The sequence below is a fragment of the Diprion similis genome, chromosome 9, assembly GCF_021155765.1.
Source record: "Diprion similis isolate iyDipSimi1 chromosome 9, iyDipSimi1.1, whole genome shotgun sequence".
Lineage (NCBI taxonomy): Eukaryota > Metazoa > Arthropoda > Insecta > Hymenoptera > Diprionidae > Diprion > Diprion similis.
In genome coordinates, this window is record NC_060113.1 from 6,947,151 (window position 1) to 7,168,813 (window position 221,663).

At 36.1% G+C, this 221,663-nt stretch overlaps 20 protein-coding genes and 1 non-coding gene across 41 annotated transcripts; 10 read left to right on the forward strand and 11 right to left on the reverse strand.

The window, feature by feature from the left end:
- Positions 1-17,992: 17,992 nt before the first annotated feature.
- Positions 17,993-33,720, forward strand: LOC124410344 (inositol-trisphosphate 3-kinase homolog). 3 transcript variants are annotated; one of them, XM_046888626.1, is made up of 4 exons: positions 17,993-18,307; positions 31,663-31,948; positions 32,560-33,240; positions 33,343-33,720. In XM_046888626.1, the coding sequence occupies exons 1-4, from the start codon at positions 18,210-18,212 to the stop codon at positions 33,544-33,546; spliced, it is 1,269 nt and encodes a 422-aa protein (XP_046744582.1). In that variant the 5' UTR covers positions 17,993-18,209; the 3' UTR covers positions 33,547-33,720. The 3 variants fall into 3 exon arrangements, with proteins under 3 accessions (XP_046744582.1, XP_046744581.1, XP_046744583.1); XM_046888625.1 differs by having other exon boundaries at positions 31,679-31,948; XM_046888627.1 differs by having other exon boundaries at positions 31,679-31,864.
- Positions 33,721-35,105: 1,385 nt separating this feature from the next.
- On the forward strand, positions 35,106-41,656 carry LOC124410269 (pre-mRNA-splicing factor ATP-dependent RNA helicase PRP16). Of its 4 annotated transcripts, none has more exons than XM_046888498.1 (8): positions 35,106-35,954; positions 36,143-36,375; positions 36,535-36,818; positions 36,980-37,590; positions 37,726-37,869; positions 39,521-40,433; positions 40,499-41,174; positions 41,288-41,656. In XM_046888498.1, exons 1-8 carry the CDS (start codon positions 35,475-35,477, stop codon positions 41,367-41,369), a joined length of 3,423 nt encoding a protein of 1,140 aa, XP_046744454.1. In that variant the 5' UTR covers positions 35,106-35,474; the 3' UTR covers positions 41,370-41,656. The 4 variants fall into 4 exon arrangements, with proteins under 4 accessions (XP_046744454.1, XP_046744455.1, XP_046744456.1 ...); XM_046888499.1 differs by lacking the exon at positions 41,288-41,656 and having other exon boundaries at positions 40,499-40,779; positions 40,862-41,083; XM_046888500.1 differs by lacking the exons at positions 35,106-35,954; positions 36,143-36,375 and having other exon boundaries at positions 36,685-36,818; positions 37,000-37,590.
- On the reverse strand, positions 38,186-39,405 carry LOC124410270. The gene is made up of 2 exons (XM_046888503.1): positions 39,060-39,405; positions 38,186-38,749 (listed from the first exon to the last, which is right to left on the reverse strand). Exons 1-2 carry the CDS (start codon positions 39,328-39,330, stop codon positions 38,346-38,348), a joined length of 675 nt encoding a protein of 224 aa, XP_046744459.1. The 5' UTR covers positions 39,331-39,405; the 3' UTR covers positions 38,186-38,345.
- A 698-nt stretch (positions 41,657-42,354) lies between the features above and the next one.
- Positions 42,355-45,005, forward strand: LOC124410610 (RNA-splicing ligase RtcB homolog). Its single transcript, XM_046889104.1, has 11 exons — positions 42,355-42,373; positions 42,511-42,611; positions 42,697-42,892; positions 43,014-43,144; positions 43,255-43,381; positions 43,472-43,578; positions 43,663-43,822; positions 44,008-44,183; positions 44,266-44,400; positions 44,485-44,649; positions 44,770-45,005. The coding sequence occupies exons 2-11, from the start codon at positions 42,516-42,518 to the stop codon at positions 44,995-44,997; spliced, it is 1,521 nt and encodes a 506-aa protein (XP_046745060.1). The 5' UTR covers positions 42,355-42,373; positions 42,511-42,515; the 3' UTR covers positions 44,998-45,005.
- Positions 45,006-45,765: 760 nt separating this feature from the next.
- LOC124410612 (mitochondrial import receptor subunit TOM22 homolog) lies at positions 45,766-61,271 on the reverse strand. Its single transcript, XM_046889107.1, has 4 exons — positions 61,260-61,271; positions 47,377-47,562; positions 46,911-47,016; positions 45,766-46,639 (listed from the first exon to the last, which is right to left on the reverse strand). The coding sequence occupies exons 2-4, from the start codon at positions 47,491-47,493 to the stop codon at positions 46,434-46,436; spliced, it is 429 nt and encodes a 142-aa protein (XP_046745063.1). The 5' UTR covers positions 47,494-47,562; positions 61,260-61,271; the 3' UTR covers positions 45,766-46,433.
- LOC124410608 (protein flightless-1) lies at positions 49,435-56,769 on the forward strand. 2 transcript variants are annotated; one of them, XM_046889099.1, is made up of 23 exons: positions 49,435-49,580; positions 49,724-49,892; positions 50,122-50,232; positions 50,358-50,596; positions 50,859-51,020; positions 51,197-51,417; positions 51,497-51,713; positions 51,847-52,088; positions 52,209-52,300; positions 52,359-52,429; positions 52,540-52,786; positions 53,044-53,229; positions 53,422-53,736; positions 53,849-54,021; positions 54,122-54,248; positions 54,323-54,445; positions 54,546-54,749; positions 54,897-55,018; positions 55,153-55,404; positions 55,501-55,627; positions 55,758-55,940; positions 56,055-56,168; positions 56,232-56,769. In XM_046889099.1, exons 2-23 carry the CDS (start codon positions 49,830-49,832, stop codon positions 56,364-56,366), a joined length of 3,726 nt encoding a protein of 1,241 aa, XP_046745055.1. In that variant the 5' UTR covers positions 49,435-49,580; positions 49,724-49,829; the 3' UTR covers positions 56,367-56,769. The 2 variants fall into 2 exon arrangements, with proteins under 2 accessions (XP_046745055.1, XP_046745057.1); XM_046889101.1 differs by lacking the exon at positions 49,435-49,580 and having other exon boundaries at positions 49,615-49,892.
- Positions 57,243-59,402, reverse strand: LOC124410613 (essential MCU regulator, mitochondrial). The gene is made up of 2 exons (XM_046889108.1): positions 58,985-59,402; positions 57,243-57,464 (listed from the first exon to the last, which is right to left on the reverse strand). The coding sequence occupies exon 1, from the start codon at positions 59,282-59,284 to the stop codon at positions 59,015-59,017; it is 270 nt and encodes an 89-aa protein (XP_046745064.1). The 5' UTR covers positions 59,285-59,402; the 3' UTR covers positions 57,243-57,464; positions 58,985-59,014.
- Positions 60,014-64,639, forward strand: LOC124410609 (ADP-ribosylation factor-binding protein GGA1). 2 transcript variants are annotated; one of them, XM_046889102.1, is made up of 11 exons: positions 60,014-60,429; positions 60,657-60,817; positions 61,290-61,523; positions 61,617-61,790; positions 61,896-62,115; positions 62,228-62,578; positions 62,920-63,055; positions 63,243-63,607; positions 63,724-63,890; positions 63,964-64,074; positions 64,155-64,639. In XM_046889102.1, the coding sequence occupies exons 1-11, from the start codon at positions 60,393-60,395 to the stop codon at positions 64,245-64,247; spliced, it is 2,049 nt and encodes a 682-aa protein (XP_046745058.1). In that variant the 5' UTR covers positions 60,014-60,392; the 3' UTR covers positions 64,248-64,639. The 2 variants fall into 2 exon arrangements, with proteins under 2 accessions (XP_046745058.1, XP_046745059.1); XM_046889103.1 differs by lacking the exon at positions 63,964-64,074.
- A 233-nt stretch (positions 64,640-64,872) lies between these two features.
- LOC124410611 (target of rapamycin complex subunit lst8) lies at positions 64,873-68,411 on the reverse strand. 2 transcript variants are annotated; one of them, XM_046889105.1, is made up of 8 exons: positions 68,317-68,411; positions 67,945-68,224; positions 67,582-67,734; positions 67,113-67,174; positions 66,313-66,463; positions 65,694-65,896; positions 65,384-65,526; positions 64,873-65,201 (listed from the first exon to the last, which is right to left on the reverse strand). In XM_046889105.1, the coding sequence occupies exons 2-8, from the start codon at positions 68,065-68,067 to the stop codon at positions 65,077-65,079; spliced, it is 960 nt and encodes a 319-aa protein (XP_046745061.1). In that variant the 5' UTR covers positions 68,068-68,224; positions 68,317-68,411; the 3' UTR covers positions 64,873-65,076. The 2 variants fall into 2 exon arrangements, with proteins under 2 accessions (XP_046745061.1, XP_046745062.1); XM_046889106.1 differs by lacking the exon at positions 68,317-68,411 and having other exon boundaries at positions 67,582-67,718; positions 67,945-68,294.
- Positions 68,412-102,725: 34,314 nt separating this feature from the next.
- Positions 102,726-106,864, reverse strand: LOC124410349 (E3 ubiquitin-protein ligase rififylin). 3 transcript variants are annotated; one of them, XM_046888634.1, is made up of 7 exons: positions 106,424-106,863; positions 105,736-105,928; positions 105,362-105,629; positions 104,901-105,198; positions 104,570-104,750; positions 104,073-104,261; positions 102,726-102,991 (listed from the first exon to the last, which is right to left on the reverse strand). In XM_046888634.1, the coding sequence occupies exons 1-6, from the start codon at positions 106,490-106,492 to the stop codon at positions 104,086-104,088; spliced, it is 1,185 nt and encodes a 394-aa protein (XP_046744590.1). In that variant the 5' UTR covers positions 106,493-106,863; the 3' UTR covers positions 102,726-102,991; positions 104,073-104,085. The 3 variants fall into 3 exon arrangements, with proteins under 3 accessions (XP_046744590.1, XP_046744592.1, XP_046744591.1); XM_046888636.1 differs by lacking the exon at positions 102,726-102,991 and having other exon boundaries at positions 103,746-104,261; positions 105,362-105,424; positions 105,533-105,629; positions 106,424-106,864; XM_046888635.1 differs by lacking the exon at positions 102,726-102,991 and having other exon boundaries at positions 103,746-104,261; positions 106,424-106,508; positions 106,601-106,863.
- Positions 106,865-108,063: 1,199 nt separating this feature from the next.
- On the forward strand, positions 108,064-111,220 carry LOC124410642. Its single transcript, XM_046889160.1, is given in 4 exon segments — positions 108,064-108,550; positions 109,006-109,165; positions 109,168-109,509; positions 110,127-111,220. Coding segments are annotated over 4 exon segments (1,266 nt in total). The 5' UTR covers positions 108,064-108,431; the 3' UTR covers positions 110,772-111,220.
- A 198-nt stretch (positions 111,221-111,418) lies between these two features.
- LOC124410641 (leupaxin) lies at positions 111,419-157,551 on the reverse strand. 6 transcript variants are annotated; one of them, XM_046889157.1, is made up of 10 exons: positions 157,420-157,551; positions 129,296-129,444; positions 118,917-119,094; positions 117,639-117,771; positions 117,143-117,347; positions 115,640-115,954; positions 115,381-115,554; positions 115,071-115,301; positions 112,650-112,770; positions 111,419-112,567 (listed from the first exon to the last, which is right to left on the reverse strand). In XM_046889157.1, the coding sequence occupies exons 1-10, from the start codon at positions 157,430-157,432 to the stop codon at positions 112,422-112,424; spliced, it is 1,665 nt and encodes a 554-aa protein (XP_046745113.1). In that variant the 5' UTR covers positions 157,433-157,551; the 3' UTR covers positions 111,419-112,421. The 6 variants fall into 6 exon arrangements, with proteins under 6 accessions (XP_046745113.1, XP_046745110.1, XP_046745114.1 ...); XM_046889154.1 differs by lacking the exon at positions 157,420-157,551 and adding an exon at positions 153,039-153,226; XM_046889158.1 differs by lacking the exon at positions 157,420-157,551 and adding an exon at positions 142,099-142,120.
- A 295-nt stretch (positions 157,552-157,846) lies between these two features.
- Positions 157,847-162,384, reverse strand: LOC124410394 (RING-type E3 ubiquitin-protein ligase PPIL2). Its single transcript, XM_046888724.1, has 9 exons — positions 162,245-162,384; positions 161,234-161,600; positions 160,644-160,809; positions 160,153-160,301; positions 159,825-159,948; positions 159,591-159,739; positions 159,357-159,508; positions 158,906-159,244; positions 157,847-158,405 (listed from the first exon to the last, which is right to left on the reverse strand). Exons 1-9 carry the CDS (start codon positions 162,274-162,276, stop codon positions 158,318-158,320), a joined length of 1,566 nt encoding a protein of 521 aa, XP_046744680.1. The 5' UTR covers positions 162,277-162,384; the 3' UTR covers positions 157,847-158,317.
- A 755-nt stretch (positions 162,385-163,139) lies between these two features.
- On the forward strand, positions 163,140-167,719 carry LOC124410713 (ubiquitin-conjugating enzyme E2-24 kDa). 5 transcript variants are annotated; one of them, XM_046889303.1, is made up of 6 exons: positions 163,140-163,579; positions 165,372-165,503; positions 165,592-165,642; positions 165,909-166,041; positions 166,457-166,604; positions 166,939-167,719. In XM_046889303.1, exons 2-6 carry the CDS (start codon positions 165,373-165,375, stop codon positions 167,034-167,036), a joined length of 561 nt encoding a protein of 186 aa, XP_046745259.1. In that variant the 5' UTR covers positions 163,140-163,579; position 165,372; the 3' UTR covers positions 167,037-167,719. The 5 variants fall into 5 exon arrangements, with proteins under 5 accessions (XP_046745259.1, XP_046745262.1, XP_046745261.1 ...); XM_046889306.1 differs by lacking the exon at positions 163,140-163,579 and adding an exon at positions 163,801-163,823; XM_046889305.1 differs by lacking the exon at positions 163,140-163,579 and adding an exon at positions 163,875-164,032.
- Positions 167,720-169,055: 1,336 nt separating this feature from the next.
- Positions 169,056-178,221, reverse strand: LOC124410712 (CD63 antigen-like). Its single transcript, XM_046889301.1, has 6 exons — positions 177,866-178,221; positions 177,252-177,440; positions 175,397-175,567; positions 172,590-172,814; positions 172,404-172,465; positions 169,056-170,841 (listed from the first exon to the last, which is right to left on the reverse strand). Exons 1-6 carry the CDS (start codon positions 177,926-177,928, stop codon positions 170,823-170,825), a joined length of 729 nt encoding a protein of 242 aa, XP_046745257.1. The 5' UTR covers positions 177,929-178,221; the 3' UTR covers positions 169,056-170,822.
- Positions 178,222-184,060: 5,839 nt separating this feature from the next.
- On the forward strand, positions 184,061-190,821 carry LOC124410711 (CD63 antigen-like). The gene is made up of 5 exons (XM_046889300.1): positions 184,061-184,535; positions 188,159-188,347; positions 188,481-188,651; positions 188,951-189,178; positions 189,983-190,821. The coding sequence occupies exons 1-5, from the start codon at positions 184,461-184,463 to the stop codon at positions 190,046-190,048; spliced, it is 729 nt and encodes a 242-aa protein (XP_046745256.1). The 5' UTR covers positions 184,061-184,460; the 3' UTR covers positions 190,049-190,821.
- Trnas-uga lies at positions 185,732-185,813 on the reverse strand. The gene has a single exon. It is a non-coding gene; the product is annotated as a tRNA-Ser (tRNA).
- Positions 190,822-194,768: 3,947 nt separating the features above from the next.
- On the reverse strand, positions 194,769-199,851 carry LOC124410311 (serine/threonine-protein phosphatase 5). Its single transcript, XM_046888573.1, has 8 exons — positions 199,612-199,851; positions 198,261-198,650; positions 197,252-197,538; positions 197,003-197,108; positions 196,221-196,363; positions 195,447-195,754; positions 195,168-195,249; positions 194,769-195,051 (listed from the first exon to the last, which is right to left on the reverse strand). The coding sequence occupies exons 1-8, from the start codon at positions 199,706-199,708 to the stop codon at positions 194,992-194,994; spliced, it is 1,473 nt and encodes a 490-aa protein (XP_046744529.1). The 5' UTR covers positions 199,709-199,851; the 3' UTR covers positions 194,769-194,991.
- A 2,722-nt stretch (positions 199,852-202,573) lies between these two features.
- On the forward strand, positions 202,574-209,590 carry LOC124410226 (CD63 antigen). Its single transcript, XM_046888436.1, has 6 exons — positions 202,574-202,695; positions 202,936-203,198; positions 207,112-207,300; positions 207,408-207,578; positions 208,105-208,341; positions 208,460-209,590. Exons 2-6 carry the CDS (start codon positions 203,124-203,126, stop codon positions 208,667-208,669), a joined length of 882 nt encoding a protein of 293 aa, XP_046744392.1. The 5' UTR covers positions 202,574-202,695; positions 202,936-203,123; the 3' UTR covers positions 208,670-209,590.
- Positions 209,099-211,821, reverse strand: LOC124410225 (alpha-ketoglutarate-dependent dioxygenase alkB homolog 4). 2 transcript variants are annotated; one of them, XM_046888434.1, is made up of 5 exons: positions 211,667-211,821; positions 210,991-211,113; positions 210,762-210,854; positions 210,169-210,605; positions 209,099-210,094 (listed from the first exon to the last, which is right to left on the reverse strand). In XM_046888434.1, exons 1-5 carry the CDS (start codon positions 211,766-211,768, stop codon positions 209,944-209,946), a joined length of 906 nt encoding a protein of 301 aa, XP_046744390.1. In that variant the 5' UTR covers positions 211,769-211,821; the 3' UTR covers positions 209,099-209,943. The 2 variants fall into 2 exon arrangements, with proteins under 2 accessions (XP_046744390.1, XP_046744391.1); XM_046888435.1 differs by lacking the exon at positions 210,762-210,854.
- Positions 211,822-211,968: 147 nt separating this feature from the next.
- LOC124410224 (ubiquitin-protein ligase E3B) lies at positions 211,969-221,430 on the forward strand. Its single transcript, XM_046888433.1, has 16 exons — positions 211,969-212,528; positions 212,783-212,932; positions 213,493-213,820; positions 214,864-215,052; positions 215,132-215,323; positions 215,403-215,592; positions 215,734-215,973; positions 216,076-216,247; positions 216,311-216,429; positions 216,549-216,664; positions 216,805-217,007; positions 217,105-217,405; positions 217,741-218,133; positions 218,302-218,466; positions 218,597-218,708; positions 220,197-221,430. The coding sequence occupies exons 1-16, from the start codon at positions 212,368-212,370 to the stop codon at positions 220,367-220,369; spliced, it is 3,204 nt and encodes a 1,067-aa protein (XP_046744389.1). The 5' UTR covers positions 211,969-212,367; the 3' UTR covers positions 220,370-221,430.
- Positions 221,431-221,663: the final 233 nt, after the last annotated feature.

Consider the following 221,663-nt stretch of genomic DNA (forward strand, 5'->3'; position numbering starts at 1 on the left):
CACAATTTTTAAAACAATTTTGATTACCGATCTCTTTTCTGCAGGTTTAAAAATGCTTTTTCTGTTTCTTTGCCTATCACCGTGGTTATATACACAATTACTGATGTACGCGTTGTCTTATAACAATTACGCAACACACAAATTATCAACGAAAGTCCAAAACGCTTCTTTTCTTTTTGTGCCAATCTTTTTTACCCTGCTGATTTCAATCTCTATATTTGAAGTTTTGTGACGCAAATGGTTAACACAAACGTACAGAACGTTCTTACGCTACTCCGGCCATGATATAACGCGACTTAAGAAACAAGCAATCTCCTCCGACAATCCGCTACGAGATATTACAATAACCATCTTATTTTCAGACCGTGTTGAACTAACCCCGAGTTTTCCTTTTATATATGGGAAGACGCAAACTCCAGTGATTTCGAAATTTACCGAGGAATTCGGGAATCGGATGCGGATATTTGTTATTAGATCGTTATTTGTATATTTGAATTTATGGAAAACGATAAGGTATCGCAAAATTAAACACGTAAACAAACTCGCCCAGTAATTGTCAAAATCAGGACTGAGAGGATTACTATTTCATTCTTCATAATTTTCAGACCCTGTTCAACTCGATCTGTTATGCAATCGGGGGTTTTGTGTTTCTTTCGCAACCGCGCGTAGCAGCTACCCACGTCAAAGAGTCGCTCGTCCTAATCAGTTGAATAAATTAAAGCAGGATGCAGTAGCGATAACCGATTATATTATCACAGCGGCAACGGCATAAGTATCTCACCTAAATCATTGATTTCGGCTGTTCAGATTATTGCGAAATAAGAGAATTTATTAGTCGGACAAACTCGGACATCGAACATCGAAGCATAAAATCCGTGACGTGAAAATATTCTAAAAGCCCGTTTTTCCATCATTTTCCGTTCCTCCTGTTGCTTACTTTTATTTTGACGGATCATTTTTTTTTTTTTTTTTTATTCAAACAAGAAATCTCAATCTTTCCACAAATCATTTCGTACGCTTCTATACGCACGACAAAACAAACAAACACCCGCATCAGAAGGTGTGGAACAAAAATATGAATCATTTTCATAAGTGTTTACGTCAGTCTCTTTTCGAAGCGAGCAAAACTAACGATTGAACAATTTGGTATCATGCTTTGTTTGATGGTCTACTCTATAGTATCATTTGCCAATATATAATCTGCAAAAAGCACATGGCAAATTATCGTACTTATATCTTGTGTGAAAAATAATCGGTTGTTGTTGGATACAGTAATCGATACGAAAAGAACTTTCACCGACTTGATCGTCGGTGTTACAGAGTCTCCTAATTATACAACGTGAAAGACTATCGAAGCTACTCGTACGTCAGGGCCCCCGTGTTTTCAATTAAATTTATATTAAGTTTTTTTTTTTTTTTTTGTTTTCATTCTTTTATTTTCAATCCTTGTAACGTCATATTACCTCCGCGTTTGAGAGTGAAATAAATCGTCCCCGTCCTCTGTTATCCGCAACTAAAGTTTTCATTCTATGCGTAGCTTTTCGGCTAATCAATCGAATATGAGGAAAATAAACCGCTTGTCATGTACGTGAAAATTTTTCCCTCCAATGACGAGGACAAGAGGACTTGAAAAATGGATATATTATATGCGTGGCTGAAACTAAACGTCCGAGGGAATAACGATAAGTATATCCCGATTTAACGTGATATTGTGACGTTAAGTAACATCTAATTCGAGGAAACGATCGGTGCGAGTAATTTTTATAAAGTCAGCAGTATTACTAGTACATCATATTAATATCCTCAATTTATTCGCCGAAATCGAATCTGTAGTACGCAGCTTTAGTCTATGTAGAATCCGATAAAGTTCCCTTATTGTGATAAAAAAAAAGTACATATACAGATACGGTTTACGGTCAGTCGGTGCGATGTTTTCAAACACAGCCTATGTATTTACTATTGTAAGAAAACGCAACACCGGAAACAAGAAACTACGTATAGCTCCTAGATTCCAACGATTATATCGACAGTGGTCACAGTACGTAAATGCATATTTTTCTCACGCAAATCTATATGAAATTTATACGACGTCCTCACCGCGTTTTTATAAATGGTATTTTCAATCTTTTCATAATTAATTGTCAACAATTAAGGATCGATCGTTCGGCATAAAAAAAAATCGAGTCGGCCTCGTTCGTCTCGCTTTATTTCTCATTTCTCTTTTTCTCCAAAACAGTAATGATTGAGGTGAAATTATCCGCTTAACATTGAGTCTTGTAACACAGAGGTTAATGAGTGTCGTCAAATAATTGCTCATATGTATTACGAAAGCGTGGGTGGCCCTCTCTATAAATACATATAGGCATGAATTTAATGAAAGGTGGTCTCTCGGACGGTATTGTGTCCGAGTCACGTGACATCGGATGGATTTGCGTCAATGGTGACCTCCGGCGTTGTGTCGACGCATACCGAGCGGACGAGGAGAGGCGGCCAGCGAACGGTGGTGGCCGACAACCGAGGCTGGGAGGCGTGTCCGCAACAGACAGCCTGGTTTCCAAGTCGTTTAAACTGTCCAATTTACGCCCGTCGCACAGCATATGCATACCTACCTACGTCTTATATGTATAATACTCTTTCTTGTAATCTCGGTATATGCTTATCTACATCAATTCTATGGCCCGTAATAAAATTCACTTAACATTAGAGAGGCGTTACAATTATAATTCAAGTAACTCTTCTATATCCATAGAAGATAATTGCTTTATCGTCGGGGTCCGTAGAGTTACTTCTTAATTACTAACTTAATTTTTATCCCAAAGTTAGGTCTTTTGTAATCAACCTCTCTAAAGTTCAGTGAATTTTATCAGAGGCCATAGAATTGGTAATTCGAACGTAATCGGTCGTATACATATGATGCAGGTTTCCTCTCTCCGATATCCTGTTTTATGCTCTCATCGAAGGAGCCAATTAAATTCACTCGACCCGGCTTTCGCGTATGTGTATATGTATACGACACATTTCCCACGATTCGAGATTATCTCACTTGCATGCTCTCTTGGTTCCGTATATGGTGAAATGTTTTGAACACTAAGCACGATTATCAGACTTATTACTGTATATGTTTCGAAAAACAGCGACCGAAACTTTCCGTCGCATCTATTTTCTACGATCTGCATTGTCGATGCTTAACCACGGGCTAACGCATTCAAAGTATTAAAAAAATCGAACGCTTGTATATATATATACACTGTGGTTGTCGTTCTTAGAGACTTCTGAAACTTTTCTCAATATCATCCTGCAAGACAGTTGAACCTGTAAAATACGTTATACAATCTGGAAAACCGAGCCGTGTTACTGTCATGAATAAGTCCTACAGAAATTGACGCATCAATTTTGTCGAACATCCTGGTTATATACTTGATATTATACGATTGACTTTTACAAACCTATATATGCATTCTCTCAGTCGAATTCGATCCGATCGGCGACCATCCACGACTCGAACCAAATACGTATTGCTGCAGTTATTATTTCTGTGTGTATTTTTCAAATTCTTAAATTCCATAACGAAAAAAGCACGCGTGTAACCTCCATCAGTCAATATGGCGTGTAAATTTTACGGTCGTACAATGATTGATGAGCAACGACATCGGGAGGGCGTTGGTCACGATTATCTAACAACTACCGTCGTGCACGGGATGTATATTTTAATTTTTTTTCCCGGCGCCACACGGTGCAAAAACAATCGCACAAACGTGCAAAGTGCGAAACAAGGTAACGCACACGTCCCGCAGTGAAATTTATGCTGGTTGAATTGTGTCGTCATTCGGCACATTATGCGCACTTCAAAGACACGGGGCAACGGACATGGTGCATGACACTCGGGGTTTCTGAATGCAAAGACGTTCTAAATCCACTTCTTGTCAAGCCCAATGATTTTTTTCTAATATATTTAAATAATACTGAATATTGCTTGCTTTCCTTTCGTTCTAGCGTATTATTCATTCGTCCTTCAACCTATGTCTTATGTGTACAAAATGGTCATGCAGCTTTCATCTACTCTGGGAATATCAGACCCATAACATGATTTCGCATCTTTTCTACGCGCGTATATGTATACGATTCATATTGGAAACAACAATGCCACTGTTTTATAATTATTACTCTACTGTTACTTTGCTCCTAGGTTATGCAGGGGGATTCAGATTGACGTCATTTGCCATAATGTCAATGTACGACAATCAGAGCGTATATCATGCCGGTTTAGTAAACACCAGTTTTACACAACTTATATAGCGATGCGAATATGTTATTTCTTCATCGCGCAGGACATTCTAGCTCATCCACACGGTGTATAATTACAATAATTTTTAGAGAAATTTATGCTGTAAAAAAATCCGTAGCTTCCTATGTATTATACACATTGTATATGTCGCATTTTTTGTCAAACAGTGAATCATTAAACTAAGTACCGCAAGTATCGTTCACACTATTAAAAGTAAATTTAATTATTTATCGTTGGCAGTTTATTTTTTTGGACACAGTTACGTATGAATATGTGATGCGTATAATGTATGGTAAAACAGAGAGCAGTTACTGTTCAAGTATATAGCTCTGAAATTTATCGGGTTAGTTTTTTATAAGACGAATATAACCATAAACAAATAATGTTATATGGTCTGTATAAAAAATCGAGTATTCAATATGCTTTAATCAAAAGACGTTGACGATAAATTACATAAGGAAGAATGAAAGGAAAGAGAAAGAAAATAAAAATTGTATTCGACCGCTCTGTACAACCTTGTCGAAAACAAGAATTTTTATTTCGCGTTGGCCACGAGAAATGAAGATTAGGACAAAAAAAAGATGGGAAAATGCAAATCATGGGTATAGACCCGAAATTTATATGGCGCCTTACAAATAGTGTGGATATTTTCGCGTGTGTACGTATAACATTTGACGTCATCGTGGCACCGTTTATATGTTTTTACATGTATCTTATTCCATACGCGATTTGTTTAGCCTTATAGTTGAGAAGATATTTATCTATGATGTAAAGCAACTTGACAACTTATATATTACGCTATTAAATAATTTCCTTCTGCCGTTTATACGTAAGAGTAAACGCTACATTAATTTTATATGTATAACACATGAAACACACATCAGTACCCGTATATAAGGGAAAACAACGGTACTATTACCCATCACTAATCGGTATATAAATGGCGATCATTTCCTCATTTACGTGCCTACTACAGCTCGGTTTGAGTCTTCTCCAAATCGTTTTGCCGCATTAATAATTCAACTATGTATCAAGAATAATAACGATAACCGGTAGATTTCCTTAGACAATAAATCGTACCATTATCATCCATAAAGAGACTCCAACGACGATTGTATGAAAATATTATTTTTCAATAAAAAATCGATGCAAACGAAAACTAATAGATCTATCACAACGTTATACGCAACTGATTTTCACGAGTTACCAATTGTACGTTAGTTATATACCTACACCTGTGTAATATACTCATGATCCTGACATGGAGTTTGTCCCAAGTGAATCGAAGGAGGTGTTATATGCGTCTGCAAACACAGATATAAACCGTATAAGGTATACCTGCTCGGATCCAACTTTCCAGAAGATCTTGTTTTCATTCTAAAGCTTGACACCGACTCCCCTTCGCCTCACCCTCCAGCACGTTTAACGTTCTTGACGTCAAGAAGAGAGGCGCATTGTTGTAAGTTACGCCAGACGATCGGATAAAATTAGAATTTTCTTTTCTGACCGGCACAAAATCGACCCGCAATGTCCAGTCTCAACGATGTATAAAGTAAGTATCCTCAGGCCTATTATAGTATATTATGTTACAAATGCGGAAAGTAGGTGATTCCCGACAAGTGTGAAGTTTGCAGCATGAACCAAGGCGAGAGCTTTAATCGAACGAGTCCGATATCGCTCATTCGCACGTGTGACACACGCTATTTTTTTCCAACAACTGCGAACGAAAGTTTGATTTAAGAATCGACGGATGTGTCGCTGAGAGAACGTAAAGTTTCAGTTAGTTAACTTACGCTCAATGGCGCAGGCGTGAAATCGCGTTATTCCAGAGTGCGCATGCGCAACAGAAAGCGCTAGTGCGTAAAACCAAGTATTTCAGTCCCGCGCATGCGCCAACGTCATTCTACCGCACAGTTCAGAACTGACAGACTTTACGCACGGTCCACAGATTTCGAAAATCGAGCTTTCCAAGCAGGTGATGGAAAAATATATTCATCTGTATATGTGCATATATACAGCTCCGCACCCACATTCGTAAATTCTACCTGTTGTACAGAATATCTATTCAAAATTAGTTTAATATTTTCACTTTTGTTAGAATGTGTTCAACCCTTAAAAACCCCGACGAAATTCGCACGTCTGAACACCATAAAAATGTCGAGTGCTCGACACAGCGTATTTTAAGGTGTTATATACGCACGGTGTCACGTGACTAAACAAGTTAGTAAATTACGGTAAATCGTATTTTAAAATTTTTCCTTGTTTTGAGCAATAAAATCTCTTCTATGTTTCAAAAATTATAGGTCTTATGATTGTACTTTTTGGTTGACTAAGTAAATTTCGGAAAATTTATGATGAAGTACAAAAAATATCTGATTCGCTTATAATAGCGTACCATCATTTCAAATAACGTGAAAACTACTTTTAAATACCTTAATGTTTCCGAACATTTTCTTAGTTAACTTGGAAGCACAATCTTCTGAACTTCGAAGATATTTCATTACTTAGAAATTGAAGAAAGAATGTTAAAATGCGATTTGTTGTATTTGCGTAAAAAATGGCTTCAATTTGAAATTTTTTATCATATCGTAGTTTAGATATTAGGAAATATCCTCTCGTCAGCTAGGACCGATAACTTATCATCTGAATAAGTATTCAAATAATTTGCAAAACATAACCTCGTAATTCGTCTCGCAGCGAAATAAATATATTAAAAATCTATACGATATTTATTCAGCTCTTACTTATCAGAATCCATTTTTTGACAATAGCACGATAATTTAAAGCAAAAAAAAACGTTCTAGATCGATTCGAAATTTTGAGAAAAAAATTGGACCGAATGTAGAAAATACTCGGTCATGTAGCCCCATGATTAAAGCATCTGGACGATTCCTATACGCTTGTGAAACGTGTAGTCGTTAGATGTCACTGAGCATTTACTCCTTCCATGTCAAAAGAAGTCAGGAAATATTCGATAACCGCTGGCAATTCGAGTTCTCAAAAGCGGTGCTATCTTCATTCGAAAACTATTAATATAGGCAATAAGTATGTACTTTTTCATATAATAATTTTCAGTGCCAGATTAGTATCAATATAAAAACTGCCTACTAAGCATGCGTTTTGTTTTTATAGCTGGATTTATATTCTACCCAATTATAAATTGACGTCATAGTTGTAATAATATGTATCACATTCTTTGACTATACTAAGAGTGAAATTAACATTCAATTCCATTCGTTTTCAATCTGATCATTTACTATTGCTAATGCGCTATTGAAGCATTAAATAAAACGACGTAAAGTTATGACTCGTCGTGGAAATAAAATGTTGAATTTTTGACAGTTTTTCCTTAGATCATCTGGAGTGTTTGAAGAATTTTGAAGATGCGATATTTTTTTTCCGTATTTTAATACGTCCGTTTCAGGAAATGAATCATATGTAGCACAGATTGGAAACTTACTGGATTAGTATTATTTAAAGAGGCGAAAGGTTAGTTAATTCATAAGAACATCATCAAATTCCGACATGCTGTTTACGTTTGTTTTGATTATTTGTAAGTCTAACACCTTGAAATTGTGTTTTGTGCACATCAATTATTCGACCTTAGCGAAATGTTTAATTATCAGGCTCCAAGATTTTCCTAAATACATCATTAAATAAGTGTTTTAGCGAAGTGACGAGCGTAACTAACGTACGTAGATCAGACATTTTTATGAATCATTTTACCTTTGACGAAGCTTCTCGAAAAAAGCGTATCAAATTTTTACTTAAAACTACGACACGACTTTGAACATTTTATTATACTTAAAATACAATATCAAAATTTTCTTGAAGAAAAAACTTGGAAATTTTGTGCATTGAAATGCTTCACACAAATATCTTCGTTTATCCCAAACTTTTGCTATTTTAATATTTGAAATGAAAAATTTTTGTGGTTTAGTAATTGCGTACCGTTAGGAAGAAGCCGAGGAGGATGATAATTAGAAAAAAATTAAATGACACTCGATAACACAGCTAATAAATTTTCTGCGGTACGAAAATGACATGTAAAAAATATTTACTTCATTAACACGGTGAATTCCTAATTAAGTAGCTATAATTAAATGGTCGTTTGTTGATGGACCAAGTCTGTTTGCAATACAAAAACTTCATTGCATTTGTAAAATTATTGCCAAAGTAGCAAACATTTTACGCTACTCATATACATCAACGTTTTGTTTATTTTGTAAAAATGTTATAAATACGAATATAATAAAATAAATGGAATAAAAATGGATCCAGTGATGAAAATCGTGATTTAAAGTTGTGATTAATTTAACAAACTGATTGTCCATTGGGTGTAATCGTATCCTCAACAACTAAAACTATCGCATCCGTTTACAGAGTGCGAGGATTTGGTGAATTTTGACGTCGTAGAATTTTGTATACACTTTTTTTTCTTGTTTTTTTTTGTATTATTTATTTTTTATTTTACCCGGTATACCTAGATACAGCTGATTGCCAAACATTACTGACAACATAATTTGTGAGCTCATAACAGTTGACCTTTGCTATTTCAGCTATTGATGAAGATGAAATACTATTTTTTTCATTGTCATTTTCGATTTTTACTCTTTCTTCTTATACCTGTGGGATGAAAAGACGTACACAGTTGATGTTATTTTCATCTTATACTGATATAAACCTTTATAGCGTACCTATACCTCAAACTAACTAAGATTTGTGTCTATATATAAAAAATTTTCTCATTAAACTCGTGCTTCAATGTTCTTTAATAAATATTCAATACATTGTACAATGTACATATATACCTATATATATTTTTTTATGGATAAACGCCCGAGCGTTAAGTAACTACAGATTATTAATCATCCCTGATGAGAGTATATCAAAATCCTTGTGACTACTTCTGTAGCCGCTGAATTTGCATTAACTTTCTTTTTATTCGAAACGTAGATACGTACACGTTATTTTTGTACCTTATACCTACTTAAAAATCTGATCAGTCTTTGCCTAAATTGAAAAATTTTATCACGATATTTCACATATCTGATGGAAATTTTAGCGTTCGGAGTGTTGGATTATAATTTCCTATATATACTTGAGGCAACGCAGAATTAAGTAAAAAAAAAAACTATACTCGTAAAGAATCTGCGAGATAGAAATGATATATTCATCAAGTGGCTTATAATTTTTTTCTATCGTAATATACATTTTTTTCTACTTATCGTGAAATGAGCCTTATATATTTTGCGTCGTATTCGCACCTTTACACTTACTTATAACGTACAAATAGATGTAAAGATAAACATAATATGTTAAAATACAGTTCGTAATTAATTGGATCCTTGATCCAAATGTATAGCTTGCAAGTTTCAAGACCATCCAATTTGGCGAATTTAAATTAAACGTTAATTTGTTTTTCATGTGGAAGAATCGTTGACAGGTTATGTATATGACCTTGAGCCTGTGATGTTAATTAACTAGTCCTATTTGCCTCGCATGTTAAATCGCAACAATTGCATATTCCATAAACTCTGATTTTAGTTTTCGCGTAAGCTTTAATTACAAATTTTTCTACATACGAAACAAAATTGGAATGTAATTTATTTCCTCCACATTTCACATAAAGTGAAAATCAACAAATGATCTATAGATTAAGTTCCGATCGTTTATTAAAATACACGATATATGCAGTGATCGGAAGTCTGAGTCATACCGTGTTACTTATGCCATTGGAAAATTGCCTCGTGACGTCAGAGCTTGGTTGTCGCCGCCATTTTATCACCATATAACCTAAGTTTTCAAATTTTATGGAGGCAAATCGTAATTTTTGGGGTGTCAAATTACTCACGTCACATAAATCAATGAAAAATAATTAATAATATATCTGTTCTACTATCCATACGCGAAAAAACACGGTAAACGATCCAGCTATCAGCCTGGTTTCATTAGTTTGATTTTTTTCCACCAGATGACGCATCGGATAGTGACAATCCCAATATCGACATTTTCATTGCCTAATATTGTGTAATTTTACCTCATTATTCTACGAATAATGTATTAGTATTACGAATTCGAGTAGGGTTAAGTTTTTTACTGCCTGCATACATGTAATTACATATACAGAGTGTCTCATTGTAAAACCATTTTCGAAAACTTATCTTCTTTATCAGATAAAATCATTATACCTTGCTTAGAGACAAGTCCGAAAAAGGAATTGTGTTTCAATTATCTTTAAAAACAACGAAATTACGGTTGTCTTTAGATGGCAGAGGTTTTGAACCTAGTTTATTGCCAGTTACAGGATCCATTTATATTCGTACCAAATAATGCAGAAATCAAATCTTCAACACCGGTGATTCGAACGCCTTTATTGGATTACAATCACTGGCAATCAGTGATCAGAATGAAATTTCGTTGAATCCAGATTTGAGTACTTTTCGTTCTTAAAAAACGTACTGCTACGAGTATGAAAAGTTTGAAAGATGCTTTGGGAATACCTCTTACAATTGTACGCCTTGTATATGCCATGACAATTATAATTCTTATCTCTTACCCGCAAACATTTGCGTCAGTAAATCACGAGTTCTACCGCACCACATCGAGATATCCAACTTCTACGTGCATAACCTCAACACTTTTTCCGAGAAATATATGATACTTCATACTTTATTTAGCATGAATTCCGTGGCTTCATTTAGTCCCAAAAGTGTCGAGACTGAAAAATTTGATCGACATAAGATCCCGAGAAAATGAACAATCAATTGACCATCGCAAATTGCATGGCCTTGGAAAGTACGACTGTACTATGTAGTCACTCATTGTCACTACCGAGAAATTGAAAAACTTTCAATTTTCCTCAGCAATCATTCTGACTTCCTGTTCAGCACATTGCATCATCGCTTTGACGATGAAAACGCATCATTTTCAGCGTAATGTCGATGGATGGATGTTGGCTTACCAAACAGGAAACATTTATTGTCAGCGACTAATGATTCGTGGTTACAAGAAACTTAGAAAGAATAAACCTTTGTTTATACAATAGTAGATGGATTTTACGCGATTACGGAGCGAACCAATATGGTGGTTATAGGTGCGTCAGTGCGAAGTTGGGATGTGTAAAAGGAAATCACGCTGCATTGCCAGATTTGCAAATCCCGAAGGTCAATGTGACTCGTCTTTGACCTGCAATAGAGGAAGCACCGATAAAATCTAAGACTGATATTACTTCACTAAAAATCATCGGTCATCAAGAAATAATTGCGTAGAAGAATGTGTCATAACTTCCTTTGATCGATTAGAACCTCTGGATATTAGATTGTTTGTTAATTTCTATCCAACATGCTGCGTGAGGAAATATCATTTCGTGTAACTATGGTTCCATATACCTTGTGGTGTATAAAATCGTTCAATCCTATGAAAGATAATTTAAATTTAAGCTTGTTAAATTAAATCGAATGGTTTTCCTCCTTGTTACAAGTCCAGTTGTGGCGAACAGTCTTGGCAGTAATATCCTTCCTTTTATTTCCATTTCAACTCTCACATAATTTGCCTATTCCTAATAAGGATTTATTATAAGAGTTATAAATACGAAATTTAATATGAGATCGAAAAACCTCAGGCTTTGCTTAAAGTTGACGAATCTTCCAAGTTAATTTGTGTCATGACGTAAGTATGCTTATAGTTATTATGAATGGGCAGGCATTTGAATCAGGAACATAAAGTATCGTAGTCTCTGTGAAACTTCATTCGGTTCAATTACTCATTGTCATAAAATCAGTCAAATAATCAGTCACCGGTAACTTTGACTAATTGTTAATGTTTCTTTCAGCATATGGTCACCTAAAAAAAGGTAGATGAAGATTAACGATCGATATACTTTTAAAGAGATTAAGGATAAACGGGCACCACTGTCGTAATCATGAGTTAGAAAGAGAAAAAAAATAATTAATAATAAATCTCCAGTAATATTATTTTCGCGAATGAGAGTGAACACGAAAAAACACTTTTCCACTACGTAATAGAAATGGATCCAAGTAAATTCTAATAACACATGATAAGAGATCAACGATGTAAAAACTACATGTTAGAATTAGAATGTTCAAAGTAATTAAATTCTGTTGTTTTTTATCCGTTTGTAATGTTTCTGAACTCATTTTTGTCTCTGATATCTGAAAAACGTTCAAGAAATCTTAGATTATCATATAGTCATGCCGCACAAATGTAACTATTCACAAACATTCGTTTCACCGTACTTGCACAAGTCTATTTTTATTCACTCATGCGAAGATAGCTGACCATAAAATTTTTTCAAGCGATCTTTGTACATTTCTACATTGAACAAAATAAGCCAAAGATGTTTCGAATCGTATATAAAACACCAGAGTTTCATCATTTTCAACGTCCTAATAGTAAATACTTTTCTCAAACTGCTGATATCTTAGCTCGTGTAACCAGATTCTGCTCAGACATTCGTCTTCTCTATCATTGGCTCCAATAATAGTTATAGAGATTCTCCAAGCAGAAAAATTTATTCTTTTTTCCTACTCATTCGTCCTTAACAAGATATCATTGTCCGCTACCATATTGCCTAAAGACGTGTGGTTTAAAATAGCATCAAACCAAGATGCTTCAACATTTTTGAGATAGCTAAAATAAGCACAACCGTTGTTACACGATACAAGTACGTATTTGAATGGCGATAGGAGTGACTACGGAAAATGTTTGTAGACATCTGCGAGTTTATCGTTTTATAGCACAAGTGTTAAGTAAAGTATAAATACTAATTCGTGGTACATACATACGAATTCATGCATACATACCTTAGCTCGGCTAATGTGTACTTGATAATTCCAATGTTGGCTGGTATACTCCGTTACATAGAAACGTAGTACAACACCTGAGAATTTGAGTATATCACACCTTTAATACCACCTCTCATGATGCCTTTAATGGTTAATAAAGATGCTGGATAAATTGCAGAGAAATATAATACCGGTATGCACACGTGGAATAATTTCGCTGGTTATCTCACTGGTTGCTTGTAGATTCAACGTTCTATCTCGCAGCTCATTTGTCAGCCGGTTAAATTTTATCTGCAAAGAAATCTCCATCCACATAATGGGTCTAGTGGAGCGTCATTCCATGGTTTCACGTCTCTTTTTCAGAAGAGACCCCGTAATAAAGTACCTCCCCCCCTCCTCGTTTGTATACAATATACAGAATGTCTCATTATTATTCCCGCAATGCACTTACCGCACGTTAAACGTTTTTACAGATTGGCGGTCTCTTTTCACGCACGTACACGATCCACATCCGCGTCTTTTCCACGCTTAGCGGAACGCCTGAGCTCAGATAAACCGAACTCACCAATTGACGCACGCTTTGACCTACAACTTCTTCTAGACTGTTGCACATATATGTCTACACATCATACAATTACACAGATATTACGATCATCATCCGTATGTCCTCATCTTTGTGCTAATGCGATCTTGGTTATCCACTTTTACATCCGCTATTTCGCAAATCCATATATCGTCAATGCAAGCATGGTGAAAATGATTTTTATGACAAACTATAGAAGAAAGAGCTAGTCGTAAAATTTCATCAAGAATTGTAGTTTTTTTGTACTTTTTTCATAGAAAACTACGACTCTTTATGAATGTCTGTGAAAAATTAATAATGTTTCGTAAAAATTGTGACGATCGACCATTTTAGAATTCAATTTAAATCGATAAGGTTACGAATATGGATAAGAAAGTATGAGATACTATTTTTGAATCTCCGCTCTATGTCGCATCTCTCTTATATTTTTGAACTCACCTTATCTCAATAAGTCAGTCTTATAAAAAAAAAAAACTAAAATTCAATATTCTACTAGACCAGGAATCCTACGATATTTTACAAAAACTTTGATCTATTTCAACGTTTACGGTATAAAAAAATGATCGATCAAATGCGAGCCAATCTACACTTATTTATCAAAAACGACGATAATCTACGAAAAACTAGGAATTATTACGAAACCAAAGTTCAAACACTATGAATCGGCCCAAATCCTATACTTGTGCATAGAAATTTTTATGCAAATTAATAGTATTATTTTCACCAAGGAATTCGATCAATTTTGACACTTGTCGAACGATCACCAGCTACCACCATTAAAATTAGTCAAAAACTTGTTACATACATTGCAAAATAACAATGCATATTTTATAATCGGAAATTGTTTCTGTGTTCAAAGTTCGTTCTTCGGAGTAAAGTATTCCCGAACAGTCATACGTGATTATATCTACAAAAGTATTTCGTAAAAAACCGCTGCAAGTAATCGTGAAGCTTTGATCAATGATTCACGAAATATCACGTCCAGACAGTGATTGATCGCTGCGGTACAGAAACGACGATCGTCTTCAATTCATCTAAATTTGATGTACAGAGGTTCCTGATAGTTTAAGTGTTATAATTATTTCTGGGAGAAAAATTACGTCAGAATAAAAATTAACTGATTTTACCGCAAGTCTAACCGCGCGAGACGGAACTTGTACGATTTAGATGTCACGACAGAGTCTCGACTCCAGGAATTGTCTGAGTAATAATACAAGATTCATTGAACACGTGACGAAGAAGAATCAACGATCATGATCGAAAATTCGCGAAAATGCGAATAATCTCTAGATGAGTATTCGCAATGAGCGTATATTCTTCGCGTTCATGAATTCATCGGAATAAGTAGGGACCGGAATTCGTTAACTTTAACGATATTCATGACTGATTCAAATGGTACATCCCATACATTATTTAACCAACTTACGTGGATATTAATGCAAGACATGCGTAAGTACTTTCTTCACTCTCGGTTCGCTCTGCTTGGCTTGTCAACACTTTCGGTTTTCGCAAAAATTTGTGCAAGCCGCTGCTTGTTAAAAGAGAAAAAAATCAAAAACAAATAAATAAAAGACCACTGATTCCCTCGGATGTGAGTAGCCTCGCATTATACCTTTTCCCTCTTCTCTTCGCGCATGTTTGTTATCACGATGGCACGAAAAAAGCCACTCTTTACGCCATGTGAACAAATATACAAATGAGCCGGTGTTTTTAGTTTGAGAATCCAAACAAGATAGAAAAAACATATAATATTCGTGTTTCGATAAATTTATACGAAACATTCGATAATTTACTCCACTTCGTGCAACTTGTACCATTTATAGCGTATGTGGAATCGAACGAGGTCCCCATTGTACTTCGAAGACAATATGGTTGGTTACGTGAAATCGAACTTTGGATACGAAAATTATTCTGTAAGATTAAGATCGTGCAGTTGATACGCCTTTGAAGGTTGTTGGAAGGCTAACAATAAGGATTCTTCGTATAATATCAATAAGCTTATTACAGGACGACTTTTTCTTAAAGTTAATTCTTATCATACATCATGTGTACAAAGTTTGAATAATAACAATAATTTTTACACCATTAGATAAATTGAAAAGCGATGGTAGTTACTGAGAGATCACATTCCCTAGCTCTGAAATCGATGATTTCAGACGAGCACCACTTTTATCGTGTTACAGAGATGATAAAGCTTTGCTTAAAGAATAAAATAATCTTCTTAACCGCGAGAAGGAACCACAGTGTTCGTTTCCCACAACGATGAACTGGAGAACCCCTCGTCCATGGGTCAAAGAGGAAGCTCTACTTGAGCAGTCCAGTCGCCTCGTCGTTTTGTAAATTTAGAGAGCAGATCGGTGAGCATCGTTCGTCGTAAGGATAATCAGCTGCCTGCAGCTCATTTTTCAACCGAGTGTCTCATTGTATGTACGTTTGCATACGGAATGACCGCCGGTTTTTTCCTTCCATACAAAGCAACGTTTTTTTTTTTTTTAAAGTATGTGACAGTTGAACGACTCTCCATTTTTACACTCAATCTTTACTGATCGCGTCAGCCGTAGTATGCGCATGCAGAATTTGGGCGAATGACCTGGAAGAAAGACTACAGGGTAATATTTATTGTCAAAATTAGTCTTGCGAATCAGCAAACAAACGAGAAAGGTTTGACTCAGACGTGTTTTTACGGCGTCCAGGGTTCGCCATTGTGCAGCTTAGCTGTATATTCAGCTGTCTTCATGCCTGCGCGAAAAGAGTCAGGAGAAGTTATGAGGTTAAACTTCGCGACTTTAGTGTAACTGTACGTATTTCTCTTAAAAATCGTAATACACTAAACCGTTTTTACCAACTCAACTCCTTCAATATCACTATGAAGTGGCTATATCAAATTAATAGTGATTCTTTCATTTCCATTGGTTCGTTATACATTAAAGTTATACAAGCTTGCACATCGCTAGAAGTTGACAATCATTTCTTTTCTTCGAATCATCGAAAGGTTTATTATTTCCGGTATCGATTAATACAGTGCGTTAGTCGCACCGTGCGTTGCTTTTCAAATCGGATACGATTGATACTGACAACAGTAATGGATTCCCAGTAGCTCACTATTTCTTTGGAATCAAACCTGGGACGAGTTTCCTTTCTAAGTAAAGTTTATGACTGAAGAAACAAACCATAAGTTGATCACGGACGTGTAAAATATCTATGGAAAGAAAATTTGTTTCAGTTTTTTGATTCCAAAAAAATAATTAGCCATTAGAAACCATTGACGAACGGTAAAATCCATAGATGCCTTAACTTTCCGGCTAACTTGTTTTGTTTCGCCCCGAAACAAAATGCATCCCATTTTTTTCGCGTCAGTTGCATCGCCAGTCATTTTCACATAATTCGTATAGAATTGAACTCGCATTTTACTTCGGAACGAAACAAGTTAGCCGGAAGGTCAATGCATTTATGCATTTTTACAAGTCGAACAAGTAAATTTCTCCTCCTCGTCTGAAACACAAGGCAGACTAGTTCCGAAGAGACCGTTGCACTCTGGGTCGAGTAGTGCTTTTCTCGAATCCTCCATCGCAAAATGGCGAGCAAAACAAAGGAAACAAACGAACTCGGCTTGGCGATAAAGTGACGTCGGTAGCAGCTTGCACAACCGAAGCCTATCCGATGATGCCTCGTGGTGCTAACAATGAGAGTAACTAGCAGTGCTCGGCAGGTTATAGTCCAGTGAAATTATATAAAAATATAGCGGTTAGAAAAAATAATTTAGTAAAGATCTATAAATTAATAAATGAAAAAAAGATGTAAAAAGAGCATCAATTTTTCTAATAATCTTTGTGACGATAGGATCGATACTTGGCGAGATAAGCTGAAAAAACCGAATTAAACCACCTACGATTCAAGATGGCGGATCGAGTCGTGTAATTAGAGATCAGGACTTTTGATATGTTCAATAGTAGACCAAGATAAAGGTCTCCAACCAACTTAATCGATCTTTACCAATAATTTTTTAAGATTAGATCGTAGAGCGGCATAGCGACTACATCGTCGTCGGACTGAACGGACTGAAACCGTGTGGCAATTTCTATACGTGAGTGAAGTCAGCTACGAGTATCGTCGGACTGTTGGTGTAGTTCGGTGGCTCGTAACGTGGGAGCGAACCGGCGCAATGAGACTAGTTCGAAAGGCCAGGCGTTAAGCCTCCAGTTGTAATCCGACCACGGAGAAGAGACGAGCGTCGAGTTTCCTCTCGTCTGCAGTGCCAAGACGCAACATATCGTCGCACGTCTGTATATATATATATATATATATATATATATATATACCTCCCAAGAGACACGTGTTGTCTCATTCGAATGCCGAGACGGTTAGTGGGTGATAACAAGTGTTCCTCTTCGCTGATACTGATACTTTTCGCGTTATTTATTCACCACTGGAAATTGTTCTACCTAACACCACGGCTACACCCTATAGTGACTGTTCCGATTCCTCGTCATATTCGGAGGGTATTATTATTGTACGATGTCAAGTAGTGTGTGCCATGCGCCGCTTCCAGCCCGAATGGAAGCGTTCACCACCAGGCTCTGTCTGCGAGCTGTCGACCAGTATGAACGCCTTCTTCAGGCTCACTTCAACAAGGTAAGCCTTCGTGATTCGATGTTTGGATTATTGGACAGGTGATCTTCACGCTCGGCCGCTCTCTCCGCGCTCAATTTCATGTCGCCTAAATGTGCAGTCGAGCTTTTCAATTCACACGTGACTTTGACTGACAATGAAATGAGGTTGAAGCTTGTAGCGTTAACGCAACTATGCGAGTATATACTGCGAGGTTGAAATTATGTAGTTATGTTTTCGTGTATGGTTTTGAAGGAACTATGATTTCGGAGTATGAGTGTGTTTTGTTTTTTATTCGAAATCTAGAATGAATCGTTACGATAACGTTGCTAACTTCAATATGATGAAAATATAACTTCATTTCGAAATGTGATTGTGTTTTGTTTTAATAACGGTTTTTCCTCAGCAAAAGAAGATAACCTTACTAACTTCAATATAATCGAATCTTTATATATTTCGTAAAATACAATATATTATACTGCTAGACGTAATAATATTTTTGCAATTCTATAAAGCCGTGTTGTTTTGAGAGAAAAAAAAAACTTCTCAACGCGACGTAACGTAGCTAACTTCAGTCTCTGTGGATGTTTTAGCGTCCGTCGCGTGGGAAAACCAATTCCCTATACATATAATTTTCAAATTTAAGTGTGTTTAGCTAATACCTTTCCCCGGAGAAAAAAACGTGTAATAAGTTTTAATCTGTTGGAGAAATTTTTACTCGTATACACTTTGCCGATTATCAAATCAAGAGTTACGTAAAAAGGGGGGCTTTAAGTCACGCGATTTTGATGGAGAAATTATTGTAAACGTTACATCAGCGTTGTAATCATTTAAAAAGTGTGCCAATAAGTTTCTTTTCGTACTTTTTTTTTCATTCGGGATGGTTAAAAAACTGTTATATCCCATCGAAGTTTCACGCCGATATTGATTAGACGATATTAAACATTAACAGGCTGATTAATCCGGACAAGTTTTTGCGAATTATTGCGTTTTTACTCATCCATTCAATGGCCTTTTTCACTTCTACCTCACACTTTTTGCGTTCCTGTATCACACGGCCGAGATCGGCTGAAGCGTTTTATTGATCCGCAAAAAGATTCCGCAGAGTCAAGCTGCCCGTATTTTCGAAGCCTGCAATTTGACAATTTAAATTAGGAACTGGTTGATTCCAGGTGTTTTGAACCCAATTGTTCGATGATTGTTTCTCAGTCTGATAAATTCTGCGAAGGAGGCATAAGCATATTGTTGATGTGTGACGATTAACATCCAGATTCATTGATAATCCAACCGCAGTGACAATAGTTGTCCCTCATTGTTTACCGATCAGAATCACGCCACACGCAAATTAGCTCATCAAAATTTCGTACGTCAGAGAAAATTTTTATAGTCAGAGAAATTTTTTCCTGTCTATGCGTGCGTGCGTCTGTAAAACTACTACAAACGACATACGTAAACTTTTATACTTGTGTGACGTATATTACACATTTGCTCTACGCAGCACGCGCATCACACGTTGCTTGAAGTTTATTAGGTACAATGTGAATAACAATGATTAGAGCTATTTATAACTCAGGCTCGAAGACATTAATCATTCATTGATCATCCTTTCTTTCGGTTGTGTAGTTTGTTTTATTTCACAAACATATATATACATGCACACATTGGATATACATTTATACAGTATCAGCTTGTGGCTGTACCTATTTAATGATTTACAAATTAAAAATCTATAATTTCTTACATGTATTTTCATAATTAATCAAGATTTTCTACTATGTTTGTATGCGTACTTTTCTATATATTGCATTCGGACATCGAAGTGCATCCGGATATGCAGGAAGGAATTCTCATCTTCACCTCGAGATCGAGGCCGCGTGAAGCGAACGTTCTTTTTCTTTACTTTTGCGCGAGTGTACTTGCACAAAGTTTTTTTTTTTTTTTTTTTTCATTCTCTTTTTTACTTATGCATTTATTTTTCTATCAGATTAAGAAATTTGTTCTTTCAAATGTTGAAAAAAAACGTTATTACCTATATTTTTCTAGTATCAAATATTTATTGAAGAAAACGTGTCTTTCTGATGTTTTGTGAATCGTGCAAGTAGTACCAACAATGTTGAGTTTTTATTTTTTATTAAACGCGAATGTGATGTTTAGCAATTTAATAACCTGGACGCGAAATTCGGTAAACAAAACAGCTGACAAAGACTCGAGTTTTTCTCACTTCAATGAGGCATCGTATATATATATATCAGCAGACCTTTCGATATATAATAATACATACAAACATTCCGTTGCAAAAACCGTCGAGTTTTAAGGAAATAATCATGGTATTCGACTCGCGAACGAGGCGATGTTTCGTCACGCATATAATCGCTTTTTATAAATCATTTTCAAACACCCGACGATGGTTTTGCGTACCCGTAAAACGCGTTACACAAACTACGCACGTATATTTATACATATATCATGAATAATATCAATTTGTATCCTGAATTCCGGACAAACGACTTGATTGATTTTCATTCGACATAACGAGTCATGTTATATACATTAACGTTATACAAAACGCCTCGTGAATACACGCGTGTGTGTGTGTATGTGTGATCTATACTGTGATATGTGTTTTTTTTACAGACAAAAAAACTCTTTCATCTGTTCCACCTATTTCCGCTTTCCGAATGTAATCAACGCAGCATTTTTTTTTTTTAAATCTATTATTACATCGTTTCGATTGCCATGAAACTATTCGAATGTATTTTTTCTTATCTTTTCACACTTTCCGTGTGATGAAAAAATATCTCACGTATAAATTCTAAAGTTTTAATTGATCGATTAGCAAAATTATCTATGTATATAGTATTAAATCTTTGATATCTGTATAGAATCGAACAATTTTATAAACTTTTTATTATCTGCAGTCTATATCGCACATCCATCGTTTCCTAATCTTATTTCATTTTATTAAAATTCAATACGCCTCCTGTACTTTTGTTTTTTTATTTCAACCGCTCTTTGACTTGCGAATTTTCGAATGAAAAAAAAAAAAATAAAAAAAAAAAAAAAAAAATTCCACTTACAATAGTTAATAATAAGCTGGTACTACTATAACATACCTGCACCATACGTATTTTCATGGTGATATTTTTTTTGTTCCCCCACTATATACACACAATCGCAAATACAATATACGCAGACAATTTTTTTTTTTTTTTACCAACTCTTATTATACGCACAACAATATTCTGAACAACTGTTCGTGGTATACGCTTATTAATCATATTATTGTATTTTGAAGAAAAACAATACCGGTGAAGAAGAATCAGAAAGTTTTTATATAATATAACACGCTAGTCGGAAACGGCAATTAGACACAGCGGAAACTACCTACTACGTAAATTCTAAATAGAAAAACGGGACGAAGATAATTAGAAGGAAGAAATCAAACTAGAGATGTGAAAATAATGTCGTTTTTAAATAAACGCCTCTCAATTACCTACAACTTCGATAACAAACTAATTGTAAACGTCTTATCCACCTATATACATATTCATGTATTACATATATGTATATATATTATATATTATATATATATATATATATGTGTGTCAACGGTTATGGAACCTCCCCCCCCCCCCCCCCCCTCCACCGAGAACTATATCGTAGTGTCATGTATATATAAAAGCACACATTATATGGGCCTGTGTGTAACATGTGTACACATGTGTGTGATGAAAAAAAAAAAACGGAGAAACTACCTACGTCAATCTCATATCTTACTTAGGAATCGGTCAAAGCGTTTCTCGAAGTCGAAATCAGAGAACTGAGAGGAGTCAGAATTATATATATATATATATTTATGTTACATATATAATATAAAAAAAAAAAAAAAAAGTGTGTCGTTCTTCAACTGCGCTGGGTTTTTTTTATATATATATATATATATTTTACTCTGAAATTTTTTTTTTTTTTTTTTTTTTTTTTTTTTTACCTCATAACAGTCTTGCTTTTTATGGGCAATAACTTAACTTTATTATTCATTGGAAAAAAAAGAAAAAAGTGAAAAGAAAATTTTTTAATCGATATCAATATCTCGTTTTATTATTATTATTATTATTATATTTTATACGTATATTTCGTTATGTATTTTTTTTTTTTTTTTTTTTTTTTTCTCTCATATGTGCAATACGTGCCGATACGTATGCGTAAACGTTAAACTGTCGAGAGATTGATTACCGTTAAATATATTATCGGATTCATGGAGTGAAACGTAAATTACATATACATATATATATATATGTACATACGTACGTGTCATAATCTAAGTCGTAAATTTATCTTGTATTATTTGAACCAAGCTTTACCTGCACTGCACACATCAGCGATAAAGTTAATTGGTAAATGCGATAAGATGGACGACGACAACGACGACGTCGACGACGTCGATTTTCTTTCTTTCGTTTTTTCTTTCCTTCTCCTTTTCATTTTCTTTTTTTTTTTCTTTCTTCTTCTTCTTCTTCTCATCTTTCTTGCTAGATTTATAAAAAAAAAAAAAAAAAATTGATTGCTTTTCAACGAACCGTGAAGAATGCGAAGAGTTGATTAACGAGTTTGCAATCTCAACGGATTCTCTGCTTTTGTAGAATCGACGAATAACGGTGAGATGTGACTAGAAGAATTTTTCAATTTTTCAATTTTTTTTTTTTTTTTCATTTTCGTTTTTCTTCTCACTCTTATAAACGTTTTTCTTTTTTCTATTATATTTCTCCGCTTCTCTCTTTCTCTCTTTCTCTCTCTCTGTGAACGAAACACGTAAACTTATTATCAAGCAGTTTTACGATCCTTGATAAGGAATTAAATTGAAATTATATTTTTGCCGGTCGTAGGTGTATAGAGTAGCGTGAAGATTGGTGTAGAGAGAGAGAGAGAGAAGAAAAAAGATTAAGAAGAAGAAAAAAAAAAACGAAACGAAACGAAACGATCAACCACTGCTTTAAGAATTATTAGTGTTTAATCTGTATAACTATTTTTAATTATACAACCGCTTATCGCTGGTGTCTCTCAAGGTATACCGATTTAAATTTTCTTATTATCTACCGCACGGTGCTAAAAATTTAACTGCAAAACTCTACAACGCAGTACGATTATAACAATTCTCTTTCACTCTCTTTCTATCTTTCTCTCTCTCTCTCTCTCTCTCGTAGGCAAACGCGGTTATTGGATCACGACGAATTTGCTATATATGTATCATACTTTTTACACTTGATCTTAAGCTCGTATACACTTCTTTGTAAGAATTTGAAAATTTTCGGATTTTAATATTCGTATACTTTTTGCTGTATAAAGTTGAGAGTCTTCCTCGCTACTTTGACGACCATTAATTTTGACCAACGACTAGTATGTATAATAAATTTTTGAATAATTATGAAAAAACACTTTTGTTGTATAGAATTTACATTCATACACAACTGGTAGCTTGTAATCGTATTCACTTTACACAGCACGAATCTTTTCGACGGTTGGCGCTAATCGGTAAACATTAAATAACGTTTGGCAAAATAATAATGTGCCTCTCTCTCTCTCTCTCTCTCTCTCTCTCTCTCTCTCCCTCCCTTTTTAACATTATGTTAATTCACTTCACTTATACTTGTACATTTTTAAGTTTGTATTTCGTTTTTCATGTTATTAATTATATATATATATATATATATATATATATATATATACATATATGTTTCCGGTGAAACCCAGTATTTTTACTTTAATAAGTAGGTGTATGCGTTTTTTCCTCTTTTATTTTCTTTCTTACTTCTTGCTTTAAGTATACTCGTCATTTGTACAAACTTTGTGCATAATTTTTTTTTTTTTTTTTTTTTTTTTTCCTCATATTTTTAGCAAAGACGTGCCAATTTTATAATAAATTATTAAATCTTTCTTTTTGTCTCTCTTTCTCTGTCATTCTTTTCGCCTCGCGTGTTTGTAATATCCGTCTTGTTACATAATATTGGGGGGGGGAGGGTACCTTAAAATTTTTAATATTTGAAAAAAATTTAAGGGCAAAGTAGGCTCCTTAAAATTTTTTTAAATAACTTTAAGGATAAAACGAAACGCTCAAACTTTTTATCAAGTATGAATTATTCGGAAATTATTCACTCGAGTAATTGCACAACGTAATCATAACATGAAATATGAAAAAAAAATTATTTACTCTTAAACTCGTGAAAGTGAAATAATATACTGAACTTTTCATTTATGATTACATTTTTTTTTTTTTTTTTTTTCTCGAAAAAGTTAGATTAACAATTGAATATAATTGTTTATATATGAAAAGTAAAGATTTTACTTTGATTTCAAATATTATTTTCTTAAGGAGCCCACACTTTTTGTACCCACCGACCATCTCCTATTGTATTCTTTTAGAAAATGAGATTTTTCAATCTATTGTTATTCATAAAAATATCATATTATACAAACGGAATATACATATACGCAGGTGCGCTACGCAGTGCGAAGTTTTTTTTTTTTTTTCTTCTTCTTCTTCTTCTTCTTCTTCTTCTTCTTCTTTCCTCTCACGTTTGATTAATATTCAGATTTTATAACAAGTGGGATAAATTTCCGGTGTTTAAAATTGCCAAACGGAAATCGGCGGAGGCGACGTCTCGTTGAGCGAAGAACGAGATGCGATTTTTTCTGTTTTTTTTTTTTTTTTTTTTTTTTTTTTTTCTTCTCGTCGAGCCTCGTAATCCTGTATAACAATAACATACGTGTATACATATATATTACATATTTTAACCTATATACAATATATATAGATAATCATTTCACTATAATGCAATTCGCGGACAGTCTCAATGCCGTCGTCTGTAATAAATTATTATAACGTTTGCATACATATATATATATATATACTATATATATATATATATATTGTATAAACGTGAAGTTGAGAAAACAAAAGAAAAAAGGAAAAAAAAAAAAATTTTATCCACAGGTCAAAGTCTTGTTCGGATGAAAATCACACTAAAAACCTGTATAATTATATTTAAACATATAACACTGTCTTATATATGGCCATTACAAGCGTGGATGTCGATGCCTCGGATTGAATTCACGCTCTGCATGCAACGAATTGATAGAAAAAAGACGAAGAAGAATAAAGAAACAGAAAAATAAAAAAAAAATAAAAAACTTTTGTCATTACGCCAAATTTCATCAACCTTGTTGTGTTTTATGTATGTATTATATATATATATATATGTATAGGAAACCTTGCCTTGTCGTTGAAAAACGAGATATGCGCAGGTATACTAGACTTTTGTGTGCGTGTGTGTATTTGTGTGTTGTGTGCAGTAATTAGACGCTTTGTATGTACACAATATAGAGTCACACACTATTTTCAACGCCTATATATATATATATATATAATTATATACACGCACACACATCTTAAATAAATACGTTTAATTTGCAATCGTGCATATATATATATATATATATATATATATATATGTGTATATATGTATGTATGTGTATGTATACGTGTTTCTACATACATACATACATACATACGTAAATACGTACACTAAGTTTATATTTAAAATATCCTAAACGAGGTCTGCTCTAAAGATAGCCGGACGTTAGAAGTACGTACGAGGAGTAAATGTTTTCATTGTTGTTTGGTTTTTTATTTTTTTCTTCTTTTTTTTTTTATTTCTTATTTTTATTCTTCGCACGCGATTATCATTCAAAATCAAACCTCGCGCGGTACGTTTTTGCAACACTTAAGTCTATAAGTAGGTTTATTATACTGTGTACATATATATATATGTATGCATATGCATATCTATAGTATATCCTTATGTCGCGCGAACTACGGTTGTTGACTTCGCATCGCTATTCGCCTATGATATTATAGATATAATATATATATATATATATATATATATATATATATATATATATGTAAGGCAGTATCAACGACGAATTTTGGGGGTCTCGTGTACACGGAAATGAATGATGATCATCTTTATATATTGTGAATTATGTACCTACATGCGCCCCACGTTGTGTATGAAAATAAAACAACCTCTGCGGGCAATGCATAATTATTTATTTATACCATGTATGTAAGTATACGGATGTATGTATTCGCCTTACCGTGTCCTGACTATCAAACGTCTGTTTAGTCGGTCGGTGTTCTTTTTATTTTCCATACCAATCACTTGTTTTCGGTTTTTTTCTTCTTCTTCTTTCTTTCTTTCTTTCTTTTTTTTTTGTTTTTTTTTTTTTTTTTGCCAATTTTATTTTTTTCACAATTCGCAATGCGCTCAGTCGCTCGGCCGGATGATTTTCGTCGGAATATGCAAAAGGCGGCAGGTGAATAGTTTACTTGCAAGGTTTACAATGTTCGGTATATTTTCATTTATCAATTATATGTATATTCATATATGAATGAGGTAAAGAGAGGAATTTTTAAGTTAATTGACACGTAATTGATTACACTAAATTTTGATATAAAAAAAAAATTTCGCAAGCTTTTCAAGGCTCGTATTTGCCGAGGGAAAATCTTTAGTGAAATTAAAAATTTTTATGGTCAACTGTTTACTGAGTTGACGTGGAATGCCCTATATATATATATGTATATATGTGTATTTTTTTTAAATAATTTTCCAAATTATCGTCATGTATTGAATGGTAAACTTATTATACGTGCGAATAAATTGCAGAGAAATTTTTTGCATTTCTTAATTCGCGTTACATTTTGAGATTTTTTTTAAAGATTTTAAACTCATTAATTTCTTTCACGAGTCATTCGTATCAAAGAGAGCGAGAGGAAGACAGAGAGAGAGAGAGAGAAAGAGAGAGAGAAAGTAACTATAAATTGTTTGTAAATATGAAGAGAAACATTGAATTAATTATTGTTGAAGAGAATATTTTAAAAGCTTATACGATACCGTGTTAATATTATAATATGACGATTAACGAATACTAAATATTATTTAAATGAAGGTAATGTAGGTGTGCGAGGAATATTTCCTTTTTCTTCAAGTATTATCACACCTGAAGGAATAGCTGGTTATAAATAAATATAAATGCAGCAAACGAATAAAACCGAATACGGAGACATTGGAAAAATAAACATCGACCGTTGCAGGATGTATAATAAACTTTCTTTTTTTTTTTTTTGCACAACTCTGCAGCACAGGGATGATAAAATTATTGCATTTTCTGTTCACTTTTCAAAGCAATCGAATTTAATTCTTATACTTTTAAAATCGAATATCGCTTTTTGTAATTATTATAGAAAGAAAGATGTTCCTGTTAATTAAACATATATATATATATATACACATGATCGATCGTTAAGAGGATGCTGTATATTGTATAGAGCCCGTCTTTACCGACCGCGTCAACAAAATGCCGGTATTTCTTTTGTTATTCTCACGGCATGGAACAAAAAGATTTTTAATATATTTTTGTTCGATATTGCTTGAGAATATGTACATTAAAAATTGCTCTATCTGCGGTATTTTCACCTCATGTATGCACGAAGACACTGATATCGATCAAAATAAGTGACGTATCTTACTCGGTCGGTATCGGTCGGTAATTTCTGACTCTGTACCTGTAATATAGCATAATCTTGAACCGGAAAGAAGAAACCACATGCGCGATGAATATTAACAATAAGAAGAACTATGGTGTGCAAAAATTCAAGTAATTTGCAACATTATATGATTGTTTGCGATTTATAGTCAGGTCGCGATTCTGTAATACAATTCTCGAAGGTTGTACACGGTTTAATGTCTATGGTAACTACATACGCGGTGGCTCAATTATTAAACAGATAGTTTTCTATGGGAATACACGATTTCAATATAAATAACGTCGGCCCTGATGGATTTTCCGAATTTGCAACAGCTTTTTGGTAATTATCTCATATTGCAGGACTTATAAAATTTTAGAACGTTAATGTTTAAGAACGAGAGGAAAGAAACAAAATGGAAAAATTTCATAAGATATATACAGATATATATAAATATATATGTTCGTGTGTGTCTGTTTATGTATGTATAAAAGTACTGACGCAATTATTATAACGAATAATTATAATACTTGAATCAATCCGATTCGAGTATAATTCCAGTATTATTTATATTATGGTTAAGAGAAAGAATCCACGTCTTCATAATGTAGAAGACTTGTTTAAGAGAAAATAATATCAATGTTTCACGTACCAAAGAATTTGCCTTTGACGTTGGCGTGATATGATCCTTTCTTATATTGAAGACGATACAAATAATTTATATACCTAAAGAAAAATTTGAATATTATAACATTCGTACGTATTGTTATGTACCACATAATTATGTGTTGGTATATATATATATATATATATATATATACTATATCAGTTTACGTATTAAATATTTATGCGGTATATAATGCGGAATTCGTTTCGTTATGTCGTGAATATATGTGATTCGATCTTGTTACGAAATTTTTATCTACATACTCGGTGTATGTAACAAACAATATTCATTATGCACACACACACACACACACACACATACACAAGCATTTACGGCTCGCTCGTGTATAACGCATTGTTTAAATCTGATGTATATATATATATATATATATATATATATATATATATGCATATACATACAATGGCTTTGAAACGAACAGTTATCTAGTCGATTCGGAATTTTATGTTATACCGGCTGTACAGATTACAGATTCGATTCATTCTCTCTTCATTTTTCATTTCAACTCTTTCTCTTTTTCTTCCTCTGTTGTTTTTTTTTTTTTTTTTTTTTTTTTGATATTCAAGAAAAATAAACGAAGTTAGTGTTCTTCTTTGCAGTATTATAGTACCTACAGCGATATATATCGTGTAATCATGTTTCTGCAGTAAAATCTTTCTCATGTAATACAGTGGTAGACGCAATTGCTTGAATTTGTTGACAAGTTAGACGATGAAGAGAAAGAAATGAAAAGTTTATGGTGAATAAAAGCGTGAAAGAAAGAAGTGAATAAAAACGAAGAAACGTTTGAAATTAAATCAATTCATATTTGTATATTTTTACCTTATGCGCATGCGTCAAATCGTTCAAATTTTATTCGCCGAATACCAATTCAATCCAATCCAATCCAATACCAATCGCGACTTCGGAAAATGTCCCTAGGAGCCTACAGCTAACGGTGTACTTCTAGGGACATTTTCTGACAGTCGCGATTGGTACTGCGTCGGCTGAACGAGCACGTGGTAACTGTCGGCCAATAAAATTCGAACGACTTGACGCACGCGCATAAAGTGCGCACTTTTCTTATGGACACGGGGTATAAACCGCGGTATGATATAACACTCAAAAACCTTATCGTCATTCTCGCATGTTGCAGTATTTATATACCTACACAATATTTTATCACCAGTTTCCTGTAACTCGCGTTGGACTCTGAAAAGCACAAACTTGATCGTGCAAGCAAAGCAGGTGCAATGCGGGATAAATTTTATTTATCGATATCGAATGTCGATATATCTGAAGGAATAAAAAATCAAATTTCATCTAGTGTATAACTGCGTTGAATTAAACCCCTTTGAGTCACACCGTATTGAGCTGAGTCAATTTTTATAAGAAGATAGTAATCTCAAACAAGATTTAAAAAATTCAAAATGGCGGATCTAATACAGCGGACAAAAATTTCAAATTTAATCGAATCCGGTAAAAAAAATATGGTCAAGAGTTTTCAGGGCTTCTGACTTGATCGGCCATCTTGAATTTCCCTATCAGTAACCACAAAAACTTATAATTTATGTAAAACATGTGTATTTGTAAGGGAGTAATATTCCCGGCAATGAATTATTCCTTCAATTTGCACGATTTTTTTCAATCAATTCTTTGCCAACAATAACAATTTACATTATATCGCAATAATTACTCTCGAGTATTGAAAACCTAGCAGTAGTAGTATTAGTAAAAAAAAAGAAAAACATATATTGAAAAATTCTCTAATTACACAAAACATAGATATGAAATAGGCGGTAAGAATACTTGACGCTATGACTCAAAGGGTTAATTGTAAGATAGAAAAAAAATCGTCAATTATGGAATTAGATTCGCACTGACGATTGTCATATATATTACATACGAATTACAACGGTTTATTGGGTAAAGAGAATAATAACAGATTGCAACTTTGAGAAAAGTCACGAAATTTTACGACTTTGTTCACTTTTTTATCATTCTCTTTTTTTTTTTTTTTTTCTCTCCATCTTTTGGAATAAGAGTTTAGACTGTATACATAGAATTGCTGCGAACCTCGGGCATTTCGTTGAGTGGCGCTGTTATCGTGGAGTGCTACCTTATACTGTGTACGATCGATGATCTGCGTACGTATTATATAACCAGTATTGCATGTAACATCATACGAAATGATGGTTTCTCCAATTTCAACCTAGAGTGAAAAATTAATTTTTCGTATTTTACGCACAGACACACGCATTCGCGGCATTGTCACTAGGACAATGCGTATATTATACGTAGGTATGCAGATACAACTAATTATACTTTCTGAGAATTTATTCTTCGCACTTGCGTCTGTCTCACTATCGTATATAATATCTTTATCTTTCGGTCCCTCACCTATTTTACGAGTGCCGGGAAAAAGATAACTATGTCCCCTTAAATTGATAAAATATATAAATAGGCAGTATACGTTTATTATACAGACAATAACGAATAAAACTTATAATAATAAAACGTAACGATGTATAAAATAATAATTTTTGTCAGTTTTATTATTAGCATACATTGAGTGTACAGAATTATTGTTAATTTGTTTTCTCCTTGGTGTGAAAGAAAATTATTCAAATTCGAAGTTTCGGAAGTTAAGGTGGCACCTTTCTTAAACCGTCACTTCGTTTCGTTAATTTCTTTTATTATGGCTATTAAGTCTTTCTGCTTGTAATATAATACGTACTGTTATGCGACCGAGAAATAACTTTAGCGCTAATCAATTATATCGTATAGACACAATATTTTATATAATGCATATTATTATGAACACGAATGAGTTCAGAGTCTCCCTGGTTTATTCTGCACTCTTGTGAAAAAAACTCGCAAACTCGTACATAGATATGCTCTTGTTCTGTTCCATTTATTTTATTTTACACTTTTTCACTTACGACATCGATCCTCGTGTGCCAATATGTGCTGAAATCAATCCAACCAGTCTCATTTATTTATCCCCAACACGTAATACGACTTTTCACATTATATATTATCGTTATAACCTAAATGCATGACGCCATAAGACGATCCCCGTTGATATTCAAGAAATCTGTACCACGTTTGACGTCGTTAAATTCTTAGTAGGTTTGTTTGCTTACAGCCCTCGAGTAAGGAGCAGCCATCACGTTTAAGGCATGAATCGGCTTCGCCAAAGGAACAGCGGCGCCGTAAAGAAAATCCGGGCTCGTATTCTGCAGTTACCGCCTTCCGACAATGGAGAAGGAGCACTTCCGTCGGCAGTAGATCCGGTTCTGCAAACTCGAAACTTCCCAATGATCCAGCAACGGTACGAAGACTCGAACAATTCCCCCTTGTGCTTTCCGACACATCCATGCCAGATGAAGATTTATCCTTAAAATTTCTCGCTCTGGTACGTCTTATATCCATTCATGTTTCATTTATCCTTGTACTTTTATAACCCCCTTTCATCTGGTTGGTTAAATATACATGAATTCTTAATGAGTCGGAAAATTTCGTCATCGAGCATAATTGTACATTTGAATAAATTTTCAAAACTGATAACAGTATTTTCGTAACATCTCTGAGCGAAGATAAATTTTTTATACAAATATAGAGATTCAAATTCTTGGCCGATTCATTTTTGATATTCGAGTTCACAATCCGGGACAAAATCAAAATGGCCACCGTTTACTCACTTACGATTTTATTTTGGCTCTACAATAATTTTTAGCTAGTGCAATTTATCCATCGATGTTTATTGGCAAATTTCAGGGCAGCAAGATTAGTTTCTTCATGATTTTACTTTCACGAAAAACCCACTAAGTCAGAAATTAATCTGCAAGGTTACGATAATATGCACATGGTATATGCCACTCTTATGGCTCACTTTTGAAAAAAAAAAAAAGAAAACCGAGAAAGATACAAAAAAAGAAGGAGAAAAAAACGAAGGATGATATCCTGTATCGGAAGTAAATAAATTCGATTTTTTTTTTTAATAATGTATTATTCCTATGTTTCCAGAATGCACTGGATCTTACGGCCCCAGCAAGCGACGTGTTGCTGAAGAACCGCCTGAAGTCGTGGTTTCAATTATCGGGACATCCGGATGGTTTTGCTCCAGCTGGACCTGGAACAGTGTGGAAAAGGCGTACGGGAGGCGCGGAGAATACCGAGAGAATGGTATACGAGGCGCTGAGCAAAGATGAAACGATGAGAGATTGCGTGCCACGGTATTATCGCGAGGTGGAGTACAAAGGGGATACGTTTATCGAACTTCAAGACCTACTTTTCGGCTTCAACGACCCGCACGTGATGGACATTAAAATGGGAACGCGTACCTTTCTCGAGTCCGAAGTTTCCAAGACCACGGCCAGGCCGGACCTTTATCAAAAAATGGTCGCCGTCGACCCGGATGCTCCTACTATTCAGGAACACGAGCAGCGAGCTGTTACTAAGTTGCGATACATGCAGTTTCGCGAACAACAGAGTTCCACTTGCAGTCACGGTTTCAGAATCGAGGCTATGAAGCTTCCCGGTGCACCGCCGATCACCGACCTAAAGAGGGTCAAGTCTCATAACGAGGTTCTCGGCACGATGGCCGTATTTTTAAAAGGTCGTGAAAATACTCGACAAAAATTACTCGAACGGCTCAAAAATCTTCGGGTCAAATTCCAACAGTCGATGTATTTCCAAACCCATGAGGTAAGTTCGTATCTCTTGACGCTGTAATGCTATAATTAGAACGTATTCTTGATCACTATTGTAACGATTAATAATATGAAACCCATTTATTCTCTTTTAAAGGTAATCGGCAGCAGCATTTTCATGATATACGACGAGGACAAGGTTGGAGTTTGGCTGATAGACTTTGCAAAGACCTACAGAGTTTCTGACGGTCAGATATTAACCCACAGATCGGGTTGGGAACAAGGCAATCATGAGGAAGGATTTCTTTTTGGATTGGATAACTTGATTTCAACTATTGAAGAAGTTGATATCTCGTCGTAAAATTTTAAAACCTCTGACTGACATATATTATACCAATATCATAATTTTATGTAATTATATAAATTATTGTTTAGTGTAAGAATTGATAACGAAATCCTCTGGTCTGATTATATTACGTTTTAAGATGATTTATTTATAGAAGAAATATCACTAGAATAAACTACCTTCGAATTATTATCTATAAAATATCACTCCGATACGTTTCTACCGTCTCATATTTCAGTGGGTATCATTGAATTCGATTTCAAACTCCCTTCAGGTTTTAATAACCTTTGAAATCCTGGCAGTTAAACCGTATTTTCGTTTGTTCGTTTCTAATACTGAACACTGAAAAAACAATTACTCAAATAACATTGTGCATGGGAATTCCAAAGGTTAGACAAAAAAAAAAAAAAAAAAAAAAAAACAATTCTACAGCTGACCCAATTATAAGTCGGTATATTTAAGTGATCGAACTTGATAATTGTCACAATAGGCTCAACAAATTACCAATTGGCTGGTAAACTATAGCATTAAACGTTTAGTACGGCTGAACCTGCTGCAGCTGCTTCTAATTGACGATATTATGTGTACTGATGTTTCACTCACGCCTGTCGAATACTCCACCAGCTGCGGGGACTATTCAGTTAGGTTTTACGTCTATTTACTCGTCATCGCCGAAAATAAATTCATGGACAGATAAGATTTCACAAATTACAAATAAAAAACGGCTGACCTAATATTTGACGATGAATATAAAGGTGAATTGGAATTAAGCAACTGTGACGCAGTTTCAGAGGTATGTACAGGATGATTGATTCTAATTCATTGTGAAATGCTATGATTCGAAAGTTTAGCAAAATTGAATTAAAAAACAAAACTTCTCTTTTTTTTATTCTATGCCTTATTCAGTCCTTTGAAATTCTGATTCAATCGGAACTTTAAAAAATGAATTCCAGCAAAATGAGCATATTGATTTTCATTAATTTAGGCAATAACTCGAACTATATTTCAAGGCTCTAAAATTAAAAACCATTAACATTTTCAGATGCGTTTAACCAATTTTTTTTTCACCTGCTATATAACAGAACTGCATAATATTAGAATACTCTGGAGTAATGAGGGTACAGGCTTTAAACCACTTGCTCTTATATTTTTAATCATCGGCAACTAACATTATATTTTGAATATTATTCGAAATGAAACTGAGGTCGGTAAAATCAAAAGTGTTGATAAAGATCGCCTTTTATCAGAAGCAACATGGAAAATGGAGATGAACTTTGAACTTTTTGTAAGCTCTGTGTACAAAATTAGAGTGCATTTCTAAAACCTGAGGTTTTTTTTACACATCATTAATTTTCTTGAATCTTACACAAAACATGTTTATCTGGCGAATTTGACTCTATTTGGAAACTACATTTATTGTCAAGATTCGTGTGATTTGTGCCGGAAAGTTGACCACCAAGCATGCATAGATGCTGCCACACATCATCGATCGGCATTCGGATTTGGAGAGCAGCGCCACCACGTGACCGAACTTAGAACTACTGTAATTATTTAATTCGCATAAAACTTTGTTGTGTTTTAACTGTGCGTCGAGAATACGTGATGGATAAAACGTTTCTTGACAAGATTTGTCTCGATAAAACTTCAGTATTAACGTGCGGTCGTAATTTGATAAGCACTAAACAACTCAACTGCGATTATTTAAACACATTTTAAGATCGATATTGTGAAAAACGCGGTTTTTAATCACGGCGACAACCGAAGCTAACCTTATTCTCATTTTTATAAGAAAAAGAACGCCACTGTGTTTTGTGTTTCTGTTTACTTAACCCACACGACTTAACTATTTACAGCCATTTTGTGTCGCTAACTTTTATTTTGCTAGTGTAATGCTTCCTTTTGTGAACAATAATTTTAAATAAGTATCTACTTTCTTTGTCAAAATGTCAGAGGATCCGGATCCCGAGCTGTACAGGTTAGAAGGTGAATCAAATCAAACTGGAGGTTTGATCATTCGTAAAAAGGCTTCGGATCACACCTTCAAGAAACCGCAAACGTCTGTATTAGGATTAGACAAATTAGCAGAGCGTAAGCGGAGAGAAAATTCGCAAGAACCTGGCAGCGCCAGGTCTAGTCCTAGCACTAGCCAATCGCCGGACCACAACCCCGATCCTAAGGAACGCAAGTACCGCCTTCACGAAGAAGAAACTCCAACTCATACTGGTGGAGTCAATTCAGAAGCACGACGAAGATTGGAAGACAGATTAAGTCGTCAAAAAATAGATGCTCAAGATCGATTGTATAGGGAGAGACGTAGGAAGGATAGGGAACGTGACAGAGATAGAAGTCGAAGCAGAGACAGCGTGCGCCAAACGCCGATGAGATTTAAAGATGAACCTCAAACGCCAAAATTCAGAACAAAGGTAAGCAGTGAAATCTATTATCAATGTTTAAATCCAGGAAAAACTAAACTTATGAAAATATTACTTATTCCAAATGCATATCCATGATTACCTTCTCTAAATACCTTTTATTTAAGATTTATAGTAGTCTCCGCTTTTATGAAAGTTTGATTACGATTGATATGACGCTCTGGAATTTTAATCTTCAGGATTCAACTTCTCGGAGTAATTGGGACGACGACGATGATTTTGAACCAAGAAAATCAACATGGGATCATCCAACACCAAAACTTTATGGATCCAAAGATCCAAAAGATAGTGTTAGAAGCGAATGGACGCCTTCGTATAAGTATAACTCTTGGATCAAAGAGCGCAAAGCATCTGGAGCTACTCCGATGACCGATGGAGAAGAAAGAGAAATGTGGGAAGAAGAACAGAGAAGGTATATCAAACTTGACTAGAATAAATTTGCTTATTCTTCTGTTTTTAGCTAACAGAAAATATTATGATTTTGGTTCCAACAATGATCACTCTTATTTATGAGATTGAACGAAAATTATCACCGTCACTCTAATTTTTTCTTAATCCGTGTGAATTTTAGACTGGATCGGGAATGGTATGCCTTAGATGACGGAGAAAATCGTCCATTTGCTGACGTCTCCGAAGAGTATGCACAAAAAAAGGAAATGGAGATGGAAGCAAAGCGTGAGAGACGAGTGTCAGCTCAGCAGCGACAAATAAATAAGGACAACGAACTATGGGAGCGCAACAGAATGTTGACTTCGGGCGTAGTAAGTTCCCTGGAACATGACGACGATCCTGATGACGAAGGAGAAGCCAGAGTTCATCTTTTAGTTCACAACGTAGTGCCACCTTTCCTAGATGGTGAGAAACAATATTTTTAAACCATGTTCTATTCATCACAAAGTTTTGAATAAAAATTTTCAGTTCTTACTTGATCAAGTTTGCTAAAACCTTATTTATCTCGTTTAAATAACCTTTAAGAACAAGAAACTCTTACGAGGAAATGATATGAGATTGATTAGGTCGCATCGTGTTCACAAAGCAGCCCGAGCCAGTGGTACCGGTCCGAGATCCAAGTTCAGACATGGCTGTGGTTGCACGAAAAGGATCAGCACTCGTACGGGCCTACAGGGAGCAGAAAGAACGGCGTAGAGCACAGCGTAAGCATTGGGAATTAGCAGGCACAGCAATTGGAAACATTATGGGAGTAAGCGGTCCTGATGGCAAGCCGGCAGCTGAAGGGGATCAACAAGGTCAAGATACTGACTTCAAAGCAGGGCAGAAGTACGCTCGTCACATTAACACTGGCGAAAGCTCCGGCGATTTTAAGCATAAGACAATTCAGAATCAGCGAAGAAGTCTACCCGTCTTTGCAGTGAGACAGGAGCTGTTGAATGTTATCAGAGAAAATAGCGTTGTCGTCATAGTTGGAGAAACTGGTAGCGGAAAAACTACTCAGCTGACACAATACCTGCATGAAGATGGCTACAGCCGTTACGGTATCATAGGTTGCACTCAACCTCGCAGAGTTGCAGCTATGTCTGTAGCTAAACGAGTATCCGATGAAATGGCTACACCATTGGGGGAAAAAGTTGGCTACGCAATTCGTTTTGAAGATTGTACTTCAAAAGAGGTGAGCACTGAAGATTTTGTTAAGCTTGGAAATTTTCTGGGAACATTCTGCAATGATGCCATCTAATGTGTAACAGAATTCTTCATAATACTTGTACCATTTGAATTTTTATTGGGAAACTTTTCGCTCTAACAGACTGTCATCAAGTACATGACCGATGGGATTCTTCTACGAGAGAGTTTAAGAGAAGGTGATTTGGACCGATATAGCGTCGTTATCATGGATGAAGCTCACGAAAGATCTCTGTCCACTGATGTACTATTTGGACTACTGAGAGAGGTCAGGTGCTATTTTTTTTTACGTTTTATTTCTCCTGTTGTTGTTTGGCTAGTTCAGACAATCCTAATCCAAGATATTGTTAAACTTGATTACAAATTCACTTCAAGCTCAATGTAACAAAATATGGCATGATTTATGTCATCGATAACAAACTTGGTATCTTCAAAAATGAACGTTGCTATCTTAAACGTCATGATTATGTCAGATTAGGTAGTTCAACATTATAATATTATCACAGTGGCTTATAATCTATGAATTGCACGGGAATCGAAATAAAAGAATTAAAACGAACAATGTATGGTAACATTGAATATTTATTTAGAAATTTATTCAACTTTTAGGCGAGGCAACATATTTCTTCAATATAAAAATTTCCACTCACTTTTCTTCACATTGTTACAGTAACAGTTACACAAAGAATTACTAATCATTTTGTTTGACAATATTAACAATGTTATAAATGAGCAGATATCATTCTATACCCGGTATTTACCGGCAGAATGATGTCGTTGCTGCTTAGAAAGATAAAGCAGAGCTCCTGCGCTTGCAGAAACGCTTCCCCAACATATTACAGCATTCTGCATCTCTCTTCTTTTGCAAATTTCTTTATCAGGTACGGAATGACCATAACGACACCAGCGAACAAAAGACCGACTCGCTGTCCATTTGAAAGAGCTTTTTGAAGCACAGTTTATTCGTTCAATGATTATTGACGAGGCATTAGGTCTTTCTTTTGAATCATCTGTATTGTTTATTCGAATTTCTGTATCATCAGCCCAAAAACTTTGCAAAGTACTAAATATTATTCCTCGACCTTTATTCTGACACTTCTTGTTTGCGTTGATAAGGTGTACCACCATTGCTTCCTTTTTTTCCCCAGCTACCTCAGAGAATTCAAATATTTATTCATGGTAACTATAATTCACAGATCATGTATAGTAATTAACACTGGGTTCTGGATAATGTAACAAATATAAAGTATTGAAGCACTTTGAGATGAAAAGTTTGTTTGTTAATAGGAACTATTCATTCGAAACTCATGAAATGATTACTCACAATCCAATTCACGTAGTTTCACTTATCTCATTGACATGATAAATTGAGTGAACCTTTTACTTTGTCTATATATTTTACTGACACTAGATTATTGTTGTTGAATAATTGAATAAAAACTTTAATCAAGTACATACCGGGTCGCTCCATCCATAGAACAATGCCATATTCCACAGTGGCTGCTATATCTTTATTAACGTTTCGTCCGTTATTTTTGTTTGTAGCACGTAGCTCGAGTATGTAACCAGAATCGAGTACATTTTCAAATAAGTTATATTCTTTTTTCGTAAACCAACGAGAATCTCTCAATGGAAATAGTCTTGTACTTTCTAATGGTTTTCCACGGTATCCACTGCATCCATTGCCTTTATTCCCCAATAGTAACAACTTAAAGAGCCGAGCTGCCATTGATTATAATTTAAGGCTTGAGTCACAATAACAAAGAGTGTAATGGGTAAAGTACGATTCAGCCGTGCTATCTAATCTATATTGCAAATTGTCTAAGGCAATAATCTTGAATCACATTTTCCTTTTTTACTGGTCTATTCACGATTTGCGATTACGTTATCAGATTATTAATCATCAATGTATATTACAGGTGGTGGCACGTAGGCACGATTTGAAGCTTATAGTAACATCAGCAACTATGGACTCGACAAAATTCTCAGCATTCTTTGGCAACGCAGCTACTTTTGCAATTCCTGGTCGTACTTTCCCAGTTGAAATAATCCATGCCAAGAACTCAGTCGAGGATTATGTCGATGCCGCAGTTAAACAAGTCTTGCAAATTCATCTTCAACCCCGAAGTGGAGATATTCTGGTATTCATGCCTGGACAAGAAGATATCGAAGTGACATGCGAGGCTCTCAAAGAACGTCTCGGGGAAATTGATTCTGCACCTCCACTCTCTATACTTCCAATCTATTCCCAATTACCATCCGATCTTCAAGCTAAAATATTTCAACGAGCAGAAGGGGGCTTTCGTAAATGCGTTGTGGCAACAAATATCGCAGAAACCTCCCTAACTGTGGATGGCATTGTATTTGTCGTTGACTCAGGGTACTGCAAACTAAAAGTCTATAATCCAAGAATAGGTATGGATGCGCTACAGGTATATCCTGTCTCAAGAGCGAATGCTGATCAAAGAGCAGGTCGAGCTGGACGTACAGGACCAGGACATTGCTATCGCCTTTATACCCGCCGTCAGTATATGGACGAGTTACTTCTTACCGGAGTACCAGAAATTCAGAGAACCAATTTAGCCAACACGGTCCTCCTTCTGAAATCTCTTGGGGTGCAGGATCTACTTGCTTTTCACTTCATGGACCCTCCTCCTCAGGATAATATCCTCAATTCTCTATATCAGTTGTGGATCTTAAGTGCTCTGGATCATACAGGACGCCTTACTCCACTCGGACGGCAGATGGCCGAATTTCCTCTGGATCCTCCACAATGTCAAATGCTTATCGTTGCCTCTCAGCTTGGCTGCACCGCTGATATTCTCATTATAGGTATGAAATATGGGACTCCTTAGCTCCATTCGATATTTAATTATTTATCATTTATATTTTTGCAGTTTCAATGCTCTCCGTACCATCGATCTTCTACAGACCAAAGGGACGAGAGGAAGATTCAGACTCTGCTAGAGAAAAGTTCCAGGTACCAGAATCTGATCACTTGACATTCTTGAATGTGTACAACCAGTGGAAATCCAATGGCTATTCAACCTCTTGGTGTAACGACCACTTTATACATGGTAAAGCAATGCGAAAAGTGAGAGAAGTGCGTCAACAACTAGAAGAGATACTTAAGCAACAAAAAATAGAAGTTGTAAGCTGTGGCACAGACTGGGATGTGGTGAGGAAATGTATTTGTTCAGCATATTTCCATCAAGCTGCACGTCTCAAAGGTATAGGAGAGTACGTTAACTGTCGTACAGGAATGCCTTGTCATCTTCATCCTACGTCAGCCTTGTTCGGTATGGGATTCACCCCTGACTACGTTGTTTATCACGAGCTAGTAATGACTGCCAAAGAATACATGCAGTGCGTTACCGCTGTCGATGGTCACTGGCTAGCCGAGCTTGGCCCAATGTTCTTTAGTGTCAAAGAGACAGGGCGTAGTGGCAGAGCCAAGCGACAACAAGCACTTCAGCATCTTCATGAAATGGAAGGGCAAATGAAGGTCGCTGAGGAAGAGATGCGACTACGAGCGCAAGAGCAGCTTGAAAAGGAACAAGCTGCAGTGAGGAAGTAAGAAAGTTATCATACTAAAATTAGATTGAAATAAAAACCTTGATTTTTGCACCCGAAATTGAGTCAAGAATTAAAGTGTCAATACAAAATAAAATTATTTTTTTCCCCAGGAAAGAGATTTTAACTCCTGGTGTAAGAGAACCTGGCACACCAGTAAGTTATCGGAAAACTCCTGGCCGATTCGGATTGTGATTGATTATAAATTTGCAAGTACTATACAGTATGTTTTGCACGTAATGACTCATATCTTGCAATTAGATATTTTAAGTAAATATTAAGGAACACGAATCCATTTCTGAAAAATTTGTATATATGGACCAGATTTCACATGTATCACGTTTGCTGGCTTCCGTTTACAATGCTTTTTCTGAATTCTACTCTATTATACCTAGGTGTAGCATATAGTTTCATTCAAATATCATAGTACGTAAGCGATTGTAATGAATGTATGAATTAAAATATCACCGGGCAATGCTAGAGGGAACAAATGAAGTACAAAATTATTTTGCAATCCAATACTTTCATAGGACGAAATTGAAATACAGTGAGAGTCATTTTAGTGTACGTTTAACTGATAAAAATAAAAAAGTAAATCAGCCTATTTGATCACTGATTAAGATTTCTAATTGGGAAGATGTGTTATTCAGCCTCGCAGAGATTTTCATTATATCATAATAGTCTCCCTGATTATAATCATTTCTGGGTGCTTGTTCTGTACCTTGGCCACCCCGAGAATGCATTCGCAGAGCGGCAAAGTTACAGAATATTCACCCTGGTCTACGGGCTGAAGTCCTTGGATTTAAGCCAACGGAATCTACGCATATACTTATAGAGATTCAAATATTCAAGAATGATAATTCTCGTTTTAAGCTTTTGTACTACTTTATTGGACAATGAACTGTATCGAAAATCAAAGGAGTGTGATGGTTGTTTTTTAAAGTAAATTCAGTTGATGTAGATCGTGAGATTGTGTGCGTTGTGTGTGATACGGCTTCCGTCGATAAAGAAGATATCGGAATTCTCCCGTAAATACCAAGTTCAACTACACGCGTAATATAACCAACAGAAATCTAACCTCGAAACCGGGATTACTTGCTAGCACTTAACAGACATTTGTGATCAGAAGAATTGAAAATTATTTAGAAGTAGCTTCAAAGTTCGAAGATCTAGATTTGGAAGAGGCACGTAATTGAGAAGTAAGTAATCATATCTTTAAAAAAACTGTCAAAACTGGTTTTGAGCAATTGTCAGCCTTCGAACCAAACAGAAAGGAATCGAAGCTATACTAATTTTTAATATAGATTACAATTGCTTATTTTCTTAATCTTTCAAGGAAACATGGTCGTCCGTCAGTACCAGGAAGAATTGAAGTATTTAGAAAAAATCAATGACTACTGCTGGAGAATCAAAAAGGGGTTTCAGCCAAATATGAATGTGAGAGCACAGCAATGCAATAAATATTCTGATTTCGTATTTTACACTATTTTCAAAATCAAATTTTACTCCAACACGAATCAAGGTCGAAGGTATATTTTATGTGAACAATACCCTGGAACGTCTAATGCTAGAAGAATTACGCAATTCCTGCCGACCTGGTATGGTTGGTGGATTTCTACCAGGAGTAAAGCAAATCGCCAATGTGGCAGCTTTACCTGGCATTGTAGGGAGATCCGTTGGATTACCAGATGTTCATTCCGGATATGGATTTGCCATCGGTAATCCATAATATTTATTTCAATTTATGTTCACTATTTATTCATGAATTTTGACTTTGGTTTTACATTACGTTAAATTAATTATCTGATATAACGATTGAAATTTTCTTATTTACCTTAGGCAATATGGCGGCGTTCGACATGGATGATCCCAAATCAATAGTATCCCCTGGAGGTGTAGGATTTGACATAAACTGTGGCGTAAGGCTCCTTAGGACTAATTTATTCGAAAAGGATGTCCAGCCCATAAAAGTGCGTCAAATAATTACATCATTTTGCTAATTGAATAATCTCAAAGATTATTTCAATGTATGTAATTGTCTCATCAGAATTAGAATTGAGTAAATAATTATATTTTTCAGGAACAACTAGCTCAAAGCATGTTTGATCACATACCTGTTGGTGTCGGATCAAAAGGAATCATACCCATGAATGCCAGAGATTTGGAAGAGGCCTTAGAAATGGGAATGGATTGGTCTCTTCGCGAAGGTTTCTTCCCCGAAATACATATTTCATTTTGTGATAGTTCGTAAGTAAAAAACTGTATACTTATTCGATTAATATTTTTTTTTTATCCAGGCTATATTTGGGCAGAGGATAAAGAGCACTGCGAGGAATACGGTCGCATGCTCAATGCAGATCCTTCAAAAGTGTCGATGAGAGCTAAAAAACGTGGTCTTCCGCAGGTATGACACATGATATTGATCAGTGTGATATCACGTTTCTGAAAATAACACTTTGTAACATTTGTACCAAATACTGGTTTACAGTTGGGCACGTTAGGTGCAGGAAATCATTATGCGGAAATCCAAGTGGTTGAGGAAATCTATGATAAATGGGCTGCTAGCAAAATGGGTATTGAAGATAAAGGGCAAGTTTGTGTCATGATTCATTCTGGCAGCAGAGGATTTGGACATCAAGTTGCTACTGGTAAATTCTTGTTTATTTTGGTTGATAAATATCACTAACTTGATGTAATTAATTGCTGTTCGAAAACTATTTTCTTAGAATTCATTTAGTCAAATGACGTTCCCTCATTTTTGAGGTAACCATTACGTACGTAAGTATTTTATCAAAACATGTGAGAAAATATTTCATGTCCATATAATTGATAGACGCTCTTGTGCAAATGGAGAAGGCTATGAAGCGTGATAACATTGAAACAAACGATAGGCAACTGGCATGTGCACATATCCATTCAACTGAGGGACAAGACTATTTAAAGTCAATGGCTGCGGCAGCTAATTTTGCTTGGGTTAATCGTAGTTCTATGACGTTTCTCAGTAGACAGGTGTGTATTCACAATTTGCATACTAGCATAAATGCCGTCTGCGATGCATTATTTAGACTCCTAATGATAAGTAAATTTTCAGGCGTTCGCAAAACAGTTTCACATGTCCCCTGATGACTTGGACATGCATGTGATTTATGATGTATCCCACAACATTGCCAAAGTTGAAGAACACATCGTCGACGGCAAACAGAAAACTTTACTAGTTCATAGAAAGGTAATATTAATCGACATTTATACCGAAGTAAAAGCGACACTTTCATGCCATTGTCGTGTTATATGTGTTAACATGTTTTATTAGGGTTCAACGCGCGCTTTTCCACCTCACCATCCGCTCATTCCAGTTGATTATCAGTTGACGGGACAACCTGTGTTGATCGGAGGTACCATGGGGACGTGTAGTTATGTTCTCACAGGAACTGAAGAAGGCATGAAAGAAACTTTTGGTTCAACATGTCACGGAGCTGTGAGTTTTTCCACAAATTCTCGGGCAATGAGTTAATTTTTTATGTTTAGATTATTATTATTTTAAAATATCAGCAGAGTGTAGCGATGTACGGTACCAACGTTATCTCACCATTTCCAGGGTCGGGCATTATCGCGTGCAAAGGCACGAAGAAACTTGGATTATAAAGATGTATTGGCCAAACTGGAACAATCTGGGATATCGATTAGGGTTGCATCACCGAATTTGGTCATGGAGGAGGCTCCTGAATCTTACAAAAATGTGACTGACGTAGTTAACACATGTCATGCCGCTGGAATATCTCGGAAATGTATTAAACTGAGGCCTATTGCTGTTATAAAAGGGTAAATTCACAGTAGAACAAAATTGGAAAACCCGAATTTTGTGAAATTGTGATGGACATGATAATCTTGAAATATTTTGCCAATGCATTTAATTAAAGCGTAACCCTGTTATAGAAGGGTTGGTTTATTGTCAATAATAAAAACAAACCGCAAATTTAATGCTACTTAACTGTGATATTTTCTTAATTTATATTGATTATAATTTATTTGATCCATTTTTACTGACAGTTATTACAGTTCTAAATGAAAACAGCAGTAGGTGATGTTTATTATTGGGTTAAATTTATAATTAATTCAAGTATAACTTCTTCATCTAATGCAACCCGTTAAAGCGTTGTTAGTTTTTACAAATATGTAATCATTAAGATGCTTACTAAAACCAATTGCATTGAAAATTAAAAAAAAAACAAGTGGTTATTTTGTCTGACCTTGAGGGCTAGCTTAAGAATTATTCGCTCCGATACGCTTAGAGGCCATAAAAATAAATAAATAAAATTTTTAATTTTTTCTATGATGTCAAAATTTAAGAATCTTGAAAGCAAAATCATCCGAATCTGTTCTTTCTTTTCAGACATCTTGAATAAAGAATTGATTACATACGCGTACACAAACACACACACACCTAGCCATCCGTCCCAGAATGGTCGGAGATGATTTCCCTAAATCTTAAAACATCGAGATTTAATGAAAGCTCAACTTTTCGTTTTGAGGGTGGTTATAATAACTTAAAACTAGGAAGAGCGGGAAGTTAAAAGGAGAAACAAATAAGCGATTTAAATTCACTAACTTTTTATTTTAGTTTTGATAACATCTAAACAAAAAGTATCAATATTGTACAGACGTAACTAGATACAAACTATGAACTACCTTGATTACAGCAGCAAAAATTTTTCGTTATATTGTTACAAATGTTTTTGTACAAGAAATTTAATTTTCACTCAGGATATGTGAAAGATGATGACGTCACATTGTATACAAACTCAAATCTTGATATCTGTAAACATTAGTTAACATATAAAAAAGGAGTGACGGTAAAACATAATCTAAGAAGGTCAAAATGGCATACAAGTACCTCCGGCCACCTGAAATGCAATAAATTCAGTTCGTGGCTACAGCCATGAATCTACACTTTCTATGCAAATATTGAAACGAATCTTTGGAGCGTGCAACGCTCGCAAAAACCTACATATTATATTCTTAAATGCCATCAGATGATACGAATTCATTTCGATAAATTTCAGAGTTTTGAATGCACATGCGATTTTTGTATGTATTTATTGTATTTTTTTTTCCCATGTATTTCTTTTATGGCCAAGTAGCAATCGATCTACACACGACTTGTAATATGGTTAAGAGTGATGGTTAGTTGTCTTGGTGTTTTTGATTGAGTGGAAAAACTCAATCCAGATTGAATTGAGCTGCGATAAACTCTGCAGCAGCCTATCGTTGAACAGGTGGAGACATTGGAAGGCCAGGTGAGCCCATGTTAGAAACCGCAGAGTTTGGCCCCAACAAGACTTGTTTCTGTTGTGTTCTCTGCACTTCTTCCATTTGTGCTCTCTCCACTTCAAAAATTATCGGCGCAAACAGAATCGCCGACGAACTGAAGAACAACCAAGTCGCCGAACAGGAGAACCCGTATAATCCTTAACAAAAAATACCAACCATTTGACACTTTATTTGATGTATTTTGATTCTCCGCTTCTTGGTATTTATAAAAATTTTATATTATACCAAGTGCAAGAAAATTAATGCAATTTTAATGATATTTTTGAAATGGAAAAAGATGATTCTCGAGTCATTTTTCAAATCAAAGCAAAGCGAATTCAATTTAATTTCTATCCAGCCTGGGTACATAATTAACAAAACTCTAAATCAAGTAAAATTGTACATGTTCTTTCATGACGATGCATTTACCTTTAACGAAACTGCAAAGACTGGAGCCCAGTGTGCTTCCCAGTCGACGAACGTCTTCTGGGAACATCTCTGCGAGACCAGCGAGTCGTTCAACGAGGCTTTCATCCTATGCAGAAAGAGGGAAATACATTTCTCGTTAACATCGTATGTTACACATCTCATACGACTTACGCTGAATTCTCTAGTGAGAATCTAACGAACTGAATGACATTAGAAATGTTGGCAAGGGTGTATATAATATGTAAAATTCAGAAATTCATAATGTATATACAGTTAACATAGCCTTGATATTTAGAGACTGGAAACCTCTGAATGTACAGTTTGATTCGAACTGGAAAAATCGTGCGAGAAATGTTTGGACTTGACGCGTGGCTGTGAGGAGAAGTTTGATGCTAAATTCGGAAAATAAGTAGTCTAAAATTGATAAATAAGTGAGCAAACGGGTGCCCTGTCCCTTTTGCAATACCTCTTCATCATCGTCATCGTCCGGGAGGATCGACTTTACTTCTGGAGAGCGCGCGTCGCTGCTGCCCATTCCGCTGTCCAATTGATCCAATTGATCCAATTCTTCAACTGAAGCCATGTACGCAATAGTAAAATGATAATTTATATATAAATTGAGGAATAACGTTCACTCGATAACTTATCCCCCCTGTCTCCTGCCCTCGTCGGCCCTCGTGCAGACGGCTTTTCTCAACGTTCAGCTCGGCTAATGCCGCCGTAACAGCGTGAATCAAAACCAATACGCGAGGGACGAGCTACGGGAAAAGCAGCGGGATATTTGAATTAGTTTTACGGACAACGACTTACACGCCGCGTTGTGAAATTGCTCCCCAGAAGAAAGACCATAGGATTAAAAATACGAGTTATCTTCTTTGATATTACTACATAGGAAATAATGTCTCGCGTCGATTGTTTTCTCGAAACAAAACTCGAATATATAGTTATTTGCGTTAACTGATCCGCTAACTGCAGACCATTAAATGACTGTGAACTTCAGTCAATGCTGTTGAAGACTGTTACCCTAATAAGGATTTTTTGTCTTATTTTTTGTCTATATTGCGTGTCAAACGACTTCCACCTATGAAAAATCTACCGGATCGCTAATACGGCTTCTTATAGCCTGAAGACCACTGACCCGCAGAATACGAAATTATTTCCAGAAATAACTGTCTTCGAATTCATAACCCCTCAACGCAACCCTACTGCAAGTGGGATTTTTCGAATTTTACAAATGTTGGTTGTCATACTCAGTACATTTTGTCCGCACCATGTTTTTCTGATAGGATTGGTGCAAAAATTGAGCAGGATTGTTACCCAGAGTCTTTCAATGATTGCACGTGGCGTACTCTGAATGCGATTCTCCTATGATTCTACTTTAGCTAGTTGTTGAAGATTTGGGATATTGCACTCATATCAGTTAGTAAAAAACGCTATCAGAATCAGATCCCAGGACATAAATTTTGCACTAACTTGTGACAAAATATCGCGCGTACAAAGCGTGTCCAGAACTATACAAGACACTATAAGTACATAGCATGTTATAAGTAATAGCGTTTTGCACTAGCTGCACTTAAATTGGTGCTCTGTTGTAGTGCAATTTTCCTAGAATCTCGCTTTTGCGTTTGATTAAAAACTAGGAAGTTGCACTCAATAGTATACAATAAAATCTTGTTTTTTTTCAATATTTGGCTTGCCTCTATTCAGAACTGCTTAATAAGCAGGAATATTGAAATATCTCCTCTGAAATATGATATGCCATTGAACTCGAGGTTAATGTAACAAATACACAAGTATTTTTTAAACAGGTTTTTTCTGCCGTTATTTCATATTTCTTGCGTAAGTATTTTTTCTGAATGTATATCTAACGCTGCGGATTAACGTCTGTATCTTCATTTGTGTTGAAGTTTTTCTTTGATGAAACGACAAATAAAACTGGAGTACGGTATTTATACAGGATTTATAAATAGGATTCAAAAGTTTCTGCACATAGATTCAAATCGAAGAAAACCGAATCGGATTCTCTAAAAATGAAATTTATCTATAATTCGGCGCTATTCACACTAACATTCAAGCCATAAGATAGTTTTGAATATCCACGGAGCTTCTACAGGAATCTTCGTAATTACCGCTGAAATTCGACATGGTAGCTGCGCCTTTTGGTATGACTGAATCGACTAAGGGTACGTTCCGAAATTGGCTCCCGTGCTGTCAACAATCTTTTATCTCTTTTGCGCTCCCTAGTTCGTGAGTAGCTCTGCCTCTGTCCTAGGGAATTTCGGAACGCACCATAAATACCACTAAATACGCAGGCAAATGTGACAAACAAGAGCTCAGTCAACGAAGTGTGTATGTGTATGGTAGAAATACACGCTGAATGTATCTTATTTCAAGCTTAAGCTGAAATCTTATTGCAGCGGCGGATGAATTGACGAACATCATTGGTCGTTGATAACAGAACGCTGTCATTCCATCATTTGGAGCCAATGGCAGGACTCGGATGCAGCCTGTCACCACGCAATCGAATATCGAAGTACCAGCTTTATGTTTTGACTCAGTGGGATGTGGGATGGGTTGTCGGACTATTTCGGACACTACTAAACTTGATATCGTTTGATATCAGCATTTATGTTGCTAACATTTCAGATTGTGCACGTATACTCGTTGCAGGTACGGAATTATCGCATGTAACAGAATTTTCCAATGATTCCTAAACTATGTGGAGTTTTTCATAAACAGACAAGTGTTTTTAATTGATTCGGTCAGTTTGAACTAAGTTAACCTCTAAGTGTTTTATTTGGGGCATTTAACAGGAAATGATTAAGAATACGTAGCTGCTATCGGAGACGGTCTGTAGATTAGAACATCTTCACGGAAACAAAACTTTACTAAAAACGAGACAAATATTAGCTACAAAGGATGGCAAACACTGGGGTCTTACCGTTTGTGCGCGGTGTTGACTTCAGCAGCAATGATTTCAGTGTAAGTTTATTTTCAGTATTCTCTTGACCTCAAATTGTTGAAACCTTAAGAATTTGATTATTTCGTTTGATTAAATTTTATGTTAAATCTTATTAACACAATATACTTGTTACCTTCAAGAAGAATGTTCTAGATAAGTGGGGCACCGATATATCCCAAACCAGGCAAACTTCCAATTATTTATAATGTTGCTGTTGTCCTATATTTTAATAATTGGTTTTTTAAACAGGGCGGAAAATTTCCAGAGTCTGTGCGCTTAATGACTGGAATACAATGGCTCAAGTTAGACAAAACAAATCTAACAGAAATACCAGAGGAAATGGGAAAATTGTTGAAATTGGTAAATAATTAGGATCCAATTTTCTTTTTTGCTTTTTTTTTTTTTATCTTTTTATTTTGTTTTACAAACTATCTACGTGAATAATTTTTGTATCACCTTTTCTAATAAACATTTTCTTTGCTCAGGAACATCTTTCTTTGGTAAAAAATAAATTGGAGCGTTTATATGGAGAGTTAACTGAGTTGGGGTGCTTAAGAACTTTGAATATACGGCATAACAATGTTAAGAGCAGTGGCATACCTATGGAATTGTTTCATTTGGAAGAATTGACTACTCTTGATCTCAGTCACAATAATCTAAAGGAAGTTCCTGAAGGCTTGGAGAGGGCACGATCCCTTCTTAATCTAAACCTCAGTCATAATCAGTAAGAATTTATATTTTTATAGTAATATTTTTATATATAATAATTATAGATAATTTTCTGTGACCTAAGTTTTAATGAAGTGCGTTCGATGCTTCTATTCATACATTTTTCTCCCAATTTGTGCACCTCATTAGTAAAGAATTATACAAATAGATTGACGTTTATTTTGGAAAATAAGTTCAATTCATTTTTCACATTTTGTTGGTTTATTGCAACAATTACTCAACCCTCAGTAACACCTCGTACTTTTCTTTATATATAGTATCGAAGCGATTCCAAACACACTATTCATCCATTTGACTGATCTGCTATTCCTGGATGTGAGCAACAATCAACTGGAGACTCTACCACCACAAACTCGTCGTTTAGCAAATCTACAGTCGTTAAATTTGAACCACAATCCTCTGGGACATTTTCAATTGAGGTCTGCATGTTGAGTCATCATTGTTATTACATTGCTTCATACAGTTTAATTCCAACATTTATGCACCTTATTGATTCCTTATTGCAGTATTTTTACCTGATTATAATATAGTAAATATATCAATATTTTACTTCAACTGATTGGTAAAGTAAATTTTTTTATTCCTTCGTGTTTAGGCAGTTACCTTCACTTATGAATTTAACTACACTGCAAATGCGAGATACCCAGAGAACTGTAAATAATATACCCTCAAGTCTGGAGAGTTTGACGAACTTGCAGGAACTTGATTTATCACAAAATGAATTGCCACGAGTTCCAGATGCACTTTACTCACTGCCAAATTTACGTCGACTTAATCTTAGCGATAATCAGATCACTGAACTTTCAACAGCAATCGGTGAGACATTTTTATTAAAACATTGTAATATTCTTTTATCAAACCTGAATTTACTAATGACTTTCCTGTTTTTTTACAGATCTATGGCAAAAACTTGAAACCTTAAACCTGTGCCGTAATAAATTGACAGCCTTACCTAATTCATTATGCAAAATTGGTACCCTGAGGAGGCTTTACTTGAACGACAACGAATTAGATTTCGAAGGTATCCCTTCGGGAATAGGGAAGTTATCTTCCCTCCAAGTTTTCTCTGCTGCTAAAAATCATTTGGAAATGATACCTGAGGGTTTATGCAGGTATAGCGAATAACTTATGCATTACAATCACTTACACGAATAGTATAATAATCGATATGTCCCTAGAATCGAATTTAGGTAAGCCTATATTACGGATGCTTATTATCTATGATTTCTTATGATTTACTTACAGATGTGGATCACTGAAGCAATTAATTTTAACTTCTAACCGACTAATAACAGTTCCTGATGCCATACATTTACTTACTGATTTAGATCAGCTTGACTTGCGGGATAATCCGAATTTAGTTATGCCACCAAAACCGACGGAGGTCCAAAGAGGATCGGGAATAGAATTCTACAATATTGATTTTTCACTGCAGCATCAATTGCGACTTGCTGGAGCAAACGTCCCGGCTCCAGTTCAAACAGCTAGTATGTCTTTTTCGTATTTAAAACGTGGATGAATTAACTTTTTGTCTCATTTATGCTATTTCAAGTTTCTTCTTCTGGCACCAAAGAATCATGTAATTAATTTATCATGCATTTTCTTAGATAGCAGTAAAGACGTAATCGCTCGTAAACTGAGATTGAGACGAAGAAGAGATCAGGAAGAAGCTGATCAGGATCAAGCTAAAATTCTCAAGGTAAGTTTAGATATATGAATACATATTTGCTGAAAAAAATATGGTCGAATATTTTTAGGGTATGAAAGACATTGCCAAGGAAAAAAATAAGGATAAAGGCTCTGAGGATGCCAAGGCAGAGTCATTAAAGTGAGTGCAACAAAATCAAATAACCAATTGTTCATCATTACTCTTTTGATTGATTGAACTTGATTTATTCTTTAATCACAATGTTATGTTGTATCCTATGTTACTATTAGGCCAAAGAGGTGGGACGAAACGCTTGAAAAACCCCCACTAGATTATTCAGAGATCTTTGACGACGATGCAGGTCAGATACCTGGCCTTGCAATATGGGAAATCGAGAACTTTCTTCCAAACCAGATCGATGAAGTTGCTCATGGTAAATTCTACGAAGGTGATTGTTACATTGTACTCAAAACAGGAGTCGATGAACAAGGCTCACTTGCATGGTCAATCTACTTTTGGATTGGAGAAAAAGCCACGGTAATACATTGACAGTTATAAACTTATCGGCTTTTACTTTCAAAATCATTCGTCAATGCCATCTCTTACAGTAAATAATTAATAACTATAATATAAATTATACACCTATCTGATTTTCATAATCGACTGAATTTTATAATCTTGTAATAGATTTGATTCAACCTATATAGTGATGACTATTTTAATTGACCTATTTTTATTTGATATATATAATATCACACTCATTCTTGTCTAATTATTATCATTACACATTACAGTTGGATAAGCGTGCCTGCGCTGCAATTCATGCCGTAAATCTGAGAAACTATCTTGGTGCCCAGTGTCGCACTATAAGGGAGGAACAAGGCGATGAGTCAGACGAATTTCTCTTACTTTTTGATTCAGAAATAACGTATATAGAAGGTGGTCGAACATCTTCAGGCTTCTACACCATCGAAGATCCAGTATGTATACTGAAATTTATCACATAATTTTGTAGTTAATACCTACTTTATAAGAATTGCAAAATTAAAATGTATGTCAGTTTTATACATTCAGGATAGCACTTTGAACAAATATTACCGATTTCCCCGAATAAATGCCTCATGTTAATAAATCTTCATAAATGATTACTAAAATTTTTCGTTTTCTTGTAGCCTGCTATTGCAAGATTGTATCGAGTACATGCTGCTGGTGCTTCAATTCACTTAGAACCAGTTCCTGTAGCTATTGAATCTTTAGATCCACAATTCGTCTTCGTATTGGACAAAGGAACAAAAATATTTATGTGGTATGGAACTAAAGCAAAGAATACGCTGAAATCAAAAGCAAGATTGTTGGCAGAAAAAATTAATAAGAACGAACGTAAGAATAAAGCAGACATCATAACTGAAACTATGGGTTCTGAGACAGATGAATTCTGGAAATCTCTTGATGAAACCGGTGAACTATCTGGAGGAAATCCAATCATAGTAAGTTTCAACGGTTTTCGAACATTTATACTAGTGTAAATGTGTATCTTGTTCAGTCTCATGAAGTTTTTCAAATAAAGTACATAAAACTTAGCAAAGTTGTTTTCTGCAGGAACATGTTGATCCGGAATTCACTCCAGTTACACCACGTTTATATCAAGTGCGACTCGGTATGGGTTACTTGGAATTGCCACAAGTTGAGGTGCCACATGGAAAATTGATCAATACTCTCCTGAACAATCGTAATGTTTACATATTGGATTGCTACCTGGATGTGTTTGTTTGGTGAGTATATTCAATTCAGATAATCTATTTCTTTATTTTGTAAATATGTTTGCTTTTATTTACGTACTATGTTTCTGTCAACATAATAAAATCTGAACAGGTTTGGTAAGAAATCAACTAGACTAGTCCGTGCAGCTGCTGTAAAACTTTCGCAAGAATTATTCAATATGATTGAGCGGCCTAAATATGCTATGGTCACACGATTGCAGGAGGGTACAGAATCACAGGTGTTTATAAAAGAATTCAGAAAGTTCATAGAGTGCAACTTACTCATTACTTTAATATCTTATAACTCTTCTAGATATTCAAGTCCAAGTTTACTGGATGGGATGAAGTAATTGCAGTAGATTTCACAAGAACTGCAGAATCTGTTGCTAAGACAGGTGCAGACCTCACTAAGTGGGCGAAACAACAAGATACCAAGGTGCGTGAAAGTTCTCATGAGATATCAGACCATTGTTCCGAAAACCACATTACAGGAGGCATGAAATGAAGCTTTTATCACTTTCTTTTCCATTTTATAGGCAGACCTTTCAGCATTGTTTATGCCACGTCAGCCACTGATGTCAGCTGTCGAAGCTCAAGGACTCATGGCAGAATGGAATGACGACTTAGAGGCAATGGAAGCTTTTGTCTTAGAAGGACGAAAATTTGTTAGACTCCCGGAGGAAGAATTGGGTTACTTTTACAGCGGTGACTGTTATGTATTTTTGTGCCGGTATTGGATGGTATGTAAGAATTATTTGCACAAAATTATAGAAGAAATGCCTTGCTTATCATAATTTAAATTATATAATATCTATCAGCTCAAGGCACATCAATACTAACGCAAGTCAAGTGATGTTCATGTTCTTTGACATTTTATTTTCATTCAGCCTTTAGACATAAATGGCAGTGACGAAGGGGATGATCAGTGCGAAGATGATTTTCAATGTGTGGTATACTTTTGGCAAGGTAGAGATGCTGGGAATATGGGCTGGCTTACTTTTACATTCAGGTATTTAATATTTTACTCATTTACATTTCACACAGTAATATTTTTCATAAATCTTTTGGATTTATATAATCAAAAAACATCAGTATCTTGCGCATCAACTTTTTTCTGATGATTTGAACATATCGTTTTATTAGTTTACAGAAAAAGTTTAAATCTTTATTCGGTGAAAAATTGGAGGTCGTCAGAACACATCAACAGCAAGAAAATCTGAAATTCATGGCACATTTTAAACGCAAGTTTATCATTCGCCAAGGAAAACGAAAAGAAGTGAAAACACCAAGTAATAATAAGGTTGAATTTTATCACCTCCGAAGCAATGGTAGTGCCTTATGTACTAGATTAATACAAGTTAATCCAGATCCTTTTTTATTAAATTCTGCTTTCTGGTAAGTAACTGTGATAACTTGTCTAAAGTTCAACCCAGGTTCAATAATTCGAACACAAATTTAATGAAAACTAATGGCTTTGTCAACAATTTGCAGCTATATTTTAAATGTACCTTTCAACAATGATGATGAAACTGGTATCGTTTATGTATGGATCGGATCAAAGGCTGACAGTGAAGAAGCAAGACTTGTGGAAGAAATAGCAGAGGAAATGTTTAACAATGTTAGTAAACTGGCTTTCATATTTTTGATTGTAAATCATCGTCCAAATTGCTGTCGAAAATTTGACAAAAGTTGAGTTGTGTTTAATGTAGTTATGCTACTTTAAATAAAATTCACTGAATCTCTTACAGCCATGGATCAGCCTGCAAGTACTAAACGAGGGTGAAGAACCGGACAACTTTTTCTGGGTCGGCCTTGGAGGAAAAAAACCATACGACACTAATGCAGACTACATGAATTACACAAGACTGTTTAGGTGCTCAAACGAAAAGGGCTACTTCACAATCAGTGAAAAATGCACAGACTTCTGTCAGGTAATCATTTTCTAATCCTAATTTGAAATTGCAATCTTGCCAAAAATTTTACTCAATACAAACTGTAATGCAGGAAAAACTCATGGAATATTGAATTATGATATATATTTTTAGGATGATTTAGCCGACGATGATATTATGGTGCTAGATAATGGGGAGCAAGTATTCCTTTGGCTGGGGTCTCGATGTTCAGAAGTGGAGATTAAGCTCGCTTATAAGTCAGCTCAGGTAAAGAATAGCTTGCATATTTGAACTTGAGAAAAATTTCAAACGAATACATTTTTCATTTAGGTCTACATACAGCATTTGCGTGTTAAGCAGCCGGATAGGCCTCGAAAATTGTTCCTCACTGCCAAAAGCAAGGAGTCTCGAAGATTTACAAAGTGCTTTCATGGTTGGGGATTGCACAAACGACCTCCAGAGTAAATGCCCGTGTATAGAGACGTGTTGAAACACAGAGCTTCCATATTATGTTTTACTTATAAACTACTTTTTGCTCATTATTATCAAGTTCGTACGTCATTTTTTAAATATGCGAACAGATATTGTCCGCGTATTTAATTAACACCAATCATGTAACGTTTACATAGATATTTGATTGTTTCAGTTGTTAATCCATTTATGCATTCACATCCGTATTATTTTTTTGCCTTGTATGCTTTTATAATTATTCCTCATCAATATCATTTTATTGTAATTACATTTAGCTCTCTTATGTAATTCTGCAATTTCTTTATGTGATATCTTAGTATTTCTTTTTAATAATTGGATTTCAATTTTTTGACATCGACAACAACCGTAGTCTTCCATATGGTCTACTTCTGCAGGAATTCATCTGTCAATAGCAATGATATTAAACAAGTGCCCTCCAATGCATGCTGTTTGTACTTATGACATTTTCAAGTTTTATCAAAAACATTTCACAGGTATAATTCCTCGTTTTGTTTTCTTTTTGTTTTGAAATGAGTTTGATTTTTTTAAAACACCTCTACATAAACAAAGCTGGAACCGTCAGTCAGAGTTATTAGCCAACCTTGTTAAAACTTCTACTAAATACGGTAATGCGGTTTAGTTTTATTCTTGTAGAATATTGGGGTTTCAAGGTAATTGACGGAATTTTGATCAGACTTTACTACCATATTTGACTGGAAACACTGATTGATAGATTCAACTCCGTTCAATATAGATGACAGGGTAATCCTGAAGTCAAAGAAAAAGTATCTTATTGGTATGGAGAAGGAGGAGAAAAGAATAGAGAATAATAAAACATATGCTTACATATTACATATGCATGCATACATATTTATTTATCATCAATTAATTTATTTAAACAATTTGAATAGATTTGAAAATATTTTTAATTTTTACAATTACTACTATGCGTACTAAAACTTTGTCATTTTTGTAAATAAATACTCGAAGAAAAATAAATACAGGTCAACAACCATGCCTTGAAATCTTCCAATCATTGAGATGGCAGACCATGTTGTCCTCATGTATAAAGCAGTTTAGCAGATAAAGCGTCTGTAATGTACCACTCCTAGAAAGTAAGAAGCATTGTTTTGGAAACTAATTTCTATAAGCAACTGGCCTGAGAGTAGATACGAAAGTTTTTTGTTCAACTGATTTGGTAACACAACTTATACTTGTTGACTGCACATTTTATCAAATACAGCTTATCTAGTCAACTGGGATAATAGTTCAGTGTGACCTGTTTATTGAAAATCTGGTTATAATATTGTTAATGATATGTAGATTTTTATTAATTATTTATGAATCAAAATATTTCGAATTTGTGATTCAACATTTCCGTTTTTTGTTTTTTTGTAATCTAAATTGCATTTTCAAAAATGTGTACTATAGAGTGAAAATTCTGATGATTTTGAAGTGAAGAGTGTGAAAAAATGCAGAAATGAAGAACAGATATCTAGAACAGATAATCCTGCGAATTCACAAATGTCCGTTGAATATTTAACGGGCGTAATACATAACGACCTGTTATAATCTTCTGTTTTTATTCTTGTTGACTGTCAAATTTACGCTGGTTATACATTTTATAAGATAATGCCAATGAAAACAGAAGCTTATAAACGGGTCGTCGTTATATATTACACGACACGGCTATGTTTACATCACATCAATTTGATACACAACATGAATAAGGAATGGTAATCTAATTAGTGCAGAAGAGAAAGTAGGTTGGTTCATCTGAAATCTATCATGTTATTAATTAATCCCAATCATGGTCCATGTCAAATTGATACAACGTAAACACTGTCTATAAACAAGAATATCTTATTTAACGTGCTCGTTTCCCCTGGCATAGCAATAATATATACAGGGTGACCGAGGACTATCGTTCCATAATTTGGCAACGTATTCCTCATGGAAATCTGCCATCAGATGCTGCCGGATTGGCTAATTTCAAATGGCTGTAATTTTCAAACGACTAATTTCCAACCAAAAGTAAAAAACGTGTTAGTCACAGTTTTTTATGATGAACACTTTGGTAGCCTATGAAGCGATAGTCCTGCATCGCACTATACATACTGTGACATGCATTTCCACAAGCATGTAAACAGATTTTTTTTATGTTATGAATGTTCGCAGATCTCTGTAAACGATCAATTCTTACATATATAAATTTGCATCATTAAATGTACATACAACTTTGGAGAGGTTCTTGCATCGGTTAAAAAAGAAACTCATTTGTAAGCTTAAAACATATTGCTACTACGAGATAATGTGTGCTTCCGATTCTTTCGGACACAGAGATATGCGTATATATTTAAACTCTGTATTACTCTGACTCTATCTAAATGTTATTGCATGTTTTCTGCAAATTCAGCAATTATTATCATTATGAATTTGAAAAAAGAATCCACGGTGCAGATTTTGAAGCAAGAACTATGTTTACAATATTTCAACGGTGAACTGGTCTAACAATAAATATAGTTTATGAGAAAAAAGTGCAGCTCCAAAACAGTTCAGGAATAAACCAATTGCTTATAGAATCAAGGACGGGACAAAATATCACTTCTTACCTTAGCATTGGTATACTACGAGGTTTGAGCTTAATCGTCATCGTCATCGTCATCCGACGGTACGAAGAGCTCGTTCTCCTCGAGAAAATTAGCCATATTTTTGCTGATAGTCGCACCGATCAGAAGGCCGGGAATTACGGCACAAATAATACCTAGAATACCGAAAGGTGTTTTTTTCGGTTCTGGAAGAAGACTTCCCGACGGAGTGCTCGTCACCGGGCGTTTTCCTTGGTATAATTTATGGTTGGAATGCGGGTTTATTCCCCGAAACAGTAGCTTCACTCTGGCGATCGACATCATTTCTATAAACTAGCAGGCTACAAGTCGAAAACCATTATCCTTCGTTTTCTAAAAAGAACTTAAGCTACTGCCTGCTACTACACACATGCGCCCTTGCAGCCAAAATAAAACTGTGAGACTCTGACTGTTCGAGACTGCGGTAGAGAGCCACAGCTGACTTGAGCTGACTTTAGCAGTGTCACATACTCTGAAAAAAACTTTCCCACGAATCTTTCGACGAAATCCCCTAAAATCAAAACATAATTCCCTAAAACCTAAAATCGTAATTTTTTAAAAGTTAGTCTCGTTTTTTATAAACATTTCAACATTCATTTGTGTTGATAATAATATTTATTTTATTTTACTACACTACAATGTTAACAAAATATCCCTAAATTTAGTGGAAAATCCACTAAGTTGGCAACACTGGACTTTAGACCGAGTCAATGACGTCACATGGAGATGAAAAAGGGGAAAAAATCTCCTATTTAGCCGGGGTAGCCTTCGGATGTGTATTCATTTACTTAAACGGCAGAGCGTCACACCTATTACGCATTATACGTCGAATGCTGTGTGAAAATTCGTTTTGTGCCTCCGTCGTGGAATGATAGATGAATTTGACATTTCGTTGTTCGGTCGGTAAAAACGTCGATTGGCTTATCCTATTGTTAACCGGAAGTAGTAACTGCGATGCGATTTTATTTGGAACGACTTCTATATGTGATTTGTATTCAACGGTTATACTCGAGCCGCGATAAGTCATGGAAAATAGAAGATAAAAATAATAATAAAATGTGTCACTGGAAACTGTTCCATGTTTATTCCGTGAGAGTTAATTGGACATGCATACATAACGAATACCTATTATTCGTAATTTGGTAACCTCGTGAATTGATCATAAGTGTTAATAATAATTCGTTTCGCGGTAAACGCCTACGAAATGATAATTGGGTGTTAAATCGTGGAGCACGGTATTTAAGATTTAAACTGTTGCAAAAAATGGTGTAACTAAAACCCGTTTTAATTTCGAATTAAAATGTTTTAAATAACGCCGCCTTTCGCGGTATTTAATCTGTCACTACAGAATTCACATGATTGAATAGTGTCGGTGAATAAATAAATTGCAAACATGGATGTGGTTACTACAAGCCTCGAGGCTTTGCTACGTAAGTTTTACACACATAATAAGGCTCAATTCATCGCTTGATTTAAACAACCGTAATCCACGAATATTCGATCTACTCACGTTTCTCGTACGGTTTCATGACAAAAAAAAAATAATTACCGACATTTATGACGTGTCACTGACCCAGCCCACGTTTACAAAGTCGCATCTTAAATATTTTGTAATTTTTTATGCAACTACCAAATCGTTTTATTTTTCGAATTGCAGAAAGGGTTACCAATCCGCAGAATCAATTCACAGATGTTGCAGCTATCGAGGCCTTCTGTGTTATGCTAGGCAAAGAAGCTGAAGGTGCGCACATCGCCAGCAAGTTATTGGCAACGCACATTCAGTCGCCTACAGAATGGGAGGCTCTGCAGGCTCTTGCTGTATGTCGTTAAATTAGTTGCACATCCATTTTTCAATTTGCAGTGAATCAGCTGTTTTGAACCGACGACAATAAGCACTCACACTCATCTTAGCGTTTTCATTGTCTTTATAAACGTTATCTTCACCCCACAAGAATTGTGGAGAAATTTCTTTGGGCGACATTTAGTTCTTTATTAAACTCAGGATAAATGTCATCGTCTGAAATTGATTATATGCTCTGAAAATTATGGTAGAATAGCTTCAAATTTAGTTATTGGGCTTCCTTAATACTTTCCACTATTAGAATCAAGGCACCGTTACTTCTGTTATGTTTACATACATTTAATTTAGATTAGTTAAAATATTCTGAATACATAAGGCTTAATATTTGAGCACACTTTGATAGTTTTATAATTATGAAGTGGTTATAAATTATTTTATTCAAATTTTATTTATCCTTACTGCAGTGAACTTTATTAAATATATTTTCAGCTATTGGATGCTTGCATGAAGCGGTGTGGATCATCGTTTCATGCAGAGGTTGGCAAATTTCGGTTTCTCAATGAAATGATCAAGCTTGTATCGCCAAAATATTTAGGGAGCCGGACACCCGCCACTGTACAACAAATGGTATTAAAGCTTCTTTGTACTTGGACCAAACAGTACCCTGGCGAGGTCAAAATCAAGGAAGCATACGATATGCTTAAAAAGCAAGGCGTAGTGAAGGTTATTGCTTAAATGAGAAGCTATTGTAGTTAAATGAGCTTACCCACTGTAAATTAAAAATTAGTCATAAAATCTAATTTGGATTTTCAACAGGAGGATAGCGCAGCGCTTTCAGCCGATTCAGAAGACTCGAGTAAGTCTTCGAAATCGAAGCACCCAATATTCGAAGATGATGAAAAGTCAAAGCTGTTGCAAAAATTGTTACAGAGTAAAAATCCTGATGATTTACTAGCAGCTAATAGACTGATCAAAACTATGGTCAAAGAGGTGAGAATAATTTTTTTGTTCATAAGTCGCCAAAGACAAAGGCTCAGAGTATTACATTGAGCATAAATTTATCCATTTCAAAATTTTATAAGTTCATCATTTCAGGATGAAAGAAGAGTGCAACAAAACTCACGTCGAATCATGGAGTTAGAATCGGTTCACAACAATGTGAGGTTATTGTCTGAGATGTTAGACTCATTCAACAGGAGTCAAGCAAGTGTGGATGATCTCGAATTAATGAAAGAACTTTATCAGGCTTGTGAACGGTTGAGGCCAAACGTCTTCAGATTAGCTAATGAATCCCAAGATAATCAGGAAATGCTTAGTTAGTGTCCATCCTGCTATTCACCAAGAAAGTGTACATCAACTTGACTTTAAAGCAAGTTTATTAGATTATCAACTAAATTGTACATAAAGATATTTTATTGATTTTACAGACGAAGTGCTTGCTGCAAATGATGAGCTAGGTCAAGTCTTCGATAAATATATAGCTGTAATTGTTCTCGGTCAACAACCAGGAAAAACGAAAAGCAATGCCACCAATGGATCATCGCTGTTAGATCTTTCTGCTTCCAATGAATTAGATCTATCAGCACCGGTAACATTACCGGTTGACAAAACAAATGAATCTGATCCAAAGAATTCTCAGACAGACTTGGAGATGTTGGGTGACATTTTTAGCTCACTAGAAGCAACTACAACAACAGCAACCACTCGAAATACGCCTTTGTTATTATCAGATGCTAACATTATGCAACCAGTCAGTATTTCCCCTCTAGTCGTTAGAGGTAAGAATCATTCATGTAACAGAGAAACATTCCATGCTAATACGCTACACAACTCGCCTTTCCATGTTCAGTTTCTCATAAGCTTTACAAACTGATAGAATTGATTTATGAATTCATATGAAATACCACACATCCTAACATAAGGGCAATTGTAATCCCTTGCTATTGCAAAATCCAATTGAAATATTGTAATAACAGTTGTTTAAGGGTTACTCCTTCTTTGCTATTTCCGTCAAGTTTGGATATCTAATTCCTACCAAAGAATAACTATATATGATTGATACATTAAAAACGTGTAAAAGGCTATACAAATTTAATCATTTTTCTCTTAATTACAATAGCGCAAGACCGTACCAACACTGAGAAAGTAGATAGCAAATCTAAAGCACTTGAAGATTTAGATGCCCTAGGAGAGTCTCTACTAAAACAAAATCTCACATCATTTTCTACTCCTCGTACTCAGTTTAACAATATCAGGTTGGTGTCGTAGTTATCATTCATTTTTATCAGCATCACCTTTATCATTCCAATACTTAATACCTATCACGCATGCTGTAGACCAAAAACGAAATAAAAATGTTGATACTATAGTCTACTAATTAATCGTTGTTCATTAATTGTAGGCCTTGTGCAATATGTTCTAGTGTTTCAATCACTTTTACAGTAAACCATCTGCAAAGGTGCCGATGAATAGTATGGCAAAATCTCCAGTTGAGCCAAACCTCAACGGTCCATCGACCGTCAATTTAAGATCTGAGGATTCTACTCTGGTTGATCTCATGAAAGGTGCCAGACTCAAACCAGAATTGGAAATGAAGGATCAGTCTCACAGTAGCCTACAAGGATTGCCAAATGGTGATGACTCACTGGTCGATATTAGTGACAACATCACTGAACCAGTAAGTCTGGAAGTGAAACATGCAGACTCTGTAACAATAACGAAAGAGGTGAAAATGACACCAGTTGCTACGGAACCAGAAATAAAACCCTTGACTGATATTAATGTTACACTCGAAACTATCAAGCCAGGTAATTCACACTCATATAAATATATGGTTATTAAACTGAAACTAGAGAGAACTGAAATACGACTGAAGAAAATTTATACCGAGACAAGTCTCAGTCCTTTTATTATTTTTACGCAGGGACAATTCCTCCACTAATGGTGCTTGATGAAAAAAATGGAATATCGGTGGTTTTACATTTTGCTAGAGATAGCCCGCGACCTGACGTATCAGTTATTGTTGTTACGACGATGAGCAAGAATTCGAATCCACTTACCAATTACTTATTCCAAGCTGTTGTTCCTAAGGTAAGATATCGAATAATTATTTTACAATATATGCCAAACGCGAAATATTGGGAATTTTAACATTGTTCAACAGACGTGCAAATGTAGACTTCAACCTCCTTCGGGAACAAACTTACCCGCACACAATCCATTCTTACCACCATCAGCAATAACGCAGATCATGCTCATTGCAAATCCAAACAAGGTATTGCAAGAACTTGTGTGATTCAGATCATAGATTTTTTTCCTTACACATTCTAGCTGATACAAAATGAAATATTTCAGATTTCTGTCTCTTTGAAGTTCATGCTCAGTTACACAATGGAAGATGAGACGGTGACCGAAATGGGCGAGGTGGATAAATTACCAATTGCATAAGACTTACTTAAGAAAGGTTGATTCTACTTGAATCAGCTAATTGGCCCTAATTAGAGAGTGAAGTCTAACGGTATGAAACTTACAGTATAGAGACTTTGACCAAGGTCTATGAATTAATAATAGATAAGTCTCGCAAATCTTCATACTCCTTGTTTGCTATGCATAACGGCGAATTATACATATTATATCTAGAATCAGAGTAACTGCGGATTCACAATTGTGTACTAGAGATCTTAAGTTACAATTGTACATTAAAATTAAAACCGTGATATATACATGTGTATATGTAGTATATTATATATCTATTGATAATACTGTAAACCCTATGGTTATTAATTGACTTACTGCTTGGTGGAAATGATATATTACGTTGCTGATGTAATATCTTTTTTGCGCAAGAATAAAAAGAATGCACAAGCAACTCTAAAAATTAAAGGCACTGGATTGTTCTTAACGTTTCCAAAAGTGTGATATACCTATTGTATCCAAACCTGTAATGTCGTAGGATACTATTGCAAAATTTTTTTTCCTCATTCTCATAATAATATTTACTTACATTCATCATCTCTCAGTACTTGAGCAGGTTGTCACTGATAAAGTAAAATTAAAAAAAATTAATTATGGAAAGGCATGTATTTCATAGGAATATAGGTATGTAAAACGTAAATCCAATATATATAATTTCATATATATACAGAAAGTAGGACTGGCATTGACAGTTACCTAATTATATACTTAAAACTAGCAGTAGTATGTCCTGCATTTATAAGTATTTGAATAAGGTTACAACAACAAAGAGCTTAACATACTGTACAATATGTTGAATAACTCAAGACGAAACTCGAACCTCATCTCTGAAAGCTAGTGCTGTGATAGCTTTTTGGTGGCCTTGGTATTCTCGCTCGATAACTCCAGTTGCAACATTCCATAATCTTGCAATGCCATCTGAAGAAGCTGTACAAGCAAATGCGAATCAGTATCTTTAACATTTTTTAATAGTCATCTTTATAGATACAAGGAAATCTTAATAGATACAAGGAAAGTCAATTTCATAAGTTGGTTCAATGTCGTTGTCAAATACCAGTTTCTTAGATTATTGTTAAGATCCTTTACACTGTTCAGTATTTTAGTCATACCTGTAAATATATACTGAGAATCTGCGCTGAATGCCGCGTCCCACACCCATCTTTTTGCCTCATGTTTCAAGATTTGCGTTTCTGTGAAATCAGTCGTTTCCCATACTCTCGCTGTTTGATCAGCAGATGTTGTTACCAAAAGCCTATAAATCAATTGTTTAAATTTTATTACTTGTCGAATACAAAGTTAGTCATGATGGCTAGTTACAGCAAAATACTAGTAAACACTATTATTACCTAATTCCAGATTATCTGTGGGGTACCATTTACTGTATAGCAGTTTCAGCAATGCGGTAATGAATATACTTACGAAGAGTCTGGACTAAATTGACATCTGAGTGCATAACGTTTGTGGGTTTCAAGCTTTTTTCTGGGACTCAATTTAGTAGGTTCTTTGCCAACACCACCAGACAGCGCCCATATGTAACAATTTCCCTTATTATTTACAGCAGCCATATGACTAGCTTCCGGATCTATGGCTATGTCCTGAATAGACGCCTCTGCTTCTGGTATCTAAAGATGTGATATCTCGTTGAATAGGGCAATTCGTAACAGATTATTTTTCGCTTTTGAATGATTACGATCCCAATTTCTCGCCCGAAAATCATAATTGAGTCAATTTCAGGTCATATAACGATGGAGCTATATATAAAAAGTACAGAAAATTCTTTCCCCATTTAGACTTATTCTAAAAATTTCGCAGTACACATTTTCAACTTTAAAAAAACTATTTGTATGCCAAAAATCATTGATTTTCAGCATATTCCGTGTAAACAATGTTAGTTAGCTTATTTCCTGAAGAGCTATGATTTTATTTGTAAATACGTAATGGTTTCAAAACCTGACATTTGCAACGGATTTGATGAGAATTACGATATAAAGCCACGTCACACAGACACATAAAATCGATTTTGGGGTATATAAATTACCAATTGTTCATTATGGTCAGATCGAAGGTCCCATAAGTGAATAACACCACTCTGGTCGCCAACTATTAATTCAGCCTGATTTGGATGCAAGCATACACAGTTCACTGGGGCTGAAACTTGAAAGATTCTTTGACACTGCAGATCTCTTGATCTAGAAGAAATAAACATAAATACAATAATGATTATAGTTGATCAGCATCGCAAACCTAATTAGATAATTGATATTGATGTTACAAGGAATTGAATTGATATCAAGCAAATCATGACGTTGAAATAAACATTATCATTGTATTATTAAATGTACGGGGTGAGTGAAATCATGTGTTGAGAAAGGGAGGAGCTTAGTTGACACGAAGATGCACATACGATTCACAGTACTGTACATATATCAACATTAAAGGTAATCACATCAGAGTGGTATTGGTTCAGTGGGTCCCACTAAACTCTCTGGGGCTTCTTTGATTAGTTTTGTTGGATGAACCTCTGAGTTACTAAGCTCCTCCTACTGAATTTCAGTACATGATGCGATTCGGTGTGTATGTAATAAAACTTTGATATATTGGTTATTCGTTTGTATTACAGTCAACCACTTAATATTTTGTTTTAGAACCGTGAAAATCTTTGATGCTCTTTAACATGCAAGTATGTCGATATTAGGTGTATAAATTTGTCACCATATTGAAGGCTTTCTTATTGTCTATTTCTATCCTTGTTAAACATAGACTTAGTTAATTATTCGTTTGGAACAAACTTTTAATATATTGATGTGTAGGCTTTGTAATGAACTTCTCGAATCTTACCTAAGATCCCAGATCCTTGCTGAACAATCTTCCCCCCCTGTGTACATCCACTTCCCGTCTTCCTAGAAATGAATTACAGATCCATGTGAAATAATATGACTGATGGAAAGTTCAGACTGCTAGATATTTTTATTCTAAAGCATGTTAACTCACACAAACCACCAATCATATTTAATATATTCTTCATACATTTAATAATTATTCCACATATTACAATGAGTTACAATGAAGCTGAAGCTAGCAGCCAGATAATTTCATAAAAGCATCAGGGGTTCAAGGCATATTATAGAATTTTGATTTTTGGTTTTCACTATCTTATTCAAATGAACATTAGAACGTTTGACTGCAAATTCTGGCTTCAAGCTTCAGCCTCGTTGAATTACGCAACATATTGCAATATACATTGATGGTTTAATGATTTATTAAGCCTAAACGTTATTCTTTAAATGACAAACAAAACATCCATTACCTGAAAACCAAGCCCAGTAACGTTCTTAGAAACGCCATCGTAATTGATAACAGGATTTGGGTTACTCGATCCCAAATCATACATACGAATATGTTGATATCCAGCAGCAGCAACAAGCTGCTTGTCCGGAGTGATATCTAAAGCATTAACTTGCTAAAAATTTATAAGGATAAAAATAGAGAACTTTAACTATTACAATACTGTTAACTAAAGAATGGACGTCAATTTATTGAATACACGTTAGCACGTGCAAACAACATCCTGTACTCCGTAAAATGATATGCCTCTTCACAAGGGCCTTTAGACTATTACCACTAAAACTATTCTACAATTTTTTCATAGTATAAAGTGTATTAAGGATACAGAGTCCGTATGTTGAGCTGTCCGTTGACAAATTCCAGTGTGTGCTTGCCATATTTTGATTGTGTGATCATAGCCTCCGGTTACGAATATTACTTGTTCATTTGGAGGCCCATCACCTGTCATTGTATGATGAGAATAGGAGGCTTATTGATTTAAATCGAGTATTTACAGCATACAGTAAATTCTAAGTAGAATTATGCTTGATTGACTGTTTTAATGGTTGAAAATGTCATGTTGGGAACACACTTATTTGTTTGTATACAGTGTTTGCAGGTTATATCTGAAAACAAGAAATGTGCAACAAAATTAGATCGTAAAATTAACATGTCTACATTGATTGATTAATTTATTTTTAAGGTTCCAGCAGCTTACTTTTTCAAAAATAATTTCAATTTTAGTTGATTTGTATCATTAATAATCACACCCTTTATACGAAATGGATATTCAGTTGCTTTCGAGCGTACTATCGAGAATGGAGGCCATGGAGGGTAGAGGTATCGTCCAAAATAAATACAGTGTTGCCACGTCTCTTAGGGTAACTTCCAAATCCTCCTAGATTCCCCTGACTCACAAGGAAAATCTTCCTAAATTTTGTCCTAAAATTTTTAACTCACAAAGAACCTTGGATCAAGTTGTATGTATGTATACATACAATATGACCATAATGGAGATCAGTAAATATGACGTGTAGAATTGGCATGTAGAAATAAAATCAATATTACAGAATAAGCTGTCCCTATATTTGAAATCCTCTACCTTACCTGCAATTCTAGCACTGGCTTTACCGGCCTTGCCGACAGCAGGAAGCTATTCTTTTAGGCAGAACACTTAGTAATACCGCAAAGCGAATGCAACGTTGTGCACGCTTGATGATGACTGGTGGAGAGTCTCGATTAGTGGAAAATCGCTTTCCCTCTTGTCCCGTAGCAACCCTATTAGGATCGTTGTTATCTTAGGAATTTAAATATCTAGAATTGTTAATTAGAAGGGTGGAGAAACGGAGGAAACGTAATAGTGAGATTTTCTGACCTCGATCTGATTCATTCTCACAATTTTAGAATCGTGCACTCGTGCATAATTAAGATGCATATATTTTCATACGTCTATTACCGTTTAGTACATACGTTCAGTTCATAGTAAAAATAATGCGGTATGTCTATAGGGCCTTTCTACTAAACAGTGAGCAATAATATAAAGGATATCGATAATTGGTCTTTTACAATGCACTACAGGTATGATGATTCTAGAATAATGACAATGAATTAAATTATTTCCTTCTATGTCAAACAGCTACTCATAGAGGTTATAGATAAGCTATGTGATATGCTACGAGAAACGTATCACGAGTTACGAAAAACGCGAAAATTCCTTCATAATTGGTCTTTTATTGGTCGGACACTCGATTTGATGACTTTTTCGCATTCCTAAGGGTTCAACTAGTGGGGACAGAGCCCTGCAAAACGATTCTGATCCCGAAAGTTTCCGAGCTCTGAGAATTAAAAGAGAGGATGGCTAGCCCCTTTGAATTTCATCAGTCGAAATTTTGCGGTTTTGACAAGAGTTTGAATAATCCTTTGCTGCACTGTAACAACGTGATTTAAAAAGGGGAATTGATTGCACGCAGTCTGTATACGTTGCAAGGATCGAAGAGAGAGTTACAGCCAGAAAACTGAAGATTTTCATCATCATTCCTCTGCTATTGGTCCGCGGCTCAATTTGACGTGTTTTCTGCGGTCGTGAGGGACCAATGAACCTGATAAGAAACGTCCTGATCGAGTCCCGAAATAAGGTTTTTATACCCGAAGAAGAAGAATCGGTATGGCTAAGCTAACTGCGGGTGCGATTGGTCTGGGAAGGGTCGTATGGATCGATTCTAAAACAAAGGAAGAACGTAATTTCGAGAGTGAAATCGATTGAGCGCAGTTGGAATGCGCTGCGAGCAACGGATCAAACGTTACAGCCAGAAAACGAAACACGTATTTTCTCAATTTTTCTGCGGCTGATCTCTGCGTCGTAATTTCTCTGCTGCTGGTCCTACGCTTTTTTTGTTGGGTATTCTGAGTTCCTGGGCGTCCGATTATTCTAGAAAAGGTCATACGAATCCATTCCGAGACGAAAAATTCTCGGCTCCAAAACTGACCAAAAAAGCAAGGCTGACCCCTTAGGATTTTTGGCGAAAATTTCGAAGATTCTGAAAAGTGCTGCAATTAGGTCTTTAGGGCACTATTCCGACGCAATTTTGCGGGGGAAATCGATTGAGCGCAGGCCCAATACGCTGCGAGCAACGGATCAAAAGGTACAGCCAAAAAACTGCAGATTTTCATCGTCATTTCCCTGCTGTTGATCCTACGCTTTGTTTAATGTGTTCTTTGAGTTCCTGGGGTTCCAATTAGCCAAGAAACGGTCGTACGAATCAATTCAGGGACCAGGAATTTTCGACTACAAAAATCGCAGGAAAAGTAAGGCTAACCCCTTGAGATTTTGAGCAAAAATTTCGACTACTTTGAAAAGTGCTGCAATTGATTCTTTGGAGCACTATTCCGACGCAATTTTGCGAGAGAAATCGATTGATCGCAGTCTAAATGCGCTGCGAGCAACACCTGCAGAGTTACAGCCGAAAAACTGCAGATTTTCATCGCCATTTCTCTGCTGCTGGTCCTACGCTGTTTTACATGTGTTTTCTGAGTTCCGGGGGGTCGAATTAGTCTATAAAGCGTCATACTAATCGATTCCCAGACAAAAGATTTTTCGGCCAAAAAAAATCCAAGGCTAACCCCTTTGCATTTTTGGTGAAAATTTCGACGACTCTGGAAAGTGCTGCAATTAATTCTTTAGAACACTATTCCGACGTAATTTTGCGAGAGAAATCGATTAATCGCAGTCTAAAGGCGCTGCGAGCAACACCTGCAAGGTTACAGCCGAAAAACTGCAGATTTTCATCGCCATTCCTCTGCTGCTGGTCCTACGCTGTTTTTCATGTGTTTTCTGAGTTCCTGGGGGTCGAATTAGTCTGAAAAGCGTCATACTAATCGATTCCCAGACAAAAGATTTTTCGGCCAAAAAAAATCCAAGGCTAACCCCTTTGCATTTTTGGTGAAAATTTTGAGGACTCTGGAAAGTGCTGCAATTAATTCTTTAGAACACTATTCCGACGTAATTTTGCGAGAGAAACCGATTGATCGCAGTCTCAATGCGCTGCGAGCAACACCTGCAAAGTTACAGCCGAAAAACTGCAGATTTTCATCGCCATTTCTCTGCTGCTGGTCCTACGCTGTTTTTCATGTGTTTTCTGAGTTCCGGGGGGTCGAATGAGTCTAGAAAGCGTCATACTAATCGATTCCCAGACAAAAGATTTTTCGGCCAAAAAAAATCCAAGGCTAACCCCTTTGCATTTTTGGTGAAAATTTTGACGACTCTGGAAAGTGCTGCAATTAAGTCTTTAGAACACTATTCCGACGTAATTTTGCGAGAGAAACCGATTGATCGCAGTCTGAATGCGCTGCGAGCAACACCTGCAAAGTTACAGGCGAAAAACTGCAGATTTTCATCGCCATTTCTCCGCTGCTGGTCCTACGCTGTTTTTCATGTGTTTTCTGAGTTCCTGGGGGTCGAATTAGTCTAAAAAGCGTCATACTAATCGATTCCCAGACAAAAAATTTTACGGCCAAAAAAAATCCAAGGCTAACCCCTTTGCATTTTTGGTGAAAATTTCGACGACTCTGGAAAGTGCTGCAATTAATTCTTTGGAACACTATTCCGACGTAATTTTGCGAGAGAAATCGATTGATCGCAGTCTAAACGCGCTGCGAGCAACACCTGCAAAGTTACAGCCGAAAAACTGCAGATTTTCATCGCCATTTCTCTGCTGCTGGTCCTACGCTGTTTTTCATGTGTTTTCTGAGTTCCGGGGGGTCGAATTAGTCTAAAAAGCGTCATACTAATCGATTCCCAGACAAAAGATTTTTCGGCCAAAAAAAATCCAAGGCTAACTACTTTGCATTTTTGGTGAAAATTTCGACGACTCTGGAAAGTGCTGCAATTAATTCTTTAGAAGACTATTCCGACGTAATTTTGCGAGAGAAATCGATTGATCGCAGTCTCAACGCGCTGCGAGCAACACCTGCAAAGTTACAGCCGAAAAACTGCAGATATTCATCGCCATTTCTCTGCTGCTGGTCCTTCGCTGTTTTTCATGTGTTTTCTGAGTTCCTGAGGGTCGAATTAGTCTTAGAAGCGTCATACTAATCGATTCCCAGACAAAAGATTTTCCGGCCAAAAAAAATCCAAGGCTAACCCCTTTGCATTTTTGGTGAAAATTTCGACGACTCTGGAAAGTGCTGCAATTAATTCTTTAGAACACTATTCCGACGTAATTTTGCGAGAGAAATCGATTGATCGCAGTCTCAACGCGTTGCGAGCAACACCTGCAAAGTTACAGCCGAAAAACTGCAGATTTTCACCGCCATTTCTCTGCTGCTGGTCCTACGCTGTTTTTCATGTGTTTTCTAAGTTCCTGGGGGTCGAATTAGTCTAAAAAGCGTCATACTAATCGATTCCCAGACAAAAGATTTTCCGGCCAAAAAAAATCCAAGGCTAACCCCTTTGCATTTTTGGTGAAAATTTCGGCGACTCTGGAAAGTGCTGCAATTAATTCTTTGAAACAATATTCCGACGTAATTTTGCGAGAGAAACCGATTGATCGCAGTCTAAACGCGCTGCGAGCAACACCTGCAAAGTTACAGCCGAAAAACTGCAGATTTTCATCGCCATTTCTCTGCTGCTGGTCCTACGCTTTTTTCATGTGTTTTCTGAGTTCCTGGGGGTCGAATTAGTCTAAAAAGCGTCATACTAATCGATTCCCAGACAAAAGATTTTCCGGCCAAAAAAAATCCAAGGCTAACCCCTTTGCATTTTTGGTGAAAATTTCGACGACTCTGGAAAGTGCTGCAATTAATTCTTTAGAACACTATTCCGACGTAATTTTGCGAGAGAAATCGATTGATCGCAGTCTCAACGCGTTGCGAGCAACACCTGCAAAGTTACAGCCGAAAAACTGCAGATTTTCACCGCCATTTCTCTGCTGCTGGTCCTACGCTGTTTTTCATGTGTTTTCTGAGTTCCTGGGGGTCGAATGAGTCTAAAAAGCGTCATACTAATCGATTCCCAGACAAAAGATTTTCCGGCCAAAAAAAATCCAAGGCTAACCCCTTTGCATTTTTGGTGAAAATTTCGGCGACTCTGGAAAGTGCTGCAATTAATTCTTTGAAACAATATTCCGACGTAATTTTGCGAGAGAAACCGATTGATCGCAGTCTAAACGCGCTGCGAGCAACACCTGCAAAGTTACAGCCGAAAAACTGCAGATTTTCATCGCCATTTCTCTGCTGCTGGTCCTACGCTTTTTTCATGTGTTTTCTGAGTTCCTGGGGGTCGAATTAGTCTAAAAAGCGTCATACTAATCGATTCCCAGACAGAAGATTTTCCGGCCAAAAAAAATCCAAGGCTAACCCCTTTGCATTTTTGCTGAAAATTTCGACGACTCTGGAAAGTGCTGCAATTAATTCTTTGGAACACTATTCCGACGTAATTTTGCGAGAGAAATCGATTGATCGCAGTCTAAACGCGCTGCGAGCAACACCTGCAAAGTTACAGCCGAAAAACTGCAGATTTTCATCGCCATTTCTCTGCTGCTGGTCCTACGCTGTTTTTCATGTGTTTTCTGAGTTCCTGGGGGTCGAATTAGTCTAAAAAGCGTCATACTAATCGATTCCCAGACAAAAGATTTTTCGGCCAAAAAAAATCCAAGGCTAACCCCTTTGCATTTTTGGTGAAAATTTCGGCGACTCTGGAAAGTGCTGCAATTAATTCTTTGGAACAATATTCCGACGTAATTTTGCGAGAGAAACCGATTGATCGCAGTCTAAACGCGCTGCGAGCAACACCTGCAAAGTTACAGCCGAAAAACTGCAGATTTTCATCGCCATTTCTCTGCTGCTGGTCCTACGCTTTTTTTCATGTGTTTTCTGAGTTCCTGGGGGTCGAATTAGTCTAAAAAGCGTCATACTAATCGATTCCCAGACAGAAGATTTTCCGGCCAAAAAAAATCCAAGGCTAACCCCTTTGCATTTTTGCTGTAAATTTCGACGACTCTGGAAAGTGCTGCAATTAATTCTTTGGAACACTATTCCGACGTAATTTTGCGAGAGAAATCGATTGATCGCAGTCTGAACGCGCTGCGAGCAACACCTGCAAAGTTACAGCCGAAAAACTGCAGATTTTCATCGCCATTTCTCTGCTGCTGGTCCTACGCTGTTTTTCATGTGTTTTCTGAGTTCCGGGGGGTCGAATGAGTCTAAAAAGCGTCATACTAATCGATTCCCAGACAAAAGATTTTTCGGCCAAAAAAAATCCAAGGCTAACCCCTTTGCATTTTTGGTGAAAATTTTGACGACTCTGGAAAGTGCTGCAATTAATTCTTTAGAACACTATTCCGACGTAATTTTGCGAGAGAAACCGATTGATCGCAGTCTGAATGCGCTGCGAGCAACACCTGCAAAGTTACAGCCGAAAAACTGCAGATTTTCATCGCCATTTCTCCGCTGCTGGTCCTACGCTGTTTTTCATGTGTTTTCTGAGTTCCTGGGGGTCGAATTAGTCTAAAAAGCGTCATACTAATCGATTCCCAGACAAAAAATTTTTCGGCCAAAAAAAATCCAAGGCTAACTACTTTGCATTTTTGGTGAAAATTTCGACGACTCTGGAAAGTGCTGCAATTAATTCTTTAGAAGACTATTCCGACGTAATTTTGCGAGAGAAATCGATTGATCGCAGTCTCAACGCGCTGCGAGCAACACCTGCAAAGTTACAGCCGAAAAACTGCAGATATTCATCGCCATTTCTCTGCTGCTGGTCCTTCGCTGTTTTTCATGTGTTTTCTGAGTTCCTGGGGGTCGAATTAGTCTAAAAAGCGTCATACTAATCGATTCCCAGACAAAAGATTTTCCGGCCAAAAAAAATCCAAGGCTAACCCCTTTGCATTTTTGGTGAAAATTTCGGCGACTCTGGAAAGTGCTGCAATTAATTCTTTGGAACAATATTCCGACGTAATTTTGCGAGAGAAACCGATTGATCGCAGTCTAAACGCGCTGCGAGCAACACCTGCAAAGTGACAGCCGAAAAACTGCAGATTTTCATCGCCATTTCTCTGCTGCTGGTCCTACGCTTTTTTCATGTGTTTTCTGAGTTCCTGGGGGTCGAATTAGTCTAAAAAGCGTCATACTAATCGATTCCCAGACAGAAGATTTTCCGGCCAAAAAAAATCCAAGGCTAACCCCTTTGCATTTTTGCTGAAAATTTCGACGACTCTGGAAAGTGCTGCAATTAATTCTTTGGAACACTATTCCGACGTAATTTTGCGAGAGAAATCGATTGATCGCAGTCTAAACGCGCTGCGAGCAACACCTGCAAAGTTACAGCCGAAAAACTGCAGATTTTCATCGCCATTTCTCTGCTGCTGGTCCTACGCTGTTTTTCATGTGTTTTCTGAGTTCCGGGGGGTCGAATGAGTCTAAAAAGCGTCATACTAATCGATTCCCAGACAAAAGATTTTCCGGCCAAAAAAAATCCAAGGCTAACCCCTTTGCATTTTTGGTGAAAATTTCGACGACTCTGGAAAGTGCTGCAATTAATTCTTTGGAACACTATTCCGACGTAATTTTGCGAGAGAAATCGATTGATCGCAGTCTAAACGCGCTGCGAGCAACACCTGCAAAGTTACAGCCGAAAAACTGCAGATTTTCATCGCCATTTCTCTGCTGCTGGTCCTACGCTGTTTTTCATGTGTTTTCTGAGTTCCGGGGGGTCGAATTAGTCTAAAAAGCGTCATACTAATCGATTCCCAGACAAAAGATTTTTCGGCCAAAAAAAATCCAAGGCTAACTACTTTGCATTTTTGGTGAAAATTTCGACGACTCTGGAAAGTGCTGCAATTAATTCTTTAGAAGACTATTCCGACGTAATTTTGCGAGAGAAATCGATTGATCGCAGTCTCAACGCGCTGCGAGCAACACCTGCAAAGTTACAGCCGAAAAACTGCAGATTTTCATCGCCATTTCTCTGCTGCTGGTCCTACGCTGTTTTTCATGTGTTTTCTGAGTTCCGGGGGGTCGAATGAGTCTAAAAAGCGTCATACTAATCGATTCCCAGACAAAAGATTTTCCGGCCAAAAAAAATCCAAGGCTAACCCCTTTGCATTTTTGGTGAAAATTTCGACGACTCTGGAAAGTGCTGCAATTAATTCTTTAGAACACTATTCCGACGTAATTTTGCGAGAGAAATCGATTGATCGCAGTCTCAACGCGCTGCGAGAGACACCTGCAAAGTTACAGCCGAAAAACTGCAGATTTTCACCGCCATTTCTCTGCTGCTGGTCCTACGCTGTTTTTCATGTGTTTTCTGAGTTCCTGGGGGTCGAATTAGTCTAAAAAGCGTCATACTAATCGATTCCCAGACAAAAGATTTTCCGGCCAAAAAAAATCCAAGGCTAACCCCTTTGCATTTTTGGTGAAAATTTTGACGACTCTGGAAAGTGCTGCAATTAGTTCTTTAGAACACTATTCCGACGTAATTTTGCGAGAGAAACCGATTGATCGCAGTCTAAATGCGCGGCGAGCAACACCTGCAAAGTTACAGCCGAAAAACTGCAGATTTTCATCGCCATTTCTCTGCTGCTGGTCCTACGCTGTTTTTCATGTGTTTTCTGAGTTCCGGGGGGTCGAATGAGTCTAAAAAGCGTCATACTAATCGATTCCCAGACAAAAGATTTTTCGGCCAAAAAAAATCCAAGGCTAACCCCTTTGCATTTTTGGTGAAAATTTCGACGACTCTGGAAAGTGCTGCAATTAATTCTTTGGAACACTATTCCGACGTAATTTTGCGAGAGAAATCGATTGATCGCAGTCTCAACGCGCTGCGAGCAACACCTGCAAAGTTACAGCCGAAAAACTGCAGATTTTCATCGCCATTTCTCTGCTGCTGGTCCTACGCTGTTTTTCATGTGTTTTCTGAGTTCCGGGGGGTCGAATTAGTCTAAAAAGCGTCATACTAATCGATTCCCAGACGAAAGATTTTTCGGCCAAAAAAAATCCAAGGCTAACCCCTTTGCATTTTTGCTGTAAATTTCGACGACTCTGGAAAGTGCTGCAATTAATTCTTTGGAACACTATTCCGACGTAATTTTGCGAGAGAAATCGATTGATCGCAGTCTGAACGCGCTGCGAGCAACACCTGCAAAGTTACAGCCGAAAAACTGCAGATTTTCATCGCCATTTCTCTGCTGCTGGTCCTACGCTGTTTTTCATGTGTTTTCTGAGTTCCGGGGGGTCGAATGAGTCTAAAAAGCGTCATACTAATCGATTCCCAGACAAAAGATTTTTCGGCCAAAAAAAATCCAAGGCTAACCCCTTTGCATTTTTGGTGAAAATTTTGACGACTCTGGAAAGTGCTGCAATTAATTCTTTAGAACACTATTCCGACGTAATTTTGCGAGAGAAACCGATTGATCGCAGTCTGAATGCGCTGCGAGCAACACCTGCAAAGTTACAGCCGAAAAACTGCAGATTTTCATCGCCATTTCTCCGCTGCTGGTCCTACGCTGTTTTTCATGTGTTTTCTGAGTTCCTGGGGGTCGAATTAGTCTAAAAAGCGTCATACTAATCGATTCCCAGACAAAAAATTTTTCGGCCAAAAAAAATCCAAGGCTAACTACTTTGCATTTTTGGTGAAAATTTCGACGACTCTGGAAAGTGCTGCAATTAATTCTTTAGAAGACTATTCCGACGTAATTTTGCGAGAGAAATCGATTGATCGCAGTCTCAACGCGCTGCGAGCAACACCTGCAAAGTTACAGCCGAAAAACTGCAGATATTCATCGCCATTTCTCTGCTGCTGGTCCTTCGCTGTTTTTCATGTGTTTTCTGAGTTCCTGGGGGTCGAATTAGTCTAAAAAGCGTCATACTAATCGATTCCCAGACAAAAGATTTTCCGGCCAAAAAAAATCCAAGGCTAACCCCTTTGCATTTTTGGTGAAAATTTCGGCGACTCTGGAAAGTGCTGCAATTAATTCTTTGGAACAATATTCCGACGTAATTTTGCGAGAGAAACCGATTGATCGCAGTCTAAACGCGCTGCGAGCAACACCTGCAAAGTGACAGCCGAAAAACTGCAGATTTTCATCGCCATTTCTCTGCTGCTGGTCCTACGCTTTTTTCATGTGTTTTCTGAGTTCCTGGGGGTCGAATTAGTCTAAAAAGCGTCATACTAATCGATTCCCAGACAGAAGATTTTCCGGCCAAAAAAAATCCAAGGCTAACCCCTTTGCATTTTTGCTGAAAATTTCGACGACTCTGGAAAGTGCTGCAATTAATTCTTTGGAACACTATTCCGACGTAATTTTGCGAGAGAAATCGATTGATCGCAGTCTAAACGCGCTGCGAGCAACACCTGCAAAGTTACAGCCGAAAAACTGCAGATTTTCATCGCCATTTCTCTGCTGCTGGTCCTACGCTGTTTTTCATGTGTTTTCTGAGTTCCGGGGGGTCGAATGAGTCTAAAAAGCGTCATACTAATCGATTCCCAGACAAAAGATTTTCCGGCCAAAAAAAATCCAAGGCTAACCCCTTTGCATTTTTGGTGAAAATTTCGACGACTCTGGAAAGTGCTGCAATTAATTCTTTGGAACACTATTCCGACGTAATTTTGCGAGAGAAATCGATTGATCGCAGTCTAAACGCGCTGCGAGCAACACCTGCAAAGTTACAGCCGAAAAACTGCAGATTTTCATCGCCATTTCTCTGCTGCTGGTCCTACGCTGTTTTTCATGTGTTTTCTGAGTTCCGGGGGGTCGAATTAGTCTAAAAAGCGTCATACTAATCGATTCCCAGACAAAAGATTTTTCGGCCAAAAAAAATCCAAGGCTAACTACTTTGCATTTTTGGTGAAAATTTCGACGACTCTGGAAAGTGCTGCAATTAATTCTTTAGAAGACTATTCCGACGTAATTTTGCGAGAGAAATCGATTGATCGCAGTCTCAACGCGCTGCGAGCAACACCTGCAAAGTTACAGCCGAAAAACTGCAGATATTCATCGCCATTTCTCGGCTGCTGGTCCTTCGCTGTTTTTCATGTGTTTTCTGAGTTCCTGAGGGTCGAATTAGTCTTAGAAGCGTCATACTAATCGATTCCCAGACAAAAGATTTTCCGGCCAAAAAAAATCCAAGGCTAACCCCTTTGCATTTTTGGTGAAAATTTCGACGACTCTGGAAAGTGCTGCAATTAATTCTTTAGAACACTATTCCGACGTAATTTTGCGAGAGAAATCGATTGATCGCAGTCTCAACGCGTTGCGAGCAACACCTGCAAAGTTACAGCCGAAAAACTGCAGATTTTCACCGCCATTTCTCTGCTGCTGGTCCTACGCTGTTTTTCATGTGTTTTCTGAGTTCCTGGGGGTCGAATTAGTCTAAAAAGCGTCATACTCATCGATTCCCAGACAAAAGATTTTCCGGCCAAAAAAAATCCAAGGCTAACCCCTTTGCATTTTTGGTGAAAATTTCGGCGACTCTGGAAAGTGCTGCAATTAATTCTTTGGAACAATATTCCGACGTAATTTTGCGAGAGAAACCGATTGATCGCAGTCTAAACGCGCTGCGAGCAACACCTGCAAAGTTACAGCCGAAAAACTGCAGATTTTCATCGCCATTTCTCTGCTGCTGGTCCTACGCTTTTTTCATGTGTTTTCTGAGTTCCTGGGGGTCGAATTAGTCTGAAAAGCGTCATACTAATCGATTCCCAGACAGAAGATTTTCCGGCCAAAAAAAATCCAAGGCTAACCCCTTTGCATTTTTGCTGAAAATTTCGACGACTCTGGAAAGTGCTGCAATTAATTCTTTGGAACACTATTCCGACGTAATTTTGCGAGAGAAATCGATTGATCGCAGTCTAAACGCGCTGCGAGCAACACCTGCAAAGTTACAGCCGAAAAACTGCAGATATTCATCGCCATTTCTCTGCTGCTGGTCCTTCGCTGTTTTTCATGTGTTTTCTGAGTTCCTGGGGGTCGAATTAGTCTAAAAAGCGTCATACTAATCGATTCCCAGACAAAAGATTTTCCGGCCAAAAAAAATCCAAGGCTAACCCCTTTGCATTTTTGGTGAAAATTTCGGCGACTCTGGAAAGTGCTGCAATTAATTCTTCGGAACAATATTCCGACGTAATTTTGCGAGAGAAACCGATTGATCGCAGTCTAAACGCGCTGCGAGCAACACCTGCAAAGTTACAGCCGAAAAACTGCAGATTTTCATCGCCATTTCTCTGCTGCTGGTCCTACGCTTTTTTCATGTGTTTTCTGAGTTCCTGGGGGTCGAATTAGTCTAAAAAGCGTCATACTAATCGATTCCCAGACAGAAGATTTTCCGGCCAAAAAAAATCCAAGGCTAACCCCTTTGCATTTTTGCTGAAAATTTCGACGACTCTGGAAAGTGCTGCAATTAATTCTTTGGAACACTATTCCGACGTAATTTTGCGAGAGAAATCGATTGATCGCAGTCTAAACGCGCTGCGAGCAACACCTGCAAAGTTACAGCCGAAAAACTGCAGATTTTCATCGCCATTTCTCTGCTGCTGGTCCTACGCTGTTTTTCATGTGTTTTCTGAGTTCCGGGGGGTCGAATGAGTCTAAAAAGCGTCATACTAATCGATTCCCAGACAAAAGATTTTCCGGCCAAAAAAAATCCAAGGCTAACCCCTTTGCATTTTTGGTGAAAATTTCGACGACTCTGGAAAGTGCTGCAATTAATTCTTTAGAACACTATTCCGACGTAATTTTGCGAGAGAAATCGATTGATCGCAGTCTCAACGCGCTGCGAGCAACACCTGCAAAGTTACAGCCGAAAAACTGCAGATTTTCACCGCCATTTCTCTGCTGCTGGTCCTACGCTGTTTTTCATGTGTTTTCTGAGTTCCTGGGGGTCGAATTAGTCTAAAAAGCGTCATACTAATCGATTCCCAGACAAAAGATTTTCCGGCCAAAAAAAATCCAAGGCTAACCCCTTTGCATTTTTGGTGAAAATTTTGACGACTCTGGAAAGTGCTGCAATTAGTTCTTTAGAACACTATTCCGACGTAATTTTGCGAGAGAAACCGATTGATCGCAGTCTAAATGCGCGGCGAGCAACACCTGCAAAGTTACAGCCGAAAAACTGCAGATTTTCATCGCCATTTCTCTGCTGCTGGTCCTACGCTGTTTTTCATGTGTTTTCTGAGTTCCGGGGGGTCGAATGAGTCTAAAAAGCGTCATACTAATCGATTCCCAGACAAAAGATTTTTCGGCCAAAAAAAATCCAAGGCTAACCCCTTTGCATTTTTGGTGAAAATTTCGACGACTCTGGAAAGTGCTGCAATTAATTCTTTGGAACACTATTCCGACGTAATTTTGCGAGAGAAATCGATTGATCGCAGTCTCAACGCGCTGCGAGCAACACCTGCAAAGTTACAGCCGAAAAACTGCAGATTTTCATCGCCATTTCTCTGCTGCTGGTCCTACGCTGTTTTTCATGTGTTTTCTGAGTTCCGGGGGGTCGAATTAGTCTAAAAAGCGTCATACTAATCGATTCCCAGACGAAAGATTTTTCGGCCAAAAAAAATCCAAGGCTAACTACTTTGCATTTTTGGTGAAAATTTCGACGACTCTGGAAAGTGCTGCAATTAATTCTTTAGAAGACTATTCCGACGTAATTTTGCGAGAGAAATCGATTGATCGCAGTCTCAACGCGCTGCGAGCAACACCTGCAAAGTTACAGCCGAAAAACTGCAGATATTCATCGCCATTTCTCTGCTGCTGGTCCTTCGCTGTTTTTCATGTGTTTTCTGAGTTCCTGGGGGTCGAATTAGTCTAAGAAGCGTCATACTAATCGATTCCCAGACAAAAGATTTTCCGGCCAAAAAAAATCCAAGGCTAACCCCTTTGCATTTTTGGTGAAAATTTCGACGACTCTGGAAAGTGCTGCAATTAATTCTTTAGAACACTATTCCGACGTAATTTTGCGAGAGAAATCGATTGATCGCAGTCTCAACGCGCTGCGAGCAACACCTGCAAAGTTACAGCCGAAAAACTGCAGATTTTCACCGCCATTTCTCTGCTGCTGGTCCTACGCTGTTTTTCATGTGTTTTCTGAGTTCCTGGGGGTCGAATTAGTCTAGAAAGCGTCATACTAATCGATTCCCAGACAAAAGATTTTCCGGCCAAAAAAAATCCAAGGCTAACCCCTTTGCATTTTTGGTGAAAATTTCGACGACTCTGGAAAGTGCTGCAATTAATTCTTTAGAACACTATTCCGACGTAATTTTGCGAGGGAAATCGATTGATCGCAGTCTCAACGCGCTGCGAGCAACACCTGCAAAGTTACAGCCGAAAAACTGCAGATTTTCATCGCCATTTCTCTGCTGCTGGTCCTACGCTGTTTTTCATGTGTTTTCTGAGTTCCTGGGGGTCGAATTAGTCTAAGAAGCGTCATACTAATCGATTCCCAGACAAAAGATTTTTCGGCCAAAAAAAATCCAAGGCTAACCCCTTTGCATTTTTGGTGAAAATTTTGACGACTCTGGAAAGTGCTGTAATTAATTCTTTAGAACACTATTCCGACGTAATTTTGCGAGAGAAATCGATTGATCGCAGTCTAAACGCGCTGCGAGCAACACCTGCAAAGTTACAGCCGAAAAACTGCAGATTTTCATCGCCATTTCTCTGCTGCTGGTCCTACGCTGTTTTTCATGTGTTTTCTGAGTTCCGGGGGGTCGAATTAGTCTAAAAAGCGTCATACTAATCGATTCCCAGACAAAAGATTTTTCGGCCAAAAAAAATCCAAGGCTAACCCCTTTGCATTTTTGGTGAAAATTTCGACGACTCTGGAAAGTGCTGCAATTAATTCTTTGGAACACTATTCCGACGTAATTTCGCGAGAGAAATCGATTGATCGCAGTCTAAACGCGCTGCGAGCAACACCTGCAAAGCTACAGCCGAAAAACTGCAGATTTTCATCGCCATTTCTCTGCTGCTGGTCCTACGCTGTTTTTCATGTGTTTTCTGAGTTCCTGGGGGTCGCATTAGTCTCAAAAGCGTCATTCTAATCGATTCCCAGACAAAAGATTTTCCGGTCAAAAAAAATCCAAGGCTAACCACTTTGCATTTTTGGTGAAAATTTCGACGACTTTAAAAAGTGCTGCAATTGATTCTTTAGAACACTATTCCGACATAATTTTGCGAGAGAAATCGATTGATCGCAGTCTCAACGCGCTGCGAGCAACACCTGCAAAGTTACAGCCGAAAAACTGCAGATTTTCATCGCCATTTCTCTGCTGCTGGTCCTACGCTGTTTTTCATGTGTTTTCTGAGTTCCTGGGGGTCAAATTAGTCTAAAAAGCGTCATACCAATCGATTCCCAGACAAAAGATTTTCCGGTCAAAAAAAATCCAAGGCTAACCCCTTTGCATTTTTGGTGAAAATTTCGACGACTCTAAAAAGTGCTGCAATTAATTCTTTAGAACACTATTCCGACGTAATTTTGCGAGAAAAAACGATTGATCGCAGTCTCAACGCGCTGCGAGCAACACCTGCAAAGTTACAGCCGAAAAACTGCAGATTTTCATCGCCATTTCTCTGCTGCTGGTCCTACGCTGTTTTTCATGTGTTTTCTGAGTTCCTGGGGGTCGAATTAGTCTAAAAAGCGTCATACTAATCGATTCCCAGACAAAAGATTTTCCGGCCAAAAAAAATCCAAGGCTAACCTCTTTGCATTTTTGGTGAGAATTTTGACGACTCTGGAAAGTGCTGCAATTAATTCTTTAGAACACTATTCCGACGTAATTTTGCGAGGGAAATCGATTGATCGCAGTCTCAACGCGCTGCGAGCAACACCTGCAAAGTTACAGCCGAAAAACTGCAGATTTTCATCGCCATTTCTCTGCTGCTGGTCCTACGCTGTTTTTCATGTGTTTTCTGAGTTCCTGGGGGTCGAATTAGTCTAAGAAGCGTCATACTAATCGATTCCCAGACAAAAGATTTTTCGGCCAAAAAAAATCCAAGCCTAACCCCTTTGCATTTTTGGTGAAAATTTTGACGACTCTGGAAAGTGCTGTAATTAATTCTTTAGAACACTATTCCGACGTAATTTTGCGAGAGAAATCGATTGATCGCAGTCTAAACGCGCTGCGAGCAACACCTGCAAAGTTACAGCCGAAAAACTGCAGATTTTCATCGCCATTTCTCTGCTGCTGGTCCTACGCTGTTTTTCATGTGTTTTCTGAGTTCCGGGGGGTCGAATTAGTCTAAAAAGCGTCATACTAATCGATTCCCAGACAAAAGATTTTTCGGCCAAAAAAAATCCAAGGCTAACCCCTTTGCATTTTTGGTGAAAATTTCGACGACTCTGGAAAGTGCTGCAATTAATTCTTTGGAACACTATTCCGACGTAATTTCGCGAGAGAAATCGATTGATCGCAGTCTAAACGCGCTGCGAGCAACACCTGCAAAGCTACAGCCGAAAAACTGCAGATTTTCATCGCCATTTCTCTGCTGCTGGTCCTACGCTGTTTTTCATGTGTTTTCTGAGTTCCTGGGGGTCGAATTAGTCTCAAAAGCGTCATTCTAATCGATTCCCAGACAAAAGATTTTCCGGTCAAAAAAAATCCAAGGCTAACCCCTTTGCATTTTTGGTGAAAATTTCGACGACTCTGGAAAGTGCTGCAATTAATTCTTTGTAACACTATTCCGACGTAATTTTGCGAGAGAAATCGATTGATCGCAGTCTCAACGCGCTGCGAGCAACACCTGCAAAGTTACAGCCGAAAAACTGCAGATTTTCATCGCCATTTCTCTGCTGCTGGTCCTACGCTGTTTTTCATGTGTTTTCTGAGTTCCTGGGGGTCGAATTAGTCTAAAAAGCGTCATACTAATCGATTCCCAGACAAAAGATTTTCCGGCCAAAAAAAATCCAAGGCTAACCCCTTTGCATTTTTGGTGAGAATTTCGACGACTCTGGAAAGTGCTGCAATTAATTCTTTAGAACACTATTCCGACGTAATTTTGCGAGAGAAACCGATTGATCGCAGTCTAAACGCGCTGCGAGCAACACCTGCAAAGTTACAGCCGAAAAACTGCAGATTTTCATCGCCATTCCTCTGCTGCTGGTCCTACGCTGTTTTTCATGTGTTTTCTGAGTTCCTGGGGGTCGAATTAGTCTAAAAAGCGTCATACTAATCGATTCCCAGACAAAAGATTTTTCGGCCAAAAAAAATACGAGGCTAACCCCTTTGCATTTTTGGTGAAAATTTTGACGACTCTGGAAAGTGCTGCGATTAATTCTTTAGAACACTATTCCGACGTAATTTTGCGAGAGAAACCGATTGATCGCAGTCTAAACGCGCTGCGAGCAACACCTGCAAAGTTACAGCCGAAAAACTGCAGATTTTCATCGCAATTTCTCTGCTGCTGGTCCTACGCTGTTTTTCATGTGTTTTCTGAGTTCCTGGGGGTCAAATTAGTCTAAAAAGCGTCATACCAATCGATTCCCAGACAAAAGATTTTCCGGCCAAAAAAAATCCAAGGCTAACCACTTTGCATTTTTTATGAAAATTTCGACGACTCTGGAAAGTGCTGCAATTGATTCTTTAGAACACTATTCCGACGTCATTTTGCGAGAGAAATCGATTCATCGCAGTCTCAACGCGCTGCGAGCAACACCTGCAAAGTTACAGCCGAAAAACTGCAGATTTTCATCGCCATCTCTCCGCTGCTGGTCCTACGCTGTTTTTCATGTGTTTTCTGAGTTCCTGGGGGTCGAATTAGTCTCAAAAGCGTCATACTAATCGATTCCCAGACAAAAGATTTTCCGGTCAAAAAAAATCCAAGGCTAACCCCTTTGCATTTTTGGTGAAAATTTCGACGACTCTAAAAAGTGCTGCAATTAATTCTTTAGAACACTATTCCGACGTAATTTTGCGAGAAAAAACGATTGATCGCAGTCTCAACGCGCTGCGAGCAACACCTGCAAAGTTACAGCCGAAAAACTGCAGATTTTCATCGCCATTTCTCTGCTGCTGGTCCTACGCTGTTTTTCATGTGTTTTCTGAGTTCCTGGGGGTCGAATTAGTCTAAAAAGCGTCATACTAATCGATTCCCAGACAAAAGATTTTCCGGCCAAAAAAAATCCAAGGCTAACCTCTTTGCATTTTTGGTGAGAATTTTGACGACTCTGGAAAGTGCTGTAATTAATTCTTTAGAACACTATTCCGACGTAATTTTGCGAGAGAAATCGATTGATCGCAGTCTAAACGCGCTGCGAGCAACACCTGCAAAGTTACAGCCGAAAAACTGCAGATTTCCATCGCCATTTCTCTGCTGCTGGTCCTACGCTGTTTTTCATGTGTTTTCTGAGTTCCTGGGGGTCGAATTAGTCTAAAAAGCGTCATACTAATCGATTCCCAGACAAAAAATTTTTCAGCTAAAAAAAATCCAAGGCTAACCCCTTTCCATTTTTGCTGAAAATTTCGACGACTCTGGAAAGTGCTGCAATTAATTCTTTAGAACACTATTCCGACGTAATTTTGCGAGAGAAACCGATTGATCGCAGTCTAAACGCGCTGCGAGCAACACCTGCAAAGTTACAGCCGAAAAACTGCAGATTTTGATCGCCATTTCTCTGCTGCTGGTCCTACGCTGGTTTTCATGTGTTTTCTGAGTTCCTGGGGGTCGAATTGGTCTAAAAAGCGTCATACTAATCGATTCCCAGACAAAAGATTTTCTGGCCAAAAAAAATCCAAGGCTAACCCCTTTGCATTTTTGGTGAAAATTTTGACGACTCTGGAAAGTGCTGCAATCAATTCTTTAGAACACTATTCCGACGTAATTTTGCGAGAGAAACCGATTGATCGCAGTCTCAACGCGCTGCGCGCAACACCTGCAAAGTTACAGCCGAAAAACTGCAGATTTTCATCGCCATTTCTCTGCTGCTGGTCCTACGCTGTTTTTCATGTGTTCTCTGAGTTCCTGGGGGTCGAATTAGTCTAGAAAGCGTCATACTAATCGATTCCCAGACAAAAGATTTTCCGCCAAAAAAAAATCCAAGGCTAACCCCTTTGCATTTTTGGTGAAAATTTTGACGACTCTGGAAAGTGCTGCAATTAATTCTTTAGAACACTATTCCGACGTAATTAAGCGATAGAAACCGATTGATCGCAGTCTGAACGGGCTGCGAGCAACACCTGCAAAGTTACAGCCGAAAAACTGCAGATTTTGATCGCCATTTCTCTGCTGCTGGTCCTACGCTGGTTTTCATGTGTTTTCTGAGTTCCTGGGGGTCGAATTGGTCTGAAAAGCGTCATACTAATCGATTCCCAGACAAAAGATTTTCTGGCCAAAAAAAATCCAAGGCTAACCCCTTTGCGTTTTTGGTGAAAATTTTGACGACTCTGGAAAGTGCTGCAATTAATTCTTTAGAACACTATTCCGACGTAATTTTGCGAGAGAAACCGATTGATCGCAGTCTCAACGCGCTGCGAGCAACACCTGCAAAGTTACAGCCGAAAAACTGCAGATTTTCATCGTCATTTCTCTGCTGCTGGTCCTACGCTGTTTTTCATGTGTTTTCTGAGTTCCGGGGGGTCGAATTAGTCTAAAAAGCGTCATACTAATCGATTCCCAGACAAAAGATTTTTCGGCCAAAAAAAATCCAAGGCTAACCCCTTTGCATTTTTTATGAAAATTTCGACGACTCTGGAAAGTGCTGCAATTAATTCTTTAGAACACTATTCCGACGTAATTTTGCGAGACAAATCGATTGATCGCAGTCTCAACGCGCTGCGAGCAACACCTGCAAAGTTACAGCCGAAAAACTGCAGATTTTCATCGCCATTTCTCTGCTGCTGGTCCTACGCTGTTTTTCATGTGTTTTCTGAGTTCCTGGGGGTCGAATTTGTCTGCAAAGCGTCATACTAATCGATTCCCAGACAAAAGATTTTCCGGCCAAAAAAAATCCAAGGCTAACCCCTTTGCATTTTTGGTGAAAATTTTGACGACTCTGGAAAGTGCTGCAATTAATTCTTTAGAACACTATTCCGACGTAATTTTGCGAGAGAAACCGATTGATCGCAGTCTAAATGCGCTGCGAGCAACACCTGCAAAGTTACAGCCGAAAAACTGCAGATTTTCATCGTCATTTCTCTGCTGCTGGTCCTACGCTGTTTTTCATGTGTTTTCTGAGTTCCGGGGGGTCGAATTAGTCTAAAAAGCGTCATACTAATCGATTCCCAGACAAAAGATTTTTCGGCCAAAAAAAATCCAAGGCTAACCCCTTTGCATTTTTTATGAAAATTTCGACGACTCTGGAAAGTGCTGCAATTAATTCTTTAGAACACTATTCCGACGTAATTTTGCGAGACAAATCGATTGATCGCAGTCTCAACGCGCTGCGAGCAACACCTGCAAAGTTACAGCCGAAAAACTGCAGATTTTCATCGCCATTTCTCTGCTGCTGGTCCTACGCTGTTTTTCATGTGTTTTCTGAGTTCCTGGGGGTCGAATTGGTCTAAAAAGCGTCATACTAATCGATTCCCAGACAAAAGATTTTTCGGCCAAAAAAAATCCAAGGCTAACCCCTTTGCATTTTTGGTGAAAATTTTGACGACTCTGGAAAGTGCTGCAATTAATTCTTTAGAACACTATTCCGACGTAATTTTGCGAGAGAAACCGATTGATTGCAGTCTAAATGCGCTGCGAGCAACACCTGCAAAGTTACAGCCGAAAAACTGCAGATTTTCATCGCCATTTCTCTGCTGCTGGTCCTACGCTGTTTTTCATGTGTTTTCTGAGTTCCGGGGGGTCGAATGAGTCTAAAAAGCGTCATACCAATCGATTCCCAGACAAAAGATTTTTCGGCCAAAAAAAATCCAAGGCTAACCCCTTTGCATTTTTTATGAAAATTTCGACGACTCTGGAAAGTGCTGCAATTAATTCTTTAGAACACTATTCCGACGTAATTTTGCGAGAGAAACCGATTGATCGCAGTCTAAACGCGCTGCGAGCAACACCTGCAAAGTTACAGCCGAAAAACTGCAGATTTTCATCGCCATTCCTCTGCTGCTGGTCCTACGCTGTTTTTCATGTGTTTTCTGAGTTCCTGGGGGGCGAATTAGTCTAAAAAGCGTCATACTAATCGATTCCCAGACAAAAGATTTTCCGGCCAAAAAAAATCCAAGGCTAACCCCTTTGCATTTTTGGTGAAAATTTCGACGACTCTGGAAAGTGCTGCAATGAATTCTTTAGAACACTATTCCGACGTAATTTTGCGAGATAAATCGATTGATCGCAGTCTCAACGCGCTGCGAGCAACACCTGCAAAGTTACAGCCGAAAAACTGCAGATTTTCATCGCCATTTCTCTGCTGCTGGTCCTACGCTGTTTTTCATGTGTTTTCTGAGTTCCTGGGGGTCGAATTAGTCTGCAAAGCGTCATACTAATCGATTCCCAGACAAAAGATTTTCCGGCCATAAAAAATCCAAGGCTAACCCCTTTGCATTTTTGGTGAAAATTTCGACGACTCTGGAAAGTGCTGCAATTAATTCTTTAGAACACTATTCCGACGTAATTGCGCGAGAGAAACCGATTGATCGCAGTCTAAACGCGCTGCGAGCAACACCTGCAAAGTTACAGCCGAAAAACTGCAGATTTTCATCGCCATTTCTCTGCTGCTGGTCCTACGCTGGTTTTCATGTGTTTTCTGAGTTCCTGGGGGTCGAATTCGTCTGAAAAGCGTCATACTAATCGATTCCCAGACAAAAGATTTTCCGGCCAAAAAAAATCCAAGGCTAACCCCTTTGCATTTTTGGTGAAAATTTCGACGACTCTGGAAAGTGCTGCAATTAATTCTTTAGAACACTATTCCGACGTAATTTTGCGAGAGAAACCGATTGATCGCAGTCTCAACGCGCTGCGAGCAACACCTGCAAAGTTACAGCCGAAAAACTGCAGATTTTCATCGCCATTTCTCTGCTGCTGGTCCTACGCTGTTTTTCATGTGTTTTCTGAGTTCCTGGGGGTCGAATTCGTCTGAAAAGCGTCATACTAATCGATTCCCAGACAAAAGATTTTCCGGCCAAAAAAAATCCAAGGCTAACCCCTTTGCATTTTTGGTGAAAATTTTGACGACTCTGGAAAGTGCTGCAATTAATTCTTTAGAACACTATTCCGACGTAATTTTGCGAGAGAAATCGATTGATCGCAGTCTAAACGCGCTGCGAGCAACACCTGCAAAGTTACAGCCGAAAAACTGCAGATTCTCATCGCCATTTCTCTGCTGCTGGTCCTACGCTGTTTTTAATGTGTTTTCTGAGTTCCTGGGGGTCGAATTAGTCTCAAAAGCGTCATACTAATCGATTCCCAGACAAAAGATTTTCCGGCCAAAAAAAATCCAAGGCTAACCCCTTTGCATTTTTGGTGAAAATTTTGACGACTCTGGAAAGTGCTGCAATTAATTCTTTAGAACACTATTCCGACGCAATTTTGCGAGAGAAACCGATTGATCGCAGTCTAAATGCGCTGCGAGCAACACCTGCAAAGTTACAGCCGAAAAACTGCAGATTTTGATCGCCATTTCTCTGCTGCTGGTCCTACGCTGGTTTTCATGTGTTTTCTGAGTTCCTGGGGGTCGAATTACTCTAAAGAGCGTCATACTAATCGATTCCCAGACAAAAGATTTTCCGGCCAAAAAAAATCCAAGGCTAACCCCTTTGCATTTTTGGTGAAAATTTTGACGACTCTGGAAAGTGCTGCAATTAATTCTTTAGAACACTATTCCGACGTAATTTTGCGAGAGAAATCGATTGATCGCAGTCTAAACGCGCTGCGAGCAACACCTGCAAAGTTACAGCCGAAAAACTGCAGATTTTCATCGCCATTCCTCTGCTGCTGGTCCTACGCTGTTTTTCATGTGTTTTCTGAGTTCCTGGGGGTCGAATTAGTCTAAAAAGCGTCATACTAATCGATTCCCAGACAAAAGATTTTTCGGCCAAAAAAAATACAAGGCTAACCCCTTTGCATTTTTTGTGAAAATTTTGACGACTCTGGAAAGTGCTGCAATTAATTCTTTAGAACACTATTCCGACGTAATTTTGCGAGAGAAACCGATTGATCGCAGTCTAAACGCGCTGCGAGCAACACCTGCAAAGTTACAGCCGAAAAACTGCAGATTTTCATCGCCATTTCTCTGCTGCTGGTCCTACGCTGTTTTTCATGTGTTTTCTGAGTTCCTGGGGGTCGAATTAGTCTAAAAAGCGTCATACTAATCGATTCCCAGACAAAAGATTTTCCGGCCAAAAAAAATCCAAGGCTAACCCCTTTGCATTTTTGGTGAAAATTTCGACGACTCTGGAAAGTGCTGTAATTAATTCTTTAGAACACTATTCCGACGTAATTTTGCGAGAGAAATCGATTGATCGCAGTCTAAACGCGCTGCGAGCAACACCTGCAAAGTTACAGCCGAAAAACTGCAGATTTTCATCGCCATCTCTCTGCTGCTGGTCCTACGCTGTTTTTCATGTGTTTTCTGAGTTCCTGGGGGTTGAATTAGTCAAAAAAGCGTCATACTAATCGATTCCCAGACAAAAGATTTTTCAGCCAAAAAAAATCCAAGGCTAACCCCTTTGCATTTTTGGTGAAAATTTTGACGACTCTGGAAAGTGCTGCAATTAATTCTTTAGAACACTATTCCGACGTAATTTTGCGAGAGAAACCGATTGATCGCAGTCTAAACGCGCTGCGAGCAACACCTGCAAAGTTACAGCCGAAAAACTGCAGATTTTCATCGCCATTTCTCTGCTGCTGGTCCTACGCTGTTTTTCATGTGTTTTCTGAGTTCCTGGGGGTCGAATTAGTCTAAAAAGCGTCATACTAATCGATTATCAGACAAAAGATTTTTCGGCCAAAAAAAATCCAAGGCTAACCCCTTTGCATTTTTGGTGAAAATTTCGACTACTCTGGAAAGTGCTGCAATTAATTCTTTAGAACACTATTCCGACGTAATCTTGCGAGAGAAACCGATTGATCGCAGTCTAAACGCGCTGCGAGCAACACCTGCAAAGTTACAGCCGAAAAACTGCGGATTTTCATCGCCATTTCTCTGCTGCTGGTCCTACGCTGTTTTTCATGTGTTTTCTGAGTTCCTGGGGGTCGAATTAGTCTAAAAAGCGTCATACTAATCGATTATCAGACAAAAGATTTTTCGGCCAAAAAAAATCCAAGGCTAACCCCTTTGCATTTTTGGTGAAAATTTCGACTACTCTGGAAAGTGCTGCAATTAATTCTTTAGAACACTATTCCGACGTAATCTTGCGAGAGAAACCGATTGATCGCAGTCTAAACGCGCTGCGAGCAACACCTGCAAAGTTACAGCCGAAAAACTGCGGATTTTCATCGCCATTTCTCTGCTGCTGGTCCTACGCTGTTTTTCATGTGTTTTCTGAGTTCCTGGGGGTCGAATTAGTCTAAAAAGCGTCATACTAATCGATTTCCAGACAAAAGATTTTTCGGCCAAAAAAAATCCAAGGCTAACCCCTTTGCATTTTTTATGAAAATTTCGACGACTCTGGAAAGTGCTGCAATTAATTCTTTAGAACACTATTCCGACGTAATTTTGCGAGAGAAATCGATTGATCGCAGTCTAAACGCGCTGCGAGCAACACCTGCAAAGTTACAGCCGAAAAACTGCAGATTTTCATCGCCATTCCTCTGCTGCTGGTCCTACGCTGTTTTTCATGTGTTTTCTGAGTTCCTGGGGGTCGAATTAGTCTAAGAAGCGTCATACTAATCGATTCCCAGACAAAAGATTTTCCGGCCAAAAAAAATCCAAGGCTAACCCCTTTGCATTTTTGGTGAAAATTTCGACGACTCTGGAAAGTGCTGCAATTAATTCTTTAGAACACTATTCCGACGTAATTTTGCGAGAGAAACCGATTGATCGCAGTCTCAACGCGCTGCGAGCAACACCTGCAAAGTTACAGCCGAAAAACTGCAGATTTTCATCGCCATTTCTCTGCTGCTGGTCCTACGCTGTTTTTCATGTGTTTTCTGAGTTCCTGGGGGTCGAATTAGTCTAAAAAGCGTCATACTAATCGATTCCCAGACAAAAGATTTTCCGGCCAAAAAAAATCCAAGGCTAACCCCTTTGCATTTTTGGTGAAAATTTCGACGACTCTGGAAAGTGCTGCAATTAATTCTTTAGAACACTATTCCGACGTAATTTTGCGAGAGAAACCGATTGATCGCAGTCTAAACGCGCTGCGAGCAACACCTGCAAAGTTACAGCCGAAAAACTGCAGATTTTCATCGCCATTTCTCTGCTGCTGGTCCTACGCTGGTTTTCATGTGTTTTCTGACTTCCTAGGGGTCGAATTCGTCTGAAAAGCGTCATACTAATCGATTCCCAGACAAAAGATTTTCCGGCCAAAAAAAATCCAAGGCTAACCCCTTTGCATTTTTGGTGAAAATTTTGACGACTCTGGAAAGTGCTGCAATTAATTCTTTAGAACACTATTCCGACGTAATTTTGCGAGAGAAATCGATTGATCGCAGTCTAAACGCGCTGCGAGCAACACCTGCAAAGTTACAGCCGAAAAACTGCAGATTCTCATCGCCATTTCTCTGCTGCTGGTCCTACGCTGTTTTTAATGTGTTTTCTGAGTTCCTGGGGGTCGAATTAGTCTCAAAAGCGTCATACTAATCGATTCCCAGACAAAAGATTTTCCGGCCAAAAAAAATCCAAGGCTAACCCCTTTGCATTTTTGGTGAAAATTTTGACGACTCTGGAAAGTGCTGCAATTAATTCTTTAGAACACTACTCCGACGTAATTTTGCGAGAGAAACCGATTGATCGCAGTCTAAATGCGCTGCGAGCAACACCTGCAAAGTTACAGCCGAAAAACTGCAGATTTTGATCGCCATTTCTCTGCTGCTGGTCCTACGCTGGTTTTCATGTGTTTTCTGAGTTCCTGGGGGTCGAATTACTCTAAAGAGCGTCATACTAATCGATTCCCAGACAAAAGATTTTCCGGCCAAAAAAAATCCAAGGCTAACCCCTTTGCATTTTTGGTGAAAATTTTGACGACTCTGGAAAGTGCTGCAATTAATTCTTTAGAACACTATTCCGACGTAATTTTGCGAGAGAAATCGATTGATCGCAGTCTAAACGCGCTGCGAGCAACACCTGCAAAGTTACAGCCGAAAAACTGCAGATTTTCATCGCCATTCCTCTGCTGCTGGTCCTACGCTGTTTTTCATGTGTTTTCTGAGTTCCTGGGGGTCGAATTAGTCTAAAAAGCGTCATACTAATCGATTCCCAGACAAAAGATTTTTCGGCCAAAAAAAATACAAGGCTAACCCCTTTGCATTTTTGGTGAAAATTTTGACGACTCTGGAAAGTGCTGCAATTAATTCTTTAGAACACTATTCCGACGTAATTTTGCGAGAGAAACCGATTGATCGCAGTCTAAACGCGCTGCGAGCAACACCTGCAAAGTTACAGCCGAAAAACTGCAGATTTTCATCGCCATTTCTCTGCTGCTGGTCCTACGCTGTTTTTCATGTGTTTTCTGAGTTCCTGGGGGTCGAATTAGTCTAAAAAGCGTCATACTAATCGATTCCCAGACAAAAGATTTTCCGGCCAAAAAAAATCCAAGGCTAACCCCTTTGCATTTTTGGTGAAAATTTCGACGACTCTGGAAAGTGCTGTAATTAATTCTTTAGAACACTATTCCGACGTAATTTTGCGAGAGAAATCGATTGATCGCAGTCTAAACGCGCTGCGAGCAACACCTGCAAAGTTACAGCCGAAAAACTGCAGATTTTCATCGCCATTTCTCTGCTGCTGGTCCTACGCTGTTTTTCATGTGTTTTCTGAGTTCCTGGGGGTCGAATTAGTCTAAAAAGCGTCATACTAATCGATTCCCAGACAAAAGATTTTTCGGCCAAAAAAAATCCAAGGCTAACCCCTTTGCATTTTTGGTGAAAATTTTGACGACTCTGGAAAGTGCTGCAATTAATTCTTTAGAACACTATTCCGACGTAATTTTGCGAGAGAAACCGATTGATCGCAGTCTAAACGCGCTGCGAGCAACACCTGCAAAGTTACAGCCGAAAAACTGCAGATTTTCATCGCCATTTCTCTGCTGCTGGTCCTACGCTGTTTTTCATGTGTTTTCTGAGTTCCTGGGGGTCGAATTAGTCTAAAAAGCGTCATACGAATCGATTATCAGACAAAAGATTTTTCGGCCAAAAAAAATCCAAGGCTAACCCCTTTGCATTTTTGGTGAAAATTTCGACTACTCTGGAAAGTGCTGCAATTAATTCTTTAGAACACTATTCCGACGTAATCTTGCGAGAGAAACCGATTGATCGCAGTCTAAACGCGCTGCGAGCAACACCTGCAAAGTTACAGCCGAAAAACTGCGGATTTTCATCGCCATTTCTCTGCTGCTGGTCCTACGCTGTTTTTCATGTGTTTTCTGAGTTCCTGGGGGTCGAATTAGTCTAAAAAGCGTCATACTAATCGATTATCAGACAAAAGATTTTTCGGCCAAAAAAAATCCAAGGCTAACCCCTTTGCATTTTTGGTGAAAATTTCGACTACTCTGGAAAGTGCTGCAATTAATTCTTTAGAACACTATTCCGACGTAATCTTGCGAGAGAAACCGATTGATCGCAGTCTAAACGCGCTGCGAGCAACACCTGCAAAGTTACAGTCGAAAAACTGCGGATTTTCATCGCCATTTCTCTGCTGCTGGTCCTACGCTGTTTTTCATGTGTTTTCTGAGTTCCTGGGGGTCGAATTAGTCTAAGAAGCGTCATACTAATCGATTCCCAGACAAAAGATTTTCCGGCCAAAAAAAATCCAAGGCTAACCCCTTTGCATTTTTGGTGAAAATTTTGACGACTCTGGAAAGTGCTGCAATTAATTCTTTAGAACACTATTCCGACGTAATTTTGCGAGAGAAACCGATTGATCGCAGTCTAAACGCGCTGCGAGCAACACCTGCAAAGTTACAGCCGAAAAACTGCAGATTTTCATCGCCATTTCTCTGCTGCTGGTCCTACGCTGTTTTTCATGTGTTTTCTGAGTTCCTGGGGGTCGAATTAGTCTAAAAAGCGTCATACTAATCGATTCCCAGACAAAAGATTTTCCGGCCAAAAAAAATCCAAGGCTAACCCCTTTGCATTTTTGGTGAAAATTTCGACGACTCTGGAAAGTGCTGTAATTAATTCTTTAGAACACTATTCCGACGTAATTTTGCGAGAGAAATCGATTGATCGCAGTCTAAACGCGCTGCGAGCAACACCTGCAAAGTTACAGCCGAAAAACTGCAGATTTTCATCGCCATTTCTCTGCTGCTGGTCCTACGCTGTTTTTCATGTGTTTTCTGAGTTCCTGGGGGTCGAATTAGTCTAAAAAGCGTCATACTAATCGATTCCCAGACAAAAGATTTTTCGGCCAAAAAAAATCCAAGGCTAACCCCTTTGCATTTTTGGTGAAAATTTTGACGACTCTGGAAAGTGCTGCAATTAATTCTTTAGAACACTATTCCGACGTAATTTTGCGAGAGAAACCGATTGATCGCAGTCTAAACGCGCTGCGAGCAACACCTGCAAAGTTACAGCCGAAAAACTGCAGATTTTCATCGCCATTTCTCTGCTGCTGGTCCTACGCTGTTTTTCATGTGTTTTCTGAGTTCCTGGGGGTCGAATTAGTCTAAAAAGCGTCATACGAATCGATTATCAGACAAAAGATTTTTCGGCCAAAAAAAATCCAAGGCTAACCCCTTTGCATTTTTGGTGAAAATTTTGACTACTCTGGAAAGTGCTGCAATTAATTCTTTAGAACACTATTCCGACGTAATCTTGCGAGAGAAACCGATTGATCGCAGTCTAAACGCGCTGCGAGCAACACCTGCAAAGTTACAGCCGAAAAACTGCGGATTTTCATCGCCATTTCTCTGCTGCTGGTCCTACGCTGTTTTTCATGTGTTTTCTGAGTTCCTGGGGGTCGAATTAGTCTAAAAAGCGTCATACTAATCGATTATCAGACAAAAGATTTTTCGGCCAAAAAAAATCCAAGGCTAACCCCTTTGCATTTTTGGTGAAAATTTCGACTACTCTGGAAAGTGCTGCAATTAATTCTTTAGAACACTATTCCGACGTAATCTTGCGAGAGAAACCGATTGATCGCAGTCTAAACGCGCTGCGAGCAACACCTGCAAAGTTACAGCCGAAAAACTGCGGATTTTCATCGCCATTTCTCTGCTGCTGGTCCTACGCTGTTTTTCATGTGTTTTCTGAGTTCCTGGGGGTCGAATTAGTCTAAAAAGCGTCATACTAATCGATTTCCAGACAAAAGATTTTTCGGCCAAAAAAAATCCAAGGCTAACCCCTTTGCATTTTTGGTGAAAATTTCGACTACTCTGGAAAGTGCTGCAATTAATTCTTTAGAACACTATTCCGACGTAATCTTGCGAGAGAAACCGATTGATCGCAGTCTAAACGCGCTGCGAGCAACACCTGCAAAGTTACAGCCGAAAAACTGCGGATTTTCATCGCCATTTCTCTGCTGCTGGTCCTACGCTGTTTTTCATGTGTTTTCTGAGTTCCTGGGGGTCGAATTAGTCTAAAAAGCGTCATACTAATCGATTTCCAGACAAAAGATTTTTCGGCCAAAAAAAATCCAAGGCTAACCCCTTTGCATTTTTGGTGAAAATTTTGACGACTCTGGAAAGTGCTGCAATTAATTCTTTAGAACACTATTTCGACGTAATTTTGCGAGAGAAACCGATTGATCGCAGTCTAAATGCGCTGCGAGCAACACCTGCAAAGTTACAGCCGAAAAACTGCAGATTTTCATCGCCATTTCTCTGCTGCTGGTCCTACGCTGTTTTCCATGTGTTTTCTGAGTTCCTGGGGGTCGAATTAGTCTAAAAAGCGTCACACTAATCGATTCCCAGACAAAAGAATTTTCGGCCAAAAAAAATCCAAGGCTAACCCCTTCGCATTTTTGGTGAAAATTTCGACGACTCTGGAAAGTGCTGCAATTAATTCTTCAGATCACTATTCCAACGTAATTTTGCGAGAGAAATCGATTGATCGCAGTCTCAACGCGCTGCGAGCAACACCTGCAAAGTTACAGCCGAAAAACTGCAGATTTTCATCGCCATTTCTCTGCTGCTGGTCCTACGCTGTTTTTCATGTGTTTTCTGAGTTTCGGGGGGTCGAATTAGTCTAAAAAGCGTCATACTAATCGATTTCCAGACAAAAGATTTTTCGGCCAAAAAAAATCCAAGGCTAACCCCTTCGCATTTTTGGTGAAAATTTCGACGACTCTGGAAAGTGCTGCAATTAATTCTTCAGATCACTATTCCAACGTAATTTTGCGAGAGAAATCGATTGATCGCAGTCTCAACGCGCTGCGAGCAACACCTGCAAAGTTACAGCCGAAAAACTGCAGATTTTCATCGCCATTTCTCTGCTGCTGGTCCTACGCTCTTTTTGATGTGTTCACTGAGTTTCTGGGGGTCGGATTACCTTAGGGACGGTCATATAAATCGATCTCGAGACGAGAAGTTTTTGGCCCCAGAAATGGCCAAAAAGTAAAGTCAACCCCTTCGGATTTTTGGCGAAAATTTCGACGACTTTGAAAAGTACTGCAATTAATTCTTCGAGACACTATTCCGACGTAATTCTGCCAGAGAAATCGATTAAACGCAGTCATAATACGCTGCGACAAACGTACGAAAAGTTACAGCTACAAATCGAACAAATCTGCTCGTCATTTCTCTTCAGTTGGTTCCACGCTTTTTTCGCTGCTTTTACTTCATTTTTGGGGGTCCAATTAGTGGAAAAAGAGTTTTGTAAAATGATTTTCTGACGAAAACTTATCGAGCACTCAAAATTGCAAACAAGCAAAGCTAACGCCTTTTCATATTTCCAGCCCATTTCAGGCCGATATCCGAAAACGCCGAACTGGAATAATTCATATCCAACATCGACGGAATTCCGTGAGAGGAATCCATTGCGCACGGTCTAGACTTGCTACCAGCAACGAATCAAAACTTATGGCTAAAGAACATAAAGTTTGCACCGGGCTTATGATGATACGGAAGAGAAAAATAGCTACCTGATAGCTACACAGTTCCAGTTTCAGTTTATTTAATTAGCCTCATTTCTAGTACAAATGTTCCGGTGTCAGTGTATACTATATTACCAAGTTTCGAAATAATATAATTCTAACATGGTTTACTAGTATATTATACTAATAGTGATATACATGTACCAATAATCAATATAGTAGTATACTTATTGTCTTAATTAGTATAACATTTCCAATAGCATCGGGGTTCAAGACAAAAAAAAATTCAATTCAATGAACGTATATTACATAAGGAGTCTGACTTCTATACATATACGGAAAAGATACTGCGATATACATTGCATTAACCCTTTGAAGCCAAGCCTCTCTCGCATTGAAAAAAGTCATTTTTCTCAGCCGTTTCAAATATTTATCTAACAAAATGTTTGAAAACATACTCTTTTTAAAAATAGACCTTTTCAATTTTCATGCCCGAATAAAAAGTTTTTAAACTGAAATCATTATGTGAAAACTTTCTTTAGAGTGCTTTACTATTCGTCAAATTATTTCAGAACTTTCAGATTGAAATTGAACAACATATTTTAAAACAGCCGTTTCACCCATGGAGATAATATGCTTCAATGGCAGCTGAATTAAGGGTTAAGCAGAATATTAACAATGTCGTATGAGACAGATATTATTGTAGTTTGCGAGCGCATCTTATCAGGTATTGGTTTTAATATGTTCCAAAAACCCCTTTTTTGCAATACTTGGGTCTCATATCGTCTTGGAAGCTTTTTTTGAACAGACTCTGAGAGGAAAAGTTTACCGCTCGAAAAAAAGGACATTTAACCCCTTTGGTTTATTTCAGTCTGCTTTGGCCGATTTGGAAAAGTGCTAGGATCGATCTAGTCACACCTTGAATCGTCGTAATTCAGCAAGAGGAATCGATTGGTCGCAGTTTGAATATGCAGCAAGTGGCGGATGAAAAGTTACAGCCAAAAATCAATGATTTACTTCATAATTTCCCTGCTGTTGGATCTACGCCATTTTTCACGTCTTATTCGCATTCCCGAAGGTCCAATTACTCTACAAAGAGTCATACTAAAGGATAATGAAATAAAAAACTTTTCGTTCGGAATATCAAAAAAAAAGTAAAGCCAACCCCTTTGGATTTTTTCCCAAAATTTTGATGATTTTGAATAATACTGGAATCGATCCTTTGATGCAGTGTAGCCAGATTAGGAGAATTCCTCCTGAATTTAAGAGGAATTGGAAGCTTCCGGGAAAAAATAGACGGAAAAAATATCCCACGAGACCCACGTGGTTAGGTAAATGGATCCTAATTATGTTTTTATTCGAAGCTCTTAAAGATCTATGATTGTTAATTAAAAGTGTGAAAAAATGGAGAAAATGAAAAAGCAAGGTGAAGTAGCTGATGGCGTATTGGGATTTGCGCAATTGATTCCTCTCGCAAAATTACGTCGATATAATGCATCAAAGAATTGATTTGAGTGTTTTTCAAATCAGCCAAATTACGACTGAAAAAAATCCATCAGGTTTGACCATGCTTTTTTGCGGTTTTCAGAGCTCGAAAACTTTTCGCCTCAGAACCATTTTGCAGGACTCTTTTTTTACTAATTGGACCCTGAGGAATGCAAAAAAGACATCAAGAAGAGCGTCGATCCAACAGCAGAGGAATTACACAGATAATCTTTCATTTTTTGACTGTAACTCTCAATCCGTTGCTTGCACCGTATTCGGACTGCGTGCAACCGGTTCTTCCTGAAAAATTACGTTGATATAGTGCATCGAAGCATATTTGTCAACCGAAATCGATAATTGAAAACTTAACTCAGCAATGTTCACTTGTGTAAATTTCACTTTTCCATTACACGACTTTACACTTTACAGTTTCACTAATAACATAAAAACCTGTGAGATAGCTTACGATGCATCTACGATGCAGCTACGATGAGATAGCCAATCGATGCATCTACTTCCTTTCAATTTTTTCGCTATTACTCGTGTTTGCTCTTCGATCGCTTTTCGATCTCCAAAGATTCGGTGGATCCTGAGATTTTTTTTAATGCGGCAAGGAAGTCCAGCGGAATCTTTCGTACCTTTTCGCCCAGAATGCGTTCGCTTCAGCATTTTCGTTGCGTAATATTTTGCACGTCGATAAAACTGTATCGTAGCACTGACGTCGAGTAACTGAATAATGCTGGCAAACGTCAGCTTTGCTTTTGCGAGGTGGACAGCTGTACAAACTTACCTGTGAAAATACCTGGTAGCATTAATTCATATCCCAAACATTTCCCGTGGGAGTACCTAGTAGGACAAAATTATGATAGTTGATAATAGCTAAAAGGTCACAGCGGACCACTAGAGCCGTAACGCACCAGGACCTTCTAGCCTACGCCACTAAAATCGTTATAACTTGGTAAACTTTTGGAATTTTCATCAAACTTTTGTCGCAAATGAAAGTTAAGACTGTATGCAATAAAATATTGAAATAAATCAAAAATCGATTTTTTTGCAATTTTATGGGTATCAGTTCAATTATATACGAATTATGCAAAATTGCAAAAATCGTGGCATGCCCCAAAATTTATCTAAATAATGTATATGGAAACGGTGGATTTTGTACGGTTTCTTCTTTTGCGTTTATCTTGAAACTATGTTTCACGATCTGGTGTACGTCATTTCTTAAAATTTATTCGTACAATTTACATCAAATTTGGACTGGATATAGTTTAAAACATGTTCAATAGAACTGCCGTTTGATTTTTTCGTATATTTCTTTGTTAATTAAGTTAATTCCAAAAGTTTAAAGTTGTTTTTTTTTTTGGACGAAAATCAAACTTTTCTTTCGAAACGTTGCCATTTTCGCTATTTTCAAACTGTCAACAAAGTATCCGGTAGTTTTGTAGCTTCATCATTGTACTAAGCTACAACGCTTTGTTCAAGTAACAGTAACTATGTTTTTTATGTATATTTTTCAATAAAAAAAAAACTGCGAAATATCAAGACTATGTGCTAACTGTGTGCCGAAGCTCGACCTGATTATCTTAATACGTGGGTTAAAAAAAAGAAAAGATTGAAAATCGACCTGGTTTTGGAACACCAAGAGTGATATAACGGATATTCGCATATGTCTTGACTTTTTTTTGTTATTAAATTTGTCATTAAATAAGCAAACAAACAATCGACTTAGTTCGGATCAGGATTTTCCGAAATAAGATGCAAACGGCGCTAATGTGTGCATGAGACTTGCATGGTATACCTGTCAGTCAATCAGTTGTCAACTTTTTACCCGTAGAGAAATGGCGCCAGATTTAAAAAAGTATATTCGCATTTGCACTCGCATTCGCGAATACTTAAAAATTTACATTTGTTACATCACTAGTACGGATACCCTTTTGGGCATTTTACTGTACATGATCTAAATGGATAACCGTCGTTCCAAAACCAGCATTTAATTTTGAATTTTTATCCCCAATTGATGTCTTTCATCGAACACGTGAATTAGGATTACAACGATTGCTTATTCAAAATTAATTACATTCATATGCTTATAAGAATATATTTGCATAAGATAATTGAATTCAATACATTTGGTAAAGTGCTTGTACTTGTTCTAAAAAGAAGCCAACGTTTTGTTGGCAATGAATCGGCAGGATTATACATATTTCATATAGTCAGCATAACCATACTCACATTATTGCAAAAATTCTACATCTAATTACCATGAGCAAAATACTTTATAATTTTTCCAATTTAGAATTCCATTTGATGCAGAAATATTGCAGACACGGTCAACTGCAAGTACTTTTCTGGAATATATCGAATAAGCATGACACAAACTGTTATACAGATTTCAAGATATATATTTTTTCTCTTTAACTAGCTCCATTCGTTTTGATTGTAAATGAATCTCTAGTGTGCAGCATTTTTACTTAAAAAAATACAAAAACATTTTAAATACAAGTGAATAACAATAGTTAGACGATAGCATAGAGGTTCTATTCAATTATTAAGACGGTTAAAACTTATTCTAAGCTAATTATAATGTTAGCTTGGAAATTATATTTGCAGTCCCTCGTGTGTTTCTCATAAAAAATCGTGAACACAACGATACGCAAGATATATTAAATTCATAGTTTACATAAAATCTTTCGCTATAGCGGATAATATGTTGCGCTTTAAGCTGACAGTAAGTAATATTCGAGACACGTTCACTACCCATCGATGTTGATTATCTCGGGCACATCGTGATTTATTTTACACTACCTACTTCTGTACAAATATGTAGACTGAATTTGTTAAGATAGAATCGTTGTAAATTTATTAACTACTATGGCAATAAGGACTCTATAAGGCATGGAAATTTTAGTGTAAATAATTTTTAAAAATATACAACATAGCGAGGTACATGAACCAGCTGTGCTGAACGTTTGCATACCTTACCACTGTATTTTAATTTTTCTGATGGAATAATGAAAATTATTCAGTAATTTTTCATACGATTTTCCTTTAAATTCAATTACTTCAAAAGATAACTTTTGATAGTTATAAATATAAAGGGGATAAACATTTTATCATTGCATTGAAAAGAATAAAATAAATGCTAGTTTAGATATAGGAATGATAATTTTTTCGTTTCCTATACACGTATTAATTGTATAAAGCAAATTATCAAGCACTGATGATCTGACTGTTGATCAATATTTACGACTTTATCATTATAGTTTGACTAAACAAAGATACATGCTTATTTTCTGTACAAATATTTCTTCTAATGAATTAACAATAAGTGGCTATGTAAGTTGATTCGAGGAATAATGATACTCAATAAAAAATGACTACCGAATCTCTAGTATGTAAAGTACTATAAAAAGTTTGATAATAAATTACCATCACGTCATTTTCAGGGCATGAAAGTTCGCACAACACGAATCACGTACTGTCTGCAAATTGGACATTCTGACAGCTGTTTTCCACAGTTGAGGCATGTTGCCATATGACCACATTCAAGCATTACACATTCGATGGGAGCATCCATGCATATTTTACATATGTCTTTGAATGGTAATTTTTCCAGGTCTGTAAATGAAAATTATTCAATTAAAATATCAATTTTATGTTATTTGCATGTTGAATAGTTTTGACTCACGATTGAGTTATTCTTATGGAAAACCTTATTTATGCATACTAAAAGATCACTTTTTAATATATGTATGTGCTTGTGTAGTATAAACTCTTGATATAATATATATCTTGATATTAAATTTTTTCGAGCTTTAATTAAGTACGGAAAACATATTTCACAGCCATATATGACGGAATTTTTGTTTCTTCACAAATGCCCTTTAGATTTAAGGATAAATCTGAGACTTTAAAGGTTTCCTTACCCTCTCTAGATTTGACATGGTGATGCCAGAGTCCTGAAGCTTTTTCCAATAATTCACCTCGCTCGATACAGCCTTTGTAATTAACTCTGTTCGTACTCAGCAAGTCTTTCAGTTGCTTTACATTCAAAGCTTCAAGTTCAGCTATGTCTGTTATATCAGATAACTTGACTGCACCTGTGTGCTGAAGTAAAAATTATAGATATATTATTCAAATATAAATATTCATGGTAAAAACTAATGAAACTTTGAGTGAACTCAATTTTGGTGATGTGGACAAAATAATTCATTGTCGAACAGAAACTAAGTAAAGTTAGGAAAGCGTTTAACTTACGCTATACAATTCCTTGACCATATCAGAGCGTTTCTCAAGATCAGCAGCAGCGTTTTCATCATGTTCAGTAATTAGAGGCTCTGGCCCACTGGCTTGACTATTTTCACTATCAGAGAGCTCCTCAATTTCAATGTTTGTAGGTGGCACACCGAAGGATGTTGGATTTTCTGTCTCTGGACAGCTAATAATTGGTGTTGCCTCCTCACTTGACGTCTGTGGATTCTGTCTAGTTTGGCTATCATTGCTATTAGATGGACTAGGCCTTGAATTTGGTACGGAATTGGAATGATTGAAGGAACTGTATTGAAGGAAAGAAAGAAAACAACAAATGATTAAATAGTGTTAAATATTGTTTGGTCAGTTCTGTCCTCTCTCCTGATAAGTTGATTGATAATTTTGTCATCGATACAGTATCAATGAATATTGAGTAGCTAATGTATTTCACTTTTGTGTTGGCTTACCTGCTTAAAGTAGGTTCGTTGTCTCTTTGAGTCTGACTTGGATATTCTTGGGGCCTATTCATCCTAGAATTAGTTGGTGCATTATTTGTAAAGCTTTGTGGCCTTGAAGTATTGCTGAGCAGGTCTGCCGCACCAATAGTTGAAGCGAACTCGCGAAAGATATGCATATACCGATTATCCTCAGGATTGGACTCTGTTCTCTGATTGCTTGAGGTGCTGTCGGTCGCGTTTGCATGCTGTATAATAAGATTAACTAAATCTTCTTTTTCTAAAAGCAAATGACAAAAAAACAGAGTGTGTGAACAAAGTTAATGCATTAGTTTTCACAAACATTAAAAACATTTTCCAAAGTCAATGAAGATAAATTCTCTCACCAACGCAGCCTCGAGTTGAAATTTTCTTGGCCATTAAATAGCGATGCAAATCTTTGGATCGCATTTCGAGTAAATTACTTCGTATCACAGGCCTTTGGGATAAAAGGCGACATTTCTCACAGTTTAATTTCCTATCCGCGGATCTTGTCATACAATTTGTGCAGTAGTAACGTAAGCAGTCAGTACATTGTTTCTGGAAATTGAATTAAATGAAAGTAAATGTAAAAGTCATCCTGGCTGACGTAAAATCCTCAACTTTCCATAAATTATTTAAACTATCTAAAGTGACACTTGTACTTTTATTATCATGCATAACTTCGACCCGTCGCTGATAATCATTCTTCACGTGATCTGAGAATTGAGAATACTTATTGCAGCAGGCGTATGCTCGTTATGGAGTAGATATAAAAGAAAAGAGGAAATCATGTTTCATTCGACAGATACCTACACAATAACAATTGCAGCTTCGGTAATATAAAAATTTAGTTGTCAGTTGAAGTTTCATGAGAAATTATGCAATAAGGAAGATGGCAATTGTTTAAATCGACGAATGATATTCTTCTGCACTCGGGTGTTCCCGGTATTGAAATTTATTACGTGAATACGGGATTATAGAAGGTTATGTTTAATCGATGTGACTATTTGATTGGAAGAGGATTAATTCATTATTACCGCAATATGTACTTACTTTTCTTTTGAATAAATTGAATTTTGTAGCACACCCTTCACAAGCCATTTTCCAGAAGATTCGCTTCATATAAAGTACGGAACATCTAATGTGAATTGTAATATTCTAGGTTACGATCAAAGTCCTAACTTTGATGATCGAATGCCCGTTATTTGCACGCATATAAAAGTTCCTCGCTTTCAATTCCGTGTAGTATGAGTATTCAACACAGGTCGTGAACATTTACCTTGTAAATAATTTCGACCGTGACATTTCTTTCTTCAATAAACTTACGATATACTGTATGTATGCATGTACATACATACCATATAATGTTTTTTTAATTTTGTAACGCTATTTTAACAGTCAATATCAAATACGATACGCCTATGTAACAATGTATGTACGTATGTATGCGTTACAGCTATCGCATGCGAATGTACCCATCGAGCATACATTGGTATTGTACATACATACATACATGCCTGCAACGAGGATAAATATTCGCTAAGAAAGTCATACGGTCTTATAATTCTTCGAAAACACGTTGCTATCGCAGCTGGGTGTGTATTGAGGCCTGATTATATCAATGAATGTACAGTGTATTCGAAAAATAGTTAAAACAAGATTTCTACAGATAGAACGATACGATTAAAAAGTTTTTTGTTTCTGACCAACAACTTATTTGGTTCGAAATTAAAAACTTCTTACAGTTGATTTATGGAGTACTTACATCTATTTGCTACTGAAATAAGCTACTAGAATTGATGAATTAATTAAAGTTTTAACGACAATAACCCAAATGGTTTTGCCAGATGGAACAAACTTTTGGATTTCCATATTATTTAAGATATGCGCCTTTCTACTAACAATTCGAATCACTCAGACGCGAAAAAGGGCTTCATCAACAGCCCTATCCTATACGTAATTTTGAGCAAAATATTTTCCAATATATTTTCCTTTGACGCAGAAATGAAGAAGTGGCGTGGATACTACGAAATCGCAATAGTAATTTGGTAGAATTTATGCTATTTCTTTATTTCTTTGTCAAATGAAAATGCATTTGAGTATTTTTGTTCAGAATTGCGTATAGAATAGGGCTATTAATTAAGCCCTTTTTCGCGTTTGAGATATTTAGAGATATATACGTAAACGTCGAAATTGACCAGGGCATCTCCCCAACAGTCAACTTAATAAAATATCTCAAAGGATGACAACTCTGGTTTCCAATTCTCGTCCAATAACTAAATTGTTTGACAGTTTTTTTTTTTTTTTTTTTTTTGTTCAGAATTGTAGGCCGACAATTATACCTATGTTATACACAAGCCATTTATGCATGTTTTAAATGTAGAAACAAACGTTCAATTCATGAGGGTAATGATGGTGATGGTTCCGGAATAAAACCGTAGGAGTATGACCACTGAAATGTGGATATGACAGTACCCACAAAGGCCATTGCAGTTTTGTTATTTTATAGTTCAATGGGTGGAAGGGGGCACCATGCCAACCATGCCAATCTTACGATCAGACGATTGGTGGAAGCTTTTGAGTGTTTCTATGACGTCATTGGTTTCCCGGTAACGTTCGACGAATCAAAAATGACCACATCCGAGTCCCCGCGCTGAAGCCAATCGAAATCCAACGTCATGTTGATACGTCTTCTCGTACATTCTACTTGCTGGACTGTTGCGCAATCTGTTGCAGGTAGTTGAATTTTTACATCAGCTTGTGAAAGTTTGGCGTAGGTCGTAGTTGTCTTCATAACATCGTGTAATGTGCGAACGACATTTACCGCCTGACATGACAAGAGTTCTGACGCGAAGGTGTGGCGAAGACTGCTGATAATACCGATTTGTTATTATTTTAAACCTTGCTCTCGTATCAATGGCAGAATATGAGCGTGTTGAAAAGTATCATCATTACCGTGCCTAAGAGTCTGTCAAAGACTCAGGGTTTTTCAACGCAAAAATTGAATTTTACGACGTCCCTGCTCACCGAGAATAACGCGAATAAAATTAACAATCGGAAAATGTCTACTACCGAGGATGACGCAACGTTAGACGGTTCCATTATCGAACAAGACATTTGTTTTCGTGGAAAGAAAAGACGTCTCGATCATCTCACGTGGGAAGAAAAAATTCAACGAAAGTAAGAAACCAATTTTATTACATTCTCATATCAAAGACTTACTTATTCATGTTGAGTATTCCGAACCCAATAAAACTCTCTCCGATTCCTTTCAATTCCTCTCGTAATCTGAAATTACTGAATTTGTTATTCGTTGAGTTTCATTAAGATTTATTATCGAATGGTAATCTTTACTTAAGAGATCCAATACCATTGAAACATTATACAGTGGTGGAAGTTATAGAGCGCATCGCCATATTTAATTATTAGGCCAGTTTGTTACCATATGTTTCATTGTAATTTAGTCGACGCAACGAAATAAACAATTAGTAGCTTGAAGAAATCGTCCATACATGGATATTTGCACAATTTACCTACAAAATTGATCTGTTTACTCTGTTTTCATTGTCACATTGATATTAACATCCACTGGCACTAGCATTAACAAAATGTTCATTGTTGCTTGTTCATTACAGAAAGTTGAAGAACAGAGTAGCAGCTCAAACGTCCCGCGATCGTAAGAGAGCGAAGCTTGACGAGCTTGAAGAAACAGTAAGAGTTCTCAGGAACAGAAACGAGGCCCTTGCCCAAGAGTGTTCGGCATTGAAGTCGCAGAATGAGGTGCTTACAGTTGAAAATACTTCACTGAGAAGAGACTTGGAGTCGAGAACGACAACAGGAGAACAGTGCTGTTCGAAGTGTCAGAGCAGTGTCAGTTGTGTTGCCCCCATGCAGGGATCTGCAGTATCCCCCCAATACCCTCTGCCGCAGGGTGGGGCAACCAAACTGGCACCAGTTCTGACCCTCACACAACCAGCCGCAACCCTGTGGAGGATTCTGACCCTCTACCTCCTCTCGAAGAATTGTTTGCAGACCTCCAAGGAGACGATTACATCGAGAAACTTGAAGAACTGGCCGAAAGCCTTCTGCGAGAGGTTACCGCCGAAGTGGAAGCAAATGCTAATCAATCAAGTGAACAAGTGAGTAGTCGGTTGATTGCTTCAATGCTATCAAATAATAATACGCATATAAGTTCAGGCAAATTTTTATTCATTGTCCGAGGTTTATCACTCTTGATATATAACGTGCACCAGTAATCAAAATTCTGCTAAACTATCAGTGCCTTGTTAATTATGGTGAAATCTCATGTAATTCTACATAGTTCCATCAATTGCTTATACATGCAACCTTATTCAAGATCTCTGAAAAATGAATGACTCTAATAGTTATTGTATATCTTAAAAATTCAATGTAAAATCCATCACAATTGCATACTGCTGAACGAAATTTAATTCGACTATCACACAATAATAATGATTTGGATTTGAAGAGAACAAATGTATTTCTTACGGAATCTTAAAAGACACATGAGATTCCATAAAAGTACTGACAATGAGATGAAATATAATCTTGATATACATGCAAAATGATATCAAAGTGATTATTCCTCGAGATTGTATTCTTATTTGATAACTCTCTTGCTTGAGGAATGTGAAAGCCTACCGGTGAATTTATATGTGTATACATTGAATATGTGTGTATGTATGCACCCTCAGTGGTTTCTCGACTAATTATACAAAATTCATTTTTCTTGAAGGTCAACCTTGCAAGAGATGCCCCCCAAGAATCTAGCGATACAGCAAGAGTGGTGGGGCAGGCATCAGAAAATGTGGAAGCCGATAGAACTGGTCGAAGCATAGATGAAGCCTCTTCCGCACCTGTTCAATATTCTGGCCCAAGCACAACTACTACATTTTGTACTCACACGAATGATGATACTGTCATTCCTACACATTTTGAAAATTACGTTAAAGTTAAGGAAGAGCCAAATATAAATGACATGGATACAGTCTATGGTACTTACGACGAATCAACCAATTGCATAACTATTATATATCCTGGAAATGACAAGGATGGTATTGAAATTCAAGAAAGCGTCCAAGAAGTAACGTCAGAAGTTATACACCCTGAAAAAGATTCAACGTATTCTAAGCCCAGCCATTCGTTTAGTAGTAATTTATCGCCTCCTTACATGTCTGCAGATTCTATGTCTCCAGCAAGTGTTCACTCTGACGACATAGACATGGGCGAATCCTTCAATAAATTAGATCCAAATTTATCAGACGGGGGATATGAGTCCCACGGATCTCCAAATACAGAAACAATTAATTCTAATACTACAGCAGCCCTCACAGACCTCTGGCACGAAAGCTTTTCTGAATTATTCCCAAGTTTAGCATGATATCGTGTACTGCAGGCTGCGAGGCACTGAAGTACTTACTGCATCTGACTCATATCTGTGATATAAAATAATTTAATTTGTAGCGCAATTGGGACGAATTATCTCAACTGTGTAGATACTCTCTCATTATGGCATTTCTAGTTTTTTTAACATCAATTTTAGTATTATATTGTACACATTTATTGTACATCACACAATTGTGTTGCGTGTAAATGACTCAATATTTATTATCTTTTGCATATTTGTATGCGGTCTGTTTAAAAAAGTACCTAGATGTTTAAACCATGTCATTTTTATTAATAGCACTTCACGGTATCTTATTATTATTATTATGTAAATTAAATGTTTATTAACTAATTTTCATTACTTGTAACTTGTCAACTTTGCGTGTTATGTAAAATGCAATATGTTGAGCAAAGGTGCGCAGAATAAATGCTGATCACGGTCATCTATTTTTTTTTGTTATTTAATCTCGTACTATATCAATAGATATCTAATAATGTTACTCAACAGGGCGGGTAAAATTCGGATAATGATCATCTCGCTGTAGAAATCGTTGAAGACGTAACAATTTATTACCACACGATTTATATGGAAGAATTGGAGTATTGGTGCTAACTTTAACAAGTACGGAAAAATGATTCTTCGTAATTGGGTTGCAGGTATAAAAAGGAAGGTGAATTATAGTCAAAGTAACAAACGTACTTTAGTGTATGTTATTCCTGAATTTTACGTTACGATTTGAACTACTCAAAATGAATCTAGTATTCAATTTCTTAATAATAATCTATTTATTTCATCCTTTATCCTAATCTGGATTAGTCAACAAGTTAATGCGATCTCGCAATACTCAATAGTCCACAATATTTTCAAACGAAGTTAATCAGAAAGATTTAATATCTTTATATGCAGGTATACGCTTTTAGCTATAAAAAATAAAGCAAATCAATAAAGATAGAAATAATAATAATTAGTAATAGACCCAAGAAAAGAATTAGAATGCTAATTAAACCGTTCATAAACTGTTATTAACTGTACATAAATTGACGTAAATATATATACATATATGCCTACAACAATAATTCATAGTCGTATATGTAATAAAAACTTTGAAAAGAAGAGGTTCCGCTGTTATATAATATTAGTAGAAGGCATTATAATTTACACGTCCTACTGCAGTGGTTGGAAAGGAAAACATGCAGCGCTCTAAATTCAAATATTTTCAGTGACGTGATTAGTAGCATCATAATAATAATATATCAGTTAGTTATTACTATACCCAGCGAGAGTTATAATAACGTAATACCTCTATTTGTATTAAAATGTTTCACAATTATTACAATTAACTACTGCAGGAGTTGCCAAATACAAAAACTGTATACCAAATGGTAAAATTATTCTGAAGGTGAGCCTCGCCTCGTGGTTACATATAGCTAAATGTTTGAATAAAATTCTGTTATCTTTGTATGTAATACATACTCATTCAACTGTATGGCAAATATAGAATATTACGATAGTACGTATATCAAAGATAAAAGATAACTCCTTTTTTTTCTTTCTGTGTGGGATAGTCTATCCTGTAAAAGGACATAATGTATGCATGCGTACATGTTATGGATGTATACATTTTGTATATTGATTAAATTACTTTTATCCGAACAACTTGTCAAAGCAGCCATGGCAGTATGGTTTGTCATTTTGTTCTTTGAAGGTTCCTTTATTCAATTGCTTCAGGCAAAACGCACACACAAAGTGTTCAGGATGGAATTTTCGGAACATTGCAGTTATGCAGCGACCTGGAATTGATAATAGAACAAAAGAAATTAGAACCTTTTCAGAGTAGTATAGGAGTTGATATGAGAATAGGGAAAGACCTACCAGTAATGGGCTTATGGCACCCAGCGCATAGGGATCCTCGTTTTGCGTGATAGTGAGTTTCGCAGTAAGGTAATCCTTCGTGATCGAAAAATGATCCGCCATGAAACGGTTGTCTACAATCCTGTAACAGAACAACGAATTATTTATAATCGATGTTCATTTTGCCATTTTGCTAATTACTGCGATCGAATAACTGTGGATTGGGGTCACTGGACTTATTCCAAAACACCGCTATTTGCTAGTCGAAACTAACGAAGGCTCAGATAGAGACGACAGTTCAATCTACATGCAGGTGTCTCGTGTTTATTATAAAGCACCACTTCTGTAATTATTTTATTTAGAGTAAAATGTTGGCTGAATGGTGCACTTTGCTAAACTCCAAACTAAAATGCACACACAGATCGAAATAAAAGCAGTTTTTTCAGGATATAGACTGCATCAATGACTCAGAATCTTTGAAATTTTTAAGAATTCTCGAAAATAAAACCTCATGAAAAACCATTAAAGATGCATAAAAACATCTTTTTTTTTATCCATTTCAAAACACAAAATCAATTTTCAGTGTTTCAGTTTCAATATTTGTTTCAACTTCTTCTAAAACTATCAAATCAGATATGAAAAAATTACATTTGAGTGATACTGTTAGTTTGGTTTAAAAAGGTATAATACTTGAAACAAATTCCAATACAAATAATTAGAACTGCGTTTGCTTTAAATGTACTATGCTATGAGAGGCAACTTTCGAAATTTTCTGACGTTTAACTCTTTATAATACTTCGAAAACCCTGAAAACTAATGTTGTAAAATTGCACTGTCGAGAAATTACTGTCATATTCATTGATGCGCCAAAAATGCATCTATCAAAGAAATAAAAAAAAAACAATTGAAAAAGTATGTGTGAATGCTTGTTAAGATATAAACTGATGATTTGGAATGATGGAAAAGGAAACGTCAAGTGTATGAAATCTTGTACTCTATTAAGCGCATCTCTTTCGGCATGGACATTGTACTCAAGAGTTCGTGTAATAAAAATAAATTCTCTTGTTTTCCTGAAGCCAAGAAAGTATGTAAGAGACGCGCGAAGACGTGACAAAACATAAAAATAGTATGTTCACATTATGAAATACAAACAATTTCCAGACTCATGAATGTATATCCAAGCATTCTAAATATAGCGACAACTCAATATGCTTGGCCAGAGACCAAGAACTATTGGCAGCAAACTACCCAAAGTGTCTTCGCTCTTCAGCCTGTATTTTATTCAATCAATTATCTCCAACAAGTCGACACAGTCATCTCTGAGCAGGTGCATGCATATGGATAATTTGACCACAGAATCCTTGTAGTTACATGAATTTTGGTCTAATCGTATAAAATACTACAACGTGGTGCTGCTTATGCAAGATTGACCTGGGCATATTCGACATTGCATTGCTACTTTGCATTTGCAGCGTCACCGTCGATTTCGGTGTTCGACCTATCAAAACAATCCTAATAAGGATTTTCTGTATCCATTTTTTCCTCCAAAATTCGAAATCGAACCTTTCGACCTTTTGCAACACATGACACACTCAAGCTTATGATTAGGTCATATACAGAAATGGACTCTAATGAATTTGGAATTGGAATGAACTCGTGTCGGCGATAAATGACACGAGACGTAACGAGAGTCCACTTGGCTGCTCTGACCTCTAGTGTAGTGTGTGCTTGTTTGTTTGTTTTTTTTTTTTTATTTTCATTTTTTATTATGTTTGTTTTAACATTTTTTACGTTTATTCATAGTTTTCTTTTATACAGTACAAACAATCTCATAATGACAATTATTTACCATATAGGATAATTTAAGAGAATGCAGCAAATGAACGTATTATGCAGATTTTTTTCTCAATTACTCAATGCATCAGAGTATCGTTAGTGATTTTGCCTTATTTGTAAGAGTATCCTAAGCTTGAGTTGTGTGCGTGTGTTGTGATCAGTGACTAGACCAAAGCGGAGGGTGCAACGATGCTGCAGATTGAATCGTAACCAAACGAAGGTCATCACCTATTTTGGCTGTTCGGGGTTTCAGGGGGACTCCGCATTAGTGGAGTCAAGGGCATATGGGGCCATGGGGGGTGGGCATTGCATATCATTTAATGGGTGATGACCAGCGTTAAGGAAAAAGAGCAAATCTGCGCTAGACTTATGCCTCTTCTTCCTCTTCTTCTTCCTCATCTTCATCTACTCCAACACACTTTGGGCATACTGGCTTTCCTTCCATCGCATAGAAGGATTTACCAGAAACTGGTTTCTTGCAGTCCTGTAATAATCAATTATACATAACGACGGAACAAACTCGTTCCCAAAATACCACGTGATCTTGTACCTGGAATTATGAAAATAATTGCGAGGATAAAAGTTTTTCAGTGAGATCAAACCTACCCTGCAGACAAAGCAGTCTGGATGCCATTGGCTGTTGAGAGCTGAGATATAATTTTCCATTATCGCACGATTGCATCCACCGCATTTGGGTGCAAACATGTCAAAGTAATCTTCGCGGCAATAAGGTTTACCATCGCGTTCATGGAAACCATCTTCTCCAAACTGTTTGCCACACTGAGCGCAGAAAAAGTGCTCTGTGTGCCACGTTTTTTCCAAGGCAGTTACGCATTTCTAGATGGGAGAAATTAAGAAATTACCGTTTGCACTGAACGTGTTTAGAAATTTGGTCTGCTATAAGACGAGATCTTACATCGAGAATTGGGCCGTTACAGTAAGCACATCGAGGGGAGAATAAGTTGTGATAATCCGGTTCGCAGTAGGGGTGACCATCTCTCTCGAAAAAGTTACGAGTGCCCAACTCCTGATTGCAGTGGGTGCAAGTAAAGTGCTCCGGATGCCACGTCTTTCCCAGAGCAGTGATCACCTGCGCGCCAATACAAAAAAATATGATAACTTCCGTATTTTTCCCCAAGTTTAAATGTGTTTAAAATTAAGGCAGGCATCTCCACCTGTCCAACTATGGGCTTTTCGCACGCGTTGCAGCATCCCTTCTGAGTTGTATTTACTCCTTGACGACTCATGTCTGCCTGAAGGTTTCCTAGCATAGAATCTAACTGATTCTGTTTTATTTGAGTTGCAGCTTGGGCGTTATGACTCTCCCCGTGCTGCGGTTGGTAATGATGAGTAGTATGAGTCTCCGAAATATGGATCCTGGTCAGCGGTCCTTCTGCTGGCTGCGGACTCGGTGAGCTCTTGGTAGCTTTATTTGGTTTGGCGTACGGGGAGTCAGTCACCGTCTGATGTTGGTGAGTGCTACCATTAATCTGTAAGAATGAAGAGAACAATGTTTATCAGCCGTTTATTTCGAGCCACAAAAAATATCCACACGAAAGAAAATGGTGAGTAACGGTGTTAACCGAATATAGAGCAGAATGTATCTGGAAACTAGGCTGTTATGTGGGTGGTGGTTATTAATAGATATATGAGTCTTGTTAATGAGGTCAACTCTTCTTGCAGTATTCCAAGATTGTTTATCGGTGAACGTAGGGAATGTCAAACGATGCAATTAGTCTGATAACGTTGAAGCCAAAAGATATGTATTGGTGTGATTAGGTAAATTCGTAACGAAAGAAAAGTGTCAGAGACCCGCAGGAGATGTCGACCGGTGCGGACGAGCTTGCAGACTGGCAGAAAGCTTCGAGGAGATCGGTGGTTGACTACGACCCCCTCCCTCAATATTTTCCCCCACGCATTTGCCGAAAGGACAAGGAGATCAGAATAAGATGGGCAAACGGAGGGAAGAGAGGAGTGCAGACACTGAGCAACAGGGCTGCTTGGTGGATGGCGGAACGAAAGTTATTTCGGTAACCTGGGGAGCCAAGAATGGGCAGAGGCAACCTCCAAAACACAGGTTTCTGGTACCGCAGGGAATAGGCTTCACTGTCACTGCCGTGTTCCAGCAACACTCGGGAGAGAGGCTCTATGATAACACCACATGTGACGCGACGTTTTTACGTATTTTGTGCCAAGTTCAACTGTATGCCACAGTGAATCTTTAAGCATTTAAATTTATTTTTACTCTTTTTATCATTTTACTTTTTTTTAATATCGGATGCAAAATAAAATCACAACACAACTGTGATCAATTGTTCCAGAAACTAAACGGATTTCAAGGATCTCATGTAATTCAGCAGATCTTGACAAGGTTTCGTTGAGTTTCATCGAATTTCATTCGAGATTAGAAAGCGCTGTATTTTCATCAAGTCACAACGATGTTTCAAAGCAAAAGAGTTTGTCAGTGAAGCTGCAATATGCTACATACTAGTGTCAGTTATTTTAGTTCGTTTAGGTGATACATGCATATTGTAAAAGATTTCTTCATGGTTAATGGGAATTCTTAGACTTTGTAATGCTTCAAAGGAGTGATGAAGATTGCATTTAACTTTGTCGAATATCAAGGTTCGACGGATTTTATTGGTTGCTGTGAATGATAATTATAGATTTCTACTTGCTTTAAACTCAGAAAGTGAGGCCATGAGGTCATCCAGTTCCTTGGTGGCATTACTGGCTGCGTGTCCGTTTGCTAAACTTGGATTAGTTTCAGTCCTAGTCACCAAGGATTCTCGTTGATTTTGGGCATATCCTTCGTAAACAGGTTGTATCTCAGTTGATGTCTCTTGGATGGTAACAGTCACTTTTCCATCTTGCGGATAGTCGCTGTAGCAATTAATTAATTTTTGTACTTGCGAATTAGCCAATTGCATTATTCAAGTTGGATGAGAAAATCATTACTGTAAATTGAATAATCATTTTACAATTCATATCATAATTTTGACATCAAATAGTGTTCGAAGCATCATTCAATCGAGTTACGCTTTGAAAACTATACACAAATAATTAGTTTAGGCATGGTAATTAATAACTTGAGACTGTTAGGTTTTAGACTGTAGAAACATTGCAAGTAAAATTCACCAGACATAGTTGTTGGTCATAAATTTAAGAGCATACCCAGCAGGAACTGCAGTGCTTAGTTCTTCGAGAAGAGAATCCACTGTAGGTCGAGTCGTTGACAGGCTACTGGGTGAGCGTAACATTGGACTATTAGCACCTCCATTTAGTCGCCCAGTCGATCCTATGCTGTCTGAAATTATACAATGGAGATGGTGACATTCTCTAAATACCGATAGATTGTCGTTGTTAGAATAGTGATTTGAACTGTCACCGAGTCGTTGAACCTGTGCAATTAATTATTTGCTCATTAACTGAGTCAGGATTTCCTCGAGATATATATGAATGTTTAGCAAAGAGTAGATGTGAAGTTCTGCAGTGTTTAGACAGGGCACAATATTAGCTTCCTCAGTTTATTGTTAGTAAATTTTCTAATTTGGCATACGTTGATGCCAATCCTGGGAAGAACAGTCTTATACTCCAAGGTCGACAGCGAATGACGTTGAAGCTACTTTAGAATAAATTCGACGCGGATAATAATGGCCCCAAAAATAGAGACGAGAGAAGTCACCTGTCACCACCGGATAACAGTTTATTTTATACATCTGACGCTAATTAGCATATGCATAATATCATTCTCACAATTTCAACTTTGCTATCAATTCCTAATCAGGAATAAATTCCATTTCATTATTTGTATAGTAAAGAAATTTCTTTCAAAAAGCTCTGAAGTGATTTTTACTAAAGAAGTTCAAATCAATTTTTCTGATTTCTTCTATAATTCGTCTTTTTTTTTTTTGGGGATCTTTACACACTTTTGTTCGTCTGATATTCTGTATTTTGCATTGTTCTGTAAATCTGTAGCAAAATATAACGAACTTATTCGTAAATTTATCAACTTTAAGTTTATACCTCCATTGAAACAGTGTGATAAACAGAAAAGCATATTTGAACTAAAACTAAGTTACCTCATTTATTATGTGATTCAACTACGACTCACTTGATTCAAATAAAGTTCAATTGAGAATGTTGAAAAATGGAATATTATCATACTCAAATAATTTGACTCAACAAAAAGTAGACTTTTTAAAAACTAAATAATTTGACAAAAAAATTTGTACGCAGAGATTTTTTCTCAGCATTAATTCTAATCTCAGATTGCTTCTGAAAAGATATCGCGAAGCGATGCATAAAAACATTTCACCAGAGTCCATTGATGTTGAAATTCTGTTCCAACGTTGGTGCACAGGTAAATTGTTATTGGAACTTGAAAATGATTTAGAGTTGGCAAAGGAAATTACAGACGGGGTGTAAGCGCAAATTATATGCGCATCATACCTCTTTCTTGAAGATGCGCATTGTAGTGTGCATTGCTGAGATCCTGAAGCAACGTATCCAGCTCTGAGAGATTATTGTTCAGAGATGGCATCTTTCCACCGGGTGCGGTCTGGGAATGAGGAACATTGCCAGATCTGGTTATCGATTCCTCGATCGCTTCGCGATTTTGGTAAGTAGGCTAAAACATAATTATATTTACATAATTAAGAATGATTTGCAAAAAAGTTGTCATCAGTAAGGAAAGTAAGAAAGTAAAAAAGTAAAAAAAAATTGATTAACCAACGTTTTACACATTTCCCTCTTCTTTTCTGCCAAAGATGATATTGAGATATTAGCAAAAGTACTACACAGGTATTGTTTCAACGACTTGCGGTAGTTTTGAAGAAAAGACGTTGGACCATGATTATGTAAGCACTTCAAGTGCAGCTTGCAGAAATGAACGCATAAGAATAAAGTTGAAATATAAAATAAGGAAAATATTTGCAATTACGGAAACGTTTGTGTATTTTAGACTAAAGAACCAACGAATATACTTCGGGATATGCCAACGTAGGTAAATATTTTTTATAGACTTAAAAGTAGAGTTATGGAAGTTCTCTTTCAACCACGAAATAAATTCCGATGATTTTTACCTAGCTGCAAGTTTTAAATGATATTCAAAAATGGCGGGCAAGATATGAATTGGTTCAGGTTCAAAATAACATCAAACTTGTAAAGGAATTTTTATAATATGAATAATAATTATTATTTTTTATATGACCATCAATATTTTTCTGCGAATCCAGATCCTGGTCCATATATCATCATACAGAATGAATCTTACCCCTAAGTTTCTATCATATTGAAGTTAGTAACTTTAGCGTAACGAATCATGCTCAGGAAAAACCGTTATTTCGCCATTTTGGGATTGTCTGAAATTCAATAAACCGCAATAAAACAAAACACACTCATATTTCGAAACCTTAGTTCCTTCAACATCATTTTAAAATTTGATAAAACAGTGATTTTTTCCCCGATGTTTCCTTACGATACTGTTACTAACTTCAATCTCGTAAGTCTCTCGTTGTAACGACATCACGTAAGTTATATTTTCATCATATTCAAGTTAGTAACGTTATCGTAACGAATCATGCTCAGGAAAAACGGGAAAAACCGTTATTTCGCCATTTTGGAATTGTCTGAAATTCAATAAACCGCAATAAAACAAAACACACTCATATTTCGAAACCTTAGTTGCTTCAAAATCATTTTAAAATTTAATAAAATAGTGATTTTTTCCCCGATGTTTCCTTACGATACTGTTACTAACTTCAATCTCGTAAGTCTCTCGTTGTAACGACATCACGTAAGTTATATTTTCATCATATTCAAGTTAGTGACGTTATCGTAACGAATCATGCTCAGGAAAAACGGGAAAAACCGTTATTTCGCCATTTTGGAATTGTCTGAAATTCAATAAACCGCAATGAAACAAAACACACTCATATTTCGAAACCTTAGTTCCTTCAACATCATTTTAAAATTTGATAAAACAGTGATTTTTTCCCCGATGTTTCCTTACGATAATGTTACTAACTTCAATCTCGTAAGTCTCTCGTTGTAACGACATCACGTAAGTTATATTTTCATCATATTCAAGTTAGTGACGTTATCGTAACGAATCATGCTCAGGAAAAACGGGAAAAACCGTTATTTCGCCATTTTGGAATTGTCTGAAATTCAATAAACCGCAATAAAACAAAACACACTCATATTTCGAAACCTTAGTTCCTTCAAAATCATTTTAAAATTTAATAAAATAGTGATTTTTTCCCCGAAGTTTCCTTACGATACTGTTACTAACTTCAATCTCGTAAGTCTCTCGTTGTAACGACATCACGTAAGTTATATTTTCATCATATTCAAGTTAGTGACGTTATCGTAACGAATCATGCTCAGGAAAAACGGGAAAAACCGTTATTTCGCCATTTTGGAATTGTCTGAAATTCAATAAACCGCAATGAAACAAAACACACTAATATTTCGAAACCTTAGTTCCTTCAAAATCATTTTAAATTTGAATGAAATAGTGATTTTTTCCCCGATGTTTCGTTACGATAACGTTACTAACTTCAATCTCGTATATATTCACATGGCTTTGAAACGGTTAATGCGGTATAGATATATATGGTAGATATATGATAATTTTATTTTCCGTAATAAAATGGTATAACACTACATCCGGTCGATGGAAACTGGGTTGCTGAGTTGTCAGGCCAAAAATATCCGACGCAAGCAACAGAAACATGTCAGCAAACCAACCACATCGTTGAAGCAAGCCACGACCCGTTACGTGAGAAACGAAAATTTACGCAAATCTTGCAAAGAGAAGGGGTCGCAGCTTTTTTCACAGTTCACCAGAAAGAGTGACGACCACTTTTATTGTATATATTTTATCGATGTGGAATTATAAAAAGATGAGGGAACGCGACCTGAATATTTTCTAATTGTAAATTTCACAAAAAAAGATGCGAAAATTGAGAAGCCGATTGATGATGACGTATGGGGGTCAAAATTGAATTATTTAAATTAGACAAATATCAGGTTTCGTTGAAAACAGATTTTAGATAATAATTTCAAAATAATTGATAGGAAAGAAACTGTCAACATTATATAATTTCAGAAAATGTGCTGGACAAGAACGAATGAAAAACTTGAACGATTGCCAATTCATATAAATTCGGTAAAATGGCAGTCATAATTACTTACGATCCATCGAATTTTAAATAGAAGTCAATAAAATTGATAAAAATTATAAACAAAATTTCTGAAAGATCGATTGTGGCTCAAATTTCCGATCGAAACGATATACCTCAAATTTCTTACCGCGGTGAGCGTTCGAAAACAAATTTCAATCGCGACGTTCTGCGAATTTCAAATTTATCGCATAGCGTTGAATTTATAGGCATTGTTAAATATAGTATATAAGATACATAACGTCCATAAATTCACAAATAACTTTTTGATCAATTGGAAGAAACAGCAAATGAAATTACTTCGTAACCTCGGTGTGCAAATATTCCTACGTCTGAAGTTCATTCTGCATTACCTATTTTTTCGGTCTTCCATTTTACATAATACTGTATTATTCAAGTTGAAACTGTTAATTCGATACGAAACCAAAAAACGTTGTGAAACAAGCCCAACAAACACAATCATACAACAATCCTTTTTTCAAATACATCAAAGTAACTAATTATAAGAGTTTAATAACCAGAATCGCGATATACATTCTGATAAAATAAAAACGGGAACAGTGACGTCACTGAGTCAGTTTTTTTCACACATTTTTAGACACTTGCTTTTAAGAAAAACGATTCTGATTAATCGTAAGGAAGAAAATTCCTAGAATATTTCAATTTCCTTACTTTTTCTTACTGTTTTATTATAAAATAATCGTTTAAACTATAATCAACACCCGGCTTTCCCGGGCTCAGAGAGACACACGTTGATGGCAAGAGCGGATCATATTTTTACACGATATAGCTAAAATAAAAAATATACACGGTCATAAAGTGAATAAATTTGCAGAAAATAGGGGTGAAAAAAATATGACATAAATTATTACACATTTCCTTGCATCAACCGGGGGTGAAAAACAGACATAAAGAAAAAGAAACTGGTTTCGATGTTGAAGAGCACAATATCGATGCAGTATACTTGGATGTTCGTTTTTCCAGACGTTTATTGGGTCGAGTGTGGAGGTTGTTTTCGGCCCGATACAGTGCGGCATTTATTTATAGATATAATAATGGTTAATTATATCTTGGTGCCGCGTGTTGTGGTGGTGGTGGTAGGTGATCCACGGCACTTCGTCCTACACATTGGCCGCTCGTTCCTGTTCTCTCAAGCTTTGCACACGTTCAAAACCGTCACCGGGATTCTGATACACATATAGACGATACGTGACGTTACGGCATGTATTACACTTATATCTCCTTGACTCTCTTAAAACTCAAAAGTCCCTATGACGTATATTCGTTAATAACTCCAGAACGACTGAACCGATATTCATTATTTTTTTTGCTACGGATATTTACAACGTCTGGCCATATTTTAGACTATATTTTTCTAGAACCGGATCAATAGTTTTCGAGAAGTAACAATATTTGTCAGCCAAGTCGGAAAGTGATCACACGCTCGTGCTGGTGAAGGAAAGTTATGCTTCAAGAGTTATCAAGATCTCGCTAAGCTCGTGAAAAACTTTCCGAAAGCATATATATAGTTATGTTTAACAGTTTCGCCAGAAAAAGGATTTGAAACAGTCTAAAGTTTTTAACGTAATTCTAATGATGCATCATTAGAAAAAGTCGTTATTCAGCAACTTTTAGGATTACCTCAAATTTAGCAATCGTTCAAAAACTCGGATTTTGTAACTTCAACTTCGTCATCAGTTATTCCAAAGGTGCAAAATTTTAGTTTTTTGTTTCAACGTTTTTCTATACGTTAACGTTACTGTTAAAATTTTCCGCGTTTTTCTAATATTTTCTCTGCCCCCCTCCCCCCCCCCCCCCCCATCCCCCACTCCTTGCTCTTACTTCCCGGGTTTTATTTTTCTTAATCCTATTTTCTTTCACATTTCAAAGTCTGCAGTTTCCAGGCCTGACGCCACGCTTGAATCGTTCCGAGGATGGCATCAGACGGCGAAAATACACACATGCCAGCCAAGGACCGACGAAAAACCTACGAGTCGTTCTCATTCCTCGTTCGCGCGTAAATTCGGTTTACAATATCGTTTTTCTTATTCTTCGGACCTTTGTAAATATACTGGAAACATCGGAGTTTTTTTTTTTTTTTTTTTTGTTACATTTCTGCAGACCTTTTCGCTACAGTTTTTCTACTGTTTGTAACCTTCGTAAGAGTTCTTTCAACGAGAAAAATTTCTGTAGTTGACGTTAGGTATCTACTGTAGAGTTCTTAATTATTTGTTATAATTTTTTACCAGAACCGAAAAAAATAATTCCGGATACGAAAGAAAAATTAGTTTTTCGCTTTGATAAGAAAATCTGGTGCATCATGTGTCACTAAAATTTTTCTTTATCATCATTTGTACTATATTTTCATTCTAGTTATATATTGAGATGATTTTTAATGTCAATGCAACAATAGTGTTTGATTGAAAAAATGTAGTAAGCTATAAATGACCAGATTCAATCTCGAAATAAGGAGAAAATTTACAGTAAATATCAAATTTTCCTCTGATTTAAACGATAGTTAAAGCGTTATTGTATCGAGACTTATTTTACAAAAATTTTCTAGTAAATAAACTAAATAAAATTTTCTTCAATGTGGCTAATTTGAGATTCTCAATACGCGATGGGTATTTTTGCAGTATTCGTATGATGATGAAACTTTGAAGAGATTTGTAGCTTCCGGCGGAAGAATTAACGGGAAAAATTGATACATATATGATATATATTTTATCTTAAATAGATGCCTGAAGAGAATTCTCAAATAAATAAATTATTTTCAAAGCAAGGTGGTTTCATCGCAACGGGAATCGGGAAAAACAAACAAGTGTCAGTCACTTGATGCGAATGAGTGTCAAGGCTCTGCAGCAGCAGCGAATACATAGACGGAGGAACTGCTGCCGGGGTTCCAATTTCAAAAATCCACACACGTATCTGCGTCTATTAATAATATCGACTTTTTGGCCCCTGATCCACGATATTCGAGTATTATATCTCACGTATGTACATCTGTGTATAATGCCAAAGTTATAATATGCGTGAAAGTTCGAATTCTAGGCTACATTTTTTATCACGTGACTGTAATGAGGTTTTGTACGGATTTCTGTTATTTGCATAAATCGAAATGGATGTTTAATGTTAGATTTCCTCGAAATTTATACGTATATATATAACACGTTTATAGCATAGCGTGGCGTTAATGGAGCTTTAAATTTACAGACACTTTTCAGTTTCTATTTTATATTTCTATTTTCGAATTAGTTTTTTTACATTAGTTTAATTAAATAAAAACTGTTCGTTGAATACTTCAAACTTGAGATAAAATTTGAGAAAGTGAATAAAAAAAAATTATAATCATGCTACATTTCAGCCAGTATGTACATACATTCAACTGTTCAACAGAGGCTCATCGATTGGAGGAAAAATACCAAGACATTTGCTTTTCTTTTCTTGACAATTTATACCTACGTAGAACTGGAACGAATCTGTAGTTCCATGATTTTTATGATGATAGTATTTTATCCGTAAGATACGATTACTTCAAGTATTAAAATACTTTGATGCATAAAAGAATTCTTGTCCCAAAAATATTCGGATTTCAATCATGAATAAAAGAATATTTCGAAGAAACTTACATTTTTTATTGATAATAATGTTTTTCTGAACCTCTGAATAAAAAAAAAAAAAACAGCTACCTTTCGAGGTTGTGCAATTCGTCGAGATTGAATTTTTTCTCAGATAGTAGCACTAATGCCAACTAAAACCTCCCAGTTACAAATTTTTTTCAACATTATTACTTTTACAATAAAATATATGTATACTGAGAAAAAAGTTATTTCCATGAGAAACTTTGATCACAAAGCAGACTATCTTAGAGTTGAGGTGAAATTCTGAAAAAAATTAAGGCAATTGTTTTTGAATTATTTGAAGTTGATTTTGGGATTGAGGAGGAAAAAATTCGTCAATATTCTAAATAATTTATATTATATCGTTGATTGTTTTCTGTATGTAAAGGTACTTTAACAGACTTCAGCTGTGCAAGTCTCACGTTCGTCAATTTTGTTTTAAATTTCTCACCTCATAATGCCAGTGAAAATATCGACTTGCAAATAAGAATATTTTCATATGTTTATCGCAAAAACTTTAAAAACATATCAGTGTTTGAAAATAACGTAGTTTCCTGAAATACAGAAGCAATTTTCATTCGAAACTCTACTTCGGTGTCTATATAAGCAACCGTGGTGGGAAGAAGGAAAATTGCAGATGTCTTAGATATAAAGAACCCTCAAACATTTCACATCAATTTACCTCTTCAATCAATGTTAACCTGAAGAAAAAACCAATACATAATGCATACGTATACGCTAATGGAAAGCGTACGTGAAGAATAGACTCACGGAGCCAATTTTAGTTTCAAGTTTTCAACCCACAGACGTTTCAGTGTCTAGTTCAAGGAGAATAAACGTTTTTCCGTGCGTAAGAAGAAATAAAAAAGAAGAAGAGAAAGAATAAAAAGCCGAAAACAATAAGACGTGGATTCTACATTATATAAATTTAAAAAGTTTAATTTCAATTTGGTCGACATTATGTTCAATTCAAATTACAAATATTACGTATAATATAAACGGCGTTGAAACTAACGGTTCACGGTTTCCTTTGTGCACAAGTTATAACATAAATTCTTGGTAGAATTTACGGATGGTAATTTAGCGCTTTAAATAATGAAGTAACTTATTACTGGATCAATATACCTACCCGCCAGTCGTGGGAAATTGACAGGTGCATAATAAGTCGTCGCTGCAGAGGGTCAGGTTCCATTAACCTGAGGTTGCAACTGAGGTGAAACCGTATTTAAAACCCTCGCGCTCCATGATAAATTATATTTATAATCCTTTGGAGTCGTGACCGCGCCCTAATTATCGGCAGGGTTGAAAGAGACAGATCCCGCTATCTGACGGAGGCCACGTGTACTTCAAAATTCTTTACCGACCGATCCGTCGAGTTTCTGTTTTACCATCCGTCGAAATTGATTGATCGAGGAGTTAAGAATGTGTAGATTTGAGCAGATTAGAAAACTTTTAAGTCGAAAGCAATGCATCGTCGGTAAGGTAGGGAACACGGAATATCATTACCATGTGAAATTGATATTTTGGTTAACAAAGAGACGTAGGCTCGTCATTGCTAAAAACGTCAGTGATCTCATCGAAGCTGGTTTTCCTAAATTAGAACGTTCAACATTCGTGTATTAAATTTACGAATAAATCGTAAATCAACACTGGATCACGTCTAGTCATTTTCGACGGCTTGTTCATCTGTATGTAGGTAAAAACAAAATTTTAACGAGCACAGATCATTCGAATTGAAATACACTTATTCCCAATTGTATGTAGTACGTTGATTATACACAAACGTCTGAACAAAAATCTTGCTGTACTTAATTTAAGTAAGTTATAATTCATTTGTTTCAACAACACCGAACCGAGCGGAAAACATGGAATTCTGGTAAGTTTACTCTCATGCTTGCGTAAATCTACGTGAAAAAAATTGTTCCTCTCACTGTATATACAAATAATTTTGTCATGTATTTTTAGGTTTGTTCAAGCAATACATCAGAGTGTCTGTCATCCTGTTTTACCGACGTCGATAACGGTTGTTAATATCAGGCGTGACAATATCGACGGTCCGCGAACCGGATCATCAGACATTGCCAAAAATTATCAAATATTGGGCTTAATCCTCTTACATCAATTTTCGAACAAAACACGACACTAAGTGTTGTCATTGGCCTATTCCGTTAGATCCGACCAATAAAATCACTTAATATCGATTTGTGTCAGAAAATTGATGCAATGGAAAGCGTCCATTGAAGTCTTCGAAGTCAGGATAACTGATAGAATAAAATTATGCTGACTATAGAGGAAATCGCATAGCTGATTTCCTACTATTTTGTAGATAAAAATTTCTTAGAATTCCTCCACAGCTTTCAATTTGGAAATAGATGATTTTAAATTTCATTTTACTTATATATACTGCGCTTGAGAAACAAAGAAAAAATATCTCGCTACAAACAGAATATACCTCTATAAAATGGGTGTAGTTTTCTCTCCATTTTTGGTTTTACATTACACAGACCTCTTCCGATGACAAAACCTCATTTCAGTGAGCGAGAAATCAACCGAGTGTACATAGGTATAAACCAGCTACGTTAAAGCAGAGATACGAGAGTACTTAAGTAAATGGTAAATATCCGACAGTCACAAAGAGAGAAAAAAATTATTCAATGATTCGGATACAAAATATAAATAAAAACTGCTCGTGTTTTTCTTGTCAATTCGTTAAGTCTTTGATAAATCAAATATTTCTTTCAATACATTATCAAATTATCAATCTATTTCGACTCAAGGCTGCGAAAAAAGGCTATTTATTTAGAAAATACTACACATTTTGCAATATTCTAGATAGTTTTTTTCACCATCACTTATATTCTCACTTCTCAATTTTCATATTACGCATAATATATAAATTTTTGTGTTAAAATACTTTTGACAAAATTATTTCTAATTGAGATTACGGAAAGATACTAGTAAAAAAGAGTGCATTGATAATTTTGGCCAAGTATTTCGTTAGGAATAGAAATATTTTTGCTTAAAAGCAGCTTTGATTTTCACCCACAATTTTTAAATTCAATATGTAATATTTCAAAGAATCTTTATCACTCAACTTGCGCAGCGTTCTGTGATTCGAAATATTTAATTTCTAGAGTAAATTATTTATCTCTCATCACAAAGTGATTTTACTTTACATTCAACCGCATCGAAGAAATGACAAATTTCGAGATCACACATCGCCATTAACCCATAAATTTCCACGAATCCGATTCATTCTCTGAATCACCGAGGGAGTACAAAATACGACGTCGCCACCTCTTAGAAGGAGTTTATACTCGGTATAATATTATATCTACTTGAAGACCGCATGAGACACGTTATAAGAAGTTTCATTATCGTTTCCGGTGGCGTCTGCCGGGTAGACGCATAATGTATAATGTATAACGACAAGAAAAGCGCGCGCCATATGCACCCTCCTTCCGAAATCTCGAGGACGCGTATAAGACGTTCGAGGACAGATAAGGACTTGGGCTTTCGAGCACGCACCTTCGCTTCTAAAAATAAAATGTCATACAATCGCAATCCAGCGATTGAACATGCAGACGTTACGAGAAAGTCGCATGTCGTCAACTTTCCTTCAAATATTAAAAAGCCCATTTTTTGTGACATTCTAGTACAAGTTGCATACTTCTAGGATGTTACCGACTGCCGGTAATGCATATCCTGAATCTTGAATCATTGCAGAGGATATGCAGTGATTCGAATGCGACTGATTACGTAATTTGTCATAAGTATGGAAGGTAGAGGTAAATAAAAGTATCTCATATGGTTTTTCAGCTGAAAAAGTGTCCACCAAAAAGCAACAAATATTCGTTCAACGAGTGACCAGAATGGTGCTGATAAGCAGTAAGGCTTCAATCTGATTGGCGCTTTTCTTTTAAATATAATGGTACTCTAGCTACATCAACACCATCTTAATTTCAGTATATTTTAGAGATAGTCCTGCTTACCACTACCCTCCATAGTCAAAAGGCGAACTCACCGATTGTGGCGGCAACGGTGAAGTTCGATTATCGTAACCCCTGTAAGCGCCGGGATGCGATCTTGCCCCATTGAGTGATCCATAGCCAGGCGTCGTTGCGTTGTTACCATCGGTAGATACCGTGTTCTGAAGATCGGCGAGGAGGGCATCTGGAAGCAAGCAAGTCAAACTTTATCTCATGCAAGCATGGTCGAAGATCCGGTTACGTATTATCGTATCGTATAATAAATATAGCAGGGATTGGATAAGGCGTGAGTAGAAATCGAGTGCAGGCTTGGCCCTAACTCTTAAGTTCGTTGAGGTATGGACAAAAGAATATATAACATGTATATCGATATTACCACCCCTGTAATAATATAATAAAGAAGTGTGTTACATTTTTTATTTTTTTTTTTTAAATTTCAATTAAAACATTGCACGATAAAATTTATTAATCACTTCTGCTGCTGTTTTTACGTAAGGCAGAAAGGAATTCCCAAATTTTTATTAGGTTGAATTTAAAAACTTCAACATAATTAGATACAAAGATGAAATTCATCTGCTTTAAGTGCTATAAGTGTTTGAGGAACTGTCGTAGAGAGTAATATCTATAATACTTAAGTAACAAATTTTTAAGGTCATTTTTATTTGCCATACTGCAAATCTTCATTAATTACAGCAATCACATTATGTGTCTAACCATCAACGTTGTTTAAATTCAATTTTATTTCGCATCGAGAAAAGAAGAAAGGAATCTTAATTTTTGAAGTAGACGATATAATTATTTCTTTTATACCTAGGTTTAATTTTCTAGTATAAAATTGATTTTCATTTTCTATTATTCGTTTAGAAGAATTTCAAAAATACACATAATTATTGTTGCAAGAACGATGAATGCCGTTATGAATTGAACTGTCTTTCTTGTTGCGGTTTGCGAATGATCAGCATAATTATGCTTACTCTCCACATGTCAGCGAATAATTCCTTGTTATGCATATTCAAAGAATGTCTGTAGCCTGCGTTACAGAAAACAATGCGTCAAACTGCAAACCACTTGAGTAATTGACATATTTTAAGAATAATTTTATTGCAATAATTTATTAATAAACCATTGCAAGATTTCATATATGTATCATAACATAGACATTCATACATCGTGTAATAATAACTATTGAGGAAACTTTGTTTCTTTCATTTTTTCAACCAAAATTGTATGAAAAAAGTTCACATTCATTTTTCATTATTTTTCGTAAAATTACGAATGAAATTCTAATTAGATGCAACCAACGATGAAAATGTTTCGATCTCTAATTCAGAATCTGTCTAATTATTATTTTATTTTCTGTTAACTAATTACTTAGGTAAAACTTCATATATACGTTTCTCAAGGGGTATATAATTTTTTATGAAATATCGACATGTTTCTACGTCTAAAAAAATATACGTAATGCACAGATGTATATACGAAATACGTATAAAATTGGTGGTGTTTCATAAAAAAAATGTATAATAAAGAAATAATTTTAAAGTTTGAATAATTTTTTATTAAATGCTTGTCAATTTCCCCTTTCAACTATTAGCAAACTTGTATATTTACATAAAGCAGATTCATCACATTCATATTTCACGTTCATTAGTGAGGTATACTTGAAAAATTCAAGATTAAGAATAATATTATTTTTCGTAAAATCTATTATATTTATTAATTACAACATCCAGTGATAGATACAGAAAATATTAAAATGCATATCTCGAATGAAAAAACCAGTTGTGATTAAGAGAAAAATGCGCTAAATAGGTGTAACAAATGTTATAGTAAGTGATTCAAACCCGAGACAGGATGTAATGCGTAATGTTCATTAATGGTTTTCCCATTGGCTGACTATTTCCTTGGAATAAAAACTGGAACGAGTTTCCTTTCTAATCAAATTTCATGCATCAATGACAAGCGCCTAGGAGAAACAAACGATACATTGCTCATAGACATGTAAAATTTCTATAGAGAGAAAACTCGTTTCAGTTTTGATTCCGAAAAATAGTTAGCTACTTGGAAACCATTAATGAACATTACTCAAACGAATTGCTTAAGGTCAAAAACATTCGACGTTAGTATACAAGAGAGAAAAGCGTGTTAATAAAATTATAAGTCATCATACTTGAAAGTGAAAATTTGCGAGTGAATGAAGTAAATTCATTTCAATCAGCAATAAAGCGTTTTAAAAATACTTCTTTCATAATCTTCCGACGTGGAACAATGCAGTCGAGATATGCATAAGGTTCTATTCTGTTACGCATTTTGTGACATGCGCGTGGATCATTATATATCGTAAATTATATATTGTGTCCGTGAATTATCATGTGTAGGTAAGTATATATTCTCTCTTGAATTCCTGACTCCTAATGCAACAAAACTACCACATAGATCCCGTGCAAAGTCTATAATTTATACGGTAAAATGTAAATGCGCTGTACATGACGATACACTCTGCAGATAGATACCAACGCTTAGAAGAGTTAGTTTATTTCATGGATTAAGAAATAGTGTTTATCGCAGGTTAAACGAAAAAATTCGCAATTAAGAACCTTGGATTTGCTACTTATTTCAGGACGTATAAACGGTTCAAATTACCCAAGAACCCTCGCGACCGGCGCGCCTGAATTGCATGGACAAACTGTACCTTTAACCTCACACAAGAGCGTCGATGACGTCAGTCGCATCAACGACCGAGTCGCGACTGCTGCGATTTCTGAACGAATCATAAAGAACCTGATATACTCAATATTGAAGTCAGTCAGGTTGTTGTAACGATTGCATATGATAAACAAGTCGTTATTTTAAAATTTCGAATTCCACTTTCTCTCTGAAATCGAGTAAACCGTACTAATAACCAATGAAAACAAACTACTTTACATATTTTGAAAACTTGCCTCCCTCCAAATCATTTCAATAGCGTTTCTAACCTTGCACTTTTGGTGATTGTGATTACAACGCGTTAAAGACGCTATATACAAGATATCTTTTTGCCTTGAATGCAATTATCCCAGCATCAAACGACCAGTAAAATCGTTATCTTAACAAAATTGCACCAAGAATACAAATCGTCCAGCGAATAAAAACCGCTCCTACATCAACCATAAAAACCAAAAACACACTAGACAACGACTTCGATTCTCACCTAGGCTTACGAGGTTGTTCGAGGCCCCATTACGGGCCCGCTGAGGATCATAGACTTCGTAAAGGTCGTTACTATCGGTCGACCTCCTAGCGTAGGCGCACTGACTGTCCATTTTTTCAAGTCGAAGAAAAATGCACGCACCCACTTATTATACCCTGATAAAATATCACCACCAAACCACACTTCCGCGTTCAAAATGTAAAAAAAAAACGAAAAACAGGGTTAGTAACTGGGTCTCTTCGACTGTGCAATTCCTATACCCAAAAGTGCTCGGTAATAATATATTTATACACTATTCCACAGCGTTCGTCTACAGTGAAGTTGAGTGGGACCGACCGACCAACCGACTGACTGACTGTGAATTGCTTGCTCTGACGAGAAGGTCGCCGGTCGGCTGTCCGCCGATTGCGTTGGGACTCTCTTTGGGCTTCCGCGAAGCATTCCCTCAAGGAGGTAACGCAGAATATGGAGGAGAGGCTGTCGCCTTCTCTCCGTCACCCAACGTGGGTCGCAAGGGGGGGGGGGGGGGGGGGGCGAAACGGTGGAAACGTGAGCGGCAGAGGATCCGTTGCGACGTCCGGGAGAATGGGGGGGGAGGGGGGAGAAGAGAGGGGGGGAGGGGGTCCAACGTGACGAAATTTTTCTATAATCTCCGCTACGCGACGACGCGCGTCTTCAGAATTTTGTTATCTCGGGTCTTTCGCCCCACTTCACGTGGAATCGTGTTTTATTGGGGGGGGGGGGGGGGGGGGGGGGGGTTAGGTTTAAGACTTCGGTTGTTTTAGGAATTTTTATGAATTTTTTTGTAGGCTAGAAAGGAATGTTTATAATTTTTTGAAACTTTGAGAATATTTTATGTATATGTGTTCGAGTGAATATTGTAATTTTTTTTAAGTACTTGGTCGGAAAATATGGAAAATATCAGCTGCAACCCGTTGGAGGTCACCGTTAGACGTATTTGTTTGTGTATATTCCGAGGGACACAGTTTTCATCTGAAATCAATATGTCTTTGTTTTATATGAACTGAACTCCCCCCCCCCCCCCCCCCCCCCCCCCCCTTACAAAAGAAATTGAAAATTTCATTTTTTTAGAGGTGTTTAAACACAAGAGCATAATTCTTTGCCATTTTCTTATAACTGTTTTTGCAATAAAAAAATACTTTAAACAATAATTATTATACTGTTACTTCAAATTTCAATTCACATACGAGAAGAAAGACATGTCCTTAAAATTAATTTCAAATCCTACTGATTTCAGATGAAAACTGTGGCCTCCAGAATGTACACAATCCGATGGTGATCTTCGATGGGTGGCAGCTGATAACTTCCATACTTTCCGAGGAAATACTTTAAAAAAATTGCGATATTTATTTGAATATATGTATAAAATTTGCTCAAAAGTTTCAATAAATTATATACGTTCCTTTCCTGCGAAAAGAATTCATGAAAATTACTAAATCTCTCTCTCTCTCCCTCTCTCTATTTCTTATTTGAACGGAAATTCATTAACTATACCAAATCTATAAATTTTATTACTAATAACGCATGTGAAAAAAAAAAATACCTGATAATTTGATTTCATCCGCAAGTATGGCTAATAAATATTGCTAATAAATATCATTATATGTATACGACTTTAGTGTGACTACTGCTGTACATTTTATACTTACGTTCTACAGAAAAGATCGATGTGTATGTGTCAAGAGCAAGACGTTCCAACGTAGCTCATTGCATAGTTTCGAAACGTGAATGAGCTTGAAGCCTTGGCTAAAAGCCCAGAGGTTAGATTTTTTTTCTTTTCGAACGTTTAGTTTGGTTTTGTCTTGTTTGGTTTTTCGCGGGCTTGCAAATCTATTTTACGACTTGTGAATCATTGCGTGAATGTTTTCAAAACCAACGTAGCAGCAATATTAATTACATAGATGAATAAAACGAATGAGATAATAAACTTTGGATCAATCGACATGAAAAAATAATGCATTATATGTATAATATTACGTGTCATTGTTAATAGAATTCACGTATATCTCAGATTTCTCATCAATTAATCAATTTTCACACGACGACGTGAAATCTCATAACGTGTAATCAACGTGTAACGTTAATTGTGCTATTTTTACTTACTAATATAACGCTCCCAGCGTTTATGACGCTCCAGAGTTGCCGAACGGACAGACGTAATTGGGGACATCGGTTTCACAGCGGTACTCGTCATTTTCACAATCAGTCAATTTATTACACAGAATACACTTCGCCGTATACCACTTACACAAGATTTTCGTTCTCAGGACAGTTCTGTGTCATACGAAAGAGATTTCCGGATGTTTAATAATCTAATCCAGGGATTCCTATGAGGTAAATATACTCCAAAGTTATTCAGTCGATTTATCCAAGCTCGAGGATTGATATCGACTCAATAACAATTTCAATTAACCATGTATGACTTACTGATACTGAGATATCTAACGAGACGTAATTTCGATCACAGAATTAAGGCACGATTCAACACTGAACAGAGAATCAAAATAAAGAAATGAGGAATTGTGGCTCTCATCGTTTCGAGAGTCAAGGAATATCCGAGATGTGTTTTTTATGAACCCATGAGATCCTTAGATAAGAAATTTTCAAGATCTCTTTTATCTGTAATCCGCAAAATCGATATTGTTTGTGTAGCGTGTTGATCAGAATATCAGACCTAACGTGACGTTTCGAAAACTTTTTGGTTTCAGACACTCCTGAGAACTTGAAGGTGGACTGAAATTGATCAACTCAAAGGTGACGAATAGATAAATTCCACGTGAAAACGTGTTGGAGATGCACGTTCAGAACAATTTTTATTCAGTATTTATACACACCGAGTGTTTCGTTTTTCAACGAATGGTTTAAACTAATTTTCAACAGCGTTGAAAAAACTGATTCTTGTAAACAGCAAAGTTATTTTAAATGGATATGCAGCCCTAGTTTCACACATACAAATACAATCCAAAATCGATCCTTGATACTGAACTCAAAAACACCAAAGAAACACCACGGTATTGATATTTTTATCAACATTGATGTTGTAAGGATGAATAACTACAAAATTCGCGTATCACGATCACAGCCCAACTCAACCTAAGTCACTACACGAAACTGTGAAATAAAGAGCCGATAATTGAAGGTGTGCCAGAGATTGATGAACAAAGATAAGAAGTCCGATCGATTTACGTAACGGAACACTGAGTTGGGCGAAGGCCGTGAACCAGATCCCACTCAAACCTGACGAACGATGGTATCAGGTACAGTTAAATACGCAAAAAAGTTATCGCTAAAAGTCACATCACTCGAATATCCCATAGTGGTCCACCTAATTTCATGTTAGAAGGCAACATGGTTGGGTGATAAGTAATGAAGAATGGCACTATGGAAGGTGTTAAACCCCCGTAACTGTCTGAAATCATCAGCTACGAAAGTCTAATTCTCTGTCGAGTGATATGAAAGAGAGTTTAATCACTTAACAGTGTGGACCACTTCAGAATTCGAGAAAATTGTGGGATCGATACCGAAATTTTTTCAAAGCGGATCACCTAAACGGATGTTGAGTGTAAAATCCGAACAAAGGATAGCAGAAAGACGGAGAAGAATAAGTAAGAAGAAGCAGCGGAAGCACGGAAATGTTGTCGCGTGTTGGCAAAGCAAACCGACAACTGGGCTGCGGACTGGCCCTGCATCCATGAACTATAAGGCTACTACTACGTATATACGTGTATTTGGAACAACTACCACACGTTAGTCTACAGCCTAGGGTTTTCACCTAGTTACGTCGTCGTAGCTAATCTGCCAAAAATAAACGCGACCACCGCACTCGGCCCACCCGCTCGACCCTACACAGTTTTCTCAGTATTGTGAGGTTTATGTAAGAAAACACCTGAGCATTGCCTCTGATCGGTTTACACTCAGGTATACACGCGCACGTGCGATTCCATTTTATAAAGAGTTCGATGATCGGTGGATCATCTCTTGCTATTTACAAATGTGAAAAGCACAGATTCAGGAATTGTTACGAAGTGTTAGAACATGATAATCGGCCAAGACCAGAGATTTTTCAGAATCGATGGAAGTCATTTTACTTACTAACCGATCATCTCCAATTAGTGAATATCGTGCGAAAATAAACAATCATCACCATTGTCGTAAGACTTAAAGTTGTGAAGTTAGTCTGACTTTAGTTGTCAGGGTATCTATCTCTTCAGAAAAGTACTAGCTAATTTCAACGAAACAATTTACCGTGAAAGATAAAATCAGTTCGTAAATATCTGGCCTCTTTACATTCTTATATACATCGAAATCATTCTGCCATTACAGAAATACTCAGAAAAAACAACTAAAAAAAAAAAAAAAAAAAAAAAAAAAAAATTATCACAGAAAATGTGGTGAATAAGATATGCAAACACCCACAAGGGTGAGACAACTTGAAAGTGATTTGGTAATCGGCATGCTGACTCTCCTAACCACGAGAAGAAGAAGAGATATACCACCTACACAAATTGGCGCGCTCTCCTAGGTATATACAGAGTGTTCATGTTTAGTTACACTCACGTGCATAATGGCGGATGGTGACCCATATAATACGAATCTATAAAGGCGTGGCTTTATCATGATGCATGCCTGCAGTCTGTGGTTGATGAACAACTTCAGTAGTTTGGTGATACACGATTTGGCAGTTAAAGGCAATGTCGCGACGTAACAACCCTCCTTCAGGTTTCATTCGTAGCAGTAAATGGCTTTGATGAAGTTTCAATGCCAGTTCATTTGTAGGTAAATTAGGTCAATCTCACGGTCTTAAGTTTACGATGATTAAAACCCTTGTTATTTCTTCAGAACAACATTTCAACCCCGATTGAGCTGATATTGTGTTTTGATTTGTCATATTATAAGTTTTCCCGGACAGTATTGGTTTCGTAGTACCTTGTAACCAGAGTAAGTAAATAAAGTCTGGGGAAAAAATGAAAACTCCTATTTCCCAAGGAAACTTTCTAGCAATACATCTGGGTATCATTGATTAACTGGTCTCGTGAAGTCCAGTTTTGTGAAGGTCAGGGTTTGTAAAACATCGATCCTTAGAGCTCGGTTATACATATATGGTTAAAAGTAATAGAAGAGTTGCTCTGTCCATTCTACTCTAGGATCAGATCAGTTATCCACAATTGATATCTGTTTCATCCTCTAAAATTGTTACAGAATGACTAAACGATTTTTCCTTACTTTTTACACTTTTGAATGATAAAAAAAACCTTCAAGCTAGCTTTCACCTCTTTTTCACCATCCTTAAGATTCTTTCTCTTGATAGATAGGGGCTTCGAGTACTAGGAGAGTTAAAAAATTAAACAAGCAATAGTAGATACGTATCATGCGTAAACGCATAGACGAAGGTTCATAGTAACAGTATACATGTCTTTGGCGTAGGCAGTGGTTCTAGGCATGTAGCGAACTAGGCATATATGGGCTCTGGCCTCGCGAGTCTCGAGCCTCGATCATGGAACACGTAAAACGAGGCAAGATGCATGTGTTGGTATCATCACAAGTAAATCTACTCCACCATCTACTGTATCATTCGCGTTATAGGCTTACGTTTGTGTACTACTAGACATATAGTGGATGTGGAAAGAGATCGCTGCCTAGGCTATTTATTTCCGACTTGCCCTCCAAGTGACGAACAACAATCATTCGCCTGACGTCATCAGAAATTAACAATACGTTACAGTGACGCGCGAATACGCATCATTCTTAATTGTTCGATGAACGTGTGTGAAATAAAAAATACTCATCATAGAAATTTGCAGTATCTGTATATAGTTTGATTAAAAAATGATTATCTGTTCGTTTTCATGAAGTTATATGAAGAATTGCTGATAGGCAATGGACTTAATGACAAGTAAAAAATATTAACGTATTTTTCTTGGTATGAACAATTGATTCCTACAGTCTAAAACAATCACGTCGTGACCGAATATCTGTTTTTACTTCCTTTGTCAAACTACGTGAAGTTTATCAAGCTGCAAGTAGTTATAATCAACTATCCACCATTTTTTCCGCGGTATTCCCGATGCCAAGAATTATTGAGTAATACTGAAATCTCATACGTAATCGTGTATAATAAAAGAAGAAAAAGTAACCGCATAGAAATCTCATCGGGGAAGATGGAGAGAAAAAAAAGAACTTAAATAAGAAAACCGGAAGTGGTTTTCACCGCGACAAGTTTTCAAGCTATTCCAAGAAAAGTAGACCTCAATAATGGTTTGAAATTCTTGTTAGAACGATTCTTCGGAATAGTGAGAGGAGAAAAATGTATTCCAGAGTTCTTGGACTACGAGAACTGACGAATCGAATCACTTAGATATAAGTACACTCACAGACGTTACTAAACAGTTTAATCACCCTTCACATTAATTTGTATATGCGCTTCACTCAGATAGTTGTCACTGCTAAATAATATTTTGATTTGTTAATTCTCGCACGGTTTTCGATCGACTGAACCTGGTCCCAGCCTTCTCTGCACACATAACGAACGATTTCAAACCTATCATAACACGTACTTATTGCTAATTAGGATGCGTGAGTTTTGTATGTTCAGACAACCACGCACATCCCACAAGTTCCGTAAATTATTGCTCAATATTTATTATACTAGGTGTATAGGTTTACCTTGGATTGTTTGTGTGGAATTGATTACGAGTTACACAGGTATAATACCGTGTAGCCTATAAGCCCTTCGAATACCAGATTACATTTCTGATTTGGAAACAGTTCTTGAGAAAATTAAAATAAACATATCAAGCACTCTGATATTGCGACCTAAATATATTTGGTGAATGTTTTCACACTTGGTATTCATAGAGTCGCTCGAGCATTTGGAGTTTGGTTTGACCAAAAATGGCAGAGTAATAATGAATAGTTGGTAGGCCAAGTATGAATTCCTGCGATATAGAAGGAGATGAATTCTTAATTAGGGTATTCTGGTCTAGAGGTCTAAATTTTACGCATTTTTCTAAGTGAGATAAAAAAGAAATAAAAAATATTTTTACCATCCATATTTTGACAAGACCTTTATTGATGTTTCGAGAATACAAGAAAATTTCATCAAAAAAAAAAAAAAAAACGAAAAGTTATACAAGGTAGTAAAGTGGGGACTACAGAATAAAAGGCGCGTCCTGGTCGACATTTTTTTTTTGTCTCTTGTAGTGTTCCGAAACAGAAAATCCAAAGAAATTCTTTTTTAGTAAAGACGTATCAATAGTCCGGAGCACGGAAAGAGAAAACAAAATTTTTCTCACGAAATGCAGATGATTTGAAGAAAAAAAAATTTGTGTGCCCGTTTTTTGACCTTTCCAAATTTTTTAAAAATAATGACAATTTTTTTTTTTTAACTCTGTGCTTTCAACCATAGAGGGATGTATAAAGAACATTTTCACCGAATTTCAAGTAAATCGGTTCATCAGAACCTGAGATATCATGTCAATCGTACCAAAGAAACTAATTTCGAGAAAAACGCGTCTAAAGAATCGTTCCGGCCAGACCGGTTTAGTTAGCACGTCACAAAAATAAATGTAACTCCGAAACTGATTTGAATTTCCAAAAATCCTCTCAGAGGCTTATTGTTAAAGGTCTACACTTTGAAAATATGGAGGAAAAAGAGTTTGCTTAATTGTATTAAATTTGCGATTATTGTAAAAACGCGATAGCCACAATGGCTTCATTTATTCAGGAGGAATGTAATAGAATTGGATCGTGTAAATAACCTATTTTAGATACATAGCTCACGCAATATGAATGGTAGAAATAATAGACACGTTTAGTTTCACACGACTGCAAGCAAAAAATTTTTTTCTTCGATATAAAATTGAATTGTTTATTACCTTTGAAATTTCTTGCAACCGGAATTAATTTTAACTAGTAAAAAATGGATTTGTCTTGGTCAAAATTATTGAAAAGTGAAAAATTAATTTGAAAGATGTTGCTTTATTCGGTATTTTGGTTTTATTTCTAATTACAGAAGATACAAGTTTTAATGTTCATTATAAACTATGTGTGCAATGTTTCGTTCCGTGAAAGAGAAAAAAAAATTTTTATGTTCAACTGTGTAAAATGTACTTACTAAAAATCGGATTTGAAATGAAAACCAAAGGCGTTTTTAAAAGTATCAAATTTGACTTCCATTTAATCCTTTTTTTCTAGGTATTAAAAAATTCATTAATTTTTCAATTCAACGGCTAATAAATGTTGAAGCCCTCTAAGTGTATAATATCCACAACGCATACAATGTGCATACAAATATAAATTAAAAATATATTGTACGATTCAATGAGGGATATTTTTATCCATTATCAATTCAGAAATCGTGGCAGATAAATATAGATGCGTGACATAAGAGTACGTCACTGTAAAGAATACATGAAAGAGGTTTATTTCCTGTGATATTATAACACTTCTTTAGTTTACCTCTCATATAACAATGAGCGAATATGCGCATATATCACGATAAGATAAAGAAAAACCGTGAACATTGCATGGCTATACATATAATCGCGAAGCGAGTATTGTGTTTTACGACACATGTTGCAATTACCGAGCCGCGTAGTCAACGATAAAAGAATTTCTACGTAATTCGTCAAACCATCCATGGATTGCAAAATATCGCTTCCACTCATTCCACCCTCACGCATATTTCGATATCTCGTATTTACCATCGCTTCAGAGGCATTCTGACTAATTACAAAGAGAAGTACACCTGCGGAGGTTGATTCTGAAACTGAAGTAATATCTATCGTACTGATTTAGGTTGGTACCGTAAATACAAACTAGTAATGATAAGCAGATAGAGGTTCTATCAATTTGTACTGAGATACCAACCTAAATCAATACCTCCGCAGGTGTACGTATATATACCGAGAGGTTTTTGTTGAAAGAATCCGCTCGAATATCAACTAAAAATTTGTAACTCGTCTAGTTTGTATGCGTAGGCAACTTTGTAAAAATTTTACTAGACTAGCATGATAGATAGAGTGACCGTGGGCGTAGTGGATCTCAGTTTTAATACGCGAGAGGTTAGGGTTGACTGTCAGTTGTCAACCGGTCGAATCTAGGGAATTTGTTTGTGGCGTCGAAGGTCAGCATCAAGCTGCGAGTATGGATGTTAGCCAATCAAAATTAGGCAAATTGAATCTCGCGCGCTAAGAAAAGATTCTATAGGAAACCTCTCGGTATAAGTAACATCGTGTGCCGCATGTATCATCAACTGGTTTAAGTTATTTATTTTTATTTTTCTTTGAAGTTTTCTCTTTCTTTAAAGCGTACGTTTCTTGTTAGATTTTTCTTATTCGTATCTTCAAAATCAACGACGAACCGTTATTTTTCTTTGCTATTACAGACTTAAGAGCCAAGGAAACACGAAGACTAAAAGAATCCTAAAGCTGAACAGCACAGGCGAAGAATCGAGCTGCCCACGCCTAAATGATATTAGAGTCAATATAAGAGGCAGAGCGGAGAACTGAGGAGAACAAGTTTTGCCTAAAAATATTTCGAAGAGAACGAAGTAGGCGATATATGAAGAAAAAAAATTGCAATCTATGTGATACATCGGAGCAATAAAACCACTATATTTAGACTTACCTGTCATGTCTGCGGTATGTGGAAGAAAACGAACTCTGTAAACACCGAATCAAGTCACAATCAAAGTTATCCAGATTGCACCGTTATTTATTGCAGCACTGCGATCACGGTTAATAAAATTAATATTTATAATATAATTAATAAAAAAAATCAAAATCTTTTTCAACTACTAGAGGTTTAAAAAAATTTTATGATGATTAATGCAATATTGCTTTGATTATAACGAACTCAAAGATGTCACTTTGTAGAAGAGAGAGGAAGAAACAACAATAACAAAATGGAACGACGTTCAACTCGCGAGAGAATTTTCAAGACTTGATGTAACAAAGTAAGTCTTATCAGAGTTAGAGATCACGTAGTCGGAAAAATGGGGACCGCCGGATGCAAGCGGTCAAAGCGACATCCGCGTTTTGTTTCATTCCAGAGCGATTAGTATGCAAACAGAACAGCCGGACCGCCCAACTGGCTAATTACGATTGATAAAATTGCAATTGAAAGTGCAAAGTAAATTAGAAAAATAGTGCGACTATCTTGTGTTTGAACTTGTTAAATGTGTAAAATTATATTTCAAATCGAAAGAATTTTCATCCCACACGTTAAGCGAATCGTCGAAATAAGAATTTACAAATAATTGATCGGTGAAACACGATTACCGTTATAGCCGTGAAATTTTTCTCTTTTATAATCTGTTGTTTATTCCTCTGCAACGTTTTCAGTCTTTCAATGCTCGCAAAATGGAGTTACAATTGAAAACTCAAAAACGAAATATTGAGGGTCGTTTTGCGGAGTTTGTGAAGAAAGCAGTGAGACAACTAAGAGAGTATCTCGATCCCAGAGACTGTTATACCAGACCAGAAAAAGCTCTTACGCGTATAACGTGTAGTTTACGCGGGTTAATATTATAGTGACGTCATCGTGCAGCAGGCGTTCTAATCCTAAATCGAGCATCGAGGGGAAATTCCTTCTTCTCTCTCTCTCTCTCTCTCTGTCTGTCGTGAGATACTTGCTCTATACTATGTGTGGTATATCGGCTCTCTGTTGTATCGACGTTTTTCTTGCGGATTTTAGTGCGGTGAATTTGTATTTCGGTTGCAAATATTTGCTTAGTTAGTAAACCGCTGGATTAGATTTATCTTTAATAACGCTAGAGACGATCATATGACACCATTTTGGCGTAAGCTTGACTGGTTACGAGCATCAGACAAATAGTTATAATTCCTTTGTACTCTGACCCACCAAGCTTTAAACGTCATCTGAACTGTTGTACTCACGTTATCGTCTATTGCATGATAGAGTGAATTTTCTACAATTTGGTTGTTTACACTTTGGCTCACAATGACAAAGTACAGAAACATTTGAAATCAAAAGAACAAAGAGAATGAAATTTTTGTTGCACGAATTATTTAAATTATTCCAAGTGTTGCAATTGAATTTAAATGTAGCGCAACGAACACCGGTTTAAAACCGCAGCCAGTTTACACCGGTAACAAAGGTGTCGATAAAGAAAATTCATACCGACTGTTGGTAAGAAAGTTACCGTTTCGTTTGTACCTGCCGAATCGTTACCGTTCGCTGGTAATAATTACCGTGCGTAGGTATGTCAGAATTTCTGTGCAACAAAATAATGAAACCAGCATATGTATGGTAAAAAAAAAAAAAAAAATTTCAATCGGCTACTGAAGAGAGGCGTTAAGGAATATTCAGACAAGATAAAGTAGGGAAAAGCAAAGCAAAAACTTTCAACTTGATTCGGAAATTATCACACGAGGACAACGTTGTTTACACAAGTTTTGCAAGTTTTATTGTAATCTTACAACACCATTTTGCTAAAAATGTCAAAGTACTAATTAGATACTAACAAGCAAAGATTATTGCGTAACAGGTCACGTATATTATTATAAAACGATAGCTTCTTACAGAATATTTATAAAAACACTTAACTTTAAAATATAATATTTTGCATGCATAACAACGTGTTTAGTTGTTTATTATCATCGTTGACCCACCGTACTGGTTTTTATACCGCGTTAATTAATCTGAACATACCAGGTCATCGAGAATGGCTATTTACAAACGATATTAAAACTCCATTTTGTGTAATCCGGTATTCCGCAGAAATATGAGATAGTAAATGTCAACTCGACAACTTTTTCCACCAACCATTCGCAGATTCCTTATAATTCATCTTATCCAAATGCGTTATAACATTTTCGAAGAAAAAAAAAAAAAAAAAAAAAAAACCTGCTGCGATTGTTTCAAGACTTTAAAAACAAAACGTTTCGGAGATTCAATGTTTACAGTATTTTCATACTAACTTAATATCTTCCAAGTGTGAGGAGTTAAGCAAATGCAAAATTGAAATTGAATAATTTTCTATCTCACTAATTTTTTTCAACGATTTTGCGGTTCAAAGCGTTCTCTAGTACGCAAAACCGTTGACAAAGACTATAATCTCAGTTCCTTAAATATCGAAACATTGATAAAACTTCATTAAAAAAAGCATACGCAGATATCTGTGTGAGAATCATGATTGTATGACCTAATGATAAAATTTCATTCCGTGTAATCTACTTTATAATCAATTCCGCAAAAAATATCACAGCACCAGCATGTACGCTCGTCATTAAAACTTGAACTCTTTTCCGTCGTATATTCGAAAAGTCCCACCAATGATTTAGAGAGAAGTCCACATGGTCCGGCGACAAGTTTATAGTGTCAAGGTATATGGGGTGGTAAACGAGCACATGGCGAAGGTTTAATTCCAAAAAAGAACATCGGAGCTGTGGATGATGAGAGTTGGCGTGTTCCCTTGGTCATGACTCCACGTGAGTCAGGTATAATATGTTTCCATTTAGTAAGACGAATACACACGTATGTCTGTCTACACGTGTTAGCTAAGTATAATTTCGCAACGATAATCGGAGCTCTTTCGAAAAATTTATCCTTATAGGGATACATCGCGTTATGAGCTCATATATGTACTACGTATATATACATACAAATATGGAACGGATTAAAATCCATTGTGAAAGGCAGTGGAATCATAGTAGTTCAACGCTTTATATATACACCGATGATGACTTGTGTAACCGCGGGTACTTGAGGAATAATTATCGACGAAACGCGTGATGCTGCAGAAAAATTAAATATTAATCTGGGATTCAACGAAAGATATTGGCTAGTCAAAAACTGCGATATTTTTTATACAATGCAAAAAAAAAAAAAAAAAAAAAAAAACTTTTTTCTTCTTTTTCTTATTATTATGTATAATTATCATATATTTGATGCTCCAGAATCAAAATATAGTGAAAAAAAAGTGTATAAACCATGTACATACTTTTCACGTAATGATTTTTTAAGGGCGGGGGCAGCTTGAACGGTCTAAAAGATACGAGTTTTTTTTTTTTTTACTTTTTAAGAAAATGAAAACACTTGGAGCAATTTTACGTCGAGGGGTTTATTATTTATAGTTTGAAGAAAATTTTAGAATTTTTTTCATCGAAAATAGTAACAAAATGGCGGCATGGCGTGTATCGTTCGCTACTTATATGCGTCATGCCGGTATTTTGCCATTGATTTCAATGAAAATTTTGGAAAATATTCTTGAAATTATAAATATAATAAAGCCCTTGAACTCGAATTGTTTTAAGCGTTTTCATTTTCTTTAAAAAAAATCTTCTAAAAAATGAGAAATTCTAAGCTTTGAAAAATAAAAAAAAATCATATCACTTAGTATATACGTGATGGAATAAAATGGAAAGCTGATCTAAGCTTTGGTTTATAGTTCCAGTAATTTATCGAATAAAAAATACTGAATAAATAGACAAATTGAAAATTAAACTTTGACAAATATATCATTCAACTTCATTTTCGTAAAGTTTGAACGCCGAGTGAAGAAGATTCGAAGGTAATAAGACGAGCTGCCAAGAAATTTTCATTGTCAGTCATTAGTCGCACGGTATAGCTTCAAAACTTGGACAGTTCAAGAGCGAGCTAATTTTGCGAAGAATTTTAAAAAGGATCATTGTCAAGTATAGGCGCAGGTGTGGTGATTGAATAATCATTTTTTAGGTTCGAGTTACACCCTCAACTGGATTCGTTGTAAAATTATATCATTGTTAGCATTCGAGGTATGAAGATTAAAAAATTTTTCTTCAATTACTAATCATAGTTTTCTTGACAATTGAGTTCATGTTAAACCAAGATGGCCAAAAATCTTTGGGAACAAAACGCATAAAATCGTTTTCGATACGAAACAAAATGCGACTTCGATTCTATACGAATTATGTGTCAATGCATCCATTTTCTCTCGCCGGCTGCATCGCCAGTCATTTTCACATAATGCGTATAGAATTGAACTCGCATTTTATTTCGGACGTAAACAAGTTAGACGAAAGGTTGAGGCATATTCGTTCCAAATTCGATTCGAATTGAAAAACATATTCTTACCATCAGGTAAAAACAACGAGGAGGGCTGTAACGACAGATTGGTTAGAAGCATAAAAACGCAATCCGAACGACGTAATGATGTTAATAAAAACGACAGCTAGATAGAACCACACACTGCCATAATGTAGAAAAAAAGTGACTTTAGGCTAATTTTTTTTTTCTCTCTCTTTACGAAAGAAGTAAATTTTTCTATGTCCAATGTAAGAAAACTGATATCTGCAGATTTTTCCGCGACCAAAATAATAATTCCCTGACAATTCCAGGTTTTCTAGGTACATGTGTGGCCACCCTGAAGTCGGAACTCAAAACGGGACAGGAAACTACATCATTTTAATAAATGGAACTGTGGTAAATGATTTTACATTCCCACATGTAGATCCTGTATAAATGAACAGAGTAACGTCAGTTTACATAATGCGTATTTAATTAAAGCGTGGGTGTCGACGGATTAATTTTCCCATTTCGTGTCGACGGTATGGCACAATTGGCACCAATTGGACATTAACTCGCGTAAAGCGTGAGGCCCGTTGTACAGATATAATATATATGTACGTAAACTAACGATAAAACATTCTTTGCAGCTTAATTCAGTCTCAAGCGCACAATATACAAAGTGATTATCTAACGGCCGAATGGTCAGTCGTCTGCTGGAATGTAACGCCAATGCGATAAAATCCAAAAGTCATTGTTTGCCAGGGGGCGACAACCCGTCGTGAACGTAACCTCAAAAATTTGGACACTTGTCCTTGGCAGTTGTGCTCAACACTGCTCAACACCAACAGCTGTTCAAATTTTTCAGGTTAGATTTATCGCAGCGCCCTGTCATCTGACTTTGCGATGGTTGGCCACCCTGACAAACAACTGCTCTCGAATTTTAGCGCATGCGCATTACATTGTAGCGGACGACGAACCATTCGCCCGTTAGATAATCACTCAGTATAAGTATAATATGCTAAACTAGCACACAATGATGATGAGTTGATGACTTACAGAACAGTTTAAAATAAAAAAACGCATTTGCGATGCGTTGAAAAATTGCACTATCGTCGTGAGAAGATAAGAGTTCCTTAATTTGAAGTATTTTTTGGTTATCTGTTTTTTTTGTTTTGCGTTTCATTGCGCTAAGAACTTCTCGAATAACCCAGTATTTATACCAGATTTTTCTCCATAAATAATTCCGTTTCATGCTAAGGACCTACACGCCTGCGTTATTACCGGCTCTATGGGAAAGAAAAACAAAAAAAAACGAAGACTAACGGAAAACGGAAAGAAAAGCACGACCGTAAGTGGGTACGCAGCTTGAACGTGCGGCAACCGATGATTACTATTTCCGGGAAGAGCTTCAAATCAGGGATGCACAAAATCGAAGCATCATTAACGAACTTCACTCCAGCACATATTTTTCAACAGAAAACCTGATGACAACGTTTTTCACGTCATTGTAATTAGCAAATTTACACCGAATTTCACTTTCAAATATAACACGTCTGTGAGTTCAATTTTTGGTTTTCGGATTGTATAATTTTTAATCAATTATTATAGTATAATAATGTTTTATAGTCGAGTATAATAGAAGTATAAAAAATATATTATCTAATTTTTTTTTTCTTCTTTTTTTCTTAAAATATTTAAATGGTTCTCACGTGTGTTCCTCGGTACAAAACGAAGAGAATTTGTGCATCCCTGCTATGTTGGCAACGGATGGTTTGAATCAACACACGAGGTATACGTATGCGCGTAGACAAGGTCTTTACTCTTTACCTTTCGAACGAACACCGAAGTAAATAAAGAAGAATAGAAATAACAAGGAAATGAAAAAAGAAAAAAAAAAAAGTGATAAGAAAACAAATGAATTTTACGAACTCAATCAACTCACGGCCAAGAATATATTCGTTGAGAAGATATCGCAGCTATCGTTCATCCTCGTCTCGATTTCCATGGTTAAATTCAGTTTCAAAAGTTCTAGTTGATATTTCTTTCCATTCATCATTTTGTTGGATTACAGTAATTTCTTTACTTTTATCCTTGCAGTCTTACTTAATCAGATATATGGTTTGTAATAAATTATAAAAAACACTTTGCAAAGAGGTATAATGTTATAGAGTTCTCTTATATTCTTCAAACCATCTCCTCAACTGTAAAACACGTTGATATTTTTTTTTTCAAGTTTTGTATATCGACCTACACGTGATAAACACTTTTATTCAGAGAGGAGAAAGGTAAGTCTCAAGTATAAATAAACTAAAATGCATTTTAGTCTCAATATTTACAATGAATTTTGAATGAAGTTAAAACTCCATTTCGTCATTTGACATCTCCACAAATATTTCCATACAAGATTACGACATATTTTCCAAGTCGCTGACCGTCATACCTTGTGGAATTGATTACCGGCTCATTAGTTTCATCGCTAGTCTCATATGATAAATCATATATTTATCAGTGCAGGCAATCTATGCATATGTAACATATGCATACACGTAACTGCAGTCTTGATGCCAGAATTGTACGAGGCCGTTAACCCTACGCAGTGGATCACGTCGTTATAACGACACGTGTTTTGAATGGTACACAACTATATGTATGGTGAATTCCATGCAAACCCAACAAACATCTGACACTCACGACTTTTGATTTTGTTTAAAAATTTTTCTGCCTTTGTCCCAACTCTGAAACAATATTCAGAAATTATTCATATTTTTTTATCCAGCTAGTTAATTATTTATAAATATTAAGCGTAATTTTGGAGAGAAGCTTTTTTTAAAATTCTCAAAAACTATATTTTCTTTTCGAAATATTTTAAAACAAGGCCCGTGATGGGCCGATTTTTTTCTATTTCCTTTTTAGAACTTTTAAATTATTTTTTTTTTATTTTTTTTTTTTTATTTTTTTTTTTTTTATCAACTAAAATATTGTTTGAACGGTCGGAAAATTCTCAAAACTTATGTTTTTTTACTCAAAACATTTCTAGATCGGTTCTTCAGTATGGGGAAATTTTAGTCTACTTTTTTGGCACATTCAACTTATTTGAAACCGGTCTAGAAATGTTCGAAGTGAAAAATAAAAGTTTGGAGAATTTAAAAAAAATTTTGATACCGTTTATACAATGTTTCAGTTGATCAAAAAATCAAAAGTGCCAAAAAAAATAGAAAAATCATCAGCCCGTCATGGGGTCCGGTCTTATGAGAATTTTGAAATACGTCCTTTTTCAAAATTACTCTCAATATTTATAAATGATGAACCAGTTGGGGAAAGTGCAAAAAATAAATTTTTGAACAAAATCAAAAGTGGTAAGGGTCAGACGTTTGTTGGGTTGCAGGCATGGAATTCATAAAAGTTGCATTTATCTATAAAAAGAAAAAAAGGAAAAAAGAAAGTCACGGTTCGATTACTTCAAATTTTACAAGTAAACATATATATAAAAACGCAAGTAAGTTGAAAAAACCTCAATTTATACCAATAATTGACATCAAACATTTAAAAAATTGAATGGATAGTAAATTTCAGTTCCAAGATGATTTATAAAAAATTTTGAAAAAGAAACCAAAGAACCTGAGATTTTTTTTTTGAAAGGTTGTTTTTTTTTCTCTTCTCTTTCAATGACGAATAAAGTATAAGTTTTCATTACTTCTTGTACCGTTATGAATTTATTTTTTTCCTCATCGAGAGAAGTTGACGTCGGAAGCATCAGAAGAAGAAACTTTATAAGATTGATCTTCAGAACTTAGATTGACTCTGACTGATCGTGGCAATGAGGGCTGCGCTACGTATTTCGTAGCTGACTAATTGATCAACTTTTTCTTCTTCTTCTTCTTCTTCTTCTTCTGCTTCTGCTTCTTCTATTCTCGTTGCAGTGATATATATATACAGATGCATACATACACTGATCATAAATGGTATGTGGATTGGTCATTTTATATTCACCGAAGCTATTTATCATACGAATTAGCCACGAGCTCATCTGGACAAACTGATAGTCTATTACAATACATATACAAGTATTTATACCCATGATAGAATCGTGACGTAACGTTATAATATCTGCAGTATTTATTCAGACAATGTCCAGATATGTACGCAAATGTACATACTTGTACTTTCAGTTCTTTATTCTAACGGTTCTCAAACATTGTGTAATAAAAACAACAATAAGTATTATTAGCCATATAAATGATTAGAAAAATTGAGCACCGAACGATCAGTATAACTGGAAGAAAATTTCAATTTATTGAGCGAGGAAATTTCAGCATTTTGAAACTTTAGAATGTTGTTGTTGTTGTTTTTTTTTTTTTTTTAAACGAAACGAACATGCTTGATAAGTCCCGCAGAATGAACAAATAATTTTATACAACGAGAGTATTTTTTATGCCTTTTTTAATGCGTGTTTTCCGTAGACAAGATACGCGTTTCCACCACTCGAGTGAGTCGGCGAATGCGCATGCGCGAAGTACTGAAAAGAGATGCGCATGCGCTGTCGCGAATATATCTGGCATTGCGCGATCCTAACCTCAATTTCGTGCCTCGTAAAGTAAACAAACAAAGAGTATTATATTAATAAAGAAATTTCGTTTAAACATTAAGCAGCACGTCAAGAGCAGCACTCGAGATTATGCATTTTGAAATGAAGATATTAAAGCGTTATGGCAATCTTAAACAAACACGTGTGAATATTGCCGCAGGTTGAATGAAACACTGAATAAAGAAAATCACGTCTTACGTCAGACCATTTTTACTGAGCGTCGCGCCTTTTTCTGATTCTGAAACAGAGAATCGGATCCTCACGTCGCAAAGTTAACGACACGTAGTAAAGAGATAATATGTGTATTCCAGAGCTAGGCGAGAATAATAATGCAGTGTCGTTCATTCAAAACTAGCTCTATTCTCGACCGACGGAGACTTTATTTCCAGGGTCTTTCAAGATATCATATTCCTGTCCACGTTTATACGTATATATTTTAGAAAAACTGCATTTCTTTGTAGCTTTGAACGTAGTAAAGAAATACGAGTAAACATACTTTTTTAAAGTAAAGATATTTACGTACACGATATATATATATATATATATATATATATATATATAATACATGTAGGTAAAATTAAAGTTGTCATTTTTATTTTCTTATACACAAATGTTGGACGACGGCCAACGCGGTTCTGTTTTACACTTCCTGAATATCAAATTAGACTATATATATAACAGTCGTAACTTGTACACAAGGGTGCGTATATCGTGGGGTTACTTACCGCAAGTATCGTGTTTTATTTCTCTGTGTATATGAATCGATCGCTTTTCCTTTATCTTCAAACTTTACAGTCAAGCTATAGGTTCAATGTTACAAACATGGCATTTGCTGATTCGAACTTTGGTAGATTGGGATAAAAATTTAGAAATTTCTTGATTTAGAAAGTTTACAAATTTTCTGATGAATCGGGTTCTCCGATAAAAGTATCCATCGAAATGATTCTTACGAACCGCAATAATTTATTTTTTACGGTCATGGGCATTGAAAAGTCCACTTTTTGTGGCAGTTTTCGTTCCGTAAAGTGACGCTTTATACGGCAGCGAACAAAGTTGCGGAATAAAGTCTTTATTCCGTAGTTTTGATGCGCAGTTCGAAGTGCGCATCCCAAACTGCCGAATAAAGTAGCTTCGTCGAAGAGATTGCGACATAACGTCACTCTTCGTTTTGCTTTTCAATGCCCATAGCGTAAAAAATATTATATGTGGCATGCCCGTAAACCGTTTTTTGGCTCCGATAATTTCAGTACTCGCTTCCGGCTCGCCTTCAGCTTGTCCTGAAATCTTTATCCTTGCCAAAAAAACAGGCGGTTTACGGGCATGCCACATAAATAGCTATTTCAGATAAACGAGATGAGTAGGTGCTTGAAAAATAGACAAAATCAATGGCATCTTAAAGGATGCTGCTTACTTAGTATGACATTAAAGCCACGTTGTTCAACAATATTTAGTATTAAAAAGCCGGACGAAACGTCAGTTTATATCCTTTTTTGAAACTTGAAACATATATATAGAACCCAACTTCTAAAATTGGTATTAGACGTGAAATACATTAATTTGCATAGCTACAAAACATACCACAAAAGTAAATATCGTTAGTTCCATATCTCAAAGTGTTTTTTATTGTTACTTGACAGTTTTTCGAAATATCATTTCCAAAGTCGAAGGAAGCTGGTAAAACGATTCCGCAGTTTCAAGGCGAATAATGTTAAAAGTATTTAAAACACGGAACCATATCGTCGTGGTCCTTTTCTCAAGTAGAATATCACATCGATCTGTCTAACAAATAATACACGATATTTAAACTATACCCTAAACATTTGTATTATTATAGTTATCTTCACAATAGGTTTCAAATAAAATCGAACCTTGTTCTATCACACTTGCAGCGGACACACATCGGATATTCATACAAAGCACAATTGGGAGGAAGGGCCAATACAATGTGAACTGACAACAATGAATGACTTACATCCTGGTGAGGATCCATTTTTCACCGTGATGCGATACGGTTGATAAGTAGCACCCGGTTCCACCTTGCCGTACATTGAACGATCCATGGCCATTATCGAACGATAAAATACGTGTAGAATGATCCAGTCGAAGTCACAAAACACGTGTGATTATCCAGCACACTGTTTGATCACTCAAACGCCAACCACTTGTACACTTTAGCACACTGTTCAGTTGCACACGCTTTTCAAAAAACTAGTGTAAAGTCGTTAAAACTTCCGAATAACGATGCAATTGGAGATCCAGGACTCAAGACTTTCGGGACCAGGATCAACTAAAAAGACCTTCTATTCTTAGCGATCGCATTTTGCCGTGTAGGTAAATGGAAAGTGACGATAAAGGAATTGGACTATCGAAGAAAGGATTCTCGCTTGATGTATTTCGCTTCTTCTGACTAACTTCCAAAGCTTCTCCTCGCGGAATTGAATACCAAGGATGAGAAGAGCTAGAAGAAGAGTCGCGTAGGCATGACCAGGTATATTTCAAGCCTACCATCACCCTGTAGCAGATTCCCACCGTCGTCGGTCCAGCCCGACGCACGTTGCACCGTGTCACTGGCTACTAGGTATCTCTACTAAAAATACAATCCTTGGCACGTTTGCTACTACGTCCGATGAACGAACGGACGAATGGAACGACGGACAAACGAATGGTTTGAGAAATGTCTAGGAATGATAACGCGGAGCTTGTTGTTCGCGGTTAGCATGTTGTATTTATTCATGAGTTGCTTCTTGTATAGTTTTGCAGATCGGCGAGCCGATCGTTCGGAAATGGATCGGCATGGTCGAAGTCGCAATGCTGATGATGATACCGATGCAATTCGACGGTTGGATTTTGGGTCCTGCATGCGGGGCAGGGTTGATATTCGAAAGGGAAAAATTCCGGAAGGACAAAATGCGGGAAGGGGATATTCCGACAAGTCAGAGTTTCGAAAATGTGAAAATGAGAAAATGTAAAAATCTGAAATATCGAAATTTTGAAGTGAGAAGATTTTTAGTTCCGTCAATTTCTGGCTTGGAGAAATTTTACCGATTTGATCTTTCTTTGTTTTGGATTTTCCATGTTTTTACGTTCGGAATCGTGGACATTCCAATTTTTTACACCTACTTGTTTAGTAAACTACGCTGTGTGAGTATATTTTAATTTTCAGAATTTTACTATTATATCAAAACTTTAATTTTCGGAACTCTGTTATATCGTAACTTCAATTTTCCGAATCTTGTATTTTGGAACATTTCAAATTCTGAATTTCAAGTCCACCCTGTATACGGGTTCTAGTTCATGAAAAAATTTGAATTTCTCATAAAAATTAGTTTATTATAAAATTATACGCTTCGCAGTCTTACAAAAAAAAATCGTCGATAAAAAAATGTCTTATGTTGGACTAAAATAAATTTATCGAACCTTTATTTGATTGCACGGGCCATATATAGTCAATGAATATACATGCTAAACAGAATAAAAGGATTCCGCGAAGCTCTATAACAAGGCAATTATATAAATGAAAGAAGTACTTCTTGTTTTCAACGTGTCTATGTTATATATTATCTCTGTATGTATACGTATTTAAGTATACCGTATAATAACCTACAGGATTGATATTATACACACTATCGTAATAAGAGATGTAAAATTCGCCTATACGTCACAAAAATAAAAATCAATTGTTTTTCGATATACATCACACACAAAAAACCGTCATTCCTCGTTCGTTTTGGTTCTTAGGTTATGGTACCGGCGTTAAAAAAGATTGGTAACACTGGTAGATGCTATTTGCGATCGGTTGTTGAGCTTCCGTTTTATGAAGCTGAAGTTGGCAACGTGATTGTAATCGTTCAAGTTTTGGATAAAATTGTTATCTCGGAATTTCAGGAATATCTGAGATGCAGCAAATTGTAAAAAGGAAAAATATATGCACATATTTTGGAACTTTGGCTACTTCGAAGTCACCATAAAATTGCAAAATAGTGATTTTTCTGTTCTATGTTTCGTTACGTTAACGTTACTGACTTCAGGTCTCTTTCCGTTTTTCCCCATTAACGATCTTGAGGTGTGAAAGACCGCTGTTTAACATCCCGTTCCTCTAACGAATCGGAAACGATAAAAACTAGGCACGTGTACGAGTGTATAATTACGTAAGATCCCCCAAAATCGACGAACCTGGTTGATTACAAAACTGCACGTTTAGCGCAAGGTATCAAGTGTTTGGATTTTGGATGCCATGCATGGAAAATGAAGAATAAAGAAATTGTTGTGCTATAATCGCCGTTTACATAACAGAAACTTAAAGAGACATTTGGCCTTTTCTCTTGCTTCTATTCACGTTTTATAAGGGAGATTTAAATACAGGACGATACATGAAATGCAATTCAGAATCTCTAATAATACATAATAGTGATAAATCAAAATATCTGCAATTGAAAGTATCGCACGTTCTTGACAGTGACTTTGCAAAACATTAAATCAACCGATTTTAACGTAACGCTCAAGAATATGATGAGATTGCAAAAGTAAGCTTGATTACAATCACGGTGTGAAAAAATTGATACCATATTTTCTGTGTTGAAAAAGGCATTTCAACATATGGAACTCGACGGGTATAACAGCAGAAAAATTCAAACTCCCGTGTCTGGAAAGTTTACAACTGAAGACACCAAACTGAATAAATAAAGAAGACAGGAAACAAAAATAAGAAAATCAAATCCAGCCAAAGAAGGAACGAACGACGGCGGGAAAAACTTGTTTAGTTATTACTTCATGGTTAATAGGACTAGGATTCCTGGATCGATTTTGTCCTAGATTTCACCATGAGAGCCCGTTATCATTTTTAAATACATATATATGTATATACCTACATAATCGAAATACTTCGGGATAAGGTATAGATAAGGCGCATATAGACGTGAAAGTGTATGCGACGCAGTAATAATGGATTGATTAAAACTTTCAAATTTTAACGATCGGTCAAACGAGTCAAACGCCTTCGTTGTCGATGAAAAGTTGTTTGAAATAAAAAGTAAAAGCATTCGGATGATACGATTTAAACCACCCCACTTTACCGACGGTCACTAATTACGTCACGCTACGTTTTCATGTTTATACGCACAAGTGCTGACCGATCACGGATTGAACGATCACGCGCGCGATTGACAGCTAACTTCAGAGAAGTCGGGATAAGACTGACGCGGACCCGCGAAGCCATGACCACCCAGATAATAGTTAAGCACTTGATCCCCCCCCCCCCCCCCCCCCTCTCGGCGCTATTTCGTTTGTGTAAGTACTACATACGTATGTACACATTGGACGCGTGTCGTCACGACGTCCTCACGTTCGAAAACGATTCGCCTAGCAGGTGGATGCCTCTGCCTGTCTATGTGTATGTATGTTATTCAAATCATCGACGCATGTTTCCATGCCGATCGAGGCGTTTCGCGCTGTCACTTGGCATTTGTTATTTTAACATTTACGACGCATCATCACCTGTGAACGATTCATTTTGTTTACTGCGAATTCCCCGAATTAGCGTTGTGATTTAGGGAAATTATGCGCGTTTTATTATTCTTCGTGATAGAACACGTGCGTTGGAGATTCAGAGTATTGTCGAGTGATTGACGGTTATCTAGTAATTTGTGAAAATTAATTGGTCGATAAAACAGGAGTCTGTAGTATCCCTTGATGCAATGCATCAACTTTGTGTTAGTTTTCGAACCCTATAAGTCTGATTGTATTTTCTTTCTACAGAAAACATGATTAATGTGTGTAAATAAAAAAAACTTCAACATTTCGATTTGTTCTTTTGAACAACCGTCAGTAATAGTAGTATAGTAATCCTCTTACGTTCAATCCAAAGTAATAAATTCAAAAGCGGTTACCAGCATTAAATCGTAATACAGAAATAAAAGACTCATATTTTTGAAATTCAACTCCTTAAAAATTAGTTCAATCTCATAAATTGAACAAAAATATTCAGAGATCATAGTTTACAGAAATGTATTGTATTATATTTCAGACATTTTGTCAATCTCTTCCACATGCTCAACACTTGAGTAACAATTCGAAAATTCCCGCGGTTTTTTGCGAGACAAAGACGCATCAATCAAAATGCACACTGTAAGGCGATAATACATATTTGGTTACATTATGCGATATCGTTTGAATTGCAAACGAGAGAATGCACGAACATAACTAAATGTTCGCTCTTGTTTAAACGACCTGGCAGGTACAGGACGAATGCAATAAACTCTTGCAAAAACATAACATGCACACTCTTACAAATTAGCAAGTGCGACATTTGAGGTTACTTTTGTCACTGTTTATTATTCAACTCAATAAGGACTCACCTAAGTCATCCATAGCTTTGATCGGTTGGCTCGGGGAAGGTTCGGGTCACTATTTCACAGGCACTGTTATTAAAAAACTGATTACAAAAGTCCACAATCCGAAGACGGTACGTCACCGATGACAATATGGAAGGATTTCGATAAGAGACTAGCGGCGAAACATCAAACATGGAGGAGCCCCGCTCTGCCTTTGCCTAATGTTCTTGTTTTTTGAGAACGGATTAGTCGACTTGCGATACTATTATGGAGTATGACGAATGCTGATTTACGTTCTTCATCAATTATTTTGTAGAATATAAGCATATATCTGATCCAGTTGTGATTTATAAATTAATTTACCCCACATTGTTATCAATTTATTTTTTCTACCCTTCACTTACGTAATACATTAAAATTTAATTAAATTAACATAACTTTATTGATGTAAGACATGAAAAACTTCCTTCCAAGAATTTCCGTTGGTTATGAAGTGTTTGCAAACAAAAATCCAGACACCAGACATAACATATAGGTATACAAACTCAGATGGCAAAACCTGTTTGAAACAATGCGAAATACAATATTTCATTTTTGAAAATGTTATTATTTATAAAAAATGGTCTACTCTCAAATCCAAAGATGTTACTACAGCCGGAAAACATCTTTTGGTGACTATTTTTAGTTCATAAGTTTATTTTTGGCTTCAGTTATAATGTAGTGTAACAGACTTAGGCAAGCTAATATAACAGATGAATTTCTAGTATAGGAATAAAGCGTTGAGTTTCTTTTTATGGTGTTATATTTATTTAGTTAAAAAAAAAATTTTCGTGAATATTTCCAACTTTGTGCGCAATATTTAACACTGATAAAACTATACAATTCATGAATATAATTACAATGTATTTTTAAAGATATTCCTTCACCATGCAGAAAAATTTTTAAATGTATAAGATGCATCTTTAATCTTCTTAGGTTTCGGCTCACTGCTCGTGTCTACCTTTTCAGTCCTGCAAAAACCGTACAATTGTAAAGTTCAATAATTAATTGCAAAAATGTTTTGATGTTATTTGACAAATGTATTATTTATTATCAGCTGCCTGGAATTGAGCGTCTCTGAAGATGTAAGAAAACAAGATTGACAATAGAACTGATTGAGAATGATTGTAGAGTTTTATTACTCCAGGATATTTTAACGTTTTGTAAGACCGTTTGCCACTGTGACTCGACTCTGTAAAGGAATTTTAATTTCATATGAAAAATATGTACCACATGGAATAAATGAGATATGTTGGGTTTACGATATTATTAGTGATGCCCGCTCTGTTGAATATTTTTAATTTTTCGGACAAAAGATGCTAAGAAAACTATTGAAATTTAATGAAGGCAACAGAAGTTTTCCTTTCCGTTTTGTAAGTTTCAAGGTACATTTTTGTCCTTTTATCAGTCTATAAATAACTGAGTATGTAGATGAATGACTGGTTTTTCTGAGACATGAGAAAATACTTACTTTGTTTGTTCGTCATTGAATTGCACATACTTGCCAACACCACTACGATACACTTTGAGAACATTGCCTCCATCATTTTTGTTTTTAGATCTTTTGTTTGATTCTTCTTGTGCTAATCTCTGGATTTCAGCAGCCCGTTCAGCAGCTAATTGTTCATCTGCTTCCTGAAAAGGATCAACAAAGACTTGGGCACGCTGTACGATTATATCTTCAATCGGCCTGTCTTTGTTATCAACTTCGATTTTTTCAATCGCATTCAGCGTGTCTAATCCTCCAACAATTTTACCGAATACTGTGTGCTTGCGATCTAAATGACGACACGATCGGTAAGTTATGAAACTGTAAAAAAAATTTTTATTCATGGTAAATACGTTCACTTTGAACAATCGAAATTTAATGACTACAGTAAGTAAAGTACTGAACACTTTGGACTCTTTATCAAGAAACTTACAATTGAGATCCATTGGTATTGGGACCAGAATTTGCCATTGACAAAATGCCTCGTCCCTGGTGAACTAAATTTGGCTTAAATTCATCTTCAAATGGCTTGCCCCAAATTGACGTCCCACCATTACCAGTGTTTGTGGGATCCCCTCCTTGTATCTGCACCGAAAATGAAGCTCCATACATCGATGTTGGTATTACAGCTTGAATTATACGATGAATATGCATCGAAGAATCATACCATAAAGTTTCGAATAGACCTGTGCAATTTGGTGCCGTCGTAATACCCGTCTTGACAATGTTTCATAAAGTTTTCACAAGTTTTCGGAACTACGTCGCAGTACAGCTCCAAATTTAAAGATCCAAAGTTTGTAATAAACCGTACATATCCTGAAAATGCCAGCGAAAAAATGTTTACGTGGAAATTGAATTAATTGAAAACTACTACAATATATTCACGTGCACTAAAACTTACCTTTTTTTTTTACCCGTTCATATCGTACTAAATCTTCTTCTACGATCGCTGCTTCATGTGTCGTCTCTCTTGGCATTACAGTCGACGTGAATCCTGCAGCCACAGCTCCCGTGGAATAATGTGCCTGAAGCAACACAACAATCAGCCATGAGTATGTTTTTGGCCTTTGACCATATCTATGTGGTCATTTCAGTCATCAGAGCTTCGTTTATATTGATTAACAGTTCATCATTGAATAAAGACATCGAGATGAACTTTCGCCAGGTAAAGAAGCTGACATATCGAAAGATTGTAATCGACAAAGGATTAAAACTGTCTTTTCTCTTACAGCATTGAACTTGTCTGCTTTATCTTTAGTGGACGTATCTTTCGGCTCCACAGGCTTGAATTCTCTGTTCAACTCCTCCAATATTTCTCTGGTTTCAGAAGATACAGTTTTTAACTTGGCATTGGGATCCTTGCGCTCTTTTGTTATCTCTGCAGTACATAAAAACAGTGTTAATGGGAATCGTCATAAAATTGGCATATCTGAATGATAAAATATAGAAACTAGAAGCAAATTCTCATGTGAAAAAAATTAATTTATGTGCTGTAAGATCATAAAAGTTACAACTCAAGATATCTAGACCATTTGAGCAGTGCTTTCAGTATGCATTAGCAAATATGTACGAATTTCGTCAAATAACTGAGGTATTTTTTCTAAGTTTACTTGAGTTTACTTGATCATTCTTCAAGTTTTGTCTTTTTTTTTCACGCCTTACTGATGTTGCATTAGATGGCATAATATAGGAAGAATTTTTCTACAAAAAAGAATCAAACCTTCGTCTTCCACTCGCAGATTGTTTTTAATATGGTGAAAGGTAGACAAATTGAACTTGTTTGCGTTGCTAGGGTCATGAATAGTGATTAGGTCCTTCCGATCAAAAGGCTGGTCGTTTATCAAGTCCTTCCAATTTCGTGTCTTTATGTTCAGCTGCTCAACCGCCTGGAATTAAGAATTCAAGTTACAGAAGAAGCTTTGCTACCTAAGATAGATAAAACCAGGCCTGGCGGATATAAATGAAACGCATCAGTAATCTGGAGGTACATAAATTTTTTTTTTTTCATTTAGAGCACATTCGGTAGGTATTTCGACCTCTTAGAAAGATTTCCAAAAAAAAAACCTTCCAAACACCTGATGAAATTCTATGATTGTGGTTGATAACAAAATCGATTAACTTGGATATTTCTTTGGAAATCAGTGAATATAACTCGTCACGATATTCTCAACTGCTGATGACGGGCATAAACTGATAATTCGCCACCAGCAACATCTGCAACTGACTAATTGAGGTTTTAACACACTCATACCTTCAAGTCATATTTACAAAGCATAGTGCACTGGAAAAATCCCAGATAGCCTGACATACCTCGTAAGAATAAACATTTCCTGTTGTTTTTACAGCCACAATGTGAGAATGTTTAGTGAATACTTTAAAAAGAACAGGGCAGTGATACTCGCCCTCGGCATTTTTATAAAAGTTTAATTTAGTCAAAGATTTGGCATCCAGAGGTTTTCCTGTCACTGGATTATGCTTGAACCTCTTAATATAATCCACGATCGCCTGCAGCTCAAACACATTTCCATCCACATCGCAGTACGGATGTTCAAAGGGTTGCAGGCTCACACAACAATGATTGTATGGCAAACGACGGAATGTTGTGTCCTCTGTCGATTCTAAGGTTCCCGATTTCTTGCCACCGTACAATGTTGTCCATTCCGTATAGGTCAGGTACCTATAATGTAAACAATTATATTTAGCTCATCGATTTTGTCATATAAACCCAATGATTTTTAAACATTTTATATTTACACTGAGGCATTGATTAATAATTGTTGTATTAAATTTTGATACTAAGGATATCATTTAAATTGTATTATAGAATGCAAGTATTAAAATATACTTAAAAATTTAATAGTCATTGACCTTTTGGTTACCAAATACAATCGGGTTTTCCAATTAGGCTTTCTCCGTCATTATGGTAAATTTTGAATTCGAATTCTTCAGGAGTGTAGATCAAACCCTACCAGATTTAAGTTGACTGTACATTTTGGTAAGAATGTACGTAAAATGAAGTAATACATTTGTGAAAAGTAGATAACCAGAAATTGAATGACAGTTCATGGTACAGTGAAGGTTATGACGATTTTTGCATGTCCATGAACTCTGAAATAAGTCTTGTCAAGTATTGATAACAATGAAAGAAGGTCGTCTCATAAAGTAGGCAAATTGATTGAATATCTGGATTGTGAGATCATTATTACGATGTCAAAATTTAACATGGCCCAAATACTGATACGACTATAACCTCAAAATTGATATGGAAAATCTCACAATTTACTGCTGATAAAAATTTTGGGAGGCTTTAAAAATACTCACATTTTATCTTTTTGATGCTGTCGCTTCCCCATGGTGATATTTTATTTGTTATTCGATCAGAGGGAAAAAGTTTATATGTTAACTTGTCAAAATGAAGTCCAATAAATACACGCGTCCGAAGCGCTCTCTTTGACTGCGTCACTTGCTCGAAGCAAAGCCGCTCTAGGAACGCTAGTGAAGTGCTTCAAAATTTGGTGTTTGCGGCAGTGACGATCAATCCTGAGCATTTCGGTGACTTGGAGAATGGATGGTCGGTAACTAGGAACATAGTTTCCCGAATAAATTGAGAAGGAAAATACTGAATATACTTTATCCTCTTCAGATTTGATAACTTGATAGGGGTAGCGTGAGTTCTGCAGGACTTAAGGGACGAATCTTCGATATAATTGACAAAGAAATTAGTTTTGTTGGTCAGATACCGACGATTAACAATTTTGCGAACAACACCATAATTCCAGTGTTAATTAACATAAAATTGATGTTTAAATTGTTTACGATTCACTTAAAACTGAGGACCAACCCTACTTTCATAGTTTTATGGGCGTGAACTGGTTTTGTAAGCAAAATATGTGAAGTCCGTAAATGGAACCGCCATATTTGAGCACGGAATAGCGCAGATATTCCCGTCGTAGTAAATTTTCTTTTCAAACTTAACGAATAGCTTGATGCTCTATGAGTATATTCTTCCCGATCAACTCATTGCGAGAGTAAAAATCGGTTTAATAACTCTGCTATCGAGTAATTGCAAGAACTGTAGGAAAGGTGAGCTCAGTCGGTCAAGAAGGAGCATGAACTAACATGTAAAGGACAGAAAACCGTCTGGTTGAGAACAACTGGGCAGCAGTAGTCTTCCGGGGGTCCAGTCAGGAGAGGGCGATTCAAATTCTTCCCTTTGTGCGCTTGTGTTTTCTTTGGTTGGTTACAGCAGCAGCCAGCAGCAGCAGCGGAGCTTCCGATGAAAATAAAAAATAGTCCATTAGCAAAAACGGGATAAAGGAGGGTATCGGCGTATGTTTTAGGCTCGTGATATCTTATGGCAGTGAGCAAATGATAGCGTGAAGTAAATCGGTGGTTAATAAAGGTTCAGGACGCCGCGTTGGGTTCGCAGTCGGGTTATTGGGGCGGCCTCCAAGGCCTCAGCCAGAGGAGTCTGAAGACCCGAGCTGCACGTCGCGACGGTGCAGCACCTCCATTATCCAAATCCGGCGAGCTCTCGCCGTTGTGTTTAACGTTTACCTCGACACCCGGCAAGCATACCGGCTATCAGCCGCGAGATCCCGACCGCCGCTATTTGCTTGTTTGCAAACACGCCGTCGTACGCGTTTCATACACAAGGTACATACTTATTCCATATTCCAATGTGATTGTCTCCCCGTGGCTACTGGTCGCAAGTTCCCTCGCGTTTGACACTGCGGTTAAAAAACACGATTTTCTCCTTTTCGCTCTATGCCTCTGTCTTCTACTCTAGTTTTTGTCACTTTTCTTTTTCTTCTACTCTTCATCCTTCATTTTACACATTATTTTTTCAGACTAATCGTACAACTTGAAACAAGTCTCTGCACTGTGTGCGTGCATTTAGGTAATACATGCACAAATTTTTGCTCCTGCATGCCTTAATTCCCTTTCGCTAACTTCTCTATCTAGTAATTGGCTTGTCGTTTCTCATGTCAACGTGCTCCATCGCCCTATCGCAATCAGTGTTGTCCGTTTACTCTGCATTTCGCGATATCAACGATATCTACAATCTACAGACGATTTCGATATCCGGACGAACAGCACCGCAAATTCGTGAGCTCACCTTCTAGACGTAGATTTATACGTACATACTTAGCATGGACTCGAATAAAATATTCCCAAGCAGACACACACGCACGTAATTTCACAGTACCTACGGATACCTCGTGCCATTGATATTTGATCGTTTTTTGCATTGTTTTAACAATTTTGTTATTCGGCTTTTAATTTTCTCAACGTATGTATAATTTGCCAATCTGTCACTAACGTCTCCTTCTTGATCTTATTTCTTTATTCTTATTTACTTAGCTCCCGATGCAAGGAACAAGTGAATATTTCATTCAGACAGTTCTGATTAAAAACTGCAATCACAATTTACATGCCACTATTAGCTCCTCGTTTGTGGTTAGAATCCGAAGATCGCACAAGTCTTTCCAACTTTCATACATAGTTTTTACTGTTTGTAAATTTTTTTTTTCCGTACCCATTGCCTTCAATATATCGCATTAGCAATGACAGGTGTTTTATACTTCCATGTGCTAGATTTGCATTGTTCCGTCTAAAAACATTTGTTTGCACAATTCGCTCAACGATCGTAATAGACAGTTTTTAATACTTGACAAATATCAAAGCAACGGTAAGCACAGGCTATCCGAATACTTGTTCAACAATTAATAGGTCGCGACACTTTTATCAATGACACACAACTTGTTTGTCGCCTGCTCTAGAATTAGTCACATATTGTACACGGTATGTTGATTACCTCCTTTATTTTTGAAAGAATCTACCTTCCATATATTCCTGAAGCTCTGTTTAATCGTTGCAGGACTAATGTACCCAAGAGTGCTGGAAATTCCGACACCGCAATAGGATTCCACCTAATTTCTTTAGGAACTTGTAATCTTGTTATTTCAGTTTTTTTACTTATAACAATCCTCTGATATTGTAATCACACTTAATTGGCGAGGTTTTATTTTCAACAGCGATCACATTCTCGTTTTATCCAAATGAATTCAATGTTAGATTTCCGTACAATATCAAATGATGGTATTGTATTTAGATTACCTTGATTATACTTCGTCTGACAGAATCCTTAAATGAAGAACTAGAAAAATCCAGCCGATTCGACGGCACTTAAAGCTGATTCAATTGAACACTTCTTACAAACCTTCCCATTTTTATTAGAAAGCTGTTCGTCGCTCCTTACAAGAAAACAGACACAATCTTTGTTTTTTAAGTAGAAACTGATCCTCCCAAGTCAATTCACGAGTTATCAACTGCTAATTAACTCAAAAAATGAAGTGTTCAGTCAGTACCTGCTACGCGTATATATCATGCACTACATCTATTGATTGATGTAAATTTCATTTTACACGTTTATGTTTCATTCAAGTATGTCATCCGGGGCTGGATCAAGTGGCACAGGACGAGGCCGAGGTTCCTCTTTGGCAGATAATAAACCAGAAAACAAGGAGGCAAAACCAAATCCAAAAATGTCTAAGGCGCTGGGAACTTCTGCGAAAAGGTACTGACTCCTCATATTTTCTAATGTGCAAATCCATTGTCTGCTGATTATTTGGTTGCAAAACTTACAATTTTAATCCATGTTGCAGGATACAAAAGGAACTAGCTGAAATCACTTTGGATCCTCCACCTAATTGCAGGTCTGTAAAAAGTTGATGAAAATGATTTTTTTCTCAATAACTAAATTCATTTGTTAAGGTTGCATTTGCACATATATGCTTTAAACTTTATCGTCTTCTTCGCAAAACTCATAATTGAAAGACTAAAATCAGAGTTCTTCACTGCAATCTCATTCATTCTAACTATTTATGGGTGAAATATATTTTTTCTTGACAAATTAATGAACGTATGAGCTTCTAATTACTTGTAAGATGTATTTTTTACACAACTCTGTGTTTTTCCACAGTGCCGGGCCTAAGGGGGACAATTTGTACGAATGGGTATCCACTATATTAGGACCACCTGGCTCTGTCTACGAAGGAGGAGTATTTTTTCTGGATATTCACTTTTCTCCCGAATATCCCTTCAAGCCTCCTAAGGTATGCAAAACATTGCCATCATCTCAGTGGCACCTGCAAATTAGTGCATGCCATCTAGTATTATAACTGATAATGGATATGACTTGAAATACTAAGAATACAAAAAGTATATGAGAAATACCATTGTTAACAGTTTGAGATAAAATTTATATTGACGATTTTTAGAAGAGTATATGCTCAGGAACTTCGCACTTTTTGTACAGAGCTTTTCAAATAAATTCATAATAACATTCTGTGGCTAACATACTCTTTCCATGCGTTTTATATGGAAATTGTCTGTCAAGGCGTGCACCAAAAAATTATATGATTCACAAACTTTTATACGTATGAAAAGTCATAGATGCAAATGCAACAATATGCATAAGTATTACGACTGTTAATGCGTAGGTATCTTGAATTTATTGTATATTTTCAGGTCACGTTTCGAACACGCATTTATCACTGTAATATAAATAGCCAAGGAGTAATATGCCTGGATATTCTGAAGGACAACTGGTCGCCTGCCCTCACCATTTCTAAGGTTCTACTCTCCATCTGTTCTCTCCTCACAGACTGCAATCCAGGTGTGTTACCTCGCTTTTTACTCAGTTATCATTTGTCGCGTTTACTTCGGGCGAAAAAAAAACTGTGCAATAAATATGTAACGGAATTACAGTGATATCTCTCAATTGAATTTTACACATTTCAAATTTGGTTTCAAATTCAGACCGAATCAACAAATAATTTACATTCCTTTTTGAATTAAAAATATTTTTGGTGATTTGATTGATGAGATAAATGCATTTCATCTGTGTTGAATTTCCGCCAACAATTTCCAATTTTTTGGATAATAATTATTCAAGTTTAGTTTAACGCTGTTATAAAGGTGAAAATAATGTCTGATGTGATAAATTTCAGCTGATCCCTTGGTCGGTAGTATAGCAACGCAATATCTGCAAAACAGGGAAGAACACGATCGTATAGCACGACTCTGGACCAAGCGCTACGCCACATGAACATTTATTCAACTCTTGAATTCGTCTCCTATTAGCCTCATGCCAATATATCACCAGCTGTGAGCTCTTGTTGTTACCTGGCTGATGTAATCCTTAAGATGTTTAACTAGAACTGCTTAATCAGGGCAGCTTTGAACAACAGCTGAGGTGTACAAACTTGAGAACAGCTATCGACGTAAATGTGTTGTGCTTTTATGTTGAATTGAGTATGTCATGTGCCTAAGACGAATGAGTGTTAAAATGAACGAGCAAACGAAGTAATAAGAGTGATCGAGTGTATGTTTGATTAAACTATAAATCGGCATGAGCTTGGAGAATTTCAACCCAAACTATGACAAGCTAGTATTTAAATTGATCGTATTGTGAAACCAACAATACTGTCCGATTATACTGATACTTTTAGGATAGGAGAGGTCACGAACTATAATAATATTAAATGATAAACTGTAAGTAAATACCTAGGTACTTAGATATTAAGATGCGAATATAGAGGCCCAACTCTCTCACACCCCGACGATCATACCTTTCGCCACCACCCCTCCAATATTTTTGTATACGCTCAACTTTAATATTGTCATCATAATTTTTAATTATTAAGGTAATTTTATATTTTTCCATCATTCATCACTCAATTGGTATTATTAATCGTTGTGTAAAGACATTGATTTTACGAAAATTATTTTTAATTATCTAAGAAAAAAGAAAACTGACTGCCTGAATTCATATGAGTTGTATGTCACTAATGTAACGCAGCGTCGTCTTCGTCGTGTAGTTGTTAGCAGTGATATTCGTAAACCGTTCGAGTGTTTGGGGCCACTTGCTAAAATCATTGTAATTGTAAATAAATATTATTTCCTGTATATTAAAGTTAGTATAATCAATATCATTGTAACTTTGACCTGAATTTTTATCCAGCTGCGGGTAGAGTGATCGTTGAATATTAGTTAATGTGTCTGGCTATAATAATGTTTTTGTTTATTCTATTTTCATTTAAAAAGTATATTAGGTATCCTTTTAATGCGTGAAACAATGGGATGAAGTTATAAGCTTAAAATCAGAAGAGTAATAGCTATGTTTAATTAATTGTTGTAGTATCTGCAACGGCAGCCATTACTATTAAATGTGTTCAGCCAAAAATTAGCAGTTCTAGGTGAGAGAAATTAGTCTTCAATTTAAAAAAGTATAAATGAAACTTTTGTTCATTCCTTGTTTTTTTTTTTTTTTTTTCTTTTCTTTTGTTTTTTATTAATTTTATTTTTTAAATATATGTATTTCTATATAAGCTAATTCGAAATTATCAATTATCATAGATCTCTCAATCTAATAATTATTTATTGATTTCGTAATTAATGTGAATCTCTCTGATTTCCTTGTGCATTGAAGATTCCCTGATCATTATCATTTACATAATTATTATTGAACATTATCATTATTATTTTACGAGCGCTGCAGTAATGGAAGTTGTGGAAAATTGTTACAGAGTTATTTCACGCGTAAAACTATTATGTGGACATTTTCAATGCAAATGTGGGCTGTGGTACTAAGTGCAATTACTGCAACTTCCTATTCTGAATGACTCCGTGTAGAAGAAACATTCAAGTTTCGTTTAATATTCAATATGGTAAATGTTAGTCTGCTAGTTAGTGGCGTTGATATCAAGATTAAATAAACTAGATTATACATAATCGTGTACTTATTTCTTTCCAAAACCAGCAATCTCTGATCTTTTGTTACATCTTCCTACAATTATAAGAAAATAGTAAATCAGTAAAATCAAATATTTCAAAAGTAGACATTAAATAACAGGTTTGAAATAAACGAATACGTAATTATAGTTTATTTATTTTAATAAGTTATAATAGCTAGACAAATATGTGCTAAGGATAGACAGTATTAGATCCTCATAAATGAGTAGCCAAAAAGTAATAAAATACAAGTAAAGAAAATATTACATTCAATGTGTACACTGAGTAATAATTTCAATGGATACGGAACACTTTCCTTCCTTCGCTTGTTTTTGGAATTTACCGCGAGCAATCAAAATTTTGTGTAGTATAAATTTATGTGTAAAATATCTCGTATTGAAAAATATTTTAAGTTGTTAATACTGATTATCGTGATAATTGTCAGTCTCTTCTGAAGTCTGATTGTAATTGTCGTTTTGATACACGCGCACCGGGGATGGCTCCAAATCATTGATGTAGCGATGGTAGCGATCATGATTTAATAGGTAATTGTATTAAAATTGTAAAGGAGAAAACTTAGAGCTATAGTGCTGTAAACAATCTTAAATACGCGACGTTGTGTGTACCACATTGAACCCATGTCTAAAAACTCCCAAGAAACTATTCTAACATATATCATATTTAGATTCATATTGTAATTCTTATTTTTGTATCACTTCATACACATGACTGACTACTTTCACTATGATATACGGACAGATTACTTTTCAGACAATTAACTTTACTGCTTATGTGTGACAAAGATGAAATTTTAATTTCAACTGAAAGGAAAAAACAGTGTTTATCAGAGCTTAATCGACTGTTCGAGTAATTAATGTTTTACACACTTGTTCCATGTAATTATCACCAATGAATTCAATTCGAAGACCAAAAGTACGAATCTCAATGTGATATCAAAATTTATCTTTTAATAAATCAGGATATGCTTCTATTACAGTCGAATAAAACATTCACTAATTTTTACTGTTTAGGCAATCGAGGAAAAGTCTAATATCCATCGTCTGTATCAATAATTCTCAACCTTTTTAAATTCTTAATGATTTAGACTAGTAACGTTAGCTGTTGGTAGTTGTTGAAGAGAATCAATATATGAGGAGAGTTCACTGACACAGATACTGCATTATTGACAAGAGTGACGTTGCCATATGCGTCATACTGTTCCATTTCTTTCGCATACATTATGTACGTATTGTAGGTATGTACATGCGTCACAAATCTAAGTATGTATCTACAAGTAATGAATATTTTTGTATCGATATCACGAATATTTCTTGCAGTAATGATTCATATAACATTTTGGCAAAGATTTTACTTGGATTTACTGCCTCTTGTTTTTCTAATTTATTTCAAATTACATATACAGATGTAGCAAAATACAAAATTACTCATGTATGCCTATACATATCGCACTATCGTGCAAGTTATGTGGACGTTGTATGCTCTTTGTTAAATGATAATTTTTTGCTTGTTTTATTTCAGAGATTAAATTTGCAATAAAGTATACTCGTAATCAGTCAATTAACTTCAGCATTGAGAATTTATCGGAGTATAGTTTCACATTGAAAATATTATTTAAACTGTAAAAACTTTCAACTTATTTTACGACAATAATTCAAGCCGACAATTTAATATCCAATTATGGAAGAAATCGCACTGATAGCTGCTGCATATTCTTTCAATCGGGAGTATGATAGTTAAAGAGTATAAAGAGGAACAGTGGCATTTTACCATAATCATACCACATTCAACATCGCAGAGGCAAAAGACGCACGTACAGTAATACTCCGTACACTTGTGTACATCCGCAAGAGTAACATATGAAACATTTGTAAGGCAGGAACCCAGCATTGTGACCTTCTACTGGTTACTGAAATATTGTTGTCTCTGAATATTTTTTCACTCTCTTTAATGCTTCACTATTCCTCTTTTGTTACACGTTCGTAAGCACAATAAAACTACAATCATAATGAACCCTATGAATAATCAGCCAACAATGTATGATGAACAATATAATGAAATGTGCCTCCTAAGTGGTGGCGGATCAGTGTGCTGTAGTTTCGCTGTAATTAAAAATGTTATGGTATCACTCGAAGTTTTTTTTTTGCTCATTAAAAAGAAAAACTTCATATATATATTTCTTTTTAAAAGATGAAACAACACAAAAGTGCACTGAACAACGAATAAGCGACACACGCTATAGCTGAAAAATCTACCTAAGTAGTCCCTAAATCATTTTACTCGTGACCAAAGTTTTCAGAAAACACTAAGTTATTCATATTAACGTAACATAATTATGAATACTTCATAGCCAAGATTTGCCATTAACGTGAGAATAATTCAAAAATCTCTATAATTATTGAAAAACTGTTAGCTAACTGCACGTTATTTATGGCACATCGGTACCATGTTTTTATATTTATTATTATTCTCTTTCAACACTACGTAGACTTTACAATGTAGAAAACAATAGAATATCACCTTAATGTTATATAAATATGTAGTTTAATCTTATTAATATCAGTATTATTATTATTATTATTATTATTTAAACTTCATGTAGCGTTTCCATATTATATAAATATAGCATATGTAGTACTTTATACTATATGTTGTCAGTATACTGTAATACAGATCTCATTGTCAGTAATTAGTCTGCATTTTAATTATTTTGCTTATAAAATTATTTTTGAATATATATTATATGTTTACACTATATCAGTTGCATGTTAATTTGACATTTTTTAGAAGAATTTTTGTAAGGAAATTGGTCAAGAGGAAATTACAGCACATGCTACAACGTTCAATATAATTTTAAATCACAGTTTCCCTTTAAATTGTATATCTTGGACTTCCAACGCGTGGCAATATACTTATCATTGTAAATCGGTGGGTAAGATACGTATCAACGTTCTAGCGTAGCTTTATTATCTTTCATGTCCTACGCAAACTTTCACGGTAAACACGTAATCTCAGTATACATATATTTTCGAAAAAGTAATTTGTAAAATGCAGTCGTAAATATTTAACTGCGACCCAAGATGGTGGAAATCGGTAATAGATAACTTTTTTATAGGAGTTAAACACGTATCAACCTTAACAGTGTTACACAACATTTATTAGGCAATCCATTTAAGCGTTGCATGTAAAATACCTCAAGTACAACCAGTCGCGATGAATGACATGGACCAATTTAAAACAAAAAAAAAAAAAAAAAAAAAATCATCCGAAATTTAAACGCAAATAATATGCAAAATATGTTATGAGAGGAATTAAATTAAATTATTGACTTTAGAATTTCTACAAACAGTACAAATGACTACCCTATCTTTTGATGAAAAAATTAAACTTCAGCTTTGCGTATGAGATACAAATTAAAATTAAAATTAAGACATGAGTAAAAAAAAAAAAAAAAAAAAAAGAAAGGATTTTCCATTTATAAAACTGTAATGTAATAGTTTGTGACAAATTGTGCAAAACTCATCTGACAAGTAACTATACATATCAAATGGCAATCAATCTTACAGATAGGAACACGGGTGTAGACAGTGTGTGACAGAACAGAATTTGTAGAAAGTGCATGGTAGGCAGATTACAGTGAAAATTCATATCTGTAAACGCTTACACAGTCTCATACTCGCGCCGGATTGAGCGAGCCAAGCAGCACGCAAAGATTACTCCGATCAGCTGGAAAAAACAATAGAATACGTTCAGATCCGTACTAGATGCACAGACGCATTACAGTGAGTTCTAATATGAAAATATTGAGGAAAAGGAAGATACAGATAATTTCGAAACATTATAGGCTTACTTGAACCAGAGCAATTCCAATACCCACACCACCGAGAATCACAGCATTATCTTCAATTGTATTTTGTAATTTCATAATACAACCGTCATGACGAATATCAGTTAAATTTTCGTCACATGTGAATTTCTTATCCATATCAAGTTCGGAGCAGCATGTCTCTGGTAAATTGGTGCTTTTAAATACCCTCTCCCAGTCCTTCGGGCCATTCATACCGCAGCAGTCCAACTAAAATAAAAAATTTATTTAGAAAACGGACTAATCATAGCCTGATTCAATTTACAACTACTCTTGAGAAGAGGACAACAATTTTGTCAGGATAGAGATACTGATATGGGACTTAATTTTTAGATTTAAAGTAATTATGAATTTCAACTTCTACAGTTTTCGGTATATCAGCATTTACATATCTGGACTGCGGACAAACAGTTTGTACGCTTATGGGAAATTTCATGTGAAACAGAACTTGTCCCCTTCATGAAGAATTAAATAAATTCTTTTATTTACTTTCTAGGGCGGGCTTTCGTTTTTTCGTAGGTCATCTATGTCCACAAGCAGGACAAGTCGAAATTCATATTAATAGTTACTTTGTTGGTGAAAAACGCTTCACTGGTCATTTAGTTCGCATTGATATTGCATTAAAAAGATTATTCTAAATATCAAGATCATTCAATCATTTAAGTACGTAGAGTGAATTGCTGTTCAATGTTGTTTTTTTTTTGTTTTTTTTTTCGCACCTACCTATCACAGACCTTGACATTTATGACAAATAGAACAATCTGCCAACTTTATCACCAATACGGAAAGTATCTTTTTATATTTCTCGATGCTCTATTCCGAACTAAGCTTTTCAACTTACTCGGAATCCACGTATCTTATCAATTGAGTAATTATTATAGAATTCTACGTGAGCAATAATTTTGCAAATCTCAATCTTTGTACATTATTTGATAATGTTTTGGTTCGTGCATGAGGATGATGAGGAATACATAACGATACGAATATTATAGTTAAAACGTGAATCAGCATCTGGTAAATTGATCCATACAGTCTTATGCAATAGTTTTCCTTTCACTCAAGCTGTGCATGTAGACCAGAATGACTGGTGACTGGAAGGTATACGTGATAATAAAAACCACAGTAATACCTCATCGATAGAGGTCTATGAAATGCAGTCACCGAATCAACCAGACTTATGAAACTATCACCTTGAATGCAAGAATTATTTTGTCTTGACTCCTAACACAGAAGGTGTAACTTTGACCGTGAAAAATGGTTTGAATTTTTTATGAGATTCTGCAATAAATTCAATCTAAACTGAATAATTTTTTCAAGAAATTTCTTTTTAATGAAATTCTCTGTTTTCAAAGTGATAAATAAAAGGAGATTATTCAAGGTTACGCTAATCTTCAAAAGTAGCCACAAATAACAAGCTTCTTCGATTTTAGTTTATAAAAAAGCCCCAATTTTCCTACAACCCAAAGTTAATTTTGCAATGATGGAATTCTTGAGTGTATTGAAAAACTGATGTTTACACTTGTCAACAAAGATTTAAGAAGATTACTGCTCGTTTTTCTTTTTCAGATATTGATACTTTATAAAAAGAAACAGTAACCTTGACAACGCTAACTTTCATAAAAATTTATGCAGACTGTGCGGGTCGATAATATTTTTACATATTTCTTGTCCAAATATTTCCTAACCGGCGACAAACTTCTTTGATATTTTTCTAACTTTCAGAAACTAAAAAATTTTGCTAACAATTCTGATCTTTATTGCCAGACTGATGTTTCAATATTTATTTGCTCGTAATAACTATATGTAAAAAAAATAATTCTAACACTTTATATGATAAATAATTGGAAAAAGCAAACTAAAACATTTTTGGCATTTCTTTTTTTTTCATATCAGAAATCTTGGTGATCACTATCCATATAGATCGACTACCGGCAACTCTGGTAAGCAAAAGCAATTTTCTGATACGTGGTATGCTAGATGCTATACTGAAGACTATAATATACGACTTAGCAGAAGGAAATTCAAACTGATAGAAATATTGATTGACACAGAGAAGGAAGCTCTTGGCCAAGTAGTTTGTACGCGTTTTAAAACAGTCATAGTGCAAGTATCGTAACATAAAGCGTGAATTATTTAGGTGGTAAAAATCAATTAGGTATTAATAAAATGCCAAATAGGTCAGTAACTGACATACTGATGGTAAATACCAAGAATAAAAAAACATGGTGCAGAGCAAAAATTACGTAGCCATGCCTAGACACAATTATGGTTGAAAAAATAGTTGCCGGTTTCTTAATAATCAGAGTTCTTAGAATTTTCAGTGATTAGTATATTTCTGTGATTTTCTGTTTTAATCACACACGATTTTAGTAATTGGAATTCTTTTCTTCTGATTTTCGTTGGTATGAGAGATTATGAAAAATTAATAAAAAATAAAATCTACCAGTAAATAAGAGGAAAATCGTAAATTAGCATAAATGACAATATAAATTTATTAACTTATATGAAGAAATCTACATCTAGTGGTAAAAAATATGTAAAAAGAAATAGTTAAATAAATAGGGCACCATCTACAGAGGGCTCCTTGTAGGGATGATGTCTCTAATTAATTGGGGCAGTCAATAATCAAGCAATTGCTTAAAAATTTCAGAATACAATATGTACAAGTGTTTGGCAACACTGGTGGTTGCTTAACTTTATGAATAGCCGAAGAATTTTCTAGGTTTCTTTTTATCGAGTATTCAATTAAAGTGAGTAAGTTGGAGGTGAAAATTATAGTGAAAATTTCTTACGTCGTGCTGCATGATGTCCCATGAATTCTTGGCTTCTTTGTCAGTTAAATACTGCGACATGGTAGTATTCAAACGATTTTCAAGCATGTTTCCAACTTCGTTACGCATCATGTATCCAGATATTCCGGCACCAATTTCCAGGGCAAATATCAGGAGCAATAGAAGAGAGAACTAACAAATCACAAAATGATTAGGCTAGAATAGGATTATCGGCAATCTCTTAGTATAGAGGCATTTGACACAGTGATATAAGATACATCAATTGGATTTGCTATTTATATGCTACAGTTTTAATATTTTGGCATAACAAAGGAAAATCAAAAAGTCTTAATACTTCTTCAGATCTATTTTGAAATGAAAAGTATAGATAATCAGTAAGTTGTAATATGCAATTGAGAAAAATGTTACTGTACTTGGATGACTTATACAAATTTTCTTCTTTGTTTTACACATGTTCGAATTGAGCATGTGAAAACTTAATTTTGGATTGTAAGTAAAATACTTTAAAAAAAAGGATTCTAATCTGTTGGCTGGTTATGAAGAAAATTCCAGTCTGACAAAGAACTTATTGGTGCCAATTTATATTGAAAATACACTCGTAGAAGAAATTAACGGGCCCGTTTTTGGCCGAAAAAGACCCAACTTTGAAACACTACAACTTTGCGTAAATTGCAAGTAGAAAGTTAAATAAAAAACGATTTTGATACTGGAAATCTTGGCTTCAAGCTTCATTTTCCAGGATTAATCTATACGCATTTTCTCTCGAGTAATCCTATATGCAAGTCATTCGTGTCAAATTTTCAAAATGAACTTTCGACTTCAGGTGATCATACGCTACGAAGAGAATTTATTTTATATTTGTATAAAAAACCATTTCAAAGTAAAAACTCCAAGCTGAAAAATGGCTATCTTGATAATCTAAAAAACAATTCTATTCATTGTGTACAACAACGCAAAGTCGAAAATTCTAATTCGAAATTTGAAGTCAGTGACTTCGTGATAAGATTACTCGAACAAAAATACGAACAGACTAAGTCTAGAAAAGAGAGTTTAAAACCAAGATTTTCGATTTCAAAATTATTCTCGATTCTACTTTTTAACTGGCAATTTACACAAAGTTACAGCGTTTCAAAGTGGGACTTTTTTCAGCCAAAAATGTGAGGGACCCGTTCATTGTTTCGATGAGTGTATTACTTTTAATTAACACCCATTTTGTATAATATGAAAGCATGTTAAATTCTGTTCTCCGAACATTTCGATTACATACAAAATCATCGTTGAGGAAAAATAGATCGAATTGAATATATTTTGTGTAACAAATGTTACTATTCAGCTATCAAAGAAAAACATTGTTATAATTCCTAGAAATATTGTTCAAGAACAGTATAGTAGTCACATGAGGAAAAGAACTGATTCAGAAGGTTTCATATCTTGAAAATAATGTTAGAAATTTTCGTTCTTAATAATAACTTGAATTGCGAATATCAAATTTATAAAATTTTGCGGACACAAAAAGAAAAAAGGAACAAAAAAAAAAAAAAAAAATATGCCTTCAAAGAAAGGGGGATGAAACGAAACAAATACCGAAATCAGTTAAACGTTTTAACGCTCATTCAAATAGAGTAATCAAGACCGAAAATAAAAATTTTGCGAAATACCTTGAACCCCTAATACTTTTATAGAATTATTAGGATAAAATTAAACTGCATTTTTGTGTTTCTAAAAAATTTAACACATCTGCAGCTAACTTCAGCTTCATGGGTTACAGGCGTGGACGTCGAAACGTCAGGCAGGTGCGATACACATAAGTATGTATAGTTATAAACATCGTATTTCAGTCATGTGTCAAGCGTACCGTTATGATCATGCAGTGGTTCTCCTTGACAGCTCCGCAGCAGCCGAAAAACGATACAAGGAATACGATGATTCCAACGACAATCATGAGCACCGGAGCGGCGAAGAACCAGTTGTCCACAAAGTTACTGTATCCCTTATACAAGCCGAGTATAACGGCGCCGACCGAAATGAAAACGATTCCGGTTATCTGAAAGTGAAATAAACGTCCGTTAGGGGATTAAAAATAAGCAACCCTATTCTCCAGCAGGCTTGGCTGAAAATAACTTCTAGATCCGTATCATCGGAACATAATGTGCATGCTTATCCATCGAGCTTATGGATCCTCGCAGTTATCCACTACCTGCACACTTCTTTTAATTTCATTGCTCGCGTTTATTAAAAATAACAGAGCAGAATTAGACACGTTTAATCAATGCATGAAAAAATAAACAACAAGAATATCCATCAGATTGACAGTTTACACAGCTTCTTAACTGCCCTGCAGAGCATTGTTGAAGCCTGAACCAAACTTCATTACTTCGCATTGACTCGTCTCTGTCGGCTTACGACTCGCTAGAAATTCACACGAACTGTAAACTTGTCTGATGTAATTTATTAGCGTAATATACTTACGGCGAATACCAGATTGAAGAGGAATAGCAGGTACTTGACGCACGTCATACCACCGGACACCATCTTCACGATTTAATTATGTTAAACTTCGCCGGTTAATCAACAACAGAGACTTCCGCCCACTGACGATCCTCGACTCGCACCGGGATCGATTATGCTTAACACGTACCGCGTACAGACTCCTGAGAGCAGCCACAGACAACTTAGAGCAACGGGCCTGGAACAATTGTCTGGTAGACTGTCGACTCCTCGAAGGCTCAGTTTGCTATGAAGTACGCACGGATATTTTAGTTGTCTGTCTGTCGTAGCACACCGTTGCGCGCGCATTCGGTTGTCTCCCATCAGGGACTACTTTCTATTAGTCTCGTATCATCATTATGTTCGATTTGTATTTTATTCTGAAGAAAAAGCAGCTCCCGATGTACACTTATGTATATACAAAATGATCCTAATAAAGAATTGTTACTGTTGCAACCGACTTTTGACACCCGTCCATCCAGTCGACTCCTTATTTCTTTCCCCTTGGTAGTTGAAGTCGCTTATTTGCACCTGTCGCTATTTGGCGTCGTATCCAAGGGAACTACATGCAATAGTTTCGATCGGCACTTTTACAAAAAGTTAGTCATACTTGATTAACGTGATATACCTGGGGCAGCTATCCGTATGACACGCGTTTGAAAATGGAAACCATGGAGTGGGTTTTTTCTGGTAAAACTTCATGGAATTAATCGAAAATTTTCAAAATGTTCGACATTCTCTGAAATGGATTTCAAAGATGGAATATATTTTTCAAGCATGCAGGTTCAAGAATTTTTATTCAATTGGGAAGTTTGAGAGAAAAATGTAGGCATCTTTTAGGCGGTATCTCTTCAAGCAGGCATTACTCAATCACTATCTAAATATGCAGTACGGAATGACGTAGTGTTGAATGCATTTTCTGTGTTCAGAGTCAATATTTTACTGACTGTTCTAAACTAACCGCCGAAAGTCGGTTACTGACGTCGAAAATCTTAGAATTTCACACATATTTTTCATATTTTGGGACCCGGACCCAATTTTCTATCGTAACTCCGAGTAAATTATGGTCTTATTCGGTATTAGATTTTTTTTTCTTTCACATACGATAGCCAGTTGATCGGGAAATCTATCTAAGCAATGACAAAGTTGTAAAAGTTAAATACTTCTCAGATACAGTCGGTTGAATAGTATACTTAATTGTGTTACGAGTGCGCAAAGTGGGCGATTTCCGATCAGTGTGAAATTTGCTGCGAGCCACAAAGGCTAGTGTGCTGCGTTCACACGAACATGAGTGCTGTAATCGTACGAGCACTAGTGTGAATGAACGCAGTATGAGGTGGTATGAGGCAAGCAAGAGCTGTAATTACACGAGTCAGATATTGCCCAGCCTTACGAGTTATTACACGCTACTTTTTCCAACACCTACTGTGAAGGAAGGCTTGATTTGAGAAGCAAAGAAGCGTTGACCGAAGATATACGTATTATCCATAGGCGCCAACTTTGATAAGATCCAGGGGCTACTTTATAGTATAGTAATCAAGCATCTTGAAAACAGAAATCTTAGTTTAAGAAGCTGATAAATCATGTTATTAAATAAACCAACTAATGAAGAAATGTAAGGAAAATTATGAAGTAGGATCACCCATAAAATTTCATTGCCTCAGTTTTTTAAAGTTATTCGTTACTTCATACAATACGTAATAACGCAAGCGTATAGGGGTTGCAAAGCTAAAGGTTAACTAATATCGAAATTAGAGATTATAAAATGTTACGCAAGAAACATTTCGTTCATTTTTCACGTCCAGTGGACCATCTACGGGATATAGAGCGACGAATGTCCATAGAACGTGCGTAGGTCCGTTTCCGCACCACCTTCGAGGTAGGATACAAGACGCGTTTTTTTTATATGGGTTCCCCAGTAGGCCTAATCCGTATTAAGGAGGAAAGCCACTGTGACGGCCGAAAAAATGAAAAATTGTTAAGACTTTTTCTTCACAGGGATAAGTAATTAATAAAGGGATCGGATTGCTGGTATTTTATTAAGTGTATATTAAACTTCACAAATTTCAATTAAATAATATTCAAAATTAATTAGGGATATGGGTCTTGACTTGACGACTAATCAAAAAATTTCCCTCCATCGTGACACTGATATCTCGGTGCAGGGTTATCCAAAAATAAGAAAACCAATTTAAACAAAACCTATATAAATGTAGCTATCGTTGTACATAGATTTTTATTATTACTGGTATTGTTATTGTTGTTGTGGATGTTATAAAATATTACTATTACAATTTTTTTTTTTTCAATTTACACTCGATAAAATACCAAAAACTTCATCCCTTTATTAATTAGTTATTCTTGTAAAAAAATTCTAAAACAGTTATTTTTTCGACGGTCAACGTGGCCTTTCCCCTTAAGCAAACAAAACTTAACGGAAACTTCACAGCACTTTTTTTTTTAATTAAACGGTTCACTATACATGAAAAATGCACAAAATATTTCTTGCGTGAAATTTTATAATCTTTAATTTCGATCTGATCCTCAATTGGTCCCCGAGACATAGGAAGCGAGATATTCGCAAAAACCCGAATTTGTTGACCTTTAACCTTGAATATTTATTAACGCGAACGTGATCTCGTTTTCGATTTTTAATATGTTTTTCAGAACGTCAAAATGAAGCAAACAAAAAAAAAAAAAAAAATTGAAGCTACGATTTATTTCGTACAGAAAACCTAAAATGCTTGGACTATTATCTCTTTGTAACAGATTGTAACGAACATCAATTCCCTGTACAAAAAAATACGTAACAAATGTAAGCCATCTTGGATATATTGAGAAGAAAAAAAAATTTTTCGCTACTGAAATCTTTCTCAATTATCGTATGCAAATATCGTCAACTTCGATCACAAGCGAATTAACATTTATACATAGATAATATGTATAATATAACTATAAGTACGACGCTTGAGCTTCATTTGATGACAAAAACAGCTGGGAATGCTTTTCAAGCCTAGCTAACTTTTACAATGCTAGGTCAGCTGATAATGAGCATTACCGTGGTTATACGTTTAAGGGACCCAGCCGGTCTTTCCTCACAATTAGCGATACAAGAGACTGAAAGGATCGGTGATTACATGCGTAAGCCGTAAGCCATTCATGTGAAGCGTCGCCTTCGCATTATTATTTACATATATGTATACATACTTCATTCCATTCTACATGAATGAATGAATTTAAACCATCATAATATATGAATACGTTTCTGCAACGTTCTATAGAGAACTTGATCGAATTTTTTTTCTAAATACATATAATCTCTGCAACTTGTTTGTGCATACATAGATAGTTCGAATTCATAAAGTTCTGCACAATGATATTTTGCCGAATTATGTGAGGGAAAATATGTAACATTAGAGATCATAGCCGCGATTTAATCTTCGCGAATTTGATATCAAATATCTATTATACATGAATGCATAATCTCGGGCAATGAAATTTAAATTCAAAGTGCATAATTTCACTTTCAATTCGGGGAAGAGAGATGAATTTCATTCTTGGGTAAGTCAGACTCACATGCGTTCGTATTTCATACAGTTCATTATTTAAGTGATGCTAGTTCCGACGCGAACGTAGGTGGTGGCTGAGTGGACATTCAAGTGACCCTTTTGCTCCAAACAGCGGTGCACACGAACAGTAATTGCGTTTCAAGACCCGTAGCGTGATGTCAACCGTAAGCGGCATGCCTAGATCCGACGAATTTATTTTTTCACGTATACCCCATACGTGCACGAGCTTAACTTTTATGGATTGCGTACATTTAGAAACCATATGGTGATCCACATTATGCTGTCGTGCAAACACTAATACAGAAATTTACAGCATTCGTTGTACTGCAGTACTTCACCTGCATTATATGATAATTTGTACCTGAAATTATCTGACTGAAGTTTATACCGAGGAAAATCGCCAGAGTTTAGTAATAATCAAACTCACTTGTACAAGCCCTTATCTCAAGATATTTGCAAGTTTGTCAATACAATTGATAATGCTGTCAAATGCAATATTACATGGATCTGTTTAAGTACTGTATGATTATAAGGAAAAAATGAAAAAATCTATCGTAATTTCGACTCATAATATTATTCATTTTCACTACTCGTAAGTATGAATTAAAAACTCCGATGTATATAGACAAGAAATTACATTTGAAAGGGAATTTGAAAGTAGGTACAGTTGCGGTTGACATTGGAGAAGGAAAATGATAATTACGCGGCTGTGGAAGCGGAATATCAAGGAACGAATTATCGGAGAACAAGGAAAACGCGAGGGAAGCGTTACACACGTGTATGACCAACATGGGATAATGTTGTCCAGATCGACGCGACATCGATCGGGACTCGAAGAGGTTTAGACGGGTTATTCACCTTTGCACAAAGCGTGCGAAGCGCCGGACTCGCCCACGAAGCCTTACCCGCTTGCTCGATAAACAGATGGAAATAGTTCTACTTTTATACCCACGATATTTGACCGAATTCTCGTTTGTTCTGTACGCACGCATACTTACGAGGTGAATACACTTCAATCTGAGCTTCACGATCGTCATGATACACAATGTATACGTTTGACAGTTGGCAATGAAATCGAATTTCATATCGATCAGGCGTTGTTTACAACTTCAACCCTCGCGTGAGTTACAAGCGGATGGAGTAATATAACCATCAGATGCTTGAGTTGAAGATAAGATATTCCATGAGGCGAAATATTTTTAGAGATTTTCATGGGATAGCGATCGATTTGCGATTGAAATTTAAAATTGCATCTGCAACTATCTTCATCGCATGCTTATACACTATACGAACTGTCTTTGTTTTTTAAGACTTAATGTAGTGTGAATGTAGAGTCTAATCTATCGAACGAGGGTATATGGGTATGATATGCGCAAGTGCATAAGTAGGTAAATGTACAACATGTCAGCCACACGATTTCTTTTGTTAATGATTTTTATCGTTGAAGTGAAGTACGTCGTTGAGGCATCTTCAGATAAGAAGTTGATATATCTACATTTAATTGCTGCGCAGTAATCGGCGTCCAGTTTGATAAACAACTCTCACTATCTTACCTATTTGGCGATAAGTATAAATTATGCATGCATTTTCCAAGATTTTCTAATTGGAAGATAATATCAATATTAGAAGATAAAATAATATAATATAATTTCAGTTACAGAATCCGTTTCAAGATGAGTTAAACATCTAACGTGATTAACTTTCGACGCGCCTCGAAGTTCGACGATAAAGATGTCTCCCTATGTAATATTCAAACCTATACATCATACGTGGCGCTAAATTATTCGTTGCACTTTCTTTAATGACTTCCGTCACGCCGAACAGACTGCAGTGCTGCCCTCATACCGGAAAGGGTCAAAGCTTTGAAGAGTTTATATGCTTACTCTGCAAGAAAAGCTGCAATCTTTTTCGCACGAACGGTGCTCTGAATGCTACAAATAAACATTCTCTCTGTAGATTATCAATAAACAACAAAGAGAGACGCTGCCATAATCGTTTTAAATCAACAGTTTTTATGTCTGTTATGACAGACAACATGTGTCGATGATTAACTCTCGGGTAGAGTTATTCTTAATTTTGTATCGTTTGAGTTTTCCTCATTTTTTTCTCGCCTGCAAGTGACACTTATGCTTTCGTCACCCAGGAACGATTTTATCGGGCGCTTCAGCAGGGCCCCGTAGTACTTACTACTCATAAGTTACGTAGCTACATGATCGAAGGTTTACTCGATAAAAAATTTATGCACCTTAAGGAAAACAATAAACAGCGATTCAACAAATCCCGCAACGCCGTCATTGCGGTGGAAAAAAATTCCAAGACTTTGGGACGGAACTAAGAATTCAGATAGAAGCCTGGGATTTTGAGCAAGTTTTTTACAATCCATTTCCTGATATCTTCACCAAATGAATTCGAAGCAAAATTTCAGAATTCACTAATACAAATTCGCTAAATTCTAAAAAATTATATCTATCACAAGGCGCCGACCACGTGCTGACACACATCGTGTCTATGTATGCGTGTCGTGTGTGTCGCATCGCTAGCCACGTCAGGGAACCCCCGACCCTCCCCGATCCTTGTGACCACCCGTGGCTTCAACAGCCGGATCTACCGGCCTTGAAGTCTCGAATACATTGACGGAAAACGCGTCTATCTCGAGATACTGCGTGTCGCAACAGCTGCAGGGTCGAGACTCAAGCCGAGACTGTCGTGGTGTTTGTGGCCTGCAGCAGTATGGAAATTTGAGTTGAGTCAGAGAGACAGTCAGAAAGTCTCGTCGGCGAAGCACGGACCGTTCGTATCTATCTCTGTTCAGTGAACAGTTGAACCCTCGGCAGATACTTGCGCCCTTACCGTTCCACGCCCTGTAACATAACGGTCGATCGGTTTATTCATCAGTTTCGTGTGCAGTTTTACTGATTCCAGTTAGTACGCTCGATCGAGAAAGTAAAGTCTCGCTGAAGTAAACTTACGGTTTAATTTTACCCTTTGCGGTGTTATTCGCAGATATAATGGTGGTCGGTGTCCTTTCGGCGGGTTCGCGATGCGTCAAGTACCTTATGTTCATATTCAACCTGCTCTTTGTGGTAAGCATAAACTTGTGTATGGTGGTAAGTCAGTGTTTTCTTGTTCATCCGCTGCGGCCCATACTTAGTGTGAAACGTTCGATATTCGAAACTTCAAATTTATCGGTTATACGACGCGCACTTGACGTTGTTTTGTTTTCTCGCGCGTTCGTTCGGTCGCTGCGACGTAATTGATTGCAAATTGCGACTTGCGTACTCTTCATGCAACTGAACAGATCAAAGAGGGCATCTAGTTTCACCGTATATTCACAGAGAGGAAACGTAACCTAATCATCAAAATATCTGTAACCATTCTAGAATGTTCGTCCCAATTCTTGTTATCAAATTTCACGGAAGTTGATAACATGGCGTTTTTTCATTTGCTGTGGTTCTACATTTCATGCAACTTTATTCAACATTCCTCGGACGAAAATATTTCACTCAAATATATAAATATATGTTTCTAAAAATATGTAGACTATAGCTAAGCGTAACAGTGTGAGTTCGAATACCTGGAATCTTGGCGACTCGTGTCTGAGGGGAGCTTTAATCCAGTTTGTTGATAGACAGAAGCCTAGCAAACGACGATCTCCTCAGTGATTTTCCTCAGCTTTGTTTTTTAGCGCTATAGCTCAGCTGTAACAGATACTTCTACTGCTGTACGCGGTTATATCAGGTATAAGAATTCCCGTCGAAATTATGTATATCATGTTGCGTAAATATGAAAGTTATAATACGTATCGAAAACCGCCTCTGGCGTAGAACAGGTGAAAGAACGTTTCACGTATACCCACTCATTGAGGAAATTGAAAGCACCGAAACAAAATTCAACGACGCATTACATTGTAGATTCATAACAACGTATATAATATACTTATTCTTAGTATGCGAAGATACTTCACGTAAACAAGTATGTATCTACCAGAAAAAGGATAGAGATTGTCGTTTATTTGTTTTTACAATTTATTATTCATAAACGTTGTTGAAATGAGTATAAATAATACTGAATTTGTCGGTTCAGACATTTGACGATTTCGCAAACAAACAAGTGTACAAATCATATAATGCGTATGATACGAACAAAGGCAGCCACCGCATATTTATTGCTTTTGCATATAATTAGACGAAATATTGCTATAAATGACGTGCGAAATTAGGTGAGAAGTGTATTAATTTTAAACTAAATTCGATGAAAGGAAATTAGAAAAAAAAAAATCCGCTGCGGACAGGATTCGAACCTGTGCGGGAAGATCCCAATGGATTTCAAGTCCATCTCCTTAACCGCTCGGACACCGCAGCTTATGGATGATAGTATCATTTTACTGCATATACTTCGCGATTGGTGTAGTAACATGTGTGTTTATTTTTAAACACATGTGTATCAACTGTCAATAAACACTTCGGCGTATGATCCAATTCTTACAATCATGTACCTACTGATGTGCAACGATTATTCTTGCTGATAGCAATCATTTTATGATTGCTAATTAATCATTGTATATTCTTTAATATTGGGCAGAGTCAACTTTCATAAGAAGATATGTAGTATTCTATGTTTTTAGTCGCTGATTACTAATCTGAAATTACAGATTTCTAAAATTCAAGATGGTGGATCCAAGATGGTGGACAAAAATTTCAAATCTAATCAAATCCGGTCAAAACACTCTATGCAAGGGTTTTCGGGGTCGCTGATTGGATTCGCCATATTGAATTTTCGAAATCGAATTGCAGATTCGTAATCGGCGACCACAAAAACCCCTGGACAGAGTTTTGTCTCTTGATTCGATCAAATTTGAAATTGTCGTTTGCGATATTGGATCCGTCATCTTGAATTTTCAAAATCCGCTTTCTAGTTATAATAATTTGCATTATATGGTAATAATAACTCTCGAGTATTGATGACCTATTATTATACTATCAGAAATAGGACGAAAAATGCAAAAAAAAAATTGTTGAAAAGTTCTCTAAATATACAAAAAATGGATATAAAATAGGTGATAAAAATACTATTACTTAAAGCACTATTATTCAAAGGGTTAAGGCACTTTTCAGGTTTTATATCTGTGAAAAGCAGAAAACCTGCTTTAATTGTAAGTCCATAGGAGTAAAGCGTTTCCAATTATACTCGTTTATTTTTGACATTATACGCAGGGGTCTGGCGATAACTGCAAAATCGTGGCCTTATCGGTTCCACGTGGTAAGTCATTGATCGCTGTCAGAAAAAAGGGGGAAAGAAATAAAGATGATAAAACGGGAAAAATCGGTAATCACTGCAATGTATATAGTAGAAGCTGCGTATGATATAAATATTAAATATGCAAGTAACATATGAGGATTATATTTGTCGTTATCAACTTTTGCAATTTTCTGTTAATTTCTTCTGAAAATTCCTCCTTTTTTTCATTCTAAGCTTTCATCGCCTTGTAAACCAAAATCGGAATCATTGCTCATTATTTTATAGCTTATGACTTTGACGGATTATTGATATATTGTGTAGGTGAATATGAGGTTTGACAATTCGAACCGAGAAACGAAAATAGTAAGAACTAAAATGCAATGATTATCAAATTTACGATCTTTCGACAGCAACTGCAAATTGATAACGTTAAAATTATTCGTTGAAATGAATCTTTCAATTTCCTCTTAAGCATAGGTTATGGCATTACTATAAACGTAAAGCGGGGATTACTAGAATATTACAGCTAGCTTCACGTTACCCGGAAATTGAACGAGTTTACGATCTTATTCGACGCATTACAAGGAAAATTACTGTTCATGGAAAAGAAAAGTGTTCTTGCAGGAATTTTATCAATCTGGTAGTCACTTTTAACTGTGTTATCCGTATATGTGATAAATTGTGAAACATGTAAAACTGAAAACTGATATAACTCAGTGTTTAATACAGCGATCAGTCGACTCATCGGTTACAATGCGTGCATATATCTACAAGTGATTACAGATAACATGTGATTTCTTGAGAAAGACGGAATTGACTAATGGTCGAAGTCCCTCGGCCTTTTTATACACTTATTATCCTGTCCGATTACTCATCAGCACTCTGTAAAATATGTGGGATCATTTGACTTACATATCGTAGTAGTACTACCAAGTTTTCTTCTTACCTTAAACGCAAGTGTCTTTGAAAAAATTTGGAACTGGTTTCATACTACAAGCTCGAAAATATTTTTTGTCCCCTTAATTTGCTTCCTACTTAATTAACTTCGCTGGGCATTCAAATAGGTATAATTCAAGAAATTCATTATCGTTCAGAATACTTTTTTTCTTTGCATATTCATTTATAGGATAATTTGCAGCATCGAAAAATGAACGCTACGATTCAACAAAAACTATGATTTGTCGATTGCCAGCTAAGTTAAAATTGTTGAAATTCCAAAGTCTGGTACGAAAAATTTACGAACGAATGGCTTCTTATATTTCATATTCATTAAATTCTATAACCTTCACCTGATGTATAAATTAAAATTAAACTCTCGAAGTATCTAATCTACTTTTCAACACGATACACGGCGGTACATGTTCATTTAAAAATTGTCATCTCATCATTAATACAATCAATATCGGTTTAGACGTAATTGTTTATAAAAATAACCGGTTATATGTACGTAAAATTTGATTGCCAACAGATTAGCGGAATCCTGCTGATATCGCTTGGATCTACGATTTTGGCGGTGTACCATGAATATCACTACTTCCTTGACACGAAATTCTTCTCAGTACCATCGCTGCTCATAGCGATTGGTGTGATAATTTTTCTCATCGCATTCTTCGGCTGTTGTGGAGCTGTTCGAGAAAATTACTGTATGGTTGTTACGGTAAGCAAATGACGACGCGACAAGTGATCGTTTATAAGATGTATACTTTTTTTTGTATTCTTGATTCCGCATTTTTTACTCTGCATTATAAGTGAATTCTAACTTTCTTCTTTCTTTTTTAAAATTACTACAGTTTGCCACGCTGCTGATACTCGTATTCATCCTCGAACTTTCCGGTGGAATTTCTGGATACGTCCTAAGGTCGCAAGCGAAAGAAATCGTTACTGAAAAAATGAACAGCTCGATGGCCGAATACAAGAAAAACACCGAGATCACTATCCTCTGGGATCAGGTTCAGAAAACTGTAAGACCGGGTGTTCTACCGCTTTATAACTTAAAAAAATATACCGTTTCTTGTCAGTTAAGGAATAATAGTTGTCTCATGGGCTGACAATGAGATGATCAAATATATGATCGATTGCTTACTGTCTTATCGAAGAACTGCCAGTTACATGCTTTCTTCGTTTTCTTGGTTTGAGTAATTAAACGTTTGGTTGTTCAAAAAGAAATCGGTTACTTTCGCATTACTTTGCAGCTGCCAAAAGCAGCACCGATTGCAGTTTACTCTATTCTTAAATGAAACTGAAATTTTTTTCAAAATAGTTCGTGTGCTGCGGCACAAATGAGGCGAAGGATTGGCAGCTATACTTCGACAACGACACTCTCCCAATGTCTTGCTGTGATCAACAAGTTGGTGCTGCTGGAACTGTGACCTGCAAACTCTCAGAACCGAATGTCCACGAAATAGGCTGCGCTCACGCTTTCCTGGACTTCGTCAAATTGCACGCTCTACAACTCGGCGGAGTCGGTCTCGGCGTCGCGTTTGTACAGGTAACTGAAAAACAAATTTAAATATGTTTCCTTTCTTGCATTTTATAGCTTCTCTTACCCGGTGTGTGTGTTTTTGTAGCTGTAATAATCCTTTTTTACCGTTGCTACGACAGTCGAGTAAGTCTGCGAACGCGCATGGATGGAGTACTGAAAATTCCACTTTTAAGTCTTAGGAGTTAAAAGTGATCTTTTCCGTACTACGCGCATGCGCAGTAGCGAACAAATCTGACATTACGCGACTATATCCTCAATTTTTTGCTTCGTGAAAAAACTCGGAACATACTCTTGTTGTATAAAGAATCGTGTGCAACAAGAAGGCTTAACGGTCTTTTCGCATCGCGTATTTGCAATATTCGTTTTCGGCATGGATCACAACAAACCTGAGAAACAAATCAAACGTAGGAAGATAGTTCGGATAAAAACATCATTTTCAACGGAGTGTGGCAATGGGAGATTTCCGATGAATGTGAAGTTTGCAGCGTAAGCGGTACTGTGTTCACACTAGTGTGAATGCAGCATGAGTCAAAGCGAGCGCTCTACACAGAAGTCGGATATCCACCATCCGTACGCATATCACCTGGTATTTTTTTCAACACTAGTGTTGTAAAATTTTATTTGAGAAGCAACGAAGGTGTCGTTGAAAGCGTGCAAACTTGCGGTTAGGTAACATACGCTCAATGCCACAGTGCGTAAAATTGCGTTATTCCGTACAGTTCGAATATAAGTAGATGATAGTGTTTACATGGTAGAATGCCACGCATTAGTTATTTATTTTTAATCTCTCTTCTTTTCTGTCCTCTACAGCTCACCGGTATCTGGTTTGCGATATCCCTGGCAAAGTCGATCAGAAGTAGCTACGAGACGGTTTAGTCGTCACGGAAAAAGCGCATCGTCTTTGAAATGGGGGAAAACTAAAAGGAAATCTCATTCCAGGAACCACGCGTTATTATCATCATATGTATAAAGAATTAAGTTTATACATATCACTGTGTATGCTTGTATACTTCCAACTTAACGATATTGGAATACTTTATTCTTATATTATACTTGTGCCTATCTTATACGATGTGAAAAGTGGTGCCATATAATTATATAAGTATATTATTTTGTTTGATACATTGGTTCCTATAATTCAAAAAGAATTTACAAAATGTGAAAGATAGGTACTTATGTCATTTAGTTCTACCGTTTATACGAATAACGAAGAAATTCGGATAAAAAAAAAATAAATAACTGTTGTACTGAAAAAAGTGTTATCTTAAATAAATGTTAAATTTATATCGGAATTGCACCAAGTATTTCTTCAACAGCCAAAAACCTTCACCTTCTGTACATTTTACCTCGACTTTCACAGTTTAATGCAATATCATTTAAGATGTCAAGGCCGTCCAAGATCTAAATGAGTTATCTACCACGAAATGCGGCAGGAGAACGATTAGAAAAGTGTATAAGAAACACTTCAGGACAATACAAATAATATATGACAAAGCGATGCACGCTTTTCACATGGTGGTTTTTATAAATCTCATTTGAAATATTAGCTCCAAGTAAAAAGGTATTACTTTCATCTTCTAAGCAAACATGTGATATCAATTGGGTCGCTTGCTATCGAAATGGTTTGAAAAATATATTGAAAAGATGTCTGGATCATTTTTTATTTCAAATTTTCTTCCAACTACCTGAATTTACATTTGCTTCGGTTTTCAGCTAGTACTGCTGTATAGTGGAATGTTGAATTAAGTGTCCGTTACTGAACGAAAAACCTCATCAAAATAATTCTCTAACTTTCAAGACTCGAATATTTCTAGCATCACGACTATCATTCGGTGCAGTTTTACGATTGTGACGTGTCCAAAAGCAACACAAGAACACAAGGGAAAAGGCTCGTTTTATTTGGGCACCGAAAAAAAAATCCTAAGTTTTATTGCAAACCATATTAAGTGGACACAGAGATATATCAGACACAGCCCGATTGAACAGTAGCAATGTTGGACACCGAACATTGCTTAAACTTCAACGGGCCAAGAATTTGAATAAATATTCAAGCACTCGGTTGAAAACAAAATTTATCAGATTTGTGAAAGTAATGTTGAAGTCTTATTCCAAAGCCAAAACCGAAGCCCCAGTATACATATTTGTACGGCAGTACATGTTCCAATTTAAATAGACGGGATTTAAAGTCAAGGGTTCCAGTTATTTCCAGTTATTTTTTAAAAGTTTGAACAATTTTGAGAAAATCTCCTTCGTCCAATCTAGCATATTACCAAAGTTAAAGAAATATCAAAAACTGTCTTCGGAATTCAAAGGATGACTCATTTGTAACACTCGCAGTTCCACGATAACAATGATTATACCGCTACCTGACACAGTAAGATAGGATGGCCGTAACGTAATGACGTGCATAAATATATGCATCGTAAATACAATTTATTATTAACCAAAAATAAAAAGATAAGTTGGTTGATTCTTGATCAGCCTCACAAAACACAAATAGACTTCCGGGAAAGTACATAATCGTATGATAAACCTGACAATAAGTTAGTGATTGGTTGGAAAATTATATGCTTATGCTATCTTGCATTTGTGTATTTGAGGGAGGTCTGGAATAGAGCGATTCCCGGTCCAACAGAGTAATACCACCGTATTTTAATATTTCAAACATTTCATACTGAACTTCGAAATGTTTAAATGTCATAGATATTGTGCTGTGTATTCACAGTGAGAAACCGGTTTCTGATGCATATAAATGTGTATTTTTGTACATGGTTTATCTAACAATTTCCTCCAAAGCATTTTTATTTGACCGCCCTTCAAATTCTGATCCATATGAATATTTTTAGCACTCATTTCTAACACTACTCGACGGAAAATGTATAGGTTCTATTATTATGGCATCCCAAGAATGCGAATTTCTCTACTTAATTTTATATTCTCACGTATTTATTTTATACACCGGGTGTCTACTGTGATCGAAAATTTAGATTTCAGAACTTTTCCAAGCGTTTCTGAGACAATTGAGTTAAAAATTCTAGAACCTTAATTTTGTTTTCTTATAAATTTCTAAGGACAGGCTAAGTTAATTATGCGTTGAATCAAATATTTATACAGCAGTTTATATACAAAGTGAATTTACTAAGGACTGCATGTTCCACCGGCTAAAATTTAACGCATTCAAGGCTGCATACTACAAATAAAATGTCACAGTTTTCAAACAAAATTGAGGTCAACTTTTCCAGGACTTTCCCAGGACTTAAGAAGCAATTTTTGTTCTCCAAGATAATTTCAGGATTTAAGAAGCAATAGACACCCTGTATATACGTTATTATTTAAGGTCAACACTCTGTCGCTGAAAGCCCAGCTGGCGGCCTAATTTTTTATGTATTTGCTTATTGGTTCAATTGGTTGTTTTGTAAAAGTGGCAACCAAACTCTCTAACTGTAACTTTATAATGCGTAGTATAGAATATTATTTCATAACGATAAAAACTGTTTTATGTAAAACAGTGACTAGATGACATACGACAAATGAAATAATTATGCATTTATAAAATCCCTAAAAAACTAAAGCTAAAACGTAGCTGATATTTGAAGGGTGGTCATGTCAAAAGCTCTTTGAAAGATGCGTATCAATAGACAATTCACTTACAACAATACCCATCCAACGGACCATTCATTCGAACAGGTTTTCGCCGTTACAAAAGACAATCATTTTTAATTACATATTTTAAAACTTGATATGGTGTGATACTAAGGTATAAAAAACTACGATGGTGAAGCAGAGTTATACCAACAACCACACTTTTTGGGACCCTCCTTAAATGACGGTTACTCCACAAATTGACTACATTATGCGTCAAAGTTACAGTCGCCGATATAAACACTATTTTTTAAAGTTGATGCTAAAACTGCTAAATGTTTACGAAAGAAAATGTTTGGCTCATACTTAGAAAGTAGTATCTTTTTCTTTCGTAGTTATCTACATGTATGTTTATTTAAATTAACTAATTACAGTATCTGAGCGAACCTGTAGTGAACACATGTTCCTGAACTGAAACTAAATATATTCATTTGGCTTTTAGGATTAATGGATTATTGTTTTTCAGAGTTCAACCAAAAATATTTTTACTCGGTGAACCATGGTTGGATAGGTTCGGTTAATATCAGGATTAGTAAGTAATCTGAACAGAATTGCATGTTTTTTTTTTCTAACACCATGAATTGAAGAACGTAATAACAGTGATCATGATCTTTTTCATCGGTGATATTAAAGGTGATAAATCTAATATTGAACATTAGATTTGATACGTGGAGGAAAATCTTCCATGATCTTCAACTACTATGAGAGCATTATTCTTAAACAGAGTGATACATTTTTAGAATTGGACTGAATAATTATGGAATTCCATTCGTGACACGCTTGACTCTATAAAAAAAAATTTCCCTCATTCTGGCACAATCATATGCCTAATTTTTGTACGTCATTTTGCACTTTGCTAAACTGTCTTCGTGTAGCTATTCTGTTAAAAAAAATAAAAATAATAATAAAATGAGTCATGATATCTAAGATGTTGAATCTGGCGATTGCATCTTTCGTATAATAAATTATGGTAAACCAAGGGACATAGATTCAGAATTAATCTTAGAATATGGTATAATAGAATTTTAATACTAATATTTTACATTTATATGTATAGTGTTGTATGTGGTGAAAAAAGGCTTACTTTTATACTCCAAGCTCATTGTAATAGATACTAAATCACATGTTGTCGATCTACAACAAGTATATAATATTTTAATCAAGTTATTCAAGCTCCTACAATTGCTATATACATTTTTCGAAAATTTCACGTAAAATACGTATTTTATCAATTGCAACTAAACTTCACTTAAAAACAAACATTTTATTATGTTTTTGAAAATGAAAATTACTTAATAAGACAAAAAATTATGATCACCTTGCTGTCAACTAGTGGCAACTTATGTTCGTTTGACAGTAAGATATATACTGTAAGATAACGTTCCTATTTTAGCTTTTAATGCTCCAATCTGTCCATCGACCGAATGAGGATTATTTGTTTAAGAGTTCATTTACAAGTATACTTACATCTCAAAAACAGTTCACCAGATATAAAATGCGTGAAACAAGATGCAAATAACGATCTTTTAATATGCAAAATACCAGAACATATCAAAGACGTACATAGATTAATGTAACTATTTTTTACTTTCTTTTTCATTCCGTATTTCTGATTACAGAATTACACGCAGACGTGTTACATGAAAAATAATCAACGGAAGTCAGAATCGTCTTATTCCAAAGAACAACCAAATTATAGGTACAATTCAAGAAAAAATGAAGTGTCTGAATGGTGTTTGTTTCTTTACATACGGAATTAACATCTTTTACGTAAATATCTATTACATCGTTTATTATAGATATACGTAAATATATATTAGATATTACGCGAATATCTATTAGATCAAAATGTTCCTTGAATCAGATGTAAGAAAACTCACAATGTCACCATACGAGAGAGTTCAAATTATCGTATAATATGCTTTGAATGGGTAAGAAAATATTAAATAATTACTTCAAACATGATTCTGTATACCTCAATCTTGCGATGACATCCGCAATGATGATACAATAAATTGTCTTGTCTTCTTTGATTAAATGTAGTAATTATGGGTGTTGGAAAGTGATTACGTTGTATCACTTTCGGATTGGTATCAAATATAATACACACTTTGTTTGGCTAGTTGTATTCAATTATCAATTATTCAATTATCATTATTATTCCTAAAACCACCCCACTAGCACATGAATTTTAGTAAGGAATTAGCATACGCCATTGGCCTCACGTTCGGATGGGGCTGCAACGATAATAAAAATAAATTATTAGAAAAATGATCCAAATAAATATTTACCCCTATGCGCTGTTTTTAACGTTCAGTAATCACGATATTACATAATGAATAAATCATCTCACCACTGCTTCGTACGATGTGAAATTGGGTTCCATATCTTTACCGGTGAGCGTGATAAAGGCACCTCGGTTACCCATGGTATCACTAAACAAATAAATTATAAATAATACCAGTGCTCTAATTTAAGTAAAATATATTTATCACTCTAAATAAACAAAATTTCAAGTAGCTCGACTAGTTTTCTTCATTGCAAAATAGCGTCACAGGTAAGCAAACATTACTTTTCGTATTCAATGCAAAAATATTTGACGACTTCAAATTTATTGCAAAATAGAACTTACCAGTAATTGGGAGCTGAGAAAACTGTGATACATTTGCCATCATGTGCAACTTCATAGCCTTCATTTTTCACTTCATGACTTCTAACGATGTAATCAAGCCCGTTCAGAGTGAGGAAATTGTGTGTGACGTCGGGACCAAATTGGACACCAACCCCTCTTTTACTAGGAGCTCGGCCGGGCTGAGGCTGCGGGTCTGACCACAACAATTCACACATCAACCCTTCTTCTGGTGGTTGCCGGTTTCTATCTATTTCCCGGATTTCGGACAGCGTCACATCGTCCCTTGAAAATAGTCCTCCGTGCATCACCTGTCCATAAAATCTTTTAATTTCACCAAAATTCCGTTCAAAATTTGTTATCATGGGAATTATATGCGAAAACTATTTAGATTTATCTGTCATGATGTTATTATCTAATTTCATTCTAAGACTCAAATTTATAATAATATTTTACACATAAATTTGATCGTTTAGGGTTACTCAATGTCGAAATACACGTATAATCAGTTCATAAATGAAGGTCAATCCCAAACACTCAGAGCCAACAATAAATGTACAGATTATGAATAAAATGTGGAAATTCAAGAGTTATTTGTATTTATAAATACAGAGGTATTTAAATAAACGTTGATTGTAGCAGTTATTAATTCAACGAAATTGATATTGCAATATGCTTATACTGGTACTTGTTGAAAATTAGTTATAAAAGTAAATATTACTGGTACATATTTTAAATACTTCGAAATATTCAAAATTGTCACATGCACATACTTACAAGCACTTTACCGTTGAGACAATGTGCGAGAGGCAGCCAGTTATAAACCTCTGTGAAAAGTTCCGCCATTTGTGCCGTGTATTTTGCCTTGACCTCGCCGTCAAAGCCGTACATTTGATTCATAGTTGCAGATTCATGATTTCCTGGTTAACAAGGTGATGCAATAATTATTAAAATGTAGAAAACAGCATTGGATTAGCATTTGAAAATTAGTATATTCACTAACAGCTTACTGAATTTGATTGAAATACTTATGACAGCCTTGTATCATTATGAATGAAAAATGAAATAATTGTAAAAATTTACCAAGTGCATTGAAAACTTCTACCAATAATAATTAACCAGACCAGTTTATGCAATGTTCTGCTATTGAGACTAACGACAATAGACATTATTTATAGATGCTCTAATTATTATAAATACTCATTCCAAGCTAGCTATTCTGTGTCTCACAATTTTTTTCAATGGAATACAGGCATACGATTTTGTTATTTTGTTATAGCTATGCACAAGATTAACAATGAGAAATGTAGCGGTTATTCAAAAAATGTGAACTCAAAACCGAAAATCTCTTCATTTCTCTCTTGTAGTACCGATTAGCATATGGAAGAAAGATGAGTGAAAAATTGCTAAGAAATCACTTGAAATAATATCAACTTTATAATTATAATTGTAAAGTTATAACTGTCTTTTGTAGTAAGTAAAATATTATTCATTTTACATAGACTGATATTGCTAGTACCGGACAATTCACAATACTTATATAATGATAAACAACTCACCTCTGGACATGAAAAAGTGATTGGGATATAGAAGCTTGAAGCCGAACAACGTGAATATACACTCCACAGAGAAGGATCCTCTGTCTACAAAATCTCCATTAAATAACTATTCAATATTGAGGAAAATTACTGTTCTTTGTAACGCGTAGTTCTGAATATAGACATCGTTTAATGTTACAGTGCACTTTGAGCAATAGACCGTCTTAATATTATGTTCACAGTGTTTAATCTGATCAATAAAAAGGATACATAAGGGTTGGTTTCCGAGGGTAGACCATTCAGCTTGAATACGTTGAGTAGATCATAATACTGGCCATGTATATCACCGCAAATGGTAAACTTGCTCTCGTCAGGTATAGAAATATCAACTAAGCTTGGCTGCGCCGTGAACCATGCCTTGATATCAAGAAGAATCTTGTAGGCATACTTGCGATGAAGTTTATTTTGCTTCTTATACCATGCTATTAAATCCGTCATAAACTCCAAGGTTACTTTGTCGTTTTCAAGTTTTGGTCCGGTGTATTCATCTTCAATTGCTAATAAGAATGATCGTCAACGTTTAAGTTAATAAAATTAAAAACGAAAATCAGGGTAGGTTTCGACGAAATTTTTACAAGATCTTGTTGTTCTAGGAAATCTGTAATTAACTGCTGGATTCCGTGTATCAATCAGTATCAACCCTTGAATAAGGTACATATTTATTCAGATCAAACATCAGCAAAGGACCTCAAATAACTTTTGAAGGAGTAGATTTATCGTAAAATGACAAGAGACCTTTTTTGTAGAATGTTCAATTTCCTACAAAAACATGTGTATGAATTTTCTGTACGACGCGTCCTTATCCAGTTATAAAAATCGCAAGGAGCAAGAACCATTTTTGCCATGTTATTCTTATGTAAAGTAGAAAATCGCGATGAGGCACATCTTAAAATTAAAATTAAGAGCTCCCATTTTAACAGGCGCCTTTTTTCGGTATTCTGAACAATATTTTCAGTATATTTTTCAAAAAAAAAATGGTCGATTTTTTTGATACAGTCTAGTAGGCAATTTGGGAATCATTATGAACTTTCGTGTGAATTCTTTCATAACTGGAAGCTAACAGAACATTCGAAAAACAACACCAGTATTTTAAAAAAATTCGGATTCCACAACTTTTTGGCCTCTACTCGAGATGAAAATTAAACCAATCAAAAACTTGGCCCTGATCGATTTATTTTAATAAAATTCAGTGTTTGTATTTGTGACATTTTAGGCTTACCCATATCTTCAAGATTAATTGTGTCCGCTATATTTTTCTTATTCTCTTCAACGGAGATTGCTTTTTCGAAAGCTAGTTTCTTCACCATTTTATTGCACTCAGTGAATTTTGTTTTGGCATCCTTGTCGTTTGGTCTAGCTTTTGTTACTGTTTCATAATCCTTGAGAGCAAGCTTGAATTTACCCAGCGACATGTAAGCCGCTGCTCTTCTGTAATAGCCTTTTACATAGTTTCGGTCTAATTCAATTGCCTTCGAGGCATCTGTCAAGGCATATCCGAAACATTCTGTTTTCAGGTAGGCAAAACTTCTGTTTCCATAATATACAGCGACAGTGGAATCCACTTCTATCGCTTTTGTGTACAATTCTATAGCTCGATTATAATCTTGTTCTGTAAAAGAAATAGATTCATTACCTTACAAAAATTGTTTAATATCAAAAATCCTCAAAGAAAAATATTTTGACCATTAAGACTATGGTGGCTCGACTTTATTGACATTAGCGAATATAAAATGCAAAGTATAAAAAGTGTTTCGTCGCAGATTTTATATGTACGTTTCTGCAAACTGTTATGAAGTTTTTTTTTAACTATTGGTATAAATTTTTTTGTTTCCAACTTTTACTGCAATCAGTGAAATTTCGTTCAAATGATTCTGTCTCATAGTATTAACATCCTTAATCATAAAAAGATGGCTTTATTGCACATTAGAATCCTTGTGCGATTGATATCGTAAATTTGTAAATTTTTATTATATTACTTAATTTATGTATAATTTTCATTATATGAGAAAGATTGGATTTTTAACTCTCGAAATTTGGAAGTCATGCAATCGAGAATCTTTCTTCCCCGGATCAGTGGAAGAGTGAGTGAAATTCTTCAAAGAAATCAATGATTGAGATATAAGACGATAATTAAGGTAACATGAACTGTTCGTCCTGAATTTAAGGAAAAGTGAACATAAACTAATTCACGAATAAATGGCTCATTTTTCTTGTGTAGAATAGGAAAGAGATTTTTTTCATTCAGTTGCATATGAAAAGTGTTGCAGGAAGACATGTGAGAAACCACTTCGATGACATGAACCCTAAATTTTCTGGAGCCTAAGTGCAGTTATAAATTCAATATTACAGGTTAAGAATTACTAATGAGATTGTTTGAAAGGAATAGGGAAACGATGAAATGCGAATTTTAGAACCGCAAACACCAAGTTTGGTTAGTTTGAATGCACGTGACCGATCTTGAAAAATTTGTGAGGATGCAACGAATTCCATGGGAATCGGTCTGGATCGATTGATAACGATATTTACCAGTATACGCTGATAAATAGATGAAAATCGTGAATGAAACATACTTTTGAAGTACTCGTTTGCCTCTTCTTTGAACTTTTCGGCTCTCTTGATATCGTCGGAAGAAGATATTGCTCCAGTTATTTCAGCGTTCTCACTCATTTTGTAACGATGTACTGTTATACGATTGAACAAATAATGGAAAAACTATACTTAAATTATCTTAGAAGACAAGTAATAAATAAGGCATTGAAAGAAAGGGCTGGCTTCTTTTACAAATGCATGTATGATACCTAAAGGCGGGTCTGCAGCGAAATCTTCGTATACGCGTTCACGAATACGCAGAAAATGAACCAATCGTCATCGTCGTAACACATCGACGAGTCGTCTATAGAAATACAGAAATTCGTGATTGGTTCATGCCTGATCCGCGTTCCGTGTGCTACACCGTCCTACACATTGCGTTCCAACACAATGGTTAATCTGCTATATTTTACCGTGTTAGTTAAAGCGAGACGAGAAATATAGATTGGAAATTATGACTGATAGCACAAGCTTAATACGTGCGGCGTAAGACGGAAAGGGAATCAGACATGGTAGCCATCTTGGTAGGAGGTGTTTGCTGTTTGCGCGCCAATTACAAACCATATTAAAATTACGTCGATGGTATAATATTGCAAATAACTTGACCTAGTTTTAATTTATTGTTTTCTTGACGCATTTGTAATAAGTAACATATTTTTGTATTAATAGATACCAGAAACACTTGAAATCTTTCGTATTGGTATAGATTGATTGTAAGTAGTGTTTGGGTTATATAATATATGTTTGGGGCGAGTAAACTGTGAACTATAAACTGTGGCTGTACACTGTTGTTCACGGTCCTTGATACAAATACTATCAATGAAAATTGAAGCATTTGTAATTCGTAAGTCATTTTCAATTTGAAGTATATATAGGCAGTTATAATAGCAATCTATCACACAATACATTTCTATATTTACTAGTAGCTGAATATATATTTTAATACATGTTGTCTATCACGGATTTTCGGCTCTATATTCTTGACTGCATTGACTGAGGATATAGTTTTTAATTTCTATATGGCGCGCAAACCCGTGCTACTAATGTGGTTGATTTAATCTAGTATCTTATTCACAGTGTATCTTATATACTCTCCAGTTCGTGGCTGATAGTATTTTTTTCTCTGTCTTACGCACGGCTAAGTTTGTATAATATGAAGAAAAAGTTTATTCGTCAACGCGATCGCATTCATCAGAGTTCAGTGTGAGATAAGAAATAAGTACAACATTGAAAAATCAACGACGATGCATGCGTGTTTTATCCTAAAATGCAATAACTAACAATTTTTTGGACCGGATTGTACTGGGAAAGACGATCGCCAATCTCTTTTGTTCTGCGTTCTGAATCAGTGGTCTTACACAAAAGAGGTCTTTCATTGGCTGTTGGTATGCTGGTTCAAAAATGCTAGCAACAAAAATTGTGTATCAAAAGGCCGCTTCTGGATTTATACATACCGTAGATACGCATGTAATTTGACATGCAACTGCACAATATGAATATGAACATTTCACTCTAGAATCTTGCCGATGCGTGTCGTTTGAGAATTTCGACCATGTTTGAATTTAATTTTTTTTTCATACTGTAACGTATCATACTTCGTGACATTATTCTTTTCAATTTGATTTTGATGCCCTTTTACTCTTGGCTTTTTCCACTCAGTCTAATAAACATTGTGTTAAGATCGTTGGTTACCCTTACTATCAAAGTTATGAAATATATCTCTAGATCAAAGTATCTAAATTAAATCCGGAGAACATTTTCTACTTTAATTTCGGAAAAGTTTCCTTAAAGTTTGCGGTGTGCGCAAATCTTGTCACTCCAATACCTTCCGTAACATTAGAACTGCAGTTTTCGCAATATTCCAGATCATTTGAAATGCTGATTAAATTTCTTCCGGGAGATTAAAAATAAAATACCAATAAAAACTTCTATAAGATTTAAAATCAGTATACATATTATGAAAAAATTGTTTTCATTTAAAGCTGTGAAATAAATTGAAGTCTACCCCATATTATACCTGCATAAGTATAAGATACACCGGTTTGAATACCATATTTGCACTCTTTCCAAACTTGAAAGGTTCTTCTCTCTCACAAACTCTATTTACCAGTTTTTAAATAATTAATCACCGAATAAAGTAATTACCAAATTCATTATTTTTAATTTGGGTATTTTTGTCAAAGATCATAATGTTCCATCCAACAAATTGATCTGTGGAGACAGAAATGAATTCTTACAAGAATATATATATATATATATAGGTATAAGATATGTATAAATATTTTGTTAGGATAAGAAATTATAAGATGTACAGACTTCTTATAAAATATTGTGTACTGAAATATAAAATGTGTATTCCTTGGGTCTGAAGGCATTCAATTTTCAAGGCCACATTAGCAATTACGATTTATCAAGCGTTGTTAAAATATTAGTAAACTTGTACTTGGAATAAACCACGTAATCGACTTTTCTTACCGTTTATCTCATGCCCGACCATCTTTTTATGAACCAATCCGAGCCGTTTCAACTATGACGTATAGGTATACAATATACGTAGGTATATACCATGTCACACATAGTGAGATCTGTGTATTCAAGATAATTAGCAGTTTCTCAATGTATTGTTCTTACATCACCACAGAAGTTGAAGCTAGCAAGTTTCGCTTTTGCACGATTACGTAGTAACAAGTGTTATATTCAATGTTTCTTGAAATTTTTTTGGAATATCGCGATCTTCAATATTGCGAATTGAGTATATTTTTTTCAAGCAATCAGCAGCCAAATGTTTGAGTTTCTAATTTTTTTCCGTGGCTACCGTTCTACGACATCGTCATGGTTCGAAATGTTTCCTTCATATAATCACACGCAGGGTGTAAAATTTTACACCGTGTATAATCACGAGGCTGTGCCTGAATATCGTATAACATAAGTGCGTTTATTACCAGTCGGAAGTCGTATATAAGAAAAGTTGCGCGAACTGAAGTGGACGATAGTTCACCTTTCCGTTCTTGACAGTGACACACGTCTGCCGATCGATTGCGATATGCCTATATGCCTGCCTATAAGTATATAGTCTAGCTGCTAAATGATATAAATCAGGGGAATTCCATTTATTGCATTTCTCTTTTATTCAGTGTCATAATCGGATGACCATATTGTGTAAACTGGATCTCACCACCGATTACTCTCCACCTGCATTACATAAAAATTCGACACTTTTCTACTATAACCGAGTATACGGCATTGATTTAAAATTATTCGTGCATTTCCATTTTTTTTTTTTTTTTTTTTTTTTTTTTTATCAGTAGATAGCAGCGCACCTGACTCGACACTTAAGCCATGCACGATCGCCATTAACAGTTCGCGACTTGAAACATCCACACGCTTATACAGTGCGAGGAAGTACAGCAACGATCGGGAATAAATAACCAAGTGCAACAGCGGATTTATATTGTCGTCGGAAACAGCAAGGACAATACTAAACTCTCCAATTATGGCCGCAACGCATCTCGACGTCGGTCTACGATGTATCAAGTACCTGCTTTGTGCAGTAAACGCACTTTTCGTGGTCTGTATCGCTGTAGTATATAACACACTTTACTTAATTGTAAGGCTTCCGTGCACACAGAGTTACATCATTACCGCAGCCTTAATTAATTCAAAATTATTGGAGAGACTTACAGAAATTTGCACAAATTCATTCCATAATCCCAAAAGAATTCATACAATGTTTTTGATACTTATCAATATTCTTTTTTCAAATTAACTTTAAACTTCTCAACATGTTCCTCGCACTTTGTCCACGTGTATGGATCATCTTGACCTTGCGAAAGGAACGAGAGACATATTTTTATCGATATAAGCTATTCGCAATGTAATATTCGCTTGTGGATTTTTTCATTTGTTTTCGCAAATGTTTCAACCTTTGGACTGCATATTTTTCTAACCGGTAATTATCTGTCGAGCTATGATTCGATGCAATCGGAGCTGCATCAGACCAATTAATGTCAAACGGTGAATTATTTCTTTGATTCATTGCAACGGTTCTGCAACAGCAAACTTGGTATATAGTGAAAATTAATGCACGCAATTGGATTAAAGTTGACTCAATGACTCACAATTCAATTATACGATCGTGACAAACTTCGTTACATGTACTAGCCTAGATTACACTCCTTCTTATCAACAGTACGGATAAAGTTAGTCGCTTTTTATTCGGCTGCGTCATGAATAGCTGTTACAAGCAATCGTTGAGGAAATCGTTGTACTATGAAATACCTTACAAGTTTTACGAATACTGTAGGTACACGCGTATTTGTCTATAACGTATGAACAGGTGTAGATATACAGCAGTTTCATGAAACTCTTCAACAATGTCCAAATCATTTTTTTATCTTCTACGTCACTCGTTTCACGCGCAAACTCTGTGATGAAATAATCATTTTCACTAGAACGCATTTCATTTTGGTGGTATACCTGTAATGCGTCATGCTGATATTGATGTATTACCTGATATCTCTTACTATCAATGCGTCGATTTAATATTACAGCGTTGTTTAACGTAGTTTTTAAACTTAGGGTTTACGCATACTGATCGAAATCGACTATGATTTGCAGCGGTTCGATGCATCGAAAAAATTGACAGTTATTTGAAAAAAGCATTTCTTACTGTTTTAATATGACGTAAGTTAGACGAAATTTTGACTATTCATTAATAGAAACTTTTTATTCATTATTTTATGTATTTATTATGATTATTATTCATTTATTATTTATATTACTTTAATCTTCGTCACTTTTAGCTTTGCCGTGGAAAAAACTGTTACGATTGGAATGATTCGTCAAAATAATGACGTGATAAGATTGTTGAGACCCTGTATATTGAATATATTGATTAGTTGAAATTAATTCGAATACGAAATATCACTTATCTTAAAATAAAGTTCACGTGTTTCTTACGAGCTTAAGAAGGAAATATATGTATAAGCAGAGGACAGTATAGAAACTACACATATGGTTACTACTAAGAGTGTGTAACAGTTACATGAGTAACAGATAATAAGTGATCAGCAAGATGCGGACGACGTATGGCTGATCGGTTAGACGTAACACAGTTCTGTTCATTCGATGGAAATAATTTTTCTACATTATTATTCGTTAAATTATTCACGAAAATGTGTTCACTTTTTAAAAATACAAAGTCACTCAAAAGACACGGAAAGTAAGTATGGTGCGGTTGTAACTTAGATAACCACACTTGATATATTCCGTGTGTGGTTTCGTCACAAAGGAAATTCACCAGTTTCATATGAAATTTTTCTACATTGCAAATAAAATCGCCTGTTGACAGCAGGTCAATTTTTGGCAACGATAGACGTTGGGGTGCTTGATGTCCCACGTGGTACGGTACCTGCTTGAAAATCTCGACACTGTTCAGTTATTATATTAGTTCAGCAGAAAATTTAGCTACCAGTCTTTACTGCAATGCGCAGAAATGAGAAACGATTTTTTTCATGACGACAGAACTGATGTTTTATAAATTATCACTTCTTCTCGCATAAAATAAGACATATCGATTACACAGGTCAACAAGAACAAAAAACCATTTTTTTTTAGTTCGTTATTAATTAAATAAATTTTGAATCTAAACATCGAATAATAACAAAAATCTTCATTTATTACTTTTGTCTATTTACGTTGATAAATAAGTCCTTAAGTTTTTGGTTAATATATAGCTATAATATGAGTGCCTATATATACAGAAGAACAAGGAAAACGTTTTCACCGAGATGTGACGGACTTTGAATGACGTTATCAGGTGCAGTAAAAGAGAGCATGATAGGAGATTACGTTTGGAGTTCGATACGAGAACACACAAACATAGAAGAAGTGCGAAAAATATTAATTTTTGAACTTTGTTTATCAGTCATTTTACATTTGTAGTTTATCGTTAATTATATTGTTTTTGAATAATAGTGATTTAAATGCGAAACTAAAGTTTGTTTCATTGTTATTTACAATAAATGTTTGAAAAAATAGGTAAATTTTCTTAAAATCAGAAATATCCTTCTGGTTTCTACAAAAGCAAACTTTATCTATTGCAAAAAAAATTTCCTCCATTAGTTACGTGGAAGAAATAAAAATTTGACATCTAGAACACAGACTTAAAATTCGTGTTCACCGGTGTATCGCAGACTCATCAAAAACTTTATACATTATCGCCACGTGAAAATACAGTCTTCTTGAATAAAAAAATCCAATATTGACTTGTCACTAAGGCTGAAAACCTGTAGGTCGCGTTTTTTCACGTGTTGCGTGCAACTAAAAATTTCGCTGACAACGCAGTACACATGGAGTTGTATGCTATACTCATTAAAATCTAATCACCTGCGATTTTTTTTCTGTAGGTGTATTGTACTACGTAAGAAAACTTGTGTCAATTTTTTCTTTGAATTATGGCAATAAATCGTACTTAACGCCTCGTAAGAGAAATTTTTTTTTCAAAGATCAATGCGGCAGACACGCGAAATAAAAAATTATTCAATAATCGCTGTTGATCAGAGTCGATTGCCACCGTTCGATTTTGATCGGTGTACGTAGACCATTATATTATTTCAAATGTTTTCATTGTATATACATGTAATACGTTTTTTGTTGTCTCAAGATATAAATATCTGTAACCATGTGTATTATCAGCGCAAGCAACAATCGGACGATAAGATGTATAAGCCAAAGAGTATAACCACATTTCAGATATACCATACGGTTACACATACCTATACCGGTACCCTGATTCTGACTTATTTTTCATTCGTATCATGAAAGCGATGATAAGCGCGATCTATACCAATCAGAAGGCAGCTTTAAACGGAAAATCTTCTCTTCACGAGTGAAAAACAAGTCAGAATCAGGGTCCAGGAGGGCTATCATGTAAGACCGTGATTTTACTATTCAGACTTCACATTTCCCATCATCGAAGCATTCTAATTGTTTTGCAAAATTTAGTCAACTAATCAGGATGCAGGAATGGTGGGAAATATGAAAATGTGAAATATGAAAAGTTACATGATAGCCCCCCCCCCCTCAGGTGATTATATGAAAACGTATCACACCACTCGCCAACCAGCAGGAACCAAATTCTGACTTATTTTTCTTATCTGAACCAATCAGAAGGCGTCTTTAAACGGCAAATTTTCTTTTCAGAAGTGAAAAATAAGTCAGAATCAGGGCACAGGACAGAATTAATTTCTTGTGGTTTGTAATTTGGGTTGCCTACTTGCAGGCGGGTGGTGTGATTCGTTTCCACATAATATCCCGATATGCATAACTATTAGCTTGCAAATGGACATGAAACATTATAAGCTGCGAATACCGATTACTGTGATCGAAAATATCTACAATCTACATGGCGCTGATCAGTTTCTAAAATAATGATTCGACTGATATGAGGATAATTTTCTAAGGATTAATTTTCCGGATAGCTAACAGGGGTGATGATCATCTCGATTGCCACAACGATTTATGCCGTTTACGAAGACTTTTCGCACTTCCTTGATCCGACTTACTTCTCACCGGCAACTCTTCTCATGGTCGTCGGTGTGTTGATCTTCGTCATTGCCTTCATGGGATGCTGCGGTGCGCTCAAAGAGAGCACTTGCATGGTCTTAGTGGTAAGATTCAAGATTGATCGTTATTTATAAAAAAATTTCTGGTTACTTTATGAGATAAAAAGTTAAAACATATGTTTATTATCTTATAACTCCCACTTGCGGTGTAGTTTGCAGTGTCGATGTCTTTGGTGCTGATATTGGAAGCGTCCGCTGCGGTAGCTGCTTACTTTTTACAAGATGGAGTGAAAGATGTGCTTTCAGACTTAATTGACTCCAACATACAGCAGTACGAGAACAACCAGGAGGCTGCTTTCGCCGTCAACTTCTTGCAGTCGAAGGTTTGGAAAATACATAAAATTATTTCAAATTAAATTTAAAATCTTTCATAGCTGGCGGGTAAATCAAACATTCGAATAAATTTAATACAGCCGTCTATGAATTACTTATGATTTTATTTCGATTATGCAATGATTTGCAGCAGTCGTTAGTTATCAAGTTCAATTTCATTTCAAGTAGACCTCCAGCCAAAAATGTTTCAGTCACTATTATTGTCCTTAGACGAATATTAGGAACTCAGAATTTGTATGCTATAGAAATTCACTCGTACTTGTGTACGTATATTGCCTATTTTAAGGGTTCACTTTTGAACATCATGGCTTCGAATTATGAGGATGAATTTAGTAGCGTTATTTTAGTGACGTACAATGACCGAAATTCAGTAAACTACGACAAAAAAAAACATGCTCTTATTTTGAAAAGCTATTTCCAACAAAGTATCATTCTAAAATAGAGAAATAACCAGTTTTTCACCAATGCTTCGTCATGTTAACGTTACTAATCTCAGCCTCATTTCCAATTTTACAGCTTCATTGCTGCGGATACGAAAGTTACAAAGACTGGGATGGAGTGCTTGCAACCGACGAGAACGACATGGGGGTACCAAATTCCTGTTGCTCGTGGTACACCGCAGCTGATGATTACTACAACGTGACTATGTGCGCCAGCGTTTACGAGGAAGGCTGCATAAGCCGCATGGCTGTGATTATTCACAGGAGTGCATTGTACTTGGGTACCGGTGCGATCGCAATCGCTATGATTCAGGTGAGCCTCGTAACGATTATTAGTTATATATAGATCATCGCCACTTTGTCATGAGAAATCTATTCTCATTATAAGCGACTTTCTCACGTATTATTTATTAATTTTTGCCAATACGCAGATGACGGGAATAATGTTCGCCTGCATGCTTGGTCGCTCGATCCGAAGACAGAAGGTGGAGATAGAGAGACGTCGTTGGGAAGTACGCGAGAGTTTGGTGAACGGTTACCAGCAAATTGGAAAGGCAGATCCGGCCTCTACCTTCCCTGTAATTTACATGAAATCCCCAGATTTCCCCCTGAAACACCCTTACGATAATGCCAATGCTTAGTCGGCGCGTTATTTTTTATCGCCAAAATTATGTTTATCAACTTCGACACTTATATAGAGCAAATATAATAAATTACACCTTTATCCAGTCACTCTGAAGCTGCAAATTAATATTCAATGCACGATGCAGATCAATTCAATAACGGATTTGCATTGAAAACAAAAGAGAGATGTATATGTAAAATGTGAATGGGATGCAGGTGAGCAAAAAGAAACAATATTTTCAAAATTCAAACTTTTCGTGTTTTAGGTATATTTTCTATTTTTTAGAGAATATAATATGTGTATCTAGATTTAAGGGGGATTCAAAGCTTCGTGTCACAGGTACGATTTGCGATCCGAAATTCAAATGCTGATACTTTTTGGTTTAGTTAGTTTAGTCTTGTTGAAAAACTAAGAAAAAAAAAATTAAACATTCAAGAAATCCGCATTCTCTGAACATTTGACGTATCGGCACAGCTAAAAAGGAAGTCACTGCTCTACTTTAACTTACAGCAGAATTTTTCTCCTCCACAAGGCAACAATCGTAACATCCAGTTACACATGTACTTGTGCAATTTTTATATAACTTTGTAAATACGAGCAAAATTATTTACGTTACGTCGATTTCACCATAGTAGAAACAATATCCGTAATTTTAGCGCTAACGAGGTGCAATTACTATTGAGAAAGGCTAGGTGTAGCGTTTAAGTTGACTTTATAAATAACAGATATTAAAAGAGTATATATGTGTGTATATATACACAGAGGTATAAAGAAACATTTATTGCATTATTGATACTAATGTTTAAAACGGGTTTGCAAATTTATGAATGTGATTTACCCGACAATTTATAAATATAACTGATATTTATACTATGATATACATGTATGTATACAAAATATTGTAAAAAAATTAGAATAAATTGTAATTACACCGATACCTATGACTATTCGTCAAAACAATTTCTTACATGACCACTTAATCGGACAGGCGCAATAAATCAATTGTACAATATTCAAAGGAAAAATAATCATAATAATACCGATATACCTTGACCTGATAAATTTAAAAAAATTTACAAACATTTTGGCAATGAGAAAATTGGTGACGTTGTGGCTTTCTCACAACATTCGACAGTCGATATTTTAATATCCAACTAGAATGATTCAAAATTGAAAAAGGTGACTAATCTTCAAGCTATGATTAACATGAATGTAAAATTCACTTTATCTACAATTAACCATTTATAAAATGACCTAATAACTTACGATACAATATAACAGTGATTTCCATCACCAAAATATACTTGCTTTCTCTAAAATTTTACTACCTTCATCAAAATGATCACCACCTAGTAAATAAGGTGGCGTAAATTCACGATACGCGATGCAAACACGACGGCTTTGAACATCTTCCCTGAGTACAGCGTGTTCCCAATTGTACCTATTAGAAACAAATCAACAGTGTACCTAAAAATCACCGATAACTTTTTGTGTAGTTTTTTTTAAATATCTTACCTTGATGCACCATATAAAACCATGAGCGATCTTGCAGGCATTGGCAATCGCACGACTACATGTGCTAGATCCTCAGTATTGGGTTGGGTTTTCTTTGAATCCAAGACAGATTCGACAACAGATGGGTAAGTCGCGACGTCAAGCAAATTATAACGATGCAATGTATCTCTATAGGGTGTCATTGTGAGAACCGAGTCGCCGATGACGTTCACAGTGATGATACGCTCGCCCCAGATCCAACAGTCATCGATATGAGGATCGATTGACGCTCCGCGCTCAGGATTGTATTCAAGACTGCATTGTTCGATTGTTTTAAATCCTTGAAGCAATGGAACGTTTGCCAATTTTTCCTGTACGAATCTAGTTGTCGCAGGAAAACCAGTGAAATCTCCCAAACGAAGTCGACGCTTTTTAAAATTGCACTTTGGCCCGTAATTCTGCAAATTATGGTCAATTTCAGTTGGTATTTTCGAGCTTGTAAGTGAATTTAAGAAGATTTCAACGCAGCCTTCTGAAACACTTGAACAATGTAGAGGATTGAAAGATTGACATGTTTTAAATTAGGGCATTTCATTTAAACGAGATGCCCATACCTGTTTTCTGCGTCCGCTCTGCGAAAGGTCCCACGGCAATGCGTCGAGGTCTTTAATCAAGGAGTTGGCTTCATTTTTGCTTAAAAAATCTGGCTGAAACAATGATCGTCGTATTATAATTTATAATGATTGCTCAACTTTTCCACTAATAACAAATTTAGATTGCAAGTTTCAAAACTACATTAACCAATTATTTCACACTAGTATCATGTAAATGTATGAAGAGCACCTCTATGTAAACACCAGGATAGTCTATCGGCTCTCCAACGTGATTTGGATGTTGATTGCTAGAAAGATTCCATCCGGGCCAAGCTTTGTCGCAGTAAGAACAGTAGACGTAAGATTTTTTATCCTGAAAAATAAACGATTCAATTACCATGTGGCTAGATAGTTTTTCTCTATAAATCTTTACACGCTTTTGTTACAAAAACTGTAAAGAATTGCTATGAAAAATACAGTCATTAGGAGAAATTATCTTGATATAAATCTTGCTATTCTTTTGAATTCTTATTTTAGAATTAGTAGTCACATTTTCTGAATCTCTATCGAAAAACCATCATTTTTCTAACATATGTTTTTTCGTGTTTATGTGAAAAATTTCGGGTCTTCTTATATTATTTGATAATTTCTTTGAATCTTTGCCCTACAGTTCGACTTGCTATTTTTAGGAGAATTTCAATTTTCCACTCAAATTCAATTTTTTTTGTTAACCTTGCAATTCTATAAAGTCCAAATTTATACATTGGCAAAGATGTTCTTTTTTGTAGTGGTTGAAACAACACTATTTATAAAAATTTCTTACAATCAAGTGACAGGAAAATCTTTAAATAATTGAATTCTATCTCGATATTTATCATTTATAAATTTCTAAAAATTGAGGTTAGAATCGAATAAATTGTAGTTACTCGTAAATTATCGGCCAGTTTCATTCTCGATATGCCGTATTCGTTTTCGCAAATGAGACAGGTTCGAATCCCTTTGCAGCCGCATGGTCGAACCGTTTCCATACTATTTAATTCGTTGAATTTCCTAATAATTACTGCCGGCGACAGATGCGTGAACATTTATGCCCAGCATTCCTGAATCATGACGATCTAAATGATCCTCTCATATATTTCTCCCACCACAATGGATCTCCTATCATCTTTGGGGCAGAAAATCACGAAGATGTGAGAGTGAAAATCGTGATAATATAACGAGAAGCCAGATGGCGCCAGGAACTGGAGATCTTGACCTAACATAACCTCCTTTGTTTGTAGAACGACGAGTGTTTTTTTTATCGAATGCACGAATGTAACGATGATAACAATGGCGGCTGCCTTGTATTGCTGCGATCTGTCAAATAGTTTGTGTTCTAGTAGCTGTTCGACAATGACAGGACTCCGAGCGCAATGTTAATAAGTGTGAGATAAGGGTAGTGTGTTTGTTCTTGATGAAATTTAACGATCGTCAGAGCCGTCTCGATCATAACAATACGCGATCCCAACAACAGACAATGACGAACGAAATTTTATTTAAAAACCGCTTATGACCAGCTGACAATGTTTTTCAATTAGGAGTAAAAAAAGTTAGTGAGTATATTAATGGGCTTTATGTTCACCTGAGAATGTTCAGAACTGAGGAATCCTCGAAAGGCAGTTTCCTTCAGCAAACCAAGGCCGCAAGGGAGGAACGAGCCAATGAAAAACGCAGAGAAGCTGCTATTACATATATTCAAGCCAACGTCAGAGGATGGCTTGCTCGTATCAGATTCACCAAAACAATATTGTAAGATTTATTGTTTTCTCGGTTGATGTACAATTTTTTTCTTTTTTTAGCTAATTTCAACCTTTCAAATTATACTTGTCTCTGCTTTTTCGAGTAATATTGAACTATCTTTATGATCATAAGGTTTACTAATTGTATTAATTAATTTATCACTATCGTCACTAGTTACAACTTAAATTAGACACGGGATGAACAACAGACTTCGTATCAACGAGGAAAACAATTTATTAATATTTAATATATTATTTCAATAGGGAGGATTTCGACACGATTCTACCGGAGGAATTGAACACCGAAGGCACTGCGCAGTTGCATCCAGCGTTACAAGTTTACAAATTGATATCAAAATTCTTATTAATTTACAAAAAGGAAAGAGATGAGAAAAGATTGGAACGATTATGCAGGTAATTATTACCATTGTGACCCTGAATGTTGTGGAAATAGTCTTAACTCCAGACTCCTTGAACGAGCCTTGAAAATATACTAGGAAAATTCGTCAATTTTTTCTAAGATTTTAGGCTTGTGATTTTCATTTTTTATTATTATTATTTTATTTTCCTGCATGAACGAATTCAATTGATCCTGAGCGTAAGATTTCTCTATATTGTGTAATGGTTTTAAATTTAGGTTGCCTCTGTTGCGTATTATTTGTTAGCTTTCGAAAACCAACGAGCAGAAAGAATGATATGATTAGTCAATATTTCACGATCAATCAGCTGCACACTTGTACCAAAGCTTTTCATTTTCAAAGTATAAGAAATCAGTTAAACATTTTTTGAGACAAATAAAGCTAAAGCATTTGCACTTGAATTTACAGGAAAAATTTATTGGGAAAAATCATTATTAGTATAAAAAAGCTATGGAATTTTCAACGTTAATTAAACTGTGCAATCTGGTGTAAAAGTTCCTACATTACCCCTCTTTGGAAACTTTTTGAATACATTCACTTGATAAATGCTTTCAGATACCTCGTGCAGACATTAGATTCGGAATCCCTGAAGCTTTCTTACGTCGGTGTGGCACTAAACAAAGATTATTCGATATCATGGATATCTCAGATGAAGAGAGTACTTCACCATTGTCTGAGTGGCCTGGAAGATCTGAGGCCAGAAAGGCTCTCAGATCACAAATCTATCCTCTTAAGATTGCATACATTAGTTAGCTTTACCTCTGCTGGAACATGGGCCATCCTCAGAGTGAAGAACATGGAAAAATTTAGAAATGGGATGAACCAGCTTTGCGCCAACATCATGGGTCATCTTGTGAATTGTGGCTTTTACGCAGTCATGAAGGTAATTATCTAAGACATAATACCAATTGAATCCCACAAATCGCATGTGAAATGTATCGTCTTTTAAGTGGGGGGGGGGGGGTAAGGGTTTCAGCGTAAAAAAAAAACACTTTTTTTGTGAATTTTTTTCGAAATTATGGATCGAGCAAATTCATTGAAACCTTTTGTACATTATTGAGCATACTTTTAACAATATTCTGTAATTTTTTCATGCAGAAATATTGCCAAACAAGCCGGTGACAGAGCTTGCCCCAGAACGTCTTAGAAAAAAAACCATTTGCGGTGTTCACTATATCTCGGTCGGAAATTATCTGAAATCAAAATCCATTAAAATTTAGTCAAAGTATTATCAAATCCTCCCCCCAACGTTGTACGATTATTTTTTTTTTCATTTAAAAATTTTTGGTGGCCATCTAAAGTGTAAACTGCTATTTTCCACGAAAAAATTCCGCCATTTTGTGGGTGGGAAACCTCCTTAATGTTAAAAAAAAATTTTTAACTAAACGTCGGAGGGAGGTATTTTATATGTAGAAAATGTGTACCAAGTTTGGAATGAATCGGTCAAGTAGTTTGTAAATGGCAGTGAACACGGACTTCGAAAAAGTAGTTTTGAGAAAAACGCGTTTAAAGTTTATTGAGCTAAAAAAGTGAAGAAGAAAAGCTCTGTCACCGGCTTGTTTTGCAATATTTCTGCATGAAAAAATTACAGAATATTGTTAAAAGTATGCTTAATAATGTACAAAAGGTTTCAATTAATTTGCTCAATCCATATTTTCAAAAAAAATTCACAAAAAAACTGTATTTTTCTCACGCTGAAACCCTCACCCCCCCCCCCCCCCCCCCCTCAAGAGTTTTGCTCAGATCGACTCAAAATTTTGAGAATATATTCTTGGAATGTTTAACAATAAGATAAGACGTAAAAAAAAAAAAAAATCGATTTTTCGAAAGTGTAAACCCTCGCCCCCCCCCCCTTAATACAAATGAAACATTGTTTATAAGTTATTAAATAATTTTTCCATCACCATGTAATCAATGATGTTGCAGGTCCTTCTGGTGAGAGGACTCGGGAGAGCTACAATCGCGTTGAAACCAGTTGCATTATCAGCTGCTGTAACTATGTCGTTGAGGCCATTGATATCATCGCAAATGTCTGACAAGCTTGTTTCCATGTTTCTCATCAATGTCTGCAGTGTACCTGCTTTAATTCACCATTTGAATGTCATGTCGCCCGAGGTGAGTATAATTTTATTCCAACGTATCCCGTCCCAATATTCACCGGCATGATTAAAATTATCTGTGTATATTTTAACAGTGCATATCAGCGCTCACGAGCCATAATCTGTTTACAAGAAGTCTCGAGCTCTTGAATTCTGAACAAAATTTGAGAATAGTGTTCAACGCGCTGGAGGGTAATTATGCTCTTTGCTTGTTAGCTAATTTAATACAACTCGCTAACATTGAGAGAGATGAGGTGCTGAAGGATCTCTACTTTCCATCATTCACGGTAAGAACTTGATCTGTAAATCTTAAACTACGATAAGTGGGCGACTTTTGTTACTTAACATTGTATCTTTACTCTGCAGTTTGTTGTAACGAGAATGTTAGAAGCCTGTCAACAATACGTTGTAGCCAAACAGAGTAATTTGACATATTGGCATCCAGTCTTGGGATGCTTTGCACAAAGCGTCGATACTACTCTTCAGCAAGCCATTCCTCACGTGAAATTACAGCTGGCATGCTTGTGGAATGGAAAGATTGTATCACAGTTGATCGGTAAGCCACGTGTACCAGCTTTATTGTCTTATTTACTGTTTTTTCAAAGATGTAAACAACATCTCAATCCAAAAATGTGTCACAGATCGAATTCTTTTTATTAAATATCCTCTTGACCTATCAACTAACGAATGTGCTTAGGTTCTCCTTTGAGTGAACTAGTGGAAAAAGAGATGCAATACCAGCCTGACCAACAAAGTACATCTATCGGAACAAACATATTCCGTCGTGCCTTTTTAGAAGCTCGAACAAATAGAAACAACAGCAACAAAAATTACAGAAAACTAGGAAGCCCAGAAGCGACGAGAATAGCACTGATTTGTTCGTTATATCAAACCGCTCTGCATACGTTAACTCAAATGAAGCTTGATATTTTGACTGGTGAGTCAAGTCTGAAGTTCTTACAAAAATTAAACTTAGAATGTGTAAAAAGAGATTTTTTATGATGAGTTAAGAACAATGAATTATTCAATATTTTAACAGGCTTGTGCTATCAGGACAAATTTTTATACCATATGTGGTTATTCCTCTGTACGCTCGGTCCGTACTGTGGCTTGAAAGCATTTCTAGACCATTTAGCAGCTAACACAAAGTGCACTGCTCCGGAGTTTCAAATGTTGATATTATTTTCCGACTGTATGACGCATTACGTTACGTAAGTATTCGGAATCGTAGAAATTTATCGAATACATCAATGAATCAACTTTTTTCTCTATAGAATACTGGATGACATGGAAATGTACGAACAGCAGTTTCCGTTCAAGCTTTCAGATTTTATAACAATGTCATACTTCTTGAACCAATTTTTGTACAAAGCGGTACTGAACAATTTATTTGGTGAGTCATCTATCTATGGCTATCTAAACTTTAAATTCGCGTAGAACAGTGTCGGACATTTGATTAAATTGTTTTGTATTCGGAACTTGTGTTATATACTAAAGTTCTAGATGTTACAGATGTTAAGACTGTATCGAGTAATCCTCTCTTTACATCTCTTCACACTCTTTTGATGGCATTATATCGGCGGGACTGTCGGAGAACCTTTTGTCCTGATGGACATTGGTTGGCAAAGTTAAGTATTTACGCATATAATTATTTCGTCTTATGTTGGTTTTAGTGGTTACTCAATTAGGAATTAGATAACTGCTACAGTTACCAGCTGTTACATTTTATCAAAGAACGCAAATGACGTATAAAATTTTTTTTAAACAGGAGGTTCGTGTCTCAGGATTTCTTGCAGACTTGGAAAAAGGGCGGAGAGGAGCCGCGTTGTTGTTATCAAAGATGCCACATGTTATTCCACATTCCGAGCGTGTTGTACTTTTCCGTAAACATGTTTCTGATGAAAAGGCAGTCCTTGGTCTGACTGTGAGTGCTTGTAACAGTCCGCCGTCTACTTTGATAGCTGTTCACAGGTGAATAGATCATTTACTCGCATAATTGTACGTTTTACTCACTCATTTTCAATGGTTTGGTTCAATAATTTCTGGGTATGCATTTTCTAACTTGTAGATCTCGTATTGTCGAAGATGGTTATAGGCAGCTTGCTATGCTGCCCTCGCAGGCTTTGAAAGGAGTTATAAGAGTGAGATTTGTCAATGAACAGGGCCTCGATGAGGCAGGCATAGATCAGGATGGTGTATTCAAAGAATTCTTGGAGGAAACGATCAAGAGAGTATTTGACCCTTCCTTGAATCTATTCAGAGCCACGACTGAGAACAGACTGTATCCTTCACCAACATCTTCGATGCAGGAGAATCATCTTCAACTTTTCGAATTTGTCGGACGTATGCTTGGAAAAGCTGTGTACGAAGTGAGTGGGGAAATGTTTGATATGTATATAATGTTTAACTCTTGCGTGAGCTACTTTTGAATGTTATTAATCACTAGCTGATTGTCAAGTTTTGAAAGAATTATAAAATCTCCATACATAACGTTTAACGAATTCAATGTAATCTATCAGGTAGAAGCACAGTTTTGAAAAGAGATTATTGTACTTGGAGCAAAACATAGTAAACTTTAAGGTAATCTGCGGATGTGGGTTTGAGAACTTAATCTTTCAGTAGAAAAAACTCATTATTCAAGTGGATCTATCGATATTTTGATCTATCATGTTCCTAATACGTAATGATTATATTTATTTCATAGGGAATCGTAGTTGACGTACCATTTGCGTCATTTTTCGTTTCACAATTCTCCGGTCAAGCTGGTGGTGCTCTTTATAGTTGGCTTGACGAGTTAGCCTCTCTGGATCGAGATTTATACCGAAGTTTGACATTGGTGAAGCATTTCAAGGGTGATGTAAGGCAATTGGAACTCACATTTTCTCTCGATGAAGATGTTCTTGGAAAGCTTGTGACGCACGAGCTTGTCCCTGGTGGACGAGCAGTCCCAGTAACGAATCAAAATAAAATCAATTACATACATCTGATGGCGCATTTTAGAATGCATACGCAAATCAAAGATCAAACTTCTGCTTTTATCAAAGGATTCAGATCGATCATCAATCCTGATTGGCTCTCACTTTTCTCAACACCGGAGGTGAGTTATTTGTAACAATGTTAAACGTAATAGTTTAATTTACTCATGCGAACATCAGGCACTGAAAATTTTTACACCTTGGAACACAGATTTTAAAAACAGAAATAGAAATCTGATAAAAAATTTTTTACGAGTGAATACTAATTCATGCTGGCATCCAATTTACAGTTACAGCGGCTAATATCTGGTGACAATGTTCCACTGGATTTGAGAGACCTTCGTCGTCATACACAATACTATGGCGGTTTTCATGATAGCCATCGTGTAGTCTGTTGGCTTTGGGATATCCTGGAAAAAGACTTTTCCGAAGAAGAAAGAGGCCTTTTTTTGAAGGTAATCATTGCCGGGCGATCGTTTCAAGTTTCAACTGCATTTTCATGCATAATTGATTGTGTGATCGGAGGTTGACCTTACCTTCATTTCGTTTGTAGCTAAAACCAACATTCATCTTTGTATATTTCAGTTTGTTACGAGTTGTTCGAAATCTCCTTTGTTGGGATTTGCACATCTAGAACCACCATTTTCAATACGATGCGTTGAAGTCGGTGATGATGAAGATACTGGCGATACGATTGGTAAGTTTTACTTATTTTCTTGATGTGTGCCAGAATATGAGCAATGGATGAAAAAAGGTGATAAATCAAAAAATAGAATTTCGAGATCGCCAGTAAAAAAAAGTGGTAAAAGTAGTAAATAGCACGTTTAGAGAGTACATCGCTCTTGAAAATCACAATACAATCTTTTTTTTAACATCATTCTCAAAGCGGTGATTAAAGACAGAAACTTGATAACTTTTTCATTTGAATCGTCAACTCAGTAACTTCATATTCATTCAAGAAAACATCCATTTAGTTTAAAAAATTAAAAAGGTGGTACCAATAATGCGGAGTGATATACTACCAAAAAAAAAAAAAATAATACGTCGTCATATAATCTACGAGACATTCTGTACAGCGCGCTGAAAGCAGAACTTGATGAAGAAAGTAATTTTTTTATCTAGCAAAACGCAATATTCTCATTATTAACGACTTTCTTTTTCGAATTTATATTCCCAGCATGCTATGCAGAATTTAACTGTGTACCTTGAATTGAATTTTTATCCAAACCATTGGATGGGTTTCGAAATTTCATGTTCACCGTTTTGAAAAACGGTAATCAATTTACAAGTTGAAATTAATACCTACATTTTTAGCCGATGCCAACTCCATACAATTAATATTCCTTCGTCTTGTTTCGATCCTGAGATGCTTTTCTCTTCCTTTTGAGCTCAATTCGATCCTTTTTCGTTGCCATTGAAGCAGAGTATCCAGCAGGTGTCGTGTGGATCATATTTGTTCTCGTATGGTTCAGATGGTATAAGTCGCTTGAACATTTCGACCATACCATCTACTACCATTTTTCCGGCACTACCTATCCTCGACACTGTTCAGTATTTACCTCTTTTTGCTGCTTTTCAAACATGAATCACTATTTGATCATGAACATTCTTTATAATGCACTTCGGTGAATCTATAAATCTCCAAAACACTTCTAAGCCTGATGGACCGACATCTATCGACCACGTTGCAAATGCTAAACGAAAGTTGAAAATTCTATACATGTGTCGTGATTTACTTTTGTCAACAAAACGCTCACTATTGTCTAATTCTTCATCGATATTCTTGACTTTGGGGTTTCAGCATTTCTCGAATTTAACTTTAAATTAGTTAGAACGTTCGTCTTCTTACGACAACTGTCGTGTTCCATGTTGATTTCTCATATATTTCAGGTATCATAATTGCATGCCACTCTATTTTATTACCCCAGGATTTGAAAATAAGGAAACAAGCCAATTCAAATCCGTTATCCAAATACTACCTCCCATTTTATCATTGTTACTTCATGGTGAAACAGCCCACACCCGTGCAATATCTACAGAGACAGAAAAATCCGAGTCAATATCTGAAGATAGATTTTATGTCGGTTTAATTCCTTTTTTCATCCAACACATCGAGTGGTGTACAAAATAAAGTCGCTATAATCTACATCCAAGAGATGAAAATTGAATGATTTTTTCGTATCAGGAAGTGTAATCAGAGGATTTTTCACAATACGTAAAAAGGATCCTCAGAATCGTCTTCCAACATCTTCGACGTGCTTCAATTTATTGAAGCTACCAAATTATCAGAAGAAAAGTACGCTACGTGAAAAACTACGATACGCTGTCACAAGTAACACAGGCTTTGAACTCTCTTAAGGCAGAAAACCATCGGAATTACAATCTTATTGCACATATTATTTCAGTTAGATGTTCAATGCAAGTTTAGTTCAAATTAGTTTAACATAAGACAATCGTGCACAATACTATGAATTCACATTATCCACGTATAATAATATAGATGTGTATTATAATTCGGATAAGCACGCATTTCTTGTTTATCGCTGCGCTAATTTTTTCTTACAAATCATTCGAATGATGTACAAAATTCTGTAATTATTCTTTTCAAAATTTCCGAAAATAGCGCAGCAGTAAAAATATAGTATAATCGTCAAAAAAAATGTATAATAGTGCGAAAAGGGGTTGTTGAGTCATGTTAATTAGATTTTAATAACATGTGAAAATATGAACGGTGCCGTTAGGGAGTTGTATGCATTTTAAATGGGCCAGTATTTTTGACAGCATTGGGTCTTAGTTGGATTTCTTAGTTAAGAAATTTTGTGACGGTAGTCTTTTTCTCCAACCATAATCATCCCTTGATACCTTGGTAAAAGAATGAATCAGAAGTTTTTTAAATTGAGTAACATGATCCTACAGTATCTAGACTATGTCTAGTGTTGAGAAAAATTCTTTAGACAATATTATTGTTTTCCTTAAAATATTTCACACACCATTGAGTCAAGTGGCGTGTCTTGATCTACATATTTTCAGTGTCGTCCTAAATTATACTTTCCCATTCTGAGGTGTAATAGTGTACATTTATAATGCGATCGATCTTGGAAGAAAAAAATTCACCAAACAGAGCAACAAAGTAAATATTATCAAACAACAACAATAATCAAATTCACGGATCAACTAGAATATTTGAATAGCGTGTTGTTTACACCTCAGTCACGTTTCTAACGGGTCTGCCTAAGCTTGACGCCTGAAAAACCGATGGATTTTCAATATATTTTATTGACGCGGGTATTGAGATGAGAAGGTCGGCCTTTCACACAAAGTCATTATGTAGTCTTGACAACGGTCAGTTTCTTTTTTCTTCAAAAATATATATAAACAACATTGATGTTTTTATTTAAACAAAGCATAAAAAAACAAGAAAATGTAATTTTAGTATAATAATGAAGCTCTCGAATGATCGGATTCTTTCATCAAATTTCGAACACTTCAAAATTAATTTTTATCGTCCGAATGGAATATAATCTGGGAAAGTCCCGGATTGAGTATAACCCAGCGGAGTTCTGACCTGTTCCACTAAAATGATCATAACTCGATGAATTTTCGAGATTTTCATACATTCCTTTCTCCATTTCGAACTTAAGATTCTGTGCTA

Excerpts from the sequence above, each read along its gene's own strand:
- LOC124410269 (XM_046888498.1), top strand. The coding sequence starts at position 35,475 with ATGTCAGAGGATCCGGATCCCGAGCTGTACAGGTTAGAAGGTGAATCA. Across the intron at positions 37,591-37,725 it reads AAGATTGTACTTCAAAAGAG|ACTGTCATCAAGTACATGAC; the intron begins GTGAGCACTGAA and ends TCGCTCTAACAG. Across the intron at positions 40,434-40,498 it reads CGCTGATATTCTCATTATAG|TTTCAATGCTCTCCGTACCA; the intron begins GTATGAAATATG and ends ATATTTTTGCAG.
- LOC124410610 (XM_046889104.1), top strand. The coding sequence starts at position 42,516 with ATGGTCGTCCGTCAGTACCAGGAAGAATTGAAGTATTTAGAAAAAATC. Across the intron at positions 43,145-43,254 it reads AGGATGTCCAGCCCATAAAA|GAACAACTAGCTCAAAGCAT; the intron begins GTGCGTCAAATA and ends TATATTTTTCAG. Across the intron at positions 44,401-44,484 it reads CTTTACTAGTTCATAGAAAG|GGTTCAACGCGCGCTTTTCC; the intron begins GTAATATTAATC and ends ATGTTTTATTAG.
- LOC124410349 (XM_046888634.1), bottom strand. The coding sequence starts at position 106,492 with ATGAAGCGAATCTTCTGGAAAATGGCTTGTGAAGGGTGTGCTACAAAA. Across the intron at positions 105,199-105,361 it reads AACGAACCTACTTTAAGCAG|TTCCTTCAATCATTCCAATT; the intron begins GTAAGCCAACAC and ends CCTTCAATACAG. Across the intron at positions 104,751-104,900 it reads TGGTCAAGGAATTGTATAGC|CACACAGGTGCAGTCAAGTT; the intron begins GTAAGTTAAACG and ends TTTTTACTTCAG.
- LOC124410270 (XM_046888503.1), bottom strand. The coding sequence starts at position 39,330 with ATGGCAGCTCGGCTCTTTAAGTTGTTACTATTGGGGAATAAAGGCAAT. Across the intron at positions 38,750-39,059 it reads TCTATGGATGGAGCGACCCG|CTGGGGAAAAAAAGGAAGCA; the intron begins GTATGTACTTGA and ends TCTCTGAGGTAG.
- LOC124410613 (XM_046889108.1), bottom strand. The coding sequence starts at position 59,284 with ATGATGTCGATCGCCAGAGTGAAGCTACTGTTTCGGGGAATAAACCCG.
- LOC124410224 (XM_046888433.1), top strand. The coding sequence starts at position 212,368 with ATGTTCAGAACTGAGGAATCCTCGAAAGGCAGTTTCCTTCAGCAAACC. Across the intron at positions 212,933-213,492 it reads AGATTGGAACGATTATGCAG|ATACCTCGTGCAGACATTAG; the intron begins GTAATTATTACC and ends AAATGCTTTCAG. Across the intron at positions 213,821-214,863 it reads GCTTTTACGCAGTCATGAAG|GTCCTTCTGGTGAGAGGACT; the intron begins GTAATTATCTAA and ends ATGATGTTGCAG.
- LOC124410225 (XM_046888434.1), bottom strand. The coding sequence starts at position 211,768 with ATGGAAACGGTTCGACCATGCGGCTGCAAAGGGATTCGAACCTGTCTC. Across the intron at positions 211,114-211,666 it reads AACTGGCCGATAATTTACGA|GATAAAAAATCTTACGTCTA; the intron begins GTAACTACAATT and ends TTTATTTTTCAG. Across the intron at positions 210,855-210,990 it reads ATCCTGGTGTTTACATAGAG|CCAGATTTTTTAAGCAAAAA; the intron begins GTGCTCTTCATA and ends TCATTGTTTCAG.
- LOC124410609 (XM_046889102.1), top strand. The coding sequence starts at position 60,393 with ATGGATGTGGTTACTACAAGCCTCGAGGCTTTGCTAC. Across the intron at positions 61,791-61,895 it reads TCAAAACTATGGTCAAAGAG|GATGAAAGAAGAGTGCAACA; the intron begins GTGAGAATAATT and ends TCATCATTTCAG. Across the intron at positions 64,075-64,154 it reads TCATTGCAAATCCAAACAAG|ATTTCTGTCTCTTTGAAGTT; the intron begins GTATTGCAAGAA and ends GAAATATTTCAG.
- LOC124410608 (XM_046889099.1), top strand. The coding sequence starts at position 49,830 with ATGGCAAACACTGGGGTCTTACCGTTTGTGCGCGGTGTTGACTTCAGC. Across the intron at positions 49,893-50,121 it reads TCAGCAGCAATGATTTCAGT|GGCGGAAAATTTCCAGAGTC; the intron begins GTAAGTTTATTT and ends TTTTTTAAACAG. Across the intron at positions 54,022-54,121 it reads TACCTGGATGTGTTTGTTTG|GTTTGGTAAGAAATCAACTA; the intron begins GTGAGTATATTC and ends AAATCTGAACAG.
- LOC124410641 (XM_046889153.1), bottom strand. The coding sequence starts at position 132,562 with ATGGACAGTCAGTGCGCCTACGCTAGGAGGTCGACCGATAGTAACGAC. Across the intron at positions 119,095-129,295 it reads CACCGTTGCCGCCACAATCG|CCTACTTACCAAAATCGCGA; the intron begins GTGAGTTCGCCT and ends ATTATGTTTTAG. Across the intron at positions 117,772-118,916 it reads TGCGCATCTTCAAGAAAGAG|ACAGCATAGGATCGACTGGG; the intron begins GTATGATGCGCA and ends GTATAATTTCAG.
- LOC124410344 (XM_046888625.1), top strand. The coding sequence starts at position 18,191 with ATGTCAAGTAGTGTGTGCCATGCGCCGCTTCCAGCCCGAATGGAAGCG. Across the intron at positions 31,949-32,559 it reads CCTTAAAATTTCTCGCTCTG|AATGCACTGGATCTTACGGC; the intron begins GTACGTCTTATA and ends CTATGTTTCCAG. Across the intron at positions 33,241-33,342 it reads TGTATTTCCAAACCCATGAG|GTAATCGGCAGCAGCATTTT; the intron begins GTAAGTTCGTAT and ends TCTCTTTTAAAG.
- LOC124410226 (XM_046888436.1), top strand. The coding sequence starts at position 203,124 with ATGGCCGCAACGCATCTCGACGTCGGTCTACGATGTATCAAGTACCTG. Across the intron at positions 207,301-207,407 it reads GCACTTGCATGGTCTTAGTG|TTTGCAGTGTCGATGTCTTT; the intron begins GTAAGATTCAAG and ends CTTGCGGTGTAG. Across the intron at positions 208,342-208,459 it reads TCGCAATCGCTATGATTCAG|ATGACGGGAATAATGTTCGC; the intron begins GTGAGCCTCGTA and ends GCCAATACGCAG.
- LOC124410612 (XM_046889107.1), bottom strand. The coding sequence starts at position 47,493 with ATGGCTTCAGTTGAAGAATTGGATCAATTGGATCAATTGGACAGCGGA. Across the intron at positions 47,017-47,376 it reads ACGATGACGATGATGAAGAG|GATGAAAGCCTCGTTGAACG; the intron begins GTATTGCAAAAG and ends CTTTCTGCATAG. Across the intron at positions 46,640-46,910 it reads TCTTTGCAGTTTCGTTAAAG|GATTATACGGGTTCTCCTGT; the intron begins GTAAATGCATCG and ends TTTTTTGTTAAG.
- LOC124410713 (XM_046889303.1), top strand. The coding sequence starts at position 165,373 with ATGTCATCCGGGGCTGGATCAAGTGGCACAGGACGAGGCCGAGGTTCC. Across the intron at positions 166,042-166,456 it reads ATCCCTTCAAGCCTCCTAAG|GTCACGTTTCGAACACGCAT; the intron begins GTATGCAAAACA and ends GTATATTTTCAG. Across the intron at positions 166,605-166,938 it reads CCTCACAGACTGCAATCCAG|CTGATCCCTTGGTCGGTAGT; the intron begins GTGTGTTACCTC and ends GATAAATTTCAG.
- LOC124410611 (XM_046889105.1), bottom strand. The coding sequence starts at position 68,067 with ATGACAGGTGATGGGCCTCCAAATGAACAAGTAATATTCGTAACCGGA. Across the intron at positions 67,175-67,581 it reads TTACTGGGCTTGGTTTTCAG|GAAGACGGGAAGTGGATGTA; the intron begins GTAATGGATGTT and ends ATTCATTTCTAG. Across the intron at positions 65,527-65,693 it reads CAATTTAGTCCAGACTCTTC|GCTTTTGGTAACAACATCTG; the intron begins GTAAGTATATTC and ends ATTGATTTATAG.
- LOC124410311 (XM_046888573.1), bottom strand. The coding sequence starts at position 199,708 with ATGAGTGAGAACGCTGAAATAACTGGAGCAATATCTTCTTCCGACGAT. Across the intron at positions 197,539-198,260 it reads AATTAATCTTGAAGATATGG|CAATTGAAGATGAATACACC; the intron begins GTAAGCCTAAAA and ends CATTCTTATTAG. Across the intron at positions 196,364-197,002 it reads TCACTTTTTCATGTCCAGAG|GAAATCATGAATCTGCAACT; the intron begins GTGAGTTGTTTA and ends CTTGTTAACCAG.
- LOC124410712 (XM_046889301.1), bottom strand. The coding sequence starts at position 177,928 with ATGGTGTCCGGTGGTATGACGTGCGTCAAGTACCTGCTATTCCTCTTC. Across the intron at positions 177,441-177,865 it reads TCTTCAATCTGGTATTCGCC|ATAACCGGAATCGTTTTCAT; the intron begins GTAAGTATATTA and ends TTTCACTTTCAG. Across the intron at positions 172,466-172,589 it reads TTGGAATTGCTCTGGTTCAA|CTGATCGGAGTAATCTTTGC; the intron begins GTAAGCCTATAA and ends TGTTTTTTCCAG.
- LOC124410394 (XM_046888724.1), bottom strand. The coding sequence starts at position 162,276 with ATGGGGAAGCGACAGCATCAAAAAGATAAAAT. Across the intron at positions 159,949-160,152 it reads AAGCAGACAAGTTCAATGCT|GCACATTATTCCACGGGAGC; the intron begins GTAAGAGAAAAG and ends GTGTTGCTTCAG. Across the intron at positions 159,740-159,824 it reads TGAACGGGTAAAAAAAAAAG|GATATGTACGGTTTATTACA; the intron begins GTAAGTTTTAGT and ends TGGCATTTTCAG.
- LOC124410711 (XM_046889300.1), top strand. The coding sequence starts at position 184,461 with ATGGTGGTCGGTGTCCTTTCGGCGGGTTCGCGATGCGTCAAGTACCTT. Across the intron at positions 184,536-188,158 it reads TATTCAACCTGCTCTTTGTG|ATTAGCGGAATCCTGCTGAT; the intron begins GTAAGCATAAAC and ends GATTGCCAACAG. Across the intron at positions 188,652-188,950 it reads GGGATCAGGTTCAGAAAACT|TTCGTGTGCTGCGGCACAAA; the intron begins GTAAGACCGGGT and ends TTTTCAAAATAG.